Genomic DNA, 253,754 nt, shown 5'->3' on the forward strand with positions numbered 1-253,754 from the left:
CTGTGTGCATTACTCCAGTGGTCAAGCACGAACAGATGTTTTAATGTATTCATTCATTTGTTTATTCATAGGTGTCTCTTTTAGACAAATGTTTCCGTCTCGGTGATCCGTCCTAAACAAAGTGCCATTTTCCAGCCATAACACAGTCAATTTTCCTAATGCTGCTTCATGTCGCCGTGAGGTTAAAGGCCCAAATTCCCACCTGTTTCATATGGAATGAGGCTCAGTTTGACTAATAATCATTACCACAAATGCATAGAAAACATCATCATTGTAGTGACTCTGCAGCTCTGTGTCTTTGCTCTTCTTTTTCACTCTAATGGTGCTTTTCCATCTTCCAACAAAGTAATGGTTAAAATGTCCTGAGCAGACATTGAGAAACTCAAAAAAGAGTCCTTTTCTGCTCATCAGCAGGGCCAGCAGATTACACAACCCACTGAAGCCCTTCAATCCAGCACAGTCCAGTCTAGTGCAGTGAGATGTGGGGTAGACAGGACATTTGGGTACAGGCATCCAGACAGTGTTTGTTTTCTGTGCACTCTGACACAAAGTGTTTTAATGACCTAACCATGTGTTTTAAAGCTTAACTCCTGGACGTGTGTGCCAGTTTCAGCTTTTGCAGTAGAAAAGAAAGTGAAAAACTTTCTTTGGATTGGATTTTTTTTTTTTGGAACATTTTTGTCTGGTGGTGATTGAGAAATAGCAAACAGGAAATAGGGAATGTTTAGTAAGGGGGAATCTGGGTGAAGCCCCTCCACTGATCAAACCAGAAAGAGTCTTTATTATTCAGCTCCAATCGCTATGAAGTTTTTGCATATGTGGTAGACTGATGCGAAATAGCACGCACAACATAAACACACACACACACATACATGCACAAAAAGGCTCTGATTTGAATACTCTCTGCGCTACAACTGGAAAATGGGTCATATACATAATGTTGGTGATAGCTTAGGGAATATGGTTTGACAAATATAGTTTTACTGTCCATTTATGTCATCACTGGACCCGTCAAGCAGAGCATCCTCATTGAAAGTCAGAGTAGTTGCATTAAAAGCATTTAGATTCTTGAGTCTGTCTCTCTGGCACACACACTCCCTCAGTACACTCTATTCCACATAAATGTCAGGCTAATGTGTTTATGAGTCATTAGAGGAAACGCGGTGTGGCCCAGATAGCTTCAGTAAAGAGCCAGCTGAACACCCAGACTCAGAATTTATTTACTTGTTTTATTCAATAATTAAAATGTGTTCAGGTTAGGTCACTTTTGGGTATGATATATAAAGAGAAACCATAAAGTATCCCCCCTCAATGAAAAAGAACAACAAAAAAACATGATGCCTTGAAGTGAGCATGTGTGGAGTTGTGTCTCGTGCTGCAAAGGGTGCATGCCCCCAGGGAGGACCACGTCTGGTAGATTAGGCCAACCATCATGGGAAACGTCTGTTGTACTCCTGACCGACTTCACGTGACCTGATTGAGCAGTCAGACCACTTTATATGCTCCAGTCACCATGGCGATGCCTAGAAGGCATTCACCTCCTCCCTTTAAAACTCCTGACCCTGCCATATGTAATTACATAAATAAGCAACCCCCCCTTCAAATCCCTAACCTTGCTCAGTCTCCATCTCCCCAAAACGCCAATCCTTCACAGTGCAATCAAGTGGAATCACTTTACACGGCAAACCCAACCCCCTGAAATGTCTGGATCCATCACTTCACCCATCATTTCCAGGGATTTCACTTCCCTTCTGTGAGTAATCTGAGTAATATTTTGATATATGGGAATTGAGCTACCCTTTAGTCCATACCCAAATATTTCTGCAACCACCACGAGGTCTGCCGTCAAATATCCATCCATCCATTTTCTTCCACCTATCCATTTCAGGGTCACAGGAGCACTGGAACCTGTCCCTGCTATAATAGGACAAGAGGTGGGGTACACCCTGGATAGGTTACCATCTCTCTCAGGGCTGACACAGAGAGACAGATGACCATTTTCTAATTTCTATGGCCAATTTAACATCATCTAGAATTGCATTTTTTGAGACAGTGGGAGGAACCCAGGGAGAACCAACCCAGAAGCAAGGAGAAGATATAAACTGCACACAAAAAGACCCCAGCTGGACGGTGGATTAGAACCAAGTGAGTGTCCACAGCTGTCTGTAAAACACAGTGGAGGGTCTGGTTTGATGCTGCATTTCAGCCAGTGGTGTTGGGGATCTTGTCAAAATTGTTGGAAATATGGACACAGAAAAGTACCATCAGCCTTTAACTCCCAGTGGAAAACTATCAGTCATGGATTGGCCTTCCCAGATCTTGAACCTTAAACCTTAGGAGTACTATGTGTTCTGGTATTTAGTATCAGTGAGTGACAGTGACAATTTTATTCGTATCCTTATTTTGATGGATTTTGTCCTTATGGGAGGTTATTATTCTACTGATGAATGGAAGTTCCTGATCCATCTTCCTCTGTGTGTTTATATCCAAAATACTGGACCAAACCTAAACCAGGGGGATATGACGGGGGTTTGCATGTCCTTCCTGTTGTGTAGGGTGACAAGGTTGACCGTGGTGTGATGTGGCGTGTGTGAGAGGTCACAGGAAGCAGAGGGCAGCAGGATTTCCTCCTTTCATGCTCTTTGGTTTAATATCCAGCCTTGCATCTCGGCCACTTCTTTCCTGCCACCATCTGATTGAAGGGCAAAGTTGAGCTGATATTCTGGATCCAAGGACACATATGAGTAGAGTCTTTATTTGGGCTCACAAAGACGGCAGTGTGTTTCAGAGAACTTGAACATAAAGCTGTAAGTGAGTCCCTACATCTAAAGCAAAAATCCTCCAAGACCTGTTGCAGTTAAATACCCAGTGGCAAAGGTTACTTCACTTAAGATTTCAGCAGTGAGCGTATCGTTGAAAACACGCTGAAGAAAGCCCAGCTCTTCTGTTAATCAAGAAACAATTTCAGTGATTATAAATAAGAGATTATTGAATGCAGGATACAGCACACAAGCCTGTTGAAGAGTGCAACATGGGGGTGCAACATCAAAGATAAGAGGATCACAGATAAAAGCATGACGAGCCCAGCAAGGATTCACAGCTAAACTGTGATCCTTTAATACCACTATAGGAAAATAAGCTTTTGAGTCCAATACAGCTGACAGTTTACCCCCAAAATATTACTGTGTCCTTCTATTAAACAAAATGATGCAAATCATTGGTAAAATCTGCAGTTTTTTGTCACATTCCTGCATGAACCTGTTTTTTCCTAAAAACAAAACAAAGAAATTATATAAATTAAGACGAATACGTTGAATAAAACAAACATTTCTGACAGATTTTTGCTGCTGTGCACAACATGAAACTGTCCTATTTCAATAAATTAATGCAAAAGACAGAAAAAAAAACTGATGCAGAAAAATGTCACAATCACACCTGCCGAAAATAGGCATGCATTTGAACGCTCGTTTGCTTGCATTACCCACTTCAGTCCTGCGATGTGACTACAGCAAATACACCACCCAACCTTCTCCGCTGCTTCCTCCTGCACCTCTCCTCCCCCCCTTCATTCAGTTTTCAGGTCAGCTCGGAGCTCATCTCAGCACTTGATCTCTTCATTTTTAACGCTTTGCATATGTCTCCCCTCGCTGGTCAACAGCGTTTAAAATTGTAAAAGAAACTCAGAAATACCTGGGAAGAGGATATTTTACACAGAAATGCTCTCCGGTGCCAAAATACTAAGCATAAATCACAATTTAGTGTTTAATGCATCTGAGCTAAAATCATATGGATTATTGTTTGACTACACATGGAGGTGCGCATTAATGCATGTCATATAAAAATATTCACGGCTCTCAGCCAAGCTATTGGAAAGTCCATCACATGTTTAGCAAACTAAGAATTGTGACACTCTGTGAGTCATGCTGTAGGCCATTGGAAAGTGCAGGTCTGTCAGCAGCTGATTTCCGACAAGACTTAACATTTAGTTGCTACAGTTTGGGTCCCATTTCCTGTTTGGTTGCAAAACACAAAGTTTGGCAATCGGCATAAACACTTTGACACGTAAACAGTTTGGATTTTCAAATGAGGTGTATCAGAGCTATGAGCTAGAGGTTCAAACATGTAGTGTGGGTAGTTGCACTGGGATTGGTTCTTTATACGGGGGATTTTCATATGGACAAAACAAAGTAGATTTGTTGAGCACAGGAAATTGTGGAGGGTTTTTAGGACTTATAGTATGTGATTTCCAGACAGACTGTTTACTAGTAACTGACTGACCAACAACAGCAAGCAAAAGACTTTGAACAGCTATCTTCTGTGTGCTGAAACAAATTCTACCAGGAATAAAGATACGCTTGACAGCAAAACTGTGAAACACTTCTTTTACGCTGTTATTTTAGTTGCTGACAGTAGCTTCTTACCTGCCGCCCACCTACAAGAGGAGTATCAATCTTCTCATTTAGCTTGTGGAAAGACAATGACAAAATACTCTCACCGACCACTTTATTAGGTACAGTTCAACTGTTTGTTGACACAAATATCTACTCTGCAGCAACTCAATGCATTTAGGCATGTAGACATGAACGAGATGATCCGCTGAAGCTCAAACTGGGCATCAGAATGGAAAAGAAAGGTGATTTAAGTGACTTTGAATGTGGTATGGTTGTTGGTGCCAGATGGTTGGTGCCAGATGGGCTGCTGATCTACTGGGATTTTCCACACAACCATCACTAGAGTTTATAGAGGATGGTCTGAAAAAGGGAAAATATCCAGTGAGCAGCAGTGAAAACGTGTTGTTGATGCCCGAGGTCAGAAGATAACAGTTAGACTGCTTTGAGCTGAAAGGAAGGCAACCGCATCAAAACCAAGGTATGCAGAAGAGCATCTCAGCTACAGCAGCAGAAGACCACACCAGGTGCTACTCCTGTCAGCTAAGAACAGAAAAATTAGGCTACAGTTCACACAAGATCACTAGAACTGGACAACAGAAGATTGGAATAAAGTTGCCTGGGCTGGTGAGTGTTGATTTCTGCTGCAACTTTCAGATAGTTGGGTCAGTTTGGCATAAACAACAAGAAACCATGGATCCATCCCTATATGATGACAGTGTACCCATTTTCTGATAGTTGATACAAGCTACAAGCTCAGATCATCTCAAACTTTATTTCTTGAATATAATATGAGGTCACTGTACTCAGATGACCTCCACAGTACCCAGATCTCAATCCAGTACAAGATCTTTGGGATGTGGTGGAAGAGAAGACTCACATCACAGATGTGAAGCCCAGAAATCTGCAGCAACTGTATGATGCTAGTATTTCAAGATGGAGCAAAATCTGTGTGGAAAGTTTCCAGAACGTGCACTATTAGTAAGGTGCAACTGATAAAGTGATAATGTATATTTCCTAAAATTAAAGCCTTCCTCCATGAAGAAAGAAAAAAGTGAGAAAGAAATGAACAAACCTTCTGACTGAAACAAACAAACATACAATTAAACAAAACATAGTGCTCAGTATTATGCATCTCTCAAAGTGGGTTATGAGGTCAAACACAACAGTGTGGCAAGTCTGGGAGAAGAAGATTTTAGGAGGTTCAGGGTATTTTGTTTAATAGTGTTTGTGCAGAATAATAGATTCTGCTGATTAATGCTTTGAGCAAAAAGGACAACGGAAAAAATGATCTTGACCTGGACATAGAGACTCCGATCTTACAAAGTCATAGTTAAACCAAGGTTGAAGTAACCGCAGTTCTGAATTCAAGTCAAGAAATCTCAAGTTCCCACACCAATAAATTCTTAAAATTAATGAGTAAGTGTAAAGACGTGAGCTGTACATTAAAATACTCCATTGCAGCTGTAATTGAACCCCTGCCATTTGGAGTGTTATCACACTTAACATTCAGTCAAACAACACATGCGAGCTGCTGCACATGCCAAAGGCTAAAACTCTGTAATCCTTATACCACTACCCCCTCTTTTTTAAGGGTACAAATGGTAAAATCAGGGTAAAGATAACCCGACTTATCCTCCATCTATAGATCTCTCCCTCTCTCTGCCAGTTCTCTATGATAACCCTATTAAAATATTTCCTCTGGCAAATCCCTGAAAAATAAATCCTCTTTTTTTTTTTTTTTTTTTTTAGAAAAGGGGGGCAGGAGGGATGGTTTGTCTGTCACATGGAGAAATACAGTTGCCTTGGCAACCCCTTATGGTTTTACACTGCAGCCTGGCATTGCAGAGCGACTGGCTAGGATAAGTTTACTGGGAACATTTTGCGCTGAAGGAGGGTGTCAGCAGTTTGGAAACTGACTTGAAGGAAGTGCACACTGAAAGGACGTGTCAAATGGATCTGCTGGCTAAGATTGATCCACTGCAAAGACCCACTCCCTCTTCAAACACAGACATTAGTCACACAGGATTTTTTTAATTGATTTAGATCAGAGAACGAGGGAACGGATACATCTTACAAGGGAAAATAAACATGTCCTTCACAGGTGCACTAAATCTGAATAACGGATTTTTATAAAAGATCACAGTGTGGGACTAAATATTTATAGTTTGATTAGCCTATATCAGCCTGTGTCAGCTTCAAAGAGATTGACAGCTCTCAGTGGCCGTTTCCAACAGATAGGAAAGGAAATTCAGTAAGCTGCTTCCCCCCTGTGGACAGCTGGCACCACAACACAATCATCACACTTACCCAGCAGTGGAAGCAGGTGTCAAGTATCCAAACAGGCTGGTGGCTTCATGTATGAAAGATGGAAAACGACAAAATTCAAGGAACCTTTCAACTTCTTGCATGGGTTTACGGTGAGATTAAAATGCTATAAAGAGAACAGTTATTAAGCCTTAAATCATCTTTTGCCGTCTTGCCCACATGAAAAGCAAACAGCTGATCACAGCTTTTTATGATGCTTTACAGTAGGGGTGTCAGATTCATTTGATATCCTCTTTATTTCCTCTTAAGTGGGCTGAACCAGTAAAGCTATGGTGTATAAACTATAAACCAATCACCTCCAACTGAACCTTTATGTTCAGTGCAAAGAAGTTTAACTTTAAAAACTGTCCAATGGCAGAGGAGATTTCCTTTAAAATTCACATTTTGACCGTCCAGTTAAAGTGGCAGTGAACAGATGATCAAATTTAACATATCTCGAATGTTCCACGTGATAAAGAACAGCTGATGTAGAAAATCATGGAAACCTGTCAGCACAGCTCGGGCTTACATTCTAAGAAATAAAGGACTTTATCCTAAAAACAGGAACTATCAGTGAATTCACAGGAAATTTTCTCTTTATTACTGTGTAAAAAACTGTACTATAGAATTAATTATTGATACTGTTATTCATTTGAAAACTAACAATTAAAAAAACAATTTTCTTTCTTACTTACCTTTGATATATGATGGATCATCAGTTTACTAATAAAGGACACTTTATTAGTTACACCTTTCTGGTTCTATCTGGTCTATATTGACATGATAGCGTCACACGGCTGCTGTAGATTTGTCAGCTACACAACCACTCTCAATCTTCATCATTTTCAACTCAATTCATTGCTATTGTTTCAAAAAAATTTAGTAAAATTTTGATCATCAAAACACTTTTTTCTTTCATTGCATTTTAAGATTTTCATGTTCTTTTTTAAAAATTGTCCACGTAACCAGAAACATAGCAACAAATAAGTGGTTTTGCCACACATGTCGCTGTTTCTATGTGGTTCAAGAACATGCTATAGAAGATGATCTGTTTCTAAAGGACAGTTTAATAAACCCAAACGAGACACCGGTTACTTTTTACTCATAGAAATGACTCAGAGTCGTGGTGTAATTTGTTTATTTCTCACAGAGTTCATTCATTCTCAGCATTTGCTCTGTAACTTCAAACCCCACTCACACACACTTCACAGAAATAAAAACTTAAATAGTAATAAATAATTTTCAATGTAACACCTTTCATTAGCATTGATTTGCTGATCCCACTGGTAAGCAGAAACACAATAGAAACGGTGACCACCTGAGCATGATAGTGAGAGTGAGAACCATTACTGCACTTACTGACTTCTCCTACAACAAACCTGCTGATATCTGATGTATATCTGTCATCCAGTTAAACCCAGCCACAAATGTCCAGATCATAGAGGACAAAAGAAACATTTTGTGTCATGCAGGGAAAAGAACCCCTTTAAATAAAAGTGAGATGTTTACTATATTCGTCACACCAAGTGTCTATACACGTATGGTGCTTGACAAATTCATTAGATGACCTAAAACCCAATTCTTTTAGAAATCCTTCTTAAGAAATTGTTTAAAACTAAAAAAATGTTATTTGTTAGGCAAATAACAAACTGAAGCAACTAAATAGTCCTTATCCACCAATAAAACCAAACAAACAGAAAAAAGTAATAATTTGTACGGCCTCTGTTGGTCTTAATAACGGCTTGCATTCTTGCTGGCACTGTTTTTATGTACGTTTCCACAGTCTCCTTTGTTACCGAGTTCCAAATAGTTTCCAGCTGTTCCCAGAGACTTGCTGTAGATGAAACTTCTGTGTGATCTATCTTCGAATCCACCAAATCCCAAATTTGTTTAATAGGATTCAAGTCTGGGCTCTGATTTGGCCAGTCCATCAGTTCCAGTACTCCAGATTCCTTCTCCTTGGTCAAATACTCTCTGCACAGCTATGAAGTATGTTTGGGGTCACTGCCTCGCTGGTATATGAACCCACGACCAATCAGTTTCAGTCCAGAAGGGATTCCATGATCCACCAAGATGTTGTGGTAGATCTTTTTGGCCACTATACTGTTGATTTTCACTAATTTGCCCACGCCGTTTCCAGAAATGGAACCTCATACCATAATGGAACCTCCACCGTGCTCTACTGTGGGTGCAGTGCATCGCGCATCAAAACCTTCTCCAGCTTTTCTGTGATTATTCTGACCAAAGACTTCAAACTCAGACTCATCCGTCCAAAGTACCTTATTCCAGTCATCTACAGTCCAGTGTTTGCACTCCCTGGGAAATCGGAGAGGTTTCTGGATGTTTGCGGCCCTCAATAACTGCTTCTTAGCAGCGACTCTCCCATTTAAGCCTTGTTCATTCAGGCTTCTGCTTATGGTCATTCTGGAGACCTTCTCAGACTCTGATCTAGAAGCATTTAGCTCTACTTGAAGATCAGCAGTGGTCTTCCTTCTGTCACTGGTACTTAAAATCTTGAGGTGTTGGACATCTGCGTCACTCAGCTTTTGTTTTCTGCCTCTTCCTTGGCGCATTCTGTAAGTACCGATCTCTGCAACTGACTCCAAAGCGTACTTGACCACACTGTGAGAACATTTTATTTCTTGTCCTATTCGCTTGAAAAACCATCCGGCACTTTAATGCAAACTCTGTCCTTTTCGGTGAGTTCTCGACGTTTTACCATTTTGAGTCTTCAAACCGAATTCATGTTTTTACACCCAGATTTGAACCGCACACTGGACTTAACGACTCAAACTGAATATTCTGTTTAGTAATGCAAGTAAATAACTGTAATTTGGGATCTTCTATTAAATAAAAATGCTTTGATGTCTTTTCTTTGATGAAACAGAAAAATTGAAGGGCATAAATTTGAAAATTCATGGATAACAATAATTATGTTTTAGCATTAAAATATCATTTTAATTATAGAGCGTGTGCATACTGACAGAAACATAAAAAAGGATTTGGGTAATTACTAATACTGTTAATTTAGGTCAGCTGTACATGTAAGACAAAGAGAAGCTATAAGCTTTCACAGCAACAATCATTCATGCTACAGTCCTCGATATCAGACAGAAAAGGCCGAGTAAATATCTTCATGGACCTGACAAGCTTCTCCGGAATCGGTGACTGCTGGGCTCTTTCCCCGCTCCATCTGCTCCATCTATCGCCGCTCACCCTGTCTCATATCTGCAGACATTCCCGCTTCCCTTCACCTGCAAAGCCGCCGGGCCATGTAGCTGTCACCGGGCGACAAAAACAAACAGCCACGTTATTGTGTTGGACTGAAGTGTCTTGAAGTGTCTTCTTTCTTCACATCGCTGTGTGTGGTCAGCCGGTGTTTTCTGATGGCTGAAACGTGGCAGTGCTCACTATCCATTGTTAAGTGTTAATGCAGCCATTGAAGACTCAGTGGATTTCGATGTGAACCTATAAAGATATGAGAACTCTGTTAGGTAGTGCTAAATAAAAAACTGAGAAGTAGAACCTGACAGCTATAGGATTTTTGACCAAGTTTGATATTTGGTGATTTAAAAATCAATTTTATATCTTTTTGACATGAATCTACTTCCCTAACATTTCTAAAATTTGTCTTGAGTAGTTACTTATATACTTGTTTATGCTCTGCCTGACTATTTATATCAGCAGGTTCTTGCTCCAAACACCGTTTTGCTGACAGTGAAGTTGCAGAGTGCCCCCTGGTGGACAAACTATGCAACGTGTGTTTATCCAATTTCTTCTTAGTTTTTTTTAAATCTTCATTTATTATTTTGATATCTACTTTTGAACTGCAGTCATGTGAAAAATAAAGTTTTCACAGGACTTTATCCCCTTCAGTGATAAACTTAGTACACCCTCATTGCTTCCATAGGATATAAGTGGGTAAGTAGCAGCTAGGAGCTGACAATCAGCTGCCCTTGATTAACTGATCATCAGCAAGTTTGACCACCTCTATAAAAGCAGAATTGTTGGCAGTTTGATGGTCAAACATGCCTCAGTTGCTATGCTAAACATTAAAGTTCATGACAGTACAATCAGTAAAAGTGTGGCTTGTTTGGAAAGGTTTGCAGAAGAACGCCCCTGCTCTCTAAACAGAAGCATGAGAGCACAGCTTAGGTTTGCAAAAGACTTCTGGAACAATGTTGTTTGGACACACAAGACCAATGTAAAAACCAAACACATCATATCAGAACAAACACCTCACACCCACTGTCAAGCAAGGTGGTGGAGGGATGAGGATTTGGGCCTGTTTTGCAGCCACAGGACACTGGACACCTTTAAGTTATTGAGTCGGCTATGAACTCCTCTCTATAAGTGTTCTTGAGTCAAATGTGACAGCTGAAGCTTGGCCAAAATTGGGTCAAGCAACGGGACCCAAAAAGGGCAGCAAATTAGAAGCAACATTTAGTTTAATCTGGAGACAGATGAAATCTCAAGCCCCCGACCAGGATATCTGCAGCCTGCTTTCGATATAACAGTTACTGGTCAGCCAAGATGTGTGTATCTTGGCAATAATTTAAAATAAATAAAATAAAGAACAAATAAATAATTTTTGTACAGTTTCTCAATGTATCACTAACAAAAGGCAGTTGTTTCGTTTGCAGTGTTCTTATATATAATACTAACAACATTTGGCAGAGTTACCCAAAAATAATCAACATAATTCATTAAATCCATTAATTAGCTAATAGATCTTCATTGGAAGTTTAAGCCACTAAAAATGGAAGCCAATAAAATGCTGGTAAAAAATGAATTGACACCTCCTTAACTGAGAAAAGCGAGCACTACAGACTTGATAAAGGGAGATTTTTTCTTTGTATTAGGCTGCTTTAGTTTTAAGTACCTGTAACCCTTAAGCTTTAAATGTTGTTAAAATTAATCTTGTATCCGTCCATTAAGGGTAAATCATATACAACGTGTCACTCATTCAGACAAAAACAAAGGCAGTAATGAATCCAACACGAGGGGCCTTTGCAATCAGCAGCTGTCTCTGTGCCGTTTAGAGGGTTGATGACCGATTACAGCGGCTGAATGATTACCTGTAATCTCACATTAAACATCATCGAGGCGACGAGGTAGACATAGGGGAATCTGATTCGCAGCCGCCATGCGAGATCAAAAAATATCAACAAAGTCCTCGTCAAGCCTTTCGAAAATACTCCGTACGTCCGACCAGCAGAGCCCGAAAACCGGAGCACTAAATATGACAGACCCGCCATACAGCCCAGTCCGTCCGCTGGTTTCCGGGGTTAGTTTGTCATCTGGTAAGGCGAGGCGATGGCAAAGGTGTCACACTTCATATTTCTATCACTCGTCGACACCGAGCCCCATTTTTTTTTCCTTTTTTTACATCGATTGTGTTGGCAAATCTGCTCCACCCCGATAGCTGTTTACCGGGGACCCATTACGGTGTGACACACGGAAGTAAGCGGCAATAAAGGGCAAATGGAACCCCGAGGTTAAACTCTCAGGAATATGGTTCTTCGTTTTAAAAAAAAACAAAAACAAATCACAGCATAAGTACACATAAAATGCCATAACTTCATATTCATATTTATCCAGAAAAGAATTATAAATATGACAGTAGGTAACAAAAAATACAAGACAACATACAAATGCTGTAGTTACAATGGTTTGTTTTACATTAATACAATAATATGCACAAAGCTTAAATGTATAAGATTAAAAACGATTGCAAGTGTGGAAATGGTCTTTTAGGTCTAATTTTTTGTTTATGTGAAATTAAGTGTAATGGTCAGACAAAATCATTTAGTTTTTAATTATTTGTATTTGTCCAAAGGCAATAAGTATAGTGCCAGTGAGGAAGGAAGCCTGGCTTCGAAACGTCCTTTATCTGAAGAATAATAACACATATATTACTAAGTAAAAATTGAAGTTAAAAAAAGCAAACAAAAGTGACAAAGTGTATGTGAGAAACAAGCCAAATAAATAAACAAATGTGCCACAATCAGAAACAAGGGCTGGATTTGTATACTGCCTTTTTACTGTAGTTGAGCACTCAAAGCACTTTCTTACTGTGGCTCAAAAATGAGAGCTTCACACTGAATTGATCAGGGCCCAGGTTAACAATGTCCTACTCCAGTGATATCGACCAACAGGGTACAAATGGAAATTATCCTACTGCTGGGCAAAGGCAAAGGAAGAAGACAGACAGAAGGTATTTAGGAGCCAGTGAGAGAGAAGAAAATGTGGATGTGAGAGTACGGAGTCTAAAAGTTCCTGCTCTAATAACAAAAATCTTAGTCAATTACGAACATAAGCAAAAACAAAGAAGAAATTTATGTTTACTGAGAGACCAGTGGGTCTTGTCTACTACATCCAAATACGATTTTGTCATGATAAAAAAAGTTGGGGTAATCACGACATAAGAATGATCTTTAGGGTATGGACAGATGCCTGGTATGCTTTGTAACACAGAAACACGTGAAGCTGGGGCAGAGAGACCTTTCAAATCCTGTTTTAAAGCCTAGCCTGAAAGACAGAATTCAGGGTAAACATCCCCCGAGGCCATAGTCCATAGAAATTACAGGGATCGTGTAGCTGACGTCAGTTCCTCATTCAGTGTTATTCCATAAAAAGTCCCTCCACTTTTGCTTGTATTATTTGTTTTCACAAACTAAATTAAATATTAAACTTTAAGTCTATTATATCATAATACAATTCATCCAATCCTCTGAAATTCGGCTGCCTCCGGTTGGTATTTAGGACCAAAGTCTGTGTGGGCGTATGGACCAGTGCACCGGATGTGCCATCTACTGGTGGTGTTAGAGACTAACTTTTTTTTCTTTTTTTTTTTTTAACTCAGGGGTGGTGGCCGCTGTTTTGCTTCATAGCTTCCAGATCAGCCTACGAAAGCATGGGAATGTAGGAAGGGAAATTCACGAGTAAACTCGCGTTAAACTGCTCGATAAAGTTAGTGTAAGTTCTCCCTAAGTTGTTTCGCGTCCCAGGAGCTCGGTTGTAGCTGCACAGGCCGGTGGAGAGAGACGCTCGTTGGGACTTTTCACCAGCGAGCAATCCCGGACAAAGGAAAAGAGACTCGAGCTAACGTTAGCTGGCTCCCGGGCTAACTTAGCATTCCTCTAGCCGCGGCGCAATGCAGGCCATAAAGTGTGTTGTGGTAGGAGACGGGTAAGTTCACCAAACCCAGCCGGGCATTAGTTTATGTTAAACACCTATTTATTTTTTTACCTTTTAAAAATGTAATTGTAGCTAAAAGGCTGTCATCCGAGTACCTGACGTTAAAACCATTTGCAACAGATTTCCGAGCGGGTAAAGTTAGCTGCTAATCTTTTACTACCTGTTAATTTTGCCGACATGGGTACTCGTATTTGACTATTATATTTTTATTTATTTATTTAGACTGCAGTTTTCATACATTAGGTTGGTGGTATGAGTAAGCATTGGTACTACAGGCTGGCCAGTGTGCAAGTGGTTGACTAATCTTTCACTCTTAGGTGAGTCAGACATCACAGGGCAGGTCGTACATCCACAGCTTAAATTCAAGTTTCGCTATTATTACTTAGGAATTTAGCTTTTGTGTGTGTCCATCATCTCGCTGCTATATTTCAGCAAGTCACTGTTAAAGCTACAAACACAGGGCTTTTTCAGCTTCCCAAAATTTAAAGGCTTCCTCAGCAGCAAGGGATTAACACACGAGCTAAGACAGTGACATTAAGATGTGCTAACAATATGTGGGAGGTAAATGCACTCATAACCGCTTGCTCTGGGTGTGGTAGATACTGCAGCAGCAAGACTCATTCGGAGCCCGTGGCTGTGCTGAATCTCTTTATTTTGCTTTGAGTGTAAGGGGAACTGTGCAGTAGACATGAGGGTAGCATGCTGAAGGGAACCAAGAAAGTTTCACATTTGGCAAATGTTCCTCTACCACTGCGCTCATGTACTTTATCTTGCAAAAAGAAGAACTTAGAAAATCACACAATTCCGTTTTCCCAGAGTATTACACCAGGGATGTTTTTTGTAAGCAGTGCCATTTACTGATCCTAACACTATCAGTAGAAATGAAATTATAATGATTGTTGTTTATGTCAATGTTTGTAAGATCTGAGTCCAGTCACACTTTTTTTTGCCTTCTCGCAATACATGCTAATCCAACATCTTCTCTCCTACAGAGCTGTGGGTAAGACCTGTCTGCTCATCAGCTACACCACCAATGCCTTTCCTGGAGAGTACATCCCCACAGTGTGAGTATCTGAGACTGCAGCGCAGTGAGTATTTATTTATTTATGCGAGGATAACAGTCAGTAATTGGTCTCCACCCTCCTTACACAATCAATGCATGAGCAAGCATGGCATCATGTTTTTTAAATAGAGTCTTGCAGAGGAGGTTACAATCACAGCATTTGCTTGTTACTAGACCAGGAATACAAGTTACAGGAAGTTAAGAAGAATCCCTGCACCTAATCTGATCCTAGACCAGCTGTGCAAAGTGTTGATCTTTATCGGCCTTAACTGTGGCATGAACTGGCTCTGCAGGCAGTTGACAAACAGGCTTTTGGTTCAGCCAGATTTTAAAAATGAGCAATCGTTTTTAAGAGAGAGCAGAAGTTGCAAAAGGGCACAATAAATCAGGGGGTAGGTTGATCACTGCGTATTTCTTGTCCTTTTTTTTTTTTTTTTTTTTAAATCTTAGTAGTTATATTTCAACAATTTATATTAAGCCTGAAGGGCTTGGCTCATTTGCACTTCATCACTTCTGTCAGGTTCGACAACTACTCCGCCAATGTTATGGTGGATGGGAAGCCGGTGAACCTGGGCCTTTGGGATACAGCAGGACAAGAAGACTACGACAGACTCCGCCCACTTTCCTACCCACAGACGGTACGACAACCACAACAAAAACATAATCAGACAGTGTTGTGCTACAGTTCATCTATTATCCTCCATGCATAAACCAGAGTCTGATTTCTGAGAATGAATGAGGAAGTTAAAAGGGAAAAAAAAAAAGAAACGCGCACACCTTTGTGAACACAGGATTCCCCTCCACCCCTTCCAGTGTTCTTAACAGGAAGTGATTGTTACAGGCTCTGATTGCTTTGTTTTCCTTGTTTTACCAGGATGTGTTTCTTATCTGCTTTTCGCTTGTGAGTCCTGCCTCGTTTGAAAACGTCCGTGCCAAGGTGAGTAATGGCTTTATGTCGGAACGAGTGAAGGCTGGAAAGGTGTCAGCTTTTTTTAAGTTTTATTAGTCCTGTTGGTGCTCTTGTAGTCTCTAAGTTTGCTTATTTTTTGCCTGTGCTGCACAAGCCACTGTAGATGGAAAATTAATCAGTAAATTTAAATGAAAAAACAAAGGCAAATATCTGGAAAGTAGAAATGAAACTAAGAGTTTCAGCTCAGTAAAACTTTGTTCATTGTGAAACCTTTGTCTTTGCTTGGCATGATACCCTTCAAGGACATAATTGGTTGTTTTTAACTCATTTAACTCATTTTGAACTGCTGGGAAAAAAGACACAATCTCCCATGTCTGGCAGTTATTTCATTTTGACACACTATATTAACATGATGGACCCAAAACCACACAACGAACATAAAGTGGAGCAGAAAAAAGTTAATTTGTTTTTGTTCTTTTACTGTGAAAACCAGAAACAACAAATTTCTAAAACTACAAACGTACATATTTAGCAAAAAACAGAGTAACATATCACACACAAAATGCCACACAAATGATTCGTACCGCCCCAAAAAATACTTCCTGTTCACCACAAGACGGAGGGGCACATCACAGGCATGACACTTGGAGAGTGTATCACTACTCCTGTTGTCCAGCTGGAGATGGGGCTCAGCGATATGAGGAAAATCTAATATCGCAATATTTTTTGGCTATATCACGATACATGATATATGTCACAGATAAATAACCTTCAGAAACAGATGTTATTTTCAACTGTATAGTGCCTAAAATTGCACAAGTATGCTCATTCAAATCAACCATTCAGTATTTTTTTCTTTTAATGCAAAAAATCTGAATGTACTGAAATGTTTTATTTTAACGTTTTTGTTTTTTTTGTTTTTTGTAAACATCAGTTGCACACGGACATTTTTCATAAATGACAATATTGTGACAGTCCCTTTTTGTCATCAACACTAGGCTTTTACAGACAAAAGATCATAGCTACAAAAAATACATCAAGCAATAGTTAAGAGAAAATAGAACAGTTGAAATTAAATAGTTGCTCTTTTGTGCTGTAACGTAGAGAAATTGTAAAATAAAAAACGTAGTCACCTCAAATTACAGAACAAATAGTGACTATGAAAACGACTGACCAAGAACAGTCGCAGGTATCACAGCTGGTTTATTTAACGCTTTCTTTGGTCACTTATCAACACAATTTAAAAACTGGTATATAGTTTCAAGTCGACACTTTGGAAAGGCTCAGTGAGGCTGCATCTTGTTGCTATGTTACTTGTTGCTACACCCCCCAACAAGGGTGTAGCAGTTTTTCAAAATCACATCTGGGGCACTACCTCCTTTTTTTTTTTTTCCCCCCCTTTGGAGGAGTTGAATAACAAAAACATTGGAAATCTTTTATTTTATTTTATTTTTTTAATCTCAGGTCTTTTTTTTTTTTTCTTAAATGATTCATTTCATATTTAGATGTTAATAATCACTGTATGTTGTGGTGATTGTACAGTTTTGTTCGGATTGGCCCATTCAGCTGAGAAGGAGAAAACAGTTGTTTTGCTCCGTGTCTTGTCTACATTTTACCCAGGTTATCTTTAAACCTGGGTAAAATGTTAGCAGGTTATCTAGGTTAGCGTGCCTTAGTTATTGGCATTACCACCTTTGTGTGTGTTTCGCTGTACGGGAAGATGGAACGTGGTGCAATGGTCTCGGTTTCAGAAGTATATCCCTATTATTCATGTGAGACACACAAGGAAAGTTTGCTACACAGTTCGTCTACGTTAGCTTAAAGTAAACACACATAAACCAGAATAATTTCCTTTTGTGAGCAAATTAAACCTAATCACTTTATTTTCTCAGAAGAGCTTGATCTGTTCAGCTAAAGTTTAGCCTTTAAGGTTATGTGCAAGAACTTTGTCAGTATGAAGTTTTCATTTTGGTGAAGTCAGTGCAATGGCTGTACACGGTAAAGTATGTCAACTAAGCATAGCTGTCAATATGTTGTGCTGTTTGTCCATCTTTAGGGTCTGTTTTTCAGCAGTGTGTTTATTGTGAGCCGAAGGAGCAGATTAATGTTAATCTGTTGATTTTGATTAAAAGAATTTATAAATGTTATCAGTTAGCCTTTACCTTTGAGAATTTGCTCCTTGCATTAAACGACTGTATGAAAGTCAATGATCTTTGTGCTCCTTGCTGGTCTAAAAATAGTTGACAGACCAATAACACGGAGGCTGGACTACAGATACATTTGCTCAACATTGTGGATAATTTTACACTAACGAGCTGAAGCAGTGTGACAAACCTCACCATATATGCCATGAGTCATATGATTACTTTTGTGCAAAGGGAATGATAAACCACAGGAAATTACTATCTGACTCTGCAGTTCCTTTCAGCTTCACACAGCAACATTGTGTTGCTTTTCTTGCTCACAGCTTTACTGTCTTGGTTAACTTTCACTTCTCTTACAGTATACGGTAAATGTGGATGCTGTGGGTAGCTGTAAACCCACTTTACACTGCCCGCTCCACACTAAAAAAACATAGACATGCTGGTAACTACAAGCTGATGAAAATGACTGAGTATTTATGAGCTGAAGGGACAGTTTCTCAGGAGTTGGTGAAAAAATAAAGTGATACACTTAAATTAAAGAATTGGAAATAACCATAAGTCCACATAATGAATGCACTGTTGGTGATTTTACATCCTATTTATCACTAGGCTTGTCATGAGATTAAGCCTTACTCTAAACACATTTATCAACTTGTCACCCTTTTTACCATCTTAAGTTTCACACCAGGTCCACACTAACCGGTTTCCATTGGGATGGGGTCTAAGTGACCAACACATTTACTTTAATCCAAAGTAATTTTAGCTTAGTGTTGCTAACCTACTGCTTTGTCCAGAGTTTTCAGAGTGGATGGGAGAGAAGTAAACAGTTTAGAATGCAAACATTAAGCCTCATATGTGCTGATAAGAAGCAAGCCCTGTTTGTTTCACACTTCCTCTTGGTGACACACAGCTTGACAGTTGTGTTAATTCTGCCTTCCCCCTTAAATTGCACCTTTTTTTTTGGTGCTAATATATGTATTTGTTTATTCAAGATGTCATAAAGTCATTCTGAGTATTCTGTCATTATCTGTAGAGTGGGCTGAGTTTAATGTCTGGACACAGGCGCAGTGACGGGGCTTAAAGTTCACTATTCAACAGTGATGGGAATAACGGCGTTACTAACGGCGTTACTTTTTTTCAGTAACGAGTAGTCTAACTAATTACTATTCCTATCGTTACAACGCCGTTACAGTTACTAACAAGGAAACGCGGTCCGTTAGGGCTGTGCGATATGACCAAAATCTCATATCCCGATATTAAGACATCTATCGTCCGATAACGATATAAATCACAAAAATGTAACATTTTCTGTAAATTCTGTGAATGTCGGGCAGCTCGACTTGCGTGAAGTGTTTCCAGCTGGGCGTCGCGTACCTGGAGTCGAGTGTGTTATATGATGCATGAAACGATACATTTTTAGACATAGGTTGTAACGGCCGCTGTTTTCTTTGTGAGTATTTATTACACAGCGTGCTGCGGGGAAAAGCCTGTTCTAACGTTTGAGTCTAAGGTTTATTAAATACTCTGCATCTTTCACGTGATTCAGTTTATTTTGAAAAGTCTCAACAGGATCTTGAGCTTTATTGTGAAAGGTTTATGTGGAAAATAAACAAGCGGACACGAGGTGGTTTTACCGTCGTTGTTGCTAACGACAACGCATAACAACAAGCGCTTGTCCGTCTGTAGTGTGGTTATATTAAACATAAGAGAAAGAGAGAACTTTAGGAAATTAATATAGCCACTACAGTGACCATCAAAATAATGAAAAAATATTGCCGTAAACAGTTTATTTTGCGACACCACGAAACAAACGATAGCGTAAAATGAAACGATAGACGTTTTTCTATCGTCATCCGATATATATCGTTATATCGAACAGCCCTACGGTCCGTTACTATTTTTCAACAAACAGACGGTTTAAACTGTGTTCAGCTTACCGCATCTTATATCAGCTGCACGGAAGTAGCTGTAAGTAATCTGGACGCTACAGCTTTAAGCAGCTGCGCGCTCCCGCGGACGGCAATCACGATCGCTGTCTAGCACAACACCTGGAGCTCAGGGGGCAAAACAATCGCATGAGTGCTGCTGTTTGACTGAGGAAGAATAAAGTAGTCGTGGTAAGCCAATCACATGACCACTTAAAGACAAAGCAACAAGGTGATATATACCAGTTTTTAAATTGTGTCGATAGGCCACGTAAAACCAGAGTCATGATAAACAATATATACGCGGCGTTTTTTCCTCAATAGTTTCGCCACGTTAGCGCTAGCAAGCACTCTCTGCTTATGAGCAAAAAACCAAAACAAAACAGGGGAAGTTTTAGGAGTGACGTCGAGAGAGAGCAGAAAAAGAGAGAGAGTGAGTTTTGAGATGTGAGATTTGTGACGTTTAGCGTGTTTGGAGTGTGTAGTTAATGTGTTGTCTTGTGTAGTTAGTGTGTAGTGTTGTGGATAGTTTTGTGTTGTGTGTTAGAACAATGAGGCGACTGCTGTCTCCAGGTAGAAAACAGGAGTGATACACCTGCTGCTGGCAGACCTGCAGGTATCAGGCTCTGATGTTCTCCTTTATAGTGGACAGAAATGATTTTTTTGGAGTGGCACAAATAATTTGTGTGGCATCTTATTGAAGAACAGCTGATTGTTCTGTAAATAGTTTGAAATGGTTATTTAAAAAATCAAGGTGCAAATAAATTTGTTTGCAAAACTTGTGCATAGGATTTTAAAATTGACAATTAATATTTGCATTTGAAGTTATGAAATATGATTCATTAAACATGTTTATGGTTGTTACAGTAAAAATATAACTTTTTCTACTCTGATTTTATGGTTTTTGTCTGATTTTAGATCAATTCTGGTTATACAGTATGACAAAATGAGAACATAACTGTAAATTCAGGCACGCGAGGTTGTGCTAAAAAGAATGATACCAAACAAGGAAATGTGGAGAGAAAATCAAGAGTAGTAAAAAAATGGCCAATTATACCCTGGACGCCAGAGGGTTAAACGTTCTTTGTTGTTTTTTAAGTAACGCAATAGTTACTTTTCCAAGTAATTAATTACTTTTAGAATATTGTAACTCAGTTACTAACTCAGTTACTTTTTTGAAGACGTAACTAGTAACTATAATTGAATTACTTTTTTCAAAGTAACTTGCCCAACACTGCTATTCAAGCTCACATCATCTACAGACAGTTTGGAATCACCACTTAACCCAACGTACGTGCCTTTTAAGTGTGGGAGGAAACCCTCGTAGGCATGATGAGACCATGCAGATGCCACACAGAAAGGCCCTATATGAGTTTTAATGAGTAGAAAAAACTTTCACTTGATTAAAAATGGTAATAAGTCGGAGATATGATAACATAAAGTGTTAAAGATGACACTGACTGATCTGAAAATTTACACCACTAACTTGTAACTCCTGCGTCTGTGCAGTGGTATCCTGAGGTGAGACACCATTGTCCCAACACTCCAATAATCCTCGTGGGCACCAAACTGGATCTGAGAGATGACAAGGATACCATGGAGAAGCTGAAGGAGAAGAAACTCTCTCCCATCACCTATCCCCAAGGACTGGCCATGGCCAAAGAGATTGGTAATAACTTCAGTTATCACTGATCCTTTTTTTGTAAATGGTCATGGAAGACAGATTCAAATAATAAACCAATGCCTTTCTGTTTCCTGTCTTCAGGCTCTGTAAAGTACCTGGAGTGCTCAGCCCTGACTCAGCGTGGCCTTAAAACTGTGTTCGATGAGGCCATCCGGGCCGTCCTGTGCCCTCCACCTGTCAAAAAGAAGGGGAAGAAGTGCTCTCTCCTCTAAGACTTCCTTCACTGGAACAGTTACAGGGGAGCATGACCGCTAGTGGTGAGGGTGGCTAACGACACAGGAGAAACACACCAGTATACACAAACACACACAAAAACAATGTATTTCAGATTCTGTCCTTCTATATGTGTAGCTGCAACAGTTATACCAACCGTTTCCATGAAAACTCCAACATAGGGTCAGGTTTAGGGGAAAGGGTTTGGACTATTTTAGACCCTAGTTATTTCCTAACAATGTATACTGTATAGACGAGACTGAATTTCTTGAGGCCTTCTAAAATGGATTGGATGTTTTGTAGAACGGACCGTGGAATGTCTTCAACTTTTTCTTCCACTGGTTGTCCAGTTTTTTGTTTTGTTTTTTGTTTACAGTCTTGGTAGTTTGTTTGAAGTGGAAGAAATTTTGCCAAATACACTCTGCACACATGCTGTATTTTAGCCGAAAAGAAATCCTTTGTTCTGTCGTCTCAAACCTTTAAAACACAGCTGACAGTCTGCTGCTGTTTCCCTGCTGTTCATATCAACCATTTTAAAAGTCAAAAACTTCACTTTCTCTTTATGAAGGCAGTCGTCACACCTTGCTATCAACAAAAACCTTGAAGTAACAATCTGTGAAATTTAATTGCCTCCATTTTTTATGTACCATAACCTCTTTGTCAGTAATTAAATTTTGGCCCTAATATGATTCATGTTAATTCATTCTTATGGATCGAATGAAGCCTGAAGCACAGAGAGAAAATTGAGGCTGGGGAAAAAGGTCTGCTGACACCAACAGTGCTACGAATCCCTGAAAAATCTCCAGTATTTTATGCATTTGGCTCCAATTGGACCCGTCGTGTTTGTGGTATTTTTTTTTTTTTTTTTCTTTCCTCTTTGCAATATTCCCCCTAGAAGTGTCTCGACTGTATGGCTGCCCAGGAGTGCGAAGCTGAAAACTTGATTTTTGTATTTGGAAGAGAAATATTCAGGTGTTTTGGTGATGGGGAACAAGAGAGCCTTTAATGCTCTGTGGGCATTTATCCGAAACCTTTTTGTGCAGCACATTTGATTTATGTTATTATTTTTATTTTTAGCATCACTACTGGCTAAGCAATGTCACTAAAAGAGCATTTATGCCTGCTAATAACAGTAACAAAGCTACTGTCGGTTATGGTGTAGTATACAGTGTACTCATCTTTTTGTTATAATCATGTGATTTGACTATTTTGTATCTTTCTTCACAGAAGTTAGACTCACTCACTGTATTGTTAAACTAACACTATGAATATCTTTTGTTTATTACCTCTGCAGTTAATGCTACTTTAATCTCCCCACAATCCTAGCTTTTTGTAATTAATGCTGATAGCATGTACATGCATCATATACTGAAAACTAAGATTAGAATTTGCTACAGTTATATTTTTTGCCTATTTACAAAATGTATTTGAACTACTAGATCAGGGGTTAAGTACATGTTGCTCATCGGTATTGTATTCAGACTCCAAGCTGTGCTTTAATTCAAGCCAATGTTGTGACTCCTTAGTTTTATGGATAAAAGCTATTGTCACTTTTTGAAAAAGCCAATAAATTCCTGTAAAACAGACTCTGCTCTGCTTGTTTTCCTTTGATCCAAAACAAAAGGGATCCAAGTGCAATTTACTCCATGGAAAATGTAGATGCGGAGATTATTGCCATACTCAGCTGGCAAAATACTTCAGTTAAAACAGCCCAACAGTCCAACATGTTAATGTTATATTTAAAAAAAGTTCTTTAGGGTTTCTGTCGGTGTTTCAGTGTTTGCCTTTGAATATTTGCTTATTTTCACTCCAGTCCTTTCACCAGACCATTTTCACAGGAAATTTTAGTAGACACTGGGATACTGGAGATTTTTAAATGTCAATTAAAATGTTGATGTGGTGTCTTTTAATGGGTTAAATCACTTTTAATGCCAGGCCAGGACACTTTGTTGACTGCCTGTCTAGAAATTACAATAGTCGCAAACAGAATCACCATTCGTTAAGGTTTAATTGTATTAGATTAATAAAGTTAGAAATTACCTATTTTGAACATGTATAAAACCTTCACAGTCATACAGATTAATTTCAGAAAACAACTGATGTAATTACTTTGCTTGGATGAGCCTGAATCTTTTGATTATTTGACAAAAATGCCACCCATTAACTTTATTATGTTGCGTGTGTAAAAATATAAATGGATTCAAACCGATTAAACCACAATATTGTTTTACTACATCAATAAACTTATTAGAATTTTGGAGTAAATTACCAAGAAAAAGCCTGAGAGATCTTTCAAATCCTATTTTAACGCACAACCTGAAAGTCAGAGTTCAGGGGAAAATTATCTGAATCGAAAGTCCAAAGAAATTAATAGGAATCGCACAAATTACGTCATTTCCTCATTCGGCGTGTTATTTGTTTTAAAGGACCAAGATAAACATGTATTACATTATAATACATTGTTTCAGCTGCATATGTGGTTTGTTTTTAGGATGTTTCACATGCTCAGTTTGCCTGGGCGTCTGGCTCCAGGGCACCGGATACACCATCTGCTGGCGGTGCAGGCTAACTTCATTTTTATTTTTTTATTTATTCATTTTCCCCTAGGAGTGGTGACAGCTGTTTTGCTTCATAGCTTCCAGAGCAACCCACGAAGGCGTGGGAATGTAGGATCTTCTGAATAAACTCGGGTTAAACTGCTAAATAAATTGATCCGGTTAAATTTAAGAAATTATCCCGAATTGCGAGTCGGAATTTTAATCTGGAATTCTCCCTCAAGTCGGACTCCCCACTCGGAAAGTCGGAAAAGCAAAAAATGTGACCTGGTTTGGAGGGTTGGGGTCGCAGCAAAAATTTCTGGCACAACTTCACCTGCTTCCAAGGTGCATGGAGAGGATGAAAGAATTCAAAAAGCAGGAACTCCAGCAACACTTGAGGGAAGAAGAACAACTTTAATAATTGACCAATATGTGACCTTCATCAGGGTCATCATGACTGATTATTAAAGTTGTTCTTCTTCCCTCAAGTGTTGCTGGAGTTCCTGCTTTTTGGAGGGTTGGGGTGACAGAGGAAGATACAGAAGAGGTGCAGAGCGACGGCGACCCCTAAAGGGAAAGAAGATAAAGAAAGTCGGACACTTCCCATCAATCCCGGCTTCAGAATCCACACCATTGGTTTTAAGTTTTTTTGTTTTGTTCTTTTGTCATCTAAGAAGTTGCCGTGAAGTTCGCGGTATATACTTTCCAGATACTCTGAGAAAGAACAGCAACAAGTCTTTATCCTGCAACTTTTAAATTGTTTTTTTCATTTTATTCGTGGAAGTAACAGGTTCTGTTACATTAATACAATAAATACATTACATTATACATACGCAATAAATTATAAAGCGATTTTAATGCTTTTTTTTTTTAAACTATTTTTTCAGCCACGCGATTGGAAATTATTTTATCTTTTTCTTTCTATGCTCTATTTTGAATTAAAATAAGTGTTTTTAAAAGCCTGCAGGTAATTGCATTCTTTTTAAACTGCATTTCAGAGCTTCTCATAGTTTTTGGAATTGGGGTTGTATTTGACGATATTGATAAAAACCCAATCAAAACAATAATTCCTGCAGTTCCTTTACATTGTGACACAAAGCTTTCACTGGATTCTCATGAAAGCTGACACTAACTCTAACCAGTACAGGTAACTATCTTCTCATACTGTATAACTTTTCATTAAATCAATTTTTTTTTTTTTTTTTTTTTAAAGTAGTTTAAAATGAAAAATCATGGAGATTCTGGGAAAAAGAAAAAATGCAGTGAGCACTTCATGAGAGTTTCAAAAAAACAACCTGTAAAATTATGAATGTGGAAAAGTAATTTTTTGCAGAATTTGTCCAGTGCATTATTATTATTATTATTATTATTATAGGTATCCACTGAAATTATTTTTTTTATAAAGAAAACTACTGTAATTACAGTTCACAAATGGTAGTATTACACATATTACTAGGTAATTTAATAATAGTTATTTATTTCATCAAGCCATATACAGTTCTATGAGATGCCATTAACCACAGGTAGAGTCAACTGGAATAGTGGATTTGTTCAATCATCTCTAAAAGTACTTCTGTAATTAGAGTTTAAATTTGAGACTTATACATATCATAATGTAATATGAGTGAACTTTGCTTTTATTTTTTTATTTTTTCTAAAACTGTACAGATATGAGGTAAGACTCACCACATGTAGAGTCATGGTAAACCAATGACTGTAGAGTACAGTCATTGGGGTAAACCTGAATAGCAGTCCAGTGAAACTAATACATCACCTTTTACAGAACTATTCAATTCAATTCCATATATATATAGATCCAATCCACAGCAACAGTTGTCTCAACGTGTAAGACCCTAGAATATAAATTACAAGTGTTTAATTACAATTACTGATTATGGAAAATTGTATAATATTATAACACATTATATGTAACACTACAATGTTTTTAAATGTACAATATTATGGAAGCAATAAGATAATACTGTATATAAATTGATTAGATGGAGTATTTACGGACTTTTATTTTTGTTTTGTTTTATTTTAGTTATATGCTATGACACTAACTGTGAGCTGGGAGACGTGAATGAAAATTTACTAAAATATTTCTATCGCTTTTTAAGGAATTTCTTCAATGTCGCAATATTAAATAGCCTATTAAAACAGCTTTAGAATTTGTCATGTATGTCTAATACGTTATTATAATAACTTGTATTACTTATTAACCACAAGGTAAAGGGTTATTTTTGCAAATAAAATGAAAACTGATTCAAAGCTACAGGATAAAGACGTCTTTCATTGGGTTTCTGGATTTCTGGACGACACCAGTACCGTAATGTTAAGAATAAAGGAGCAGGAAAATTGAAGGTGCGGCTGGCTTGACCTCGACTTGATGAGCGCTCATCTGCAGCATCCGACCATCCGGTTAAAAGGAAAGCAGCATGATGAGCATCGATCTGGGGTTAGCTGGCTCTCGGGCTAGCTGCGGCGCAATGCAGACCATTAAATGCGTTGTCGTCGGAGACGGGTAAGTTTATTTAATCGGCATTAGTTAATGTTTTAAACCTGTTTTTTACCTTTAAATATAACATTAGCTAAAGGTTTGAGGTTTTCATGATATCGTAATTTCAAACTTGATTGTGGGGGGGATAGGCTACAATTTTCGATGCCATATCTTTTATTTATTTATTTATTTATTTATTTTTTTAAATTTATTTTGGAACAAAAAAATCACAAATATGCTCGGCGGGGGATATAAAGATACACCATTTTTATTTTCAGCATCCCAGCCTCTGATTTTTAGCACTGCATCTCCAAACAGTGTGCTCAAATGTTAAATCCACAAACTGACTTTCACTTTCAAAAGTGCTGCACTCAGTGCTGAAAGGGAAAGCAGCTTTCATGAAGCCACTAAGCAGCGCTGTTTCAGAGGAAAAACTACAGTTTAACTTAATAAAGGAGGAGAAGCATCAGCAGAAAAATAATCAAAGTAGGACGTTTTCTTGAGAATATAGAGGAATATTTATCTATTAGTTTTTACATTATTTTGTAGGTTGTCTCATGTAGTAACACTTTGTAGACACAAACACAGCAATGTGTAGTACTATGTCTGATGGGTTCCTTTGTTTTGGTGATGGTGTTTTCAGAATGGAAAATTCTATTATATTATGACACATTGTATGTTAGATTAAGATCTTTTTAAATGTACAATATTATGTAGAATACTATGGAAGCAATTTCGCACTACTTTTTGCTGGTCTGTCACATAAAATCCCTTTCATTTTGTCATTGTAACGTGTCAAATTGTGGAAAAGTTCAGCGTGTACAAATACTGTTTCAAGGCATTGTACATTTGGAAAAGTAACACAACTGGTACTGACCTGACCCAGTCACACAAAAGGTGCAGTCTCCTCAGTTCATACCTACGTTTGTTTTTTTCCTTTCCCCAGTAAATGCTAATCCAGCCTCTTCTCCCTTACAGAGGAGTGGGTAAGACCTGTCTGCTCACCAGCTACACCACCAATGCCTTTCCGGGAGAGGAAATCCCCTCAGTGTGAGTATCCAAAAGTGCAGTGCAGTGAACATTTATTTATTTATGCAAGACTAGCAATCATTAATCAGTCTCCATCCTCCTCACTTCATGATCAAGCTGGGATCATGTTGCAGAATCATGTAATGTGAGAGCTTGGCTTGTGGAAGAGGCTACAATCACAGCAGTTCACTGTAATCATCCATCCATCCATCCTCTTCTGTTTATCCTTATCAGGGCTGGAGCCAATCCCAGCTTTCACATGTCAAGAGGTGGGGTACACCCTGAACAGGTCGAGACTGTAACTAGCCAAGAAAAATACGTGTTACACAAAGTATGAGAAAACCCCACACCTAATCTGATTCTGTTTCAGCTGTGGAAAGTGCTGATCCTCATTACTGTAACTGTGGGATGAACTAGCTGTTGACACACAGGCTTTTGGTTCAGTTAGATTTAAAAAATGAGTGAATATTTTTTTAGAGAGACCAGAAGCAGCTAAAGGGCACAATAAATAAGAGGAAAGGTGGATTTCCATTTAGGTTCTGTGTGTTTTTTTTTGTTTTTTAAATTTTAGTAGAGGTAATGTTTTAACAGTTCATATTAAACTAAGTTTAGCTCATTCACACTTCACCACTTCTGTCAGGTTCGACCACTACTCTTCCAATGTTATGGTGGATGGGAACCCAGTGACCCTGGCTCTCTGGGATACGGCAGGACAAGCAGACTATGACAAACTTCGCCCACTTTCTTACTCACAGACGGTACAAAAAAAAGATCACAATGCTGTGTTAAAGTTCACTTACAGTACTTGAGCCTTGCCTCATTTCTTTGGAGAAAGGTTTCTTTTCTTTGTGGTTTGGCTCGATCTAAAACCTTTTAACACTGACTGGTGAATCATTCAAGAATAAAAGAGGCACCTAACTCAAGGGATGATCCATCGGCCATTCACCAAAGCCTCATCAGAAATTACCTCAGTTAAAAGGCGGTTGTCAAGAAACCTTTCCTGACAGAACATTATTAAAGCAGTGTGGGATCCCCTTGATGGGGAATATAAGAAAAGACAGCCAATATCCAAAGACGTATGCTGTACAGTCATTCCACTTTGGAAAATAACAGTTCCAAGAAATACTAAAAGCCCCAAATTACCATGACAGTCATGTTCATAATCAGTGTATGTAAACTCCACAAGTGTATGCATGCACATTTAAATAAATTGCTGCACCAATTTTGTTGCAAAATGCAAAGAGATTAGATTCTGACTCCTTTGTTTCTTTGTCTTACCAGGACATTTTTCTTATCTGCTTTTCGCTTGTGTGTTGTACCTCGTATGAAAACGTCCGTCATAAGGTGAGTAGTGGCTGTATGGAAAGATTTTTGGATGGGGTTTGCCTGTTTAGGTTTTACTAGTCCAGCTCTCGGTGTCAGTACCATGATGTTTACTCATTTTATGCCTGTTCTGTAGATGGAAACCTGATCAATAATAGAAAAATACATTTATATTGCCTGAAGGATCCTGGCATGTTAAAGAGTGGAAATTTTGGAAATGTCTCATAATGGGTGAAGTGTCTGCAGATATGGAACACTGTACCTGTCTGCTGTGGTGAAGAGAGCTGAGCATGAAAGCAAAGCTGCTGATTTACTGTTCTGTTTCCCTGCCTTCACCTGTCGTCACAAGCTTTGCGTAGTGACTGAAAGAAGGAGATTGCAGATTTTAGCAGCGGAAATGAGCTTTCTTTGAAGGCTAGCCTTACCCTTAGAGATAGTGTGCAGAGTTTAGTCATTTGGGAGTGACTCAGAGTAAAGCTGCCACTCCTCTACATCGAAAGGAGTCAACTGAGGTAGTTAATGCAACCTGACTAAGATGCCTCCAGGGTGCCTCGTGGACAAAGTCTTCCAGGGATGTATTGCCTTGGAGAAGATCCAGGACACACTGAAGAGATTACATTTCTTGGCCGGCTTGGAAATGCCTAGGTGTTCCCCACAGATAAGCCTGAGGAGGCGGCTTTGGGGTGGGAGGTCTGGACAAGTGACAGAAAATATATGGAAGGAACTTTATCTAACTTGGAGGCAACCATTCAAATCCACACCAAGAGTCTAATTAGAATCACCGGTGTCTTTGAATCGTGGGGGGAAAGCCTCATAAGCACAAGGAGAACATGCAGAAAGGTCCAAAATAATTAATTCATCCAAAAAAAAACCCAAAAACAGTAGACTGGCATTACAAACAGTAATCACTTGAAGTTATTATAAAATAATGTGCTTAAGGTAACAGACAGTTCTGAAAAAGGACACCCCTGTGTCTGTGCAGTGGCACCCTGAGGTGAGACATCATTGTCCCACCACTCCCGTAATCCTCGTGGGCACTAAACTGGATCTGAGGGCTGAGAAGGAAACCCTGGAGGTGCTAAAGAAAAAGAAACTCTCCCCAATTTCCTATCTTCAAGGACTGGCCATGGCCAAAGAGATTGGTAATGATTCAGTTATCTCTGATAATTTAACAATTAAATGTAATTAATGGAAGATGACAGATTCCAATAATAAACTAACGGCTTTCCATTTCCTGTCTTCAGGTTCTGTCAAGTACCTGGAGTGTTCAGCCCTGACTCAGCGTGGCCTTAAAACTGTGTTCGATGAGGCCATCCGGGCCGTCCTGTGCCCTCCACCTGTCAAAAAGAAGGGGAAGAGATGCTCTCTCCTCTAAGACTTCCTTCACTGGAACAGTTACACATGGCTGCTAGTGGTGAGGGAGAAACACACCAGTATACACACACAAAAACTTCAGTTATACCAACGCAGGGTCAGGTGTACAAGAAGAGGCTGGACTATTTTAGACCCTAATTCTGTCCTAACAATACTGTATAGAGGAGACCACGAATTTCTTGAGGCCTTCTAATATGTATTGGATGTTTTGTAAGACACAAAATGATAAATATAATTATTGTAAAATAACTTTTCCTCGTCCCCAATAGACATTCAACAGATATTTTGTCTATTTAAAGTCTAACAAAGTATCTATATGTGAGCCTCACTGCCCATTTCACTGAGAATACTGCACTTCTTGAGCCTGTCTTTTTTATTTTTGAACACTTATTTATTCATTTATTTATTGCCTTAAAAGACAATCAAACCAAAGCTGAGTGAACGTCAGTCTTATATACTTTTATGTAATTTCCCAGATTTGTACTGAGGATATATACAAAGTGGGTTTTTGTTAGATTGTTTTCCAGCAATTTAAAATGGTTTATATACAAATATATGCAAAAGAAAGTATATGACACAATGTAGTTTGTTGAGATTTTATTTAATATAAGTACATACTTTTTAAAGTTGGAACTGACCAAAGAATCGTTTTTGTTCTTCTGAAAAAAAACTTGAAAGTTTTGACTATATGTGTGTGTGTGTATCTCAAGCTTTTACAAGTAAAAAACTTCAAAACCTTTGCTCTGTCATCTCAAACGTTTAAAACACAGCTGACCGCCTGCTGCTGTTCAATCAGCTTCACCATATTTAGCACTTAACTAACTTCAGTTTCTCTTTGTGAAGGCAGTCGTGTCACTGCTGTCAACAAAGAGCTTGAAGTAACTATTTGTGAAGTTTTGTTGCCTCCACTTTTCATGTGCCATAACCTGTTTGCACAGAAGTTAGACTCACTCACTGTATTGTTAATCTGACACCGGGAATATCCGTTTTCAATTACCTCACTTTTTAAAAAAGCCAATAAAATCTTGTATGAGCATATGACTTTAAGTGTGGAGCTAATCTTTTAGGTCCACTTTTCCTTCATGTTCTTCATTACATAAAGTAAAAAATAAATAAATAAAAATAACTACATCATGGTTGAGGAAGAAAGCCCGAAAGGCTCATTAAGAAACTTGCCTTATCGGAGGAATAATAACACTGTTAAACAGTTGAAACAAAAACAATAACAGCAAACAAAAAAAGAAAACAACAACAAAACAAATAAGACTGGAATAAACCATGGTATTGGATATTAATTGCATGAGTAAAGTTGTTAGAATTAGAGTATCTGCATTCAACCTGAGCCTGGCACTCATAGCAGAATTACAAATACTATAAATCTTGTTTTTAAAGCGTAGCCTGAAAGACAGAGTTCAGGGGAAAATTCAAAGTTCATCGCTGAAATCACTATTCCGTGTGTTTACCTGCACTGGATGCTCTTCTTTCTCCCTGCATGTGTCCGCTCAGACAGCAAAACACAGACGTGCAAAGAGGAGGAAGAGGAGCAAAGTGTGAGTTTGTGAGAAGAGCGGCAAAGGTTTTTAAACCACAGAAGCGGTTGCTGCTGCTACTTCCGGAGCAGCCCATTAAAGTATGGGAATATATGCAGGAAATTTATGAGTAAACTCGCGTTAAAAGTTATGACGTTATCTGGAGCTCCTCTAAATCGGAATTTCAACTGGAATTCTCCCTAAATTCGGATTTTCCACTTGGAAAGTCCGAGAAGTCAAGGGATGCTGAATATGGAGCTGTCTGGCAGGAGGAAAAGAGGAAGACCACAGAGAAGATCCGTGGATGTAGCGTGCACGGGGTTGGGGTGACAGAAGAGGATGCAAGGTGTAGGGGCAGATGGAGACCTTTAAAGGAAACAGCCGAAAGAAGAAAGTAGGAGAAGACCCACCAACCCGGACTTGTGACTCGAGGTGACAACAGTGCGTGCAAACAGTATAACAAAACTGTAATACTTGAAGTCTCTGTAGTACCACCTGATGTGTACTTATGATCGAGCGGGCTCTATCCAGGAATGTGTTACAACAGCAACAACAACGAAAACATGCTTTACGTTGTTGTTGTTACTGATGGATGGAGGTCTTCACCTCGCCATGGTGCAAAAAACCTGTTTTCCTAGCTTTTCCGAGCACTGGAACGCGGACGACATTCCCAGCCCAGCACCAGCATCCGACTTTCGAGGTTAAAGCAAGGCAGCATGATGAGAATGAGCTGTTGTTGGCTGGCTCCCGGGCTGACAGCATTCCTCCAGCTGCTACAGCACAATGCAAACCATTAAGTGTGTTGTCGTTGGAGACGGGTGAGTTCATTTAATATAAGTAGTTAATATTGATATTTTATAGGTGGTTGGCGATGCTTACCTTATACCTTATACCAGTGGTTCCCAAACTTTTTTTTGTCAGGCCCCCCTTTTTTACAAGAAAAATGTTCGCGCGTTTCTTGCGTGCTCCCGACGCAGGGAAACTAATTCTGCAGGGGAGACCTACCTGGCACTTGTGCAGGTGAAGCCAAAGGGAAGATATGCTTCACCATATTTTCCTGTCTTTGGCTTGGAAGGAAGTTGATTTGGAAACATATTTGGCGATGCTTCATCTCCTGCTTTGCGTTTGTGTGGGAGCCCCGTCAAAAACCTGTCCACAGTGTCCAAGCGCTCTTTTTTTTTTTTTTTTTCATACCGCGCCCCCCTGCAATGGCTCTGCGCCCCCCCCCCCCAGGGGCGGGCCCCACACTTTGGGAACCTCTGCCTTATACCATGTTGATACTACGGGGAAAATGAGTAATGAAGAGGTTTTATTATTTTTTTTGTTTTGTTTTGTTTTGTTTAACAAACAAATATCTCTACTTTCTACTCCGGATATTTTCAAAACAGGCTCCTTATTTTTGGTTTGAGCCTAAACAGTAACACATTAAAGGCAATTAATCACCACGGGATGTCGCATAAAATGAGATGAATAAGGCCGTGATGAAGTCAGGGGTTCAAGGTTTTTTCCAAGTTTTTTGTTTTTTGATGTCCATTAGTTACTTCAGAATCTAGCTCCACAGAAGGCAAGAGAGCATAAAGGGACTAATTTTTTTTTTAATTAGCAGATCATTTCAAATGCAATGTTTCTCTCAGCTCAGCAAACAGCAAACACACAAATTGTTTATGTGCAGTTTGTCTCAAAATGTGTTGCTAGTTAAAGGCCCAGCTGTTGTATTTTACAGGGAGAAAAGAAAGAGCTAACTTCACTCAGAGAAAGATTAGAAAGACATACATCGATGATATCGATACCTACTCTGGTATTGGTATTGGACTAATACTAGCACAATAGGATCAATACTTTTCTTTCCTCTAAGTTCAATGTGGAGCCCACTGAATTGTGGGTAATTTTTTTTTTTTTTATTTATGCAGTGAGAAATTTTTGTGTTGACTGTCATGTTTATTTTTTTTGATAGCCTAAAAGACATTTAATCAACAGGAGCTGACCCAAAGTGTTTTAGAGTGTTTTACATTCCAGGTCTAAAAATCGAACAGTTTCAAAATACACGAAAAGCTGATTTGTTATGTTAACTAATTAGTGGAACACATAATCTTAACTAATTACTTGACCATTAATCAGTGGCCGTTCACAGAGTGTTTATAAGCTTGGGGAAACCATTATAAAAGATTGAATAAGTCACTTGGATGAGTGACAAAATGTTTCTCCCACTGAAAACGCTACGTCCAGATGAACAGTAACAACTTTTGGGGAGTTTTTTTGCCTTCTTTCAGTAAATGTTAATCCAGCCTCTTCTCCATTCCAGAGGAGTGGGTAAGACCTGTCTGCTCATCAGCTACACCACCAATGCCTTTCCTGGAGAGGAAATTCCCTCTGTGTAAGTCAGTAATTTTTTTTTTCATCCTCCTGCACAATCCTTACACAATCATGCTTGACATCGCGTGAATTTTTATATTAAAATTAGCCTTGCAGAGGATTTTAGAATCACAGGAGTAGGATAATGAAACAATAAATCAATCGATTTCCCTTGTTCTCCTGTTTTGTTTTGTTTTTTATTTCAGTAGAGGTAATGTTTTAACAGTTTATATTAAGCCTGAAGGTTTAGCTCCTACGCACTTCATTTTCTATCAGGTTCGACAACTACTCCACCAATGTTATGGTGGATGGGAAGCCAGTGAGCCTGGGCCTTTGGGATACAGCAGGACAAGAAGACTACGACAGACTCCGCCCCCTTTCCTACCCAGAGACGGTACAACAACCACAACAAAAACATGATTACGTTCTGATTGTCAGCAATCAGTCAATGTTGTGCTATAGTTCACTTACATTATTGTGCAAAAGTCACCCCTCATTTCCTTATATCTCACTTCTAAGTCTTCTTGAGCAATAGTTCTACAGTGTTTATTTATTTAATTAATTAAACCACTTAAGAATCATGTATAAAAATGAACTTAAGCTGAGGGATGAACCATTGTTGTGTCGACAGATAACAGACAACGTGGCAAAGAACCAGTTTTAAATTGTTTTCTATCACTTTGTTACTATAAACCTGTTGCAAAAACATTATTTATTCTCATTTCTTTAGTTGAATTGACTAAAAATCTCAAACATATCAATGTAACAGACATCAAAAAAAGTATTTTTGCACAAACAAGGTGATTTCCAAAGAGCCATTAGCTAAAGATTTGTCATAAAACTCAAAAACTCGTCTTAACAGGAAGTGATTGTTACAGACACTGATTACTTTGGTATTTGTGTCTTACCAGAATGTGTTTCTCATCTGCTTTTCACTCGTGATGCCTGCCTCGTATGAAAACGTCCGTCATAAGGTGAGTAGTCGACATCATGTTGTTCATTCATTTCATGCCTGTGCTGCCAAACAGGCACAAGCAGCTGTAGATGGAAAACTAATCAATAAGGTCATTGGAAAAATGCAGCTATAGTTCCTAAAAGATCCTAATATGATGGAAAGTAAAGTTGTAACTAACAGGACGTTGTATAGGTGATTATAGTACAGATTCCAACTTGTCATAAAATGAAAGGAACACAGGAAAGTGGAGACAGCTGACAAATGTTTATCATTTCTGCTTAAGAAATGATAAACATTGTCATCAAATTTGTGCTCTTTTAAAAATTGTGTCATCAAATTCTTACCCAATGTGTAAGGGTGTGTTGGGAGCATCTGGCAGAGGACCTGGTCTACATTATCTTCAGTTGTCACCTCCAGTAGAACTTCAACAGCAGAGAGAAGGCAGAGGAAATTGAGTCTGAATGGACCGTGTTCTGTATTTTCATTGTTTATGCCGATGCACGGAGCTGCTGCTGCTGCTGCAAGGTGGTTGGTGGCTGTCCTAGTGGTAATCTGCAAATTAGATATTGGCACCAGAAGTGAAAGAAGCATCAAGCTAAACAGCAGTTTACTAGAAAGGACATGAGCGTATGTGTGTATGTCAGACCTGGGATTCAGGAGGAACAATGCTGTTTTCATCACTTTGTAGAATGCAGGACTAGCTTTTTGTGCTCTTTAGGATATGTGAGTGTGAATTTGTCCAACCAGTCAATTTCTTGTGTACCATAGCTGTCATAGCTGTCTCTGTTCATAATTTTTAGGAACAGAATTTTTAGGCCGAGCCAAGTGGTAGAAGGCTTCCAATTGCAGATTTCGTCTCTACTTTTTGCAGATTATGTGGTTCTGTTGGCTCCATCAGGTGATGGCCTCCCGCTGGCATTGGAGTGACTCACAGCCGAGTGTGAAGTGACAGGAATGAAAAATAGTTTCTCTGACAGAAAAAGGTTGTGTGGCCATTTCGGGTCAAGGATGAGTTGTTGCCCCAGGTGGAGGAAAGTGACAGACGGAGGGGCTTCATCTGTAGTAATATAGATGCTATACTGGTCCGTTGTGTTGAAGAGATCCCCTCAGCGTCACAGCAACATTGTGTTGTTTTTCTTGCACACAACTTTACTTTCTCAGTTCATTTTGCAGACACAAGTTGGCAGCAACAAGCTGATGATTATAACAGAGTATTTATGAGCTACAGAGACTGAAAGTTTCTCAGTAGTTAGCGGGAAAAGAAAACACTAGACTTAGACGGGAATAACCATGAGTCCAAATAAGACCAAAAAGAGGGGATTGTTGTCTACAAATGTACTGCTGGTGATTTCACAGCCTATTTATCGCCATACTTATCATACCTTCTTAGACAACATATTATTTAGCCTGATATTAGACACATTTGTCAATGTGTCACACTTGTTTCCCACTTAAGTTTAACACCATGTGCAGTATAACCAGTTTCCATGGGAAAGGGTGTAAGAGACCAACACCAAACAAGACCAAGTTTTGTTTGTTTTCTATAAATTTTGAACTTGAAGATGTCAAACTTTGCCTATTCTTTGAATTATTGTAGCTTAGTAATGAACCAAATGGATAAATATTCACAAAAGAATAGGACCTCCTATAGGTTTACAAGAAACCGTCAATTAGTCACAATCCAAACAGGCTAAAGACAGAAAAGTCACTCGTATCACCAAGTGGGTCAAGTCACACCCCTACTCTAGGTGTGTTTGGCTGCGGTGAGGTTTCCCCCTTATAGCCAAGAGTTTTGCTGGATCAGGATTTGGGGCAAAATAGTGCATTGTTTATTTGCAGTTCCATCAAAAACTGTTTACTGAATTACATTTTCAGAAATAGTCTTGACAGATCTTTACAGAGGTTGAGATAACAAACACTGGAAATATTGGAAAATCTGGTTATTCTAGTTTTTGTGCACAGCTGGGATTCTTGGTTTGCATCTTTGTCAGGCTTTTCATGCAAATGGCAATTAGTTGCAGCACTGATAAAATAAAGTGTTCAAGATAACGCTGAACAATCTAAGACATAATACCCCTAACTTATAAATGTTATCTCTGTGTAGTGGTACCAGGAGGTGACACACCATTGTCCCAACACTCCTATAATCCTTGTGGGCACCAAACTGGACCTGAGAGATGATAAGGACACCCTGGAGAAGCTGAAGAAGAATAAAATCTCTCCAATTACTTATTCTCAAGGACTGGCCCTGTCCAAAGAGATTGGTAATGGCTTCAGTTATCTCTGATACTTTTTTAAATGGTTAATTATAGTTCATGGAAGACGGCAGATTCCAGTAATAAACCAGCTGCCTCCTTTTTCCCATCCTTAGGTTCTGTCAAGTACCTGGAGTGCTCAGCCCTGACGCAACGTGGTGTTAAAACTGTGTTTGATGAGGTCGTTCGGGCCGTCCTGTGCCCTTCACCCATCAAAAAGAAGGCAAATAAATGCTCTGTCCTCTAAAACTTCCTTTACTGGCACTGCTACAGGGGAACGTGACTGCTACCGGTGAGGGTGGCTGAAGAAATACAAGAAAAACACCAGTACACATGCACAAAAACAATGTATTTCTGTCCTTCCATATGTGAAACTGTAACAGTTAGACCAATACACAGTCACTAATACTTGGTTACTTGATGGGACCACTTGTTGGCTGCCCCACCCCACCAGTTACTCAGCTACCCAGTACTCACCCCTAGACCATGGTTGCCCTTCTAGTTATTTCTATTAGATAGCTATTATTCAAAACGTTATTTGAATTCATCTTTATTATGTCTTCCTTTTTACTTGTACAGTCAGTCTGAGCACTTCACTGTGCGTTATACTTCTATAACTGTATATGTGACAAATAAAATCAAAATGTTCTTGGAGACCTGGAATTTAAACGTTCTTACCTGGAAAGCGAATGAAACATGATTGAAGAAACATCATTTTCACCACTCTTTGAGCTACCTGGATGTTCTTTGCCTTTCTGGAAAGACTCTGATAGTGACCTCTGACCTCTGTGCTGGGGGGTCCTGGGTGTGTCTGAGGAATTTCCCTCCTCCTAAAGTTTCTTTTACTGCTTGCTCTGGGGAAAAAAATCTCTTATTCCTGGTGTTTAAATAAACAGTTTCCTTTCTGTTTGTTTGTTTTGCCACAAAAGGGAATTTCTTTTCTACATGCATCGCTGTTTGCAGTGTTTTCATTTATAGCCATAGAATACCTCCATTTTTCATTCACTGCAGCCTGCTTGTGTCTGCTTGAGGCAGCTTAGTCATGTGACAACAACAAAATACAGCAGAGCATGGAGGAGGATGAGGAGCAGTGTGTGTGTGTGAGGGTGAGATGAGTATGTCTGCACAGGCATGGCTACTGTTTGGTGAAACAGCAGCAAAATGCTGAATTTAGAGGAGAGAAACAAACTAAAGTTTCAAGCCTGTCACACTATCGACCCGCCCACTCATATTGGCTTTTTTTGTTAATACCTCAGAAGTGGTGGCTGCTGTTGTGCTTCGTAATTTATGAGTAAACTCATATTAAATTGCTAGATAATATTATCTAAAGTTAAAGTTATGAAGATATCTGGAGCTCTGAGTTGGAATTTCAACTGGAATTTCCCACTAAAGTTGGATTTGCTACTCGGAAAGTCTGAGAAGTCAAAGGATGTTGAATATGGAGCTGTCTGGCAGGAAAAAAGAGAAAGACCTCAGAGAAGATCCACGGATGTAGCGAAGGAGGATGTGGAGAGGACTGGGGTGACAGGTGAGGATGCAAGCTGGATCTCCACAAAAAAAAAAAAAACCAAGCTTGTTTTGTTAGCTTTTCCGAGCACTGGAACGTGGACGACATTCCCAAACCCAGCATCTGACTTTCAAGGTAAAAGCAAGACGGCATGATGAGAAATGAGGTCCCCGGCTGACAGCATTCCTCCAGCTGCTGCAGCGCAATGTAGAAAGTGTTGTTGTCGGAGACGGGTGAGTTCACTTAATGTTAGTTTATGTTTAACGCCTTTTTTTGTGACTCTAGTGAAATGTCTAGGTCTCGATAAATAAGATAATTTAAAGTAGTGCAAATAAAATACAATAAAAAATAACACCTATAGTTTTAGGTTGCTGGGCTTTTGGTGAGTTGGGATTATATACTAATCAAATGTATTGATTAAAGTACGCTGTCAGTATTTGTGTCTAGCTGTCTTGTGACACCATTTTCATTTCTTTATATTTTGCTACCAAGACAACTTAGCAAAGAGCCAATTTTAAGTTACATCTTAATTCACAGTTTGTTACAAAAACACTGACTACATTTACGTTGATAAGACTGTTTGAATGGCATAAAATAGTATTTGCCCTCAACATGGCATTTTCCAAATTTTCTCAGCATGGTGTTCGGTGGGTCCTCATGTCCTTAAGAAATAGGAAAACAGGAAGCAAAGATCTGACACAGGACCTGAGAGATGCAGCTGTTTGCCAAAGCCTTACTGGAAATGATCACATTCCAAGTGTGGCTGTAAGTCATTCTTAACAAAGGGAAACGGAAAGAAAAAGCTGAGGTATGCAAATTACCCAAGAATATAGCTGTAAGTCAGTTGCAACAGCTCTTATGGAGTGACAAATGCAAGTTATAAATTTCTGGTTCAAATTGTCATCAGTATGTACAGGAGGTCAGGAGAGAGGTGAGTGTCTACAGCCATCTATAAAACATAATGGAGGCTCTGTCATGGTTTGGAGTTACATTTCCTCCAACGGTCCTGTCAAAACTGATGGAATTATGACCACAGAAATGTACCATCAGATTGTGATCCGTCATGCAGTACCACCTGGAAAATATCTGATTGGCAACAGCTGCATTTTTCAGAATGGCAATAATCCCAAGCACACTGCCAATGCAGCTTTACTGACCTCTCAACATTCCTCAAAGTGTTGTTCAGTGTTGTGAATGTCTGCTACTGTCCATGTGTTCAGCTGCTGGTAAGGGCAGATGTGTAACACCCCAAATAAAAAAGACTTCCACGAGTCCTTTCATGTGCTTTTCTTGTAAAAGAACCTTGTCTAAACCACAGAAGTCCTGAAGTATTAGATTAGGGTTTATTTAGGAGTAACTTCATTCGACCTGGACACAATAACATAAGTTAAATTGTTATGATTATTGGTAATTTTTTTTATGACGATAAGCTGTTTTGGCAACTTGAGCCCAGTGATACAAAAGCTGAAGGTCCATCAGTTTTTTGTCTTCCTTCAGTATTCCAGCATTTTGTCCCCTCCAGAGCTGTGGGTAAGATCTGTCTGCTCATCAGCTACACCACCAGTGCCTTTCCTGGAGAGTACATCATAACAGTGTGAGTATCTGACACTGCAGTGCAGTGATTATTTATTTATTTATTTATGGGAGACTAGCAGTTTGAGTTGCATAAAATAGTAAGAAAAGTAGAAGTGGCAGACCTAAAAATATATAGCAGAACACCGTCTGAAAGTCATGTCCTAGAGAAACAGGAAAATGCACAAAATACCCCACAGAGGACCTGAGAGGTGCATCTGGCCCTGCAGCTGATCCATCTGCTTTTCACCGAAGCTTCATCAGAAATCGTCTAAGTGGACCATTTGACCGAATAGTATGGAAGCACTGAAGTACTGGAACATGGCAGAGAACAGAACATCGAAAGAAAGGGTTTGAATTTCCTTCATGAAGTCAGGAGAACTATTCCCGAAGGCTACTTAAAGAAATTACGACACTTTGTTGAAGAGTAAAGGTGGTCATACCAAATATTGACTTTCAAGCTTGTTAGAATTGTACAAACTCAGACTTACCTTATGTAATCTATTTTCATGTATGCATGTACATTTCAATAAACCTCTGCACCTATTTCCATAGCGAAATGTAAATAAATGGTTTATTTCTGTGTTTTACCAGGATGTGATTCTTATTTGCTTTTCACTTGTGTCTCCCACCTCATATGAACATGTCCATCAGAAGGTGGGTCGTCACTGTCATATGAAAAAGTGTCATAAGGCAGCTTCTAGGTGAAAGGTCATCTCAATTAGGTTTCACTAGTCCAGCTGATAGTGTCAGTCAGACACAAACCTAATCATTAAACTCAATGACAAAATGCAGTTATATTTCCCGATGGGTCCTAACATGATCATAGGTGATTAATATGCAGATAAATCTCTAGTAAAATTTTAACTTGTCATAAAATCAAAGAAAGAAGGCAAAGTGGAGAAGCTAACTAATCTTTACCTTTTTTTACTGGGAAAATGTGTAATGAAAATTTTGTTTGACACAATTTTTCTTACCAGTAACACACACGTCTTTAAGTGTAAAATTCATTTCTATATTCAATTCGATTCAATTTTATTTATATGGCGCCAAATCACAACAACAAATATATTATATGACTATTGGTTTACACACATACACATTTGTATTAACTGCTAAAAAAAACCTAAAGGAACACTTTAAAAACACATCAGATCTCAATGGGCAAAATATCATGGTGGATATCTTTACTGATGTGGACTGGGTAATGTGCTCCTCTGGACAGCTGCATTGCCGAACTGAGACAATGTCCCAGAGGTGTTCTGTTAGATTTATGTCAGGTGATCATTGGGGTCCTGCAGCCTGTACGATGAATAGTTAATCCTATAGGCTGTTCCTGTAATGCAGCATTTCCCATCCTCATGTTGCATATTCTCAAAACATGAGAATATGCAAGTACAATATACATTTTACTTGTATAATTTATTATGTAACAAATAAATATGAAACATATTTATTTGGGGGAATTTAAATTTAAATGCGCTGGAATTTAAATGCGCTTACCTTTGCCATCATCTTGTGTTGACTGCAGCCTGCATGTGTCTGCACAGGACAGCTGAGGCATGTGACCAAATGACAACAAAACGCAGTAAGGCAGGGAGGAGGAAGAGGAGTGTAACATGTGTGGGTGAGAGATGATCATGTTTGCACAGACATGTCTTGCTTGAAATGGCAGGAATGTCATTATTATTATTATTATTATTATTATTATTATTATTATTACATTTGCTCAGAGCTTCATAACTTCTGGATCAGCCCATGAAAGTATGGGAATGTAAAACTGCTAGACAGCGCTATCTCATTAAAGATATGAAGTTATCTGGACTCCAAATCGGAATTTCAACTGGAATTCTTCCTCAAATCAGATTTTCCACTTGGAAAGTCAGAGAAGTTGAAGGATTCTGAATGTGGAGCTGCCAGGCAGGAAGAAAAGAGGAAGACTGTGGAGAAGATCCACAAAAGGTGTAGAAGGAGCAACAAATGGAGGCCCCTAAAAGGAGCTGCAGAAAGAAGAAGGTGGGAGAAGTCTTACCTCTCTCAACTTCAGAACCCAAGATGGACGAAAGTGCGTGCAAACAGTATTCAATTGGCAATACTCTCTGTAGTACCACTGCTGCTGAATATCGGCTTCAGTGGTTATATTTGAAGTGCACAACTAGTGATGGATGGATGGAGGGCTCCACCTTGCCATGGCGCAAAAAACCTGTTTTCCTAGCTTTGACTGTAACACAGACGACACGCCCAGCACCAGACCCAGCATCCAACTTTCAAGTTAAAAGCAAGTAAGCATGATAAGAAATGAGCTCCTGGGCTGACAGCATTCCTCCAGCTGCTGCAGCGCAATGCAGACCATTAAGTGTGTCGTCGTCGGAGACGGGTGAGTTCACTTACTCAGTATTACTTTATTTTTTATTTTTTTACACCTGGTTTTTATATCTAGCTAGATATCTAGGGTTGTCATGATACTACTAAAATTTTCTGTAGTAGTGCAAGAAAGATTAAAAAAAGATATCAATACTTTTTGGCTGCCATGCTTCTGGTAACATATACTGAATACATATAGTGGGTAAATTTGGCTGCCACTGTTGCTGTTAGACTTTTCTAAGCTTTGGTCTGTACTGTGCAAAAGTCTTGAAACAAGTTTTTATTTATATTCTTCATATCTGACCTTTAAGGCAATTCAGCAAAGGAAGATTTTTCTTATCCTGAGACAGGTGGGAAACTGGAAAAGGGGAGAACAAATAAAGGCGTAAAACCACACTGTCTACAACAGATGAAAAGTATCTGAAAGTCATGGCCTTAAGACAGAAAAAACAAATCCAGCAAGGAGATGGGTCTGGCCCTTCAGCTGATCAGATACTGTTTGCCAAAGCCTCATCGGAAATTATCTTTTTCGCACGGTGGCTGGCAGCAAGTCATTCTTAACAAGCTGAGATACGCAAATTTACACAAGAACTGGATTGTATATCAGTCGCAACAGGTTCAGGTCATCAGATATTTCCTTTTGGGCTATTAATTTCAAAGTATAAAGAAATGAGGGATTACTCAGGACTTTTGCACATTACTGTAATTGTGTTATGTTGTTAAATTAACGCTGTCTATTAAAATGACTGTATAACACGACTCATAGCATCTGCTACCACATTAAAGTTACTGTATTATGATTAGCCATAGCTGCTACTTTAATGCTAACATTTACTGATAGTTAAAAGGGCTAATATTGACGTCTGTACCACGCAGGGTGATATTTCTGATAACTGTTTAATACTTAAAAGTTGTTGAAGCAGGAGTTTCCTCAAAGTGTTGCTCAGTGATGTGGATGTCAGCTACTGTTCATATGTTCACCTGCCAGTGAGGGGAGGGGCTGTGTGCCTGCCTAAATAGTATTGGCAACCTAAAGTTGTAGGTCCATTAGTTCATACACAGCATTGTTTTTTGCATTCTCTCAATAAATGCTAATCCAGCTTCTTCTCCCCTACAGAGAAGTGGGTAAGACCTGTCTGCTCATCAGCTACACCACCAATGCCTTTCCTGGAGAGTACATCCCCACAGTGTGAGTATCTCACTTTGCAGTGCAGTGAGTATTTATTTATTTAAGCAAGATGAGCAGTCAGTAATCGGCTCCACCCTCCTTTAAAATCCGTGCATTATATGAAAATTTTGCTTGCAGAGGAGCTTACAGTCACAGCAGTGGACTGTAACTAGACCAGAAATACATGTTACAGGATGTTATGAGGAAACCCTTCAGCCTATCTCATTCTGATCCTAGCTGTCACTGTAACTGTGGCATGAAGTCATTTGATAAGCTTCAGATTAAGTCAAATTTAAGACAGCAGAAGCCATAAAAGTCTACAATACGTCAGACAAGATATCAACTTCCACTTCAGTTGTTTTTTTAGTAGTAATATTTTGACAGTCTATATAAAGCCAGAAGGGTTTGGCTCATTTGCACTTCATCACTTCTGTCAGGTTTGACCACTACTCCGCCAATGTTTTGTTGGATGGGAACCCAGTGAGCCTGGGCCTTTGGGATACAGCAGGACAAGAAGACTACGACAGACTCCGCCCCCTTTCCTACCCAGAGACGGTACAACAACCACAAAAAGAAAGATCACACAATGTTGTGCTATACTTCACTTACATCACTGTGCAAAAGATTTGAGCCACTCCTCAGTTCTTTAAATTTCGCTTCCAATGAAGAAAGGTGTTCTTATGATTTTTTAAAGTGGTATTCAGCAGTAGCAGTAGGCCTTTCAGTTTTCCGTTGGGCATTGGCTGCTTTTTCACTGATTTTCAAAATATAAAGAATTAAGTCTCTGACTGTTTTGCTGTCTTTGTCTTACCAGGATATTTTTCTTATCTGCTTTTCCCTTGTGTCTCCTGCATCATTTGAAAATGTCCGTCATAAGGTGAGTAGTCGCTATATTATGTAAAGTAGGCTGCACAATGTCATCCTATTAAGGTTTTACTAACAAAGTACTGACAGTGTCAGTACTGTCATATCAATATCATGACATTTACTCATATTGTGCCTGTGCTGCAAAGCAAGCACAAACCTAATCCTAAATTCAATGGAAAAATGTAGTTATATTTGCAGAAGGATTCTAACACGATGGAAAGTAGACCCGCAACTACAAATTAATTTTATAAGTGAATAATGTGTAGATTGATCTCAAGTAAGTAGTAAGTTTTCATAAAACCAAAGAACGACAACAAAGTGGAGAAGGGCGACAAATATTTAGCATTTCCTACTTTAAAATTGTGTCATCAAAATTCTGTTAGGCATATTTTCTCTTAATAAACGTTTTTTTACTCAGTCTGATGACTTTGAATTGTAGCGTATGCCAACTAAGCAACCCACTGTAAGCAGTCTACTAAGCAACCTTTCCAGGAGTAGCCGACTGGCTCTCCAAGGTGGAAATCACTGCTGAGAACACAAATGGTTGTCTCACATTTGCCAAAAAGCATCTGGATGATCCCCAAGACACACAGCATTTCATAAGAACACCATCGTACCAACAGTCAAACATGGTGGTGCTAGTATAAAGGGTCTGGGCTGCTTTGCTGCTTCAGGACCTGGACGACTTGCTGTCATTGTTGGAACCATGAATTCCGCTTTCTACCAGAAAATCCTGAAGAATTTTTGGCCATCAGTTCATGCCCCGAAACTCAAGAGTTCTTGGGTTATACACAAGGGCAATGATCAAAAAAAAAAACACCAGCATGTCCACCTCTGTATGGCTCAAAGAAACAAAATGAAGATTTTGGAGTGACCTAGTCAAATTCCGGGTTTAAACCTGATTGAGATGCTTTAGCGTGACTTAAAACAGGGCGTTCATGTTAGCAAACCCTCCAGTGGGGCTGAATGAAAAGCTGGGTAGTTAAACTCATAAACATTGTCTCTTTGCAGTGGATTCGTGAGGTGAGACACCATTGTCGGAACACTCCCATAATCCTCGTGGGGACCAAAATGGATCTGAGAGATGACAAAGACGCTTTGGAGAAGCACAAGAAGGAGAAGAAGACTAATCTCTCTCCCATTAACTATGCTGATGGACTGGCCCTGTCCAAAGAGATTGGTAATGGCTTCAGTTATCTCTAATACTTTTTCTTTTAAATCATCACGGAAGACAGCAGATTCCAGTAATAAACCTGGAATCTGCTGTCTTTTAAATCATCACGGAAGACAGCAGATTCCAGTAATAAACCTGGAATCTGGCTCTCTGTTTCCTGTCCTTAGGTTCTGTCAAGTACCTGGAGTGCTCAGCTTTGACTCAACGTGGCGTTAAAACTCTGTTTGATGAGGCCATCAGGATTGCCCTGTCCCCTCCACCTATCACCAAGAAGACAAAGAAGTGCTCTCTCCTCTAATACTTCACTGAAACAGTGTATTTCAGATTCTGTCCTTCAGTGTGTGTAGCTGCATCAGTTATACACTTGTAAGGTCAATTTTAGGAGACATTGCTTCCTAACAGTGTATACTGATTTTTGGTAGTAGAAATGTTTCCAGATAGACTGCACACATGCTTTATTTTAGCCGAAAAGAAATCCTTTGATCTGTTGTCTCTTTAAAACACAGCTGACAGTCTGCTGCTGTTTCCTGCTCAACCACATCAAGCATTTACAAGTTAAAAACGTCACTTTTTCTCTATGGAAGCAGGCGTGTCAACAAAGAGCTTGAACTAAACATCTGTGAAGTTTGGAGTAACGTCTTTACTGGTAATTAATTTTTTGCTGTATGGTTCATGTTAATTCACTCTCATGGAGTAAATGAAGCCTGAAGCAGAGAGAAAATGAATGTTGTATATGCTTAGCTTTATGAATAAAAGCTATTGTGCTTTTTTTGTTTTGTTTTTTAAAGCCAAGAAATTCCTCTAAAACAGGTTCTGTTTGTTTTCCTTTGAGCCAAAATGGCAAAAATGGCTGAAGTGTTGCTGACTCACTTATTCTTGTGAATCTTTCACTTATAGCATACTGGAAAAATATAGATTCACCATTATTCGAACATATTTTAATGTAAATAAAAATGTACGTTTTTCTTCTGATCACTGATATCATTAGTTAGAGCAATAAAATAAGATTAGATGTAGGTTTTGGGCAACATATTAAACCACAAGACTAACACTTTAAAAAAATATTTTGCATTATGCTTTTAGAAAAAAATCAATTAATGACACTCCGAATTCTCTTCATTAATATACACTCAACTGCTCATCAACACAAAATCTATCCAGACAGTCCTTACACACAAATAAGCTCAAGACGACTTCCCTGAAGCTGAACCGGAGCATCAGAATATGCAAGAAAACTGATTTACGTTACTTTGAATGTGTGTGACATAGTTGTTTGAACCAGATTACTCTGCTTAAACTTCTTCCCTTGCAACCTGAAACCAGATAAGCAGTACATATCAAATGGATGGATGGATCCTGATGCTGCTGGTGGTGTGGTCTACCTGAGTATTGTTGCTGACCAAGTCCACTTCTTTATGACCACAGCGTACCCATCTTCTGATGACTGCTTCCAGCAGGATAACACACCTCCTCACAAAGCTCAAGTCATCTCAAAGTCGTTTCTCAAACATGTCAGTGAGTTCACTGCACTTCAGTGCCCTCCACAGATCTCAGTCGAGTAGAGCTCTTTTGGGATGTGGTAGAATGAGAGTCTCATCGTGAAGGTGCAGCCAACAGATCTGCAGCAACTGTGTGATAGTATCATATCAATATGGCTGAAATTCTCTGAGGAATGTTTGCAGCACCTTAGTGAATCTGTGCAATGAAGAATTAAAACAGTTCTACTCTGTGGATGGGCCAGTGATCATCAGTTTTTGACCATCAGAGATATAAAGAAATTTTGTAAACCTTATGTTTACCTAATGTTTGTTTGAGGGTTAAAGTTTGAGTTAGATTTGAGTAAAGGTAAGGGCTTGTCACCAATTTGCGACTGTTACAGTTGAGAATTAAAGTGGAGCACTAAATGTATTGAGTCCCACTCTTAAAATAAACTCAAAGTCTTGACACTTTCTTTAAAATTGGATTTAAGTTTTGTTTTTTGTTTTTTTAGAGCATGTTTTGTGCCAACTTGTCCAAGTATAGAGTAGGTTTGGTTGGTGCTAACAGAATATGTTTTTATCTAACTAGTCACAGAACTGATAACTCCGAGGAAAAGAAGGACACTAAAACTACAAAAGCAATCTAGGGGAGTTACCCTTGTACTGCATATGGCTGCAACAACTAGTTTTATCCATTGTTGGCTAGCTGCACTGAAACAGGAGAATCCACCTGTCAGTGGGAGCGTTGTTAGGGTTTGTAGAACTATAAATGAGGACTGTGTTGGGGAAAGCCTCTTTGGTGCATTTGCAGCTCACTGGAGGCAGACACTGTCCCCACTGTGTTTGATATTTCCTTGTTGGGTTGGGTTGACAGACATAGCGGCGCAATCAGCTTGTAGAGCAGAGCTCCACAAAAGATGATCACCACTATTTTGTGCAATATTAAGGTGTAATTTAACACCCAGTTATCACTGTTCAGTTATTTTTTTAACAAAGACTTCCAAACTGTTTACAACAGGTTACTACAAGTTAAAAAAAAAAAAAGTGGAATCAATGTAACTATAATATCAATGACATCAATGTAGTCAAAACATAGTCTACACACACACACACACACACACACACACACACACACACACAGAGTGGAGTAGTCACTTTGGGGAAAACCTAGAAAGAAAAACAACTTTTAGCTTAAAATGAGAACTTCAAACCCAAATTATCTCAAGCTCAGTCCTGCACTTGTATTCCATCCATACATGGCGAGGTTTGAATTGGACGAGATGAATGGCTGGGGAAATGAGTGAAAAACAATTCCTGATTTAGAATTCCTGATAATTATTAGTGGGACATGAAAACTCCTGTCTGAAGCTCTCAGCTATAGGAAAAGGGGCCTGTGGATACAGTTGATAATGAGCTTGACCCTTCTAAGGCTTTGAAATACAGTTCAGTATAGGCAAAGGATGAATGCTGCACGCAAGTGATGCTGACTGACCACAGAAACAGAAGAGACAACATGAGAGAAGCAGCAAACAATAAATAATGCAATCCGTTTTACTTAAAGATGAGACAGTTTCAAGCTTTGACAGGCAGGACCTCAGTAATTTCTAACAAAGCATTTTGTTTCCTGAAAACACTCAGCACAGAGGCAATGATTGCCATTAGGTTGTGAACTCCATGAAGACAAGGAATCTCATATGTGATGCAAAGAAATTTAAATAAATCTTATTACAAGATAAACCAAAACTTGACGTCTCGTCATCATAGGTCATTAGTAGCACATTTGGCACAGAATCTGCACTTGAATACTTAAATTAGTTAATTCAGTCTTTTTATAAACACTTTTCATTCCGTTCATAAATTTCTCATAGTCAGTCAGCGCCTGACGTCAGCCTCACGAATCCACAAATCGCAACAGGGTCCCTGAAGTTGTCGGTATGCTGGAAAGAAAGAAAGCATTCATTAAAATCAGTGGGATCAGACGAAAACTTGACTGGAGTTAGGCGGAAAACAAGTCAGATTGTTTTGGACGTTAAAGAAAAGGAACCATACTTCAAGGCAGACGTAATTTTAAAGATCAAGAGTTGTTAAAACTGTTTGAATGTAACACGCACACATTAGTGACCCTATAGACTAATAATCTTATTCCATGTCAATAGACCAAATGGAAAAAAGGAAACCTTTGGGAAAGTAAGGCAGAACACCATCATACATTTTGGATCCGTTACCACCAGACACCAAATCTTTCTAGAAAAGTGAGATTGGAAATGTCAGATGATGCCATTTGTTGGTACATCACAAAGAACTTCATCTGATTAGAGTAGTTTCGTGATAAAAACTGCACATTAAATTTAATATGAGGGGATACATTTATAAGAGATTAACACATGAAAGTCTGTTATAAACTTAAACTCCTGTCTTTTAATTGTTTTTTCTACAGCCCTTTAAATTTGGCCTGTATAAGCTATACTAGCAAATTTTTAAGCAAATTATCGCTCAACGGAATGTGAGATTATTTTAAAATTCCACATTGCTGAAGTCATAGTACCAGATACTTGACCTAAAAAAGTTTTGAAAGACACGGGTCTAGTCTCCCTGGACTTTTTTTCAGAGAAATCAAAGATGGTCGGACTGGGAATTTTTCTTAAATTTAGTCTAGTTACTCAAATAAGATTGAGAGCAGCTGTATTTAATGCCTTAACAGGTGGCTAAACTGACCTAAGATAAAGGTATAGATAAAGGTAAGGAAAGGAGGTAAAAAAATAAATAAATAAAATAAAATGTTTGCCCATTTTCAGAACAGATAGCATCCAGTCTTATTACCTCTCCACCAGCTCTGCGCCAACAATGTCATGAATGTGGTATTTCATATGGAATTTCACTTGTGAATTTGTTCGCCGCTCCTCGATTTCTGCCTTTAAGACTTCGCCGTATTTGGACTTCTTAACCATGTTGAGCACTGCTTTGCGGCCTAACGGCAAAATAAGAACCAAGGCATTAATGGGTGTCGTAACTAAAGGAAAACCCTGTTAAGATTCAATCGTGTGAGATTCAACACCAACCTTTAATGAAGTACTTTGTGAATTTGCCAGAGTTGGGAATGGAAAGCCACCAGCTGCCCGCATCCCTCACAGTCAGGACCCCAGACTTAACCAGCTGCCTGTGTGTGGGGAGAAAACAGATTCTGAGTCGATCTTGATCTTTCAGAATGGCCAAGTCAAAGGTTAAACATTCACTAATGCCAAGCACAAAGTTATGGAGATCGGTATAAACAGCTTTAATGCCACAGAAAATGTTATTCTCTGCTACCGCTTTAAATAAATTTCAAACTCTTTCAGTCATTGTCAGCAGTGTTGCTTTGCTTTTTATTTATCTAGGAAGTGAAACTGTTAAGTTTAAGAACACTTTTATGGGGGATTATTTTTAGTTTTAGCTTAATATTAGAAATTTTCTCTAAAGCTGGATGTGAAACTATGTCTTAGATAGAAGGTTTGGGAATGATAAAGCTAAATAATAAACGCATCCAATATTTAGGTGTCTTTCATACGTGATCTCAGAGTCTGTGAAGAGAAACTCCTTCAGCATCTTGTCTTTCGTGAAGCTCAGATCTGTGCAAACGGTCACCACTTTCTCCAAGAACCTCTCCACAGTGGTTTGTGTGGTTTTGCCCTCCTCTCCCACCAGCACTTTGGCCTTGTAGTCAGAAGTAAACACCAACCCAAATGCTTCTGCGTCGAACCCGAGCTGGAACATCAGCAGGTCTCCTCGTTCACGCATCTTATTCTGTGTACCGAGGACAGCAGCACATTGTATTTTACATTTGAATCTGCAGAAACGATTACACGTACATTTCTAACACTTAAAATCCACCTTACCAGCTCCTTGTCCACCAAAGTCCTGTCACTGTGTATGCTGTAGAGCTGGTGCTTCAGCACAATTTGAGGAAGTGCATCATTGAAGAGCTTTCTGGGAAATAGTGTCATGAGGTACTCCAGGCTGGATTTAATGTCAGCTGGTCCTTTTAAAGTGCAGAAATGACAGTGTGAACTTCAAATGAAGAGTTTTTGGATCACATTATTGTAGATTGTTTTTTAGGAGTCACACACCCACCCTCTTCAGCAGCAGTAGCTCCAAATTGTTCTGTGCCATTTTTTCTCTTCTTCAGATTGAAAGCGTCTGAAATCAGAGCCCGTTTCCTGCTCATACCTAAAGGAGAAATTTGCACCTGTTCACTCCAAGATGCTGCTTTCCTCGCTACACAACGCTGAGTCTATTAAAAGACCTTTAAATGGTCAATCACATCATTATTTCCTACTAATTAAGAGCAATACCCTACAGTCAAGCTCCACTCCTTTGCCAATTTCTGATGAATGAATTATAAGACATACTCTCGTATTTTTCATAAGTGCCCTTCAGAAAACAAGTTTTGTTAGGTCAAAAACACTCCACCGTTAGCCATGCTAACGCTAGCCCGTTTATCAACATTAGACCGAGCTATTTGAACTCGAAAATAATTTTCGTCCTTACCTGATGAATAAACCCAATAATAATGTGTTTTTACATCACTTTATTCCCTGCCAGAGCCACAAAACAGCCCACCAGCTCCACAGAACTGCTACAACTCTTCTTTTCACGGATATTTACAGTGTTTAGAGGAAGTGTCACCGCTACCACCGAGCAGCGGATTGCATGGAAAACTGCACACGGAAGCCCCAAACGGAAGTGGCGTTAGCTTGTTGTTAGCGTGTGAGCGTGTGAAACTAGTTAGCTGTCCCGCTACAAAAACAAGGCAGCGTTTTTCTAACTCAGCTACTTCTTGGTTTTAATCGGTAAAGATGCAACAAACGTATGTTTGTTGTTCCTATGCCAAGTCTGTTATTTTATTTCCTCTGACATAATATAAACGGAACTTCTAACGTTAGCTTAGCAACCTTTGCTCGTTGTGCTGTAAAGAGGTAGGTTATCACTTACTTACGTCTTATTTATTCATGAAAGTACTCTTTAGTTTTCGTAGTGAGGTCAGTAACAGCGGTATTAGGAAACCTTTGTTAATTTTAAGCATGCATTTAATTGAGAAACAGTGCAGACACACGCCAGACATTACCTGCCTCTTTTCCATTCAACGTTCAACACATAAACTGTTATAAGCACATCAGGCGGTTGTAGGTCCAGATGTGCTGCATTTAAACTTAAACTAATTCATTGTTTGCGCAAAATTTGTTACAGAGAGGAAAGAACAGATTTCTAATTTCAAATATGCAGCAATGTGCAAACGTCTTTAGCCACCCCATCATTTCTTCATATGTTGGTAGGAAAATGTGGAACCGGTGCAGCGATTTATCAAATCATGTTCAAGCACACATGAATATAAAGTATATAAGGCAAAAACAACTTTGTACAGTTCTAACGATCTTGAAAGCCAATATTTGGTTTGACCACATTTATTCTTCAACACAGCCTGAACTCCGTTAGCAAAGCTTTCCTGTCATTTCTTTAAGCACTGTTCAGGAATAGTTTTCCAGGCTTCTTGAAGAACACCCAAAGCTCTTCTTTGGATGTTGGATGCCTTCTTTATCAAGATGATCCCACACTGGTTCAATAATGTTGTCATAACCCTTCCACTGAGGTCATTTCTGATGAGGTTTCAGTGAACAATAGATCATCTCGCAGGTCCTGTGTCAGGTCTTTTAGGGGTTTTCTGGGAATTCTTAATTTCAGACACTGTTCATCTGCCTTAGAACATTTTATAGGCCTGGCACTTCTTTTGCCCTCCACTTGTAACCATAGCTTACCTAATAGCTTTATGGAAATCCCTTTGTTGGCCGCTCGTCAAACTGTGTTCTGTTTAGATACAACACTGGTTCATCCTTTGAGTTAGGTGCCATTTTTATGCTGGAATGATTCATAGCACAGCCAACAAAAACCATGCCTCTGAAAATGGCTAGGTACAAGGACAAGACTGAAAATGAGTGAAAAGGCAGTCAATGTTCAAAGAAAAAAAAGTGTCTTCTTGGAAGCAAAATAAAAAGACATGAGGAGCAGCTTAAGCATTTTACACAATATTGTAGATGGAATTAACTGATAGTGGGAATAGTATTTTTAAAATTTAGCTAAAGAATATGCAATATATAAATTAACCCTAACCTAACTTAACCCTGAAAAAATTGCACTCAAAGAACAAAAATTCTTAGCAGTTCACTCTGACTCATAAATTCTTTCTGTCCAGCTATGGATCCCCACAGATCCAGCATCAGCTATCACAGCCGTCAGTCCTCGTACAAAAGAGAAAGAGACGACAATGGCAGAAATCCTCGTGAGAATAAACACTTCAGAACGAACACACAGCACCAGTATCGGTCTGAGTCGGCTCTGGGTCAAAACCCTTTGAGCTGCAGGACGTTAAGCACGAGAAGGGAGCTTTATGAAAGAGACTTTCCTGTTTACAAACAGCCTGTGGAAGTGGGATGTTTTTCCCTCGACTCTGAGCGTAGATTCTTCAACGACAGCAGGCAGATGAGGTACTACGTGGAGCCTGACAGGAATCCAAATTTCAACCTGAGGGACGGATACAGGGATCGCTTTATTAAAAGAGACGACAGTGTGAAGGAGAGGCTGGACCATATTCTCCGGTGGATTGTAGCCAATAAATCTACGATTAACCCAACAGGGGCAGCAGCCTCACCTCGGTAAGTGTAGCTGTGAGGTTCCTGTTTTTATTGTATTTCTCTTCAGGTGATCAAGTAGGTCCCACAGAGAGAGAGAGAGATAAACATTATTGATCTCTAACCACAACAACAGTTCCAGGACACGTATTCTTTGATCAACCTCTGCTCTTTCCAGCGCTTTAGATGTCGACTTTGTGACATGGCGGGGCCACCTAACTAAGCTGCTGACCACTCCTTATGAGACAAGGGAAGGCTGGTTGTTAGCAGTCACCAGGTTCAGGGGCACGCTTTACATCAGCGAGGTGGAAACAGAAGCTGCTCGTAGGGAACGGGAGAACCGCACTGAGAGGCACGAAGAGATGATGTACTGGGGATACAAGTTTGAGCACTACACATGTGCAGGTAGGTGGGTTTATGTAGCAGTAAACAAGTACCTTATTTTTCCTTTTTTTGAAACTTTGGGTACTGATTAAAACTGCCTTACCCACAGCTGATGATTCACAGGCATACCTCATAATCAACTGGTTTTATATTCACAGTCCATTTGTGGCTGGAAAGAACAAGATGTGAGATTTCCACTATGGGGAAAAAATGCTAAGGGTATAAGAAAAACAAACGAACAAAAACAGTACTGTTGCCTCACAAAAAGAAGGCCCATGTTTGATTTCACCAGCTGTTTTTGTGTGAACTTTGCATGCTGTGGGTTCTCTCCAGGCACTCTTGTTGGGTAATTGGTGTGGAGTCTGTTTCTGTGTTAATGCTGCAATAGACTGGCAGCCTGTCCAGGTTGTACCTCGCCTTTCACACTTGGGCTACGGTTTCTGAAACTGCTAATTTACCGGGATTTTCCCACATAACCATATCTAGGGTTTACAGAGACTGGTTTGAAAAGAGGAAACACCCAGTCAGTGGCAGTTTTCAGGGTGAAAATTCCTCATTGGTACCAACGATCAGAGAGGGACTGCTTGGAACTGATAGGAAGGCAAGAGTAACTCAAACAACCACTTAGTACAACCAAGGTATGCAGAAGACCACACCAGGTGCAACTCCTGTCAGCTAAGAAAAGGAAACTGAAGCGATACTTCATCCAAGCTCAACAAAACTGGACAACAGAAGATTAGAAAAATGTTGCCTGGCTGATGATTCTTGATTTGAGCTGCACTGGTAAAGGCAGAATTGGGGATAAACAACAGGAAAACACAGATCCTGCTTTGTGTCAGCAGTCCAGGCTGCTGGGTCCCTTAGTACCAGTTGAGCATCATTTACATGACACAGCTTACCTGAGTATTGTTGCTGATTATGTTCATCCCTTTATGACCACAGTGTGCCTATCTACTGATGGCCGCTTCCAGCAGCTGTCCTTTTAAAAAGTTATCTTCATGTCTTCATGTAGTTGAAGAACTCGAGTAACAGCAAATACTCGTAAATGCAGTATGATTGTTGATCTTGCCATGATTAAGTTAAATTACTACACTCTATAAAAATGTAATGTGATTGTTGTAATGCCCAACACTGACTTCATTATTTATTTTTATTTTTTCTGTACATATCCATGTGTCCATTATATTAGATATGAAGGCTAAACCTAGATCATATAGAGCACAGTGGTAAAGTTTCACCGTTGTCTATCCTGTAGACAATACCCACAGTCTACCTGACCCTGGTGGAGTGGTTAACACCAACGAGGCCTTCTGCACTGTGGTGCAAACTCGGCTCGCGGATCACAGACTGCTGTTCTCCGGCGAGGTAGACTGTCGGGATAAAGATCCCAAGGCCCCGGCTGCTCCTGCCTGTTACGTGGAGCTGAAGACCTCTGCAGAGATCTGCACCCCCAAACAGCGCAGCAACTTCCACAGGTACAGGATAAAGTAAAGCCTCATAATTTTCATGTTATGTGGTTGGCTGGATGCTAACGCTTTTATTTTGGCACTCCTCAGGTTCAAACTCCTTAAGTGGTGGGCCCAGTCTTTTCTCCCGGGAGTCCCTAGAGTGGTGGCAGGTTTCCGAGATCAGGAAGGTGTCGTTGTTTCCGTGGAGACCTTTCACATTTCTAAGATCTCCCATCTCATCAAGGTAAGTAAAGTAATAAATAATTGATTTAAAAACATCTGGCAGCACAACATACGCACGCTCCATGAGCCTTCTGTACGTCTTTTAAACAGAACGAGTACAACTGCTGGAAGCCGACAGTATGCATGAACTTTTGCTGCGATTTCCTGTCTTTTGTGAAGCGTGTAGTTACTGAAGACAGTCATAGGTAAGCTATAACAAAACTTTTAAAATATTCTGGTTTTGGGTAAATAGATGTTAATCTCTTTCTGTTGCCATTTCAGAGTGGTGTACCTGTTCTCCTGGGATCCCTACAAAGATGTCACCTACTCTGCCCACAGAGACTCTCAGTATTGCTTCCTGCCACACTGGTATGTTGAGGAGATGACGAGAAGTGAAGATTCCCAATATGAGCCTAAAGCATAATTTATACTTCTGCACTGAAGTCTGAAAGCCTGGAGTTGATTCATTCCCTTCCAGTCAATTAGAAGGGGAGGAAACGCGCCAATCACAGTTGTTTTGAGGAAGGGAGGTGCACGTCAGCATAGGTTATCGTGACGTACGATTTAACCCTACCTATGGCTCTGATAAACTGAATTGCAGAAGTATAAATTCCACCTGAGGCATGGTCACTAATGCATCATTATACTGTAGACCTCCAGTGGAGGACTCTTTATCAGAATCTGGACATTTAATGTGGTAAACATTTGCATGAGCTCACCAATCACTACTCATCAGTCTTCTGGAGGGACTTTGTTTTTTAAAGCAGCAATGAACTACATTTTATCTGGCATGTAATGATCTAAGCAAAACACAATTAAAGAAATCAGTATTGTTTCTCAATCTTTATTATTCCCTGGTTATAACAATAATTTAAAACCCACAAACACTGTAATGTTTATTTAAACAAAATTAGAAAATCTGCGTTTTGGTTTGGTTTTTTTCTTGTAAATGAGTCAAGATGATATCAGATAAGAACTGGATGTAAACAAAGTTCATTTTGTATAATATAAAAAGCAAAATTGTAAAGCTTTAATAAAAAAAAACAAAATAAAAAAAAAAACAGTTGGAGCTGTTTTTCCTAACTGCTACCAAAAGTAAGTGACAACTGGCAGAGGAGCTGAAATCTGGTAAATGTGTCACTTGGCTAGAGTACTGATAGTACAATAAAAGGTCTAAGTGCTGCGGTGTTAAAGGGAAGCGCCTCTCTTGGTTATAACCAAGACGTATAGAGAGAAAAACTAGTTTAACAACAACAGCAGCAGGAGGAGTGGATCAACTGTCAACTGGCATCAAGTTGAAAGGCAGCATTAACTGTCATTTACCACATTAGAGAGAGAGAAAATACTGTGAATCACTGCGATCCTTTACAAGTTTACACTACTTGCAGGGAACTGATAGAAATAATGGAAGACATCTGTGTGAAAGGAAAAGTGTGCACATCGAACACTGTGATATTGAAAACCGTAGAAAAAACTCTGTGCATCAAGTGTTTGTGTAGATCAACAGTCACTGAATAATTACAAAGTAAAAAAAAAATTAAACATCGACAACATAAAAAAAAGTGCAAACTGCAGCTCTTTAGAGTGAGACTGGCTTCAAAAGAGTCAAAACCCTGTAACCTTTGATGTTAAAATGCCCAGCTTTACAACAAAAATAAACGTGTTTACAACCTGATACAATTTCTTTTTGTCTTTATAACCTGTTAGCCTCAGTCTTTATAGCTTCACATGGTTGCTTTCTTATATAAACTTTACAAAAGCTCAAAAGTAAGAGGTGTGGCCACGCTGAGTTACAGGTACGTGCCGACACAGATGTCTGCTCGGCTTAACCAGCTTTTGTGGCCTTGGTGTCTTTTGTTGTGTAATAATCTCACCAGTAGTAAACTATCAAAGCTCAAAAAACCACCAAAACTTGATAACAACAACATTTTAGCAGCCAAAACCTTAAAATGCTGAGCCCAAAGCTAATCAGTGGTTGATAGTGGCTCCATCCACGTTTTATATTCAGTCTATGGGGGAAACAAACCTAATTCCTGCAGTGAGGAAATATTATACTCTGAGTGGTTTCATGAACACACCGTAAGAATCAGAAGCTACAGCTTTTGCAGTCAGAAGATCACAAAACAAGCCAATTTGAGAGAATTTGTGTGTAGGTGTTAGTCGTTGTACTCCACCACCAGCAACATAATGATGGTATGTTCTTTGGAAGAATACTGTTTATCCCTTTAAAGGTCCAAAGACTTGATGAAAATACATGCACAACTAAGATTTTTAGCTTGTTTTTTTCCTTTAATTTGTCACCCGTCTGTATATCAGTTCATACAGTTTTGTTTTTTTTTCATAATGCATTACGTTCAGAGGCACTTGGTACCTACAACTACTGCAGCATGTGCAGACACATATTCACTGTGCTTTTCCCTCAATTTATATTAAATTAATTTAATGAGGTTTCCATCTTGCAGGATTTCACAACTGGATAAATTCACAGTTAAAAACTTAAGTGTATGTAAAGAATGGTCCAGTGGTTTAGATTAAGCCAGCAGTAAACTTATCATCACGTGCAATAAAGCTCAAACATTAAGTAAAAGTCTTAAATTGAAATACACTTTTTCAAATTCATATGAAAATGTAAAGACAAATATCATTCATCTCCTATAGTGAAATATGAAACTACAGCAGCCTCATGACAAAAACTGGGACCAGGGGAAAGCAGCTAGTCTGGCACATTGATTTGAACCAGTAATTTCTTAAAAAGCATGTATATTTCCACGAGAGCTGTATCAGTCTTTCAGTGCAACCAGGATCATCTCTCAGGAAGAGGGCAAACAGGTGTATTTGTGTGTGCTTTTGCCTAAACTGTTTAAAAATAAATCAGCACCTGACAGAGAGCTTATTTTTTAACAGTAGAAAGTTCAGCTCTTTAAAAGGTGTTCTTTTTCCTTTTGTCTTTTCAAACAGTTACTCAATATAGGACCTGTTTAACTCACCTCACACTAGAAGATATTATACAGCAAACCAAACTAATAAATGATGTCTGTATGTTTTTCTTTGTCACATAAACTCAGTTAACTTTAGTCCCTGCAGGACCATGCTGAACCAAGAGAAATGCACCAGTGGAGAGGATGTGTATGCACAGATGTTCGCAGTTAAAGGTTAACAACAGCAATAATTAAACCCCCTCTGGTTATGTTATATAATTTGGGAATGGAATAGGAATGTGGGGCTCCCAAGGCACCAATGCGGGCTCATATTATTGTGCCTATGCGACGGAAACAATTCATAATGTTAGTAATAGCATCAGCAGGCTTTTAAACCTACTGAGGATGAGTGCACTGATGGTTTGCTGTGTTCAGGTAGCCGTCTTCAGTGCTTCAGTTTCTTGTTCATGCCCATGATTCTGAAGGTCACTGCAGCGATCTTCTCATACACAACAAACATGAGGGCAGCCGTCAGTACCGTCTGTAGCAGCTTGGCTTCCAGGCCTTTGTACAAACCGAGAGCGCCGTGCTTCCTGCGATAAACACGGGTATACAACTGTGACCACTGCTACATATTCACACATGTGCTTGTTGTGAGTCGAGTGAGTAGATAGTGCAATTTTAGAGATGCTGCACTCACTTGATCCGGTCCATGAGCAGGAACAAAATGTTAGAAAGGCTCCCCATCACACCACCACCCTTGGCGTCACTTTTATACTGGCCAAACTGATTAAAAAAAAAAAAAAAGCATAAAACAAGTGATCCATGTGTAGTAAAAATTCAATATCATTTACCAGTATGCATATTGGCTATGAGTGTTTGACGGTATTAACCATATAAAGATGCTCTGGTTTCTTTAAATTTTTCTATAAATACACACTCACCGGCCACTTTGTTAAACCGGTTCATCTGCTGATCAATAGAAATATCTAATCATCCAATCACATTGCAGCAACCCAGCTAATTTAGGGATATAGTGAAGTTGCTGCTGAGCATCAGAATGGGAAAGAAATGTGATTTAAGTGACTTTGAATGTAGCATGGTTTTTAGTACCAGGCGTTCTTATCTACTGGGACCGGATCTGAAATTTTTTCCCTAATAAAGTTTCTGGGGAGTGTACACAAAATTAAGTCAGATTTACAGAATGTTGTGTCACCGACTCAGCCAAGAGTTCCACTTTAGTTTTTAGTTTTTGAGGAAACATAATTTTGGCCTGTGTAAGAGTGTGATAGATGGCTTTTGGCACACATAAAATTACAGATACAATTTGTAGTTGTTTTTGTCTGTTCACTGAATTTTCTGTCATTGCAAAAATGTTGAACTTCATCAGCCTAATCTTTGAAAAACAGAATACAGGAATGACATTTTCCGTATTAGAGTACTTACCCTCAGTATGGCCTGAACTGTCTGCAGAGGATACGTGGCAGTGGTAGCGATGGCCTTGGCAATGGCTCCAATGAGAAAAATCTTTGCCGAGGATATCTGTGGTAAAAGATGAACTTTCACAGGTCAGGTGACTGATCGCTAAACAGGGTCCTGGCTGATCACAGCCCTTCAGCTATGTAATGACAGGATGCTGACTGATTAGCTTCAATAATGCAATATTGTATACATCACTTGCTCTCTTCTTACCTTCCTCCCTCCTCTGCCTGCCTTCCTCTTCATGGCCTCATAAATCATGAACTGCACAGCAGGGTTGAGGACGAGGACGAGAGAGGGCAAAGTGCCGTTCCACAGAGTTCCCACCCCCTCGTTGGCTATGATCTGTGAGAAAGCATCTGAAAGAAGCAGTGAGGTTTGAAAATCATACAGACACGAGACAAGCACGTCAGAAGTTTTGACCTATTTAACGGATATGAAGGACGCACCAAATATGCCTTTGTAGTGAGTCTGGTGGAGGTCTTCGTTTCTGAACTTTACCCCCTGCATCTTCAGTCGAGTGTTGACCACCCACATGGGAGTGGTCAGGATCACATTCACCACTCCTACATGAACAAGAGATATTCAAGTTTCTTGAATCCACAAACCAGAGGATAATATCACCATCTTTTTCATACAATCTGTGGGATACATACATGCAAACGTTTCACACACAAATCCAGGATTCATCCATTCAATCCAGGCATCTGTCACACAGTCACTCCCTCCACTTTTGAAAAGTTTGCCTACAGGCTTCTCTATTAATTGGACACCTTGGATCCATTTAAGTCTTTCAGATAATTTCCATCAGGTCAGTACTTACCTGACACAATTCCAATGAGCAAGTCTTTCCCAGGTCTGGACTGGCCTGGACCAGATGCCATCATCTTCTTCAGCGAGTTAAACGTGTAGAAGTAGACAAAATTGGAGCAGCAAAGGCTGGAGATAACTGGGAACCAGCCTCTGTATAGTGACAGACTGGGAGAGGTGGTGAAGAGGCATTTGAGTAGTGAGTTTTTAGTCATGTGGCCAAAACATCATCCTAAACCCTGGATTAGATTACAGCTGCAGCTTCCAATTATTTTCATTATCTGTTTATATCTGTAATTACCTTGTTCTTTTGGTTCATAACATTTGGTTAAATTATAAATGTGGTCAAATAAGAGCAAAACAAGGCTTAATTTGTGTAATTTCTAACCAGAAGCCTCAGTGATTTTAAATTCCCAAACTATACGTACAAGCCTTCTTCCTTTGCTATCTCAGCCAGAATGACTGGAGTTGAGTTCGACTTTCTCTTCTCATCCACTGAAAAACAAACACAAATATGCCAGAAATCACATAATGAGTCTCTGGACAATGATTTGACACACAAAGATCAGTTTAACTGCGTTATCTCAGCTTGTGGAATGTAAAAGAGTGGAAGCAGAAAGGCATGACACACCTTTTTATGCCTTATATAGAGCTTTGCAATAAAAAAAAGACACGTGAAACAACATAAACAGAAATGGATTGTTTATGAGGTAAAATAAAAACTACATTTATCAGTGCACTACTCTTTGGGATGCAGTTACAGTTGCTCTATAATGACCCCAGCGTTAAACTCTTTCAACTCTGCAGTTTATCAGGTAACCTCTGTCCAAGATGATAAAGCCCCCCAGCTCACCCTGGAGTCTGCTTTTGGCCGTGTCCAGAGGAAAGAAGACGGTCATAGCTGTCACACTCCCCTAAAAAGACAATGCATTGCAACATTAACATCCATACTGACACCTGAAAACACAACAACATCTAACACCATTGTTCAGCTTAAAGTGGTTTCTTCAACACCATGCTATCCTGCTATTAGAAGGATAATACCCCAACCCCCATAAAAAATAAATAAATAAGAAACAAAGCTACTCACCATTGCACCTGCCACAGCATGAACCAGCGTCTCATAGGATAGGAGGCCGACAGCCGAGCCACCGTTGTCGGACATCTCTGCAGGCTCTCCCCGGTCCAACCACACAAGCTAAACACCGGGAAGTAACTGCCGTGAACCCAATGGAAGGTGTCCGGGTTTTCCGAACAGTGGAAACGTTTTAAACAATAATTATTCACAACTTCATGTTACAAGAAGCTGAAAAGCGACAAGAAACAGAAACCAAAGAAGAGAGAGGAAAACTGTCAGATTGGGTTCACTCTCTTCTGGTCGGGGGGATAGTTCCTCCCAACATGCCGCTGATTGGACAGTTTCTTCTTCTTCTTTTGTTGACTCTTCTGTCGGTTCTGTTTCTTCTTCTTCTGTTTTTGGTAAACCATTAACTTTAGCAGAGTTTATGAGCCACCTACTGGACTGGAAGGAGATGTGGTGCAAAAACTATATGGGATTTTACAGCCCTTATTTGCGGCAGGTCACCACACCATGTGTGATTTTCCAGATTTTTCCTGACACAACCTCAAAGGGACAGACTTAGATATCGTAATCATCTAGATATGACAACACATATCTAGATGTCTAAAAGACTTACAGTAATGCTTTTTTTTAGTACACTTATGTAAAATACATATACTCAAATGCTGGACTTTATCTGGGCTTGTACACATACACTACTGTTACTTCACATCACTAGTTTCTCCAATTCATTTCATGGAGAAATGTCTCTTTTTAACGCTAAGCTCTAAGGATGAGCTCCCATGATGAATATAATATCTTGTAAAAAGAAAACTATCCTGCAATATTATTTTGAACCTAAACAAATAGCAAAATTAGAACATGTGACTAATCAGCCGTTTTTAAAAAAGTAAAGAAAACAATTGAATTGCATGTATAAAAAAAATGAAAGTGTACCTTGATTAAATATTCATCTTGCTAAAACAGTTTACAAACAAAACAATAAATGAATTTATCAAGAAAATAGATTAACATATGATTTAAATAATCACAAGCTGTTTGCAATAATTAATATTAAAAAATACTTTATTTTTCCTGATTCTTATTACCTTTGATACTTTAAGTATAGTGTGGTTATGTACTTTTGCTGTAATTAATGACCTATATTAACAATATAGATATTAAAAATATCTAATTAGATTAGATGGATAAATAGAGTGAGCAATAATTTGTTAATAATAGCTTTACTTATGTATTATACTTAAGACAGTTTTTAGGTATAAATGCTTTAAGTTAAAAAGTTAAATGTTCCAAGTTTTAAGTTGATTCAGGGTAACAGAGGGAGTTGATGTTTCTTTTTACACTTTTAAATACTTTTCTACAAATTACAGAATAAAAATGTATCATAAAAAACATCATCTTACAAATGTTGATGAAACATTTAGAGTTTTAACGAGCTAAAACCTAAAAAAAACTAGAAACAACAGATAATGTTCCATTGTCATTTTACTGGGCATTCTGGTCTACAACAATATATTATTCTTTCATAAAGATTGCTTTTGTCTTCAAACTTGTGAAGAAATAGTGATTACAGCAGAAACTCCTGCTGTGTGTGAACATGTTTTCCGGGTGAAATCGCAGAAAGTGATTTTTTATAGTGTTGAGGAAATGGGGCGGCTCACAGCAGTGAAGCGAACTTTGCTTTTGTTTTATGGCCCCGAGCTGCTGGTGCGTTGACGCCCAGTCATCACTTTGTTTGCTTGGTTCTGCAGTCGCTTCTGCTCATCTGACGTTAGCCAGGGGGGGCGCAGAGAAACCTAGATTTTTATTTTTCTCCAAGCTTTTCCCTTCTTACCAGAGATGTCTAGGTACCACAAAGCAGCGACTGATGGATACGTGGAACTCTTGAAGGAGGCCACGGTGAAGGACCTGAACACCCCGGATGAGGATGGCATGACTCCCACCATACTGGCTGCTTTTCATGGACATATCAGTGCTCTTCAGCTCATATGCAGCAGAAAGTAAGCTTTCTATTGCCTGTCCTTCATCTCACATCCTACACTGAGACAAAAACACAGAACGACCTGAACATATGAGTTCTCTTCAAGTGTTTTCTTCAGCCTGTGTAATTTTTCTGTAATTTATAAAGAAAACATGCAGTTAGACATAAATCTTTACATTTAAATAGATTATATTTTATAAAACCAAATAAGATTAAGATCTACAGTGGAACCAGGAACAGTGCTCACAGAGCAAAGGTTGACCAGCATGAAATAAAGTGTGTTTTATGCTTTCTCATACGTACTTTGTTTGTTTTTGGCACTTCATCTGAATTTTTTCGACAGCTATTGTTCACTCCATTTTAATGAGCTAAGACTTTATTTCCCATTAGCTGAGCCAAAAGTTTAACCAGCCCAATCCATCCCACAAAAACAAAAGAGCTGTTCATCCAGGCCGCGCCACCACCACCACCACCACCGCCGCCGCTACTCCCCTTGTACCTCCGTTCCTCTTTCACTACAACCAGGACCATACAAAATCTGTCCCAGTGCTCTTACAGACATTTGAGTTTCAGAGAATACATTAGATTTATTTAATTCTATTTATATTTTAATGGGCACAAAGCGTGTCTTGTCTACGTGGCCAGGATTATCTAAACCATTTCCTCTTTGGTCATTACGCAGCATGAACTGGGATTTATGACAAGGTGTAGCAGTCACACGGCAATCAAAACTTGACAGGGGGGCAGCAGTAAAAGGACTTTAAGTCTTAATAGCTCACCAATTAACTTCACCCATCTTTAATTCGTCATATGGATGTAGATCTATTCTCTGTTTTAATTTTATTTCCTGGACTGACATTTTTTAAATGTCATTTTCATCAGTTTATTATTTTCCCTAAATTCATGACAACTACTATGCATGGAGTTTGGTATAAATCAGGAATACAGAATAGCTAAATAATGAAAATATCATCACTAATGATAAAAAATCTTGTGTGTGTGTTCGTGTTGTACAGAGGAGATCCCAACAGGAGTGACATCTGGGGAAACACACCCCTGCACCATGCAGCAGCTAACGGCCACATGCACATCCTCAGCTTCCTGGTCAACTTCGGCGCCAACCTTTTTGCTCTGGACAATGAATTCCACACGCCAATGGATGTCGCCGCTTCACGCGACCACATGGAGTGTGTGCGCTTCCTCGACGCTGCTGCTGCAAAGCAGACCAACCAAAATCCAAAAAAGGTCGCCAATCTGAAGAAAGAGGCCGAAAAAGAGGCAGAGAAACGCGTGAAACTCTGCGAGAAGGTGAAGAAAAAACACAAGACCAAGATGGATAGAATGCAGCGTGGAAGCAACTCCGGCTCCTTTTCAGATGCAGGAACGGCGTCGCCAATGTCAAACAATGGCACCATCTCGGGCGTCAATGAACAGTTCTCCAAGCTCATCACTGATGATAAAGTTGGCTCTATTAAAGGCACACTCCTGAAGAAGTTTGGGAAGAAGGACAAAGGCACGCTGCAGAGGTCAGAAGGAAGCGGGAACGTTATCTTCCTCAAACCAGAGAGCGGATCTGAGAACCCAGAGTTTGTGGACGTCTTCAACGAGCAGGACGAGAACATGTTAGAAGAAATGGACAGCTTCGGAGATGATGACGACGATGGAGGCCAAGTGAAACAATCCATCTTCAATCGGCCCGGCCTTGGAGGCCTGATGTTCAGGAAGAAGATGGGGCTAGACTCTGACGACATCCCCAGCAGTGCCAATGAAAGCCTTGGTTACCTCGTTCAGAGCGAGCCGTTTGAGGCAGACGAAGACACCTCTGGCTTGATGGCGGGTGACAACACACTGCCGTGGGAACAGGAAGATCTGGGACTGGATGATGATGAAGATGAGGACACCTCTCCTTTGGATGTGTTCCTGTCCTCTATCTCCTTGCCAGATTTTACGCCCGCATTCAACAGAGAGCACCTTGACTTGGAGGCGCTCATGCTTTGCTCTGATGAAGACCTCAAAGGGATCCGCATCCAGCTCGGACCCAGGAAGAAGATCTTGGAAGCTGTTGCTCGGCGAAGAAATGCCCTGGAAAATGCAGGCATCATGAAGGACAGCTCCTTGTGATCTTATACAAAAACAGTTATTTATCCTCCAAATTTAAAATAAGCCTTTTGTCAGTTCGATTTCTGTATAAAACAAACATGATTCAGCAAACTAGTGAAAAATTCCAACATTTCTACAGATTGAACTTTATTGATCGTATTATGACAATATGTTCCGTGTATACCTGTTATATTAAGTTAAAAGTGCCATGACAGCATCAGCCAACAATATCAACAATATCTTATACATCTGGTTTTAAAACAAGAGAAAAAAAGGATAATTATGTGAAAAAAAATAAAGAATAATGAATAATAAAGTGTTGGTATTGACCTGCTGGCTGACTTTCTCCACATATGAGGTGATATGGCACACGGATGATTTGCTTGTGCAGCTGTATGTTTTATTGTAATCATGTCGACCTCAGACAACACACCTGCTAAATAAACAAAACGCGCATGCACGATAGTCTCTCCAGTTTAATATTTCCCAATGGATTTAAAAATTGCCCTGACAGGAACAACAGCAGCTATGAGCACAACAAAAAAGAGAGGAAAGCAAGCACAGGAGCCACAAAATGACTCACAGCAAACACAAGCAGGCAGGCTAAAACTGGTGAACTAGTAAACACAATGAAGTGACCTGAATAGAATAGAATAGAATAGAATAGAATAGAATAGAATAGAATAGTCCTTTAATTGTCCCACAAGGGGAAATTTGGTTGTAAGAGCAGCAAAAAACCACATATACAAACAGAACAGGACACAGGACATAGAACAGAAACACACACAGTTTTTTACATATTTACATCATGGACAATAGTTACCAAAACAGAGTACTGTACAGCTATTAAAGTTAAAGTACAGATAAGTGGCAAACCAGTTGTAGTGTGCAAATGGAGCAGGATACTGAAAGATGTTTAAATAGTTAAGAATATTTAAAATAATTAGAAAAGTTAAGATTGTGTATTGTATCTGTGCATTAAAAAGTAGACATGTAACTTCCAATAAGTTAGTATATAGAAACTGAGAAAAAGTAATGTGCAAGTTATAAAAGTAGTAGTTGTTCAGCTGATTAGTGCAAGTTACAGCGCTGGTGTGAACATCTATGTTTTTGTTGAGAGCAGTTTTGATTGTACAGTCTGACAGCTGCAGGGAGGAAGCACCTATGGAAATGCTCCTTCATGCATCTAGGATGCAGCAGTCTGTCACTGCTGACCAGTGAGTGTATATGTGTATATACAAAGAGCACTGATTAAAGCACTGAAATATTTAGGAGGAGGTGAAAAAAGGGACACACACACACACACACACACACACACACACACACACACACACACACACAGGGAATCACTGCTCAAAACTAAAATAATAAAATGAAGAGAGTAAACCGAAACCCCAAATCACAAAACTCATCACTAGATTAACAAGACAAATGAAGGTCAAAACTGGAAACATAAACTTGGACATATCACAGCTCATCATCAGCGGAAATAACAACGAGAATAAGAAATTCAAAAGCATCCCCAACCTGTGGGATCATCTGAAGGTTTAGGAGCATGTGAGGGACTAGAGCCTGAGAAAGTAACTCGCCTGAAGGAGATACATATGAAATAAAGAAATTACATGTTTTGCAGATATCTTCATGACTGTCTATTATTGTACCTACATTGTAATGAAGTCCTTTTTGGCCAATTAAAATATCTTTATAGAACTGTTATATTATGTCTGTTGCAATTTCTGCTGACTTCTTGGCTGAACCTCTGTATAAAAAGAGGACATTTTTATCAGTGACACTTTTTAGCTGCGTAAATAAGGATATATAGAAGTCACTTTGCCAAAAACTGTTTTTGGCAAAGGACAGGAATGCTGTTTGTGGCTGAAAATGACGTGATATTATTCATGAGAAATGTTTTTGACGTGTTTCACAGATTGTAGGCCAATAAGTCATTTGCAACAGTTTGCATACACTTTTTAGAAAATACCGGAAATCATATTTTTTGGCAAACGATCAGATTTTGCTCTGCAATAACAAAACAAAACAAAAAAGTAAGGAAAAAATTGTGAGTCACTCTTTGATGAACAAACAAAGCAGGAAGTACATGGGGGTGAACCCTCTTACGTTTGCCGGGGGTGTGTGGGCGTGGCTTGCAGCGAGAGGCGTTTAATGTTGCTCAGGACAGCCGGAAGCTGGTTTGGTTGGTATGTGGGAGAGCGAGTAGTCCTCCGCAGCAGTCACGACTATGTGTAACAGGTGAGTTGTTTTGGTCTCTCCGCTGCTTAGTGATTAATCTCACCTGTGTGTGGATCGCATATCTGTTCTTGAGCTGTCTGAGTAGTCTGACTCGGCACAAAGCCGCTTCTTTTGGCCGCTGCCTCACAGCTAAGCCTCATTAGTGAGACAATCTCGGGTCCTCTCTCCCCGCCTTGCTTTGCAGCCTTCTGCCACTTTCACGCATTTCACTTTCAAATTAGTGCTTTGCGAGGCTGATTTGCGTTGCCAGCTATGTCTCAACCCGTTTTCTGATTGTCTGAGTTTGCGTCCAAGAGTGCTAACTGTGATATTTTGCCTCCCAGGCTTGGCTTGCAATGGCAGACATGGCTGAAATAATCTCCGTCAGCGCCGGTTTGCTCCTGCCTTCTTCTATCAACGCCACCGTTAAGGTCCAGGAGGAAGCCAGCCCGACTGCTGCCGTTGTCCCTGCTCCCCAGAGCAGCGAGGACTACCTGTTTGTGGAGACCAGGCACCCCAACACAGTCCTGCAGGGCCTCAACAGCCTGCGGCTCAACAACGCCTTCTGCGATGTGACTCTGTGCTGCGGAGGACAGGAGTTCCCCTGCCACCGCATAGTCCTGGCATCTTTCAGCTCCTACTTCCAGGTAAACGCACTCTTCCTCACAGGTATGTCCGTACTGAAAAGGACTCCACCTTTAGAATCATGTGTTTTCCTTCTCCATCCTTCTCTATCCTTAGGCGATGTTTTCCGCTGACCTCATAGAGTCCAAGCAGGAGCGTGTTGCCATCAATGGTGTTGAGCCTCAGATGATTGGCATGCTGGTGAGCTATGCCTACACATCAGAGGTCTACATTTCCAAAGCCAACGTGCAGGTAACGAATCTTCTCACGCCTCTTCGATGCCGTCATTCGTGAAGCGCGTGCGTGCTTAGAAAGTGATCTGTGTCCAGGCGCTGCTGGCAGCAGCCAACCTGCTGGATGTGATGGCGGTCCGAGAGGCCTGCTGTCGCTTCATGGAGCGTCAGATGGACGAGATGAACTGCGTGGGGATTCACTGCTTTGCTGAGGCGCATTCCTGTAAGGTGCTGGAGAAACGCAGCATGGACTACATCCTTGAGCACTTCAGCACAGTCTGTCAGCAGGTGAGGGTGTGATGGAAACCCAGAGTAGGGAGTCATGAAGGAGGTAATCTTGTATCACCTACTGTTAATGCAAAGCTGTGCCCTCACATAAATAATCAAACTCTTGGTGCTTCCTGTCTTTCTCCAGGAGGAGTTTCTGTCTCTGTGTGTGGACAAGCTGACGGAAATCCTTGCCAGCGATCTCCTCAACGTGCCCAAAGAGGAGACCGTGTTCGAAGCCGCCATGTTGTGGTTGAATAAATGTTCCTCTCGCAAACAGAGCTTTGAAAAGGTCAGGTTCATTCATGTTTACGTGGGCTTATAAATCAGTGTACTCTGTGCTTTATTTTACCTGGACAGGAGACTTTTTAGCAGGTAATTTCAGGCTTATATTTAAAAATAAAAAGGGGGGGTATCATACATCTTTAAATCCATGACCACAGCAGCTGCTCATGAGTACCACCCATCAGATCCCTTTCCATTTTTGTTCCTCAAAGGTCCTGGAGCACATCCGCCTGCCTCTCATCAGCCCCTATTACCTCCATGATGTGATTGAGTCTCTGGACGTGGTGAAGGAGAGCCAGGTCTGCCAGAGGCTCATCTCTGAGGCCAAGGACTATCTGCTGCTTAAGGACCGGCGTGGAGAGCTCTACTGCCCAAGAGCGAGGCCTCGCAGGTCCACTGGTAAAAATAAAAAACACTCATGTCTGAATCAAAGAGATAATTTTTAGCATGGCACTATTTTCTGTCAGTTAGTGTGCATCTGTCTCCCCGTCCTCATACTCCGCAAGGTGTTAAGAATGCTCAGCTATTCAATGGACAGATGATTATTTGGGTCTATTTTCTTCTATTAGAAGAAAAATTTTGGATTCCAGGTTTTTAGATGTTTGCTGGTTTTTCCGGTTTGTGTTATCAAACTGTGGACCGAACAGTTTTAACCTAATCCAGATGCCAATCAAGAGAATAGTGGAAGTTGAACATTAAATGGCTCGCTGCTCCACGCACTCTTATGTTGTACCATACAGGCTGCGTTTTTCTTTTACATTAACATATGTGGCTCACTCCTCTCTTCCTCTACTCCTGTTGCCACGGAAACAGGAACCGCTGAAGTGATAGTCACAGTTGGCGGGGAGGACGACAAGGTGGTGCTGCGCAGCGTCGAGAGCTTCGATCCTGTGACGAGCCAGTGGAAGAACCTGGCATGCCTGCCCTTCGCCGTGAGCAAACACGGGCTGGTGGTCTCAGGTGAGGGGGTCAGTAAAACTCAGCCTGATGGGTTAAGACACTCTCCGAAATGCACAGATAAGCTTAAGTGCTGAAAATGTCTACTTCTGCTTATCCAATCACCTTTCTTCCCTGTCCCCGCCCGTAGATTCGACCCTGTATTTGGCAGGTGGAGAGTTTCCCGACGGCTCAGCCAGCAGAGAGATGTGGCGCTATGACCCCTGCTTTGACTCCTGGATGGAAATGGCACCCATGAATGTAGCTCGCTCGGAGTTAGGTGAGGAAGTCTTGGTAATTACAGCTTCTGTCTTTCAGCCACGTTACCCTATTTTTCTTCTCGAGAACTCTATCAACTATCCTAACTTTGTTTGATTTTAGTAGCTCCAAAAGGAGTCTTTTGATATAATCCTACTTTAAAAAAAAGAGAGAATCCAGATATTTCCATAGCAGATGGTAGAAAAATGGGTCCCTTTTTGCCATTTAATTGTTTTTTCGCTGTTTGGTGCTGAGGAGGAGGAAAGTGCTTTGATATAAGTGCCTTTGTGTAGTATGAATGGCAATAGTAGACGTCTTTATCAATAGGAAAAGCTGTAAAACTCATGAAAACACAGCTAGAAGTTCAAAATCGACACACTCATTCACATTTTTTTCAAAGCCTTCCAGTGGGCCCCATTGTAGCCTTTGCTGGGCCAATTCTGTCCTTTGGGCCTCATGTTTGGCACTTACATGATGCACAGTTCAAAATCTTTATCATAAACTGACCCTTAATGAGCTGTCTTACCTCCTTTCCTCTCCCTCTAACCCAGCTTTTATCTGATTGGCTGCCCCTCCCAAACAGAAGGATTGAGGTGGTCATAGCTGTGCCCTTATGATCTATGCGCCTCCAAAAGTGGAAAATAAGTAAAACTGAGCATTAAAAGTACTTTAATATTGCTAATAGTGATGTCTTCTACATATACTGACTTTATTAACTCAATTGTTGACCTACGTTAATGAGCATCTGTCGTTGTAATGGTATATGAATAGGACAGAAAACATGAAAATTAGATCGGGCCATGAGAGATCCAACTGTAAACTGAAGGACGGTTTTTAATAGCAACCATGTATATTTATCCGCTGTGCCTTCTCCCCACAGGCCTGGTGATGCTTGACGGCTTTGTGTACGCAGTGGGAGGGTGGGAGGGACGCTCACGTCTGGACTCTGTGGAGTGCTACAACCCCCACACCAACTCCTGGCAGTTTACAGAGTCTGTGAAGATGGCCGTCACAAGTCCAGCAGTGGTGGCTCTGGACGGCCTGCTCTACGTTACTGGTAGGAAACGCAGGCTTTTACACATGCAGGGTTTTTGTTTTTTTTTTCTTGTTCATTTTGATTGTATGTAGTGTATTTATTCACTCGGGACGTGTCATGGCAGGTGGTGCAGTCCTAGAGGATGGTGACGGCACAGATCTGGCACAGGTGTACAACCCTAAAACGGCAGTATGGACAGAGGTCGCCCCCATGCAGATCGCCCGCTCTGGATCAGCTGCTTGTACTCTTAAAGGAAAGATTTACGTCATAGGTAACAAACTTATCATCCAGCCCATTAACTCTGCTTTGTTCTGATTCCTAAAAGTGCAGTCATGTCTGTTAAATCCTGTGTTTGTAGGCGGGTGGCATGCCTCGACAGAGAACACAGATAAAGTGGAGTGTTACAATCCAAAGACCAACCAGTGGACAATGTGCGCCCCCATGAAGGAACGACGCTATCGGCCCGGTGCTGCTGTCGTGGATGGCAAAATCTACGTCTTGGGAGGAGAAGAGGGCTGGGACAGGTGAGGAGCTTTCTAGAAAAGACGTTGCCTGTAAATTTAGTGTTTTCCAGGCGATTGCAGAGCTCAGATATATTTGAAATATTAAGAAATGGGGCTTTAAATTCCTGTGGATTAAACACAGGAGAGGTCAATGAGGTTGTCTAAAGCTGATCCCGCTCTGCGTGCAGATATCACGACACTATCGAGAGGTATTGTGACGAGACGGACACGTGGGAGATTGTTGGGGAGATGCCTACCAGCCGCAGCTGGCTCAGCTGCGTCTCTCTCCGGCTTAGAAAGGACATCCAAGTGAGCAGCAGTCCCGGGACGCCCAGTGAAAACTGAGGGAGGACGACAAATGGGAAATCTCCTGTGGTTTTGTTTGTTTTCGTTTTTTGAAATTGCACTCTGCTTGGAGATTATGCGCTACAAGACTCAGAGCTGCGAAGACTGGCGTGCTGAGGAGTGATGCCTGGAACTGGCACTGAGCTGCTTGAGCTGTTTCTGGGACCTGTTTGGTGACAGCCTGTGGAATAAGTCTTAATCACTTTGGGGTCCTTCCTTTTGTGGCTCGGCAGCAGAGGCGCAGTGACTTAACATAAATGATCTGATGTCCGTAGTCTAAACTCGCTCTGTATGATGTGAACATTTTTGAGTTGTTTTATTGTCCGAGCGCCACAATCTGGATGTTTTCCCAGCCAATGGGGTTATTTTTGTATTATGTGACTGTATTTATTGGAGGTTGATAAGATGAGAATGGTCCTCTTAAAAAGCTCTGGTGGCCAAAAAGTCAGTTATGAATGTTTTTGAAGGTTACCTGTGTGGGCGGGGCAAAGGTGTATATGTGAGTGTTTTTTGTAATTACACATTGAACTTCTTAGTGATTGTCTTTACTACCTGTTATATGTTGAGTATATTTTTGTAATGTGCGTCATGCATACTGGTGAATTCAAGTGAAAATGACTTGTAATAAAGATGTTTACTTCTGTACTGTGAATGCCGGTGGGTTAGTTTTTCCTTTTTACAAATGAAGCCTGAAAACACTCAAAAGTATTGATGAATGCACACTCCTGCTACAAGAGTATCAAATACCCAAGATCAGAATCAGCTTTATTGATTATGTACATGTAGACAGCAGATGATACTGTCAACATGATGCAGACAATAACCTGTATTTCATATTTATGGCTCAGAGTGTGAAGCTGTAAATGAGGGATGGATGACAATCTCATAGCAGCAGTAGATACAGTCAGCATGTTTAATGCTGTTTTGTTTTTAAAATTAAGATTTGTTTAATATTACAATCTTGAAATCTTTCAGTTGTACAGAGGACTTTGAGGCTCTTGATGTGTTTCTTGTCCATAGAATTGATTTTTTCCAGTCAAATTTCTTTTTGGGTTTCTTCTTTCTTTCCTTTCTGGTTCAGGCTTCTTGTCACCGCTTGCTCCGCTTCACCTGGACACAAACGTGTTTCCTTCTATAGAGAAATGGGGGCGTGGCATGCAGATTGCACATTGTTGGTTCAAAATGAGTCTGACTTCCTAACATACGCACGGCGGTGTGCACGTTTTATAAACATATTATTATAATTAATTTTACGCATATTTTGTTTCTTTGCGCACGGCGAAAAAAGTTTCCACCAACATTTAACGACTGCCTCGTGCTGCCTACGTGCGATCTCCACACAGCCACACCCACGTTTATCTATTTAAGGAAACACGTTCATCTCCAGGTGAAGCGGAGAAACTCCGACCGCAAGGAAAAGAAGAAAATGGGTGGAGGACAAGAAGCGCATGATCTTTTAGCACGAGATGATAACAAAAACAACAACAAAATAATAAAAATCCAGATACTCCATAAAACCTGGGGGATAATGCGAAGGAAATTTAAACTACTACTACTACTAAAAGTGATTACAGGCAGCAACGATGGAAGTCAGCGTTAACGAAAGAATAATTTAAGATGAAATGGGGAATGTTTTTCAGTTGTAAGGTGAAAGCAACACCATGGTGTAACTAAAACTGTAAATAATGACGAAATGGCAATAATAATAATAATAATAATAATAGTAACTTTTTAATTAACATGATATCAAAGGCAAGATTTAGGGAAATTACAGTATTACAGTAAAAATGCCCCAAAATGCACCCAGCTGGCAAAGACTAAGTATTTTTCGTCTGTATTTTAAATACATTTTACTTAGCTTGCCAAGTTCACAAAATCATTTCAGTTAGTGTAATAGTTATTTAAATAGTCTAGTTTTTATTTTTGTTTTATTAACTAAATTGATTTTTTTCCACATCTAAGTTTAGTTTTTTAGCTTAGTTTCAGTTTGCTGTAGTAGACTTTGTGACATCCACACCACCTTTTTGGTACAATACCTTTAATGCCATGTAAAATTGTATCTATGCTTTTCCAACTTACAGGCTTTCCCTGATTTCCTGGGGCTGAGAAGTTTTTCCAGCATTTCTGAGCATCATAACTGCTGAATTAGGAAGCAGGAATATTTTCCAGTCTAAAAAACCGAAAGTTTACATAAAAGACCAGCAACAATTTTATTGTGTTTGGTGAAACCGATGCTTCATTAGCTAAATTTATCTCATTAAATTCCTGGAGGCTGTGTGCATCTGAAAAACATTTTAGAGAGGCAAATAAAGTTGAAATGTGTGGGGTCCACTTTCCAGAGTGATGGAGAGTGCAAAAAAGAGAGGTAGGCAGGATGGAGTGGGACAGAAGGATAGCAGCAAACGTGAAAGGGAAGGTTTACAGGATGGTGGTGAGACCTGCTATTATGTCACAAAAAGATAGAAGGTGAGTGACTGTAATTAACAGGTTTAGAAGTCAGTACATCAGAGGGACAGCTCAGGTCGAGCACTTTGGAAATAAGTTTAGAGACGCTGAGATAGTTTGAACACGTCCAGAGGAGGGGGAGTGGATATACTGGACAAAGGATGTTGAAGATGGAGATGCCAAGCAGGAGGAAAAGAGGAGGAATGATGTTTTTATTATTATTTGCTGATGTTGTTAATGAGCCACAAGCCGAACAGTTTTCACTAGCTCAAGGAAACTTGAAACACGCTGTCATACTTTTATTTTGAAAGGTTTAGCTACTACACGGCGCAGTGAGTTGTGGGTAAGACGTCAGTCCGCCGCCATATCTGTCTTTCTGTACCGGCTGAAGGAGAGAGTGAGGAGTCATGAGAGGAATACAGTCTCTGAACACTATCTCTGTGAGTCCTTTGTTGTGTTGGTGCGGTCTGAGCGGTGTCATCCGCTGGATCTGCTCCCTGCTCGGCCCGGTCTAAAAAAACCGAACCTTCGCTGTAGCAGTTAGCCTGCTAGCCGGTTAGCTCTCCAAGTTTACCTACCGTAAAACGGTTTCTGTCTCGAGTTAGGGGCAACGTTCTCATTTCATCACGTACTGAAAACATAAATAAACAAAAAATATAAATACAATTTGAAAAGCGTGTGGGCTCGACTTAGCTTAGCTATTTTATGTCGCCTTTTGCATTGCTGTGGTAAGCTGGATGTAACCTGAAGGTCATCCCTGAATTCCAGTCCACCAGCGTCTCTTTTGAGCGAACCAGGCCCCCTATTTGGTCATAAATTCGGTGTTATCCAAATATGATGCCAATGCATTCCCACATTAGTCCCAGACTTTGCTGCCGGGACATAAATGTGCACAGGTCACGTCAGGTCAAGCTGCTCTCAGCCTGCACACTCAGGTGCTGTTTTGTTTTTGTGGTCCTATTAAGACGGCCTGGTTTTGGAGGGTCTAGATCATACTTTTGGGCATTTCTGCAAGCAAAATTACTATTATCAGTTATGCAAATCCAATCAAAAGTAAAAAATAATATTAGACGATTGCAGGATTAGATCACAGGGCTGTTGGCTCAAGACCTTCCTAAAGCAGCTCCATGTGAGATAGAAAGGGGGTGACTTCCCTAGCTGGTGATATTTGTGTAATCTACGTGTCACTTGTATGTGTTAGCAGCTATTATGTAACATTAGAGGTCATGTTACTCTTTGTTGGATTAAGATTCCGCCAATCTAGTGTTTACATACAGTTTAAAGCAGCACAATATATACAGGATTGTGGCTATAATTCAGTAATAACTTCCTGTTCTTATTTTAGCTGCTAATGAAGTCATTGTCTTTAATTACGATGTCATCTTCCTGCAGAAACGTTGCTATGCAGCTGCCAGGAGGAGCGGTAGTCTGGCTGAACCCCTCTCAGGTCTGAAACCGTCCAAAGGCGCACCTCTTCCTCCCCAGGATGCCCAGGTAGGTGCTGCTCTCGAATCGAACAAAACACAATGGAAATTAACTCACAGCCGGTTGTCATGATATTTTCTTCCGAAAAAACACTTCTGGTGTGTTTTGTGAGCTTTTGCAGTATTTTTCTAATTGCCGGTGTCATCTTAAGTTGCAGTGTACCATTAGTTTTGTTTCTGTGTGAAAGTTGTGTGTTTTGTGTAACATTTTTTCTTTCCTCCTTCAGGTGTCCAAGCTCCCAAACGGCTTGGTGATAGCTTCGCTGGAAAACTACTCCCCCGTGTCAAGTGTTGGTGTGTTTGTGAAAGCTGGGAGTCGCTATGAGACCGTGGAGAACCAGGGTGTCTCCCATGTGTTACGACTGGCAGCGAACCTGGTAAACTGTGAATGAGCTTGTAAGCGTGTGATAGCTAAATTAATTATTCCTGAGGTTATTCTTACCATGATAAGAAGCAAATGACTGCACTTCTTTTTTATCAGCACCTCTACCTTCAGCCTGACAGCCTACGCTGCTTACCTATCTTATTTTTGCTTTTGTAGACTACAAAGGGAGCGTCTGCCTTCAAGATCTGTCGCAGTGTGGAAGCAATTGGGGGCAGCCTGAGGTCAGTGAGCACACTTCATGCACATGCACACACTGACCGTTGCTGCTTTTGTTGCTCAAAATTATACAGCGGACCACACTGAATCATCTGTGTTGTCATTTCTCTCCATGCAGCGTGACATCGTCAAGAGAGACAATGGTCTACACTGCCGACTGTTTGAGAGATGACATGTAAGTGCCCCTATATTAACATCAAGTTATTTTTTTCTCTTCTCTATTTTTATTAAAACTCGTCAGACTGTGTTGACACTTCGCTGTCCTATTTGTGTCCAGAGATTCGTTAATGGAGTTTCTAGTCAATGTGACTACAGCTCAGGAGTTTCGGCCATGGGAGGTGGACGAACTGACGCCCAGAGTGAAGGTTGACAAGGCTCTGGCTCAGCAGTGTCCTCAGATAGGTGCCCGTATTTTTACTGAGGAAATTGTATTATCAGATGTGAAAGGGATTTTTAATTTCTAAAGAATATCCTTGATGATTTTATTTGGCTATAATTATGTAAAACATCAAAAATCTTCTCTCTGAGCTGCTGTAGACCTCAAGGCTACACAATGTTTTTGCTCTGAGTTTTGTGGCCACTTTAGAAATGCTTAGCGTGAGCTGTTGGGATTGAGGCATTTTAGTTTTTTTGTGGCATTTCAGTCAGATCTGTAGCCTCATTGAGCAGTAAGCATTCCAGTCCCTTTCATATTAATGTAGATATATTATATTCTGCGTGGTTTCTGACATACTTTAATACTTGTGCAAAAGTTGTTTAATTAACTTGATCTCTGAAAAAAGTCCTGTGCATTATTGCTGTTTTTGTTTGTTTTTTAGATGCAGCAGTTTTTGATGATCCATATTTAACGTTTTCATTGTGTCTTGTTCTATTTTCTCCTGCAGAAGTAATTGAGAAGTTGCATGAAGCGGCATACAAAAACACCCTGTCCAACTCTCTGTACTGCCCTGACTTCATGGTCGGCCATGTCTCCTCTCAACAGGTAAGGATATGCGTTACTTCTTTTTTTTTTTTTTATCTTAAGGGTCTTAAAGGGAACTATTCAGTTAGCAAAATAGTACTTTTTATGATGCACTTAAAGACCTGTCCTCCTCCTTATCATTCCCTGTGTAGCTTAAGTCATTTGTTGAGGACCATTTCACCACTGGCAGAATGGCTCTAGTAGGACTAGGTGAGTGTTGTCCAGCCTTGATTGCTTCATCACAGCTGCCCCCCTTCTTCATGTGGCTTTCCTAATAGGTAGTTAGCCATCTCCATCTCCAGCCTAAGCAGTCTTGCTTACGTGTGTGCTTACGCTTGTCTTAAATCTCAATGAGATAGTGAGTCACTGCTGACATGTCAGAACTCTGTTCCACTTGACTCATTTACACATGTTGTCAAGTTCAGGTGTAAACCACTCGGTCCTGAGGCAAGTGGGTGAGGGGCTCTTGAGTGCCCGCAGTGGGGTTGGGGCCCCTGTGGCTAAATCTGTGTACCGTGGAGGTAAGAGCTTGTGTTTTAAAAATAGCAACATTAAATTGTTTTGCAATCTACTGCTGCTTTGTTCTCATGAGGAAATATTGTGTGTTAGGTGAGCTGCGAGTGCAGAACAAGGATGACCTGGTCCACGCTCTGATTGCCAGTGAGGGTGCTGTGACAGGTAGTGCCGAGGCTAATGCTTTCAGTGTGCTGCAAAGGATCCTGGGAGCTGGTCCACATGTAAAGAGGGGCTCCAGCATCACCAGCAAACTGAGCCAGGGGATCGCCAAAGCTACCACACAGCCCTTTGATGTGAGTTGAAACAGGACAGCAACATTGGTTTTCGTAGCCGTAACAGTTCAAGTCCATTTTTAGTGAGTCTTTCTGAGATCTGTTCCCCCGATTTAACCTATGTGCAGAAATCTGTCAAAAAAGCCAAAAACTGGCGCAGGATGCTTTCCGTCAGTCTGGAACTGACAGACAAAGAAAAGGCTTCAGTGGTCTTTTCCTTTGATGAAGTCTCTCGGGGAAGCTTATCCAGAAATCTTTTAACATCTGTTGAAAGCATGATTTGCCTCAATTGGAGTATTTAGAATAGTTTTATTTTTTAGGATGCTTAGCTGTTCTTGTTGTAAATGCACAGTTTCTCACTCTACATCAGATAACCTCTGGTTGTCTTCCAGGCCACTGCCTTCAACGTCTCGTACTCCGACTCCGGCCTGTTTGGGGTCTATACCATTGCACAAGCTGCCTCTGCAGGAGAGGTAGTTGCCTAGTTTTCTGTGTCTAACTTGATTTAAAAATTTTGCAGAAATGCCAGAATCGCCACTGCTTATTCTCTCTGTGCAGGTGATCAAAGCCGCCATTGCACAGGTGAGGGGTGTGGCTGAGGGAGGCGTGTCTGAGGCTGACATCACCAGAGCAAAGTAAGTTCATAAAATGATGGCGCAGGTGGAGCTCTAACTGGGCTGTTGCTCACTCCTGTCTATGTCTGACGTCTCTGTGCAGGAACCAGGTGAAAGCAGAGTACTTGATGTCGATGGAGAGCTCAGAGGGCCTGCTTGAGGAGATTGGTGCTCAGGCTCTGACCGCTGGAGTATACCAGGCCCCTGACGCTGTCCTCAAGGCTATAGATGCCGTCACCCAGAATGATGTGGTTAAGGTGTGTGCTTTCAGTGAGATTTTAATAGCATGACTTAACAAACATCTGCAGAAGAACAAGCAAACTCCTGTGTTAGAAGTGATTATTGCAGTCTGGAGTACAGTTGTGGTCAGACGTTTACATCAACTCATTAAGGGAATGAATGTCATGGTAATTTTGGGCTTTTAATGATTTCTTTGAACTGGGTGGAATGTTTGTAAAGCATACATCTTTACATACATCACATCTATACATCATCCTAAAGACTTTCAAAATACTTATATATACAAATACGTGCATACACCCCTATTAATATTTGGTAAATGTCCCTTAGCAAGTTGCACCTCAGCCAGTTGCTTTTCATCATTAACAAGCTTCTGGTATGATTCTGTGGAGATATTTGACCACACTTCCTTGGTTCCTCAGACTTTTCCATTATTCTGAGTATTGCTCAGTCCAGTGAGTCGAGTCAAGTCAAGTTGGCTTTATTGTCACTTCAACCATATACAGTTTGTACACAGTGAAGCGAAACAACGTTCCTCCAGGGCCAAGGTGCTACATGCAACATAAATTTACAACATAAATTAACAGAAAAACACTAAACTAGCTAACTAGAGACAGGACAGACTGACCTAACATAAATTACAACATAAATTAACAAAAACTAACTATCTAACTAAAACTAACTATCTAACTAGGTAGGTAGTGCAAAGGAAACAGTAAACATACTTGGTATGTAGGTAGTGCAGGAACAGTAAACATAAAAATATTGTGCAAAAAGAGCATTTACAGGTTGATGTGTAAGTCCAGTCTCAATGCTTTGAGGTAGTTGAGTTGAGCTGAGTGATAGTGTGTGTGTGTGTGTGTGTGTGTGTGTGTGTGTGTGTGTGTGTGTGTATCAGTCCAGTCCCTTTTTGTTGAGGAGACGGATGGCTTGTGGAAAGAAGCTGTTGCACAGTCTGGATGTGTGTGCCCGAATGCTTCGGTACCTTTTTCCAGATGGCAGGAGTGTGAAGAGTGTGTGAGAGGGGTGTGTCCAATCAGCCACAATGCTGGTGGCTTTGCGAATGCAGCGTGTGGTGTAGATGTCCTTAATAGAGGGGAGAGAGACCCCGATGATCTTCTCTGCTGTTCCCACTATCCGCTGTAGGGTCTTGCGGTCCGATATGGCACAGTTCCCAAACCAGGCAGTGATACAGCCGCTCAGGATGCTCTCGATAGTTCCTCTATAGAAGGTGGTCAGGATCGGTGGTGGAAGCTGGGCCTTTCTCAGTCTTCTCAGAAAGAAGAGACGCTGTTGGGCTTTCTTGTGCAGGAAGCTGGTGTTGAGGGACCAGCCGAGGTCCTTCTCCAGGTGGACGCCCAGGAATTTGGTGCTGTCGACTCCACAGAGGAGCCGTTGATGCTCAGCGGTGAATGGTCGCCTCGTGTCCTCCTAAAGTCAACAACCATCTCTTTTGTCTTGTCAACATTCAGAGACAGGTTGTTGTCTTTACACCAGTCTGTTAGCCTCTGCACTTCCTCTCTGTACGCTGACTCGTCGTTCTTGCTAATGAGACCCACCACGGTCGTGTCATCAGCGAACTTAATGATGTGATTTGAACTGTGTGTTGCTACACAGTCATGAGTCAGCAGTGTGAATAGCAGAGGACTGAGCACACAGCCTTGTGGGGCCCCAGTGCTCAGTGTGGTGGTGCTGGAGGTGCAGTTCCCGATCCGTACTGACTGAGGCCTTCCGGTCAGAAAGTCCAGGATCCAGTTGCAGAGGGAGGTGTTCAGGCCCAACAGGCTCAGCTTTCCGATCAGTTGTTGGGGGATGATCGTGTTGAATGCTGAGCTGAAATCTATGTACAGCATTCGAACGTGTGTGTCCTTCTTGTCCAAGTGTGTGAGGGCAAGATGGAGTGCAGTGGAGATGGCGTCATCCGTTGAGCGGTTATGGCGGTATGCAAATTGCAGTGGGTCCAGTGAGGGGGGCAGCAGGGTCTTGATGTGTCTCATGACGAGACACATGAGTGCTGTTAAACAAATCCTTTCTATGTTGGCAAAGAGAAACTACCAGTTGTAGTCAGTCTCTCTCGTTAGTTCACTAACAAGAAGTTAATAGGAGTTATCAAATGAAAAGGCATTGTAGAACCTTCAGCACCACTTATTAAAAGTTATTATTAAGTAAGTATTTGAGGTTATAAGCATACTTTTGACCCTGTGTGGATTAGAGAAAATCCATAATAAATTGAAATAGTCATTAAAGTATACTGTACAATCATTCCACCCTGAAAAAGTTTTAAAAAGTTTTAACAAATCATTAAAAATGACCATGACATCCATGGCCCTGTAAATTTCTGACCACACTTATATACATGTTGTTTTTAGATTCAACACATGTCGCATCATTGTTACATTACTGGGTTGCAGTGGCATTGTGGAGTGGGCAGCAGTCTTACCTTTATGTACCCCATCTGTAGTATAGCGTGGGTTGGAGTCATAAATCATCCAGTAAAGGCTCACTAGCTTGTTCATGACCAAATAAAACAACAGTTCATTAAGAAGCGATGCGATACATCATGTTGACGGTGCGTTTTACTGAAGGGCTTTTGGGATTATACAGATCATTACAGAGTAAATATTCTTTTAGTTTCACATTTGAACTGCATGTCAAATATAGTAAGAAACACTGTAGTTCCTCTGAGCACTGGTGGCAGTCTCAGTTTGAAAATATATCCCTGAAGACTACACTAACAAACAAAAAGTTATTAAATTATCCGTGCAGGCTATTTATTCATATGTTTAAACTTGCATTTGTGTTTAGTCGCTGTGTGGTGTTCTGTGTAGTGTCGGAGCTGCGGCAGGGCTTCAGTGGACTATAAATACTGGGATATATTTGGAAATATTGCCCGTCAGTGAATTTGCTCTCTGTTTTCTTTACAGGCTGCAAAGAAATTTGTGGATGGCAAGAAGACCATGTCAGCTAGCGGACACCTCATTAATACACCATTTGTGGATGAAGTATGAAAATGCACATAAGAATAATAAGAACAGTTGATTTTTCTTTCTGCTTGGGCATGCTATGCCTGGATGTTGCCTCCTGCAGCAGTTCATTGGATGTCACCTGTCATTTGTAGTTTATCCTGCAGTATGTGTGAGCACCAACAGACTGAGCTGCAGAATTGTAACGTCTGTTGGGAGGGAGGAGGGTGGATTCATCAGTGTAACTGTACATCTGTGTAAATTAAAACAATTACAGTAAAACACTTGGGTTGTTGCTTGATTTTGCATTTTTGAATGACAAGTTTCTGGCATGTGTGCCGTGCACCAGTGCGGTCTTCTGCATGAGATTGATGAGTCCACACCATCATCTTGAAGAGTGCTTGGTTTTCGATGACGTTAGCACTGTGTGCCAACACTGGCAGCAAAAAGCTGTTATTTTAGGTAATGAGCACTTTTAGCACCAAGAGGTTTTGTTTCATTCATCAGCCAGTGGGGGGACCCAAAAGCGCACAAACATAAGTTGATGTTTGAGGGTTGTCTTGTAGATCGTCAGTAAAAGAGCTATTACCATACTGGCAATAAACTGGGTTTCATTTAAAACATAGAAGCTCTCTACAGTAAAGGCCTAAGCCATCTCTACTTCCTGAGATGACTGAGGTTGTTTAACATTTGCCAGCTCTCATCATGCACTCAACATTTTTCTGCAATTTAACAAATGCATTATTTTATGCCCCCCGTGTATTCTGTAAGGTGCCTATTAATGTGCAGACTGACTTGTATCTGTCAGATGAATAGTTGCACACAAGATGTGGAGTTTGTGCAAAAAAGTAGCAGAAAGGTGTAATTATTTAATGGAATACGTGATATTTAAATGGGAAACTTCCCTCTGGGCATGTTGTCCCTGCACACTCTAGGATAACTTATACTTTTCATTCTGTAAATGGCTATAAAATCAAAAAGGAAAAAAAAAAGACTAATCATTTCTGCACTTAAATATTGAACATTTAGAAAAGGAAGCCTAAGTCTAACAGCAGTTATATAGTATTAATACCAGTGCTGGTACTGGATTGATATTAGCGTGACAGGATCGATATTCTTAAGTTCACAAGGTCTTTTAGGCCAATTAAAATGTGAAAAATTAGCAGATGTTGTGTGCAGTTATAACTATTAAAACACCGCAATTTCTAAAATGAAAACCAATGAGCAGTTTATTATGAAAGACCGTGTTTTTTCTCTTATTATTGGTCATTATTAAGACAAAGGTGTTTTTATACGATTACTTGATTCAAGGGCGTAGATTTGGTTTTGGCATTGGTGGGGACGGATGATTCAACCGCCGAACCCTGCCCTATTTCTGTTTTTTCCCTTTTTGTCTTTGCTTCTTGATAAAAAGGAGAAATATACTTGCCTACATATGCTATTCTACATGCTTTTAAAACATTTAAAATTACAATTCATAGTTTTATATGTGAATTATATAATGTTAAATTACTATTAAACAAATGACTAAGTATTTTAGACTTTAGTTTACTTCAGCCACATTCCATATAAATCAAGTATCATACAAAAATAAAAACAGCTTCAAATACAGTCATGACAATAAAAGAATATGACTTTAAGGACTTCACAACATTACTTCAGTTATAGTACAGCAACATCTCTGATACATTAGCACTAAGGGAACACTGAATGACCTGGTGGTTTTTGTCCATAAAACTACTCATCTAAGATTACCACAAAGTAAAAGATCTCTCAGCAAAATTATGCAACATTTTAGGCACTATTGCCCCGATCAAATCAGTGAGCTGGGATTTTTTATTCTAAACATGATTACAGCAACAGACATGGACTACTGGTGCCCCACACAACAACTCAATGCCCACTATTCGAAGGAGCCAAACACATGCCTGCTCCTCTCGTTAACTGAGATAAACTGCTGACATATTTGTTTTACACCTATACTGTCCAGTCTCTCCTGGTGGACATACAGCAGCATTGTTTAATCTCATTTGAGTCATTGTTAACCTTAGCCATGTTTTTAGTCTTCTGAGAGAACTAAAGCTTCTTTCAGGCTCCGTACATGCGTTTTATCCTCAGATTAAAATTATTATGTGCTTGATGTGCCTCCCCTTTGGCCCTGGCTCTTCCCCTCTGACTGCACTAGGACATATTGCCACCTGATAAAATAACACATTGATTCGTGCCATATAAAAAGTGAGACATGTCAATTCAGATTCTTTGTCAAACATACACTATGAATCAATTTACATCAGCAGCCTAACAATTGTCATGATAATAAATACTAGTTAATCTATAGCACCAAATCGTCACCTGTGACCTCGCCTCTTCACCTCTGTCTGAGCTACAACATGGCAGAGCTGCCTCTGTCACCTGATAAATAACAGTGAGACATTCCAAATACATGCAGTCACACATGTGCTTCAAATACAGTCATGAACCACCAGGTCATCATCCAATTTCACCTGTGATCTTGTGTCACCATTACTCTCTGAGCTTTGTGTTGGTTCTTCTGTCACCTGACAAATACATACATGACAATAAGAATAAAATGGGTGGCTGCTTCAGTGTTTCTGTCACTCATCATTAATGTTTGTAGGGTGAGTGCATTTTTAGAACAATTTGTGCAAACTGCACTACAAGGTGGAATATTTGCAATATCATGACTACCTCGTGATATTTTGTCTCAAAAATGAACCCTATGAATATGTCAGTACCATTAGGAAGAAATTATTGTGTCACCAACATTTTAACGTTAGACATATATTTTTAACAGCCTCTGTAAACTAATATCCTGGCTTGCTCGAGGCTCCGTTTTCTCTGACAGTTTCAATCAAAATTAGAAATGCTACTCTGGGAGACTGAGATAACTAATAGTGCTGATGTGGGCCAAAGCCTAGCATAGCCTGTAACGTTATTATGACGGACACATTTTATGAGTGAACTTGACTTTAAGTGACTTACAGGTTTCTTTGAAAAATACTATCTTATATCCAGGTTCTTCCTTTGTGCTGCCATCCTCCTCTCCTCCTTGCAGGGCCTCGCAGCGCAGGCTTGCCGCTGCTAAAACTAAACAGAGCGCCCTGAAAGGCACAGCCAATCACATTGGCCATATTTGTCACATGATGTAGGAGAGAACGTAATTTAACTCTTTCTGCACCGCTGGGTGAATGAGACGTTGACAGATCGTTTTTTTTCTTTCTATCGGGTTTGTTTTTCTTTACTCGCAGAGATCAAATTATTGGTGGGGACATTTCAATAATCGCTGGATATTGGTGGGGACATGTCCCTTCCGTCCATGCCAAATCTACGCCCTTGATTTGACTTGTGTGAAATATGTTATTTTTAGAAATGAAAAAGAAAGAAAACCCTCATGTTCTTTTGTGTTGACTGTCAGGTATATTTTATTTATAGCCTTTGGGGGTAATTAAGAGAAGTTGAGCCGCTTTGGAGACCTGCGCAATTACATTCCATGTCTCCAAAAAAAAAAAAAAAACCGTTTCAAAATAAATGAAAAGCTGAAAGATGTTAACTAATTATTGTGGAAAATAAAAATCAGTGATTTTGTAATCACTAAAATATTTTCACAGTTTGCAAACAAATGATTCCTCTCATACATCATAAGCTGCCCATTATAGGCTAAAAGTATCAGTATCGGTATCGGCAGTACTCGCTCTGTGTTTACTTGGTATCGGGTCCATGCCAGCATTTGCAGGATCGCACAGCACTATTTTCAGGACAAAAGACCCCCAGTCTTCACTCAGTATCGCGAGATACCGCCTCACCGAACGTGAAGACACCGAGGTGTGTGTATGTGTGTGTGTTTATGACGCTGCGTGGGGGTGTCCGCCTGATGTCATTAAGCAGGAGGGGAGGTTGAGCTAGCGGTGGGCATACGGTTGGAAAGCATAACAATAACGTCCAGGCTAGGACTCACAGCGTTGCTTTTGGATTGAAATACGCACCGTTTTAAACTCCGGGCTTCCCATCACCGTGGTCCGGAGCAGGACAACACAGGAGTCGGGTAGAGGCTGGCAGGCTAACGGACCGAAAGCACCAGATGCTATTCCAGCGGAGAAGGAAAACGGGGTCCCAGCAGCAGCAGAGGGTGATGGGTTCTCGTTTCCCTGACGGGTAACAACAAACCTGAGCTAAAGACAGAAATAAACGCGGATATTGCCAAGTGAGGGGAGCTTTCTTCTGTTCTCCGGCACCTCCGTTTGTGTGACATTGTTCCTGAAATGCTAGCGCAGTTGCGGTCTCGGCCGTCGAGCAGCCTCTGGGCCGCAGCTCGGCACACCGAGCCCGAATCTGGGAAATAGCTAGCTAGCTGCCTGCTAGCCGCAGCTGTACCCCGATGCTGCTGCTGCTGCGGCTGCAGCTGTTAAAACGGATCCAAAAGACAACTCAAGCTGTTTGGGGGCTCGGTGCTGACTAAATTATCGTTTTACATTAGCGAGCTACAGCAAGCACTTGAGATGTGATGCTTTTGTGCCTCGTATTTGAGCCTTTTGTAGCTGGAGGCTTTCGCTTGGCTGACGCGAAGGAGCTAATGTTGCTGCAAAATGCACAGCAGAACCACAACAGCAGGCTCCTGTTGAAGGGGGCGAGGTTAGACTGATAACGGCCACCCTGCGTGTCTCTCAGCACCCCCGGAGTCACATTTTGGACATTTTCCCACGTCATTCACAGCTTTCTCGGCTGGCGACATGGATAAACTAACGATCATTTCAGGGTGTCTGTTTCTGGCAGCAGATATCTTTGCAATAGCCAGCATTGCAAACCCGGACTGGATCAACACCGGTGAATCAGCAGGTAAACAAGGCTGGCCATTTAAAACACTTCTGTGGGAGTGTGTGCGTGTTCTGTCTTTACATTGCAGCAGTGTGTGCCATGAGGTGATCTAGAGTGAAATATCCCATTGTGTGTGCAAGGGTTTCATCTGCAGCAGCATCTTTTGTCTTTCACAGCAGCAGCAGCAGCATTGTTTGTAAAGCTGATCGGTTTCACAGTTGATTGATCAGCACTTTGGACCTCTGATATAGACTTGTCACTACTTGTTGTTTTCAATCAATCATTGAGCCTATATAGTGTCATAAACATGTCTATCATGAGACCTAGGGATGCTCCTGTGTACATCAATATCTACCTTGTTGACAGATGAGCTGATGTTTGCATAGCAGTGGCTTATATTTAGTCATTTTTGTAGTGAATATTTCCTTTTTTATGACAAAAAGGAGAAATAAATAACAGAAAAACATTTTTTAACAATAGTGTGTCACATTGTTTTCCAAGCATAAAACCCCCCTGCAAACAATTACATGAAATTCACAAAAAAAGTGCGAGATCCTCATATTTGAAAAGCTAGAGACTGTTTCTTTAGGAAAGGTGTAGAACAGCTGGCTGATGAAATGGTGAGCTGAGTGTGTTTTTTAAAGTAATTTATCGAGGAAGAAAAGACAAATTATTGCTTAGACCACCTTCTAAAATCAGTCAAGGATCCCTTTTTTGATTTCAGCATCTATAAACTCAGCATCTTTAGATTAAAAAAAAAAAATCTGATCATGTTATTGCTTACATATTACTTTCAGACATTAAGAAGATTCATCAAGCAGTAAAAGTAATCCTGAGCTAATGCAGTTGACTTGACTTTTGAAGCGACCTCCGTGTGATCAGCCCAATAGCCAGCATGTTTATTTGTGGCGCAGCGGCTGATTTGGGATGGAAGCATGTGCTGTTCGGGCCGTTGACAGACAGCTGCTACTCTTTGTTCCCTCTGCAGGATGACAGCTTAGTAACTGGGTCATGGAGGGTTCATCATCCACCAGTACACATGCACACTGCGTCTGCTTGGTGAAATAACTAATCTGCAGGAAAAAAAAGTCTTAATAGGATGCTGATGAAATGAGGACGTTGTCTACAGTGACTTCAATTTGATCGAGGTGCTTAATTGGTCTCCAGTGCAGTTTAGTTCTGGACACTTTGTCTCAGTTCATCTAATCTTAGCACACTGCAGCCACAAGAAGTGTGTGTGGTGACTGCACGCTGAGATCTTCACTTCTGTACCTGCATGTGCTCAAAGTTGAGCCATTGCTATATTTGAAGTGCGGGATTGTGATGAGCGTGGGCGTTGTTATTGGGGTGGATGTTTTACAGTGATCAGGTTCCCTGTCGCTGTCACTCTTCTCACTTCCCTTCACAGGTATCACATTTCTCTTTGATGACTGAGATGTGGCCACTCTTGGATGGTTTTATGTGGCATGTGGGTGATAAACCACTTGTGTTCATCTTTTTCACACCTTTTAAATTTTTTTTCTCTTGTCATTTTAATAATATACGAAGCATTTGAATGCATAATAGGAGCTTGACGTAGGTTTACAATGAGTGTTAGTCAACGTTATGTAATGTCTTTTCAGTAGTTTCCCACAGATTTGAATTCTCTTTGTGAGGGTAGCACAGTTTTGTGAGTGTTTCAATGGAGGAGGGACAAGCACACTAAACAGTTCTGTTTATTAGGGCTCCTTGATTATGGTAAAGGTATGGTAATCATAATCTGAAGTATTTTTTTTAATATTGGGATTGCAGTTATTTACCATCATATAGGCATTGGAAAAATGTAGCTTTATTCTGTTTATCCACTTCAGGGTTGTGAGTGGGCTGGATTCTGTCTCAGCTGTCCAAAGGATGACAGGCAGGAATGCACCCTGGACAGGTCGCCAGTCTGTTGGAGGGCATTCATGCTCACATTTAATTCAGAATCATCAATTAACCTAACCCATGCATGTCTTTGGACTGTGGGAGGAAGTCAGAGTGGCTGGAGAGAACCACCAACCAGACTGGATTCAAAACCAGGAACTTCTGGCTGTGATGCAACCTTGCTAACCACTACACCGCTGTGCTGCCTGCAATTTCCTTAGACTTTTAATTATATTTCAACAAAACTAAAAATTCTACTTAAAGGCAAAATGAGCATGTGATTGCAAAACAGTGTCATTTTCATTAGAATTTAATTTGATTAAATGCACAGCCTTACAGTGGATTTATGTCTCTGTTCCTAAATCTGTAATGCCCACTTGCATAGGCTATTTTGTAGGTTCTATATAGATTCAATTCAGATGTGTGTATTAAGCTTCACTTGGATTGGATTGGTTGGATTTAGCAGCTTTAGCAACTTAAGGAGTTATACTCCTTAAGTTTAGAATTTGTTTATAACAAACAAAAATGTGGTTCTGTTTCTTAATATACTTTTCAACACCTTAAGGATGCTTATAACCAATATTTAGTTCAGTTTTATTTTTATGCATACATATAATTGAAGGCACTTTATATGGTAAGGTACCCTTGTAAGATATTAGAGAGGGGACAATCAGGTGATCCCCTATGACTAGCAATTTGGCAACAGTGGGGAGGAAGAACCCCCTTTTAACAGAGAGACACATTCAGCAGAACCAGGCTCATTTGCTGTTATCTATTGGGGTACAGAGAATAATACCAATAGGACCAATTGCGGTAGTCATGTAAATCCCGATATTATGATTTAGAATGAGACAGTTATTCATTACCACAGTGGTGTTATAATTAACTGCACATCATTGTATCAAAGTGTTTATTCCAACTCTTTCACTATACCAACTACAAAAATGAACACACATCCACGCCGGCACTTTCAGTGTATGTGGGAAAACTGAACATGCTTGTCATCATAGACACAAATCAAACCCCTTTTAGCCCAGTGGTTCTCAGACTTCTTCTGCAGGCCCTCCCCCTCTCAAAGATTAAACAAAAAATGTTCAAACTACTCTTTCCCATCCTTACAGTGAACCAGTATAAACACACGCTTGCATTGCACATATAAAATTTCAGTGTGTGAAATTACTGAAAAAATAAATGCAGAACAAATTGTATTGTAAAAGTGGTGTTGTACCTAGTTTGGCTTCATTCTCGCCCACACAAACTAGGGATCATCATTTTTTCATTGATTTTTCTCTGGGAGCTATTTGACTATCCATCATTAACATCCTTCCAGGCACCAGTTAAAAAATATTTTAGGCCAAAAATGGTCTCATGAAGAATTTTTTATTTTTATATATAACTTGAGTGTTTGAAAAGCTCTGTGGTCTTTCAGCACGTATGAGATATGCAGCATTACTTTGTCTTTTTTCTATTTCTATCTGACTTTTGGTGTTCATTAATTTGCCTTAGGGCTACTTGTCATGCCTTGAGCAAACTTGTCCATGCCTTGCTAGCAGTGCAGAGCTTTCTTTAACATCAGTGCTTCACACCGATCCCTATTTATAACTATGGGACCTCCCAGGAGTCTAAACCATTGCCTTCCTTTTTTCAAAAAGAAAAAAACTGGACAAACTAAATATTTTTGGACAGCACTACTATGCAAATGTAAGAGATCTTCTAGTAGCTTCACACAGCCATAACCTTTCATTTATGTATTTAAAAAAAAAAAAAAAGACAAAGTAATTCCTGAGTTTATCAATGTATTGTGAGCTGTTGCCATTAATTGGTCTACCCCGTACAATACCTTGTGGTATTATTTGAATCTATTAAGGAGTGAGAGTCCCTGATAACTCCTCACATTCCAGCCAGCTGTGTCCTTCAGCTTTGTTGTTGTCTTATCTGAAAGCTCAGTGCTTCCCTTAAAGGACCTCGGATCACCATCTTTGCACACGAGTGTATTTGTACTCGGAGCACTGAGAAACGGTCGCATTGACCTTTCTCAAGACATATTGAAGTTTTGCCTCTGTCTGACGTGTGAAGGCATGACAAATAAGTGACTTAACGACAGAAAATCATTTAGCACCGATTATTTCTTCTTGTTATTGCCTGCAGTAATTGCAGTTGGGTTTGGTTCACGTAAAGACAACCCCCTGTAAAAGTGCCCAGTACGAGGGTGACCACTGTTCTCCCTCAGCACTGCAGACAGAGAGTGGATCCATGACTTTGTCCTCACCTCAGTGTGATATTCTCAGGCCGTAACAGATGAGGCTGATTTCCTGCAATGAGCATCAAGACAAAGCCATTGTTATAGCAGTGTCAGACACAAACTGTGACTCTCAAGAGCTCCGCCAACGACTGCCCTCCTGCAGATACTCGTCACTACAGTGGATGCCTTTCTCTTGAGCCTGAGTAACCTCTGAAAGAGTGTGTACAACTCACACTTAAAAATGCATAACACCTCTGTGGTTCAGGATGCCGGATCCAAGGCCATTGATGACATACGCACCATCGTTTTTAACTTTAATTTCAGTCTCAAACCTTAAAGGCAACCTCTTCACAAAATCAATTTTGTACAAGTGCTCTTGTCAGTAGAGCGCACCAACACTTACCGTTCCAACAAAACTCTATCCTGAGATTACTTTGGATGTGTTTTATTGCATGCAGTGAGCTACTGAATGAGCTGAAATAAACAAAAAGTCCTGTTGATGTGCTCAGAAGGCGGTAGTAATGACTTATCAAGACTCTTCAAGTAAGTTCCTGACACATGCATTTTACATTTTTATCATCTTCTCATCACTTATTGTAAATAACCTACCCACTACAGGAATTTTCCATTTTAGCATGAGATGTTTATATTACCCCTAAGTGCCTGCTATTCAGTATCACTTATGTAATAATAAACAGACAAATTTATTTTTGACTGCATCAGCTCTAATATGCTTCTGTGGGTTTTGATTATGCTTGAAAATCTAAATGGACTTTGTTTAGAGTAGTTGATGATGGTTTAAAGTGGACTGATTTCAGCAACTTGCAAAAAAAATCATGAAAAAAAGATCGTAAAACCACAAACAATTACATAACACTGAAAGGCTACAGCAACGTTTGGCAAAATTACAGTATAGTGAGTCAAGTGCTGAAGAACTGCTGCTGTAATTCTGACAATACCTAAAATAGATGAAATGGGAGACTATTAAATCGTGTTATTTTAGGTATCTCTTTTCAAAGCACAAGGGCACACGGTGTCATTGATACAGAGCAACTGAAAGCGGTCTGTCCCATTATCCAGTTACAGGGCTGCAGTGCCAGCAGATTTGACCTGCAGTTTACCTGGAAATGTTGGAAGGACACAAACACAGCTGCAGAGGTGGGAGATGTGACCATGTTCACCACCTTCAGGCACTGAATGTGTAGTATTGAGGCATATAACTGAAGGCGATACATTTTTTGCAAACAAGGATCTATATGGCTACTTATTCTTTTATAATTTAATGACCTGCTTCCTGGAGAAATTGACATGGTAACTTATTAACAATTAAAGTGTATATATAGGATGCAGCAGCTGCAGTTCTTGTTCAAGTGACTTGTTTCACAAAACTTTACATAAACTTTTTTTTTGATGATGACAGCTGAGTTGTGCTGCAAAGCAGCAGCACCCTATCAATTACATCACAGCCCTGATCATTTCATGGCCTTTAAGCTATGTCCATACAGGAAGTGATTGACACTGAAACGTGGAGGACCATTAGACATCTTTAAGAGACTACATGCAACTGTTTAAAAAAAACCCAAAACGCTAGCAATATGAAGTGAGCAATTAAAGTGACTACTAGTGACAGTGTAATAGAATACCGGTGATTGACATATGACCTTGTACTAAATACGTTAGAGGGTTACCTTGGCAACCAGAGTCTGCAGTATCCAACTGTCACCTTGGCATCACTCCCTTTGGGCACACAGCTTTTCTTTCTCCCCAAAGAAAAACTACGTCGTGTCTTACACTTAATCTGACATGCACCTAACTAATCTAACTACACACTGGGTTGCCACAGCCCACAACGACTGAATGATGTGGAAGGTAACTGTAGGAGGTTAAAAGTGGAGTTCCAGTTGAGTTGTAAGTCATGACGTACATTTCCTGCAGAAGTCTAAATCGTAGAAAAATACGCCAAATTGAAAGTAAAAGGTGCGTCTTTTGAGATGCGGTGGTTGCGGCAGTAAGACGCAACTTTTGCTTTTGCTCTTTTCAGCTTTGCTACAGCTTGGAGAGTGTCTGGGGACAAGTCAGCGTAATTGCAAGCTATGGGCGGCGGCAGCAGCCAAAGCAATCCAAAGAGGTTTTTGGTGCAGCACTGTATACTTTTTTGCAACCAGTTTCACCTGACGACGACAACAACCAGCAGGTGTTTTTCTAGCAACTGGTAGTTATCAGGGAGTCGCTGATTGGTCTCTGGGGCTTTGGGTCCTTCTTGTTTTCTGGTTAAAAGCCAAAATGATTTCAAATAATAAAAACACACTAGCAATCACTTATTGGTGGGCTGATGGTGTCGTTTTTATAGAAGTGAGTGGTTAGTAAATGTTTTATTTATTTTTATTATTTAAATTCTTTTACATTCACTCTGGATGGTAAGGTTTGTCCATTTAGCATGCATGATATGTTGACTGTTGGTTACCATCTGACCAATGCACATTTAAAATCAAAGAGAATCTCTCTTGAATACAGATCTTCATTCTTGACTCTGGTGGTGAGGAAGGTCTTCACAAAAACTCTGCTTTGTCAGGCTGGTGTTTAAGTTTGGGGATTTATGTAATTTACTCTAATTTTTCTCTCTTTTTTATTTTTATTTTTTTGCAGCTACGAGCATCGTTTTATATTTTGAGAAGTGTTTTTCTGTTTGTTTACGCTTTGGGTCATACGTTTTCATTCATGTCGGTGTTTGTATCCCATTTGTCGTCGGTTTGCCTTGGTTTACATGTGTGTTTGGGCCACACACAGCTGTGCTCCGCTGCCCCTGCATGTAAGTGGGCACTGGAAAAGCCTCCAGCAGCAGCTGTTGACTGCCTTGACTTGCCTATTTGACGCCCACCACAGTTCAGAGGCCTGTTTGACTCATCCCTCCAGAGCTTACAAACATCAGCTCCCCCTGTGCTCTACTAATGACAGCATCATCATGCTGAAGATGAGCAGACACGGCGCTCATTTCCTCTCATTTGGCCCGAGACATGGTGAGAGGAGTGTTTTGATCATGGCGAGCACAGAGCTGACTGCGGGGTAACAGGGCGTGATGGGAGCGTGAATGTGAGCAGGGCATCAAATGGAGAATTGGCCCATTATTTTCCGCTAATGAAAGAGGGCAAAAACCACGTGAGAATTGTTGGCGTTTTATTTATGCCTGTTTCTAGCAGGCTGAGGATGTGTTCACGTTACAGCTTGCGAATGTTTGCTCCATCTTGTATTCACTTTTAATTGAAGCATGTAGTGTGACTCATGAATTCGAGCCTCTGTTTCCTGTCTGGATGTAATCATCTTCTGGTTCCGGTGGGCTCTCAAGTCAGAGCCCACCGGGCTCTCTTGCTGTGATGTGCTTAGTCAGCCGAAAGAAACGCACATGCACTCGCTATGTGGCACAAAAACTACAGCTGCTCAGGCTTCGTTCTTAGACTGTGATCTCTCTGCTCAGCATTATTTATGACCCCCCAGCAGAACTGTGACTTTTTGGCACTGGTTTTAAAGAAAGTTTAATGTGACTTTGCCTTCCTATAGCACCTTCAAGTTGTTTAATCCTCACTCTGACCTGTTCTTATCTTGCCATTGCAGGATTTTTATACACATGGACTTACTTAGGTAGATAGCTGCTTCCTTTTTTCTTTTTTTTTAAAATTATTACTATGTCATCTTTCAGTTTTAGTAGTGGACGATCCCCCTTTGCTCTTATTTTGAAAGATTAGCCTCTGCTAGCCAGTCCTGGCCATTATAGCTAATATATTCAGAATATGAGATGCACTCAAATCTCCTATTCCACCATCGTGGACTCCATCTGTAGACAGTAATCCTTGTTCTGTACAGGAGAATTACTGGGAACTAACAAGAACCTTGAGCAAGTGGAGAACAGTTCATGTGCTGCTCCACAGAGGAGAACAAGGACTCTTTTTTTTTTTTAAATGCATTTATTTATTTTTTGACTTGCTGTCTAGGTCATGTGGGAAACATTGCTTTGGCTGAAAAGAGCCTTAGGTCTGATTAGTGGTTTCCACAGCTGCCAAAGCTGAACTACTGTGTCACATTTCTTTTAACATCAAACACACACACAAAAAAAACACAAAACCTTCGAGTTGAAGTTGCAGATATGCTGGCTGTGACAACCAAGAAACGTTGTTTGTAGAACTTCTTGATGCATACTCAGTCAGGTAACTTCATCTGGACGTAGCATCCAGAAGATCAGAATCTGGATGCTCCGTCCAGATGAACAGAATCAACCTTTTGGGGTTGTTTGTAGAACTTTTTGACATGGACTAAATCAACTAGTTTTTCAACCACAAGATTGATTGAAGTTGATGTACTCAGCATCACAATATAGGGCATGCTGCAGCAGGTCAGTTTTTTGCTGATCCAAGATCAGCTCTTGACTTCAAAAGGAGGCCTAGTGTACTTATTTCCAGCTCCATTTTCCATAAGCTCCGTTAGCAAAGCTTTGCATTGTTCACAACTCACAGCGATCCTTATTTGTCTTGGTGCCGCTCGTCAGTTGATCCACCTGAAATTTGCAGCGTTTTCTTGTTGGTGTGTTTGGACTAAATTTGAGGTAGAACATCATGTGGTAGCTTTAGAAAAAAGCTGCACAACACGTTGTTGTTGTTGCTTTATAACCGTTAAAGTTTAAACTAGAACAGTTTGTGGGCCTGTTTGTTGAATTGTTTACCTGTGTCCATGTACCATAGCGTGCCTGCCTGCTGTAGGGCAGAAATTCCACAGAGAGCTTGTGAAACAGCAGGAGGCCAGAGGATCCAGGGGAAATGGTCGTAAACCGGTGCCATTAAGATGTGCTATCAAACGTTGGCCTAATGCTGTGCTGTTCCCAGCACCAGTCCTCACTCACCTTCTGTTCTTTAATTTGTTCAAGGTTACGCTATAATACTGGGCTGACTTGAGGAATAGACTGTTGAGTAAGCTGTGAGCCATTCAGGTGCCAGTTTTGTCATAAACCACGACCTCCTGCTTTTTTTCCCCTTCTTTTCGCTGTTATTACGTAAGTGTTCTGCACAGTGAGAACTAAATTGCCAAAGCAATAAGGCAGACTGCGGGGTAAAATTGAAGGCAGAAAACATCCTTTTTACTGTGGCAGAGTGAAGCATATGTTTCATCGGTGGTGTTCCAGTGTGGATATCTCTCTCTGGAGCTGTGAGTTTTATAATGCAACACTCAAAGACTCCAAAGGCGTTTCTTTTGAGCCACTGGCATTGTTTGTGTGGGCTGGGCTGTGTTTGGTTGTTGGCGTAAAAGCTATGCTTTCGTTTGGTGTTAAAAAGGGTACAGGATTTCCTCTGGACAGCCTGCAGAGCTTACTACGCCCCCAGGGTCAACAAGAGCACTTCTCTCACACAGGCTGTTTGGATTCAAGCACTTAAGCATCATATATTTAATATGTACCAAGGTTATAAAATGTCTAGATTTGGGTGCCAGACGAACAAAGTGCCACACTTGACCTTCTGAAATTCCAGCTTGCATACTTGTCTCACGCTCGCGTCCGCCCACCTGCCGAGCCACGGTTGAACTTTTATGATGTCGCCCACACAGCCTTGCCTTTTCACTGAATGGGGTTATTTTGTGGTCAGTGTTTACCACTGCTTTATTTTTCTTTTCTCAGATTATGTCCTAAAACAGCAGAGAAAATTATTGTAGTATTATTCTGAGCATACTTTTCACCACCAGAGCTTCAGCTAACAATTACTTAACTTTCTTTTAGCAGTTTTACATATACAAATGGTGTTTTTATTTACTGTCTAGAGATTTGGCCTACAGTGGTGCTCTGAAGCGCATGGTCACTTTTTGGAGAAAGTTTTATAAAGACATGAACGAGAGACACGGCACACAAATAATCCTGAAGAAAAATCTGTGGCAGAACTCTGAGCCAGGCAACCACTCAACTGGGAAACTCATACTGAAGCATTTGTATTTATTTTAGTAAAGATGTGGAACTGTGATTATTGTATTTATGGCTTACTGTAGCCATAATGAGCTAGGAACACTGATCGGGGCTTGGGAGGTAGAATGTGTCATCTACTAATCAGAAGGCCAGTTGTTTGATTTCAGGCACCTCCAGTCCACACGTGAAAGCGTCCTTGGGCGATGCTCTTAACCCAAAAAACATGAAGTGTGAGTGTGTGCATGATTGTTATAAATCCCTTTAAGGCATTAATTAAAGTGCTTTATCAGTTTATTTGTTAAAAAGCCAAAAAAAGTAAACTACAGAATTATTTTGCCCGTGTTGCAGAAAGTTAAATCTCAGCGTTTGCTGTTTTTTTGCGGGAAAAAATTGATTATTTTCACCAAAACAGTCATCTTTTCCAGAAACCCAACTCACAGAAAAACCCACCCAAAGCTGTTTGGATGACTTAAATCTAAAGAAGTCTCAGTGTTGTCTGTTATTTGTAAAGATGTTGGCGGTCAAAGAGTGTTCACAGGGAAGAACAAATATTATTTCACTTCCTTTTGAAGTACTTTTTCCTGGCTCATAATTGGTCTTTAGGGGGGGTGACTACACATGAAAGCATGATTGGTCCACATAGTTGCAACAACTCCGGGTTACCTTATTTTGCAAAATTTCTGTTATTTCTGGCCATTTAATAAACAAATATGTATTTTATGCTTGAGTAAATGAAACCCTTCTGATTTTTTTCTTCCTTAGGGCAAAGCCAAAACCTCTCGGAGGTTTCTTTGGGTATTTTTTTTCTTTTTTCTTTTTTTTTCTTTTTTGCTGGATGCTGGTAAAACCCTGCTTGTCTGATTTCTGATGAGCTGTCAGCTTTCTAAACACATCCCCGTTCAGTTATTTACACATGGAAGAAATTACATGACAGCTCATCACTTTATGCCAGTGTGCACTATCCTCTGATGAAACCCCACCCTGAATCCCCCCCACCCCACAAATCTTTCCAGATAGACACTACTTAGCCCTGCAGTCTGTCGTCTGCCCTGAACCTGTGATCAGCAAAGACCTGAGCAGTGTGACGCTGTTCTGCTTACTCAGGTAGAAAATCCCCTCGAGGATGTGCTTTTAATTGAATGGTGTCTCCAAAGTGGCTGTACTGCTGGAGCATGATCCCGCTCTGAGTACTGGCCTTCACACTCTGGCAGAGGTTTGCTAATGACTCAGCCTGAGGAGCTAATCCATTTGTCTCCCATGCCTGATCAAAGATGGATAGGTACTGTGGAACATTAGGCAATGTCATGTTTCTGATAGCAGATGTGCACTACTTAAAGTTTCTGGGCTCTAATTGCGTGTAGAAGATGAAAGATGGAGGGGGTGTATTTAAAGAGTAGGTATATTTTCAGAGATATTAAGTCTTAAAAAAACCCTTATTCATATTCGACACAGTGGGTAGCTCTGTATGTTTGATTTTTTTTTTTCTCATATTTTTGCACTGAATGCCCTTCCAATGCAACCCCAAAGGGATTTCTGTCTCCTCCCAAGGAAAACTGCGCATCTTTTGCTTGTTTGCCGATTGTGTGATATTGAGTGTTTTAAGGCGGCTCAAAATTTGTCTGATATTATTACAGTTTCTACAGCGTGTCTGCGATTAGCAACAAACCTGTGTGGGATACATCCAGTAATTGGCTGGATTGATTTAGTCTTCACCCTCTCTGCTTGAGTGTGAAAATGCAAGAAAAAAATGTTGGCCACTGAAATAATTGGGCCCACCAGTGTGAAGAAAGTTGGTCCTTGTTTCATTTTCGTGGGTGACTTAGTGACATTTTAAGGATTTATGTTTTTTTCCTCTCATTGTCCCTTCACCTGTTCCTTGTTCACTGTGTTCTCAGTTTACCTGCGTCACATTTTCCTCTGCAGTCTTAGTCAGTGATCGGGCCACTTACAGTATTTGTTACTGCTTTACTGAGTACTGTCTTTACTTTCTTTTTTCTCAACTTTTTCACCTGTGGTTTCGGTCCTTCTTCTTACTGGGACTTCTAGAGGCACAGTTACTGGAGATCTATGCTTCAGCATTAAATTTACACCCTATCTGCCAGTACTGTGCAATACTACAAAGTTTGCATCAATCCACCCACCTCTACTAACCGCAAACCTCTCTGAAACCCTATGCTGTAACTAAATGTAACTAAATGGCGGTTTGATGTATCATCCACTTGTGTAGCTTATATCATACCCTCTATGAAGATTCACCACAGAAGTCTGAATCAGGACTTAGTGAGTCTGTGAGGTCAGGTTTCCAGATCAGGTATATGTCCATGAAGTAAAAGTTGGCTTATCATTTATTGCTGTATGTGAATGACAGTAGCTGTGATTTCCTGTTGGTTTATTTACAGATTACATCCTCTTTATGCTGGAAGTGGGAAATGAAGTCTCCAGTGTGTCTCTGTCTCCCTCCTAACCGCAGCCCTGCTGTGCGAGTGATTAGCAGTGCAGCCGAAACCTTTCCCCCTCCCATAGCTTTGTAATATACTTTTGGATTCGTTAAGAGTCCTGATGCAGATCATCTGAAAACGGCAAATACTTCTGTTTCATTTTATTTATTTATTTATTTATTTATTTATTTATGTGTGTGTGTGTGTGTGTGTGTGTGTGTGTGTGTGTGTGAGAAGGGCGACTTAAAATGTCTGCTTTACTGACCCTCGTCGTCTTTCTGCAGGAGCCCTCACAGTCGGACTGGTCCGGCAATGTCAAACGATTCACGGACGAGACCGGACTTGCATCCCGCCAAGGCTGCCCCCAGAGTGGGTCACCACACTTTTCTTCATCATCATGGGCATCATCTCCCTCACAGTCACCTGCGGACTACTGGTGGCATCACACTGGCGCAGAGAAGCCACCAAATATGCCCGCTGGATCGCCTTCACTGGCAGTAAGTGAACATTTTCCCTGAAACTGATGAGAAGACCTTTAGAAATTCCCCTTCACCACACCACGTCAGTATATTTATGCATCTATGCAGAGCAGTGAATAATAAAATGGGAGGAGGTTAGGTTGAATCGATGTGAAAATTTGGTTTTAGCCCAGTTTTGCACTTCCTCATTTACATGTGCGATAATGTGCGTGGCAGCAGAAACACCCGAGGCTACGCACAGGATATCAGTCAGTTTGTGTTTTTCACAGTGATGCGAGGACCTGCGTGTGGGCGTGTGTGTGTTTTGTTGCATTTGCACATTTATGAGAATTATTTTATTTTTTTATTTTGTTGCATTCTTGTCGATTATGCTTTCTCCCTGAAGCCGATATTGAGTAATGCAGTTTGTCTGGTACCTGAGTGGGTGGCTTATGTGCCACAGCAATTCTCTAGTGTATTTTTTTTTTTTTTTTTTTTAAATCTCCCTCTTTGCCTTGAAATCGCGGCTCCTCTTTTTTTCCCCCCAGACATGATTTTTGTAAAGGTACGCTTCCACCACTCGATAAGAACTTCCATCTCGCGTACTGACTGTGGCTGGGCTGGTTTCGTAAGGCCGTGTAGGAGGGTGGCGTTTGATTGGTCAGACAAAGACAAACCTGAACGTGCTCATACAGATGCAGCAGTGGTATGTGAAGTCACAATGCCCTGCAAAAATTCTTTGAAAGCCTGTGTATTTTTTCTCTCTCCATAAGCATTAAAGTTTCTTTTTCCTGCCTGGCCGATTGCGGATTCATATTTTTTATTTTTACTTTTTTTTTTTCCTGATCATGTGATGAATCGCTGCTTTTCAGAATCCCGATTTTTTTATTTTTATTTTTTCCCCCGCTGCACAAACTGCCTGTCCACTAATCACAAAACAGTGTTACATGCTAAGATGAAAGCAGTCGAGTCATTGTTTAACGACTGTACTCAAAGGAAAGTAAGAGCGTTGCCATGGCAATTGTGAGCAGTTGTTACCCCCACCACCACCATTCTCCTCCCTTCCCATGTACAGCTTCTGCTGGGCATATTAGACAAGAGGTATATTTTTAGTTCAGCTTTAAAGCATGAAAACGATTACCAGCAAGGAAATAAATGAGGGAAAAAAAGGTTGGAGGAGGAAAAGACTTGTGATCTATTTGAGAGATGAAGCTACGCCTGTGGCAACAGAGGGAGAAGTGATAGAAAAGCATCACTTTTTCTATTTTTAGTACCCCCATTAGTTGGCACTTTAGAGACTGATGGTCTACCTGGGATTCTCTTTGTAACTCTTGAGCGGGTAAGGTGGATGAAAAGGGGAGAAAACTGCCTGATGTTGCTGAATTTTTGCTGCGATGTCTAAAATATTTCATGTGGTTGAGAGAATGGGCGGGGGGGGTTAAGTGAGAAAAAAACTGGTGTGATGGTAAAGATGGCAAGCTGAGCGAGTAATCTTGTTTTTAGACATAAAGTGAGAGGTTGTTGCCCATGTAAGGATGCAAATGGAAAGAGAGGAATAAAGTGAAGCTGGTAGCAAGAAGGCAGGGCTGGTTCATTTTGGGCAAAACAGGTGATGAAGGTTGAGAGGAGGTGGGCAGTGTGTAGTGTTACTGGCTCCAGGCCATCGGGACTTGAATGGACAGCTTTGTGTAACTGGCACAGGCCCGCCTCTGTGTATCGCTGTGTGCACACCAGCAGCGTTTTCCCCCAAAGTATGAAGGTCATCTGTGGGGGTGGAGTGGATGTAGAGTTATAGAAAATGTCATTGTGAAGATTCGTTAACAGTAACTGCAAACAATTCGCTAATTAATGAAGTTAGAAAATGAACAAAGCAGCCTTTTCTCTCTTTAGATATTATTTACAGCTCCAGATACTTTTTTTTACCACTTTACACAAAATATTTCTTCTAGATTTAACACTGAACTGGTTTCCATGGATGCCAACTTTCTTAAATAGCCTATTGATCCTTTTTTTATTGTGTTTGTTTTGCAAGAGAAGCCACCCAGATCCTGCAAATTTTGAGTTAAAAATCTATGATCCATCCTGAGAAAAGTGAGTCATGGCATCAGTGTCGTGTTTCAAATATATGAGTTGAGGAAATCTTGCGTTCATTCTTAAAGCGGGTTTAACTGCTGCTTATGGTCCTTCTCTGGGTATTTGCACATTTATGTGATTCAGGTTTATGAGTTGCAATGTCAGAGCTGAATTGTGTTGTGTCTGACTGATTAAAACGTAATCTGTGACTACTGCTGGTGCACAATAAGAGATACTCTTTAAAGACCTGAATAAAAAAAAAAAACATTAGCAGTCAGGAGAGTCAGAGACTACCAGCAACATAAACCAGTGGTGCTCACACTGGTGGTATGCCTGCTGGTGGAGCACTGAACCATTTCAGATGTGGACGCATGTTTCCAGGGGTAAAACTGCAGAGCACAAGAAGTTATTAGAATCTGACTGCTGAAGGAAGAACCACCAAACAAGCTTAATGGAATCAAAATTCAGGTTTGATTTCTTCAGATAGTCCTATCTGAAAAACTAGCATGTGATTATACAACAGTTCAACTGAAACATTTCACAGAAAGAGCTACTAAATGATCCTTCTGGAGCCGTAAAGATGCACTATATTGCCAAAATTATTCTCTCATGTCTTCACACACATATGAACTTGAGAGACGAAGCCTTGTTATGCCGAAACATTACGAGTTCCTTTCACTGGAAGTAAGGGGCTGAGTCCAACTCCTGGAAAGACAACCACACAACATAATCCCCCCTCCACCAAAGTTTACACTTGGCACAAAGCAGTGAGACTCGTCCATCAGGTGGCGCCCTATCATGGTACCACACTGGAAAATAAGAGACACTCACTCTCTCAGGAATGTTTGTTGAAGCAGTCTGCGTGCCTAGCTGCTTGATTTTATAGACATGTGGCCATGGAACTGATTTGAACACCTGAATTCAATGATTTTAATGAGTGAGTGAATACTTACAGAAATATAGAGTATATGCTGTGCATGAAATCTTCGTTATCTGCTGTTTGGTTGGCTCAACTCATGCTGCCTGCTTCTAAATGACCTCTAACTTATCTGTGCAGTATCTTGTTATTTAAATCTGTCACATTTCTAATGCAAAGAGTCATCTGAACAGTTAATGAGCAGCATCGGTCTCTTTAGTGATACACTAACAAGCAAGTGCAGCTCTCATAGTTGCTGTTAGTGGTTACTGGTGCAGATTAGACCTCTATATTAGATCGTCTGGATAAAAAGTGCTACAGCACTGAAAACCATGACACTTCTCCCCAGATGTAGGGAAAATGCTGCACCGGTGAATTCACAGAAATAATATAAATATGTTAAAATAATGTTCTGAATAGAATTTTAAAAAATCAAATCAGCATCCTATAGAAAAGAATCCTCTAATTGGAAGCGTGGTGGTTCGATCTCTGGCTCCTCCAGTCTTATGTGTTGAAGTATCCTTGTGCAAGCTTCTAGGATGCATCCATTGACGTGTGTGTGTGTGTGTGTGTGTGTGTGTGTGTGTGTGTGAGTGAGAGAGACTGTTAAGTTAAAAGCATTTAGGCATAGAAAGGGGTTTATGTATGAGTGAGTATGTGTAAATGGGTGAATGAGCCTTGTGGAAAGAAAGTGCTTTGAAAGCTCAAGTATTGTGCATTTACTATTTTAGAAAAGGTGCATAAATGATTAAGTAGCTGATGGTTGTTTTTAAATGAATTTTCTGTCAATCAACTAAAGAATTAATCGGATAATTGCTGCAGCTCTCTTGTTTGAGTGCAAAGAATGACTGCTTCATATGTCACTGGTTGAAACACTTAAGAGAAGCGTCTGACCGTGAAGTGCACTTTGCTCAAGTTTTCAGGTGTAACGCTGAGTCGTGTATTTTTGGCTGCCTTTTAGCTCGCCTCACGAATAAACACATGTCCGGAGTAATGAGCGGGCATGAATCTAAACTCGAATTGTGATGCAAGTTTACTCTGCTGGGATCTTTTTTGCTCGCTAACAGACGGGAGGCAAGCAAACCGGTAGGTTTATGAGTAAAACCTCATCAGATGATGCAGGAATTTTTATTTGTGATGAAAAACGGCTAATAGGAGCACAACACTGTAAAACCGGTTTATTAGTTAGTGAAATAGCTGCGTGAATGTCACACTGGGTTAATCTTGTTTAGATTAAATGCAGGCGCAGTTACAGCTTGGTTGCCAACCCATAAATATTCCTAGTTTTATTATATTTTTGGGGTAATGTGGCAAACAGATAGGCACGACTCACTTATTGGATTTATATATCTTTGCCTTAAGGAAAAAAGAGTATAAAACTTTAAACTGTCTGGATGTTAAATTCCAGGAGAATCTAAAAACAGACTTTTTGCTTTATTTTAACAGTTCAGTCATTTTATGTTATTTTATGCATATTCTACAGCTTGGTAAAACCTTTAATCTGTCTCAGATTTTTCTTTTTCAGGAAACTGTAGAGCGAAATATTAAACTTTGTTAGTAGGTTTTGACAAAAAAAATTGAGGCTTAGATACTTGATTGATTGATTGATTGATTTTATTGATTAGCATTTAAATATCTCAGTGAATACAGAATACAAAATAAAGATTACCACAAAGCAAAAAATCATGAGACAAGGCTAATCAAAGGTATTGGCTGAAGCATTTGCTTATTATGCCAACCCTTTTAACAAAAAATCTTTTGCATGCAGCTCCTGTACACAGGGCTCGAAGCAAAGAATAAAACAAAGCAAAGCAAAAACAAACAAACAAACAAACAAAAAAACTTTCCACCTTAGATAACTACATCAAAGCAAAACAATCAAGAGTTTCAGAATTATTATTTTTGCTCTTTTCATTCTTGATTAATATATTTTTCTAATACTCTATTTTTAAACATGTTTTTAAACAAGGAAAATGAACTACACCTTTTTAAATCACTGTCATAACTATTCCACAGGTTAACTCCTCTAACAGAAACACATCTCTGCTTTATGTTTGTCCTTATCTTGTTTTTTTTAAAGACATCTGTTCCCCTTAAGTCATATTGACTCTCTCTGACTTTAAACAGCTTCTGAATACTGCGGCAAAGCAAGTTATTTTGTGCTTTATACATTATCTGTGCCATTTTATATTCGACTAAATCATAAAATTTTAGGGTATTCAGATTAATAAACAAAATGTTAGTTGGTTCTATATAGTTTGATTGATTTATAATTCTTATAGCTCTTTTTTGTAACTTGAAAATAGGAAGAGTATTTGTTTTATATGCATTACCCCATATCTCCAGACAATAAGTCATATATGGAAGCAGCAGAGAACAATAAAGTGTGTATAATGATTTTTTGTTCAGGACATGCTTTGTTTTGTAGAGAATAGCAATGGTTTTTGACATTTTTGTTGTCACATGATTTATATGAGGCTTCCAGCTCAGCTTATCATCAATTATCACTCCAAGAAATTTATTTTCATACACTCTTTCAATTTCAATTCCATTAACCCTGATTTTAGATACATTTTTCATTTGTTTAGTGCCAAAAATAATCAATTTTGTTTTCTTTATATTTAACGATAACTTATTTACATCAAACCAGTTTTTTAATATATTTAACTCCTTTTCCACTGTAGTCAGAAGCTGTTCTAGGTCTTTACCTGAGCAATACAGAGTGGTATCATCAGCAAACAATACACATTTTAACAGTTTGGAAACACTACATATGTCATTTATATATAATATGAATAATTTAGGGCCCAGCACAGAGCCCTGAGGAACACCACAAGTTACCTTCAACTGCTTAGATTTTACATTATTGATTTCAACATATTGATATCTGTCATCCAGGTAACTTTTCATCCACTTATATGCTATCCCTCTTATGCCATATCTCTCTAGTTTATTAAAACTAAAATTAACATTAAGAAACTCATTTGCAACAATATCATACTAACTTTGCTGTCGCGCCTCCTCCACTTGACGCAGAGCACACAGCTCCTTCCCTCGAACAATACTTCAGGAGGAATTTAAAGAGGCCAGCAAAGCTCATGTTAACATTATCCATTTAACTATTAGCAGTTACCCACATTAGCAAATTGTTATTAACATTCGGCTAGTGGACTGCAGCTCATGGATGGAGGAGTCCTAGTGGTGTAGTCTTGGTGGTGTCACAGACACATGGGGAAGCGGCCGGGTTGCTGGCCGTGCAGATCTGTGCCGAAGCCATAGATGAACTGAAGAGAGTCCAGAGTGTGGAGAACTAAGCCGAGCAAATGCAGTGAAATCCAGAGCACAGTGATCACGCGGGTTTAAAGCCTGTCTTTGCAGAGGAGGATGTGACGAGCTGCAGACCGAGGTGGATCAGGGTGAACCATGGATGAGAAAAAGGCTGCAGGCAGATGTGGAAAAGATTATAAACTTTTCTACTTTTTCTACTTTAAAATAATTGATTAAAATGTGTTTCTTATTTTTGCTGTAGCAAAGTGTCAGGTCAGTTTTAAAACTCATCCAGTGACTGATACAGTCTACCACCTCTTTATTTTAACATAACTAATACTATACTTTATCCAAAGACCCTTTTTAACTTTACCATAATACTTCTTGTACAATAATTTAATGATTTAGATACATTAGGTATTTGTTTATTAGTAAGTTCTAAAATATATTTTACCTCCACCATCTGAAATGAAATTATCTAAATCATTTCTAAAATGAATAAAACCTCCAAACCTAATGTTAATTAGTTACATTAAAGCTAAATCTTCTATACTTCTGTACCCCGTGGTATAGAAAATGATATTGAATATTTTTCTGGGTATTTGTATCGAGTATGAAATTCTAGTTCTGTGACAACTCTACTTGTAACCCGGTCATCTTTAAAAGGACTGACGATCAGTCCTTTTTAAAAGCAAGCGTTGCTGGGCAGCTATCTTGGTGTTGCCTCCAGGCAGTTATTTTAAAGCCCTTCTGAACTTTTAAAGCTCACAAGGATGAAACTGCATGTATTATAATTTGTATTTAAAACATTATGTTTTGGGGCATTTTCCCCTTTTATTTATTTGGACAGTGAAGCTTTTTTAATAGGAGAGTGCAGCTAGAGCTTTGGGGAAGACACACAGCAAAGATCCCTGGGTCAGAATCGAACCCAAACCGCTGCATCGAGCCTCCATGACACATGGTCACCTGCTTAACCAGGTGAGCCAAACTGCCACCACTTATCTACATCTTTGTGACAGTAATGAGTTGATACGCCTGTCACCACACAATTAGTGCTGTCTTGAACTTGTATTCACACATCAGTGCAAGAGCAGGACCGGTTCATATATTTCAAAGTTCGGATTTCTTATTGGCTCTTCGGGGTAAACTGCCATCTTCGCCGTCTGGCATTGATTTCTACTCAGGGTGCTTTGAGCATTGCATTTCTCTCCTATAATGTCTGTCTAATCTGAAAATGGCTCTTTATGCTTTCACAACATTTCACTATGACATAACCTCAATAAGTCAACAGGGCTTCTAGAGTACAGACACACAACTTTTTCTAAACAACAAGGAAGTCACTCTGAACTGATGTAGGAAAGGACATCTAATGCAGTTTCCATTTGCGGTGTTGCTGCTACAGGCAGTGCAGAAAGAAGTGTTGATCTAAAGCAAAACAATACACACAAAAATGGTGAAAAGCTCTTTGATAGATCAGAGTTATTTTTAATTACTTGAAGCTATTCCACAAATTCTGCACAGCCATTGATTTGGATTCAAAAGTCACAGTTTGCTTTGCTGCTTAACGTCACTGTGAGTTACATAAGTTGTCTCAACTGGACCGCGAGCTTCAGTTACAACACTTTCAAAGGAAGGAAGAGAAAAGGGAGCCTTTCCTATTGGCAGCAGCTTTATTATTCAATCATTCACCTACTTCCTGGACAGTTTAATAAAACCACACGAAGGCTTCATCCCTGATCTCTGCTGTGCTTGCTCTGCAGCTGCTGACTTGCCCACTGTGTGTTGAGCAGAACATCACACTGTTTATTGAGAGTGGTGCCTGTTGCAAATGCAGCGATTCCCAGCATGTGGTCAACGTGCCGCGCTAATTGATCCCACAGGGCTTGATGGTGATTGTCAGAGCTCACCAATCAGCGGAATTGGATTTGCACAAGGAAACCAGGTTAACACAGGAAAAAAAAACATGTGCCATGGTAGCTCAGCTCCTGTAGGAGCCTGACCTCTACGTCGTGTACTCGGAAGACACACTGAGACATTAAATTCACAGAGTTCTCTGATATGTAGCTGTTTAATAATAAAAAAAAAGAAAATTATCTGGTCCTTAGCAGGTCGTAGATTAAATACAATATATGTAATATTACGCTCTCGCCATTTAACAAGAAATAAGTGCAGTTGATTAACTGCTCATCAGCAAGTGAGAGCTTTGGCTGTTTGCAGATCTGGAGCATTGAGGTGCCAACAGAAAGCCATCATTGCTGTTAATGCTGGGAGGAGTTATAAGGCCATTTTGAAACAATTGTGAAGTTTATCATTGTGCACCGAGAGATCATTCACAAGTGGAAAATATTCAAGACAGTCAACAATCTTCCCAGAAATCCCTGTCCCAGCAAGTGTCACCCCAAGGTCATACTGTGCTTTAAGTGGCTCTGTAATTTTTTGCTTTTTTAAACCTTAGAGCTACAGCTCTACTTCATCATGATCCATTGGCATAGCTACTCAGAGAAACTGCTAAAAAAGAAAAAAGGGGAAAGAAAAAACCCCCAAGAGCAAATCTCACTCTACAGGCTAGTTAGCATGCTAGATGTTAAAGTTCATGGCAGCACAATTGGGTTACCAGAAGAAATCCTTTTCTCTAAAGAGAAGAGGGCAACACAGGTCATACAGCAGCACAATGATCCCAAATATCAAAGCAAATATACAACCGAATGGCTGAAAAAGAAAAGAAACAAGTTGTTGCAGTGACTCAAAGTCCAGACCTCATCCTGATTGTTATGCTGCAGAGGGACCTGAAGAGAGCTGTGCATCAACAAATGCCTGTAGAGTTCAATGAACCGAAGCATCATTGTAAAAGGAGTGGGCCAGAATTCCCTCACAATGATGTGAGATACTGATAAAGTCATTTAGAAAAGTTTTTCTTTCTTTCTTTCTTTCTTTTTGTTGTTTTTTTTTTTTTCAAACTATTGCTGCTAAAAGTGGTTTTACAAGCTCCTGAATGCTTTTAGTTTTTGTCAACTAAATATCATCGGAAGTTGATGAAGGTCACTAAAATCTAAAGTGTAAACTTTGTCGTATTTTACCAGGGAAAGTTGCTCCACACAGTTTAGAAAGCATCTTATTTTCCTTGCCATCAAATGTGAAATGCATCTACTCATCTCTTCCTCCTAAGCGTTGACATTTTGTCGCATTTTCATTAGAAACTGGGAGGAAAGGAGTTAGCTGAACTAATTGGATCACCTCCAAACTTGCCCCGCCTTTCTACACTTCTGATTGGACGTAGTCTCCTCAGAACATTTTCATCTCGGTTTTTATTCAGTGATGAAAGTGTCAATATTTGTATGAAATCTAATTAATGTATTTGCTGTTGTGTTTTATTTTGGGTTTATTTTGGGTTTATATTGCGGTTGAGTTGCATTGTGGGTAAAGTAGTTGATGGGCTTTGATAAGAAAGAACACGTGGAGTGGAGTTTTGCTGTCCTATACCTCAGCCTCGGAAATCTTCTCTCTTTCTCAGAGAACTTTGTGTATTTGGTCTGTTCTGGTTGGTGTTGTCGATGGCGTTTCCTTCAGCATTGCTTTTGCTTTTCTAACTTAAAATCTTAAGACTATATCTTTTCTACTTTGATGAACACGTTTTTTGTGCCTGACTAAAGGTTCAATCAGTAAATCACACCTCTCATGTAACATCTAGTGGCAGTCTCGGGAAACTACAACATCGGCAAACGTGTCTTTTCCGCCACAGCTTCTAACATTTGTAAATTTGGTAAATCCCTTTTCTGGATTTGACTTGACTTGCAGCGTATAAACAGAGCTGCAGTGTGCTTGTTTAGAAAGCTTAAAATGTGATTACTGATCTGCACCTTTAAGCTTGTAGAGAAATGTACTGTGTTAATCAGCCTGAGGTGGCATAAAGAGCTTGTTTATGGTTCTTGGAGGAGCATTTAGTGAAACTAATGCTACATTTTGCTAGTCTGGGAAATGGTGTCAATTCATTTTGAGCTCGAGGGAAGAAGTTAATGATTTACCAACAAATAATTCACACACAAACTTTACAAACTTGAAAGCTTAAATCAAGCCCGTTACCGCTGGGTGGCTTATTAGAGATTCGCTAAAACATTTAACTGTGGAAAAATGCTGCCTTCAAGTGCTGTAAGAAATATTATTTGAATATAAACCATGGCAGAATGCAAGCATAACTGGCAAAGAGGACGATTTCTGGGATATTTGAGACAAAGGTCTGGAGAGGACGTTGACATGGTTCCTTAGAAAATGATGCACATTTATTATGAACATCACTCAAAGTTCAAACAAAGTTAATCAGTATTTTATCAAGATTTTGATGCTGAGCTGCACATCTGTGAATAACAAAGCTCAACTGTGTGTGTGCCTACTCTGTATAAATGGAAGGAAGAAACCTGCAGCAGAACCAGACTCAGAGAGGTGCAGTCATGACTGGTTGGGGATGAGGGGAGGGAGACGGGACAAAAGACACAGTAATAGATTCACAGTAGTTTCTGCTTCCTCGCTGGACAGACGGACATCTCTGAGGTTTGCTGAGGATCAAGTGTCTCCTTAAATTTTTTTGAGTGTATTAGTGTGTATTAAAATGTGACAGAAAAGTTATTGCTTTTTCACTTTCTTGGTTAAGTTTCACTTTAATCACTGTAGCGCTGCGTTTACCTTGTAGTCATATATGGTGTGCTTTTAAGTGTTTTCAGTGCATGCTTCAATCTTCTGTCTATAGAAAGTTCCAGCTGCTGCTTTCATGAACACGTCTCTCTGTGAGTGTTTCATTTCTCCGATTTTCTGCAGTCAGCTGCTGATCATAACTGAATGTTGAAGTCTTCGAGGTATTTTCAGTGATGTCTGCGCAGCTGCCCTTTTTGTTTCCTCTTCGGAGGAAGATATAACTAAAAATAGAAATGTCTCATTTCTACAGGGGACAAAATTTGGTTTGGGCGAGCTTGGACTCAGGCTAGTGTATGCTTGTCGGACTAATGTATAATCTATGACGCACATTAACATTACATAATTGACTGCCTCTGCCTCTCATCTTTGTGAAAATGCGAGGCAGAATTATCTACATGCCATGGGTCTGTTTGCTTCTGAAGGGACAATTACACCATTTGAAAGGCGGTGTTGTATCTCACTAATGAACTCCCGAAAATTGAAGTCAGTTTGAGGCTATGCTTTCTGCTCAAGCTGATGAGGTTAGGCTTAATTTTCTGAATCCACTGTGGAGAACAAAGACTAGAATAAGAGCTGACACTCCTTTAGTGTCATTTATCAGTTCAGTCTGTCCCCAGAGCTTATTTTACACACAAGATTTCCGTGCATTGAGAAAAAGCTACAGATTAATTTGAGTCATCTTTTAAGGAACTAATATTTTTCCTCTCTCCCTCCCTTGCTTCCAGTGATCCTGTTCTGCATGGCGGCGCTCATCTTCCCAATAGGCTTCTATATCAACGAGGTGGGAGGCCAGCCGTACAAGCTTCCCAACAACACGGTGGTCGGCTCCTCATACGTGCTGTTCGTCCTCTCCATCTTCTTCACCATAGTGGGACTGCTGTTTGCAGGCAAAGTTTGCCTCCCGGGCTGAGGACTCCAACGCTGTCGCCTCTGGACTGACACGAGAGGCTCTGAAAATGTCATGGGATTTAAAAAAAACAAACACACATGCAAAAATGACTGAAAATCAAAAACGACTAACTCTGGCCAGAAGCCTGAAACGGGGGAAGTTTCTGCTTATGTGTCGAGGGACCGCAGCACCGTGGAGTACCCAGCGACTAAAAAGACGAATAAATGAACAAAACACTAAAAGGGGACATGGACGCAAAAGGTTGGGGGAGTGCGAGGGCAGCCGAGGCTGCTGCAGCACCCTGCCACTGTTGATTTAAAAGGAAAAAAAAGAAGAAAAAAAAAGAAAAATGGTGTCTCTCTGTTGTTGTTCTGTTGGAAAGGGTGCTTAATGTGCTGCTGTCATGGCAACCGCGACCACAACGCTGGCGCACATTTCTTGAGGACCACTAAAGTCACTCCTCGACTTGATTTCCGGCCACCCGCCCCACCTCGCCGCTCTCAGCACTCATCTGCGCCGTCACGACCGCTCCTGTTGCTGTTTTTGGCTTCTCTTAGCTATTTTTAGTTTTGTGTTTTTTCTGTTGTTGTACAATTTGTGTTCTTTTTTTCTACTTCTTCTTCCTCCCCCACCACCTTTGTCCACTGAAGTTGTTTGAGTGTTACTGAGGTTCACTGAGCTGAACCCTTGAAGGGAACCCTTGGGGGGGGTGTGGGAGATTGCAAAAGCTTAGCTTTAGAGCGGGGTTTATTCTCTCCTGTCACATTTGCACAGCACCAGGTGTGTGGGAGAGGTGAGCAGCTGCGATCGCAGCTGTCAGGGGGCCACACACGGGCTGCTGTGGATGAGAGGAAGATGCAGGTGTGCTTCCTCTTTTGTCTCCAGCCGGCTACTGCTCAGGAGCAGGTAGCCCCAAAGGGGAGGCTGACCTCCCTGGGCAGCAGAATACAAGGTCAAGCACCATTAAGGAGAATGCCACTTACTGTAAGACCTTGCATAGTGTTATTAATAGCAGCAAAGTATTAGTGAGTGTAGACAGCTCTGCTAAGCCATCAGCTAACGCCATCACGCTGATACACTCCTACAGCCAGTAACTAGAAGACTGTGAATTTAGAGAATAATCATCATAAACGCACCTCGTATTTATAGTAATACACTTAATTGCGTTAAGCACAGCCACACGCCTAGTGGCCTTTTCAAAGTATTTTGTAGGGATCACTGCAGTGTTGGGATGGACCCACGTATTGTTGGGTGTTCTGAGTGGAAGCTGGAAGTTAAGTGGTGTGAAAATAACATGCGAATGCTGAAAAATCAGTGGTATTCTCCTTTAATGCTGGACAGGAAGTAAGTGAGCCAGGAGCAGTTTGTTCTTTCTTTCTTTCTTTCGTTCTCTCTTTGTGCATCAGTGAAGGGACTGCAGGTCAGGTCCATGCATAGGGGGGCTGTGCCTCGGTTTGCTGCTCGTGATGTCTGTGAATGCAACACACACACATACATAAACGCACACAAATACAAAAATATATTTACCCTTGCAGAGTTTTTCCTGGCCTGCAGTGAACCTTCAGTGAGTTATTTTCCTGTAGGTTTGAACACTTCACATTAAAATTAAACCTTTAATTAATAAAAGAATTTGGTGATTCTGGCATAAGAATCCTTTAAAGGAGCCCAAAAAGTCCTCTGTGAGGGGGAAAGCCCTGCACACACACTGCGCTGTGTGCAAGCTATCAGTGTCCAGATTAATTTGCACCACTCTTTGCTCACCACAGGTTCTTAGCTGTCTTGCCTTCATCAGGGTGATGTCTGAGGTTGTTTCCTGTATCTTCCTACAAATAGAAACTGCATAAAATACAACAAAAAGAATGCTCCTTTAACAAATATAATCAATTAGGAGGTTTGAACGATGTAATATTGCAGCGCTCTGTACCATTTATACTAACAGTGAGGGTGCGACCACTCGCTACAGTAGTTGCCACTCAGACACATCCTCCTCATCAGCACTGGTATAAGAGTAAAGGTAATAATCTGTGAATTTCTGAACTTTTATACTGATATATCTTTAAAGGAAGTAAAAACCAACACAATCGTGTCTTCAGCCCAGCTGGGCAGTGGTAGCACCAGTGCAATGTTACAAAAATTGAGAAGTCCAGGACTGGAAATGTTAGCCTGCGCTAACAGATGTCACGTTATTTTTGTCATACATGTTGGCAGAGGAAGGTTTAAAGTCACAATGATCCTCAGGCAAGTTTTGAATTTACTAGAAGGCTCTTAGTTAGGATTTAGAAGTGGACTTATCGAGGTTGATTTGATATGGATAACATCCTTGGGACGTGCGAGTCTCTCGAAAGTTAAAAAATAAAAAAAATATCAGTGAATGTTGAGATTGAACTGATAAGCCTGACTTCTGTCCCTCGACACAACCTTGTAGTTCACACACTTCTGGTTAAACACGGCACCAAATTCATACAGATTCAGTGTATCCATCCATCTTCCATTGGCCTTCACAGAGCCTTTCCTTAACTAAAAAAAAAAAAAAAATGTCACAAGAGGCAGAAATTATTCGTTTTCCACCAGCACTGGGGTGTCGGCACAGGATCGTTGGAACTACTGTTCTCACTGGGCACGTTTAGGGCTACTGCAAGAAATTCACAGTGATTGGCAAATACAGCCCACCGATTTGTCCAATGTGATTTTTATTTTCTTCCCACGGAAATTACCCCATCAAACCTGTCAAAATGTGAGCCAGTTCTTCAAAGATACACCAAGGCAGAGCTGGCTCCGCACCAGTGCTGTGCTGGTGGGAAAAGAGGTGTCACTGCTGAAGCTGGAACCAGCAGCCGATTAGCATTTCTGATTTATTATCGAAATAGCTGCTGATTCATTCTCCTTCAGTCATTGCAGCTCTTTCACACATTCATAGCATACTGTAAATGTAGGGAGCATGCAAGCTGCTGACCCTAGGACCTCTCCTGGAAAGTGTGTGTGTGCACGTGCGTGTGTGTGTTGAACCGATCACAGTCGCTCACTCGCCAAGTCTTAGACTTTTTGTTTTGTATTTTCTGTTTCCTGCTCAACTTTTCTTACTCTCAGTCTGATGATGTATACTGCTATTCTGTACACTTTGCAGTGCCCTGTCTTGGTTGGTTCAGTATTGTGCCATGACCTACTTTTTTTTTTTTTTTCTTCTTCTTCTTTTTTTTAAATAATGTACAGACACAAGAGGCAGGATTTCTGTATTAGAAAGCACTGTGCATTCAACAGTATAGGTAACAGACATAGAAGCACCACAAATGTATAAAAAAGAGAACTTCTTACCTCATTGTTTTTTTTGTTTGTTTTTTTTTGTTTCTGCTATTATTTTCTAATGGTGGCAACATGTGTGCCCTCTAATTTGTCTCTTGCCTTGATCGGATGTCTACACGTAAAGCCTATGATCATAGGAAATTATTTATCACTGAATAAAAAGAGAAAAGTGGGTGTGTGTGACTCTGACACGGTCTCTGTGTTGTGCTTATTTAAAATGGGTGAATCTAATCGAGAGGAGGATGACGGGCGAAGCGGAGCGGAGCTTAATCTCATTATGTTTTTGTAGGATGTGGCCCAAATGTACTTGTCCTCTTCCTACTTCATTAAATCGAAAAAGAGCTTGTTCTCAGACACAAACCTGCTGTGATTTGAGAGCAGCTACCCATGATGCATCAGTGAAGTGCTTTCTGAGTGCATTTTGTTAAATACTCAATGGTTTCTCGCTCTCACGCCGAGCCAGACCTCCAGCACCGCAGTGTCATAAACAAGAGGCGCACATTTCCTCTGCACCTGTGAAGATCGTGTCTCACTTTTTCTGCTCGCCCCTCAGTGACCTGGAAATCTATTTTTATAATTATCTGAGCTTAGTCACTTTTACTCCTCCTAATTTATTAGTCCCCCTCCTTAAAGTACTCGCACCCAGATCAAAGCAGTGGGATAAATTTCACTCAAACTGTGTCACATATTGACCTTTGTAGACTGCCCGACTGGATTAAATTAGAAAAATAAATAATGGATCATAACATTACTCCCTGCATCGTTTGATTGCAACATGACCTTAATGTCTTCAAGTACAACTATTTAATTGGCCAATCCCATCACAGCAACTCGAGTACACATAGGCATGTATACCTGGTCAAGATGACCTGCTGAAGTTCAAGCTGACATAAAGTGACTCTGAATGTGGCATGGCTTTTGGTGCCAGACGTGTTGGACATGTTTCGGGATCTGCTGATCTACTGATATTTTTCCACACAGCCACCTCAGGGTTTACAGAGACTACTCAGGCAAAGAAAAAATGTCTAGTGAGCAACGGTCCTCTGGATTGAAATGCCAGAGGTGCTGGGAGAATGGCCAGACTGGTTTGAGATAAAAGGCAATAGTTACAATACATTGAACCTTAATGCAGCAGAAGACCAAACTAAGTGCTACTCCCGTGAGCTAAGAAGAGGAAATGGGATATAACTGGCAGAGGATCAGCAAGAATGGAAATGTTTGGTCTGATACATCTCGGAGTCTTTGGCATAAACAGCAGAAAGCATGCATCCATCCTGATCTGCTAATGTGGGAACATTTTCTTGGCACACTTTGTGCACCACAGTCTACCTAAGTATCATTACTGACCAAGTCCAACTCTTTATGACCACAGTGTACCCATCCAACTCCAGTCCTCAAGGGCCGGTGTCCTGAAACTGACAGGACACCGGTCTGTCAGTTTCATTTGATTCAGTAACATGAATCAAATGGCAATTCAGCCATTTGATTCATGTTACTGCAGCTCATGAGGGAATGAAAATGGTGCAATAAAAGTAAATTTTTCCAAATGCTTACATTTATTTAGATTTACTTGAGTAGGGTTAGGGGTTGCCACCTCAGGCTGCAGTCAAGTCCTATAGAGTCTTGCTAATGACCTACTAATTTTATTCAGGTGTGTTGCAGCGGGGACACATTTAAAAGTTTCAGGACACCGGGCTTCGAGGTCTGGAGTTTGACACGCCTGCTCTAATGGGTGCTTCTGAGAGGATACCACACCATGTCACAAGCTCTAATCCTCTGCAACTGATGTCTTGAAGATGTCAGTTTCACTGTACACCGATCCATTGGAGCACCTTTGGGACTTGATGGAAAGGGAGAGTCACATCATGGATGTCCAGTCGACAAATCTGCATCAACTGTGTGATGCTATCATGTAAATATGGAGCAAAATCTCCATAGAGGAATGTTTCCAGCAGCTTGTTGAATCTATGCTACGAAGAATTAAAGCAGACCTGAAGGTTAAAGCAGTAGTACCCAGTACTAGCAATAAGTAGCTAATAAAGTGGCCCTTGAGTGTATATACACAAGTAGCAGATAGATTTCTGGCTTTGATTTAGATATATCATTTTAAATGAATATACAGCACCTGCTGCAAAGGATTACAGCTGATGGGAAAACACGAGCAGCATTGACATTCATTGGTTTTCCTAAATAGAATTTCCTTTTCATTCACTAATAATGGCACTTACTTGACAAAATCAATCTCAGGACTATTCACAATAATCTACAAATAAGCACACAACCCAGGCCCATTAAAGCAGGCCTTTCTATTCATGTTTGTCATCCATTCAGCAGGAAGAGTCTCCTTCATTTATTTCTCACTTTCTACTTGTCGGTGCACAGCTGAAGATGAAACAGCACTGCTCCTCCCACTAGCTTCTCTGTGACCTGCAGTGCCAAGTTCAGCTCGAGTGGTCTTTCCATTTAGGATTTCAGAAGGTCACAGCAGTTCAGCTCAGTGCATCACATCAGGCCACTTTGCTCTGCTTTCTGACGACAGCTTAGGGATGTTTGTAGAAATACAAAAAATATATATTTTCTGGAAATTTGATCTCAAGTATCACGAAAATCAGTGGTGGGCAGCATGTTTTTGTTTTGTTTTTCCCAGAGGGCCGTGCTGACTCCTAAGAAAAGGGCCGCAGTTTGGATAATGACATTGAAACCGAGTTCAAAGGAAGGAAAATAAACAGATATTTAACAAAATTATAATTAGCCTGCATTTTTCCACTTGTCTGATGGGACAGTTCACTGATGAAACATAGCACTGGAATCCAGTTAAATACCAGCATAGACTAATTGCAGTCATCTGCAATAAGATTAATTTATTAATGAAGTCTGCGTGCCTTTCCCCACTTGCTTCACTTACAAAGCTTCTCTACTACAGTGACCGTAATAAGGGAAACCATTTAACTCTTTCAGTGGCTGAAAGAACAAACTGCTGATGCTTTTTCGGAAATATTTAATTTATTTCAAGAACCAACAGCAGAAATCTATGAGTACTGTCAGTAGCGGTTTTTGATACGGGCGACACGGGCGGTTGCCCGGGGCGGCATCACGGGCATCGGCAATAAATTAAAAAAAAAAAAAAAAAAGCTCATATTCATGCTGCCCCGACGTCATGCCAGTGCAAATTGGGAATGTCATAGGCACCAATCGGTTTTCTGCCGCCCATTTGCTGGGAATAAGGGCGCCCTCCGTTCGCGAGGTGCGCCTGCTGCTTGCGGCACAGGGAGGAGAGGGCGGGGCGGCGGGGGATCTAATAACCAACCCGCAAAATAAAACAGAGTAAAAACAAACCAACAAACACGAAAACACCAGACATTATGACACAGACTTATAATTTGCACCGATGTTTTTTCGAAATTCTATACGCGAAAAGTGAGCGCGAGAGCCCTCGGTGCGCCTGCTTGCTGCTGAAGTCAAAGTAAACTTTATTGTCATCTCCGCTACATACAGTCCAGTATATAGAGAGACGAGACGACGAGGCTCCAGTTACAGCAGTGCAAGTAAACAATAAATAAGAAGAAATAAGAAAATAAATATACACTTTAGGACTAAAGGGATTAATAACAATTTAAAATTTATAATTTACAGTTTGATGATTTAAAGTCTCACACACAACCCGTGGAAAGGGGAGGGGGGCCAGCTGCTTCCAAATAGAGCACATTTCATTCATAATGATGTAAATCCAAGCCCATTATGTATTCACGATTTGAATCCTGGGTTGTGCGAAATCCCAGAAATAAACCATAGACAAAGCGAATCTGTGAACTAAGGTGTAGGTCTGTTAGGTTATGTTGTGGTGGTCCTCGGGTTGGGGGATGGGTGTTCATACTGGAGTGCAACATTAAAACCAATGGAAGATGGACAAGACAAGTTCAAAGCCATCAGGTGCTCAGTTTAGAAAAAAGAGCAAAGAAGAGGAGGAGAAACGAGCAAAAGATACAGGTAATCAGATGTGTCATTGGATAATAGCAGCTCATCCTGAAACAATCAGAATCAGAATATTTTATTAATCCATAAGGAAATTATGTGGGTTACAGTTGGTCCAAGAAGAAATGGTAACAGTAACAGACTAAACTCCAAACAATACATTATGTTACAGATTTTAATATTAATTTGTCATTAATTAGTCATTGTCAATTGTTGATTTGTCCTGTTCTCATTGTATGACGAATTATGGCTGTTTGGTAACCGTTTGCATACTCAAAAAAATGAAATTGGGTGGTTGTTACATGTACAAGATTCAAACTTGTAGTTTGAACTAAATAATTTCATGTTTCTATGGTGAACGTAATTAAATCATGTAGCATCTGCATGAAATTCAGCAACTTAATTTGTTGTTGTTGAGATGACATGATACAATCTATTAAGAGTGGTTACGGTATAGTTGCCTGGACTCACGAAATTCACAAGATCACATTAGATGTCAAACTGCAGGAAATTTGCTGGAGTTTTAAGAGGCAGACAACTACACCCACACCACTTGTATGCTCTCGCTATTTATTGTGGTTTAACCTGTCAAAGACAAAAACCTACAGAGAATTCTACATAAAGAATTCTCTGTAGCTATGATCCAGCTTAATCATAGCTTTCCTAGTTTTGTTGCACCTGGACTGACAGCTTGGTGGCGTAATGGTTAGTGCTGTTGCCTCACAGCAAAAAGGGCCTGGGTTCAAATCCACAATCTGGCTGGTTTGCAGTGTGTAATTAGAGTTAGGTTAATTGGTGATTCTAAGTTACCCATGAATGTAAGTGCAAATGGTTGTTTGTCTCTATGAAATCATCAACCCCCATATTGGTTCATTAGGCAAGACTAATGAACCAATGAAACACTGCTTAAGCAGTTGTTCAAACAATGAGATTTCATTTGTTTTCCCAAAGTTTTTAACTTGTGTAGAATGAATTAAAACAATTTTCACTCTACATACTTAAATAAATCACTTCAAGTCCATGCAAGTATACTACGTTGATTCAACGTAATCTGATTACATTAAACCACCAAATGCCAAATGTGTTGGTTTGGCATGGTCAAAAATGGGTTATTGTACTTGGTTAAATCACGTGGAAAAAAGTGCCATGATTAAATTGTGTTCATCCAACAACAGATTTTTTTGAGAGTATGCATACTCTCCCTCTCTTCATATATGTGTGTGTGTGTATGTTTCTCTGGTGAAATTCAGTATGGTTCCGACTATGGAGGACCACAAGAGCCACGCGCATCGAAATGAAAATTTCTGTGCTTAAATAATGAATTGTAGAATAAATTATGCATTTGTAAATTCATTTTTGAATTCCAATTTAATAAACTGCATTTCAAAATCCTTTTCCAATTGCATTTCAAAAAACATTTTTGAATTCCAATTTAATAAACTGCATTTCAAAATCCTTTTTCAGTTGCACTTTAATAAACTGCAGTTCAAAATCCATTTCCCTTTCCTGTTCGCTCCGGGATTAGCTGCTGGATTAGTTTCTGGATTAGCTGCTGGATTATCTTTTCGATTAACAACTTCCTCGAGGCTATTCAAATTAGCCACACCGTGGGATGTAAGGAGCTCTCTGATTGGTTGGTGAGACACAGGCTGTCTGCCAGCCTGGAGTTTTCTAGCTCATAGCTTCGCCCTGCTAAGAAGCGTGTGTGCTTGTACAAAGGCCGTTCAGCCTCGGGATTTACACTCAGCTCGACACAGATATGTGAAGAATGAAGAGAGCCAACCTCTGACTGAGTGCCTGTTTACTCAGTCTGACCACCTGTTGAAGGTAACGTGCTAACGTGGCTAACGCTAGCATCACCGCACGTAGTCCCGTTATTTTAAGGACATCTTAGCTTATGAAAGTTTTACGTCACAGCTGTACGAGCTCGCTACGTGTTTTGTAAGCTGCTGTGCTCTTCACAAATAAAGCTGGAAGCAGCTCAGACCATTAGAACCAGCACTGAGGCCTGTTACATTTATACAGTGTTAGAGCACAGCATTGTAAGATGGCGAAAGATGTACCCTTAGGCCCCCCCACATCAAGAAGGCCCTGAGTAAATGTGGTTATCCCAGCTGGACTTTTGTCAAAGTGGGAAAGGCACCTAAAGAAAGCTCCAGCCGATCCAGGAGAGAAGGACAACCGCTGCCCAGGCGAAAACCTGTAGTGATCCCATATGTGTCAGGAGTATCGGAACAGTTGAGACGCATTTTTTTTTTTCTAAACACCGTGTCTCTGTGGCTTTTAAACCCCAAAACACGCTGCACCAAAAACTGGTCCACCCCAAGGATCGGGTCCCCCGACACAAACAGAGTAACATAGTGTACGCTGTTAAGTGCCAGGAGGATTGCCAGGATTTATACATCGGGGAAACCAAACAACCTCTAGCGAAGCAGATGGCACAACACAGAAGAGCTACCTCATCAGGCCAGGACTCTGCAGTTTATTTACACCTACAGGCCAGTGGACACTCTTTCTACGATGAGGATGTACACATCCTGGACAGGGAGGAACGCTGGTTTGAGCGCGGAGTCAAGGAGGCCATTTACGTGAAGAGGGAAAGACCATCTCTGAATCGAGGAGGGGGCCTAAGGGTACATCTTTCGCCATCTTACAATGCTGTGATTGCAGCCATTCCCCAACTCTCTGTGAATGGTACTCATGGCCATTGATCAGTGTTCTTTGATCAGTGGGTTTTGGTCAGTGATTGTTGATCAATGGTCATGGGAATTTGCATAATTATGATTAAGGAACTGACCTCACAGCCCATTGTTCCTTCAGTGGGCTGGTTTCAGTCATTATGCAAATGTACTGTTTATAAGGTTTGGGGAAACCTGCAGTCAGCTGAGACTGAAGAAGTCACTTGGATGAGTGACGAAACGTTTCTCCCACAAAACGCTACGTCCAGATGAACAGATTCAACTTTTGGAGATATACTAAACTGAATCAATTTCAGCTTTGTTTCTCATGATGTATATTGTATTAATAATTAAATTTCATTATCTGTGTCTTTACCACACATTTGCCACACAGGTGTAGATACTGTAGGTTCAGTGAATGCTTACATTGCACTGATTAGAATATACTGGACATTCAAAGCTAAGATTCAGCGCACTGTGTTAGAGGCTGGGGTTTGATGACTTCATCATATATACAACCTTTGATCATCATTTATGTCCAGTTGAGAATGAATCTGTGCACTCACATATTAAATGAACTGAAATCAGTAGTGTGATCTCCAGTCTTGATATAAGGAATGAGAGAACTGACAGCTGTTATTTTAATCAGCCTGTCTCAGTTGTTTTAACTCTAAGTACTGTTAAGGTTCATTTTGAGGAGAGAGAGATGGTGGAGATCAGAATAACACACCGACCCTGTCAGGTGGAGTCAACGAAGATTTTAATGAAACACACTTAGCGTGGGAGATGGACACTGTACGCAGACCGCATCAAATCTCGATCTCCAAAACTTCAGAACACAGTTTTATACATCGGGGTATTAGAACGCCCCCTCTTGCGTTCACCAATACAATACATGATACGTCAACTCAAAACCACAATGACTTTTAACACAGTTTAAAGAACATTGTTGGCAGGTGCATCGTGTCACCATCCTGCCCGCACTTATCTGTCTGGAACATCAGGCACATGTTCTGCACAAACTGTCACTCATGCAGGCACAATTTTGCAGTTGCAAGCAAAACATGGTTAAACTTTCACCTATAAATGAACCCACTAGCTGTATGTGTGTCTCGTCCTTAAATGCTCTCTCATCTCACCCGTTGCACTTCTGACCTTTCACCAGAACAGAGGCTCATCCTTACATGTAATAACCTAACTGGAACTATATATGTAATATGTTGAATAAATGTTTTAATCAAGAACCTCTACTAAAGCTTAATCAAATATATAGATGAATAAAAGATAATAAAGAATAACCTACTCAAAATACTTGCACTCAGTCTCATTTTGGCACAGAGTATACTCAATGTTAGGGCCTTTCTTTTACAATGCAGTCTGCATATAAACATTTAAGATTATAGATTCAAAAGCATTTCGGGTTATAGATTCAACTCAACAATTTAACGTGGTTCTTACTGGACCTGTAATAAAGACTAATATGATACCAATATGTTTGAACATCTGAATGCAATATCACTATTAATAATGAAATGGTAATGATGATTATAAAAAAATAGCAGCAAATAATAGCAGCAAAATATCTTTCTACTCTTCACAGTACCATAGAGTAATGTGGTAACATCTGGACTGACGAGTTTACTGTCAGCATTTTAATCGCTAGTTTAAAGGCTGTAGGTTGCAGCCATTGTTCTAACACTGTATAAATGTAACAGGCCTCAGTGCTGGTTCTAATGGTCTGAGCTGCTTCCAGCTTTATTTGTGAAGAGCACAGCAGCTTACAAAACACGTAGCGAGCTCGTACAGCTGTGACGTAAAACTTTCATAAGCTAAGATGTCCTTAAAATAACGGGACTACGTGCGGTGATGCTAGCGTTAGCCACGTTAGCACGTTACCTTCAACAGGTGGTCAGACTGAGTAAACAGGCACTCAGTCAGAGGTTGGCTCTCTTCATTCTTCACATATCCGTGTCGAGCCGAGTGTAAATCCCGAGGCTGAACGGCCTTTGTACAAGCACACACGCTTCTTAGCAGGGCGAAGCTATGAGCTAGAAAACTCCAGGCTGGCAGACAGCCTGTGTCTCACCAACCAATCAGAGAGCTCCTTACATCCCACGTTGTGGCTAATTTGAATAGCCTCGAGGAAGTTGTTAATCGAAGAGCTAATCCAGCAGCTAATCCAGAAACTAATCCAGCAGCTAATCCCGGAGCGAACAGGAAAGGGAAATGGATTTTGAACTGCAGTTTATTAAAGTGCAAGTGGAAAAAGGATTTTGAACTGCAGTTTATTAAAGTGCAAGTGGAAAAAGGATTTTGAGATGCAGTTTATTAAATTGCAATTGGAAAAAGGATTTTGAAATGCAGTTTATTAAAGTGCAACTGAAAAAGGATTTTGAAATGCAGTTTATTAAATTGGAATTCAAAAATGAATTTACAAATGCATAATTTATTCTACAATTCATTATTTAAGCACAGAAATTTTCATTTCGATGCGCGTGGCTCTTGTGGTCCTCCATACTTGTGGTCCTCCATATCCGACAACAGTTTTATGTTAATGTACAATCCTTAATATGTTTTATGTGTGTGTGTGTGTGTGTGTGTGTGGGGGGGGGGGGGGGTGCCAGAGGGAGTGTTCGCCCAGGGCACCAAACAGGCTAGGACTGCCACTGAGTGCTGTCTGCTACTTCAGTGGTTTCCTACCTGGTTTCAAGATCCTTTCAACTGTGTCCTGGAATGAATCTAAGCTACTTACAGATGCATAAACAATAAACAAAACTTGAGCGTTTACAATCACGTTAGCAGGTCTGTGAGGTTGTTCTCGATCACAGCTGTGCCATGAGCTGAACGCTAACATCAGCAGAGCTAACATTGCTTAAATACCGATGTTTAGTTATGATTTTGATCATTTTAGGATGTTAGCATGCAGATTATGCTAATGATTTTGCTAATTCAGTTTATAGCTCAGTTTCTGAACTCAATTTTCTCCATTTCTTTCGTTTTATTGAATCGTTTCATATCATGTCATGTGAAAAAGAACGCTTTCACCGAACTGCGTGGAGTCTTCAAATGTGACTAAACTAAGCACACGCTGTGATTTATTAGCTTGTAGAGCCACCTTTAGCAGCAACAGCTTGAATCATTTTCTGCCTGACTTTATCAGTCTCCCACATCATCGTGGAGGATTTTTGGCCCACTCGTCCTTAAAATGTTGCTTCAGTTCACTGAAGTTTGTTGGCATTGATTTATGCACAGATCTCTTAATGTCACAGCACAGCATTTCAATCAAGTTGAACTCTGGAATTTCTCTGGGTCGTTGCAACACCTTAATTGTTTATTTTTTCACCCTTTCTGTTGGAGATTTGCTGCTGTGCTTGGGATCATTAACTTTTTGTGTTACCAAATTTTAGGCAAGATTTAGCTTTAGACAACTGAAGACTCTAGAATACTTTGGTGCACAAAGGAGTTACTGGTAGACTGTAAAGTGCCCAGGTCCTGTGACTACAAAACTTTCCTCCACCATGCTGGACAGTCAGTATGTGGCATTTGCTTTTCACCAGATGAGCTTATTTCCTCCTTGACATTGTGTTAAAACACACCTGAATGCTCCAGACCAGCAAACTGCCCAAACTTCTGCTTTTATAGAGGTGCTCCCACTCGCTGATCATCAATCTGATGATCAGTTAATTAAGTGCCTGTCAGCAGCAGCACCTGGCTCGGAAGCAGAAAGAGTGTATTCTTTTTTCACATCACCATATGTATAAAAAATGGAAAGAAAGAAAGGTTGGAAACCTATTATGGAAAAAGTAACATGTATTCAAAAATGACTGAAGAAATATTCTCATTAATCTAATCTATACAACCGAAATAAACAAAGTCAGGCTATGCTTCATGTAGGTGCTTTTGCCTTCCCTCACTGCACGCATGGATAGATCACCCTGTATTTACAGAGCCAAAGTGAGGGGGGTGAGAGTAAAGCTAGCCAAGAGGACTCACAGATGAGGCTGCTTGACTCGATTTACTCTGGACCTCCTGATCGGCAGCAGATGCTTAATAGTGAGTTATTAGAGTAGAGATCAGCACTGACAGATCCAACGGCAGCGCTCTCAGCCCAGATGGAGGCGAGTCGTCAGCGCTTCGTATAACTCACCAGCTAATCCACTGAAATACAATATGCACTGCTTCGCCTTTAAAGGTTAAGCGCATCATTAGTTGTATCTATAAAGAATTTGTGAACAGAGCATCAGTACACACAGTATGTGACCCAGGCTGGATTTCAACTCGCTATCCAAACCTCGCTGAGGTTTAATTAAGAAAGTTTTCAGTTTCAGAGGATTGTTAAACAGCTCAGAAGAAGCCCTTAGCCCTGTGGTACATAGTGATGGATTGTTCCCATACAACTGATATGATTAGTTTTTCCTGTGAAAATATTAAACTTCCTGTTGAGAGCTCAGTGTGTTTAATTGGACATTATAACGCACTTTGTAATTTTGTGTAAATGTGCGTCATTTAACAAGCCAGCCATCTGCTGAACCGAAGCCACACGAGTGTCACATTTTGTGCTGTAGCTGTAGTTTTATTACATATGAAACTGCATTTTTATTGTAATGGCAGACTTTTTACTTCCTGATTCAGTATTTGGAAATGAAAATCATCTATCAGGAAGCTTGAAATGCTCCAGTCTGCTTTCAAACATGGCTAACAAGAGCTTTTCAGCCCGTGAAGCAGGTTTACCTCACCGAATCCTTGAATCCTGATTCCTGTTGACTGCAGCACACACAGTGATAAGTGCATTATCATGACATAAGTTGTGTGGGTGGAGGAAGCGGTGAGAGAAGTCTCAGCGGATATTTTGCTGCGGCACGTACTCCTTTATTTTATATCCCCTATTTGCAAATGTGTGTATGCATGCTCCTTTCATGGATGTCCGTGCGCTCATGGGTGTGTGTGACAGATTACAGTGACAGCACGATGCCAAGTGCACTTAGATGAAAATATGGTCACCATCTGCTCACGAGAGACTGTTCCAGCTCCACCTGTGGAGAAGAGTTGCCTTATGATGAAAATGTCATGTGTTTGTCTGGCTGCTGTGTTACGTAAGGTGCATTTTTGTTTTTTAAAAAAGCAGTAAATACAAAAAAAGCTTTATGAAGCAACTACTTGTTGCTGTTAAACATATCCATCCCTTTATGATCGCAGTGCACCCACTCATTGGAGAAATTCCCTAAACCTTAATGGGGGTGACCCAATTGATTGTACAAAGAAGTTCAATCATATAGTTTATGGAAAAGCTACCTTTAGGCGCCCTTGATCTATGACATCAGTAAACAGTGACATCTCAGTCACTAATTTTAGGTCTTACTGAATACACTTTATGGCCATTTTCTAAATTACAGTCCTTATCAGAGTCACAAAAGCACAATAAAGCGTCATGTGCTTTAGTGCAGCCCTAAAGCACACGACTCCCTGCCTCATGGGTTCTGGTGTTCCTCTGTTTCTCAGTCAGATTCATGTATTTTGTCTGTGAGAACGACAACTATCTACTTTATGAGTCTGCAGTGTCCCTGTTTTCTCAGTCAGATCTAGCACATGCTCGTAGTTGGTTGTTGGTTTGAGAGATATTTTTTCTGCACACTTTGCAACGATGTGCAGCCGACAAATCTCCAGCAATTGTGTGATCATGTCAATATGAATCAAAATCTTAAGACAAAAGGTGATCCAACCCAGTGTTATCGGCGTATACTTAATTAAGTGCCGGGTGAATCTACACAGGATGCTTCCTGCATATGAAAGTCTTGTGGGTGTAATGTAAACCTCAAGGTTTCAGGTTTCATACTGCACCCGGATCCCACCTACTGATGCTACAAAAAAAAAAAAAGGTTGAGCATAAATCTAAAACTGTAAAGTGTAATGACTTCTGACAGCTATCTCGCAGAAAACACCAGGCTCTCACAAACATGAATTTTACACTATAAAACGATCTCCATGTCTCACACTATATCGTGAGTGAGAAATTCAATTTAGCGGCTTTGTTAACGTTAATGTGCGCATTTCCTAAAAGCCTATTTATAAGCAGTAAAAGTGCAGCATACACATCGCTTTCACAGAGACACGCTCCTCTGAAGCCTCGGGGATGCTTTGCTGGTGCTAACCTTAGCTGCCTTCAGTACTGATTGATCTTTAAGTGGGCGATAGAGCCCAGCAGAGGATGCAGTGCTGTTTCCTCCCAGATGGATGTCTGCCTGCTGCTCGTCAGCATCCGTCATACAGCAGACCTGCTGCTGAGCCAAGAAAAACAAACAAGACAGGAAAGGCTGTGAGTGGAGGGCAGGAGAAGCATCTCAGCATCACAGCAACAGTACCTGTTCTACTGTAATGTGAACGATTGTGTTTTAACCTGTGTTATAATGAGGCAAAGAGGCTAATGAAGGCTAAAGTTAGAGTGAACTCTTAATTTGTGTGAGTGTATTTGAATGATTCATTCTGATCGGCTTTTCACTTCAGTTTAGGAAACATCGGTTATGTGATGTTGGGGACACATCCTGAAGATTTCCCATGATGCACTAAGCATTTATTTGTTCACACCTCTTCTTTTCTCCCCATGCATTTACACGCCAGTACTGCATGTCATTAACTTTTATCTTTTGTCTCCACTGGGTTGTGTTTGTCCTTGATCACAGGAGACGTTCAGGTTCAGAGAGAGTGACATGTATTGGTGCTTCTTCACTCTGCAGCTGTTGTTAGTTGATCCAAATACTCATTTCCAAACTCATCGTGATGATTTGTTTCCATCTTTATTATGAAGCCATTTTTGAAGCTTTTACCTTTACAATCGATCAAAAAACTGTGTGTAATGTGAAACATGTTGCTGGTAGTGATATTGTTCTCATCATTTTGTTTTTTTGTCCCATATTTTACAGTTTCGCTTCCCTTTCATTGTTCCCATAAGATCCATTCAAAGCCAGACAGACGCTTTATTAGGTACAACTTCATTCATTCATTATTCATATATGCTCTTCTGCATACATTGGTTATTGCAAGTGTTCCTTTCCTGATTAGATATTTGTGTTAGTGAGCAGTTGAATAGGTCTAAAACTAAACAAAACTAAACCTTAGCTAAAGGACAAAATAAATTCTAATGTTTTTCTGTGCGATGAAATCTAAGTATCCAGTGAGCAGCATAATCAGTTGTTGCTGCTTTTTGCGCCAGATCGAAACCAACAGCTGCTAAATTTAATCCCTGCGCTGTCTCTCTCTTATCTTTTTCTCTTTTTCCTAATGGTCTCAGGCAGTCAGCTGGACTTTAATTGTCAGTCATTGTGAATTTCCAATGGTGAGCACTGAACAAATAAACCACAACACAATTGACACTAGGATGTAAAGGACATTTGTTGTCTTAGAACAAATCCTGCTCAGTGCATAGAGACAAACACACAAGTATATGGAACTAAGACAGCTGTCATAGTTCCCACAGAGCACCTGTGAGCACTTGAGTGCTGTGCGTACACCAAGATCCTTTTTCTTCTTCTTTTTTTAACACATCTTCACTGCTTACAGCACAGACAGTGTCGGGGTTTCGAAAGTTTGCCAACTAAGTAATCAAAATAGCAAAGGTGAATGGATCAGCAAGAGCATAACTTACTGATTATATGCTACTGTGTGATCAATAGACCTTTCCAGAATTGAGGAATGTTAGCATACTGACCCTGCCAAGCTGTTACAGAGAACAAAACAAAACAAAAACAGTCTGTGGAAAAGAGGAAAATGAAGCACAGGCAACATCACGTGAAAGACAATCAATTTAAAAAAGTTTAATTAAAAGAAGTATGCAGAAGATGCTAAACATAAGCTTTGCTCCACATTTCAGGATCCCATGCTAACATTAGAAGAATAGTAGAGTAATACAGTACTGTGCAAAAATCAAAGCCACCCCCCATTTCTTTATATTTTGCTTGAAAGGAGCTACATTTTTTTGGGACCTTTCAAAGCGGTCTTGAGCAATATTTATCAATATTTATCCTGGTTTTCTAAAAGTGTTTCAGAGGTTTTCTCTGGGCATTGGCTGCTTTTTCACTCATTTTCAGTCCAGTCCTTGTACCTGAACATTTTCACAGGAATTTCTTTTGTTAACCCAGTTAACCCTGATCTATGAATCCCACAAGACTAAAAAAGGAACCCAACTCTAAACTTACTTAACTTTGCAAAGAACCCACTTTATACTGTGTCCTCGTTCCTAGCAGCCTGTCAACCCCCCCCCACCACACACACACACACACACACACACACACACACACACACACAGCATATCTTTGCATGGTGTGAAGCGTGTCCTTAAAAAAATGGACTGGACAGGGTGGAGTATATCTGTGCCAGTTCCCAGTCATCCATGTGTCATGGTAGTCTCGAGTGCTTGATGTGAAGGCAGTGGGGGATGACCCCGTGGCGGTGGTCCCGAGCATACTTGATGTCACATGAGCTAAGACGTGAAAAAAAGACGTGGATCGTTGCCATCACAGATGGAAAGGTGTGAAACCTCTGTGTGAGCTGCTGAGGTCACCTGAGGAAGTGCGAGTGGGGGCTGGGTGGGGGTCTCCAGACTGCATTCAGGTGGCTGATAGTTGGTGTTGTAAGTTGATGTAGATGGCCTCCTTTACTCCTCTCTGTGGACACTGGCATCCTCAGTGGCAGTGATGACGAACTGAGGACAAAAGACTCAAACTCAATTGCAATAAATCCCATGAATCAGAACTGAATAATAAATATCAAACACAGCTGACAAGCTTTTTTTGGGGGAGCTTTTTTAATCCATGTTAATAAATGTGCAGCATCAGTTGAAACTGAACTCCCACACGATGTTCAGCAGTAAGCAGAACAGCGTGCGAGAGTTCAGTTCAGCTGCTTTTATTTAAAACTCTGTTTTCCTCCGATGTACCTTCCACTCAATTGAATGTGCAGCGACTTTTATTTTTATCATACAGGTAATATTATAATATATGAAAGTATTAAAAGTAAAAATTACTCAGGGACAATTTCAGATTAATGTTTCATGTTATTTTATTTGATGTAACTAATGAATGCCTGGATCTTTAAATACACATTGGAGTCGGTCTGTATGTGTAATAGCCTATGAGAGTCTTTAAATACTGTCAGGTGATCTCTTCTTCCTGATGAATTATTATCTTGCATATTTGTCACACTTACATTTTTCAGAGCAAATTAATTTTGATAACCTTGTAAATACTAAGAGAGAAAAGTTGTGTGAAAAAGTAGTTGCCCCCTAAACCTAAAGACTGGTTGTGCCACCCTTGACAGCAACAACTGCAACCAAGCATTTGCGATAATTACAAAGAGTCCCCAGATCATCACACAACCACTATCCATTAACTTGACTGTTAGCACGATGTTCTTTTAAAAACTGATAAACCAACTCTTGACAATACTCATCACTTCCGACACTGGATCACAGCCCAAGCTCTGTTGGATATCTGTTTCACCTGCCTGCCTCCCTGCCACAATTAAAGGATTCACAGAAAACACTCTCTCTGGACTCCCGGCTTCTGGACACTCACCCGGACTGCTTCGGTCCTGCAAAACCTGTAAGGCGCTCTAAGTTTGCTTACTCTGACTTATCTGACCGATCGCCACCCTCACTGACATTTATCTCTCTGTGTTTCAGTGCTACCGACCTTCACTGCACAAGCCATGATCATAGTTCATAGTTCATGTTTTTGTTCTTTAGGTTTATAGCTCATGTTGCCATCTCACAGGTCATAGCTCATGTTTTAAACCCTATTGTTCTCATTATAGTTCACTGTGCTAGTCTGTCATGTTTACATCATGTTCTGTAAATAAACCTCTGTTCACTTTTAAACCTTCGCCTCTGTTCTGTGTCTGCGTTTGGGTCCATTCACCTGGTTCCGGCCACCTCAGCAGTAACATAAACAGTAGGAGCATGAAGGAGAGTCTGCAGGTTGCAAACTCTTATGGCTCTGCAGACCGAACCTGCTGACCAGTTTATTGCTGCTGGGCCCCAGTGTTGATTTTCATGAGGGTATTAATGTTGCGTTATTGTAGATGAGTCATGCGCAAACTGTCTGTGGTTGTGGGACAATGGTCTGTACCACATAGGTGGGGGCTGTATTTGTGTGTGTGCGTGCACATCTGTTTGTCCCTCAGAATTTAAAAGCATCAAGTCTGGGTTAGAAGGAGGATGTCCCCAGAGGAGAAGGAACCTCTCTTTGCTTTCTGATCACCCTAAAGCTGGTCTGTTCCTGCAGCGTGCCTGCCAAAGAACCCTTGGGCAAAATGCAGGAGAATTAGACTTGTAGTAGAAAGTAGAGGTAGGTGATCAATCCAAATATCGATACTAGTGATACCAACGCTGGTATTGGTTTTGCATTGATACTAGCATGTTAGAACTGATTTTTGTGTCTGTCGTCTAAGTTCAGTGTGCAGCCCAAAGAATTGTGTTAAATAAATAATTATTTTGTAAATTAAAAAAGGTATACCTCCAACACGCACTATGAAAAATGTCTAAAAATTCGTTTGGGCTGCCATGTCTATTTTATGTATAGCCTAGAGCATATTTAAATAACAGAAGCTGGCCAAAAGTACTTTAGAGATGAGCACATTTATATTCCAGCTCTCACCAAAAAGTTTCAAACTAGATGAAAAGCTGAGGTTCAGGTCTGTGGCATTCATATATCCTCAGCTCTGTTAAGGTCCAGCAGCAGCATTTCATTCTGGTTGGGGTCTAGACTTTGGGCAATTTAGGTCAAGTATTTGGTGTTGGTCTCACATATGACTCCAGAATACTTTGGCATACAAAGGATGTCATAGTAGACTCAGTGAGTGCATCGTGCTTAGCTTCTGTGGATGAAAAAAACCCATGAATCATCATCCCTCCATTATCATGCTTTTCATCTGATATGAGGTGTGTGTGCCGACATGCTATGTTTGATTTTCACCACACATTGTGCCGGGTATTATAGCCAACCTTCTCCACTTTGGCCTCCTCTGTCTAAAGGACATTATTCCAGAAGTCTTGTGGTTTGTTCAGAAGCAATTTTGCAAAACAAAGTCAGACTGATGGACAGTAACAATTGTTTCTCTGAAATCATTGTTGATGTCTTTAATTTTTGGCTTTGTGTTAATGCACAAGTGAACACTCCCCGCTGATAATCAGTTAATCAGGTGCATTTGATTAGCAGCTCCTAGAAGCTCCTAGCTGCTACTTAGACTCTTAATTCCTATGCAAACAGTAAGGGTGGACTTAGTTTTTCACACTATTCTTGCATTTTGGCTTATTTTTGTTAAATATAAAACGGCATTGTGTAATATATCATGTTGTTGTTCATCTGAAGTTGTATTAACTAACTTCAAGACCTGCCAAGTACCAGATGATTTTATTTATTAGGTCTGAAACCACTCAGTACACTTTCTGTGAATTTCTGTGTGGCGTTTGGATGTTCTCCCCATGCCTGGGTGAGTTCTTTCGGGTACACTGGGTTCGAAGGTTGGTGAGATATTCACTAAAACCTAAATATGAATGGACAAGTGGCGCTGGGGAGATTACCCTGTCAGTGCATCATGGCTGAATTGCACCCCCCCCCACCCTTTTCTCTTAATGTTAGAGATTTCCTCTTCCTTACTCACCTTTTCTCCTTCTACTCTTTTTCTCCCTCCCTCAACTTCCCTCTAATTATTTTCTCTCCCTCCAGCAGAACACCACATACTGATGTAGACTGGCTCATGCTGTGACTCTAGAGGCAGGCTACATGATTAGACCTGTGATTTGTGTCACAAACAATACTCACTAAATACACATACAGAAAATATTGTTTGCAGCAAGTGGATATAAATGATTAATGTACCCCTGATTTCAACAGAGCTGAGGGGAAAAGACTTTAGCATCTCTTCAGATTCATTTGAGACTACAGAAGAACTCCAGCACATGAGATCTTTGGGCTCTTGTTGTTTTTCAGTGAGTCTGTGTGTGCACTAGATAACTGTGCAGATGCCAGTGTGTTATGGAGCAGAGATCAGAGCTGAGGCAGACTGATGGGCTCTGTCAGGGACGACTGGAGGACGTTGCAGTCACTGCGATAGCACAAGAGATGAAGCTAATCCCGTTTGCCCCCTCCTTGTCTTTCTTGCCGTTGAAATGCACGTGCATTCTTGTTCCGCTCATCTTTATTTATGTTTATGTCTCCTTTCTAAGCAGAAGACAGATACAGAGTTTCTGCAGGAGAGGCCCTTTGCTTCTATCCTCTCACTGTCCTTCGCCTGGAGCCATCAGGTGCATCAGGACAGCTGCTCGGCTGATTGGGCTCTGAAGCGGTGGACCGAAAGGTAACTTGCCAAATATCGATTCCTTTCAAGCTTCTGACCTCTAAAAGAACGGCCTTAGAGTAAAATCTGCTTGTCAGATTATGCTGTGATGTGGCCTGTGCTGCTGTTCAGCCTTTCTGTGTGGGGGTTTAAAAAAAAACACGAACTCTGAATACTAGAAATAGGCTGGACTAGTCAGCTGCAGACAAATTTATCCTTAAATACAGCATTTTTGTTTAACCTGTCCCAGTCATTATATTCTCTGTTTCAAAGCTGTTAGGAGGTGATTTTTAGTATTTGCTCTTTTTGGTGCGAACTGAAGCGGTTCCTGGAAAAAGAAAACACAGATATTTGCTCCTCCCCTCCCATTTTATCTGTCCTTGAAGTAGCAGCACTGCCCTCATCTCTGTCCCAAGCCTCCAGCTTCATCCTCTAAAGAATTATGTGCGTCTGTCACTTTCTCATTTTCCTTGTCCTTTATCTCTACGTCCAAAAGGCTCCGAAATCAGTCAGCTATATAATTGTACCTACATTGTTGTTAACATTTTCATTAGCTGTGATACACACTAAGAAAACCCATATATATAAATTCCAACACAAATACTAAAAAAATGAAATGAAATAAAATGCATATGTATATATATCAGTAAAAGCTTTTTGTTCATAAACTTTAGGGTTTTTTTTGCAGTTTTATGGTTAAATCTGTTTTTTTGTTTTTTGTTTTACTGGATTGTATTTCTAGCCACACTCTGCTTTATGCTCCATTTGCTGTATATTCAGCACACCCGTATTGGCCACTTTATTAAATACAGCTGCCAACTGCTTGTTAACGCAAATATCTGATGTAGACCTGCAGACGTGGTCAAGAAACCTACTGAAAGTAGTCAGTTGTTGCAACTAAGATGTGCAGAAGAGCATCTCTGAATGCACAGCACGTCAAATCTTGAGTAGCAGAAGACCACACTCGGTGCATCTCCTTTCAGCTAAGAAAAGAAAACTGATGCTACAATTCACACATGCTCACCAAAATTGGACAGAAGAAGGTTGGAAGATGTTGATCGGCTTGATTAGTCTTGATTTCTTTCTTAGAGAAAGTCAGAAAAAAACATGAACGCATGGATTTATCCTGCCTCGTATCAACAGTTTAGACGGCCTGTAGTGTATTAGTGTGGGGGATAGCTTCTTGGCATGCTTTGAGACCCATAGTATCAAATGAGCATGGTCTAAACCCTAGAGCCTGAACACCTGAGTGTTGTTGCTGACCATGTCCATCCCTTCATGACCACAGTGTGCCGATCTTCTGATGTCTGCTTCCTGCAGTGTAATTTCAAACTGCTTTCTCAAACATGCCAACAACTTGACTGTACTCAAATGTCCTCTACAGTTACCAGATCTCAATCACCTTATATGGTGACACAAGAAATTCCAATCATGAATGTGCAGCTGATAAATCTGCAGCAACTGTGTGATGCTGTCATGTTGATATGGTAAAAAATCTCTAAAGAAGTGGCCAGTGAGCGTGTACACATGAAGCAGAAGTTTGATATCCGAGTTGGTTTTGTTTCTCATGTTAAATGAATATACTAGACCTGCTTGGTAATTTAACCACCCAGGTGTCTTCTTAATAAAAACAAATGATTTCACTTGATTGTTTTCCTTCTGTTTTTGAGTCTCTGATGATTTGCAAAAAAGTACTAAATTCCTTAGAGTAATCTATTTAACTCAATGGTCCCCCAAAACCCAAACATCCTCATCATCATCCTCATGAAAAAGTCCAGCTTTCTCAGGTTGAGTGGATTTTGATTCAGGTTTCACGTGATCACGTGATCCAAGTACAAACCCATGCAGCCCATCCAGGCAGAAGCAGTGAGTGCTCCTGGAAAAGCTCACAATTAGACCTCAGGGGCATTTTTCTTCTCGAGAAGTATTTTAAAAGTCACAAATGAATTTTAGTCATCACAGCGAAAGAAAAAATAGCGCACAGGTCTGAACAGCCACTGGTACATGATTGCTCTCGCTCTCTTTTCATACAGTATAACTGCAGTGGTTTCAGTTAAATGCAGTTCTAAGAAAAACATTAAAGCTATTCTTATATTCTGAGTATGCTTTAGAAAATGTGTTGTGATTTCTGACCCCACTGACAAGAATTTGTCTGGTGGTTGATGGTAGTTTTCTTCCTATATGTTGAAGGATGCGCGGGGGTCACCGAGGCACACTCCCCTCACCCTCTCTGTCCTCTCTCTTCTCCTATGCCAGTGCAGTCAGCCATTACTCTGCACTCTACCTCTCTTTATTAAACTTGGAGGTCACATAAGGAAACCGCCAAAACTTTTTTTATTGATTGATTTTAATTAGTGACTTCTATAGCATTTCTGCATTCTGTCTCCTGCTGATCAGTGTGTGTGTGTTTGTGTGTGTTTAAGTTAATGACCAGAGTAGATAAAAATAACCAGACTCCCACAGTTTCTACCACCCTCCGGTGTTGGAATGCTAATTGCAGCAGAGAAACACAGATTTCCTCTTTTAGCCCAGCTTGCAGCTTGAATCTCGATCCGCCACTTTGATCCAGATTCAAATATTCCAACACCTATTGGACTCTTATGAGCTCCGGTACGCTAAAATGAGACACAGCCTCTGTGAAGTCACCCACAACTTTTTGGCCAGCATCATCTCAGTGTATCTATTAGCAACTGTGACATTAATTGGAGCATGTACTTTATGTGGTTATCAGAAAAAGGGAACTATGAACTCAGACGAATAAAGAACGAGCATGTGTCGCATCTGACTGAGAAAACAGGGACACTCATAAAGTAGATATTTGTCGTTCTCACAGGCAAAATAAATGAATCTGACTGAGAAACAGGAACACCAAAACCGATATGGTGGCGGCTCACAGAGCAGGGCTGCCCTAAAGCACATCATGCTTTATTGTGCTTTTGTGACTGTATTCATTTACAAAATGTCCATAATGTGTGTTCAGTAAGACCCGAAATTAGCCATTGACATCAGTGTTTAATGATGTCATAGATCAAGGGTGACTAAAGATATGATTGTACTTCTTTGTACTTCTTCTTTCTACTGCCAAGATCTAAAATATACAGCTAAATAAATGTGATTTCCAAAATCTTTGCTTTACATAGTTTAGCAGCATCATTATTACATCAATAAATATCTAAAAAGCTTATTTAAAGTAAGATGTGCCCACAATATAGAAAACACAAGGATAGTTATTTTGTTGGCTTTGTTTTTAAGGTTTAGGTTAAACTGTCTACAAAATGAACACAATTCCACTGTTGGGATTAGAAAACTCTACAGATGGTTGTGCAGGAAAATCCCAATAGATCAGCAGTTTCTTAAATATTCAGACTAGCAAGCACCGTAATTGGCTGATTATATAATTGTATTAACAAGCATTTGAACAGGTGTAGCTAATATAGGCTGGTGAGTGTGTATTCATCTTTTATATAGTCTACCGACTCTTCTTCTTTTTTCCATTACGTTTTTGGTCTTCACAGGATTATTGCTTAATAGGTCTAGCTGCAAAACTAATCTCATTGCTATTGACTGTAGTTGTACTTTGCTTTAATGCAGATTTGTAAATGTTACCAGCCTAACACTGAGCTGTAAACATGCTGAAGTAATGTGATAATGTTTGCATTTAGCTTTAAAGTGCAGTGTCTTAGTTCAGCTCCACAGAGTGGCCGCATGTGCTGAGACTCCTGCTTTCTTCCGCGTCCGTGATCCTCCTGTTCACGATCCCAAACGCTGCTTCCCGACTCTCTAACCTCTCCACCGTGCGCAGCTTCCTTTCTCCCAGCGCCCCACTTTCCATCACACAAGTCATTGAGGGAGGTTATGCATAAAGTCACGCTAATTGATTTGGCTTAAAATCCTCTCGGTGCACTCTCCGTTCAAACAGCTTTTTCTCCCATGTGACCTCACAGCTCCTGTTTTCTAAAATGAGCATGAAATGAAAGGATTATAAAGGCTTTTTTGAAATAATAACCTTCACTTAAGGCTTTTAACAAGGATATTAAATCGCTGCTCTATTGTCTAGTAGATTGTGGGCATCATTATATGGTGGTGTGTTATTGTCTGTCACATTGTAAAAGTGCAAACGTTTTCTGCATTTCTTTGGAAAGAGAAAATGCTCTGATTTTGCCTTTGATACTTATCTCTTTAGTATTTTAGCTGTCACTCGCGAGCTCCTGCAATATATACTCCTGTGCAGCCTGACAGGTTGGGTTTCAGCATGTCGCTGAATAACAAAGGATGGCTCCTTTACCTCAGAAAACCTTCCACCCACATGACACAGTAGCTCCATCATCCAGCGGTCATATAGCTCTTCCTAAAGAGAGCTGCTGTCAGAGACCTGCTTCACGTGCTTCTTGCTCTAAATTTATCACTTCAGCTATTTGAATCTTATTCATTATAAATCACTGCTGATGTTTTCACGGAAGTCCTGTTGAACAAGAACATCATTGTGTTTTTTTGTTTTTTAAATCAATACCCAAGAAGTAAACACATCACCCATACACCGACCTCTGCCCACGTGGTCACTTCTTTTTCTACAGCAAACAGGAGAAACTGGTTTGGCATCAGATCGTCTTCTCACAGAGTGACTTTAAGTATTCTCACTCAGTATCAAGTGGACCTAAAAAGAACAAGAAACCTCTTTGGCCTTTAAGGCTCTGTATGTATTTATAAGCTGTTGTCTGGCGCCCCCTGCTGTTTGAGAAAACCTGTACTTTTCGGCTTGTGGCCTTCATCAGGGTCATAGTGAAACATTGTAGAAAATTGCTTAAATACAAGACGGGAAACGGAAACAAATTCAAATTAACCAATCAAAACTTCATAGATAGATCAGCTGACATATAATAGGTAGGTATTGGTTAATTGGTTAAGTCACGCCCAAGTAAATACTGGACTAGATCATTAATGATGAGGACGGGGGGAGGAGACATAATGCCCACTGATAAAATTAGGATAAAAACATAAAAAGGTTCAGTTCACAAAAACTCATTGATAGAGAAATCCTCATTCATACCTCTGGGGTGCAGACTCTTAAAGCGGAATATCCAAAATGCTTCTCTTTTTTTCCGGATAAAATTAATATTACCACCTCTTTGGTTTAGTTTAATGGCTTCAATACCTAGAAAAAATAATGGTGAATTTGGATGTTTATCATTGAAGTGTCTTGCAACAGGGCTGGTTAGATCATTCCTCTTGATCGAACTTCTGTGTTCGTTAATTCGATCTTTCAGAGGGCGGGATGTTTCTCCTATATATATTTTATTGCATGGGCACTGTATCATGTAGATTACATTTTTAGTTCTGCATGTGATAAAGGCCTTTATGGCAATGGTTTTGTCACCTATAGGGTCTTTGAATGATTTAACATTTTTGGTGTATTGACAATTAATGCATGCCCCACACTTGAAATTACCTTGTAGGTCATGGGTTATCAGGGTTTTATCTGGAGTATTAGGGTCCTGGCAAGCTCTAACAAGCCTATCTTTAATATTCCTTCCTCTCCTATAGGTTATCATTGGTGGTTCTTTAAAGGTACCTAATAAGTTTGGGTCATTTTGAAGGATATGCCAATGTTTTAAAATTATTTCTTTAATTGTTCTGGTTTTTGGTGTAAAGGTTGTAAAGGCCACAAGCCGAAATGCGTTGGTCAATTATTAAAGTTGTTCATCTTCCCTCAAGTGTTGCTGGAGTTCCTGCATTGTGAATTCTTTCATCCTCTCCATGCACCTTGGAAGTAGGTGAAGTTGTGCCAGAAATTTTTGCTGAGAAAACCTGTACGCCTGTTGATGTTTTCTGGTGGATCGGGAGAGCCATCCTTTCCAAAACAAGTGCATTTGAGTAATATGTGCAAGCACTTTAACTAACAGCTGTTTCAGCTTCCCCCAAACCACCTAGAGCATCACCAGCACACATTTACTTTTCATTCATTTTTATCTCTTCTTGGTGTCACAGGAGGATTCCGCATGTAGGCTGTGTTGCATAATTTCACTCAGAGTCATGTTGAATCCCGAGTTAAACCAGCAACCTGCTTTTTAAATGGACAAACATCCAGTCACATCTCTTAAGAGTCACATTCACACACTCTCCAGTTTCTTGTTGGGTGAGAAAAAGCAGAGATTAGCACGCTGCTGGTTATCTTTGCTCGATTTCTAATCTAATTTATGCTAGCTAGCCTTTAGCTTTTTTACATATTCATGAAGGTGTCTTGTTCACTTCTTACAAGGTGTCCAATCTACAAACATCCCAGCTTCACCAGTCATGATTTCACTTCATGACTGATGACATAACTGTTTGCCTGTTTTGATGTCATTAAAGCTAAAGTAGAGTTAGATATATACCAGAAAAATATTTTTATTAGTAGCTGTCCAAGAGGGAATTTGTCTAATCTTTATGCACACACACACACACAAACACAGACAAACCTTTTGTCCATACATACACACTTTCTCAAACGCACCTTTAACAGTCCACTGTGGACAAGCTTTATTATGACATTTTGAACTCTTAAATCTTAAGATTACAGTTGATTTACATTTGAATTACACTGTCACTTGCAGATTTGACATATCTCCTTCTACTTTACATCCTACCGCGGTCCCTCCACTCGCTGCACTGGAACTTTAATGAGCTCCTCATCCTATTTCCAGTCCTCGCCGTGAACTTCACCTCAGCGGAGAGCTCGGCAAGGTTGCAGACATGAGAGGTCTGTCCGTACCTCGGCGCTCCTTCCCCTCACTGCGGCAGCAGGTCAGACAAGGTGAAGGCTCCCTGCCGACTGTGATTCATGGCTGTGCTGGACAGACTTTAATGAGAGTAACTCAAGCCTTTTTATATCACAGAGAGTGCTGAAATAGCAAATGAGCAGCTGGGGAAAGACAACATGGTCTTCGTGTTGTATGGCTCGCTTTATGGTAGTGGTTACATTTGTTTCGGTTTTTTAATAGTTAATAGTCACAATAAATCAAAGATTTATGTAACTGCAACTGGACTTCTTTGGTTCACGAAGAGCAGTTATGAAGGTCACCGTGAATGACCGCATGTAATGATTCACACCTTTATGCACCCCAGAGCGACAGGGCGCAAGACCATTGGGGATAAAATATCTGGGACTCCTCATCAGATTTTATAACTTCATCCTTTTAGATGAAAGTTCAAAACCCCCAAAAATAAAAATAAAAATGCTGATGACGATGAGGTTGTGCCTTAAACATGTATTCCTCTTAACGGCCAGCAGTGGTGGAGGCTGCAGAAGTCCAGCTCTGTAGAAGTCAAAGGGAAAATGGCCCTCTGCTTCTATGGTCTGTGACCTCAGTAAAAACATTCCTGATGACTTTATGGTTTCAATCGATATTTTCAAGCTTTCTTGAATACAGCATGCTGTTTATTTAGGAAATTATAAAACAGGGCAGGCGTTAGGACAGGTCGGATGTTCCTGAGCGTCACAATGCTGAGGTCAAGGCTTTGAAAACAGAACTTATATATTACTCAGTTCTTTTCATATGCAGCTTATTCACTAGTCTTTAATGGATAATATATGTATAATAAGAATAATAAAGGCCACAACCGACTCCTTCACTCACTTCAACCACTAACAACTGTAGATACCTGCTACCCTCAGGCCGCTGTAGCTGGTACCTCACCTACACCTGAGGGTAGCAGTCGCCTTCATTTGAACTGTTGTTGGATGACATGCATTGTGGAGGTGCTAAAAAAGAATCATTAGCAGGTCTAGTTTGCTGATGACACCACATTACTCACTGTTACCTGGATGTCAAACAAAAGGCATGGCCTCTGTCCAGAGGTCTTTTTTTTAATGGCTTTTGTTACGCATCTATACCTGCATGTAAATAAATAAATAAATAAATAACTAAGTTAATTTTAAAAATGGGTCCATGCTTCTACAAAATCATACAAAAAGCACCACAATCCTTTTAGTTTGTCTCCAAATTGGCCCGACACCAGACAGCTCCACTCGTCTCGGCAGCTGCTTGAGACTTAAATAAATGAATAAATTAGTTAACTTTAGAAAATGTGTGCATGCTTCTACAAACAGATACAAAAAACACAGTCGAAACTCCAGTTGACCAAAATGAGGTCTGAATTAAATCAGCACATAATGCACTCTTCTTTAAAAGGCAAAGTAAGTGCACCACAATGCTTTTTACTGCAGCTTGTCTCCAAATGGCTCTGATATGAGACAGCTTCAGTCATTCGGCAGCTGCTTAAGACTCCTCCTCCCCACCTCTTTAATTACGTTCAGTGCATTCAACTTCCAGCTCAGGTTTGGCAGTCTGTCGGCTGTCTGCTAAATAAGAAATGAGCTCTCTATTTCTGTCCTCTCCAAAAGCACAGGGCGAGGAGTGAGTGTTTTACCTGACCGGTTATCATGTTTGAGCTGTCATTCGATGCCTGACCCCACATTTTCTCTTTCCCTTGTTTCAATGAAAATATTTTCTATTATTTTCTCATAACAATCTGACTCACATAAGTAAACTCACAAAGTGTTTGAATGCTTTACGTTCACTGTAATTACATTTTTATGGTTTTTGTGAGTTGTACCTGTTATTTTAAACACTTAAAACACATTTATTCACTAACACTCAAAAATGTATTTGTTCAGACGTTATTGTGCAGCAGAAACTGAGGAACTTATGAACATTCTTCCACTGACGAATAACATTCATAACAAAATTGCTGCCAAATGTCAGCTTGAGGAATTTCTTTAAAAAACCATAGGCATTCACTACTTTTATTTATTTATTCATTCATTCATTTGGTACCTTGTCCTAAATCCTTCCAAGTCTCTTTAATGTTGTCTTATGAAAAACCATAAGTTTATATCAGCCAGTGAGTCTAAAACATGTACAAATAAATTCACAGTACCTTTTATGACTCCTAGTCTTTATAATTAAGGAAATTTCTGATTGTGGGGATACAACACTAAATACTGGTTTAACCTTCCAAGTAAAGAACTGTTGGCAAAGGTCATTTGCTGATATGTAAAGCAGGTGCCCCTGCTCACCATGTACTAGAAACAACTCCTTGCATTTATCAAGAGATAAGACTTTCCCTTTTCTTTTTGTCCTTGATGTTTATGCAGACTGCTGACTTACCGCTGCAATGAGGGCAGGATGAGCAAACGCTCACCAGAAAATACACTTCCTGGCCACTTTCTTAGGTACACCTTGATAGGATGGACCACTTCTGCCTTCCTTACTCTCTTAATTCTGCATGGCACAAATTAAAAGGTGCTTGAAACATCATCAAAGGTTTTAATCCTTGTTGACATGATAGCATCACACAGTTGCTGCAGACTTATCCATGCTGTGAATCTCCTGTTCCATTGCATTCCAAATGTTATCCTGCTGGAAGCAGGCATCAGAAGATGGGCACAGTGAAATCTGATGTAAATTACCCAAAGAATTTTCTGGCTTACTTTCTATGAGTGCCATCTCTCTCTTTCATAATGTCTCTTTTTTGGGAAAACACTGGTTCATCTTGTGCTCTATCAGATGTTATTTCTTTTACTTTACTCGGGCTGCTCACAAATGCCCTGGAGCCTGTTTGCAAGTAAAGGAGGCATCAAGAACACAGTTAGCAGTTACTTTTTTGGTTAAGTATTTGTTGATCCTCATTGCCTCTACTATCAGTTACCCTACCAGAGCTGTATGGACAAAGTGTGGGTAAGTGGCTGTAGCTCAGGAGGTAGAACAGGGCATCTGCTAATTGGAAGCTTGGTAGTTGAATCTGTGGCTGCTGAAATCTGCATGTCAAATATCCTGGAACCCAAGTTGCTCTCCATGTGTGAATGGACAAGACAGAAGGTGACCCTGGAGCTTTTAGATCATGAGGGGGAATTAATTTTCCCAAGGGCCACATTAGAAACCACAGTTTTTTTAGTTTTTGTTTTGGAGGACTTGCCAAGAAGACTAAATAATTTCAGCTCAGCAGTAACATTTAATTTGATCTCTCTCAGACCGAAGACCTACTTATGGTTCATTTAAAAGTAGAGTGGGGGGCAGAGCCTTCAGCTCCCAGTGGATTCGGGAGACAGACACCTCTCTACTTTTATGAGAAAGCTTTAAAGGGCTTCCCATGATGCACTTTGTATTTCTTCATCATTCACTTCTTTTCATTCTCCTTGTGTGTATAGCCACTCTGCATTTAATCATTAGTTATTATTAAGCTCTGCATCCAAATCCCCGCCAGAGGTGTTCCTCACAATTAATTATAATGATTAAAATAATAAAAATGATGTTTTTTGCAATCTATAAGTGAAAATGTTGGGTTATTATATTAAAACTTTCTATTTGTAACTAATTTAAGTGTTACGTTTTTTGCGTGTGTGCGGCAAAAACAAACGTCCGTACATGAAAAACCGAAATGAGGTGCTTGCTCGTCCATCCGGTGCTTCTAGAAACGTGATTCTCGATGCCGCGGGTCTGCGCACTGCCTGCGCTCTGCCTGCAGACATTACGGTAGCAGATGTAAAGTGCAGGTGTGTGACAGGTGAAAAAGTTGACGCATCGAGAGGGCCCGACGGCGAGGTATAGACTGTATTATTGCATGAATCCACCAGCACGGGTACGGATGTGCGAGGAGGACAGGAGCAATCCGGTGAGTAGATGTGACATATAGAGATGACTCTCAGGAAGGTTTTTTTTTTTTAATTAAAGAGTGCACGTCATCGCTGTCGGACCTGCGTTTATTCATAGATTAGGCTCGTTTATTTTAGTGAAAAACACGTGATATTCTGCCTAATTTGGCGAAATATGATGGGTTCGTTACTGTCAGGCCAAAAACAAATAAAAAAATACATATACACGCATACAGTAAAATTATATATCATGAATTCTTCTTTCAGAATACCCCCACCCCCTTAAATATCCGTATGTTATATGCAGTTTATAAAACATAACGATATTTTTATGAGTGAAATGTTTGACCAGTTGTCATCTCTGACATCTTCTTTATCAAAACTCAACAAAGAGAAAAAAGTGGTGTTCAGGAGCACTGAGCTCTATTTTAAATAACCACTTGTGAAAGACTCTGAAGTGGTACAGCCATCCAAACTTGAATGATGTGAAAACAAAGGGATTATAAATGACAGGACACTGTCAGAAAGTTAAGATAAATACTCATTACCGGTCAGTTTTTAATGATTCTGAAACAGTGAATATGCATTTTATTCCTCTTTAAAATTCCATCAGAGCATCCATGGAGCTGTGCAGTCCCAGCATGACTGAAAGCGGAGGCTCTCTGTGCCAGGTGAAGCAGCTTCCCTGCCAAAGCGTCTCCATTTGTCGCCTGCAGACCAACGGGCACCATGGGCACAACATCACCCACCTCGCTCAGCAGCCGTGGGTCATCCATCCAGCCCCGGCGGTCGCCTCCGGCCCCTCTGTGGCTGTGAGAAACAGAGTAAACACAGCCACCGCTGCTACCTGCAGCAGCCCCGACTGTGTGGCCTCCAGACTGGGAGAGGAAAAGTGCAGAGGTGTCCCAAAGGGGAAAGTGGTGGTGACGGGAGGAGGAGGATACTTTGGTTTCAGGCTTGGGAGACAACTGGCAAATGAAGGGTTTTCAGTGATCCTTCTGGACTTGAATAAGCCTCCCTGTGATATTCCCGATGGAGCGACGTTCTATCAGGTATGCCTTTACTCTGTTTACCCCTCTTCTCCACACATTCCTAACAGCTTTGCCCTGAAGAACACTTAATACTATACTGCAATGTAACAGTACAGGACACCTATTGTTTGATAACATCTTATAACACATGTCAGGTCTCTACATGGTGATGAAAAGCCATTTGAAGTCCAGGTCTGAAGCCTGTCTTATGTCACCCATAGCACAGGTTTGGGTTAAGGTATGGTTTGTTTCCACCTAACTGACACGACTTCGTGTGGAGACGGGGAAATGAATTCTAGTATTTCCTCGTGTCAGCGTGCCTCTTCGGTCCGTATGCGTCTTGGCTGGAAACAGACACGGGTGATTGATCTGTCTCGGCGCACCAGCTGCTGCCTGGGTCAAAGAGGGTGGAGGCATGATTCGGCTTTCACCTGCACTCCTCTTGGCACACTTACCTTAATTATAACTGTCCTTTCAGGCGTTAGATATTGACCATTTTACATGAAAAGCCCGAGCACTGGGTGTTAATGTTTTGCTGTTGTACATTTCAAGCAAATCAACAGTACAAGCCTACCTTCATCCTCCCAGAAGAATCTGATTAGGCATCTTTTATGTCCTCAGAGTTATAACTAATTATCTGATTGTCTTGTTCTACTTTCTTATAGAGTGACATTCGAGATTATTCTTCCCTGTATAAAGTATGTGAAGGGGTTGACTGCATGTTCCACACGGCGTCTTATGGCATGTCTGGCCCAGAGCAGGTGACTTCATGCCTTCCTCTGTGTTTTTTTCCAACAGCCAGTCATTCAAACAAAAGTCACGTTTCATTTATTAAACCTCCTGTGGAGGAACAGCCCTGTTTGGCATGTCACGCTTTCTGTTCAAACCATGAACACATGACAGGCTGACCTGCACGACTGGTTGTTTTTCCATGCTCTCTTCATGCAAATCATAGCAGCTGCTTAAGGCTACTAGCAGCAGGAAAAATAGCACCTCAAGGTTCATCCTCCGACTAAATACAGAAAGTCAATATTTTAAAAACACATGTAACACCTGTTGTAAGTTTTAGCTGTGTAAGTCAAAAAGTGTTAAAAAGTATTTATTAAGTATGCACAAATAAATGTGTCCAGTGTTGCATTTTACACACAAGCTATATAATTTTTATTTTCTATTTTTCTTTTACATTATCTAATATCATACATCACTGTTTTGGTGTGTACCCCGCCTTTCAGGAGGGGGTGTCAGTGACAGGCTCCAGCCTACTGCTGCCCAAAAGCTGGACAAGTGCTTAAAAAATGTGTGGATATCCTCAATAGTTCATACCCTTATAAAGGATTCTAGCTCTGTGCAATAGCTATGAAATGAAGTGCCTGTTATACACAAGATAACTATCAAGTCCTTAAAAGAAATGAGACTATATTTTGCTTTCCATAAGTTAAAATGTTGGTTTATTTTCTCAAATAATAACCTAATAACACAGAATTTTGTTTTGTTTTTTTGGTTAATCTTGAGTTATTTTCTTGGCATTTCAAGTCAGTAAGTAACCCTAATCCTAACTTCAAGTTATTCACTTGAAATTTTAATAACAAATCCAAATTTTGACTTATGGATGTCTTTTTTTTTTTTTTTTTTTTTAGTATGGATGTATACAAATACGAAGTTCATCTTTAGTCTCCATAGCCTTGGATTCCAAATCCAAATAGTCAGTGAGGAAAACAAAAAAATTGCCATCACATGGACACATTTGTTTGCTGCAGACTTGTATACTTGTATACTACTCTTCTGTTGTACTTCACTCAAAATCAAATTTAATTTTTCCTATTTTTGTGCCTATTTTTACTCTATGTAATGCTATTTGGCTTCTATCTGCTCTCAAAGTTGATTTTCATTCAAATCTAATATTTTGATGAGAGCCTAAGTGAGATGGATGTAAAGTCATTACCGTGCAGTGGTGGAAACAAGGGCTGTATTATCTACAGAAGAGAAAAGATGTAGTGAGGAGTAACAGCCTTCCTCTTTGTCTCTGGCTTTTAGTTGAGGAAAGAGCAGGTGGAGTCCGTCAACATTGGTGGAACCAATAACATCATAAATGGTAAGAAAATTGTTGCAGACAGAAAAGAAAGTTGTTGCCTCTCAGCTTCACACACATCTCAGTAACAAAGTAACAAACATTACCAACAACCTCCCAATGGCAGATGACTCCGGTTCTCTCACCATCCTCATCATCAATCCAAGTGCAGCCTTTGATACGATTTCTCACACTATCCTTCTGAAAAGACTTGCATCCATTGGTACTAGTCATACACCCTTGCCTGGTTCACCTCATATCTGTCGGATAGCACTCAGGTCATTCAAGTTAAATCTCACTCTTCAAGTTCATTTTCTGTTTCTGCTGGTGTACCCCAGGGTTCAGTACTGGGGCCTCTTTTATTCCTTATTTACATGCTTCCACTTGATCACTTATATCAAAAATATAATATTAACCATCACTGTTACGCAGATGAGACTGAGCTGTATGTTTCTTCCAAACCCAATTTCACCCTTCCACTCATCTCCCTTTGTGACTGCCTCATGAAGGTTAAATCTCATTCACCTCCAATATTTTTAAACTCAAGAGTAATAAAACTGAAGTTCTACTCGCCTGCACAGCTTCCACATTAACCAAATCCCACAAGTTTTCCATTAATGTTGACAACTCCTCCATCCTTCCCTCCCCTCAGGTTAAGAGTCTGGACGTCATCCCCGACAGCACTTTGCCGTTTCAGTCTCATATTAATCACATCACCCAGTTCGCCTGTTTCCACTTACGTAACATCAATCGTCTCCGTCCGTTCCTCACCTCCCATGCTGTTGCTATCCTTGTCCCTGCTTTGATTGATTATTGTAATTCTCTTCTCTTTGATCTTCCCAACAAGTCCCTTTACAAATTACAAATTCTTCAGAATTCTGCAGCCCAGATCATAACTCGCACACCCTTCAGAGAGCACATCACCTCTGTTCTTCAACAGCTTCACTAGCTGCCCATATATTGTAGAATCACTTTCAAAATATTGCTTTTCAATTTCAAATGTATCCATATCCTGGCTCCTCCCTACTTGCATTATTTACTTAGGTCTTCATCCGCCACTCACCTTTTTATTCCCTCTCCCCATCTCACTACAATGGAGAACAGAGGTTTCAGCTGCTCTGCTCCCTGACTTTGGAATTCCTTTCCTCCTGATATCAGGAATACTGGCTTGCTTCCTTTATTCAAGTCTAACCCCATTTGTTTTTACTGCCTTACTCTCTTTAAACATTGAATCCAATTGTTTTCTAATACTGCGTTTTTATTATCCTTTTTACTCTTTTATGGTTTGTTTGGGGACCTTGAGTTTTTAGAAAGGTGCCTAGAGAGTGACATTTTATAAATGGATGCACACCTGCATAAAACATTGTGGCATATTGAGCATTATGTCAGCATTCATAGATTTGACTCTTTTTGCTGTGATCCTCTGTCTCATACAGTGTGTAAGGAGAGGAGTATCCCCAGACTGGTGTACACCAGCACCATCAACGTGGTGTTTGCAGGGAAACCGATTGTGGATGGTGATGAGGCTTCGGTGCCATATGTGCCCCTTGATGCCGTGAGTGCTACTTAAAATAACTGCATTCTCACCACCCTAACGGTAACAAACCACATCACTAATGTTCCAGCAAAACCTTTGTCACACCAATAATAGCTCTGCGATTCTACTAAATACATGTTTGCCAGCAATTTTCTGCACTTTAGGGGGACATAATAAGGTGGTATTTATGTTTCTGTTGCAGCATATTGACCACTACTCCAGAACTAAAGCGATTGCGGAGCAGATGGTCATCGCAGCCAACGGGGGCTCCCTGAAAGGTTGTGAAATTGATCGCTGTGCCTAATCGTTGAATTACATGGGAAAGGGCACATTGAGAGAAAATTGCAACCAGGCTTTTGCTTTTTGTGTTTAAAAAAACCAAAAAAACAACAAAAATGTGTGTTTGAAAGAGTGAGAGAAAATAGACAGAGGCAACAGTTTCCATGGAGACTCGGTGTGCAATTCGATCATACAACAGTGATTGTGCTTTAAACTCGGCACTGGCCAGAACAGTCTCATTATAGTGCAGCAGTCACTTGACATTGATGTCTTAAACACACATGTAAAGTATATATTTGAGTGTATATAATGGCTCATTTTCTCATACAGTATTGTTGCTTTTTACACTGTGATTTTTAAAGCCTTTCCTACCCTGCTTTAGCGAAACCTGCATGCCAACAGTGACCACCAACATGCAATTAAGCTTAAAAGCATGCAACTGTCACATTATCTACTGCAGCTGGTCATGTGTTTGTGTGCGTAATAATAATAATAATAATAATAATAATAATAATAATAATAATAATACTAACAGGATGCCTGTACTGATGTCAGGAACAACTTAAAAGTCACTGAGATGCTAAGACTGGGTCTGCAAACATTAAAAATAATGAATCGCTGAGATTGGAAAATAAGTGTTGAATCCTTATTAATGAGAAGAGAGAGAGAAAAAACCCCTCTGCCCTCCAGCCTACTCCATTCCTAATACTGGCAATCAGTTGTTGTTTCTCCATGCTCCCCTTTTAATTGTTTTCTTTCCATTCACCTGCCACAGCTTCCCACTGGTTCTGCTGGAGGTTTATTCTTGTTAAATGGGAGTTTTTATCCCACTCTTACCATGTCCTGGCTTAAATTCGAGGGGAAGTAGGTTCTTTATAATGCAAAATTCCTTTAATTGGCATGATATAAATACACTGAACTCAAATGTATCTTGCAGAAGTTTTCTTCTTCTTTGCTTCTTCCTTATTATTATTATTATTATTGTTGTTGTTGTTGTTGTTGTTGTTGTTATTTGCCTTAAACATGTGTTAATTAATCATACAACATATAAAACTATCTTGATACATTATAAGGATCATATAAATAGATATAAATAAGCACAAGTCTTAATGCAGCCCTTTTCCTTGTTTCTGAGTATTTTAAGTACTTGTAACATTGGTATTTTAATGCATGTACTTAGTCCACTACTGCTAGAGGAGAAAAAAAAATCCCAATTAGATTTTAATAAAGAAAAAGCTTTAAAATATTTATGAAGTGACATTTTGATCTTCCTTTATGAAGGTGGAGGCCTGCTGCGCACTTGCATCCTGCGGCCCTGTGGCATCTACGGACCAGAGGAGAGAAGACACCTACACAGAGTGATGGTAGGGGACTAAAGCGAGCATGTCTTATGGTGTTGATGAATTACTTCTGTGCTGCTACTGGGAAAAAATGTTCATCTCACAGCGTCTGAAGCCTCACTGGCAGAATTATTCCTGTCTGAAGAGTTTGCATTATTGATGGAGCTCTTCTAGCATCCAGTTACAGATGCCTTTTCTTCCAGTGTCTCCTCTGCGAGGCGGCAGTCGGCACAGTCTGGTGAAGGGCTGCAAGGATTACATTATGTTCTGGGTTTACTACCGGCCAAGTGGTCATAAGGGTTGACTTTTAATGTTCTGTCGGTTGCTTTTCTCTTTAACCGCTAGTCTGGAATTGATGTGAAATAAAATGTATAATATTATTAGTCTGTATACATGTGGACTTAAGTATTAGCAAACCCAGAGTTAGTAAAACTGACAGTGAAACACTGGGTTGAACATAAGGTTTTTGCATCAGACCGGTTTTGACCTTTTTTGCAACTCTTCTCCCAGCTTTTGTGCAGATATCACCATCCAAAATGTTATTTTGACACATTTTTGGGTTTAGTGTCCATGTTTAAATCAAGAACATGATCCAAGACGAGCTTTTTGTCCCCCGCTCAGATGAACGTGGAGCGTCGGTTGTTCAGTTTCCGGTTTGGTGACCCCCGGGCTCAAATGAACTGGGTGCACATAGATAACCTGGTGCTGGCCCACAGGCAGGCGGCTGAGGCCCTCACGCTGAAGAGGAGCTGTGTCGCTGTGAGTCCACCTCAGAAAATTTAAACAGTAAACATGATGAGTTCCTCTGCTCCGGCCTCACAGCTGCTTTGGTCATTTTTAACATGTTAAATGTTCTTTCTGCAGAGTGGACAGGCCTATTTTATTAACGATGGCGTTTCGGTCAATCTGTTTGAATGGTTGATGCCTTTGGTGAGTTGATGCCTCCGTCTGTCAGCAGACTTAATGAAAAAGCTAAAACCAGCGATTTCCGTTACCTGAAGAGTAACTCTGATTCTGATAGCTACTTTTACCTCTGTTTTGAATTCAACTTTCTGCTGCAGTTTGAGAAGCTGGGCTACAGCCAGCCGTTGATAAATCTGCCGGTTTCACTTGTCTATTCAGCAGGTAGCTCTTCTCTCTTTCACTTTCACCATAGTCGAGTGAAAGTTTGGTGAGCTGCTGCTAACTCGGTGTGTGTGTGTGTGTGTGTGTGTGTTTGTGTATATGTGTGTTTTTCTTCCTATATCAAGCCATCCTGGTGGAATATCTGCATGTGGTTCTTAGACCGGTGATAACGGTGCCGCTCCTTTTCACCAGAAGTGAGGTAATTATTCAGCTTTCTTCCTCTATAAAGGGTAACTCTAATTCTGAAAGTTATTTTTAACTCAGCAAACTCAAGATGTCACTCTATACTGCAGAATGTTACAGCACCAGTACATATATATCTACCTTGGAGATGAAGTTACCTGCTGTCTGATGAGAACATTCATGTTTAAGTCTCTCCAACGACAGAGACTGACTACATTAGTATTTTCCGATCAGCCCCCCCAGTCCTCCCCCCTCCCTCATCTGATACTATCTCTTGCACATGAATTATGAAAAACTAAAGTGAGCCCTTTTTTAAATTCAGCAGGTAAACAAACAGTTGACTTTTAATTCTGTCTTTGTATCTGTGATGGTTTTGCATACATTTACTTGACTCAGAAAACTATACAATTAAAGGAGCAGCTGGCAGTACAACACGTCTTAGGGCGCCTCCGTCACGGCCTGTGAGGTCCTCATGAATGTGTGATGAGACAGAAACCAAAGCTGAGCACCATGGGCCTGCATGCGCAGCTCTCTCTCTCAGGCAGCTGCTGGCCGTGGGGATCAGTGGTTGCCCTGTGAATAAAACATAAACTGCTGTGGGTCAGACGAGGAAGTTTGAGGTGAAGTTTACAGGAAGTGACATCACTGCAGAGGCAGTTGCTATGGCTGTGCCACCTCTCGGCCGGTCTCAAATGATCCCAGCAACCCTCAGGTTGAGGCATGGTCTGATGCGCAGAGGAGATTTTCCTCTTCCAGGTCTGTGAAGGCACATAGGAAGACAGAATTTCAAATGTTGAATCAATCTGTTGTAAGGAGCAACTAAGCATCTGGTTTTATTTTTATATCTTATATAGAATTTCAAATGAAGTGCCTGGAAGTAAATATTTTAAATTTTTGCCAACAGAAATGAACTGTTTGGTAAAAAGGAAAACAGACAATGCATGAGGCCGAGAAGTTTTACTGCTCAAAAAATAAATAAATAAATAAAATACAAAGTCTAAAAAGTTACACAAATCCAAAGAGCACAAGAAACTGAGAGAAAAGCAGGCAGATGGGCAAAAAATATTCTGGTGCAGGATGTGAAGGACAACTGAAATTTTAAATAAAACAGGGAATAATCAAAAGGCAGAACATGGAGACACAGAAACTTACAATGAAACATGTATAAAGAATTTTAAACTAACACCACAGCAGGAAACCATCTTAACAAGAATCCGAAACATGACAAAAACTAAACAGGAACCACAACCGAAGTCACACTTTAAATCTAAAGCTCAACATCACCACAGCTGTAAGAGCTCAAAGCAGGAATCCAAAACTCAATCTGCAAAATGTTAAAATCAGAAATAGAATTGAAAAGATTAACTAGGAATTCAAAACCCCAAAACATCACAAAACTACAAAACCATGATGAAACAGTATAATTATTTTTGGCGTTAATGGTCTCTCTTTGCAAAAATGCACATTTTAATATTAAAGAACAATTTTATAATTTATCACGAGCTATGTTCTGGACCCACTGGCATCACAAAAAGTCACGAGTCATTTCTTTATATTCTGCTTCCAGGGCGTCAAACTTTCTTGTAATTCTGTGAAGTGGTCTTGAACAGTAGCTGTCCAGGCTTCCTGAAAGTCTTTCAAAGTTTTTCTTTGACATTGGCTCCTTTTTCACTTATTTTAAAACCAGTGCTTTATCTTGTATTGTCATTGACCAATGAATCATTCAAGCATGAAAAAGGCTGCTAAGTCAAGGCAGCACCGGTGTTGTGTCTACACATAAAAGACAATTTTGACATGCCATCTTAAGGCACTTTGTTTCTAGCAGGCTGTTGCAACCATGTCAAGTAATTTCCCCCCACTTTTTTAGCTGAATTTAAAAAATGCCAAAGATAACACGGTTTGATTGCCATATTTTCTTTTATGGACAAAGTGATTCCCACGAAGCTATATGCTGAAAACTCCCCCCCCCCCTAGAAGCTGAGCAGCTGCATTTCAAAGCACATGTAGAAGAAAAAGAGTGACTTTTCATCTACCAGAAGGATATTTGTACTTTGTAAGATGTGTCTTTAGCCCAGAGAAAACAAATGCATGGGTCACTTTTCAGCTACATTTGAATATAGTCTCTGTCCTGGAGTGGTGCCTGTGGCAGTGAGTTACTCCTGGAAGACAAGATGTGCTCCATGTGAAACAATCAAGGAAAAATTGAAGGCTTTTTGAAATGCACAGGGAAAAATACTGTATATAGCCAGGATAACTGTCAGGTATAACAGGATAATCAGGATTCAGCAGTTTGGTATTAATGTGTGGATACACCACAGATGTGAATGAGTTATCCAGGAAAACTCCAAAGACCTAAAAGGTGTGTACTGACTGAAATCATAAAAGAAAATGTGACTCATGGATGGAAAAAAGAAAAGGGACAGTAGGAACTCTTTTTTTGTCTCACCGGTGTCTGTTTGAACTCTTCTGTCAGTCTGTGTTCACATGCCGAAACCTTAGACTCAGAGGAAAGAAGACACAGTAACTGGAGGCATCCGTCAGTCACAGGTTATCACAATGTAAAACTAAGTTTGCCAAACTGAGGCTAATGTGAGCCATTAACCTGACAGAATGACCTTTAACTTGGACGACTCTGATCGTATTAAAAAATACAAAAAACAACAAAAAAAAGAAGCTATAAATCAAGTAGATTTGGCATGGACATGTCCCCACCAATATCCAGCGATTATTGAATTGTCCCCACCAATAATTACTCTTTGAGTAAAGAAAAACAAACCTGATAGAAAGAAAAAAAAACGATCTGTCAACGTCTCATTCACCCAGCGGTGCAGAAAGAGTTACATTACGTTCTCTACTGGAGTCCTACCTCATGTGACAAATATGGCCAATGTGATTGGCTGTGCCTTTCAGGGCGCTCTGTTTAGTTTTAGCAGCGGCAAGCCTGCGCTGCAAGGACCTGCAAGGAGGAGAGGAGGATGGCAGCAAAAAGGAAGAACCTGGATATAAGAAAATATTTTTCAAAGAAACCTGTAAGTCACTTAAAGCCAAGTTAACTCATAAAATGTGTCCGTCATAATAACGTTACAGGCTATGGTAGGCTTTGGCCCACATCAGTCTAAAATTGTATGTAACCATGAATAACGTGTTTTGGAAACTAACTGCACAACATGCAGCACTATTAGTTATCCTAGTCTCCCAGAGTAGCATTTCTAATTTTGATTGAAAGTGTCAGAGAAAACGGCAGCCTCGAGCCAGCCAGGATATTAGTTTATAAAGGCTGTTAAAATTATATGTCTAACGTTAAAATGTTGGTGACATAATAATTTCATCGTAATGGTACTGACATATTCATAGGGTTCATTTTTGAGACAAAATATCACGAGGTGGTCATGATTTTGCAAATATTCCACCTTGTAGTGCAGTTTGCACAAATTGTTCTAAAAATGCACTCACACTACAAACATTAATGATGAGTGACAGAAACACTGAAGCAGCTACACATTTTATTCTTATTGTCATGTATGTCCTATTTGTCAGGTGACAGAAGAACCAACACAAAGCTCAGAGAGTAATGGTGACACAAGATCACAGGTGAAATTGGATGATGACCTGGTGGTTCATTACTGTATTTGAAGCACATGTGTGACTTCATGTATTTGGAATGTCTCACTGTTATTTATCAGGTGACAGAGGCAGCTCTGCCATGTTGTAGCTCAGACAGAGGTGAAGAGGCGAGGTCACAGGTGACTGACTGATGATTTGGTGCTATAGATTAACGAGAGGAGCAGGCATGTGTTTGGCTCCTTCACATAGTGGCCATTGAGTTGTTGTATGGCACACCAGTAGTCCATGTCTGTTGCTGTAACAGTAGTTCATGTTTAGAATAAAAAATCCCAGCTCACTGAGTTGATCGGGGCAATAGTGCCTAAAATGTTGCATAATTTTGCTGAGAGATCTTTTACTTTGTGGTAATCTTAGATGAGTAGTTTTATGGACAAAAACCACCAGGTCATTCAGTGTTCCCTTAGTGCTAATGTATCAGAGATGTTGCTGTACTATAACTGAAGTAATGTTGTTAAGTCCTTAAAGTCATATTCTTTTATTGTCATGACTGTATTTGAAACTTTTTTTTGTATGATACCTGATTTATATGGAATATGGCTGAAGTAAACTAAAGTCTAAATTACTTAGTCATTTGTTTAATAGTAATTTAACATTATATAATTCACATATAAAACTATGAATTGTAATTTTAAATGGTTTAAAAGCATGTAGAATAGCATATATAGGCAAGTATATTTCTCCTTTTTTTTAATCAAGAAGCAAAGACAAAAAGGAAAAAAAAAAGAAACAGGCCAGGGTTCGGTGGTTGAATCATCCGTCCCCACCAATGCCAAAAACCAAATCTACGCCCTTGCTATAAATGCCTCATCTCTTCCGTTGCAGGTCAGGAACATCGCAGTGAGCCACACCTTTAAAATTGACAAGGCCCGCCGAGATCTAGGCTACAGCCCGAAGCCCTACTCCCTCGCAGACTCTGTGGAGCAATACCTGAAGTCTCGACCGCCTCGCAACACCTCGTCGCTTTTCAGCCTGTCCCGGACCTCCCGGCGGCGCCTTTTTCTGCTGCTCCTGATGGGTTTTAGCGTGGTGATACTCATGCTATGTTGCGTAATTTGTCAGAACTAAACACATTCCTTCACTGATGCTCCGCTGCACTGCAAGCCATCTCAGGCATTGCAGTTTCAGATGAGAGACTCTGCTTTTACACAGCTTCTGTTAACTGATTACAGTGTGACAATGTAAGTGGTGACTGACTGATAATAATAATGCACCAGACCCACCTGAACGTGCTCCAAAAATACGTCTCCAGAATGTCAGGCTATGCAATTTCTGTGTTTCCCCTTTTCAAAAAAAGCCGCTGTTTTTATGTTTAGACCTCAGTGTGTGTCTGAGTGTAATGTGAGTCTAGCAGGCGGCTGAAAAGTATTATGTATTATGTGAATGTTATTGACATCTCTGGAGTTTGACTTTATTGTTGATTATTTTAAAGCAAACATTTAACTTTATATCACAAAAAGAAAATGATCTGAACTGCAGGTCATTGTATTTAAAGCATGCTTCCAATTTGTATCATAAAGACTTGTGATTTAATAGAGTTCAGTTATTATTGTAGCTGCAAATTTTGTACACTTTTAGAAATAAAAGCATCTAGAAAAATGCAGAGACCATATTTACATATACTGCATTTGTGCAAAAGTCTTGAGTCACCCTTAATTTCTTTGGTTCAAAGACATTCTTGTAATCTTTTGCAGTGGTTATGAGCATTTTTTTTTCAGGCTTTCTGAAGGTTTTTCAAACTTTTTACTTGCATGTTAGCTGGTTTTGCACTTATTTTTCAGTCCTTGTACCTGACCACATTCACTGGCTTATGAATCATTCAAGCATAAAAAAGGCAGCTAACTCAAGAGACGAACGAGTGTTGTGTGAACACATAACAGACAGTATTAAATTGTAGCAGCCTGTCATACAAAAAAACATCATTTGTTCACATATCTTTTGCTGAATCTATTTAAAATGGCCAAGATAACACTATCTGACCGTCATAAAATAGAATTTGTGGACGAACAAGTTGATTCCTGAAGAGCTATTAGTGAAAAACCTGCCATATCGCAGCATGCAGTGCGGTCAGTCTTTAAGGAAATATGAGTAAAGTGGTCAAGTGGAGGACGAAAGAAGTGGGAGGCCTAAAAGAATATGTTCAGCAGATCAACTGTATCTGAAAGTCTGCAAAGATCTGACAAAGGACCCGAGAGACGCATTTAATCTTCAGCTGCTATCAACTGTTCACTGAAGCCTCATCGAAAGTGGTCTTAGTGGAAGGATGGCTGTCAAAAAGCCATTCTACAGAAACGGGGACAAAAGACTGAGGGACGGATATCCAAACTATCGGGATCAGTGTTGGTTGAAAGCGCAACATTGTCATGTTTGAAGCTGCCACATGGGGGAGCACTTGCACTGCATAACAATGCCAAGGGTTACCTGCAGCGTTAAAATTCACATCATCGCTTAGACATTTAATATGTTATTCATCACATCCGGTCCAATCTACCTGTGTACGGCCTTCCACATTGTCAACTGTGTCATGGCTAATCCAGAAAATAATACATTGTTGGCAGCGGTGGGATTCGAACCCACGCCATCGAAATGACTGGAGCCTAAATCCAGCGCCTTAGACCACTCGGCCACGCTACCACACCTTTGTCTGCCGGATACTTAGATTTAAATAACATGTCGTGAGGTCGTGTAACCTGGGATTTGATGCGTTCGCGTCGTTTCGTCACGTCTTTCAGAAACGTCTGCCTTTATATGCCGCAGAGAAAAATAAGGTGACAAAATAAAGGAAAATGCATAAACCCACGACACGCTGAAGCCCTCTGGGGGCTCTGATATGCAGCACAGGTCATTTTGCTTTCATGATTTATGTTCAGTTCATCACTGCAAATGGTCTGATGGAAATGAAAATGATAAGAATCATATGATAGGGAAGTTGCAGTCAACAGATCATACAGACAACTTTGATGGACAATGTTTACCACTGTATTGCTCATTAATTTACAGACCCCTGGGTCCACATGTTTGATGGGCTCCAGCCTCTGATATTGAACAGAAAATGCAGCAGCCAGAGATTTTTCATTAGTTTGCCATATGAATGATACTGAGCTATCTACACCTGTAGTCCTTCTCTTATCTTTAGGAGGTTCTTGGTGTCTGCCTGATGAGCTCCTATTCTTCTCCACCTATATATCCTCTCATAAATATCATCTACTAAATACACATGGATGGGATGGGTCCCCATGTGACACAGACTCCCTACCCATTCAATATCTGTCTTATTCCATTCCAGATGAAGGAATAGTGTGAGGAGAGACCCAGATCCAGAGACTAATTACTACCCCGATGGCTCTTTGGTAGCTAAACCTTAACAATGCACTTTATGTTGCTTTCATCTGTCTGTGTTTTATACACTGTTGGATGTTTCAATATTAATTTTGTCTTAATCTACTTTATCTTAATCGACCAGGTAACTGCAGCTGCCAGCTGCAACTCCTTTCTTTTTTAATTTTAATATGGAAGTTTTCAAGTAAAGCGAAGCGTGAATGCTATATGCACTGTGAAGTAAACCAACTAAAGTAACTGCAGAAGGTCAGTGCACTGTCATTATTATTCTGGATCTCAAGTGTTCAGTTGGTTTTTAAGTTTCACGTTCACTGGTGTTATTTTGAGCTGGCAGAGCTCTGGGACCTTTCAGAAAGCGAGAGAACTGGGGGACTATGAAGAGGTGATCTGTGTTTATTTATGACTCATTTTTAAATGGGGAATCAATTATATCATCCAGTGCACATGAACTTTTTTTGTTGTCCAAAACAACACTGGATTACGTTCTTGTGAAACTGGCTGACCACCCCAAAAATGACAGAAACTACTTTGCTAATGGTGTCAATACAGTAAAATGTCATTGTTCAAACAGTGTAAATCATTTCAGGAAAGAAAAGATGATGCTTCCTCCACACACAGAGTTCATTGTTACCTGCAGCAATCCAGCCATGTTTCTCTGCACCATTTCATTTTCACTTGATCTAGTTTTTCCACACAGATGTCTCCTGCCTGCTTATCTGATGCCTTTGTAAGGTTACCACGTGCATGTCTTGCTAAGACCTGTCCCTTAAGGCGAGCGTGGTATGCAAACTCCTTGTTTGGAGGTTTAATGGATTTGGAACTAGTGGCAAGTAGGGTAATTATGAAGCGAGACAAAGGTCCTTTAATTGTTTGCTGGGCCAGAGTACACAAGGTCTCAGTGACCTTTAAGAATGAGGGCAACTCTGAGCTTTGCAGAAAATATACTTCACTACTGTTGTGTGTGTTGATTAGATTTTTTTCTCTCCCACAAAAACAGCAGCATTACAGATAATGAAGTTTATTTTTTACGGTTGCTTTTATAGCAGTGTTCACTTCATTAGGTAACAGAAGTTTAAGAGAGGCAAGAAATAGAGTCCATATGGTACAGACTCCTAAGATAGTCTTTCATCTGATGATAGCTCACAATTATGCACTGAAATGGAGAACAGGTTGAAACATATCTGCTGAAAAACTATGCAGTGATGGCATCTCTCAGATGTATGAAAAAAAAGCATGCTGCAAAACAGTCTGCACCTTTTTCTTTTTTTTTGTTTATGAGATATCTCTATATCTATCTATCTATCTATCTATCTATCTATCTATCTATCTATCTATCTATCTATCTATACACACACACACACACACACACATATACACACACTTTATATCTAAAGACCTTTTCCTGTTTTTGCAACATACATTTTATCCCAATCAACACAACTTTGCTTCCATATCATAGTGAAAACATCCATATAGGAAGAAATGGTCCAAAGGAAAAAAAACCAAAAACAAACAAAAGACAAAACTGATTTTTTGGCTTTTTGTTTAATTTTGTGTTTCCACCACAGAAGAAGCACCGCATTGTACATCAAGTTTCACTTTGATTCAATTTTCTCAGAAAAATAAATCAACAAAAAAAATAAATAAACATTTAATCATCTCTAATCTTTTGTTATTAAATAAATACAACTGAACTCCGTCATGAAAAGTGCAGAGCCTTTCTGTGTCTTTCTGGTGTTAACACACTCGTTTTCCAGTGTCCACTAACTGTACATTTTGCTCTTAGTGTGCCACCGAACTGCCACTGGTGAGCCAACTAATGCCAACTTACAAAAACCTACTTACACTAACAATTAAACTCCTTAGACTTCAAATATTACAACATTCCAACTTCTCAGTTTACACAACTCTGACTCAACCGCCATCTTATCAAACACTGTAACACAGCGTAACAACCCTACATGTGCCTCTCTCTTCCAAACACCAAACGGCCCAGTGGTCACGGGGCAGCCATTACAAAAAAAACGAATACTATTGCAGGGGACGTAATACTTTTGGATTTTGAGGTCAGGCTGCATGTGAAAATGTGCTTTTTGTTCATTGAGCCAACTATAAATATTTCTCACAACAAATATAATACATCTAGCTACTTTTTGCCACTTAATTTTTGATAAGGACGCAACAGGCATGTCTAAGACTTTGAGGGCCTGAAAGCATTTACAGCATTTTCACCCTCTGAACAGTGTAACAGAGAGCAAGTCATAGGGTGATGAATAACATTCAGTTGGAGGATTCATCGTCCCTGACCGGTTGTTTGTTTCCACTGAGGTCCTCTTTGGTCTTTTGGATGCAGGTGAAGATCTCCTTGAAGAGAGCCTTGTACTCCGGCTGCTGGCCGTCTTCAAGAACCACGGACAAATCAGACAGAGCTGCAGAGCTGGACAGGCGGCGGCGGGAGCGGCCGCTGGCAAAGGGACTGCTGGGTGTCTGGACGGCTTTATGGCTGAGCTCGTCTGAGGCTTGCTGGCATCGCTGTAGCAGCTCATCGTATTTCACCTGGAAAACAAACATATTTTAGGGAAAGCTTTCTTCAGTTTTCAAACGGAACAAAAAAGAAATTACTTTTACGTCGAACATTCTAACAAAGATTTTTTTAGGAATGCTCTGTTCCTCAGATACACCACCTGCAGTGCGCTGTACTGTGCATCCACCTCATTGAGCAGAGAGATGCCCCTCTTTTTCACAGCCTCAGCTCGACGTATACATAGCTGCTCGTGACTACGGAGAATTTCATCTGGGTTTGTTGCCTTCAACACACTGTCACTGTTGCACCTCTGTCGGCCGTATCTGCTCTGCTCCTCGACAGTTTCAGTCTTCTCCTCTGGCTCGCTTTGCTCTGGGCAGGGCTTTTCCTCCGAGGCAAAGAATACGGTGTCAGGCACCAGCAGCTCGTCGGGTTTCCTGACAAGGATAAGAGTGAAGGGGAACACACGCATTTAAAATAAATAAATAAATAAAACCACAGACTTTTGCTAATGTGAAAAACAATATCAGAAATAGAGCTAAAATAATGTGACAGTTTGAATATTCTCCATACATAAAATCATCATCAACCTTTTGGTGCAGTCGGCACGCCACAGAAGCCGCAGCTGTTCTACTTCGGCCTCCAGCTCCTTCTGTCTGGCCTGGTAGCCCGACAGCTGGGCCAGCCGCTGTTCCAGGGTGCTGTTTTCCCTTGCTGTCAACTCCATCTCCCGCTCTGCAGCCTCCCTGCGGCTCCGCTCAGCAGCTATCTGGCTTTGAAGCGTCTGGATGGAGCGCTTGAGAGCAGCGTTCTCCTCTTCTGGGTCTGGTTGCTTTTTTCGGTCTTGAAACGAGCCATAAGGCGACCAGAATCCATCCACAAGGTGACTGCCATTGGCTAGATACCTTAGGTAGTGATTAAAGAGCTTGTTAGAGCATCACTTTGAGAGAACAAACACATTAGGACAGGTCTGAGTCGTTTTTGCTTCTAAGGTTTTTAATTTAACATCCTTTTACAACAAAGAAATTTTATGACCTTACATTTCTCAACAAAATTTAATACACAAAGACTTTAAAGATCTGGAGAACTCCTGTTACAATTTGGACTTTTTTAATAAAACTCTGTCCTCAAAATCTAGTTCAGAGAAGCTCTGAGTTGAATTACTACCATAAACTTCAAGCACTTAGGCTTTTAGGTTTTATTAACAGCAGAGAGTAAATTTCCCTGTCCTCTTGGTAGAGGTTATTTGGGTTTCTAAGCAGTCTGGGAAGAATCTTTATTGTAATGGTGCATTAATATTACATAATTCTTTTCAATGTCATTTAAAGTCCACTCCACCTAGACCATTAAATAAATTTCTAGACAGATCGTTCAGGATTTTAAAGGTGACAGTTCTACAACATTCACCAAATAAGTGATGTAAGATGCAGCAGCCGCATTAGTAAACAGTGACAATGGGGGAGGATTAGCTTCGCTCCCTCATGGATTATGTCTAAAGTAAGCTCTCTGGGTGACCTGAAGATGTCAAGTCAGCATACGTGACATGAGACAGCAGCGTACTGAAGGTAACACAACATGAGAAAACAGACCTCAGCTCTCAGTGTTGAGATGCTTTCAGCTTCCCTTTTCTTCTTTGCTTTCATGTCAAGGAAGAAAGACGCTGAATCATATTTTCTTTGGTGTTGCCTGATAATTTGAGGCCATGTTTCATTTGTCATTGATCAAAGTGATCAAAAATACTGAGACAACTCACTGTCTTTAATCCACAATGCTAGGTACAGTTTACCACACCACTTCCTCTGTGAAAACAGTTCCTCTAAAGATCAGCTATTAGCATTGTGTTGCTAAATGTGGATGATGAAAATAGTACCTGTCATGGTGCAAGTCATACAGCTCTTTAAGACAGGACACGCTCTGTGCTCCAAGGCTGCGCCTCTGCTCTGCCAGCTCTCTCTTATTTCGCTCTGCTTCTGCAGTCTTTAGCTCCCCGACTTGGGCCTGCAGGTCCTCCATGAGGGTCTGAAGCGCTTCAATAGTCTCAGTTAAACTGAAGGAAAACAAAAAAAAAAACAAAAAAAAACGACAACATGTTAATGTGGTATATTTTTTGTTGGAAGCTGACTGGGTGGATAATTATTTAAAACACGATTTGAAAGGGTAATTCACAAATAACTGGTAGACTGACCTTTGGATCTTGTGTTGGGCCATGCGGTTGTCCTGCACCAGCCTCTGATTGCCTTGCTCCAGATCCCTGGCGGCCGTGTCTAGCTGTTCATACACTTTGGCATGCTGGTCATTCATCTGACGCAGCAGCTCCACCTGCTTGGTTAAGTACTGGTATAGAAGAGAGGGAAAAAAATAATAATAATTTCAAGTTGGAGTAGCACCACTCCTTAACTTTTTCCATGTCGCAACCTAAAATCAAGGGAGAATTTAAAGTTCCAAGTTCCTACTCATACCACACAATGAGTTTCTTGACATTCTACTAGGAAAATGGGAAATACAGCTAACTAAGACAGTTAAGACCTGTTGCCACTGATTTTCCATTCAGTTCTTCCTGTTTCTCTTCCTTATGAATGTCCTTTAGACAGCCACCTTTCCACTGAGACAATTTATAATGGAGCTTCATTAAACAGAACATGGATCAACTGAAGGGTCAGATGCATCTCTCGAGGTCAGTGTGAGGTTCTTGCTTCCCCCCCCTCATTTCTTAAGGACATGACTTTCAGATTCTGTCTATCTGCAGTTTGTGCTGCTTTTAAGGCTGCCACTTCTTCTTTTGTTAAGTTTCCTCAATTTTTTTTAAGGACATATTGCACACCATGCTGAGATGTGCCATGTTTTTGGCTAACAGTACTAACAATAGCCTTTTTCCACATAGGATACCAAAACAGCAACACCAAACTTTCCTGAGAATAAATGTGCTTAAAAAGTACATTAAAAATTCATTATTTCTATTTACTTCATACTAAAAGATAACCGTTTATTTTAAAAGCTGGATGGATACAATTGATCACAAATGAACTTCAGACACAGACTCAGTACTGTAGTGTAAATGACAACACAGGCCCGTAACCTGTATTTGTCTGCTGACCAGCTTCATCAGTAGGTCAACCGATGACATCAGCATCAGCGCTTGGCTTTTCAAAATGCTACACTGGACTCGTGACAGTTTTCTTTGGCAAGCATTTCTCCAGAACTTTTGTAGTTTTGTGAAACAAAAGCACACCTCTGAGACTGGAAAGGCGGGTAGCCAGTACAATGTGGGTCAAAGAGATGTATTGGGATTACCAAAACAACCTCTATAAATCCTTACACCGAAGTCGTAAACAAATTAAGGCTCTTATGTGTGCTGACCTTCTAAGTGCTGTGTCCTCCAACTCAGATCATCAGCAGTTTACGCATGCGGTATGTCTTAGAACTAAAATATGAGTCTCTCTGCTACTGGATGTTTATTCTTTTTAGAATACAAAAACAAAATTCTATTGACTAACACAAAATCAAAACCACGAACAGTGTCCAAGTAAAACAGTGGTATACTGTTACTGGTAAACCAGTGAAAGTCTTCGAATAATTAGGTAGACAAATGTTCTGCTCCTTGCCAAAGGCTTATTAGATCAGACTGGGTGGGATTAGCTTTTACTCCAACCTATTTTCAGCTGTGCCAATTTCACAATGACTTTCCATTCAGACAGCTTTTCACATGTCTCAGCATGGACTTTTCTCAATGAGTGACCTCTAATCATGGACTCATTCACCTAAAAATCAACCAGCAACTGCATACGCTGACAGACGAAATTCTGGAGCACATATTGAGCCTCAAAAACTCAGATTAGTTCCTTCCTAAAATTTATCACCTCGATTTCCTGCAGCTGCTCCTGGTTGGTGGAGTACATCTGCTGCAGGGCCTGCTCCAAGTCATGGTTTCTGTCGAGGAGGGTTTTCCCCAGCTCTGCTGCCAAATGAAGATCTGTAAAAAAAAGAAAAGAAAAAAAAAAGAGTCAAGTAAAACATGTAAACACAAGATTCGGGATGGACTCAGTGCCCAAATACAGACAGCTGAAAGAATTAGGCAAGTGTGTAAACGTAGCCTCGCGCCAGTGCCACTCACAACAACAACTCATTGTCCCACACCGAGGAATCTAAGGCATGCCTTGTGACCTCTTTCCCCTTCTAAATTCTCATGAGTACTGGATCTTGGCCAGCCATGTGAAGCTGGTCTTTTGTGGGACTACTAAGTGCAGGGAATAAAAATGCAATTAAACCAAGCAGAGTCAAACTTTAAATGTCACTAAAAGAGATTGCAAAATTAACACATTCTTCTCTTTACTTAAGTAAAAGCAAAAAAGCACAGAGGCTGAAGTGTACTCAAAGTAAAAAAAAATTTAAAAAGTAGCTATTCAAAGGACATTTATATTTTCCATTTTTGTGCAAAGCTCATGTACTTTTGACACGTCTTTGTGTTCACTGCACACGTTTTACATATACCCTTTTATTTCTACGTCTTCTAGGTTAAGCGTGTGCAATCAGCACTAACAGTGCGTACACTAGCAGGATTATAAAGCAGCATTTTGTGGGGAACAAACGTAAAATGAACAAGTGAACTACCTAATAATCTTAAATCCTACTCTAAAGTTGGTGCAGGAGATGAAGCTGCATACATTTCTTCCTAAATCTCCTCGTGTAAATGCTAAGCATTTTTGTTGTTATCCATGCCCACAGGGAATGCTACAGGAAGTCATTCTTCCCACCTGCTGCCAGTGAAGTCTGCAAATTTTTCCTACAAGTTTATCTTTTCAATCATGATACTAAATGATTAACAATTCTCAGTTAGTAGTTGTTGTTGTTTTAGCCCTTGGATAGACTGGAGACCTGTCCAGGGTGTGCCGCTGCTCTAGGCAACCCCTGAAATTGAACAAGCAGAGGAGACTGGACAGATGGATGGATGTGATAAAATATACTTTTAAGATGCGCTGCATGATTTTCCTCATCCCAAAAGAAAAATATACTTTATTTTAGGATATAAAATACAAATAAACTTTAATTGGTTGGTCAGTCATCTATTTTCAACTATCTGCCCATTTCACATCACTAAATTACAACCTAACTCTGGTTGCATTCGTATAACAATACACTGTAAACAACACATTCACAAATCTGCCACACCACACACATAATTATGTTCAGTGTCACATCTACCTCTTCCTTACTCCTTGTTATTCACAGTGATGTTGGTTAGATGATCTGTGTGGCTCGCTTAGAAGCACAGACAGGGGTCATGTTAGTCTGAAAACAATAAACACAGGAGGACCGGTGATAGCCTCAGGAAATCCTGGCTCTGTAGGAGACCTCATGTGGATTGCATGACTTTTGTGGGTCTGTGCCACAAGGACTTCAACTTCAATTTAATCTGTGAGCTCTTATTTAGGGGCTTTTGTCACAGTTTCCTTCCTCGCTCTTACAACTAACATTAGTGATAAAAAACACTTCAGCTAACTGTAAAATTATTTCAAAAATATTCTGAACTAAAGCTAAAACTAGAAATAAAATGTACATGAAATGCCTTTAGTGTTAGTGTTGGTCAATCTGAAGTGATCAACAAGTATGAGGAGGCCCTGATGCAGAACTTTATTGAGACATCCTCATGGCTGTGAGTCAGTTTTACAATGAGTTGTGTTTACATTACTAATACCTATTCTGGATGTGTTAAATATTACCTCTACCAACTATTTTAACACTTAACCTAGCATAACTAAATTAAAACTCAACTACTTTAACAACCAAACCCACTCTAGAGACTAACTGAAACTTAACTAAACAAATAGCTACAATAGGTAGACAGTAGCAGCAACTCTCATTATTTTACTCATTTAAAATAAAACATAAAACAGGCGTAACACAACCAGCCCACACAGACACAGTCAGAGTTAGGGTGCGACCTCAGGGCAGAGCGGCTCTTACCGTGTTCGAGCTCTTGCTGGTTGTACCAAGACTCTCCATTCTTCTCAAATTCTTCCTCCAAAATCATGTCGGTTAGCATTTTCAAACCGAGGGGTGACCCAAAACTCCACCCGACAGAAGCCCCACACACTTGCGTTCAACGGCTAGAAGCTGACCGCAGTCCACCGCCTCGAGTGGTCAAACGTAACTCACATCCTCCCCGGTGTGTGACAGAGGCTTTAAAGTCTGTTGTCTACAGCAACGTGGCAAATCACCCCAGCATCCGGCAGGAGGCAGAAATAGCATATACGAAATTTAATCGATTAATTAAAAAACGCACTGAGCACATTTTACTTGTTTTTTATCCTTATGCACAATTAAATAAAGTTACAATAAGGAATGACAGTTAAATATTTTAAACGGGTTTCACTGTCGTGACGTCTCACGTTGCCTGACGGATATTTGTATTGACGAATTACGAAGCAGTAAATATAAGGAAGGAACTTTTTACGCCCAATCAGATCGTGTTTCTTATCCTTAAGTCCCGCCTCTCGGTGACTCTCAAAACAGCTTCGTTGGGGTAGATTTTCTGGTTTTTACAATGCTTGGGTAAATATTTAGCAAGTGCTACTTCCTAACAAGTGTACATTCATGGGAATTAGTGAACAGGAACAAAATCCGTCTCATCAGCCCTGTGGAATTTTGCTATTCTTACAGCAGTATCATTAGCAATGCTAAACAGCAGCAGCGTAAAAAGGTGCTGCAGGTGACAACAACTCCTGCTAGCTCCTTGCTCGTTTAGAGACACAGGTAACTTGGTTAAGCTCTCGTGACCGTGAAAGTGAAACTTGTCTCGAGCGTCGGAACAATGAATGTCTTCCGACACCTGATAAACTTTGGGGTGAACCCTGCAGCGCTGGCTTATGCCATGACGACTCTGGGCTCTAGCATGATAAACAATATTTTCAGCTTCTACTATGTGAAACTCTTCCTGAATAGGTACAAGATATCCGAAGGAGCGTTTCACCAATCACAAGTGAGTATGTTGACCTGTCCTTCTTGTACAATACCTGTGAGTTGCACGGTTGTAGAGTACAATTTAAAGAGCCGGTTGCTTAAAACAATAAAAAAAACCCGGCTTCTCAATTCTTCAAAGCATCAAAAAGAAAAGATTACCCATAAGAATTTCTAAGCATGCATGCTGATGCATTGATTTTGCTTGTTTCATGCATTTAAAACCTACTGGTACAGGCAGATGTTGCATGTATCATAAAATCACTTCAGTATCTGTGAAATTCTCAGCCAGTTGCAGTCAAGAGGGCTAATATAAGCCGATGTTGATGTCGATGTCTAACATTCATGCCCAGGAATGACTTCTTTTAGTAGCCTAAGGATTATTGATCACAATTGAATACTACACGTAGTTTCTCTTTTAATGGATTGCATTTATATAGCGCTTTTCTAGGCACCCAAAGCGCTTTACAATTCCACTATTGTGGAATTGCTCTTTGCCACCATAAAAAGGATTTGCTTGATGGCACTCAGTGGAATAACAAATACCCAGAACAATTGGAAAGTCCAGAGAGCTCAGTGAATATTTAAGCAGGAAAACTGCTGATTTACACAGGATGGGAAGGTCTCTTGGAAACATTTCTAAACAAATGCAAATTCCAAGATCATCAGTTTAAACAAGTTATTCAAATGCAATTTGCAGAGGTCTAGAAGAACACCCAAACTGTCAAATGGGTTATGATGTTCAGGAACACCTCGGAAACCACCAAAGCTGAAGGCTACCGTGAACTGGAAACTGCTGGAGCACCAGTGTCACCATCCAGAGTGAAGTGACTTTTGCATGGCCATGGGCTGCGATTGTGTCAACTGAGATAGAAAGCCCCTGCTCCAAAGTCTGCATCTTCAAGTTAGACTGAAATCTGCAGCTGCTCAAATGGACAAGCCAAAAAAAGATTTAATCCTAACCTGGTCAAACAAGGCAAATAATTGAGTTATTTGGACACAGTAGCAAGGTATTTTTTGAGAAGTAAAGTTGAGACCTTCAATCTTAAGAATGCTCCATCAGTTTTGGACATGGTGGTGGTTATGCATACCATTATGCGGTGAGGCAGTTTTGCACCCAGTGGTACTGATATATTGCACAAAATGGGTGGGATAATGAAATGAGGACTACCAGGAGCTACAAAGACAAGGATCAGCTTGGTAAAGACTTTGATATGGACCAAGGGATAGATCTGGAAAATGCAAAGGACGGCCTAAGTTTTGGGCTTAACTCTATTTTCATAAGTTTTACAGCTTTTCCTGATGATTAAAAACCTCCAACATTGTCATTCATAATACGAGTTCATAAGTGATTAACCAATGGATAAACAATTAAATGGCAGTAAAGTTCCTGTGTTATTTATTTATTTATTTATTTATTTATTTTAAAGTTTACTTCTTTTAAAATTTCTGACAGATTACCTTGTTGTTTTTTTATTAATACTTTTACATACTTCCTATCCACAGGTGGTGTACATGGTGTGGAATGCAGTTAATGACCCTCTCTTTGGTTACCTGCAAGATAACTCCAGGGTACCCTGCTGCTCTCAGCGACGCCTCTCCATCCTGTACGGCGCACCCCTCTACTCGCTAGCTTTTCTTTTAGCCTGGTTCCCGTGGCGTTCCTACACCCCTGGTGACTGGTTGAGTGGTTTACACTTGACAGTAGCGCTGTGTGCTTTCGATGGCATGCTAACCTTTGTGCTGCTGGCACAATGTGCCTTGTTTGCAGAGATTTCCAGCCATCATCAGAACAGACTTAGACTCATAAAGTACAACCAGGTAGGCCCTTCATCCTGACGTCTATTCTCTCTATGTACCTAAGCACGTCATTCTTTTCATATCCCTTCTTATTTATTTCCCAGGTGGCTTCTCTCATTGGCTCATCCAGTGTCCTCTTCTGTGGTGTGGTGTCCAACAACATGGAAGACTTCTTGGCCTTTCAGGCATTCACTGTGCTGATTGCTATCCTGAGCTGTGGCTGCATGCTCTACACAGGCCTCCACAGCGAGAGCCGCTTTGACAATAAAGCATCTCAATCGGATGCTCTCACGTCTGTTGATCAGACTTCGCATCCATCGGCATGCTCCTTCTCCACGTTGAAAACGTTGACGTGGCAAATCCTGACCAACAGGGACTTTCAGCTATTTGTACTAATGAACTTCTTCCAGGTGTTCATGCTGGCCTTCTTCAATAATTTCACCATGATATTTACTGAGCACCTGATTCCTCCTGATGTGCTTCCATCATTGGCAAAGAGCATCGTGTATGGAGCAGGATTCATCTGTCCACAGGTATCGTCCCACAGTGTTAGCGTTTTAGTTTTTTTCCCATAAAGATTAGAATAAATGCCTCAAAATAACAAACACACTGATTGCTTTAGTCCATTAAAGTCACATGTCCTGAACAGTGAGGTAAAAAGATCAGTTTCAGTTGATATTTACTGCTGACTGCACTGATAAAGGAATTGGTAAGCTCCGACACATATGATTCTCATGCTTTGGAAAAATTGAAATCAGTTCTCAAGCGGTACCAGTTTTCAGTTCTCAATTTGGAACAAGGTTGAAACACGGGGAATATAGGCAATGTTAAATGAACAGTTTTTGTAGTATTTTGGGCAGAAATATTTGCAATAACTACTTAAAACCATTTATTTATATTGGTTTACCCCATAGTTCATAAATAGAGCTATTCGGCTGCCCACTCTCCACCTTGCTCAAATGTCAGAGGTCTAAATAAACACCTGAAAGCACCGAAAAGGAAATGGGTTTTAAAATACTTTTTAATCATCTGCTTTGCCTAACCCAGTGTGTTGTTCCCAACTGTCCTTGTTTTAGCTTTTAGTGCTGAGCTCTCAGAGTCTGCTGCATAGGCTTGGCTACTACAGGATCATCCTCTTCATCTTCTATGTGGAAGCTGGAATGGCAGCTGTCATGCTAGCAATTGGTCCTCAGCACTACTATTTCATGGCGTTTTTCCTCACCATTAACATGTAAGAAGTTACTGCTGGGCTTGTTTGTCTTGATATGTAATTTTTGTTTTTATTACTATACTGCATTGATTTTATTTCTTTTCGGTTTCTGTGTTTTATACAGGGTTATAATTCAGGCCTCCTTCAGTCTTTTTGGGTTGCCTTTGGCTGACATTATTGACACTGACCTGCAGAAATACAAGCGCAGGTAAGAAACACAGTCGACAGTTTGGTCACCACTGTCCTTTATGTCATAACTAAAGCTAAAATTTCATAGTCAAAATTTTAATCAGGCGAGACATTTACCCTGTGCACTATTTCTGTCAGTTATATGTAACAAAGAACAGCTGCGTTCGATGGGGATATTATTAGTATTTATTTAGTATTTATTCAGAGATGGACCAAACTGTTGGGCCTGCAGACTAACCCTGCCATCCCTTTGACTTGTGTCACTATCATGACTATAAATATGAACGTCAGCACAAATGACTAATTCAGTCATTACTCAGATTTAAATATAAACCACTTCATTAACTCTGGCTGCTACAGCATTGTTTTAAAACCTCATGATTTTACTTCATAAACTAGGAAAATATGCAATATTATTTCATTTAAGCACTCACAAATCTATGTACTAACATGCAATGAAACAAGTTTATGATTTAATGTGTGATGATGCGTTTTCTTCTCTTCCTCGCCTCATGTAGTTCCCCTCTCTCTTCCATGGTGTTTGGAACAAATGCACTGTTCACAAAGCCAGCTCAGTCTCTGGCTCCTATGATAGTGTTAAATATCCTGAACCAGTTTGGGTATGAACAGCTGAAGGATGTCACAAAGGATTCAGATCCGAGGTACAGAGAGTTTCTTGCTTCTTGTTGACTTAATGGACGCAAATGTTTTTGAAGCTGGTTTTAAGGTTATACCCATAAATCTATTACATGTGTCCTAAGTCTGTCTGTTAATACTTTGTCATAACTTGCTGTACAGTAAACACTAAAAACCTGAGGAAAAAAATAAGAGGGCCTTAGTTGCTGCAGCTGCTGATACCTATGTTTAATGTAGTAGGTTTTCCAAAGCGTTCAGTTACTATTCAGCTTTAAGCCTGCAGCCGTTTATCCCATTATAGTATAAATAACCTATTTTTCTATTGAAATGTAGACAATCCATCAGTAAACAGTTCCTGTATAAAACAATAGCACCATGTAACAACAATCTAACTTTGACCAATAAACTGTAATGACCCTGATGGATTTAAAGGATGTTTTAGATTTTAAACAAATGCAGAATAAGAAGCTAATCTAAAAAATTGAATTCTAAACTAGTTAAATAAACCACCTAAAATCCACCACTGTGATCCCTTATAATTTCAGATAATCTAGATAGAGGCACATTTAAATTGAAGGAGAACAACGACTGAATAAACACCAGTTTCAAGAGACAGCCTCTCTGATTTGGCCTTTTTATTTCTAAGGTCTGTTTATATAATTTTCTAAAATCTGAACCACTGAAACATTTGTTTTCCATCTACAATTTTTTTTTTTTTTTTTCTTGGGCTCTCCTACAGTTGCTTTGTATGGGTCACAGTTTCAATTAATTGTTATATATCTTATCGCAGGTCCTCACTTGATCCACTGCCTGGAAATAAAAATAAGAGTCCCTTTAGACCACCTTTCTTCTAAGTGGCAACCCTCATAAACATAACATTTAACCAGTGGGTGGTTAAATCGTGCTCATAGCCATAGCCATGAGCGCGATTGGCCATATTAGGGATAGTGTTTCTCATTGACATCGTTCAGAGCCAAGACCTTGTCATAAACTGTTTAGAGGAGTCTGCAGAGTGCTTTTGGCTCGCAGCGAGTCCTTGCACATAAACTGACTCTTGAAATATCTCAGATCTATTTGGTTTTTTACGTCCACTGATTCCTCTTTACACCATTTATAATCTTGTTTTTCATAGTGATATTAAAAACAAGTCACAATCAACATGCACAGGCATGCTTTTGCAGTTTCCGTAATTAGCATTGTGATAGTCAGGATGATTCAGCTGTAAATAAATGCAACTACACCAACACTTTGTTTGTCCTTGTTTTTAGTGCCTTGGAGAGCCTCCACAGAGCCATGTTCTACTTGGTTTGCCTGGTGCCCATGTGTGTCGCTGCTCTGCAAGTCCTGGCTTGGAGGCCGTTTTCCATTCGCAACAGTCACACAGTTGACACAAAGTATATTGATGGCTAACATCAGTTTTCTCAGTATTCAAAGAACCTGGTTTAATTGCCTGTAGTTGGGATCTGGGGACTCTTTTAATGACTAATCTGTAAATGAGTAATTTAAAATGAGTATTTTTGTATACTTAAATGAGTGAATATATTGATATATATTGAAATTTTAACAGGGAACAACTGTAAATCATCAAGTATCTTAAAATCAAACAAATCAAGGGGCTTTAAATATTTGAAGTGGAAAGAAGTAATGTTTTAAATGGAAGTTTTCATCTGGGTACAAATATATCTATATTTTATCCCACTTTGATTTAAAAGTGGTATTTTACTTCCCATTCTTAAACATTTACTGGTTGTTGGGTTGGGTGGGACACAAATTCAGCATTATAATAGTTTGTTAGTCTGAGATATATTTTAATGACAGAATCCCACCAACTGTTCAGCTACACTTATCAGCATCCTACATTATAAGGTGGACGCTCTGAAGGGCAAAAGGTTCTGAGGAAACACTAGAGTAACTTTACTCATGCAAACATTGAAGTTGGATATTAGATCGCTGCTTTAGCAATGAGAACAAATTGCTGAGACATTCTAGATCCTCAAAGAGTCAACTGAAACACAAACTCAAGCATCTACTTGAAGAGAAGTATTTAGTTAACAGCTTCACATATCTGGAACAAAAAACTGGTCGTGTGGTTATTTCTTGAAGACTTTATCATTTAAGTCTTGACTTTGATTTTTTTTTTTGATCATTTTGTGCACAAAAAATGTTTTGTTTCATTTTTTTTGTCTGTTTTTGATGCTTTTATATATCATCTATATAATAGAGAGGGAGAAAAAGGTAAAAACACTCCATTTAGCTTTTCACAAATGCAGACGCATAAAGTGGCCACATAACATCAGAAATTATTGACACTTAAACTCAAGTCTCACAAGCTCTGGCATCAACAATGATAATCGATGAAAGGTATTCATCAAGAACAAATAATTACATTTTGTCTGTTAATGAAATACCTTATTTTACCCAATGTCCCAAACCTGACGGTTAATAAGATTTACAAAAAAAATATTATTCAAGTGGCTCACATCACCCGTATTTGATAGTTTACAGTAGAGAGAAGCCCCAAATGGGGCAGTTTATGCAGACTTTGAATGAAGGATGTTTCGGTAAATGGTGAAAACTAATCTAAGGATTATATTCCAGTGTATTAATGGACATTCTAATGTAAAATGTATTGAGATTTAGGGGATGGGATATGCCTCGCAGCTGGATCAGAATGGTAAACACCGCCTTAATGTGAATTAATAAATAAGTTTACTGTGATTTCTCTAAAGAGAAACAATGCCCTCTCTTTTCCTATTATAACATAAGCTGTATTTGACATACAGACATGTGCTGTATTTTGTTCTATGTTTTGGTATCAGATTCTATAAATGTATTGTTTCTAATTAAAAATGGTAAAAAATCTATCCGTGGTACGTTTATGTTTTTGATTCAATTTTAAGAATATTTTTAAGAAATTCTTGGTCAATAATGTAACAAACATTAAGCGCTATCAAAAAAGTGCCATGACTCCTTTAATGAGAAATGGCTTTATCATTTCATGTCAGTTCACTGTCAGTAATCATCGTGATTAATGATTCGTGCAATAAAAGGTGTAACATTTTGCTTTTTGTAGAAGTGAAATTCAGATGTAATTCCTCTAATGTGGATCATCTAATTATCCCCCTTTTGTGTTGCAGAAAGTCCTGAAAATAAAATCCTTGGAAAAAGTTGTTATGAGCAAGAAGGAAGCTGTGGAAGCGCGGTGGAGACCAACAGAACTTCGAATGCTTTGTGAGAGGCGGGCTGCGTAAGAGCCTTAACATTTAGAGAGGAAAGGGTCGCCTGGTCCACACTGGTGTTGTAGTTTTCATGTCTCATTTCATGAGAAAAGATAAGCAACAAGCACAAATGACTTGCATCCTTTGCACACTTGCTTGTTTCCTCAGACTCGGAACAGCATAATCCAGCCGGTGTTTAATGGCTTTACAATTTCCTTTCCGTCAAGATGATGGAGGTCTGAATTCATCAATTCCTTGAATGAAGCTTAGACATTTTGATAGATGTCATCAGAAGAATGCTGCAGGTCGTTGCTCGAGGCCTGAAACGACATTAAAACTTGGTCAAAAACAGTTAAATTGAATTTTCTACAGACATCCTGCGGCAGAAGTTACACAATCTCTCTGTTTGACTAAATCCAACCTCAACATGCTGCAACAACAACATTTACCTCAGCTTCAGAAGAGCTTCTGCTTGCTGTTTGATTGTTTTTCTCCATGTTTCTCTTCTTGTGCATTTCTTTCAGCACGTCCTGGAACTGTACTTTTTTATTTGCGTTTTTCTATAAGGGAAAAGAGGAGTAAAAATGTATTATAAAGCCTTTTTTTGGAGGGGGGGTTAAGATTTTTTTTTTTGCCTTGGTATTTACAGAGGGTTTAGTTTGTTCCTGTTCCTCTTTTTTTTTTTTTTTTTGTTGCATCTGTGGGCTTTTCCCTATTTAGAAAACAATGGACTCATCAAACATAAATTAAAACAGAAGAGAGAGACCTTGTCGTTTTTGGATGTCTTTTTGCAGACGTTCATATTCCAGCCATGCTAGAACAGAAAGGGAAAGGTTAATTTCACGTCAGCACAAACTGATTTTCAGTCCGGCTTGCACAATAGATCACATTAAAATAAACGTGTCTGTGATTCACCTTCTTTAGAAAGATGAGCGTCACTATAGCCAAGCTGTAGACGGCCAAGAGGACAAATGATACCCACAAAATTCTTCCCATCACTATTTTAGCATTTTCTTAAAAAAGAGAGAAAGAAATGAAGTGAAGGCGTTATCCTCATTTCAATGACTATAAAATGAGTTTTCTCTCTAAACAGTCCTTACCTCTCACTACAAGAGTTGCTCCCTCCCCTACAAACGGTGTGCAGCACCCAGTATGATCTGCTGCGGCACAGAAGTAGATCCCACTGTCACTCGCTTTAAGTGAATTAATTTGTAAAGACGCTCCTCCTGGGTACTTGTTACTCATATTAAGCGGTAGAGAGACGTTTTCTTTGAACCAGTAAAATTGTACTGAACAGCTGGAAATGACTGTACAATTGAAAACAGCTTCTTCCCCTATTTTCTTCCAGATTATGTTGTTTGACTGTGATATATAGACATGACATGTATCCTTGTCAGCTGCAATAAACAGGCAAAAGAGAATCAATATGAATCACACCCAGTCTTACATATATTTCCTAGAGGAATTATTTACAGACGACAAAGATATGAAAATGATCTTACCTGTGACCAACGGGTGGGCGAGCAGGAGAGAAAGCCAAAACAACCGGTCCATGTCTGCGGCTTGAAAGACTCTGAATGATCTCATGATTCCTTGTATCAGGCGTTTTTTTAATGGCTGACAACATGGGAAGTGGTAGACTGAACTTCCTCAACTCTACTAGTTCCTTCTTATTTTCCTGTATTGTGCAGCTCTACAGCACAATTAATGGATTTGCATAAATTCAACGCGTTTAGTGTGTTTATGGTAACATGATTTTATGAACTATTGTACTAATAATGTTTACTATTTAAAGTGTAAATACATTTAACCCTTGATTTCACGCTCTTAAATGAAGGATTGCAAGGTTTGGTGTCACTGGCAATGGGAAATCACAAATAGCCCGTCACCCGTTATTACCCAACATGGGCAACATTTTTGCGTTTAGACACAAATGTCAACTTATGCTGTGCACACGTGATGGCGCAAGGAACGGTAGAACAGTAGTTTGAATTATTGAGAATGCGTAGAGAAGTGGTGACAGGATTCCGGCAGTGATAATATTATGCGGGGTTATGCGGAAAATAAACAACTCAGTGAAAGTCAATAAAGCTGAATCTGTAGTTTTGGTTTGGAGAAATATGTATGAAGCAATCGTGCTCACACAAGAGAGTAAATTCTATGAATTTTGTTTTCACTGATTTCCTTTTCTCCACATTTAGTTATTTATGCATCTACACTGCCTTGAAAGAGGATTTACCACATTCCTGACTTCTTGGCTTTTTTGCATATTTGTCACATTACACATTTCATAATAATCAAACACAAACTGAGTAAATACAGAATGAAGTTTTTAAATGATGCTTTTCATTTATCAAGGGAAAAAAGTTGTCCAAACCTACTCAGCCCTGCCTGAAAAATTGCCCCGCTAACCTAATTGTGCCCACTTTGACAGCAAGTACTGCCAGACGCTCATGCCACTTCCCTCTTTTAAATCATTACTTAACTGTGATTAACCATATACTTGGCCTGATTACTGCCAGACCTGCTGACTCAAGAAATACCTATCTGGCACAGTAAAGTAGGCTACAAAAAGCCAGCACACCATGCCAAAATCTAAAGAAATTTGAGAACAGGTGAGGAACAGTCATAGACATTTATCAGTTTGGAAAGAGTTAAAAAGCAGTTTCTGAGACTTTGGGGCTCCAGTAAACTACCTGGTGAGAACTGTTATCCACAAATGGAGAAAACTTGGAACACTGGTGAACTTACCAGAAGTGGCCTGCGTACCAAAGTTACCCCAAGAGCGCATTGAGGACTAATCCACAAGATCACAAAAGAATCCAGAACGATATCTAAAGAATTGCAGGCCTCATTTGGCTCAGTTAAGGTCAGAGTTCATGATTCATCAGTAAGAAAGAGACTGGGCAAAAATAGCATCCATGGGAGGATTCCATGGAGAAAACCACTGATAACCAAAAAGATCACAAAGCCTGGTCTTACATTTGCCAGTAAAACATTTTTATGACAGCATTTCATGAAAAGAAAATCATATCAACAGCCAGTTCTTGCTACCAAGGATGGCACAACCAGTTATTATTAGGTTTATGGGGTTTACAAGTCTTTGATGACCCTCCTCATTCGACTATAAGGCTCATGTTCCCAGCGTCGTGCCTTTGTGGGCGGGTCCTCTCCTGCTGTCACTCATTCTCTGGTCCAATGCAAATCTGTCTATGTGTTTTGTCCCGCCCCCTTCCACGTCGACCTGCACTCTCGCCATATTTTCAAGCCCGTGAATCCCGGTGTGTTGTGCCTCCAAGTTGACCAGAAGAATCCTTCACACCAGGCAGCATCAAGCGTGACCCGTTTCAAAGTCTACGTTAGCGTCTCAGCTGTGTCTCTGTTATTTTTCTTTTCGCAGCTATGAACATCTTCAGGCTCACAGGAGATCTTTCTCATCTGGCTGCCATCATCATCCTGCTACTCAAAATATGGAAAAGCAGGTCGTGTGCAGGTGAGCACCGGATATAGCTTTAATATAGATGCTACAGCGAGGTTTTCTAATGTCACTAGTTCCGTTTCCCTTGTGTTAATCGATAAAAAATCTGATCTTCTTTTAAGGCAGCAACCTCTAAGCTACCTACCTAGCAATGCTAACGTTTCCTCTTCATTCATTTGAAGCAGCGGCTAATAGCTGCTGAATGGGCTAACTGATGATAGCAGCTAAAAAGTGCTGCCTGCATCCCCATCACAAGCTACTACTAAATTTGCTGCAGTTAGACAGTGAAATGTTAAAGTTGGTGGAAAATATAATGCAAACACATCAAAGTAGCGGTTAACTTTGAAGGAATTCCTTTTGTAGTTAACTGTTCTCCGAGCTGTGGATTGAGTGCGGTCAGTTAGGTTCCTACTGCTTTAGGAACATTAATTTAAGCACATTAATGGAACCTTTAACACATATATTTAGAACAACTTTTTGCAGTTTCTGCTTCTACTTTTCAGCACCACCACCTCCACCTCACATCCATTTACTCCTGCTCGGATAGTTTGACTGCAGAAGTGTGAGGGGCTCGATTTTTTTTGTCTGGCTTCTGACGTGGCGTTCTAGAAAGCGCTACGGAAGTAGCAAACCTGCTAAAAAAGAGTTTGTACAAAGTTTTACTTTATTAAAAATGCATTTTTATGCTTATAGACTCACATAAAAATTTAGGCATCAATAATAATAACTAGCAACATAGGTAGCAGTGATGCAGTCTATGATTATCTAAAGTCACAACGGGAAGGGGGCAGTTTTGTGTGCCACTTTCGATAAAGATTTGTGATTGATTAAAAAGGTTGACGCATGCGTTTTGGGTGAAAAGCTAAAACCTGAAGGATGATATGTAGCTTTGTGTTAAAATGGACAGATCTGGAGGTACTGGAGGTTTTGTGTCGTTAAAGGAATTAATAAAATATTGATTGATTTATTAAAACGTATAGAAGGTCTTAACAGTCACTATTACACGACTCCTTATGGAGATCCCTAACGAAACGAAACCTAGAGAAAATCTAACTTGTGTTGAGGAAGAGATGACTCACAGTGAATCTGAGAGGCTGTTAATTCAACTGGTCTGTCATTAAAATTGAAAGACAATTAATATGCACTCACCCTGACATCAACGTACAGTGAACATACAAATAATTAGCTTTTTTTCTGAATATACATACTCTTAACATATAACATCCTCTGATCTGAGATCCTTGATTTTAATGACCCATAATTTTGAATATTGTCTACTTGGTGGAAACTGGTTGGAAAAACACGACTGTTTATAAAGAGTGTCTCCTATTATTTATTTATTTTTTCCCCACATCTCTTATCACACAATGACCCAAAATACCCTTAAAAAGTGTTATATCAGTTAAGAATATAAAGAACATGCATCAAAGCATTTGACATTGTTCAGGAACTTTCAGATTGTTGTAGAATCTAAAAAGACAAACCAAACAGGCCAAACTCAAACATGCCACAGAGAGTGAAGATGGCACTTGCTGAAACCCCCGATGTTTATCAGGAAGAATGTCGAGCAAACACTAGTTGAGATTCCTGGAGAATTAGGACCTGATTGTGGTTTTGAGGTGGTGCATCATGTTCTTGCATCATGTGTACCCTGTATCATGGCAAGATACAGGGTACGCTTTGGACAGGACATGAAGTCTGATAACAGTTTTACTCATGCTCACAGATATGAACAATTCACAGCCTCTTCAAAAAAAAAAAAAAAAATCTAATCTCCATGTATTTGGAATACATGGGAAAAACTGGAGTCCCATGGGCAATGAATCTAAACGAAAAGAAACTTGTTTTTTAAACTCTTGAGACTTCTGAGTTTCATCTTATTTCCAGCAGATGTCACTGTTCAATAAAGAAAAATCATGATTTGTGTTTTGCCCTGGCTGTTTGTGAAGCTTTGTGTGAACTGCTGAGGTATATGTCAGCCTAAACTGTTTCTGCTTGATATTTTTCTTAAAGGCATCTCTGGAAAGAGCCAAATTCTCTTTGCTCTCGTGTTCACCACACGTTACTTGGATCTATTCACCTCTTTCATCTCCCTGTATAACACATCCATGAAGGTAAGACACCGCCGACCACACAGCCCTGACTTTCACATAGATTTCACCATTTCTCCCAGAACACTTCAGTGACAGGCTGTTCTTTGTTGTTTACCAGGTGATCTACATCGGTTGTGCATATGCCACCGTATACCTAATCTACGCGAAGTTCAGGGCCACCTACGATGGAAACCACGACAGTTTCAGAGTGGAGTTCCTGGTGGTTCCTGTCGGGGGTCTTTCTGTTCTCATTAACCACGACTTCTCTCCCCTGGAGGTGAGTTGAAACTGCTGTATCACAGTCAAAGTGTGAGGCACATGATCTATTCCAAGCCAGACACTTTGGGAATAAATGTAAAATTGTGTTCCTGAATATGTAAACATCTTCTTCAGATCCTGTGGACGTTCTCCATCTATCTGGAGTCGGTGGCAATTCTGCCTCAGCTCTTCATGATCAGCAAGACCGGGGAGGCTGAGACGATCACCACCCACTACCTGTTCTGCCTGGGGCTGTATCGGGCCCTTTACCTCTTCAACTGGATCTGGCGTTTCTACTTTGAGGGCTTCTTTGACATGATTGCCATAGTGGCTGGTGTGGTCCAGACTGTCCTCTACTGTGACTTCTTCTATCTTTATGTCACCAAAGGTGGGTTTAAGCATCGATATTATTCAGATATTGGCTAATTTGTTATTATTTATATAGACGTGAAATATGTGGGGACACTTTAGTTGATGTAGTCGCTCCTTGTGCCCTCACTGGCCCCGAAATCATTTCTTAAATTTGATGAAAGTGATGAGTGTAAACATCCAGTGTCTTGTTCCCTAGAAAAACCTCATCCTAGAGTTCAGCCTACACTAATCTGATGTTTCAGCAGCGCAAGTTTCCTAAAAGAAAATTCTCCCAAGTTATGGCTGTTTAAGACAAAATTCCTTATGTTACTGTAAATCAAGTGTCCCGGGAAAGGCATAAAGCAGATGTTGTGCAATGATTTGGAAATTCCCAGCTGGTTTGATGGTTGTTAGCATCAATTGAACTTGTATTTTATTATTATTTAATATTCTTTATATTTTACAGAGCCAAATTATAGTGCTTTGAAAACTCACCCATGCATTTCCTTCGGCTTATCTAATTCTGGGAGCAATTGGAGGGTGACTGGAGCAAATCCCAGCTGGCACAAAGCAAAAGGCACGATACAGCCCGGGCAGCTCGCCAGTCTGTCGAAGGGCTTTCAGAGCCATTAACACCAATTCACTGTTTAAACAGCGTTATTAGAGAAAACTGCTGCATCTGTGGAGACACTCATTTGTCACTACAGAGATCTTTGGAAACTCAAATTTGTTTTTTGTAAGCTTGTTAGATTTTAACTAAACTTAGTTGATATTTTTTAAGTTCCTTTTTTAAATTGATCTCATTTTGTTGGTTGTTAGTTGTTAGTTGTTACTTGTAGCTTGTTGATTGTGGCAACTTGGATTATTTTTTTATGATCCTCATCTGGAACTTTCAGTTGCTCCCTTTTTTTTGACCTTTAAAGAGGTCATCACAGCGGATGGATCCGCATGTTTGATTCGGTACATTGGATGCCTTTCCTGACGCAATCGCAATCACATTTAATCAGGCTCGTCCCTTAGCTTGTGACCCTCCTGATGCTGGGTTTGTGTCCTTTCCTAGAAATAAACCAGGGCTCTTTGGCATTTAAGGCAAGTGTGTTAAGCATCCATATAAAAAATGATTAGCAAGTGGATTGAACATGAGAAATATGTGTGTTTTTCATTCATCAACACGTCAAAGGAACTTTTATTCTCTGCTCGGGGATCCATCACATAGTTCCTGGAACAGTTTGACTCAAAAGAGCCAGAGGGTGTTCTTAATTGCTGTGCAAAAGCTTGAAGTCACCCAGAAAATCTTTGGCTTTTCCTGAAAACTCACACTTGGATTCATCAAATGTGACGGCTGCCCAAAACTACACAGTTGGATGTACTTGTCCTTTTGCTCTCGCCCACTGGGGGCTCACACATCTTTGTTTGCTGTTTAAAGGATTTTTCTAATCATCAATTAACCTTTTGACATGAAAGCTTGTATCAGGTAACATCACTCTGTTTGAATACAAAAGAGAGAGTTGCTGGAAACGAAAATGATTCCTTTTAAAATTAATGTTTAATTTGTGTCATTAGTGATTGGCTCATCTTTAAAAGACAGTTTTCTCAAAGACTTTGAGCCACAGAGAGGGAACAGACTGAGGAATGGCCCACTTTTAAGAGATCCTACATGTGTAGTGTCAGTGCATAGTGGAATAAAGTGTGGCTGCAGGAATAAAGATGGCTCTCACCTGATGACTGTCTAACTTTATATCCCTCAGTGTTGAAAGGCAAGAAGCTGAGCCTGCCAGCGTAAAAATGCATGGAAGGAGACAGCGACTCCGAGCAGACTCAGGGGATGTGGAGAGGAAGTCATGGATTCTCATGACCTGTAGTAAAGGACGCCTGAGACAGAGAGCCAACTATCGGGGGAAAAATCACTAGTCTTCTTGATGATTACTGATGGAACTGGTAAATGCCAACAAACACCAGAGCTGAACAAAGATCGGCCCAGATCAACTTTTGGATTTCTGTGTTCAGCATCTTGCCTTAAGCTTTTTTTCCATTGCTGTTCAAATAGGAGAAAAGGATTTGTTTTATTTTTTTGTTTTTTGTTTTCTACATGTGAGGTGTATGCGCTTCTTTTTTTTTTTTTTTTTTTTTTAAGTTTTTTTAAATTTCCTTTTTTCCCTTTTTTTTTTTTTTTTTTTTTAAAAACATCATCCATGGTGGTCGACTTCGATAAGTACCTTGTTTGACTTGGTAATGAAATGCACAAAATGTACAGTCTTATTAAAGCGTGAGATAAAGAGTGATGTATCAGAGTGCCTGATAAAGTTCTCACAGTTTCTCACAGTATTTTTTTTTTAAATTCTTTTTACTTTTGCATTTTTTTTTTTAAAGGTATGTATATCCTCTAATACATGTATCCACTTTTTTTTCTGTAATGTTTAAAGAGGTCAACATAATTTCACACCAGCATGCTCATCATTTTGTAAAACATGGCTTTCTAAATGAGCATTTTAACAGAATTAATAGTTTGATCTTAAATTCAAGAAGTAACCCATGAAATGAATGACTTTAATGCCAGCAATCATTTTATCGCAGGTATCAGTATTTTCCCAATGGTGGCTGTCTCGAATAAGGATGCTTGGTAACGGTTTTTCTTCTGCTCACTGTACTTTGTTATATAGCTTCACACAGTCTTGAATAAATGCTGCATCACATTTATAGATGTCGACAGAGCACAAACTGTCACTGCACCCCCGGCAACAAACTCATGAACGCCTTCCGGTGGCGACGCGCCAGTTACGTGAATCCTGAAATGTTGGGAATGGGGACAAAACGAACTGCCACTTTTCCCACACTGGGGATGCTTCCCTGTTTATCCTCCAGCACATTGTCACATCTCAGTTGTTACCTGTATGGCTCAGTTATTAAGAAGGTGCGATGGTCACCAACGGGTGCATTGCTAAATTTTAAAGGCCTCTCGTTTCTTTTTATAGTAGCATTCCTAAATAATTGAATCATTTTATTCATTTATTATTTTTTTTTTTTGCATGTTATCACCTCCATTAAAGATTTTATGAGAATCATATCTAGTGTGTGTGTGTGTGAGTGATTTTTATTTTTCCTTTTTCCAATCAAAATCATAATGTCTTCGGTTAAATATATAATCAGCAAAGGTACGAATGATGATAACCAGAGAAAGAAAAAGGGGGCAAAAGGAAAGAAATGGAGGAAGAAAGGGAGATGAACTGCCAAAGATAAAGACCTAAGATCCTCCACACCTTTGGCTGTGGACAGTTCAAGATGAGCAACAGAAGTTTCTGGCTTGTGACTGTCAACCATCAAGTGTTTCTGAGCCTCATGTAGTTGTAATTTATCTAAGTCATTTAAAATGAAACTGGGACACTCCAGGGATTTCCCATACAATGTGATAAAAGGTGTAAATTTTACCTAAGACGCAAAGGGTACAATTTGGGCCAGCCTTAAGTCTTTGTGGAGTTTCTCATCCTTGTCCCAGTAACTCTTCCAAGAACAACCCGGGAGCAGGTTTTCCAGGTTTTGGAGATGGTACTGGAAGCATGGTTTCAATGTACCAGAGCCCTTCCTATCCTGTTTGTACTGAAAGAAGGTTGGTTTGGGAGCTTGTTTCTGCCACTGGAAAAAAAAAATTATTTTTGCCGCCCATAATTCAAAATTTTCAGTTTATTGTTTTGAAAGTTACATATTTTGAGAATTGTTTTTGGTGGTTGAAGCATCTATAGAGTTGGTGTAAACCATGCTGCTTTCCTCCTTTTAATTTCTACTTCTGTCCACGACATAGCCTTTGCAAGTAGCAGACACCGTTTCCAGCAGTTATACCTGAGTGGCTGTATCATCAAATGTGATACAGCCTAGGGAGGAATGGTCCAAAACGCCTCTCCATCACTTCAGCTTTCATAGAAAACACTGGAGGAACACTAACATAGTTTGAGCTACTCCCTTCCCCTGAGGGCGCACAAAATGAATCCACACTTGATTTGGCACAGATTTTACACAAGATGCCCTTCCCGACACAAACCTCCCATTTACGCAGGCTCGTGTGGAAGCTCGTGACCCCTCCTGAGGCTGCGTTTATGTCTTTTCCCAGAAACAAACCAGGGATCAAACAACTAATGAACATCGACAAGCTAGAGTTCACTTACTCCAGCTAAAGCCAGATAAACTCAAGATGCGACTTGGATGAAGCAAAGACCATATTATTTTTGATAATAAGAGAAATAAAGTACAGAAACGTTGATAGAATAGCGAAACATACCATACAGCGTGCACTGGGTTCAATTTACCCCAACAACGTTTAATTTGTGTTCAGTCATCAGATGCACAATATGCAGTATGGATAAACATCTTCTCAGTACATGGAGTTTGGCCTCATTATGATTGATATAAACAGCTGTGTACAGTAAATAATTACAACTGCATGTTCTACACAACATTTCTCATCATTCTTTATTTTTTGGAGGGACCCATCAGAATATTTTCACCTCTGTTTGGACAGAAGATAGCGTTCCTCTTCACACGTAACAGCAAACATAAACACATGACAGTCATTTTGGTGCATTTCACTTAACATCAAGTAGCTGTACACTGCAGCCGAACACACAAATATATCGGCATTTCCATTCTAACAAAACGTTCATCTGTAATGAAGTAGTGCATGACCTTTTTGGGGGGGATAAAGTAACACTGCAAGTGCATGAGTTCCCCCTTTTCTCTAGTTCTTGAAATGAGCCTCACATAAAGCCTCCCTCACTGGTCAATGAGCCCTCACACTGAATGTTTTTTGAGAGTTTTTAAAACTGGACGCTACAAATAAGGGATGGATAAATAACACAGGCACACTACTACACAGCTGTAAGTCTTCACACAATCAAAGGAGTGGCCATTAAATGAGTGCACGTTTAAAACGCCTCGTCATCGGCTTCACTCTTCAGATCGGAAAGCTGCCTGCGTCTTTGGCATTTGATTAAAACAAGGCTACTTGACTTAGCAAATGAGGTAGGTTCAATGTTAGTTATTCCATGGGTCTCTCTCTTTCTCCACTACAGTGAGACTACTGGAATAATAACAATATTAGGCTTAAGACATACAATAACAATGAGATCTGTTACAACAGCAGATTTCAAACAAAACACCATAGTGCACGTTCAGGAGTCTGTATCGCTGCATCGCAACCTCCCGGATTCAGCAGGGCTCACTCGAAACTTCAGGCAGGCAGAAGAAGAAAAACTAGTTGGCCTTCGAGTCTTTCTCTGTTGAAGTTTCACACTCAGTCTTCTCTCCCTCGATTACACCTTTCTGTTATCGAAGAGAAAAACAGATTAATTCCACTAAGAAAACAAATGTTTCCAATGCAAGCTACAAACTTTTTAACATTAACTGATGATATGAACATATATGGATGATTATACACTGCCATCAGGGGAATATATGCCTGTTTATGTCTAAAAAGGACCTGCTATGTTTCTCCTTATTTTCTGTTACATATAACTAGTGCAGGGTTGGACCCCCGCTTGCCTTCAGAGCTGCCTTAATTCTTCATGGCACAGATTCAACGAGGAGGTGGAAACATTCCTCACAGATTTTGGTCCATTAGCAAGAAGCTAAAGATGTGCACCTAATTAAGTGACGACTGAGTGTATATAGTTTTTATTTAATAAGTCAAAAGTTTCACATAATCTGAGAGATGAACTACTGTGATCTCTGATCTCTCAGGCAGCCAATCAGAAGAGAGTTGTCTTTAAGGGAGTTCAAAGGTTGTTTCAGACAGTGAATGAAGGTCTGATGAATGTCAGAGCTACTCTAGTAGAGCTCATGAATAATAACATTGAACTTAAAATGAGCACAATAGATCCACTTTAATTTACAACACAAACTTTGTTCCAAACAAGGCAACTAAACTCATGCTTAATTGTCAGTACGTTACCTTTGTCAGATGTGGGTAGTAACGGTTCAACAGGCTGAAGGTGGTGACATACAAAACATTAACGACGGCCGAGGCCACGATGGCGAAGAGGGCGATACCAGAGAGCACCCAGAGCAGAGCCAACCCTCCGACAAACAACAGGAATGCTGAGAGAGCAAACACAGGTGACAGGTTTGTGACTACCAGGTGGTGCGGTGTCATAAAAATACTACAGCGCAAGAGTGAGCGCACCTACCCTCACAGAAAACAAAACCCACTGCAGATATCATCGTGGTCACAACGGCAAAAGTGACAAAGAGTCCAACAGGCACTGCAGCCATGGCGCTGAACATCAGAGCTGTGAGAGCTACAAACGAGTGGCTGCTGAGGTACCGTCCAAGTCTCGTATTCAGCAACCGTGCTACCTGTAAGAGATCAGGTTTCAGTGCAGCTGGAAGACAAACCATCAGCTGATGGACACAAATTAGGGAAAACATAAAAAACTTTGACAGGTGGAGGTGTGAAGTTCTGGGTTACCCTGGGGTCATCTTGTAAGTGTTTCACCAAGGCCGTCCATCTTTTCTTCAGCTGCTCAAAGTCAGCCCCCCTCTCACTGCTGCTGGTCTGCATCTCCACACAGGTCTTTAGTGACTGAGGAGGAAAAACACACACAGTCAGTCTGGCTGCTTAAATCCCACCACTTAGCTTCCTATTTAAAAGTTACTCCGACGGCTCAACACATCCTCAGCTCAGCCCCAGTAACAATAAAAACTAGCTCAGAAACAAAATCTGGGATAAAGCTAACAACTGTTGTGAACTTCTGTTGCCGTTCACTGGACGAAAGTAACTTTCATTACACACTTTTTTAAAACATATAACACAAGTTCTGCTGTGAGGTACAAACCTTAAACTGAGTATCGACAGCTCACAACATGAGAGAGAAATCACGAATGTCCCGTGGCTGCTTAAAACACGTCCACGGAAACAACACACCCTGTTTAAAACACACATCTCCTTTCTGCTCGTCCCTCCTCCTCCTTCTTCCTCTTCACAGAAACTCAGAAACGGTTCTCGAGGTTAACGCTGCCACCCAGTGGTGGGCTCAGGTATTGCAGCTCTAGGTGGCTAGCAAGAGCAACGGAGCAAAGAAAATTTAAAATAGTATAATCTACAATAAAAGTAACCTAGGCCCATACTGAAGGCTTTGTCGTGTGAGGGAGTGCATTAAAAAATGCAATTTTATAGAGCAGTGACAAAATAATACAAAAATGAATTTAAATTAAAAAAAATAAACACTCATTACATTATAAAATGAAACTTTAGCTCTTCCCCACCCTGCACTTTCATTTGTTTTGGAGAAAACAAATGACTGATGGCCCCAAAAAGTCGATTCTGTTCATCGTTTTCAGTGGGAGAAACGTTGCAGCGTCACTCACCCAAGGGACTTGGATTCCTTTTTGGGATTTCCTTACCTGGATGACTGCACATGAATCAAGACACTTTGTGACTGATGATATCACTCTGTGACTCTGCTGCAGAATAAAATCTGGATGCAAGGATGCAGGAATCAAACATCTGGAGTGACCAAATATTTGCACTGCCCTCTAAAACCTTTTATAAAAGATTTAAATCAATTTAAATAAATGAGAAAATAAATGTGAACAATAGATTTCACTTCCAAAATAATAAACCAGCAGCAACTCCAAAATAAGCATGGCTAGTCATGTGTATTTATTTATTTCCTAATATTAGGAAAATATTTCTTTTTTTCCACAAGGAAACTTATACAGATAGGTAACCATAAGGCAGTAGAATGACGCATATAGTAATAAAATGTCCATAATGAAAACACATATAGTTTTCGTCTGACCTTAGTCAGACTCATGTTTATTTACTGCCCTCTAGTGGTAAAAATGATAACCTGCAACACCATAACAGCACTGATACAGTCATTTATATTTAAATGTAAAAACAAATAATAACTTGATAATAACATGTAATACTTTAATTGCTAATGCATTAATAATCATGTGGAGATTACGATCACTGCTTCACGTTATATTAATGCTACCTCTTATTTTGCCATTAACTGATTATTGGAACAGTGAAGTTTCGTCCCAGATTGTTCTCTTGTTCCTTTTCAGCGGTGACATTTCCTTTACTCTCAAGTATATTTCCACCTGCGCAGCTGCGTGTCTTCCCCTCCTCCTCAGACATATTATTCACTGTCATTAAATGATGCAGTCAGTAATTATGATGGATGCCGGTGCCAGCCTTCTCTGCTTCGGCTTAATTGTGCCATAAAACACAAATGGACTTAATTGAGTTGGTCACGAGGTCACGAACGATCAAGTGATTTGTTCTTGCCGTTTTGTTTTTATTGTCACGGGAGTAAAACGGAAATCAGCGAAGAATAAACGTGCATTTCTGGAAGTGTGTTTCAGTAGAAAGCAAACACAAGCAGGTGACATCATTATCAGAGGTTACTCAGCACCTCTGATGTGGAGTAACCTCAGCAAACGGTACCTTTTGAACATGCCCTCATATTGACTGCCGAGGCTTTGCAGCAGGTGCTTTATTATCAGCAGTTCCCCTGAGATCCTGCAGGGGGGGTTCCTATTTCACGTCGAGTCTGTCGGGCTGAAATGGCCCTTTAAAAATAATGACCACACTGTTTAGCTCTCAGCTCTGTGCTGCTATTAGATGGCAACAGTAAGATTTCTCTGTGAAGACTGATCGGAATATCAAATGACTGAGCTTCACCTCCGCCGCTGATTGCTTCCTCGGTAAAAGATAGCAGATATTACCACAGGTGCCCACAAATTACGTTAAGTCCCTCGAGTTTTGGACGGCATTAAATTTTTGTGAGCACATAACTGCCAGGCATGGGCGAGCGAAACGGCAGGGCGATCTGTTCTGAATTACACCAAAGAGAGACACCCCTGGGACCAGTGATGACAACTTATTTGGAGCCTTTATAGCTGCTGGCCATACTAATTAATCACGCTGTTTGGTATTGTGTACAGGGGGAAGGTTCGGTGGGAGAAAAAAAAACAGCATCCACCTCTCCAGACTGCTAAACACCGTGAACCCAGTGAACCAAGGCTTTTCAGGAGGTACACAGGAGTTACACAAGAGGAGATTATGTATGCAGTTTGTGCATCTGCACCCAAACAACAAGGGATTCCCAATAACTCAGCCTGCACCCTTCACCCCCACCCTCTGCAATCTCCTTGAATTTCAGGCTTTGATTTTTATGGCTCTTCCCCATCAGATTACACATTTCATAGTGGGAAACTCTGCAGGCTGGCTGCTGCACTGCATTCCACATAACTTCTGACTGCCAACCAATGCATGCTTCATTAACAAGACCCTGCCTGCGTGCTGGTTGTTCATCAGCACGCCCCTGTTGAACTGCATTAAGCTTCATCTTCTCCCAAAGCTGTGAAACATCTCATAGGGAGACCAGCCTCAAATCTCAGTCATCTATCAAACACTCAGTAATCAATACATCATTAAGAAACAAATGACACCTTTGAAGCAATTGACAGCCTATTTTTGCAAATCTTTAATATTGTTTTGTAGTTGAAGTCAGTTTAAACAAAGCACCCCCTTAAATTACAATTATTCCGTAACAAGCAACAGGTGAGAACTCAAACAATATTATTCTATTTACTTTTCTCTTTGGATTATCTCCTCCAATGCGTTTTGTCCCCGAGCCTGAAATTGTGCACTGCTGCGCTACATGCCATCATACAGTGTTTTGTAGTAATGCATTATTTAGGAGGAAACATGTTGAAATCAATCAAATCACCACGGCAGTGCAGCATTCATTTTTCATCACTTAGAGCTGCAGTGGGCAACAAACCTTCAAGCAGCTGCCACCTCTCTGTTTTATGTCCCCTTTCACCAGTACATTATGCTACACACCTGACCTGCTTGGATCAGTCCTCACTTACCATCTAGAATTAAAAAAAATCTAGTCTTAAATCGGAGCCAGAGGAGGTGTAGAGGTTTAATCACCTTCAAAGTACATGGTCATTACACAATGCTAGAAGGTAATTATAGGCTTTCTTTGCTCATTAGGCCAAAAACATGTTGTCTAAGTCTGCAAAATTAAAGGCACTTTGTTCAGGAGTGGTTTTTAAAAAAGATACTACACCTGGTTCAAGCACTGTGTCTTTTCAGTTTCTTATAAAACCCGTGTACTGATTTTTTATTAGGCTGAAACTACTACTGATGCTGAAATAATAAATGTCAAGCAGAACTAATGAGGGGCTTTCCCTTCTGTGACCAAAGTGACTGAAGTGAACTGCCATGCATTTCTAAAACGAACCCTCTTTCACATCTCATTTAAGATCTTTAAGTAAAATATACAACTAAAATGTGATTTAAATTAGGCAAAATCATATTATCACTTTGGCTGTGCGCTAGGTTTAATTCATATATGCTTTGCGCTGGTCAAAATAAGACATCTAAATGCAACAGAGCTGTTCTGTGGCTCTGGAGAAACAGTGAATGACATGCGTGACGAGCAGTCCGCTCTCCCTTGAGCGTAGATGAAAACTGAATGTTGTTAATATGTCCCATATACATGTGGCACGGAGATATATTTGGCTGTCTGAGAGCAAATTGACTGCACGATATGTCTACTGGCATGTGTCAGGCTGCTCAACAGATTGCAACCAAAATGTGATTGATGGGCTGTCAGCAAATTCCAATTTGCATTCACTGATTGTAAAAACTAATCACTGCGAGAGGAGGAGCGATGAAGAACCATGAAATAGTTGGAAATCTCCAGTGGTGCCCTGTTAACTGGTGCATGTCCAGCATTTTTTTAATATCATTTGTTTACTGATGTCTATCCCTTCGCTGACACACTGCAGTCGTAGCCTTCTGTGCATTATGAGAAAATGCGAGGGACCTAGTTCTTTTATTCGTCTCTGTTCAGCTTGTCCCATTCGATACCCACACCTCTCTCTCACACTTCCTCACTTTGTTCGCCTCTCTTTGAAGTTGCACAGGAGTGTTCGTCCAACAGCTGGCTGCAGGAGAACAAAATGTCTTTGGAGTCTGCCCTGTGTCAAATAGGATAGCCCTCATTGTCAGTGGTTGTCATTTTGCCAGATGAAGGGGGTTGTTTGTGCTTCCTGTCCTCCGACTGGGCAGAGTGAGAGGCTCAAAGGGAGCTCCCTGGAGGGTGGTAAAGGGCGCTGCAGAGGATGAAGTCAGAGCCCTCATCGGCCTCTTAAAGCTGACCATCATCAGCAGCACCACTGCACCCTCCCTCAAGAGGGGACACAGGAGGACGTGTACTTGGTTAAAGCTCTCCATTCGTGGCAATAAAGGTGGTATTTTTAAAAGAAAAATGACAGCAGCAGCCCCGAAGCTCACCAGTTATGCTGAATCTGTAGCCTGAATAATGGAATAAGATTTCCTAACCTACTGGTTTCTTGAATACCATTTTAAAGGCATCATACATCATTGTATCATCTGTAAAACCTGAACATTTTATGTGAGACTTTAGAAAGTTTTCTTCTACCAGTCTGTGGTAACACATGCCATCTACTTTGCTGTTGTCTGGTGGTGGTGGTGGCAGTGGGGAGATACCAGAAGGATCAACAAACTGACTGACAGGGCTGGAAGCATCACTGGCCAGAATCTGGAGGTGTTTCAGTCAGCAAGGGACAGGAGACCCCTCAGAACAGGAAACTGAGATAGCAGTTTGCACAGGCTCGCTAAAAATCGCCAGATATCAATCCAGTAAGATACATTTGGATGTGATGGAATGGGAGCTTCACATCATGGATGTGCAGCTGAAAGATTTGCAGCAACTGTGTGATATTTAATGTCAATATGGAAAAGTTTTCATCATCGTGGTGAATCTATGCCACGAAGAATTAAGGCAGTTCTGAAGAAAAAAATAGGGCCTCCATCCTCGCACTAGCAAGGTGTACTTGATGAAGTGCACATATGAACATTTTTTCTGACCCCTGGAGGTGCTCTGTATCCAGAGAGACTTTATTGCATCCTTATAACAGAGAACTGTCTGATCCCCAACTACTCATTTATTCAAGCATACGGTGGGAGAAGATTAATTTCATGCAGGCGAACTTTTCTCTGATCAAACCGTTGAGTTGCTTAGTACCCAGTTGCATCTGCAGTTAATCCTTACTGTGAGAAAATCAACCTAGAACAAAAACAGTGAGCTTCTTCAGAGCAGAAATTAATGAATGCCCTGACACGCATGTGGAATCAATCTTTTCATGTACCTTCTGGCAATTAAATGCCTTCCCAGACGTACGACTTAGATTTTAGGAGTCACATGTTGCCTGTTTTCTTCTGTCCTCACCATGTGCGTCTCTTTTGATAAACCCTAGCATCAGGCTTTTGATTTATCATCAAATACATCATAGACGGTAATTTAATTTGCGATACTTAATCAGTGTTTTCCCCACTTTCAATTACAATGAATCAACACTGTCACCGCAGTCTGTCACTAAACAAACTTTTCCATCAATTACATGCAAAATCTATGAGGCGTCACTGAATAACAAAGTAGAGTGAATATTATCCAAAGTCGGGTCAGTGGGTTTATGCAAGAAAAAAAAAGGGGAAAAAACCTGTGCTGCAAAATGTTGCAATGTGTTGTTTCTGCTCCTCATCACATATTCAGGTTCTTATTCAGTGTCAGTATTTTGATGGATGGCTCTCGGTGCCTTTTGCACCTGCATTTTGATACACTGTTTGAATTATGATTAAAGAGGGAGTTGGCTAAAAGCAGCAAGAGGATTAGTGGCAGCTCTTGAGACAGGAGAGACTATATAAGAGAAGGAAGATGGGCTTGAGAGGTCACCATTAAAGAAAGGTGATGGTAGAGTAAATTACCCTCATGCATTATTTGCTTCACTTTTGTGCCAGTCTGACCTGGAGAAGAGAAGAAAAGCGGGAAGGGGGACAGTAAAGATGGGGGACGAATGAGGATGGCAACAAGGGACTGTTAAACTTGTAGACGTCCTTTTGTATTCCCCATCACTTCACAATGTGCCCCTCAGGAAGGCAGGGATAGTCTTCTGGCCATATATCACAGCTTTACTGTCAGTGACTGGACTCGCTCATTAAACCTAACTTGATTGTTTTGAAGCAAAGGGAGGGATTTGTGCAGCACTGAAGGATTTGGACAGGAAAAAGAGATGATTTTCTCCTGTGTTTTTTTTGGAGGTTACAGCAGTGCTCCACATGGTAGAACATCCTCTAATCAAACTGCAGGGCAGTGGTCTGTCAGTGTTTAAACAGATCCTTTATGATGCAAACAAATTTGTCAGGTGCATGTGCATAATATCTCGCTTGCACAAATGCGCAGAGAAAAAACAACAACAACGCACGTCTGCTGTAAGTGTCAACTTCACAGGTGACCTTTTGTTTCTGTTAGCTGTTTGGACTTGCAGGTTGTTTGATGCTCTAAACCACCCTGAATTAAGCACTACTCCAACATCAAGGTGGCGTGGTTAGCTAGATGAAAGCAAAGGGCTTGCACGGCGGGTAATACATTCAACAGGCGCATATTCACAGCTAGAAGTGAAGCAGCTGCGGAGAAGGAGTAGGCACGATGAAAGTGGATTAGCATGGATTCATCATTCTCTATCACAGAAAAGGCATGAGTGCTTCATGAATCTACTCTGTGTTTCCTCGCAGAAGGGCTCAGCAGTTTATTGGTTGCTATAAACACAAAGGAGCATAAAAGTGTCCAATTACTTGTCTTAGCATTTAATGGTAAACATTTTTATACCGCCTTGAAATTGCATTAAATGCATTGGTTCAAATGCATTTAATTGATTATTTATTCTGATTCGCTTCATCAAAAAAAAGAAAAAAAAAGCTGGTTGGCATGTGTGGAACTGATCTGTAAGTCTTTGGTGAACCCCACCTCCCATTTTTTTGGTTTAAGTAAGTAGATTAAAACCACTGAGAGCTTTATGTGGCTTTAGGGCACATTTCTCTAAAGAATTAAATATTGATGACTAAATTAACAACAGTGAAAGTTAACTTCAGGGAAACAAAACTTCTTTAAAGGCCCCCTGTGGAGTTTTTTTAATAGCAGTAACTCTACAGACTGGTGCCGTTCTGCTGACTTGGTGACATTTACATGCAAAGAAAGAGGATTGCTCTCATTAAAAAAAAGCAGCATTTTAAAATTTCTAAATAGTGAAGAACTCCCACTGCCACTATTTCCTGATTCGTAGGACACACAAAAAGAAATCACAACATTTTTACATTTGAAGTCTTCAGATGTTTAATCAAAATATCGAAAAGTCTTTTTTTCATAACTACAGGCATAACTGGCAATAACTTTGGAGAGGTCTGCAACTTACTGTCCCACCTACTACTGTTTGTTACAGTGTCTTCTAAAGTCTCTCTCAACTGTGTCTGCACGCTGACGAGGTGTAAAGTAGTGGAGCCACAATAGCATTACAACATTATACATGTATAGAGTCTATGTGAGCATCATGTTCTGTATGCCCGTGCAGAGATTAGCTGCCCACACACACAGTGTTGTTGTGTGTTGCCAGGTTGTGTCATAGATGGTTCTAAATTATATAGTGTGGATTGAGCTTCATAGTCATAGTTCAAGCACAAAGAACACGGATTTATTTATATTTGTCAGGGTGCTGGAAACTTGGCCCGGCATTTAGAGTTTAGTTTGCATTCATGATTCCTTTTGCTGCATTTTGAAGATGCTTAAAGTTCAAGTTTTTACAGTTATTATTGACTTTATTCCTGTTTATGTCTCTGGGTTTATTTGTAATTTCTGGTTTATGTTCTCTTCTCTCTTCTCTTTGTGCCTTTGCCTTCGTCTATCTGTCCTTCGCTCCCTCTCTGTTTGTGTGTCTCTCGCTCTCTCGTTCTCCGAGTCCTAGTCATGTCCTTGTGTTTTGTCTCGCTTTTCTGTTCCCCTCCTTGTCTTTCATTCCATGTCTCCCCTGTCTGTCGTGGGCATCCATGTCGGTTTCTCCCCCCGACCCCAGTGTGAAGCCCGTGTCTCTTAGTCTACGTCTCATTGTGTTTCCTGCTTTGTTTTGACAATCTCTCGTCCTGTGTTCAGTTTTGCTTCCCCTGTCTCGTCATATCTATTCGTTCCAGCTGTGTCTCTATTTTGACCCTTGTGTATGCATATATTGTGCCTGTTATCCGTTATCCCTTGTCAGATCGTCTGTTAATCCTCCTTTGTGTCCTCAAGTCGTCAAGGTATTTCTAAGTGTTCCAGGTTTCCATGTGTTAGTTTTCCCAGTTTAGGATTTATGATTAGTTTCTTCACATTTGAAATCAGCCACAGGGGAGTAGAGAAAAGGATATAAAAAATAAAAGCCAGCACACAGGTTTTAATCGGGTCCAGTTTGTCTTGTTAAAAGCTTTTTTCCCCTTTGTTCCTCGTCTCTGCTTGCCTTTCTATAAAAGTTCCCACTAGTACAGACTACACCTTATCGTGACTGCGTGGGTGTGTTTTGATCAGATTTGTTTGACCTGGAAGTGTATTTGTCAAAACACGGAGATTCAAATGCTGCAAAATCCAGATTACCAGATGAGCACAGCTGGATCGGCACAAACATGCATAAATCTCTCGCGTGAAACAGCTACAGCTGATAAGTTTTGTGTTCAGGTGTCTCATAAGATGACTGTCTGCCAAAAAAATGTTTTTTAGGGCCTTTCAGGTTGGAAAAATTACCTTATTTCCTCCAGTCTGTACCATATATTCTGCACCACCTTCTTCAATACATTTCCCGGAACAATTCAGCTGATTTGCTCCGATCACTTTGTTCTCTGAATACAAACCTTTTTAAAGCTTCATCATCCCACTATATAATTTTACCACAATCAAGACATGATTTGCCACCTCCTGCAGTCAAAAAGACTCACAGGTGTGTGACACTCCTGTGACTGTAAACTGCTACTGATGTCCCTAATCGTGCTCATCTGTGTGACGAACCTCATCAGCTGAGTCACAAGACGGAGTGCTGTTGTTTGTCTTTGTGTTTCATTTAACTCTGTGCGAAGGCAGGTCCAAACACATACTTACAGCAGTTATTGCTCAGTAAGGAGGATGAGTTGAGTATTTTAGAGAGCGCCTGGAGCAGTGACAGACGCCTACATCACAGACAGATATGATAACAATATAATGCAATCCAATTTGATGTCTCTCTGAAGAAAATATCAGAAACACCCACGTTTGTGCTGTAACACCTGTGTGTTAGGAGGAAATGCAATGCAGCCCTGTACAAGGTTATTAAAACCTCGACACTGAGTTTGTTTAGTACTGGTTTTTGCAAGGATGACTGTGCTGAATTGTTACTGCTGTTATGCAGACTCCTCCTCTGACCTCTCTCAATACACCTTATATTACCATAAAGGTTTGATTTAAACCTTTAAAAAGCTTTTCATGGTGCATACTGCCTAAGTGGTCATGCTTAGAGCGTTAATAGGCACTGAAAAGCTTATCTGAAGAAGCACAAACTGAGGAGGGCTTCATCAGGGTCATATGGAAAAGTACAATGCGGCACGAAATCAAAAATATTTTGCCCAGCAAATAAATGATATTCGCAAATTTTATTTGTATTATTAAATGAGGTTAGAGAGCTCCGTTATTAGTGATTGCATTCTGCTCTGAATCCAAGTTGTAAAAGTTCCCTTTAAATATTGTAGCGTGTAGATTTTTCAGTCTAATGTGAAACGATTCATCTAACTCTGGGGGGTTTTAGGCCATTTGGAAAATTTAAGCAGGTAAAATGCTGACTGCACTCACGGCCAACTGCTTGTTAATGTAGATATCTAATGAGCCAATCAGAAGGCAGCAACTCACTGCATTTAGGCATGTAGACGCGGACAAGATGACCGGCAAAAGGTCAAACTGAGCATCAGAATGGGGAAGAAAAGTGATTCAACTGATTTTGAATGTGGTGCCAGAAATTAATGCCAGAGGAGCTGGTCGGAGTATTTTTTTATTTTTTTGAAACTGCTGATCTACTGAGATTTTCTCAGCTCTACGGTTTACAGAGAACAGTCCAGAAAAGAGAAGATATCCAGTGAGCGGCATTCTCTGGATGAAAATGCCTTGTTGATGCCAGAGGTCAGACTTTTTTGATAGGAAGGCAACAGTAATTCAAATAGCCACTTGTTACATGCACCAAAGGTATGCAGAAGAACATCTCTGAATACACAGCACACCAGATCTTGAAGCAAATGAGCTTCAGCAGCAGAAGACCACATCGGGTGCCGAGCCTGTCACCTAAGAACAAGAAACCGAGACTAGAATTCACACAAGAGCAACAAAACTGGAAAACAGAAGATTGGAAAAACATCGCCTGGTTTGATAAATCTTGATTTTTGCTGCAACATTTGGATGGCAGCATCAGAATTTGGAGTCAGAGAGGTATGTAGCAGCTTTTCTGCGTCTTGCTTAGTACAAACTGAGCATTGCTGAAACACCACAGCCTGCCTGAGTATTGTTGCTGACCATGTCACAGAGCTGAAAACACCCCAAACTGCTTTCTTAAACATGACAGTGAGTTCACTGTGCTCGAATGGCCTCCACAGTCACCACATCTGAATCTAGCAGAACCCCTTTGGGATGTTTTGGAACAGGAGATTCACATCATGGATGTGCAGCTGACAAATCTGCAGCAACTGTGATGCTGTCATGTCAATATGGAGCAAAGTCTTAGAGGAATGTTTCCAGGACCTTCTTTAATCTGTGCAATGAAGAATTAAGGCAACCCTGAAAGCAAACGAAGAGGTAACCCAGTGCACCTACTGTAGCACAGTGTAGCTGTTAACCAGATAGGTGTAAGAAAGTATAGCACAGTGTGTAATGGACACAGTATACCAAAAGGTAATTAATTACAAGTGAGATTGCATTATAATTAAAATAAACCAAAATTATGCCTATAAATACTTGTACTGCTGTGACATTCATGGTCTATTTCCTTAGATTGTTTAGTTTAGAGGCATTTGCAATAGATTTTCCACATATGTAAAATACAATAAAAGCAGAATTTCTGCCGACCTTTCACTTGGTAGATGACCCGAGTCACAGCTGCCCCAAAATGAAGCAAAAATATTCTATACAAAACATGTTTTCCAGAACAGTTTCAAGTGAAATAATCATGAACACAGTTGAGGATTTGCCCACCATTACTCTGCCTTGAAGTACACTTGAGTGCACTAAGATTTTAATATGAGATATATTTTCACTGGGTTAAAAGTCCATCCTCTGAAGCATCAGTGCAGCACAGCATTTCCTTTTTAAATGCTGCAAAAACATAACCTATGATCAACAGTATATATGGTTTTCCATCAAACATTTGAACAGATGCCTTAAATTATGTATTTACAGCTGCTGGATTGGGTCTGCACTCCATCTTCAGCCTCCTTGATCTCAGAGCTTCGTGTGGCACCATCAATCACATCAAATTACATTTAAAGTCTCACAGATTTTCAGGGAATTAGAAGCCTCGCTCCTGAGTGATTTGCATCCTGTCTCACACCTATGCCGTGAGCTTTACGTCAATGTGGGCGGCTCAAGAAAAACACTTGGATTTCTTGAAATCTCAAACCTCGGTAAATCAAAGTTCCCCCTAACTACAGCCCAGAAACGTCGTCTCTCTGAGTCGCTCATTGGAGAAGAAAAAGCTCACACAGTGCAACATAAATACTGTTTTCAGGTGTAAAATCAAAACAGATTGACAAATTTTCATCCTATATTTACAAGATATTTCATTTAATGACTGAAATGTTTCTTTGAAGCCTGAACTTTTCATTGCTGACTAATATCATTAACACTGCTCTGCTCTGTTCACATGTCCCGGTGAGCCAGCACGCACAAAACCTGTTGACTGAAAGAAGCAGCTAAGTGGAATTCAGCCATCAAACTGTAAATGATAAAACTGGAAGTTTGACAGCCCCTGATTAAAAGGATTTGCTGCTTGAAATGAGAAGAAATTGCATGAAAGTTTTCACAGTATTATGTGAACTTGAATGATAGGCAGACAAGGAAATTGGATCAAATAATGTGCCGGGGTTTGATTTAATTTTTCTCAATTTGTCTTCACTCAGGCTGAAAGTTTGAATGAAATCCCTTCAATGTATGTGAGATGCATTCTCTGAAACAACCACAGAAACTGTTGTAATGTTAAAATCAGCCTTTCGTGTGTTTTTTGGATGATGTCTAATCTCTGTCTTGGATATATAGATGAACATATACACTTGATTAGATACAGCTTGCTAATCTGGGTTGCACCAGTACTGCATTACTTTTAACAAAAGTAATGAGATTTCTTCTTTGACTGAGAATGTGTGCACAAATCCAAGCTTCAAATAAATAGGATCAAGATGTCGTTCATTTCTAATGATTGTTGCTTACAGCGTTCACAAAATGCGATTTGACGTAGCGGTCATGATTTTAAGTCATTATCAAGGAAAATGAGAAAGAACAAAGATAGCAACTTCATAATTATTTATCATTCGATGGATATTAGCCTCATATTAATGTATTCTTTTTTAAAAGTTATTGTTGTTAATACCAAGAATACAGCTGAATGCCCACGTGAGCACACGCAGCCACAATCGGCAGCATCCGACAGGCTCATCCATCTTTATTACTGCAGCAACAGCCTGCTCACACTTGCCATGTGAATACACAGACTCTGTGTTTTTTCCTCGTCCTTCCGTGTTTCCCTCCTTATTTCCTCATTTCTGAAGCATAAGCTTCACATGCGTAAGAGTGGACAGCACATTTATCAGAAAGACAGACTTTATCTTCGTGTACAGATGAAAAGCACAGTCCCCTCAGATCGTAAAATTCAATCCAGTGTGGATTTATTGAGAGACCACTCGCAGGTTGTTTCCATGAAACAAACGCGCCGTTTCTTTTGTGCAGCTGCTGTTAATGTGACTGTTATGCAGGGAAAGTGAAATGTGAGCATTATTTTCCTAACGAGAGAAGTGCTAATTGGCTTTTCGTGAGCTCTGTGAATTGATGATTGGTAGACTGTGAATATGAGCAAGTCAGAGATTGGTTTACTGCCTGTGAATGTAACCAGGGGGAGTTTGAAAGATGACACAATTGTGTTGCTTTGTCTTCAGTCAGAGGTGATTATGGTCTGATAAAATAACATCTTCTCCAGCTCCGTTTCTCACTTATACTGACGCTGACGGGAACAAAGTGTTGGATGACTCAGGGCAGCTGTCAGAAGACTTTAATTGGGCATGCACACACTCACACTCACACACAGCATCATCTTTTAATCACTCCAGAGGGCATGACACTGACTCACAATCACTGCCTAGAGGTTTACCTTAGCCCCCTTAGAATTTACTGATTTACATTATGAGGACTGGCTTTCCATTCCATCAATAACATATATCTGCACACACACACACACAAACACACACACACACGAATCCCTCCTCTCGCTGTATGAGCTTGTGAGCAACCTGCTGGACTGCTTCCGATGAGCTTCTGCTTTGTTAGCGCAGTGTAAGTAGCAACATGATAACATCTACCCAGCTCTGCAGTATTTTCTAAATGCTTTAAACCACACTGATTGTAGTTCCCATAATTTTAATGGTACACAGCTGGATTTGAAACTCTAGATTTATGCACCGTTGCACAAACCGGGGGAAATGCTGTCCTGAATCAGTGTTACACGCTGGCTCTACCACCACAGTAAGTGATAAATGGGGCTAAAATAATCAGCGCAAAGTGTTTCATATGGAAATGGGAAAATGTGAACCGCTGTTTTAAAAGTCAGTAACTTCTGTTCATCTGTTGCAGCAGAAATCGAGACTCATCAGCCCAACTTTTTTATAGCCTCAGTTTCTTCTTAGCTGATGGGAGCAGCACCATGGACCTCATCTGCTTCAAGGTTTGACATGTTGTGTGACCACCTCTGCCATCAGCAAGTCATTTTCACCCACAGAACTGCCTCCGGCCATTCTTTGTAAACCCTAGAGATGGTTCTGTGGGAAAATCACATTAGAGCAGCAATTTCTGGTACTCAGAGCAGCCCACCTGGTACCAACCAATTGAACAGCTGTACCTAATAAAGTAATAAGTAAGTAATAAACCAATGGGTCTACATTCTACCAATCATCTCAAAAGAATAGCTCTACTTAAAAGGTACTTATTATGCTTTCCGTATTACCTCATATATTCTCTTACACTGGCCTCAGTAACTCAGTAGGCAAAAAAAAATAAAAAATGGCCAAAATCTGATATATTAACTTCAAAATTTGTATTACTAGTTGCTGTACAGTAAGTCAGACTTTAGAGTGCTCTAAAGGCTTGAGACAGTTTTTATAGTCTGGATCTTTATGATGCCTATTAGTTTAATACATTTCCCCAGTTTTGCATGTTCAGCTAGAAAGACTAAAAAGTCTCTGGGTTAGTGTAAGTTAGACTGCAAGTAAAAGCAAATTAGAAATTTTGTTCCCATAAATCACTAAAAAGACTAAAAACACATATCCAGAAGAAGTATTTTATTAACACAGTTTCTTAACTGTATTTATTTTGAGTATCTTAATTTAGAGTTTTAATTTGAATAGTAATGATAATAATGGATCCGTTTTAGGTTTCAGCTTAAAACTAGTAAAAAATATGATTATGTGATTACCTAAAAAAATAATAATGTGCATTTATCAATAATAAAACCACCTGATCTTTCAAGACTTTTACATTTACTGCATTAGTGCAGTTAAGCCTTTTGTGTTTCTGTTATGGATGTACATCTGTGTAGTAACGTCCTTGGTGTTGATTAATGCATGATTTTATTAGTAGACAAAAAAACCACACACTTCACCTTCAGCTCCGTGTCTCAACACTTAGACATACTGCTCTTTATTTCTTTAATCAAAAATATGTGCCAATACTTTTCTGCATACTTTCTCACAGCACAGTAATACATAGTCCTTATACAGTCAATACATTCATTAAGAGGAGGAAAAAAGTGGATTATGCAAGCCTATAATCACTCCAATACGATCAAAAAACACAGATTTGAAATACTGCCATGGAGGAGGGTAAAAGACTGCTCGAAAAAGTCATTGTGTAGAAAATCGCTATCAGAAAAATACCAACAAAAAATGCCAGAAGCGTCATGAGTACATTAATACATCATTAGAATAGTGTGCTGCATTTAATGACTGAGTATAAATACATATTCGATCTTATACATTACAGGTCCTATGGCACAAACACTTTTAAAGCTCCTTTCTGTCTAATATAAACTTTATTTACACACACATTTGTGCACACACAATTGTGCAAACACACGCGCACACGCACGCACACACACGCTGCAGAGCTGAGCAGGTAGAGAGAGACAGAGAGGAAATGGAGCAGAGAAAGATGCGTGAAAGAGAAAATACAATTTTCCCCTCTGATTGATTTATGTTTAGTTATCTTTTTAATATCTGGCTGCAGAAAATATAGATCCCGGGCACTTTCTTTTTTCTCCCCCTCATAAGAGGGAATATTTCTTGGCACTGACCAGCCTCACACACCAACACCTTCTCCCAGCAGCCTCACGTGGGGGAATATGGGACACCTGCATGTGACGCCTCCCCCCCAACAAACACACGCACACATCCATCTCTCCGTTTTGATTTCGCAGCATGTCTGCCTCTCTCCCTGGAGGCCGTGACAATGAGCCGCTGGTTCTCGCATAAAATGTCACATTAACATTGGCGAAACACTGAATGGGGTTAACACGCCAAATGAATGTCATGGCAACACTGATCTGGGTTGAGCTCCGTACACTGATGCTGAGGCAAATTTTTTGAAATTGCACTTTCCTAGTGATCGCATGTTGGCCATTAGGCAACGCTGATTAGAACCGAGGCACATATTTCACGGCGTTTACATTCGATCAAGTCTGACATCCTGCTGCTGAGCGTGACTTTCAGTATCCACTGGTTTCGGCTCAAGGCCCCTAAATATACTGGTGAAAAAGATGGAGCGATACGCTGTGCACGAGGCATAAAAGACTCCAAGGTAATCAGTTAACAATTAATGAGGACACCTGAGAAATTAACTTTGAGCAAGTCCTTTTGCAAGCAAAGAGGGATGAGTAGGAGGAGCAAAGGAGGTGAGGAGCAGATGGCTACTCGCTCATTTGTTTGTTTTTCTGTTTGTTTGCATTCAGGAAAAAAAAAATCAATTTGTGTGGGAAAAAAAGAAATTGGAAACGAGAATGGACGGGCAATGTACTGAAAAGGCGGGAGAGCTGGAAGTTGGGAAATTGGGTTTACTCTGCTAAAAGAAATCTTTGATGGCAAAAGAAATTGGAAAGACTTCTATTGTATAAGCCCATAGCTGGAATTTGTACAACTGCAGCACTTGAAAATGTTTTTCAAGCAGTCCTAAGTCTTTTCAGCACAAAAGAAATGGAGGTTTTGGACACAGTTTTATCTCTCTGTGAGGAGTTCAGCCAGTTCACTGGTGGAATGAGAATTTCTTAATAAATGAGTTGGACTAGACTCATTATCTCTCATTTCCTCATCACCTATAGACACTCCAGATCCCTATGATAGTTCAGAAATCTGATTTGGTTTATCTGTGACATCATCAATTCTTGTGAAAACATGCCCTCCCTTTCATGTAAAATGTAACCAAATGCGCACCAAAGCCCAGTTTGGTGCCACCTGGGGTAAGTGGGCCCAGCAGATGTGCAAGTTAATATTTGTCAGCTATGAATGGGTGGATATGCTCAGTTTAACATAATATATACTGTTATATTGTGTTTGGAAATGTGTAAGGTTATTTGACTATCAAAAAACAAACGTTACAAGTCTATTTGCCATCAGATCCTTGTTAGAGTGATGATAAGTTTTACTTGATAGGAAAATATCTTCTTACCCCACTTTTATTGTCTCACCAAAGAAAGTTCAAGATTGATTTAATCATAAATGCACTATCAATGTATATTTTTTATTTTTTAATGTTTACAAGTGCACTCCAACACCAGCTATAAGACAACATTTAAAAACTATTTAATTCCCAACTCACTGCATAGTAATACTTGGCCATCACCCCTTCATGTACATTTTACTTTTTTAGCATCATTTCCAACATGCATGGAACAGCTAAGGAATACCGTGTTGTATTAATGAAGATGGTAAATGGACTGGTTTGCATGTGGTGCTCTTCTACTTCACAGGTAGAGTAGCTCTTCTTTTTTTCTATGTCTAAGTGCTTTTGTCTAACATTCACACTAAGATGAACACGTCAGGGACGACTTGGAGTTCAAGGATACATTGGCATGCAGACTGGAGCAGCCATGGCTTGCCCCACTAAACTTCTTGATTAGTAAATGACCTGCGCTGAATCTTGAGCTACCCAGATCGAAGAGTCTGTGTTAAGATTTACAATGGGTGGTAGGTGGCATAATTTAGTTAGGTGGTCCATAAGGCCTCAATGACACATAAAGACCCTCTGGTAACGTCTGGTTGCTAGGGAAAACATGCATTCCCTGAATGGTTGGTAAGCGCTTGCTGACCTTTGCAAGGTGAAATCGGTTATCAAAAGGATGATGCACCAAACACCTCTTTGTGGTTCCTTTGGTCAATAGCAGGTTGCTGCAGCTGTCTGAAGTTTGCATAAAAGATGCAAACTCTTGCTAACTACTACTTTTCTTATACAGATGAGGCATCAATTCTGTATCATTATTTAATTCCAGAGGCTTTTAAGTTATTTTTTTGCACTTGTTGGCTTGTAAAAGCCTACAAGTGACATTATTTATTTCACCATTCATTAACACAGAGAAGGCATCGTTTAAATGTGTTAAACATCTTTCTTTATGCAAACAGTAATATTAAAGTTCTTCATGACTGGGCCAAGTGTCCTCTTTTTTGGAAATCAAAACATGGTCACCCTAGGCAACTGAAACAATCTGTTAGCGACCAAAGCGATCGGATATACCTCTCTGTGACCAGTTTCACCCAGCGACTGCCAGCAACCACTGGTTAACTATGGAATACACATTTTTCCCTAGTAACTCACCGACTCATCCCTAAGGCTGTATGACAGGGGTTTAGCTATCGATTTCACAGACCTTTTTTTTTTCTGGTGACTAGTAGTTGCTGGGGTTAGGGGGTCACGGATTGGTCTCAAACTCTTCTTCTGCATCATGCAAAAGTCATATCACCAGCAGAGCAAATTTGCCTGCTGTCTCTCTGTGTCAGTTTCAGTCATTTAGGAGCCTGTTGAAGATTATAAGACACCCCAGCACGTATGCAAATCACGACACCTAGGAGTCTGGGCAAAACATTTGTATGTAATGAGTTGGGAATGAAAACAGGCTGTTTAAACATTTGTCTTATTTATGTCAATTATCAGGGTACAAAGAAGAAGGGAAAGCGATCTGCAATACATATATATATATATAAATACTTAATCACTGTGTTTTAGGGTTGTTAGCAGTCAGTTTTTGCTCTAATGGCTTCTAAAGTGCAAGCAAAGAAACGACATGCAGGCAGTCACGCCCTGAAGTGTCTCAGACAGTGTCTAACAAGAGTTTGGAGGGCACGACTTTATCAGCTATGACAGACACACCTCACATTCATCAGATTTAAAGCCTTACAGAAAGAAAGACGTGAGGTGTGTCATCCCTTCCAGGCAGGTATTAACAGAAATCTGCCCTTTGGCACAGCTCCATTCTCACTAGATAGATGAACACTTCTAATGCCCCAAGGTGTCTGCAGAATGGATGTGCATTGATCTCAATGCGCTCCGTCTGTGGGCAATACAGTACAGGGTTTGTGTGTGTGTGTGTGTATATGTGTGTGTTCTCATTTATGGTTTGTTACCAGGCAATACTGTGACAGAGTTGATGTACGTGACTATATTTCTGTATAAAATGTAACAGAAGTGCCATTGCCCAGCAGCAGAAAGAGCAGAGCTGAGCTGTGTCACCTTGGCCTTTAGACCAAATTCACTGCTGCATCACGGGAGCAAAAAAACAAAAAAACTTTGGATGGAGGGCAAAACCCCCCCAAACAAACAAATGGAGCAGCTTTTTCTGTCCTCTCTATCTTCCTCTCTTTCTCAGTCTCTTACAAAGATAAAGGGTTAAAGAGATGTTCAGCTACATTCATTATATTCTTCCGGTTAATGGCTAACAGTAAGTCACCGAGGACCATTAATAGTTAAAGAGGACTATCTACTTACAGCAGAAATTTCCTCATCCTAATACTGGAGAAGGGATTACTACATAAAATGACACCTTGGCACCACACCAACTCCAAGTCATATTTTTTTTATCTTTTTTTTTTTTGCAAAGCTACAATAACAGTCATATCTACCATCACATAAATAGTTTACCAACAATAAGCAGAGTGCCTATTCAGCCCACAACAGTCGAGCTTGGACGTTGGATGACTCGATCTTCCACAGCGAGCGCCGACTTGGAGGTGACCTGCACTGCTAGGGTGAACTCAGCACACGCAAGGGAAAGTCAGGGGAGGGCTTCTCGTTTTATGAAAGCCCTACTTAACATGCCGTTGAGACTCTTTTGCGTATTAAACTGGAAATGACAGCGCTGTTTTACATTGCTTGAGAAAGAGCGTGAGGACCGTGGGGCAGTGGGCACACTGTCAGTGGCTCTGCCTGAGTGAATCACCCCTCGAGGTGAGATGTTTAGTGCCCGCACTCTTACTGGAACTTTGCCTTTTGGAAATGACTCCCAGCAGCAAAAGACACAGCTGTTCGAAGCTCTTCATCAGCAGCGTGCAGCAGGGCCCGCAGTAAGTTTGACGCCCCACCGAGGGCTTGTTTATAGTTTTGTCAGTTTATATGTTACAAATGGTGGCTCATACTGAGTGCTAGATGGTGGTGATGTCTTTTTATCAGTCTACAGCCATCAGTTACTAACAGTAGATTTATTTTTTTTGCATGAAGGAAACCATCAACACCTATTCAGTGCTGGTCACTGCTTTGTGAATACTTTTTTGAACATCAGAAGCCTTGCTGGTTGTTTTTCCACCTTGCTTTGCTCAAAGGTAGTTGAACCGTTTGCTCACTAGGTGTTTTGACATTTTCAAGCCTTAAAAGATACAGGCAAAGCTGGTCACAATCGAGACAAGCCTGAATACACCCACTGCCCCATCCCTCCAGTGATTGAGGGTAGGGGAAGCTACTTGTGGCTAAGAGCTCAAGAGGAAATGCAGATGGGCTTCCCATTTTTGTCATACTGGTACACCAGCATCTTGATGCAGTGGGAGTTGGCTGGTGAGATCCAGGGACTGCTTGTGATGGAGAAGTTGTGGCTGGCGTAGAATGGCGGCGGCTGCTTCCGGCAGTGGACCAAGGCTCGCAGCACATTGGCTGCCATGCTCCGGAAACGCTTGCTGATGAAACAGTAGAGGAAGAAGTTGATCCCGGTGTTGAGCAGCGCTAGCATGTTTGCCAGATCTGTGAGTACGTGGAGCAGACGGCTGGCAGTTTGTGATGCCGGGGGAGACGAGTAGAAGTGGTAGAGGATCACGAGGGTGCGCGGTGCCCACAGAACAGCAAAAATGGAGGTGATGGCGAGGAGGATGGCGGTGGTCTTGCCGGTTGAATAACCACGCAGACGGAAACAGCTACGGCGTCTGCGCAGCTTACGCACAATGACGGCGTTGAGGGAGAAGAAGACCGTGCAGGGTAGGAGGTACACGGTGGCACAGTGGGCCCACACAAGGACGTGCTGGGCCACTGTTCTTTTGTCGCCCTCTTCTCCTCCTCCTCCTCCTTCTCTTCCGCCCCCTCCTCGATCACTACTACCCAGTCCATGAAGGCTGTGCCAAAACTCAGGCCACCAGTAGTAGGGAGCTGCAGAGAGCAAGCATCCAACGTAGACGGTGAATATCACTCTGCGTGTGCGGGCTGGGTAGGAGACCGTGTGGTAGCGAAGAGGATGACAAACAGCGATGTAACGATCAATGGTAAGAGGCACGGTGATCCAGATGGAGGTGTGGATGGAGGAAAACTCCAGCACCTGAACTGCGTTATTTAATGACGGAGGCAGCGGCGCTGCCAAAATAAAATCCTCCAATATAAAGTCAACAAAAACAATGAGGAACAGAACGAGGATGTCGGCGGCGGCCAGAGCCAGGAGATAATTGTAGGAGGACTTCTGACGACGCAGCACCAGCTGGGACAGGATTACCACGGTCAGGATGTTAGCTAGGAGGAGGAGGAAGGGGGATGCGGAAAGGTGAATGAAAGAAGATAGAGGAAATAGGGAAATGACGAGGAAGGAAAAAGTATGATGAGATCGGGAAAAGGTATGGGCATGGGTTAGGGCAGGGGAGGAAACAGAGAAATTGAGTGTTAGTGAGCAGATAATTGAAAGTGCTAGCAATAAACAAGACAGCAACAGAGAGGAAGTTGATAACAATAGAGATACTGCAGACAGGTGGGTGCTAACACAAGCTCAACACAAAAAGCAGACACCAAAATTAGGAGGCTAGAAAATTTAAACTGAGCAAAAAGGAAAAAAAGTCTTTCAGCACATCAACAGCACCACCTAAAAGCAGGTGTAAAAGCATGCCGAGTGAACTCTGTGCCCTGTGACATTTTCTTGCAGTTTCAGTCCACAGTATACAAAAATATTCAATTCTGTCATTATTCCCAGACAGTATTTTCCATGTTCAAACAGCTCCTACTCTGTAAACCTTCTCTGGTTTATTGATCCCCTTCATCTACACCTGCTGTGTGATTCCAGCAGCACCTGCCTGTGCCTTTGGCCAAATTGTTATCTGCAATAAAGAGCGAAGCCACAACAAAAACAGGAGGGCAGCGTGCAGCATCGCTGCCTTGGCAATTTGCTGAGTTCACTACTATGTGCCATCCTGCTGCCGGCAATTTCGGTCCTAAAACAAAGCGCAAAGGCACCCATCTCATCATTTGCCTCTCTTTTCGATTTTTATTCCATGTGCCCAACAAGCTCCATAATAACTTCTCGTCCAGCCTGCCAAGTTTCTCTCCCAACTGATTTATTACACATTTGTTTTACAGGTAAATACCCAAGGTGGAGTGTAAAAAGGCCTGAATGTGATTTAGCTCACGACTGCATTTAGTCTGACTGCTGTGCATCTGAGAGGCACCAGCACAGCTTTCTGGCTCTCACGTGGACCTGCACATCCCATTTCTCCAATCACTGCAAATTGCACATTGCTCCCAAGATAGTCCCATCACGTCAGCAAGGTTTATAGGCCTCGCTCAAACCCTTCCCAAACTTCGAGGGCACAGCACACAAAATGCACACTTGGCTTACACTATTATATGAATGGAAGTAAAGACTGAGACAAAGACTAAAATCAGTGAAATGAATCATCATCGTTGCTGGTACGTTTTAAAATTGAAAACATTTCATCATCGTTGATAAAAACATGAGCCCCCGAGTGTGAGGAAGGAGGGTACTTAATTTGACAGTTCAGTACACATCGTTTAATTGATTAACTGCTCATTCCAGTTTGTCTAATAAAATCTAATTGGGGACCTATGCTTCCACTTATTTTTTGTTACTTCTGTGAGGCGGCCTCTGTGTGCTGGTGTAGTGGGTGCAGTGCCTAGCCTCAAAGGTATTGATCAAAGCTGAATTCAAATGAGACCTTCTGGGATGCTACGTGTTTGTAGATCTGACATGGTCCCTGGGTCTTGGAGGAGGAATTTTGAGTGTTCTCGGATCCTTTTGTTTCGGGCATAATTCATACTCATATTTTATCCTTTGTTACTTTTGAAAATTAGGCTGTGTGTTGTTTATATTAGTATTTTATGTATTACTAACAAAAACCTGCCCTACGGATGTTTTTTTGCCAGGCCTGTGGAACTTTTTCATGTCAATCATATATGAAAACACACATCATGTTGTTCTTTTTATCGTCATTATATCACTCTGTATAGTCAGATGGAAAAATCAGCTATTCGTAAATACCAAAGAATGAATAATGTTTGCAAGATATATCTTCAGTGTATAAGAAAAAGCAATGACAGTTACAGGCCCTGTTATAATTAATCTCTTCATCCTGGTATTCTATGACAAATGCCAGTGGGGCTCCATGGTGCCAGGCAGTGAGAACAGGGCCCTCAGGCCACTCTCATGTAGTCAGTTTCTGATTGCCTGGTTAGACCACTGGTGTTTTGGGAGACACAGCAATCATTCTGGCAATGGCATTTATTGATGTGGCATCCTGGTGGAGTTGGACTACCTGTATAAGCTCTGTAGAGTCCAGGTATCGCCTCATGCTACCAGCAGTGACACTAACCCTAGTCAAATCTAAAACTGTTGAAAAAAAAAACAGTCAGAAAAGATGACAAGGGAAAAAATGTCAGTGGCCTCTGCCTGTAAAACTATTTGTTTTTTCATTCCTGTTGTTTCATTGTTGCCCCTCTAGTGCAATTGGAAATTTCATTAACACCAACGCATCTGAAACTAATTCACTCTGCTAGTTGACTGACTAGGCAGATATTACAGGAGGTTAACAGAATTGATGCTATACTGTGCTTTAAGTGTACCTTAAATTTTTTTGAGCAGTGTATTTCACCATCAACACAGCCTTTTATGACACTGACGAATAGTGCCACAGATTAGATACAGGAATGGGAGGAGATCCTCCTAGGACGCGACCCATCATCACATCAGAGACATGCCCAGATGTTGTGCATATAGACAGATGGGTGGCTAATCCAACCCTCAAAGGGATGAGGATTATGACTTTCACTGCTACGCCTGTGTTTTTAATAGACTACACAATGTATGTCAGTAAAAAGTTTTAGCCTGAATACTTTTTTCATCACGATAAAATGTGAGCTTTAGGTTTTCTCTTGCTTTCTCTTTCAGGTGCCAAATAGTCTAATTCCTTGTGATCTGTAAAAAACAAATCTGACTTAAACTCAATGCAAAACACATCTGTGATATTCTTGATGTCTTCTCAACCAGCTGAATGAATTTTTCTTAAAATATTTACAGTTTATTTCTATGACATTTTTCAGTATTAGTTTGCTAACAGTCATCTTCTGCTTGCTTAATTGGTGCATTGCTACCTGTGGTTTTTTTGTTGTTGTTTTTTTTAAATACACCAGTGCCACCAATTACACACTAGAAGAATAGATTGCAACCATCAGTAGGGCTGCTTATCAACTAAATGGGTTTCTAAGTGAAAAGTGGACTTTTCTTAAAAACTGTGCTGCATTATGCTCAGGATACCTTTAATGGACTCTGGCTATCAACTTTCAAAACCAAGGTTATCTATCTTCCTGAAACGCTGATGCTGACATTTTGAAAATAAATGTTATTTTTCCCTGAAAGCGATGATCCGTGAATTCTGTTTGCTACCACTTTATTTGAAGGGGTGTCACCCTGAGCCATGGGATGAGTCTTTTTTGATGTTTATGGCCGATGTCAGTGAGTGTTTTTAGGTCATTTATGTTATTTTAAACTAATACCAAAATGTTTTGAGACATCAATGTTATGATAACATGACATTACCAAAGGTTAGGGCACTGTATAACTGGGGTTTCATGCCTTGTTCAATCTGCACCGCTGTAGCTTAGGTCAAAGAAAACATTCAAGACACTTCAGGCAAAGTCTTACCTTCTGTTCTGATAATATTCAGTGAAGACAGCCATTTATTTAATGCATTTGAACCTTTTTTTTTCCCTCATAGGAACGTAAGTGCAGCGTGAAATTCAGAGACACGTTTTGAGTCACTTGTTTCCAGTTTATCCAGAGATTTCTATTTCATGCTCTATTAGTTCAATAACCTAACTAACGATAAAATACACACAACATTGCATTTGTGCTTTGCTGTTCCTGCATAACCCTCTTTAAGTCAAACCTGCCGGAGATGCATGAACATTACACTTTACACTACAGCTTCACAGACATCAAAGCACTCAGTGGCAGTCACTGTCCACACAGTGTGTGTGTGTGCGTGTGTGTGTGTGTGTGTGTGTTCTGTGATCCTTGTACCTCCCTCTGCAGTAATAGATCTGGGATTGGATTAAATATGGCAGCTTGAAGTCTGGTACATCACACTTCACAGCCTCTGCCGCTGTCAACTGATTAGAAATTACAAAGCCGGCTCTGGATAACGACTAAAGATGTGCAGAGGATGTGCAGCAGGCGACACAAACGCACATACAAATACATGTGCGGCTCCTCAAATGTGCATAAAAAGCACACAGATCATTAGGGAAGCACCAATTCATTAACAATCTATCAATAACCACAAATGAGATGTCAAAGCTGCTTACAACACCCAACAACTTAACACATATCAGTCACATCACAATTGCACAGCTCACTAACCTCTCCACAGCTGAGTCGCTTCATCTTAAATCTTGTCTGACTGTGTCATCGATTCTTTGGGTTTAAAGCTGCTTGTTGTTGTTTTTTATTTTAATTTTGGTAGATCAGTCCAGTTTACACGGGTCAAATCATACAATAAGAGATGTGGTACTTAATCGTTTGCACTATGAGGTTTATATTAACCCTAAATGAGAGACAGTATAGCGATTTTGTGTCATATGAAGGTGTTTTAATCTTTTCCCTTTGATCTGACAAACCTTTAATAACAAAAAACACCTGATTTTCTTTTTATTTGACTGTTGGCAGTTGATTTGGGTAATGGAGGTCACGTTTGGTTGGTTGCTCCCAGTTACTGAGCACAGTGTTGTTGCTGTTTGCAGGACATTAAGTCAAAGTCAGTGCATTGATTTTTAGACTAAAAAAACCCCATTTGGATCTTGGTAATCGGCTAACTGAGTTACTGTCTGAAGGAAAAATGTCATGTCCTTGTTCTGGCTTCTTAAACGTATGGCTTTGCTATAGTTTTTTGTCATTCATAGCATTTTGAATACATGTGGGATTATTGACCAGATAAATTTTACTTTAGGTTAACAAGCCAACAATGCTCAGGGCCTAGGAGATGTCACTGGGGTCATACTGACATAAAAGTACACTTAGTGACGCCATGATTTTATTTATATGTAGGCTAATTGCTTTTTGTTTTGCTTCCTTACTCAGTGTAACATTGTCTTTTGTACTTGTCTAGTCACATGACTCTTAAGTACTTTTACTTTATCATTACGGTCATCACATCATCTTTTTTCCAACTCGGAAATGGCTTTATTTGGATGAGAGGATATTAGTAATCTGCATCCATAACTGTGTGAGGACTCAAAATTTCACACACTGGGCTGTACTATACAGCAAGCTATATTACTGGTCAGATAATTTATTCAAAACGCTTCAGAAATCACTAATATCACAAACATGGTCAACAGGTCCAGTTTAGTTACCCATACCTCAACTGACAACAGCTAACGGCTTAAGATGACCGCATTGGTAGCACTGTTAACCATCGCTGTGAGTCCATCGCCATTACAGTGGTGCTGAGGGCTTGCCAGACAGTATTTTCCTTAGCGATAGACCTCATGACTCAGACAAAACCTCCATATCTGAGCTGATATAGGAATTGAAAAAATGGGAATTGGAAGCAAAGAAATCACTGAGTTGTTTTCAAAGTTTTCACCAGAAAACTATATAAGCTATATAATCTGGTAATATCTGAGCTTTTACGCTAATACAGTATCATTCAAATGGCGAAAAAAAAAATCCACTCCTGTCTTCAACCTACCACTACTGCGAGGTTACAAAAATTGAGAGGTGCATGACCTGGCAAAACAACACTGAAGTCTGGCTTGTGCTCTGGTGCTGCCATTCGTGAAGGTGACAACAGTGTGAATAATGAACTCTTTAGTCACAGCCCCCTGTCACTCCAAACAGCCACACCTGTAGTAATGTATAATGTTAATCCTGCAATTTAACCAGCCAGCAGCTGGTGAATGTTTTTAGACAAGTCAGTGTGTTCCATGCAAACTATGGGGAACAGCAGGAATCTGCTAGCGAGCAAAGCAATCACAAGGATGTTTTCATGAAGCAGTCAAGGAATGCACGTTTTTTTCCTTAGTGACTGGTGGTTGCCAGGGAGCCACTGACCAATCTGTAGACCTGTGTAACTGGGGCTTAAGCAATCCATTTCCTGGGGACTGTCATCAGTCACTGGGAAATGATTGGTCTTTTTTTCCCCCTGATGCTACCAGACCTAGGGGAAATGTGGACCAGCAGCAAGCGGCACACAGGCTAGAGAGCACTGCGTAGCCAATTATAAAAAACTGTGGATTAATAGAGAGGACCCTGAAGTTAGCGTCTTGCTCATTTATTTCTGAGCTACCATTCATTCACTCAACATATACACACAGTACAAGTCACATTAAACCAAGCATTCTCTAAATAGTTACAAAATGCAAACTTTCAAAAGCAAAAAACGCAAATTAATTCAAAATAATTTTACTTATTCAAATAGGCATAACTTAAACAGAACACAAAACACGGCTAAAAGATAACTTTCAGCATAACTCAAATAGTTCATTTAATGTTCACACAACATTCCCACAACATTCGCGCCATATACGCCATTACTCTTGAACATGGCGTTTATGGGGATTGGTTCACTCTTAGAGCCTCAAGTGGTGATTCAAGGAACTGCAGTTTTTGGCGCTTGCAGCTGGCTTCATTATAGCCTCTTTTTCCACTAGTACCTACTCAGCTTGAATTGATGGGTGTTTTAGGGTATTATACAGGTATTTTGGTAAACATAGCTTCTATTCTACGTGTTTGGGGAACATGAACAGCGTTTTGGATCACTGAAAACTGAGTTTTCAAAAGAATTCCTGCCATGGTAACAATTTACATGCGTTTATATGTGAATTCGGAAAACTGAGATTTTGTTCTGCAATGTCTAAAGTGTTCATCTCTTTTTCTGACGCCACACTGTGTGCCATGCTATTGTTTGCAGCTTTCGATTGGCAGATATTTCTTCGCAGTTTGGGTTCTATTTTTCTCTTGACAGTACTTGAGATTTTATTTTTGGGGTTTGTGTTGATGAAGATATTGTAAATAAACTCAAAAAGTACCCATTTGAAAAAATATGTGCATTTCGCTTTATTATTTTGATGTTGGATTTTCTTTTATTATTGTAGATTCTCACAAAAAAAGCCACCTTAAGGCAACTTTTGTGATTTGGCCCTATATAAATAGACAGTGTTGGGGAGTAACAGAATACATGTACCAGTGTTACATATTTAAAATACAAAATATAAGTAATGATACTCTGGTACATTTAAAATACGTGATAATTACAATACAGTTACTTTGTTGAAATAAATGGATAACATGGCGGTCTTTTCCTGTTTCATATGTCAGGCTGTCCCCTCTCTTTCCCCTCTCTAATTTTGGTAATTCCACGCTGGTGGAAACTAATAAGAGGCTCTAATGTAAGTGTCCTGTTGGTGGCGTCAGTTACACAATGGACCCAGAGCCACCACAACAGAGCCAGCAGTGCACGGGCAGGAATGCATTTCTTACTTGGAAATTCCGACACCACTTCACATTTAAAGAAGAAAGGGATGGGTGAAATCTGACCGTGCAATGTAGGTAAGCTGCTCTCAGCGTCAAAATACTCCATCTCCAACCTAAAGAAACATCTGGAAGTAAGTTCTTTTTTAAAAAACTAACATTACCCTGCTGCAACTACCTTGTTTTAGTTGTGGTAGCTACCTGGGTTATTTGCCACTTCAGTATCTTCGATGTACTATTGCTGTGTGATTTATTACTATTACTGAAGGCTACTCGCCAGCGAGCTAACATTGTTAGCTGGTGTTTGCTGGGGTTAGTTCATAGACTGCAGACTGTTAGACTTGATAGCAACCAGCTAGCTGCAGATAATCATGTGCAGTTCTGAAAGCAGACAAAAAGAAAACATATCACTGACACAGAATTAGTTTTCTACACGAGATTACTACAAAAAGTGCAGCCTTACCTAATGTCCACCCTACTGTTACTCATTTTATATTGAGATTTAAAAATCTAGCTGGTATTGGTGTGGCGAGTAGCCTTCAGTAACAGTAGTAAATCACACAGCAATAATACATTCATGTAGTTGTAAAAAGCATGATAATATATTAAGTAATCCAAAGTATTCAGAATACTTTACTCACATTGAGTAACTTAACGGAATACGTTACAAGTATTCTGTAATCTGTAGTGGAATAGATTTTAAAAGTAACCTTCCCAACACTGTAAATAGATTTATAATAGAATAGAATAGTGGGGTTAGGTTAAGTGTGAATATGAGTGTGGTTGGTTGTCTGTCTGTCTGTGTTGACCCAGCCCTGTGACCCTGATAAGGATAAGCAGAAGAGGATGGATGGATGAATTAGTTTGTCTTATCACTGCATTTTTATGGGAAAATTTTATTGCTAACGTTGTGCTGATGGAGATCCATTACAAATCAAACACATAATGGACGTCACCTTCAATCCGTTGCCTCACGTTCTCTATTGTACCTCTGCCCATCAGTTTTCCTGTCTGTGTACATACTGCTGAACAGAGGGGGAGTGACATAAAATGGAAACAGTGAGGTGTTGACTGTCACAGGCTGGGCATTATTCTGTTTGGGCTCCCCAGCGAGGCAGGGCACTCTACAAACAAACAAAGGGGATCTGTTGAGAGCTTGACATTTCCATTTAGCCTGAGCCACCCTGCACTGGGTTGCCTATTCATTTCAATTGACTCCTGCTCTTTCCGTCGTCTCTGGAGCGGGGGTAGATCTGCTCGGCATTCAGGTGGTATGGGGTTGCACATGCGGGGCTCGTCTCAGCAGGAACAGGGGAAGCCGAGGTCCAGAGAGGTACACCGTGTACGCACAGAAAGGCACATGCAACAGAAAAACATTCACCATCCTTTCCTTTTGTGTTTTTGTGGGAGAAGAAAATAAGCGTTTCCAGCCGAGAAGAGATTAGAATAACCTGTTGGACGGATAATCGACTGTGCTGTGTCTGTCTACTTTTGATTGTGTGTGTTTGCACGGGTGACTACTTTGTTGATCTGTGTGCCTTTATGCATGTCTCAGCTCCCCCCGCTGCGCCCCTAATATAACGAGGGACAGGGCCATTGACGTTATTTAGCGGGAAAAGGGAAGGCAGAGTGTGCTCCCTGAGGTGTGTAACGAGGCTGACTCATCCCACCACTAAAGGGACGTGTTCAGGCGGGCTGTCGACAAATGACACAGCACAGTTTAACCCCTCACAACAGCAAGTATAGCATGAGAGACTGACACGTTCTTATACAACTGTCATCAAGTTTTCTCACGGGCCCCATGTAAAGCAGGAACAATATTGTAAAAAGGAAATTATGATCTAAAAAAAGAGAAGCATTGCATCATTGCAATTAGGGAATTTTTCTCCCCTTTATAATCTTGGAGGAAATCGAGGTTAAGCTTTAATGGCTTTTCCGGAGGCTAATAAGAATAGGGTAAAGTGTGATCTGAGGAAGGTGGCAGGTGAGTGAGCAGGGACAGAGACAGACAGAGGTATCGAGGACGGGCGGCAGGAGGAAAGGAAGCGAGGTGAGAGACAGAGAGTGGGTGAATATCAAAAGCTTGCTTCAAAGGTCACGGCACTTTGTTCCTGATGACCAGCATTTCCCTTTTGTCTTTCTCTAAGTGTCAGCCCGGACATGAAGGAGGGCGATTCCTTAATTTCTTCCAAACCAAAAAACAGGGGTGCATCCCCACTACAAAGCAGTGAAAAGCACACAGGGAAGATAAAAAATGATGGTTTCACAGAGGGGCTTTTTTTTTTTTTTTTACAAAGCATTCATTTGCATTCAGTATGGGATTTAAATGCAGTGACAGTCAACCTGATTCCTGATGTGTGAGGTGAGTGCTAACAGAGGATTTCAGAAGAAGCCCAAAGGAGAAATAAATTCAATAACATAAAGCTAAAAATGAGAAAAATCAGAGAAGGGGAGACGGAGATGTGTACTGAAACTGAATATTTAAGTTTAATGGGCACATTAAGAGAAAATAAGCCCTCTCCCTATGTGCTGCTAATGATATTGATGCGACTGCAGTGCTTTGCTGCCTGCTCACCTTAACAGCCATTCATTTTACAGACAGGCCACAGTGAGTCAAGGTTTGGGCACGACTGTCCTCACATCAAGGCTAAGGCTGCCGCCGGTGATGAGGTGCAGGTATTGTGCACTGCATGACAAAGACCTGCTATTAATGTTTTAAGGATCAGTAAACTAAATCAGCAATTGTAATGTTCACCTAAGGAAAATGTAGCACGTGTGATTGAGTGTGATGTGTGAAAGAAAGAAAAGGAGCACATTTGATAATAGATGTGAGGAGGGAAGAAGGGGAAACAGATAGAAGATCAGGAGTGTTAAGCATTAAAAGCCATCTAATTAGCAAATAGATTTATATGTTACTGCTGTCCAAAGACTTACACATATTGAGTTTGCTGTATTCTCTGCAGCCGTGACAGCATTTTGCTGCCCACTGGTCAAATAAAGTCAGTTCTGTCACAGCACATCTCTGATTTATTGCCTCAAGCAACACCTCCCTCCTCTCTAGCCTCCTCTGTTCTCCCGCGCCCTCTCTGGCCCATCTCCCCCATGACAAGCTCTCTCTCTCTCTCTCCCCCTATCTTTCTCTGCTTTCTTAAATCAGTACTTGAAATTTGCTCATACTTCAGGATATACCCTCACATCCATTTCCTTTGCATGCCCCACCTATTATCAAAAAACGTCTTTAGAGTGATTGGATTTTTATCAACAAGTTACCAACCCACTGCAGACGTCCCGTTGCTGGTGCAGATTGACAGATCAATAACTCAAACTGAAAATCGATGTGGGTCCGTCTCTTCATTATCCTAAACAGCGGCCGACACCGGCCCCCTTACACTGCAACATGGAGGCAGGGGTTGTTAGTGCTGAACCTTCCCAACCTTCCCCCCCCTGGGTGGATGCAAGAGTGTGAGTGGGAGGAGACACCTGAACACACTCACACTTGTGAGAGGCAGTATAACTGTGAGGAGCTTTGAGGAGCGGCGAGGTACCATGCAGAAATGTGAGCACACATATGTTTGTGCACAGGGGGTCAGGGAGGAATCCCATGGGAGCTTTACAGCAAGCGACTGAAAACAGCACATGTGATTCTCTTTTCCCACAATGTTGAAAGTAAAGCAACAAAAAGAGCATCATTTTCTGTTCTCCCACTGAAACGGCTGAAGTGCTTTTTCTTTTTACTGAGATAACAGTCTCAGTGTTTCCAAGGTCAAAAATGTGCTCCATTCTTTGACAGTGTGCAGACCTGGAGTTGAATTGGTCTGCCAGAACATTTATTCAGCTACTGAACATCACAACCATTTTAAGATGCTTTACTCAAGCGTGCAAATGAGACCTGCTGTGCTAATGTCCAACTCTATATTTTTAAGTGGCATGGTGCGAGTCGCAATTCAGAATAATCTTTACGTGTCTTGTGCAGACCCTTAGTTCTTATGCTGACTTTCTTCTAATTTCTTCTTACTGTAGGATTCATGCTTCAGCAGGAAATCTATGGCATAGCTCCATGGTAACTGCAAACCTCTCTGAAACCTTATACTGTAACCTATGGCGTAACCTGATGAGCACCTTAGTAGAATGGTAACAGTACCGTCGATTCCTCCTGTGCATTTACTTTTTCACTGCAGTTTTATCCTTTAGAGAATAACAATCATCATTTTAATATAAGGAATAATAATCTAAAATAATGAATATAAGGACTCAAAAATGTCAGCGCATACCTGGAGAGAGATTGCTGACAAAACCCAAGACGAAAAAAAAAAAGTATTTTATTTCCTTCTGTCGGCGATGACCACACAGTAATAAATACATAATGCACCAGAACAAACATAAATGCTGGCAACTATTTCTTTTATAGCCTATAGCACTTTAAATAACAGAAGTTGACCTAGAGTGCTTTATAGACAGACATGTTTATATTGTAACACTCCAAAAAAAATTAGTTTTAAAAGACATGAAAATCTAAAAGGTGTGTTTTGATGTTTGTTGTGTTTTTGCTGATTTAACATTACACACTGATCTGCCTGATCTACTATTGCTGATACTTATATCGGTAATGGTATCAGCAATACTGGCCCTGTTTTTACTTGGTATCTGCTCAATACCAAAACTTGCATATCATAGGCTCTGCACCAATTCGCCGGACAAGTCTAAAACAGGCCTTATTGGCTACCAAAATCACATTTAAAAACCAAGTGGGTGGGGCTTCTGACAGCCCCACCCACACAAAACCACTTACTGTTACATAGATACACAGATGCTGTACTGTGTTGTAGACTGTCTTGTATGGAGTATAATGGGCCGATGTGTAGAATAGCTTTATCTCAATGGGGACAGTGTGTCATGAGTTTACTGTATTGTGCGTTACCCCATCATTCAAGCCCAAACGCTGTGCTTGTTTTGGTAAAATTATCTTTTACGACTAATTAAATGAAGTTTTAATTGTTAATTATTGGAGGCAATAGAGTTTAATTTAATCTCCTTAGCGGCTTTGTGCCCTGCTGCATTATCTCGGGGCGCAGGCATTTCATTAACGGGTTTTGCGTGTTTAATTTGGATGCAGAAGTCTTCAGGCGAACGCAAAATGGCTTCTGTTTGCAGAAAGGGCTGATGAATCACCAGGGGAAGCTGGATTTAAAATGTGTAGGTACAGGTCAGTAAACAGCTCCATAAACAACAGATTGTGTTTGAGAAATGTTGGACTGTGTTGGCCCAGACATTAGGGGGACCCTTTCTCGAGGACCCACTTATGTCACACAGCATTGTTCATTAGCTGATGGCTTCCCACTCCACAATTTGTGCCTCACCGGCGAACGCTCTGAGACATGCTGTACTTCACCTCTGTAATTCCATCATGTCAAAGGAAGAGCCAGAGAAACTACGCCTTCATTGTACTGCTTGCTATGCCACCACACGTCTGCTCTGTCTCAAGCAGTGTGCTGTAGTGAGTGGAGAACGAAAGAGAGCGGGTTAGCGATTAATTAAAAATGTGGCAATTCGTTTCAGCTTTGTCGTCTGTAGCACCCCGAGTCGGGGCTCAGAGGTGCTACTTCAGCCAGCTCGGCTGTTATTAATCTCTCCCTCTCTATTAGTGCTCTGATCTTTCTCTCCTAACTCCACTTTTCTTCTTCTTCTGGGTGTCCGCATCTTCCATTTTTTTGACTCGCTCCCAATTCATCTGCTTTTTGTTCCGCATTTTCAATTCATCATTTCACTATAGGTCACAGTAATCTTTCCCGGCCACTCCACTTGCGTAATCCCTTTTCTTATCGCCTTCTTCCCGCCTTGCTGTGACCCCTGTCTGCCCGCCGCACTGCAGGTCAAAGTCAGTCTGCACGGATGCGATGCTGCCTCGCTAAAACCTCATTTCAGTTAACTAATGAATCACTGGCTGACGATCAAATTAACAGCCTCCTTTCCTTCCTATGTGTCTAATATGTGTGGTTCTGCGGGTCACGCTGCTACTACTCACACATGCTGCGCTCATGAAACATTCATGATTCAGCTTGAGTGGAACGAGCTGTGTCATAATGATTGAATAAGTCGAACCTGCTGCCGCAAAGTATCAGCCCGCTGCACTCAACTCAGCCATTAATTCAGACGACTATTGTAGGATTGCCTTACACTCTCAGGTTATTGTTACTCAGTGATTAAACAACCAGCTTCAATCCAATTTGTAAAGACGACTCAGCAGCAGAATCAAATAAAATTTCGGCAGAAAACGACAGCTAAGTAAATTGCTTGCTCTGCCATCCAGGGGAAACAATTAAGCGAGGTTTGATCAGAAAGAACGACTTTTAGTTTTACAAGACAGCAAATCTCTGGAGCGACTGCAGTCTTGGCACGCGAGAGCTTTTCACTTTGCAATGCAGATCTGTTTTGAACCAGCACAGCTTAGCTTGTTGATAACATCTCACTCCCAATCTTTATCAAGGAAAGAGGTTCGGCGCTAAAGAAGATGTGTTAATCGCGAAGATTAGCATGAATAAGGCATCAGAGGACAGTGCTGCTGTTCACCAAAGTGAGTCCACGTCATGTCAGAACTCCCAATAAATCAGATCATAAAATTGAGGTTAATTAGTGTAACCTCTGAATTATGTTTTACGCTCTTTAATCACAGATTGACTTCAGTTTTTGGGTAAAAGCAGAGAGTCCAGTGGGTCTTCAGCTAATCTCTGATTAGGCTTCAGCACTTTTCCTCTTTCATCTGACCTCCAGGTTTTCTGTCTGTGTCTCTGGCTGTCTCTGTTACACACACACACACCTCACTTTGCCTCCCTGTGTGAGACTAGGTCAGTGCTCATAGATCACGCATTGGGACGGAGACAGTAAATGGGTCTGACAGTGTCTGTGAATGGACCAATCATTCAATGGTATAGACACGAGAAGGGAGTGTCATTAATTCAGGTCATAGAGAAGAGACATGTAACACATACATACAACCTCATCCCAGAGGTCAACCCATGAGTCCCACAATTTGTGATGCAAACATACATATGCCAGCTCCAGATTAATAAAGAAAGATGTCATCTCTTAGTTTAAGATCAAATTTCTGGGAAATATTAGAAGAGAGTAATTTCACTTATCAATATGTCCTTCCCTATTATCCCTGAATCTTTCCAAGTAAGAGGCAAAAGCATAAGAAACTTCAGATGGACACAAGCACAAACACATACATACTTAGTGCATGTGCACGCACAAGTGTTGGCCACAAGGTCAGGCTGATGAATCAACAGTATGTGTGTGCATGAAGTGACAGTCGGGAGCAGCTGTGCACGACTCTCTCACTTAGTCCTGCAGGTAAGTGCACAACAAATCAAGATGCAACACTGCACTCCACCAAAGCCAGACTGTCATCAAAAAACGTGAGCAAATTAACACAGAATAAGGCATGCAGGTGTGCAGACACAAAGAATACACTCATGTGCACGTCTCTTACCTGGTAGGCCAAGACAGAGCAGGACACTATAGTAGATGACGGGTAGTGGTCCGAGAGGGCATCCCTGGGCAGCCTCAGAGGGATTCTGCCCCGTGCTCCAGGTGCTCCCGTTTGGGGAAAAAACAGGGAAGTGGCTGTGCTCCATGGCCTCTTCCTGGTCCTCTTCCTCAGCTGAGCTCAGTGTCAAGAAGCGTGCTGCCCACAAGATCGAACCGCCTGGACGCCGGTTTTGGGGAGAGGGTGCTCTGTCCTTGGGTGCCAATCAGCATGAGTGTGTGTATGCGTGCGTTTGGCAAGACCGCAAGGTTGAGTGAGTGAGTGAGAAGGAGGGAGGAATGGGAAGAGATGGAGGAGAGCGAGATAGGCAGCAGACGGGGGAGATGCGAGGGATGATATGTGTTAGTAGGTGACGGAAAAAGGAAGGTGGCGAGAGGAGCTGAGAGGGAGGCGTGAAGAGGTGAGTGTGAAGGTAGAAGTGGAGAGGGGAGGATGCTGCCTGAGTGTGTGAGCGAGGGGAATGAGAGCGAGTCGGGAGCGCAGCGGGGAGGAGGAGAGAGGGAGGGCAAAGAAGAGGGAAAGAGAAAGGGCAGAAAGAGAGGGAGGGAGAGACGGAGACTGAGAGTGGAGGCAGCAAGCGGGATGAGGATGAGGGGAGGTGGAAGGATGCTTAAGGAGAGAAATAGGGGTTTGAGGGCAGAGAACATAAAGAGATCATAAAACTGATGGGGAGCCAGATGTGACAGACGAGAAAAGATAAATGGGGGGTTAAGTCAACTGTGGAAAAGGACATAGTGCATTTGCCCTTGTCATTGTGTTTGTTTTCTGTCAATGTGTCTCTTCATTGCTTGGTGGCTTTCTGCAAACATTTGATTGCATATCGAGTTAAGGGACAGATCACAAGATGGGTCCACTAGTCTTTAAAATGTCTTTACATCCACAAGCCAATTTGCACATCCTGAATGTCACACGGAGTATAATTACATATGACCAGACTTGCGTGTGCATGTAGGTGTGTGTGTGTGTGTGTGGTGGGAAATGGGGGGTTGGGATTGGCTGCACAGTCTAATTCTAATGCAGTGTGAACAGTTTAAATCTCCAGCTAAAATGTGCTAATGAACTCTAGGCTGACACTTAAAAACTCAAATATTCCACCTTAAGACAGATTCCAATTTCTGGTTCATCAGTTGGTGTGACAGCAGGTCTGCAGCTGCCTGTTATTTTCATTTTCTATTAATCTGTCAGTTATTACAAATGATCCTCTGGTTGTTTGGTGTGTAAAATGATGTGTTTATTCCTCAGACTTCTCAGATATAGTAGACTGTTTTCTCCATCCCACTGATTGCGATGTAGCTGAAACTCTTTGCTACAATATTAGAGATAAGTGTTGGACCATTTAATAAATTGCTCTTGAGTTTCAGAAAGAGAGCAGTAATGAGTAATTTCATGTAAGCTGCTCTAGGCTTTAAAAAAAAAGAAACCACTGTAACGACCTGTAACTATTTTTCAAATGTTGCCAAGCATGGCAGACTCACGAAAGAGGAGCCTTTGAAATACTGAGATTAAAAAGAGACAGGGATTGTCGTGCTTTGTTTTCGACACATCAAATTTGTCAGAGTTGAGAATTTCAGGAGGTTTAAAAGCTGGGTTGTTAGTTTGCCCTCTGATCTGCCACGCTGAAAAGGCAGAAGTAATTTTCTAAGTTATTATCAATAGTTGTTGGAGTTTTTCTAATTGCACCAGTACAAAAACATTTTTTCTTTAAAGTGTCTCTCTTTTCCATTCAGTCTGCATTCTGCCGTTCTGCAACAGTTATTGACTTACGTTTTATTCAGGTGGAAATTTTAAACAACAGCCTCGAGCTTAGGAACGCTCAAGTTCTTCGTTTAATAAAAGAAAAGAAAAAAAGACTCACAATGACCCGTAATTATTGTAATGGAACAGAAAGGAGAAAACAAACAGCTCTTTAGATTCAGTGAACAATATCAGCAAATATATATTTAATTTTTTCTTCTATCAACACTTGTTAACAGAAAGCCCAGTGACTAATTTTTCTACTTTAATATTTAACATGTACTGTAGTTCTCTACTTAGGTACGAGTTTACGGTACATTTCTATGATAAATTTATTTGCAGATTGAGATTTTGCATATAAAATTCACTCATTAGTTGTGTCTTGCTAGTAGCAGCTTTGACCCTACTTTGCCTTCTGGACTGCTTTAAGTCTTCATAACATAGATTCAGCAAGGTGCTGGAATCATTCCTCAGGGATTTTAGTCCATGTTCACATGACAGCATCACACAGTTGCTGCAGATTTGTCAGGACCACATCCACCACATCCCAAAAGGCGCTTTGTTGGATTGAGATCTTGTGACTGTGGAGCTCATTTGAATATAGTGGCGTCATCATTGTGTTCAAGAAACATGAAATTTGAGATCACTCGGTCTTATTACATGGTATGCTCTGTTGGTGGGAGTAGCCATAAGAAGATGGGTGCACTGTGGTCATAAAGGGATGGACATGGTCAGCAATAATACTCAGGTAGGCTGTGGGGTTTAAATGATTCCCAGTTGGTACTAAGAGGCCCAAAGTGCACCAATAAAACATCCCCAACACCATTACACCACCAGGAAAATGAACTGTTGATACACAGCAGGATGGGTCCATGATTTCATGCTGTTTCTGCTGCATACAGCAGAAATGAAGACTAATCAGACCAGGCAACATTTTCTAATCTTCAGTCCTCCAGTTTTGTTCAGCCTGTGCGATCTGTAGCCTCAGTTTCCTGTTCTTAGCTGACAGGAGTGACACCCTGTGTGGTCATCTGCTGCTGCAGCTGATCAGCCACATCAGAGATGCTCTTCTGCACACCCTAGTAAAAATGAGTGGTTATTTGAGCTGCTGTTGGGTTCCTTGAACAGTATAATCATTCTCCTCTGACCTGTGACATAAACAAAGCATTTTTCACCCTGAGAACTGCCGCTCACCAGATATTTTCTCTTTCGTTGACTATTCTCTGTAAACCCTAGAGATGGCTGTGTGGGAAAATCCCAGTAGATCAGCAGTTTCTGTCTGGCAACAACAAGCGTGCTACATTCAAAGTCATTTAAATCACCTTTTCCACCTTTGTGATGCTCACTCTGAACTTCAGCAGAACATGATTGAGAGAATATGATTAGCTTTCCAGTAAAGCAGCCTAACACTTTATTCCAATATCACAACAAACTGCTCCTCCAAAATGAGAATGCACTTGAATTAACACCTCTGTAAAGCAGCTTGAACAAAAACTAAACATTCTAACTTTTATTAGACTGGGTTGTGACTCCTTATGAATAATGGAACAGCTGAGAGAAGTCGCTTTTTTATTAGTTTTATCCAGATGTTCCTAATAAACTGCCAACTGAGTGCAAGCAGAAGATTTACAATTACACCTGAGGGTCTTTTTTCCTCAGATCTCACCACCCTCTGCTATATCTATAATTTCTGTGTCATTTGCCATGTTATTTCTCAGTGCATGAACCATACAAAATGTGAGCTATGAGATAGTGTCAGTGTAGCGATTACATAGCATACAGATGCATACGTATTATGATTACACTACAGGCTTTTTTAGGCTTTCAAGAGAAGCTACACGTGCAGAAAGCAGGCATCAAATAGGTTTTGGCATGATTACAGTGAAACATCATGTCCATTTAGGGAGCTGTCAGTTGCGCCTCTGCTCTTTCTGCCCATCTTCAGCTCAATCTGGGCCTACGCTGCCTCTTTCTCAGTTCTGAAGCCAGAGAGCCACATCCTGCTCATCTCTGCTGTCTGAGCAATATACTTTAGATCATTTATAAAGTAGGACATGCGTCTGTGATAAGAAGGTGAGGGCAGATTAGATTACACAGTCTCACACAAAGAAAGAGAAGAAGAGAGAGATTTTTGTGGCAGAAAATGAACCACTTGTCGAAGGGAAGGAATCACAGCATCATCTTTATACCCACTTGGAGCTTCATTTATGGCATTATGAGCATCTTCTACCCAGATGGGCACTAGTGTAAAGGAAAGCAAGAATTGAGCGCTAAAGTGTCCAGTAATGGCTCACCCGTATTTGCTGAAAGCCACTTGAAAAGTGGAACAAAGGTGAGCGAGAGTAGAAGAGAAAGGAAAGGAATAATCATGTGCTTTTAATTATTTTCTGCAACATGTGAACAAATGAGCTGCAGGGGATGCAGGGAGGGGAGCTCCACGGTTGAGTGTTAAATAAAATATAGCCAGATGACGTGAATTAATCACAGAGAGATGTGGGGGGAAACGGAAGATATCCTTCAAGAGTAGGTAGCATAGCTGTGAAAAACCCCCACAGGGTTAGAGCTGGCCTGCTTTCCAGTACTTAATACAACATCATCATTGGTCCTTGTCACACAAACTCGATTACATGTAATCTTGTGGTGCTTTGATCCAGGCGGGATTGTGTTGTGCATGTGGGTTGTTGTTTGCAGTTAGATTTAATATAGGACATCAGATACTGTCCTGTGTACGTGTGAGGGTATTTTTTGATATGTAATGCAGTGTTATTTTTCAAAACCAAACCAGGACAGACGACGGCTGTTATACATGTTAGTTATGGAACGTGGTTGAACTTCAGCCCGACCTCATTTTGCCCGGCGGTGACGCACGTGGATGAGTTCAGTGGTAGGATAGGTTTGTGCAGGTCGTTACAGGGCACGTGTGTTATTAACTCATTACATCATCATTACACGCAGTGTTTCAGGACCCCACGCTGCCAGGTCATCACCGAAACGAGCACCGGATGCACAAAAAAACAAACGCAAGTTGTCGCTAAAGAAATGGTTGGTGATTTGTGTTCAGTGCAAACACCACAGAAATAAAAATGCCAATTCAAGTGCTGTGCTGATGTTAACAGCTATCTTATTTGTTTTATTCTTTGCAACAAGCCTAAATTTTCAGAAAAGGTGCCAATGATCCAGCTCAGAGGCGTAAAGAGTACTACTGGTTCTTAAATGGTGTGAGGCCAGGCCAGTTCAGGTGTGCCTTTTGGTTTTCTGTTAACAATACGTGAAATACCAGATACTTAAATGTGCAACTGCAAATAAAGTATTGTGCAGTATTATTGGCATTTGATCGCTTTTTCTGTGGAGCATCTGTCATCTGTTGTGAGAACCTGACTAATGTTAAGTATTGTGCCAAACAAGCTAAGAAAACATCCCTACAGAGACAGTTTTGTCCTACTTCAAAAGAGCACCAGCTCTGAACCAGAAGCTCTAAGACTGTTTGTACTGTGTGTCTCATAGTGACATACACTATATTTGTTGTATAAATGGTGAATGAGACCAATCATCTAGCCATAGGAACAAGCTTCCGTACCATTGCAAATATTTAAGGCAGAATATGTAATTTGTTGTGCTGATCTCAGGTTGCATTATCTAATTTTAAGATCTATAAATTTTTCATTATGTCCTGATATGTAAACACTTAGAAATGACAGAGGGTACACTTTCCTTTTACCATGACTGTACACTATATGGACAAAAGTATTGGGCCGGGCCATTTAATATTTGAATTCAGGTGTTTTCAGTCCTGTTATGTGTGTAAAATCATGCACCTAGCCGTGCAGTCTGCCTTTATAAAAGTGTGTGGAAGAAGGGGTCGTTCTAAAGACCTCACTGAATTTGAAGGTGATATTGAAATGAGATTTCAACAAGTCAGTTTGTTTAATTTCTTCCCTGCAGGTATTCCAAGATCAGAGGTAAGCGGTATTATTGCAAAGTGGAAATGTTTAGAAGTCCCAGCAACTCCGCCACAAAGTGCCTGATCACATAAAGTTACAGAGCGGGGTCGTGCAGTTCGTATACGTCACCAGCTATCGTCTGACTCTATAACTGCAGAGCTCCAAACCTCCTCTGACATTAACATCAGCAGAAAATCTGTGCATGGGGAGCTTCATGGCACAGATTTTCATGGCTGAGCTGCTCCTGTAGCTGTAATGTGTAGGTGTCCCAATACTTTTTTCTGAATATCACCCATCTACAACTATTTGTATAATACGTATGTATAAATGATATTAAAAATAATAATTTGCCATCTTGGGCTAAATGGAGATATTCAAGGCTACATGCAGACTTTGTGAGGCTAAACTTTAATTTAAAACTTTAATTTAATTTAATTTAATTTATCCAGTGCTAAATCTGCATGCTATTGCACCCCATGCTTATTAGCTGCTTAAGGTTCAAATCCGACCTGTATGGTTGGACAGACTGAAAGAAAAGTCTGAGGATCGATAAATTCAGAAGCGTCCCTTCTCTGGTCTAACGAACTGACGAGGGAGGAGATCCAGGTTTTAGTGTTACTTTTTTTAAATATTGTAAACAACCATGCTTTGTAACCAGGTTTGAGCAGCAGGTGTAAACATGTCTGGGGAAGCCTATTTAGAATAATATGTTAAGTCATCCGAGTCTGGATCAAAGTGGTGTAACAGCAGGCAAATCGACATGTTGCTAGCACAGCTTTAAAGTAAAGAAGGGAAGACAGAGAGAGAGGGAGAGACTCCAAACAGGGAGTCCGGTGGATTTAACAACCAGGCTGTTAAATTCATCACAAAGTTGTCAAGTATCAGGTGACATTAATTATAGATGCCTTCTGCGATGAGCCGTTTGTTTAGTGTGCCTGTAAAATTGTGCCATAGATGTGAAGAAGAGTGGGTCAGCGAGGTTACACGTGAGCGCTGTGCCACCCTTTCTTTCCTGCTACCCTCCAATTTAGAGTCAGCACTCAAAAATAATAAGAGGAGTGGGAAAGAATTGGGAGCAAGAGCGAAAGAGAGTGGGAGGGTGAGAGACAACACAAGAGTGGGGATGTTGAATAAAACATAACAGGAGGAAAGAGATGGATGGATGATTGGGCAAGTTTTCCTCTACTCCTCTTTCTGAGCCAGCGCATACAGCACTGAGCACACCTGTATGCTCACACGTATACACACCAGTAACACATCTGGTGTATGCTGCACATCCCACGTGCGCTCATACAGTATGTATACTATGCATGCATGTCTTTAGCAATTTCACCTGACACCAGACACGCCAGGGAAATTATCAGAATCATTTGCACATCTAGCTGCAGCTCGGCACGCCCGAGCAGGCTCTCCGTTCGCTGTCGCCACCCCTGGGTGAGTCTCCCTGGTCTAAGTGGTCCAGCTCATGCCCCTGCCCAGCACCAGGGACCAGCTGGTCTGAGCAGGCTCTTATAATACTTCTGTTATTAGACTTGGGAAATGGAGACATTTAACACTGCTGCAGCTGAGACTAAAGCCCCACGGCCCTGTCTGTAAATTACATTGCTCTCACAAACAATTGCATTGAAATAAGGCCACTGAGGAGGGACTTTGGCTCTGTAAAATGTAGCCTTGATGACCTAGTTTCAGCAACTACCACCACTGCCTGTGTGCGTGAGTGTGTTTGATCATCTTCACCAAGTATCGCTAATCACAAAGTTTACCATTAAATATGCAACAGCTCTAAACGCAGGCTCATAATTCTTCGTGAATTAAAGGAATGCCTTTCAAGCCCTTCTGCCGTTGTAATTTGCTGCAGCTATCAAGCATATAAGATTGGGTTTTATTGTGTACTTTACCTAAAAAAATATTCTCAGCCTCTTTGAAATCGGCTCCTCGACAGTTTCTGTCTGATCCTCCTGATCAGACACTTCTGTAGCGCCTCAATCTCGACCAGGGCTGTTTGATGTTGTCTGAGCTGATGTGTGTTTGTTTGCAGTTGGACTTCTCCTATTGATCACAGCAGATTGGACCCAGTTTTGTTTGCTCAAGCGTGCAGACATTAGAGGACCTCCTCATTCTGATCGCACCGCTGAGAGAAATCTGGGCCGTAACAGCAGTAATGATGGGAAAACTTTCCCTTTTGTTTTTAGTCAGTATCAAAGGGATTCTGCAATAGGTCTCAGGTTTCCTTTATACTTTCCGTTTAGCATGGATGTAAGCTGACAGCAGTTCAATCAAAGAAACATCACAGAACAAAGATTTACATATCAACAAATTCCTATAAATAATTCAGTAACACGTATGCTTTAATTAGTTCTAGATATTAGAAATACTAAACTCCCCTAATCTGTCACTTTGGTTTGGTTTGAAGCAGATGATTTACTTTTTTGCTTCACATCCTGCTGAGGAGTCAATCAGGAAAAGGTGAGCATTACTAACATCTATATTAACACACACTCTTTTAATAAACTCTGCAACACAGAATTTACATTTACAAGAGAAATAATGAGTTGTGAACTGGTTTGATTAAGGTTTTCTCTTCAACACGTGTCCATCCATCCATGTTTTATCGCTTATCCAATCCTTAGGAGTCTAGCCTGGATTTCCCTCTCCTCAGGCACCTCTTCCAGCTCACCCGGGGAGACACAGAGCCGTTTCCAAGCCAGCCGAGAGATATAATCTCTCCAGTTCTGGATCTACCCTGGGTCCTCCTCCCATGCCTGAAACACCTCAACTAGGAGGCGTGCAGAAGGCCTCCTTTTCAGATGTCTGAAACACCTCAACTTGCTGCTTTCAATATGGAGGAGCAGCGGCTGTACTCTGACTGACCTCCACCTATCTCTAAGGGAGAACCCAGCCACCCTTCAAAGGAAACTCATTTAGGTCACATGTATCCACAACCTCATTCTATCGGTCATGTTACAAAAATAAATATATATTCTTGGAGCTCCTACCCAGAGCTCGTGACTATAGAAGAGGGTCATAAGAATGTAGCTTGACCACAACAGATCTGCCCCAATCCACCTCTCAATCTTATCCTCCCCTCACACTCACTTATTAAATAATATTCCCAAAATATCAAATCTGTCTTGTCCTTTAGCTTCTGGTATCAGTCACTCAAAAACCAAACAAAAAAAGAGAAAAACATCCATTGTGGTTGTTTTGATTGACAGGTGGCCCAACACAGGCAGCTGGAGCCTGCTAGGCTTGAGCTCCACTACTTTGAGTCATTCAAAATGGACCTCATCAGAGTGCGTATGTGTGCTGCTGTTGGTGTCTTCTGGAGCATTTCTATTGGATCCTTTGATTACTATCATTGCCTGATGTGAGGTGGAGACTGTCTATGACACGGACGCTTCACTTCATTTTTGCAGTTCTGTGTTGTCTTAACTTCACCCCTCGACGTTGCTGTTTAGGTAGTCGTGCCCCAAAAGTTATGTCACTCACAATATCTTGATGGCAGTCAAACCTGTCTGAAATAAAGCCTTTAAAGAAGATGTCTTGGTATTTTTCTCATCTTCTATTCAGCATCTGCTTTATTAACAGGCATGTGTTTTAAGTTCATCCGTACTATTTAACTCTCACTTTTTTCTCCTTTATTTTTTTTTTAAACTTGAGGCCTGTATTGTCATCTTAGTCACCTGTGCTTCTGGTGTAGTTTTTGGGGGGTTTTGTAGTTTTTTTTATTCAGTAACTTCATGGCTATCTATGCTCTCCGCACACTCAGGCTCTGTCTTGTCTCACAGCGCCCTCTGGTGGTTCTTTTCAGTCATCAGACTCAGTACAAGCTGTAAACAGTGAGGGAAGGAGTGGGCAGGCGCGGATGTAATCAGGACTGTTATTTTGGATCGACAGGCCCGATCCGTCTGCGAGGCCGCTGCGTGTCTCAGAACAACCGAGGCGAAGGAGCATCTACCGGGCCGGCTCCTCCATTCTGTCCGGGGCGGTACGTACGGAGCAGCATTGCTGCTGTGGTTGTTATTGTTCGTAAAATTTCTCCTTCAGGCCTGCTGAGACACCCCGCCATGAAAACAGTGACACTGCTACACTGTAGCATCATGTAGGTGCCCAGCATCCTGCTTACTAAAAGGCGTAGATGCTGCTTTATGTCTGTATTTGTTGTAACACCAACCATGTACCTCTAGAAAGCCGCATAAAAAGCCAAGACTGTACTAAAAGAGCCATTAACGTGCTCTGCTGAAAGCATGTTGTTGTTTATGTTGGGCAGAGGCAGATGTTTGTTTACAATGTGATTTTATGGGTTGGGCCCACGTTTGTCTTCAGAGCTGCTTTGATTCTTAATGTCATAGATTCAACAAGGTGCTGGAAGCATTCCTCAGATATTTTGGTCCATGTTGACATGATAGCATCACGCATTTCCTGCACATTTGCCTCTTCCACCACATCCCAAAGGTGCTCTATTGGATTGAGACCCGGTTATTGTGGAGGCCATCAGAGTGCAGTGAGTACTCATTGTCATGTTCAAGAAACTAGTTTGAGGTGATCAGAGCTTCGTGACGTGGTTTGCTATCCTGCTGGAAGCAGCCATCAGTAGATGGGTACCCCGTGGACATAAAGGGATGAGAGTGGTCAGCAACAATACTTAAGTAGACTCTGGTGTTTAAATGATGCTCAGTTTGTACTTGTGGGCCCAAAGTGTGCCAATAAAATATCCCCAACACCATTACACCACCAGCAGTAGCTGTAAGCTTTGACACAAAGCAGGAAGGATCCATGCTTTCATGTTGTTTCTGGATTCTTCTCACACTACTGTCTGAATGTTTCAGAAGAATCCAGACTCAAACAACCAGGCAATGTTTGTAATGGACAAACTGTAGCCTCAGCTTCCTGTTCTTAACCAACAGGAGTGACAAACCGCATAGTCTTCTGCTGATGTACCCAATCAGATACTTCAGAGATACTTTTCTGCATACCTTGATAACAAGTAGTTATGAGTCGCTGCTGCATTCCTATCAGCTTGAAGCAGGCTGACCTTTCTCCTCTGACCTCTGGCATCAATGAGGCATTTTCTCCCAGAGAGCTGCTGCTCACCAGATGTTTTCTCTTTTCTGGACTATACGCTATAAACCCTGGAGATGGTTGTGCCTGGCTGGGAGACTTTACAAAATAAGATATGTATTTATTTTTTTATTAATGCATCATCACCCAACTGTTTTCCCAATTGTACAAGATCAGACCCTAAATAAAAAGGTTTCTATTCATCCATTTCTTTAATTGTACAACACATAAACTTTATATAGCATCTGGTAAGATAGATGCTAGCCATGTAGTCCATGCTCAGAGGCTCTGAGCCTCTTTTAAAAAAATAAATAACAATAATAAAAAAGCATAAACTTAAAAGCACATACAAAATAAAATATCTAACAGGAAACAAAAGAACAGAACAAAAAAGCACAAACATTTTCATTATTAATGAATGAGTTAGTACCACACACAGCTCAGTGACTGCAGATGTAAATATCCTTTAACCAGATTTGAAATACATTGTCATATAATGGATATCCACTCAATAATAATTAATATGATGACTCAATAATAATAGTAGCTGAATAAGGTAAGTATATGCAATAGCTTCTCTGTCACAGTGAAAGGAAGGAGAAGCAGAGGTACACTGGTTCTTACATGTTATATCTCTAATCAGTTTCTCTAGCAGGTTGGTAGTGCTGTTGTATGCTCGCTTCAGAGAGATCCCCAAATGAAGTGCTTAACTTTATAAAGAACCAGTGAGCCAGCTGCGGCCACTACTGCGCAATAACTGAGTGAGCTACAGCTTCATAACACCCAGGCAGCGATTTTCATTCTTTCTAAGTGACTGCGGCCTTCTAAAACATTAAACAGTGCCCACTTCTTTCTCTGCTGCATGTCCTCCTACTGCTTAATGTCTTTTCCCAACCATCCTCATGCATCAAAAACTCTGCTTCTCTCTGTGTCTTACTGTACAGCGGTCCCTGCATCACTGACACATTGCCTCAGAGCTGGGATACACTTCAGTGACACCATGCTCTTCGTGACCACATCTGCTGCGGTGCTGTGTCTGCTGGCTGGGGCATCGGTGGCCATTCACGCCCCTGAGACAGGTAAGGAGGGCAGCATGGAGCCAGGGGACTCCATAGAGCTCAACAGCGGTCAGTTTTAATAAAAAGCAACGATTTAAAGGTCAGGTTTGTGAGAGCAGACAGCAGATAACATGTCAGAGGGATTCAGTGCTAAGAAAGTCAGGTCAGTGGTTTTATGGAGCAGATGTCTTGGCGCTGGGTCAATGAGATGCAGCTTATTTGGCTTATATTAAGTTACTGGTTAATGGTCTGTTTAGTACTTCTAAGCTATATTGAGTCTTTGATGCTATGATATCTGAGACTTTATGTGTCCCCTCAGTTTTTTTGGACAAGGAGCAGGCAACCTCCTTAATCTCCCGTCAGAAGAGAAATACACCTTCCACTCTGGAGCAGGCTTGCATGGAGAAGGTGTGCAGCTACGAGGAGGCCAGAAAGTTCTTCCAAGACACATACCGCACGGTGAGCCCACTGTTAATCCCCTCCTCATTTCCTCAAACCTCCTTTGCGCCTTTGTTTGTAAAGAGAAAGCCACTGTGCAGCTCCAGCTGTTTACTTACGCCGTGTCATTTCTTCTCCAGGATATCTTCTGGTCAGTCTACGTTGGTAAGTGCATTATTAAAAGGATTGTCCATTATTGCCTATGCATTAGCACTACATTACAGCTTATCAACATCTCCGTGTTCAGATGGAGATCAGTGCGCAGAGAAGCCCTGCAAGAATGGAGCCATGTGTTCAGACAGCGTTGGAGGCTTTGATTGTGTCTGTAAGTCGGGTTTCACTGGAGCCCTCTGCGAGAAAGGTGAGAAGGAGACGTCAGGATTCCGTACGTGAACGTCATTTTTGATTTGCTTTGCAACTTCTGCAAGCTTTCCACTTTGTTTTCACAACACAGACGAGACTCTGTGCACTCTGGAAAAGGACCAGGGCTGCTCTCAGTTCTGTAAACCAGGGTACATATCCTACGAATGCTCCTGCGCCCGCGGGTGGAAGCTCAACACAGACAAGAAACAGTGTGTGCCTCAAGGTACGTCTGTCATGTATCGAAATTACTTTTTTCTGCATGTTCTTTGTTCAAGTTTGAAAAAAAATCTGTGTTTTATGCCTGTGTCTGTTATTTACTGAATAACATGGCAGATTACTAGTCGCCAGTGATTGTGGGTGGTGGAAACCTTTGGCAGTACATCAAAAAAATACATAAAGGTTTTCCATCCGTCTTCTGCCACTTATGTGGGTCTGCATCACGAACATACAAAAGCAGTCTAAGCATAAATGCACAGACCCACTCAGTGAGCCACCTCCTCCAGCTCTTCCAGGATCACTAAGGCCAGCTGAGATATATATAATAAATAATCTCTCCATTGTGTTCCTCTTTGTAGGAAATAACAGAAATACTTCACGTAGGAAGCACCACAGTAGATATACTAAGGACTCCTCGATGTGGAGTGGTAGTGGCTCCACTCTGTGGCCCTCCTGAGTGACAGAGCTCCTCTTGCTGTCTCTAAGGGAGAACCCAACCACCGTTTTCCATTCTTTGTATCCAAAGTCTCATTCTTTCTGTGACTACAAAGATTCTGTGGCCGTGTGTGAGGGCGAGAATGTAAATCAATCAACACTTAACTCTGACACTTAGCTCTCTCTTCAGATATATTCATTTTACTTTCACTGCTGAAACTGCACCAATGCATCTGTCAGTCTCCCCGCTCCACCCTCCACATATTTGAACTCCCCCTCTCAGGTACCAGCTTTTCCCTGACCTGAAGTGGGAATCATGGCCTCAGACTAGGAGGTGCTATCTGTCATTTTTGCTGCTTCGCACTTGGCTGCAAACTGCCCCAGTGCGAGATGTATGTCACATCACTAATGAAGCCAGAAGAGAGGTGATGTGGAGGCCACCCTCCACCACTTGGCTGTGTTTAGAAATTCTGTGACCATTTTTACACTGCATAAAAATGAGGTCACACCAGGATACCACAGTCGATTTAGCATCTCTGCTTAATCTGACAATCTGTCTTTGGGTTGTGGGAAGAGGCTGGAATACCGTGAAAAAACCCACAGGGACAGTGAAAATATGCCACCTTCACACAGCCTCCAACCAACCAGGAGATCTGAACGAAGAACAGCATTGTTGCCTCAACAATGCTGTTAGGTACTATGGAGGACCCCTACACCTCCATAGTACCTCATGAAGAGCTGAATTTATTACAGCACGAGAGGTCGAAGTGAAAATGGCGCTTATAGCAGGAAAAAACAGTTTTCTCTTAGAGGGCATAGACAAGAGACCCATCTGCCCATGTTTGTTTACTTTTTCAGTCATTTTTCTAACATTGTGCTGCTTACATGATGCTGTCAAAGATATAATCAAGACACCCATCCAGCCAGCTCAGATGAAAAGAGGATTTCTGATATTTCCCCACAGACCGCTTTGTGACTACAAAAGCTATTGCTAGATATGCCAGTCGTACTTCAAAAATAATGTAGTCAGAAAAATAATCATAGTCATCTCCTTCTGTCAGTCGAGTACCCCTGCGGTAAGGTGGTCCGTCTACAACCGTTGCAAAGCAAAATGTCCGGAGTCAGCACCACCAACCCTGAAGGAATTGCCTGTACATCTTCAGAATGTCCGTGGCAGGTAGGAGGACACTCATTAACACAAAGACACAATGCTATCAGTGTATGAGTGTGTGTTTCTCAAAGGTATCAAAAATAGATGCAGGGTCTTAACTGTGGTGTTGTTTGCAGGCTGTTCTGGTGAGTTCAGTGTCAGCAGGTTTCTGTAGCGGAGTCATACTGAAGGAGAACTTTGTCCTGACTACAGCTCAGTGTGCCAACAAATACCCATCCTTCCAGGTGGTTGTTGGTGAGTAAACAAAGAGTATATAAACACTGCAAGTAGATAGTGATTGATATGTATTGTACATTTTATAATACATAAATTAGTTTTCCATCGCCCCCCAAAAATGAAATCTAAAATAATAAAAAATTGTTCATAATATGTATACAAAATGTTTAAGTATAGATTCAAAAGGGGCGTATTTGCATTTGTAATGATTTCCATCCTGTATGAAGGAAATCAGTAACATATCCTCCTGAGAACCAGCCAATTAGTTTATGTCCTCTGTAATGGACATTTTGGTCTTTATATCTTTAGACTCATTTGAGCTATCCTACTAAGTCCTGATGTGTTAAATAGAGGACATCTTGGGCTTTCCATTGATATATCATGTGTTTGGGTGGCTTCTTTCAGCTCCAAAGAGGAAGGACATCACAAAAAAATTAAATCCAAAGATTAATTTTCCCCTCGGTTCTCAGGAGGATAAATAATAACAGTACCACAGATGTTACTGTGTGTGGAGGGACCTATCCAAGCTTTCCTTTCAGATTCAGAACAAATTTCTCTCTTTCTTGATTTATGTTACATTTCCACCTGTGATGATATATTATCATTTTTTAATGGCACGAAAAAACACAGACATGTCAGCACACTGTATGGAAGCCAGCATGTGCCCTAAAATATATATATATTTAAGTGAAAAGCCTTTTCAGTCATCAGACTCAGTACAAGCTGTAAATGATGAGGGAAAGAGTGGACAGGCACCGATGTGCCTGTCCACTGACTCCGATGTGATGACTCTTTTTAGAGAAGAGTCATCACAAATTAACGATGCAAGCAGTTTTTAATGAGTACAGAAATAATGTAACATTTTAAGAATATAGTCAAGTGAAAAAGAGTTTTCACTGGACTCTGCAGTGCTAGGCTGTACTATAAGAATTGAAGGGTCTTTAGTGGCCAGACGCTACTAATAAAATGCATTTGGTTAAATTTTCATCAGTGAGTGTGAGCATCTCTATAAAAGCAGAGGTTTTTGCAGTTTGCTGGTCTGGAGCACTTGTGCATTGTATGTGTTAACACAATCTGACCAGGAGTGGACGTCCCAGCAAATTTGAAGGTCGGAATACTCAGAGAAACTGCAAAACACCCAAGAGCTCCATATGAGACTCTACAGGCCTAAGTTAGCGTTTTAAATATTATATTTCCAGAATAAGACTGAACATGTTAGAAGGGTTGTCAGGAGAAAGCCTGTTCTCTCTAAAAACACAATGACAGCACAGCTTAGGTTTATATCTGAAGAAAGCACAAGACTTCTGGAAACAGTGTCCTTTGGACTAATAAGATAAAGGTGGAGATAACTGGCCAGCACACAGCATATCAGCACAAACACTCACAGTAAAAACTGTTTTATTATCAAAGACTGACATTTATTTAGCTTACATTGTCTGCTCAGAAGAAATAGCATTTACCTAATTAAACACAAATCCACAAATTGAAAAATTCTACCATTTTATAATCGTTGTTAAATAAAAATAAATATAAAAATAAATCCCATCAAAAAAAGAAGTTTCCAAAATTGTTACTTTATAATCATGAATATATTACATCAGCAGATTAGTGTGTTTATTTAAATATGGTTTCTTTTTGAGCTGCTATTTTAAAATGTAATAAAATAATTATAATCTAATAATTATAATAATAATAATAAAGCTATTAATATAATAAGCTGATAGATATTTTTGATACTTTGTTATTATTGCAACAGCTCTGCACAAGTCCAAAACTGAACTTGAGCACAGAAGTGCAGTAAATCCTGTGCTGCATGCCGGTTTTTAGATTTTTAGGACTTTTAACATCATCGCCCTTCCTTATCTCCTGCACAGGTAAAGACGGCTCTAGCAGCAGTAATACTGAACAACAGACGCTGTATGTTAAAGTGATTCATGTCCACCCACGCTATGTGGAAGGTCGCCCTGAAAACGACCTGGCTGTGATTGAGCTCCGCGACCGCATCGTCTTTAACAGACACATCATTGCTGCCTGTCTGCCAGAACGAGACTTTGCTGAGAGCGTTTTGATGGCAGGCGACTACACAACAGTGGTCACTGGCTGGAAGGAACCACAGCAGGGGTCTGCTTTCCAGGGCCCGCTCACTCTTAACACCCTGGTGTACAACAAGCTTCCCATGTGTCTGGAAACTCACGGAAACTTGATGACCAACAAGATGGGCTGCACTGCACCTCGTGAGAACGCCGACTGCACCATGAGCTCCGGCAGCCCCCTGCTCACCCCGTACAGGGACGTGTTCTTCCTCACCGGTGTGGTGAGTCAGCCAACAGGGGCCGACTGCAGCAAAGGCTACATCTTCCAGAAGGTGTCGCGCCACCTCGGCTGGCTGCGGCAAAGAATAGGTTCACGTTAGGAGCGGTAGTCAGAGAGCACACTGAGGTTATTGATCATTGAATAGGATAATACAGGTTAATAAATAATAAAACAGGGAAACTGAATATTTTCCTCCTTCTAACTTAGTCCCTTCTTTATCCTTGTCCTTGTGTATTTTAAAAATTTCAATAACTAACATAACATGTATGCTGCCATCTCCATTCCTCTTTGGTGTGTCTCATTTATCCACAAGGTGGCTCTCTGGTTACATAAAGACAGAAGCACTCATTACATGTATCCTACAACTACAGCAGAAACGCGAGAGATGTGTGAATTATTCAGCATGTGTTTTGTGATGTGGACATACCGTTTTAATAACCTCTGAGCGCTGTACTCGTTGACATGCACCTTATAAGACTATTACTCGTCACTGTTGTATGAATGTAATAAAGTGTAACACCTCACCTACTGTCAGCTCTGTCATTGCGGTTATAATTATTTCAGAACTTTACATATAAAGGTAAGCTTAAGATGTGCCATAGTTTGTGGGAGATCATCAAACACAAGAACGTGGACATTACTATTAATGACAATGTCAAATGAATATACAGGACTGTGCAAAGGTCTTGGGTTGATCCCTGTTTCTTTATTATTCTTCAGCACAGTCTGAACTCTCATTGTTTCTTCTAATTTCTTTAAGGAGTGTTCAGGAATAGGTCTCCAGGTTTCTTGAAGAACATTCAAAGCTCTTCTTTGGATGTTGGATGCCTTTTGTTTCATTCTCTGTCAAGATGATCCCAGTAATGTTGAGGTCCAGGTTCTGTGGAAGCCATCCATGACTGATAGTGTTTCAGTGCATGTTTTTTCCATCCAGTTATGCTTTTTACAGCATTGGCAGTGTGTTTGGGGTCATTGTCATGTTGAAAAATGAAGTTGTTCCCAATCAGATGCTTTCCAGATGGATGCATGATCGTACTTTTCTGTGTTCATAATTCCATCAATTTTGACAAAGTCTTCAACAAATGCAGTTCCAAACCATGACAGAGTCTCCACTATGTTTTACAGATGGCTGCAGACACTCACTGTTCTATCCTGACCTCCTCTGTCTCCTCCTATGTCTAATTTGGAATAATCACACCATAAGACTTGTTGCCACTCATTTACAGTCCAGTTCTCCCCACTTCCCTTTCCTAAGTATCGCTGCTGGAGAGCCTTCCTTGCATTGAGACCAACTGAAGGGCCAGATCCATCTCTCAGGTCCTGTTCATGCTTGGACAACTCCTAGGTCAGTGTTAAGAAACACTTCTCTGAAAATTATCAGGCACAACAAGTGTACTGAAAATCAGTGAAAAAACAGCTAATGTCCAAAGAAAAACTTTGGAAGACCTTCAGAAACCCTGGAGGACTGTTGCTCTGGCTCATTGGAAGCACAATATAAAGACATGACGGGTGGCTCAAGACTTTTGCCCATTACTCTGTAATACATCAACAACAATAAAGAATCTAAAATTACAAACTGATACTTAAAATATAATTCTTCCACACCAACCACATTCCCACCACGTTTCATATTGAAGCTCTGCGATGCTGTACCGTGTTTACATCAGCATGCTAACACGGTAACAGCATGCTGTTTATCATGTAGAACCACGACTGACATGTTAATTGAGCATATTAGCATACTATTTGCTCATTAGCACTACCCACTCTGGCTGATGGGGGTATCATTAGTTTTGTGGCCATTTGGTTAGAAGCCAAAGTGTCATCAGGGTCATCGTCTTCGTGGTCTGATGAAGAGCAGGTGTGCTCGAAGCATCACACCTTTCATGATGCAGAGAACCGGTAAAAGTGACTTCGTGCGAAATGCTCAAAATAACAACCACTGCAGCCAAGACTTTTAGTTTCGTTATGAGGGATGATTTACACATTTGCTCAACAACCAAAAGGTCTCTGGATCGACTACAGGTGGAGATGCAAATCTCTGTTGGGCTTGCATCATGAAGGGGATCTGGTTTAAAAGTTCATATCAACCTATGAGACAAGAGGAGAGCTGAAAGGATCTTCTTCTTATAAAGAGGAATCATTACTTGTCTGTGTTTGTAGCGGGGATAACCAGGTGTACACATGGTCAGGTTGCTAGTCCATCACAGGCTGACAGACAACCACAGACTTGTGTGTATGGTTGTCTGTCAGCCTGTGATGGACTAGCAATGCTGATGGACCACGGCCTGTATAGAATCACCAATTGGCCTAATGAGCTTGCCTTTGGACTTTAGTTAGGAAGCCAAAGTCCCCGGAGAGAAACCAAGCATGGGAAGGGGACAAAAACATGCATGCTCTGCACAGAAAACCCCCCAAACAACCAGCTTAGCTATTTAATGCACTACTGTGCCATCCTCAGGGTAGAAGCTCCTCGGGAAGGGAGGGGTGAAGTGCAACATATTATACTGTTAGAACAGCTCCCAGTCCACACACAGAGTCACCATCCACCATCTTCCACCATCCGCTATCTGCAAAGAAATAAGAAATGCATAAGTCACATTAACTGTATGAAAAACAACCTGACAAGCAAAACCAAAATCGAAAGCTCAGAAAGTAGTGAGACTTCAAGACATGATCTTCCCACAAAATAGCAGGATGTTTAGAAAATTAATTTTATCTAAGGTAAAATATATAATGGGACCGTGGGGCAAAATTACATGTTTGAGAACAAGTACAAAGTCTTGAAGTTGACAGAGGCAGTTATTTTACAAGTAAACTAATTTACAGGCATGTTGGTTTGTGTTTAAATATGACGCTCTGGGGTGTGAGTTAAAGCATTAAATTTGCAGTTTGCATAATTTACATACCACAGTAGCGGACTATTGACAATCTGACAATCTAGACGTCTAATATACCCCTTTCCCCCCACTTAGACAATATTAGCTTACCCTCGCTGTGACATACCCCTGTGTTGTCTGGCAACATTTTCCCACAGAGCCTCTCCCTCTGCAGTCTTCTCACAGCCTCCCTGGTGAACAAGGCCAGGCCCATGTCACAGAGGCAGAGAAAAGAAGAGGCAGAAGAATGGCCAAGAGAGCGGGTAGGAGACGCCACATAACAACAAAAACCTGGCCTGCCACTTTTGATTGGAAGCTTGAAAAGGACAGCTCGGAAAGCTGGGGCCCACGTTGGCTGTTGCTATGGCACTCACCTAGGAGATGGCTCCTTGCTCCCAAAAATGGCAGCGCTCCTTTTGCTGGGCCGTCCAGCGGAGATTCATATGAGCGGAGCTCCTTCCTTCCTGAGTCTGGTCCCGCTCTCTCGTTCTGACAGTTCCGTTTATGTGATCGAGCTCACAGAGCCGTTCAAAAACACACACCGAGCAAGGTGTAAGCTAAGGAGTGCAGCTCTCCTCTGAGCTGCAGAACTTAGGCTGTGAAATGTATCAGTTACATATCAAACAGTCACTGCATCTTACCCCGAGAATAAAACCTCAAATCTGAGCAAATGGGGAAACGAGGACGTGATGGGAATGCTGAGAGGGAGGAAGATGTTTGAGAAGCAAAGTGCTGAGGTGCAGAAATGGAGAAGGACTCAAAGATGAAGAGCAGCAGATGAAGAGATTTGCAGTGTTGATACAGAAGAGATGACTGCCATTGTGCTGATGGATTGATGGACTTAAAGTATATTAGATATGAATGCAACATTAACAGGGTTGTTATTACTTAGGGAAGCTTTCACTCTACACAAATCAAATGTTACTTTTATTGGACAGGATTGCTGTGCACTGTTACTCAGACTACACTGTGTCAGTGGTGTGTGTTTGCATCTGGCCAGGGTACTAAATCAGTAATCCCCTACTCACCCCCAAACCCAGAGAGCATTTGCATGCTGTGACCCCAAATCCTTGCTAGTGTGTGCAAGAACATGCATGTAAGTATGCATAACACATGGATGCTTTTTTGGGGGTTGGGGGTGGACATCAAATGACAGACTTTGGGAAGGATTATCTGTCTGTGTAGTGTCTGATCCACACATGGGGGGTTAGCATTATGTCTGCACACTGAAGGCAGATTGACTGTGTTAAAATCTGATGGGCTATGTATGCAATCTGTAAAGGCATCCCTGTGATCTCGTCCAATAATCCCCCACCCCGAAATCCATGTCCCCAATCTTTTCTCACTTCAGGACTTCACACATACGGAGAGCTCTCCAGTCAGATTGGGTGAAAAAAAGGAAAAGAAAAACAAAAGCTTTCCCCCTCCACCCAACCCCACCCCTAACCTACCCCTATGCAAACTCATCCGCACGCCAAACACAGTAGCTTCTACTTCATTGGGTAATTGTGCAGAAGAGTGGAGGTAACGTGAGACCTCGAGAGGTTACAGCTAGGGTTGAAAGAAGTGTTTGAAAGAGAAAATATGAGACAGGCTGTAGACTTTTATATAACTGCAGCAGTCTCCCAGATATCAGCTCAGCTGTTTGTCTACAGACATGCTAGTGCTTCTGTGAAGCTGTTTGTGCTAAATGCATCAGCATGCTCACAGTGACTATAATGAGGGTATAATGCTTACTATGTTTACCATCATGCTCACATGCTAACATATGCTGAATGAGCCAAAACAAGCAGTTTTATTGGGATTAAAGGGGAATTGCCAAAAACTGGAATTCCTGCAATGGCCTGGATCCAAAACTAAATCAAAAATCATGTTAAAAATGGCCATATTTACAATAGAAATTAATATACATCCAGACATCCATCCATTTTTGTTAATTTCTTATCCAATCCATGTTAATTGGTTTAACTTCAGCAGCACACTAAATGATTTTGGTCTCTAATGCTAATTTTCCCAGTCACAACATTTGAACGATGGTTACATTTTAACATTTTGGAGTTGCTACAAGTTTATCTAGACTTGTAGATATGCCTAATTAATGATGTGATTGCCTTGATTGACAAGTGGGTGTGATTTAATTTTGTTGACAATGTTCGGTTGTACTAAAAAAACATTCAAGAGGTCTGCTGTTCAGCTTTTTCCAGTAAGTTTTTGTTTTTTTGTTTTTTGCCAATGGAAGTTAGTGTCCCATTTTGCTGAATCACAGTTCAACCTTAGTAGCCAGGATAGTCATGTTGTTGTCATGTCCATCCATTATCATTTATTTTCTTCCACTCATTAAATTTCATGATCATGGAGCCGCTGGAGTGAATCCCAGCTGTCTGAAGGCTTCAACATAGGGTAATGCCATGATGACTATATCCATCATTTATATACAGTCTCTAGATAAACTGTAAACTATCATAAACTAAATAGAAACACTAAGAGTCAATTAATAAACTTTTCAGTTCTTATCATTTTGCTAACATTGTCAGATATGTGGGATAAACTTGGAGCACAGCTGGGAACAATGGCAGCGTTGCAAGTTTTGTATTGTTTTCATTGTTTTCAGACTGCATGGGTCAACATGCCAAACAAGCACACTCATTTATAGAATACCTCATTCAGCAGTCATTTCCGTTATACCACATATCACACACACACATTACAATATGAATTATTTTTAACATATAAGAGGTAAAAATGTTTAATCCTTTAAACTACTCACACTGTCAGACCATCATCCTTTAGTCCCTGTGCTCAGCAAATTCATTGACAGCACTGATCCAAGTCCTGGCAGTTTTCTCTTCCTGCTCTATTCTCTCCTTCCTTTTTTGAGCACTACTTTATTTTTTCTACTTTTTTACTACTCTGTGTTATTTCTGATAATAAAAGATCATTAAGACACTGCAACTTTAGAACACACCTACAAAAAACAAAAAAAATAAGATAAAATCTTAATGAATTTGACAGCGCTGGCAATGTTTCTATATTTGCTTTTCTTTTGTCTACTCCCGTGTGCTTCCTGTAGTTGCAGGTCTTCTGAAACCAGACCCAGTCCTTGAAACAGGCTTTAAAAACAACATGTCACTTTCAGCATGTGGGCGCAGTGACTGTGGATGATAGAGGAGGAAAGGTAAATCCTGGAGCTGCCTTTATTCCCCTGACCTCACCCTGACCTTGCAAAGGTTAAACCGTAAAGCCACTGAGAAACCCGAGGAGCTGAAAGAACGATCTCCAAAGCTCACTGGGTGAAAACGAGCACACAAAAGTCCGTGTTGTGGTCTTTGAAGAGGTCAGATAAGAAGAGGTGTGTGTGTGTCTTTGTGCAGAGTATCCTGATATACTGTATTGTTTTAAGATGACATGACTAGTTGACATTTAGATGATCTTTGCCATTAATCCTCTTTCTTCGGGGCACGGCTACCTCAGAAGGCCATGACCTCTGCAGGTTTAAGGAGGGTTTATGTCAGTGTGGTGGACAGATAGGTCTGGATTATGTGCAGAATGTACAACCTTTGGTGCTGTAGTTTGCAGTTTCCATAAAGTCAAGGTTATGATGAGAGCAGTATTTAAAAAATAAATAAATAAAGGAGGGGCTGAGATATCTTAATATTTATTCCAGAGTAGTGGTTGAATATGAGTGATGTAATTCAACCGTTAAAAACCTGTCTTTACAAGGTGCAAAAACCAGACTTCTACAGCAGGCATTCTGTTGAACGTACACATTACAGGAACACTTTTTAATCAGAGTATAGCATCAAGTCAGCTAATCTTCTGGGATATTGATCTGGTTAGTTAAGAAGCAGAGGGGGTTGTTAATCAGTTTCAGCTGCTTTGGTGTTAATGAAATTAGCAACAGGTGCACTAGAGGAGCAACAATGAGACAATGCCCAAACCAAGAATGGTTTTACAGGTGGAGGCCACTGATATCTTCTCACTGCTCATGTTTTCTGGCTGTTTCTTGACTAGTATTGCATTTGGAGGTTGCACAGATAGTCCAGCTCTTCCACCATGCTGCATTGATTAAGTGCCATTGTCGGAAGGTTTGCTGTGTTTCTAAAGAGCATGGAGCTAGGAAACATTATCTTGCCTGTAACATCGGTTTGGTGGTTGGTCGGTGATGGTCTGGGGAGGCTTATTCATGTTGTGATGCACAGACCTCAACAGGCATTGGGATGAAATTCTTGGACCTGGTGTGCAGTGGGTCCTGGGTTCCTCCTGGTGCATAATAATACCTGGTCTCATGCTGCAATAAAAGTTTGCTAAAACAGACTAGCCTGCCTTATCCTTTTTCACTTATATTTTCATTGCTGTCTTTGAATTCAGCCCTCTGTAGGTTGATAACTTTTATATCTGTCAAACTATGTGGCATCCTTTCATTCCATATCAGTACAGATATCCAGCAAGGGTTTTTTCCCCCACTGAGATCCGATGTGTTTTCAGGGTGTTCCTTTAATGTTTTTGAGTATATTTTTTGTTAGAAGCATTCAAGGCCAACTCCAAGGGTGAGGTAAACCAGAGGAGCAAAACTGTAACAAAACGACACAACTTCAACATTTCACCTTCTGTTTGTTTAGATGTTATTGAATAAAACCTCACAGATATTTGTAAATATACACAATGTAAGAGTTCAGCCAAGGTTTTTTCCTCACCAGACAGCCCGCCTATCACACTTCACATCCTTTGTCCCTGTTAGATATTTTTCAGCCAGTTTAAAATAGGAAGTGAGGCTGGAAACAAAGTGTTCTTTAAAATTAGACTCTTCCCGCTAATTTTGGACACCTGCATCCTGTCATAGTTAATACATCCTGTGTGGTCATGGACTCTCATTCGGACGCTCGTCACTGGAAACAGATGCAACATATGTTGTGTACGTCAGCCACCCTGCGGTCACTGTGAGGCTTATTGTGTACAACCCAGCGGGGCCTTGACAAGGCAAAGCAATGTCTGACCAGCATGGAGGCACTGTAACATACTGTATATGCGATATAATGAACAAACCAATAGGAATTATGACCGACACAAGGAGGATTATAACTCAGAGTCAGAGCCAAAGTTAGTCTAACTGCCTGTCAGTAATGTTATATCAGAGCACGATTGAGACTCACACTGATCCTGAGTTGCCTTGTCACCCTCTATGAATACGAAAGCAGGAATTTTCCACTGGGTGCTTTCATCTGAGCCTCACTGTAGATGTAACTGCACCTATTCTGTTACAGTCTTTGCTTAATTTATTCAGCAAGTTGTAGATGAGATTGTGTTTGAAAAAGAGTGACTACAAAGCCTGCACAACATAACGTCAAGACAAATTACTCACACAAAGCACTCACTGTACAACATCAATCACAAACACAAACAGTTTCAAGGACCTACATACATAACACAAAAGAATTAACCTAAACTCTTATAATTAGGTGCTGTGGTTATTAGTTATTACCTCAGCTGAAAAAAAGATGATAAAGTAAATCAGCAACATATAAACCACAACAATTTGAGTTTATTACATATGTGTATAACAAATATAATAAATAGACCAAAATCAGGAAATTTAGTTTTTGGTTTGAATTTGTTTGAAATGTCATGTCACATTTGACCTCTGACCTCTCCTTCAAGGTCAACAGTTGGATCTGAAGGGGATTGTGACAATAATGCTATATAGAGCTATTTAAAACTATGTTTCTTACTGCTATTGTTTGTATTGTGAATATATGAGCATGCAGGGAATGATATATGGGGATTCTAAATATCACGTTACTTATGACCTCTGACCTCTTCTTCAAGGTTAAATTAGGTCAAACTTTCATAAAATGCATTTTATCTTTACAATTTGGCGGGGATTCCAAATTTTATATCATAGTTTGCATCCGTATCATGTGACATTTGACCTCTGACTTCACTTTTACATTTCACATCTGCCTTTCTTTCAAGCTGACCCCAAAATGTGTTATATCTTTAAAAAAGTATTGTCAAGAGAAACTACTACTTAAGACTTAGTGATATTATATAATAAGCTCAAGTTTTTCATGTATTCATGATCTTATTTATCTACTTATCATATAAATCAATTCCTATTATCTGTTACCCTTGCAGCTGCAGTGCCCTAACGCAATCAGCTATCATCTAACGATAATCTTCGTGCACACAACAGGAGGTGCCTCCCTATGCTCCTTATAGCCTTCCTGTTGCTCCCAAAGACTCTGAGCAGTTCCCAGATTATCTTACAGTACTCTAATGAAACTATGTTTAATTTTAGAGTGACAGACAGGTTTATCCCTTGGACTTTTTAGCCTACCACAATTAGCGAATTCCTTGGGATCTCCGGTTTTGGCTTGGCAACAAGTTGCCAGAAGATTAGTCACGTACATAATTAGTCCCTGTGAGAATAAATCTAAATAGCTGCCTTTGTGTTGAATAAATAAAAGACTTCTAGCGTGTTAATTACTTAATTTCAGAGTTGATGATAAGTTGATTTCATTCCACATATTTCTGAGGCTGACACAACAGAGGTATCAGTCTTCTCAGCACTCTCTTTTGTGTTTATGAACTCTGCGGCACAAAATGGTGGCCTAATTACCCATCCCAGCTCCACACTCAGGAATTACATGGTAATAAACCTCTAAATTGGACTATTACTCTACCCAGATAAGGTATTCACATCGGGATGTTCTTTAAAATCCATTTCTTGTGATTAACTAGGTGTGATTATATAACGATTTCCCTGCCTGTTCGCAGTTGTCCATAAAGACGATGAGTATAAAGATGAAATTGATGACATGCTAGTTGGGCCTGTCTGCGGATACCGGAGTGAGAGGACCGTTAATCTTCTCAGTCCTTCTGTTTTGAGCTGTGACCCCCCTCCTCTTCCTCCACCCCCTCTTCCCATGCTGTCACTCTCCCAGCCTGCACCTGTCAGATTAGTCTCATATCCTCAGCTGCTACTCCATATGATACGCCTCCTTACTGCCCAGAGCCTGCATGTCATTTTACTTTGCATGTATTTATGAGTCTGAGTGCATGTGAAAGGAAAAGCGAGGGGGAGAGAGACCAGCTAGAGGCCAGTCCCATGGAAAATGTGCAAAATGTGAGTGTTGCTGGTTGTTGCTTCCCAGTTTCTCCCTCATGGTGCAGCAGGATTTGGCTTAGTACCATTAACATGCAGAAGCCAAAATTTAGATGGACACCACCCCCTACATCGCTGGATTACCTGCAATCTAATAAAACTAAAACTAAACCTTTCCCTGTGAATGGATATTTTCCACCAGCTCCACACTGCAAGCACTACAGTCACCTGGTCAGAGGTGTTAGGGCTGCTTGGGGGGGGGGAAATGTGTGTAAAATGGAAATCCTTCCGCTAAATCGCATCTTGCAACACTAATAAAACAGGGAATCCAAGAGGAGGATGAGATGGTGGGAGCCAGAGGGGGTGTTCCACCAGTCCAAGCCTCCCTGGAAGACGGACTGGAGCAGCTGAGACAACAA

The 253,754-nt window shown here is 40.5% G+C and overlaps 20 protein-coding genes, 1 long non-coding RNA gene and 1 other non-coding gene across 31 annotated transcripts; 13 read left to right on the plus strand and 9 right to left on the minus strand.

Annotated features, from left to right (window-relative positions):
* Positions 1 to 7,816: 7,816 nt before the first annotated feature.
* On the minus strand, positions 7,817 to 12,159 carry smim10l3 (small integral membrane protein 10 like 3). Of its 2 annotated transcripts, none has more exons than XM_003456363.4 (2): positions 11,774 to 12,159; positions 7,817 to 9,973 (listed from the first exon to the last, which is right to left on the minus strand). In XM_003456363.4, exons 1-2 carry the CDS (start codon positions 11,951 to 11,953, stop codon positions 9,908 to 9,910), a joined length of 246 nt encoding a protein of 81 aa, XP_003456411.1. In that variant the 5' UTR covers positions 11,954 to 12,159; the 3' UTR covers positions 7,817 to 9,907. The 2 variants fall into 2 exon arrangements, with proteins under 2 accessions (XP_003456411.1, XP_003456410.1); XM_003456362.5 differs by having other exon boundaries at positions 7,817 to 10,163; positions 11,774 to 12,152.
* Positions 12,160 to 13,524: 1,365 nt separating this feature from the next.
* On the plus strand, positions 13,525 to 23,420 carry LOC100697553 (ras-related C3 botulinum toxin substrate 1). The gene is made up of 6 exons (XM_003456361.5): positions 13,525 to 13,886; positions 14,888 to 14,959; positions 15,479 to 15,596; positions 15,833 to 15,895; positions 21,447 to 21,606; positions 21,703 to 23,420. Exons 1-6 carry the CDS (start codon positions 13,852 to 13,854, stop codon positions 21,831 to 21,833), a joined length of 579 nt encoding a protein of 192 aa, XP_003456409.1. The 5' UTR covers positions 13,525 to 13,851; the 3' UTR covers positions 21,834 to 23,420.
* A 2,931-nt stretch (positions 23,421 to 26,351) lies between these two features.
* On the plus strand, positions 26,352 to 34,498 carry LOC100696834 (ras-related C3 botulinum toxin substrate 1-like). The gene is made up of 7 exons (XM_005461063.4): positions 26,352 to 26,895; positions 27,850 to 27,921; positions 28,541 to 28,658; positions 29,182 to 29,244; positions 30,206 to 30,365; positions 30,468 to 30,637; positions 34,429 to 34,498. Exons 1-6 carry the CDS (start codon positions 26,810 to 26,812, stop codon positions 30,596 to 30,598), a joined length of 630 nt encoding a protein of 209 aa, XP_005461120.1. The 5' UTR covers positions 26,352 to 26,809; the 3' UTR covers positions 30,599 to 30,637; positions 34,429 to 34,498.
* LOC106096418 (ras-related C3 botulinum toxin substrate 1-like) lies at positions 31,978 to 38,584 on the plus strand. 3 transcript variants are annotated; one of them, XM_013264787.3, is made up of 6 exons: positions 31,978 to 32,944; positions 34,429 to 34,504; positions 34,755 to 34,872; positions 35,390 to 35,452; positions 37,538 to 37,697; positions 37,805 to 38,584. In XM_013264787.3, the coding sequence occupies exons 1-6, from the start codon at positions 32,719 to 32,721 to the stop codon at positions 37,933 to 37,935; spliced, it is 774 nt and encodes a 257-aa protein (XP_013120241.1). In that variant the 5' UTR covers positions 31,978 to 32,718; the 3' UTR covers positions 37,936 to 38,584. The 3 variants fall into 3 exon arrangements, with proteins under 3 accessions (XP_013120241.1, XP_025762754.1, XP_003456406.1); XM_025906969.1 differs by having other exon boundaries at positions 32,828 to 32,944; positions 34,429 to 34,500; positions 34,755 to 34,911; positions 37,805 to 38,583; XM_003456358.4 differs by having other exon boundaries at positions 32,828 to 32,944; positions 34,429 to 34,500; positions 37,805 to 38,580.
* Positions 38,585 to 43,044: 4,460 nt separating this feature from the next.
* Positions 43,045 to 49,549, plus strand: LOC100696401 (ras-related C3 botulinum toxin substrate 1-like). Its single transcript, XM_003456356.4, has 6 exons — positions 43,045 to 43,144; positions 44,249 to 44,320; positions 44,737 to 44,854; positions 45,114 to 45,176; positions 46,178 to 46,346; positions 46,508 to 49,549. The coding sequence occupies exons 1-6, from the start codon at positions 43,110 to 43,112 to the stop codon at positions 46,636 to 46,638; spliced, it is 588 nt and encodes a 195-aa protein (XP_003456404.1). The 5' UTR covers positions 43,045 to 43,109; the 3' UTR covers positions 46,639 to 49,549.
* Positions 49,356 to 53,119, minus strand: LOC100690231 (serine/threonine-protein kinase 19). 2 transcript variants are annotated; one of them, XM_005461060.4, is made up of 7 exons: positions 52,920 to 53,119; positions 51,926 to 52,021; positions 51,691 to 51,833; positions 51,363 to 51,598; positions 50,878 to 50,975; positions 50,639 to 50,786; positions 49,356 to 49,755 (listed from the first exon to the last, which is right to left on the minus strand). In XM_005461060.4, exons 2-7 carry the CDS (start codon positions 52,017 to 52,019, stop codon positions 49,710 to 49,712), a joined length of 765 nt encoding a protein of 254 aa, XP_005461117.1. In that variant the 5' UTR covers positions 52,020 to 52,021; positions 52,920 to 53,119; the 3' UTR covers positions 49,356 to 49,709. The 2 variants fall into 2 exon arrangements, with proteins under 2 accessions (XP_005461117.1, XP_005461116.1); XM_005461059.4 differs by lacking the exon at positions 52,920 to 53,119 and adding an exon at positions 52,343 to 52,504.
* Positions 52,533 to 57,745, plus strand: dxo (decapping exoribonuclease). Its single transcript, XM_013264786.3, has 7 exons — positions 52,533 to 52,771; positions 54,040 to 54,501; positions 54,656 to 54,882; positions 56,117 to 56,336; positions 56,418 to 56,553; positions 56,643 to 56,737; positions 56,814 to 57,745. The coding sequence occupies exons 2-7, from the start codon at positions 54,044 to 54,046 to the stop codon at positions 56,953 to 56,955; spliced, it is 1,278 nt and encodes a 425-aa protein (XP_013120240.1). The 5' UTR covers positions 52,533 to 52,771; positions 54,040 to 54,043; the 3' UTR covers positions 56,956 to 57,745.
* A 576-nt stretch (positions 57,746 to 58,321) lies between these two features.
* slc25a17l (solute carrier family 25 member 17-like) lies at positions 58,322 to 63,167 on the minus strand. The gene is made up of 9 exons (XM_003456331.5): positions 62,829 to 63,167; positions 62,592 to 62,652; positions 62,167 to 62,233; positions 61,752 to 61,906; positions 61,378 to 61,494; positions 61,142 to 61,287; positions 60,896 to 60,991; positions 60,150 to 60,235; positions 58,322 to 60,042 (listed from the first exon to the last, which is right to left on the minus strand). The coding sequence occupies exons 1-9, from the start codon at positions 62,901 to 62,903 to the stop codon at positions 59,895 to 59,897; spliced, it is 951 nt and encodes a 316-aa protein (XP_003456379.1). The 5' UTR covers positions 62,904 to 63,167; the 3' UTR covers positions 58,322 to 59,894.
* A 1,153-nt stretch (positions 63,168 to 64,320) lies between these two features.
* anks4b (ankyrin repeat and sterile alpha motif domain containing 4B) lies at positions 64,321 to 67,361 on the plus strand. Its single transcript, XM_003456355.5, has 2 exons — positions 64,321 to 64,819; positions 65,817 to 67,361. The coding sequence occupies exons 1-2, from the start codon at positions 64,659 to 64,661 to the stop codon at positions 66,919 to 66,921; spliced, it is 1,266 nt and encodes a 421-aa protein (XP_003456403.1). The 5' UTR covers positions 64,321 to 64,658; the 3' UTR covers positions 66,922 to 67,361.
* A 1,663-nt stretch (positions 67,362 to 69,024) lies between these two features.
* si:ch211-256e16.3 (kelch-like protein 20) lies at positions 69,025 to 74,268 on the plus strand. The gene is made up of 12 exons (XM_005461058.3): positions 69,025 to 69,150; positions 69,474 to 69,776; positions 69,871 to 70,005; positions 70,083 to 70,274; positions 70,402 to 70,545; positions 70,751 to 70,937; positions 71,352 to 71,498; positions 71,626 to 71,754; positions 72,613 to 72,789; positions 72,893 to 73,039; positions 73,127 to 73,292; positions 73,460 to 74,268. Exons 2-12 carry the CDS (start codon positions 69,486 to 69,488, stop codon positions 73,614 to 73,616), a joined length of 1,872 nt encoding a protein of 623 aa, XP_005461115.1. The 5' UTR covers positions 69,025 to 69,150; positions 69,474 to 69,485; the 3' UTR covers positions 73,617 to 74,268.
* Positions 74,269 to 76,354: 2,086 nt separating this feature from the next.
* On the plus strand, positions 76,355 to 83,996 carry uqcrc2a (ubiquinol-cytochrome c reductase core protein 2a). The gene is made up of 14 exons (XM_003456353.5): positions 76,355 to 76,501; positions 77,454 to 77,555; positions 77,773 to 77,922; positions 78,087 to 78,151; positions 78,265 to 78,321; positions 78,424 to 78,548; positions 79,031 to 79,128; positions 79,260 to 79,317; positions 79,533 to 79,628; positions 79,717 to 79,916; positions 80,288 to 80,368; positions 80,454 to 80,530; positions 80,613 to 80,766; positions 83,674 to 83,996. Exons 1-14 carry the CDS (start codon positions 76,469 to 76,471, stop codon positions 83,755 to 83,757), a joined length of 1,380 nt encoding a protein of 459 aa, XP_003456401.1. The 5' UTR covers positions 76,355 to 76,468; the 3' UTR covers positions 83,758 to 83,996.
* A 3,504-nt stretch (positions 83,997 to 87,500) lies between these two features.
* mosmoa (modulator of smoothened a) lies at positions 87,501 to 116,840 on the plus strand. The gene is made up of 3 exons (XM_003456352.5): positions 87,501 to 88,566; positions 101,347 to 101,559; positions 113,188 to 116,840. The coding sequence occupies exons 1-3, from the start codon at positions 88,461 to 88,463 to the stop codon at positions 113,370 to 113,372; spliced, it is 504 nt and encodes a 167-aa protein (XP_003456400.1). The 5' UTR covers positions 87,501 to 88,460; the 3' UTR covers positions 113,373 to 116,840.
* A 15,904-nt stretch (positions 116,841 to 132,744) lies between these two features.
* Positions 132,745 to 159,074, plus strand: sdr42e2 (short chain dehydrogenase/reductase family 42E, member 2). Of its 3 annotated transcripts, none has more exons than XM_013264784.3 (13): positions 132,745 to 132,894; positions 135,519 to 135,649; positions 146,872 to 147,310; positions 147,955 to 148,050; positions 149,324 to 149,381; positions 150,794 to 150,912; positions 151,097 to 151,172; positions 152,455 to 152,537; positions 153,135 to 153,272; positions 153,378 to 153,443; positions 153,575 to 153,638; positions 153,764 to 153,837; positions 158,268 to 159,074. In XM_013264784.3, exons 3-13 carry the CDS (start codon positions 146,879 to 146,881, stop codon positions 158,508 to 158,510), a joined length of 1,449 nt encoding a protein of 482 aa, XP_013120238.1. In that variant the 5' UTR covers positions 132,745 to 132,894; positions 135,519 to 135,649; positions 146,872 to 146,878; the 3' UTR covers positions 158,511 to 159,074. The 3 variants fall into 3 exon arrangements, with proteins under 3 accessions (XP_013120238.1, XP_013120239.1, XP_013120237.1); XM_013264785.3 differs by having other exon boundaries at positions 135,522 to 135,649; XM_013264783.3 differs by lacking the exons at positions 132,745 to 132,894; positions 135,519 to 135,649 and adding an exon at positions 142,324 to 142,418 and having other exon boundaries at positions 158,268 to 159,073.
* A 920-nt stretch (positions 159,075 to 159,994) lies between these two features.
* trnal-uag (transfer RNA leucine (anticodon UAG)) lies at positions 159,995 to 160,076 on the minus strand. Its single transcript has one exon. It is a non-coding gene; the product is annotated as a tRNA-Leu (tRNA).
* Positions 160,077 to 162,307: 2,231 nt separating this feature from the next.
* On the minus strand, positions 162,308 to 169,492 carry cdr2a (cerebellar degeneration-related protein 2a). 2 transcript variants are annotated; one of them, XM_005461051.2, is made up of 8 exons: positions 169,267 to 169,411; positions 168,505 to 168,591; positions 167,163 to 167,275; positions 165,491 to 165,639; positions 165,176 to 165,352; positions 163,896 to 164,210; positions 163,466 to 163,742; positions 162,308 to 163,337 (listed from the first exon to the last, which is right to left on the minus strand). In XM_005461051.2, exons 3-8 carry the CDS (start codon positions 167,199 to 167,201, stop codon positions 163,062 to 163,064), a joined length of 1,233 nt encoding a protein of 410 aa, XP_005461108.1. In that variant the 5' UTR covers positions 167,202 to 167,275; positions 168,505 to 168,591; positions 169,267 to 169,411; the 3' UTR covers positions 162,308 to 163,061. The 2 variants fall into 2 exon arrangements, with proteins under 2 accessions (XP_005461108.1, XP_003456377.1); XM_003456329.5 differs by lacking the exon at positions 168,505 to 168,591 and having other exon boundaries at positions 169,267 to 169,492.
* Positions 169,493 to 169,769: 277 nt separating this feature from the next.
* mfsd13al (major facilitator superfamily domain containing 13a-like) lies at positions 169,770 to 177,370 on the plus strand. Of its 3 annotated transcripts, none has more exons than XM_005461052.4 (8): positions 169,770 to 170,281; positions 171,766 to 172,080; positions 172,164 to 172,592; positions 173,136 to 173,290; positions 173,394 to 173,477; positions 173,977 to 174,120; positions 175,363 to 175,488; positions 177,232 to 177,370. In XM_005461052.4, the coding sequence occupies exons 1-8, from the start codon at positions 170,114 to 170,116 to the stop codon at positions 177,239 to 177,241; spliced, it is 1,431 nt and encodes a 476-aa protein (XP_005461109.1). In that variant the 5' UTR covers positions 169,770 to 170,113; the 3' UTR covers positions 177,242 to 177,370. The 3 variants fall into 3 exon arrangements, with proteins under 3 accessions (XP_005461109.1, XP_005461110.1, XP_003456389.1); XM_005461053.4 differs by lacking the exon at positions 177,232 to 177,370 and having other exon boundaries at positions 171,766 to 171,934; positions 172,031 to 172,080; positions 175,363 to 176,669; XM_003456341.5 differs by lacking the exon at positions 177,232 to 177,370 and having other exon boundaries at positions 175,363 to 176,669.
* On the minus strand, positions 176,543 to 178,996 carry si:ch211-139g16.8 (uncharacterized). Its single transcript, XM_005461056.4, has 6 exons — positions 178,815 to 178,996; positions 178,413 to 178,709; positions 178,228 to 178,325; positions 178,079 to 178,126; positions 177,762 to 177,872; positions 176,543 to 177,632 (listed from the first exon to the last, which is right to left on the minus strand). The coding sequence occupies exons 1-6, from the start codon at positions 178,897 to 178,899 to the stop codon at positions 177,579 to 177,581; spliced, it is 693 nt and encodes a 230-aa protein (XP_005461113.1). The 5' UTR covers positions 178,900 to 178,996; the 3' UTR covers positions 176,543 to 177,578.
* A 1,385-nt stretch (positions 178,997 to 180,381) lies between these two features.
* On the plus strand, positions 180,382 to 186,556 carry kdelr2a (KDEL endoplasmic reticulum protein retention receptor 2a). The gene is made up of 5 exons (XM_003456332.5): positions 180,382 to 180,805; positions 182,804 to 182,904; positions 183,002 to 183,160; positions 183,277 to 183,529; positions 185,241 to 186,556. Exons 1-5 carry the CDS (start codon positions 180,715 to 180,717, stop codon positions 185,273 to 185,275), a joined length of 639 nt encoding a protein of 212 aa, XP_003456380.1. The 5' UTR covers positions 180,382 to 180,714; the 3' UTR covers positions 185,276 to 186,556.
* Positions 186,557 to 187,780: 1,224 nt separating this feature from the next.
* Positions 187,781 to 190,473, minus strand: LOC102081744 (promethin). Its single transcript, XM_005461050.4, has 5 exons — positions 190,314 to 190,473; positions 189,947 to 190,060; positions 189,666 to 189,834; positions 189,431 to 189,576; positions 187,781 to 188,802 (listed from the first exon to the last, which is right to left on the minus strand). The coding sequence occupies exons 2-5, from the start codon at positions 190,037 to 190,039 to the stop codon at positions 188,734 to 188,736; spliced, it is 477 nt and encodes a 158-aa protein (XP_005461107.1). The 5' UTR covers positions 190,040 to 190,060; positions 190,314 to 190,473; the 3' UTR covers positions 187,781 to 188,733.
* A 17,369-nt stretch (positions 190,474 to 207,842) lies between these two features.
* gpr139 (G protein-coupled receptor 139) lies at positions 207,843 to 226,878 on the minus strand. Its single transcript, XM_013264781.3, has 2 exons — positions 226,352 to 226,878; positions 207,843 to 211,622 (listed from the first exon to the last, which is right to left on the minus strand). Exons 1-2 carry the CDS (start codon positions 226,494 to 226,496, stop codon positions 210,610 to 210,612), a joined length of 1,158 nt encoding a protein of 385 aa, XP_013120235.2. The 5' UTR covers positions 226,497 to 226,878; the 3' UTR covers positions 207,843 to 210,609.
* Positions 226,879 to 235,901: 9,023 nt separating this feature from the next.
* Positions 235,902 to 243,878, plus strand: proza (protein Z, vitamin K-dependent plasma glycoprotein a). The gene is made up of 9 exons (XM_003456372.4): positions 235,902 to 236,071; positions 238,089 to 238,223; positions 238,522 to 238,661; positions 238,781 to 238,805; positions 238,888 to 239,001; positions 239,095 to 239,226; positions 240,716 to 240,831; positions 240,942 to 241,059; positions 242,916 to 243,878. Exons 2-9 carry the CDS (start codon positions 238,145 to 238,147, stop codon positions 243,452 to 243,454), a joined length of 1,263 nt encoding a protein of 420 aa, XP_003456420.1. The 5' UTR covers positions 235,902 to 236,071; positions 238,089 to 238,144; the 3' UTR covers positions 243,455 to 243,878.
* Positions 243,482 to 247,560, minus strand: LOC112846797 (uncharacterized). The gene is made up of 2 exons (XR_003219970.1): positions 246,345 to 247,560; positions 243,482 to 245,924 (listed from the first exon to the last, which is right to left on the minus strand). It is a non-coding gene; the product is annotated as an uncharacterized LOC112846797 (long non-coding RNA).
* Between the last annotated feature and the right edge of the window lie 6,194 nt (positions 247,561 to 253,754).

The sequence above is a fragment of the Oreochromis niloticus genome, linkage group LG4, assembly GCF_001858045.2.
Source record: "Oreochromis niloticus isolate F11D_XX linkage group LG4, O_niloticus_UMD_NMBU, whole genome shotgun sequence".
NCBI lineage: Eukaryota > Metazoa > Chordata > Actinopteri > Cichliformes > Cichlidae > Oreochromis > Oreochromis niloticus.

Bases quoted from the DNA above. Each gene is read 5' to 3' on its own strand.
- anks4b (XM_003456355.5), top strand. From the start codon at position 64,659: ATGTCTAGGTACCACAAAGCAGCGACTGATGGATACGTGGAACTCTTG. The intron at 64,820-65,816 runs GTAAGCTTTCTA...CGTGTTGTACAG, and splicing joins CAGCTCATATGCAGCAGAAA to AGGAGATCCCAACAGGAGTG.
- LOC102081744 (XM_005461050.4), bottom strand. From the start codon at position 190,039: ATGCAGACCAGCAGCAGTGAGAGGGGGGCTGACTTTGAGCAGCTGAAG. The intron at 189,577-189,665 runs GTAGGTGCGCTC...TTGCTCTCTCAG, and splicing joins GGGTTTTGTTTTCTGTGAGG to CATTCCTGTTGTTTGTCGGA. The intron at 188,803-189,430 runs GTAACGTACTGA...CTTCGATAACAG, and splicing joins ACTACCCACATCTGACAAAG to AAAGGTGTAATCGAGGGAGA.
- LOC100696834 (XM_005461063.4), top strand. From the start codon at position 26,810: ATGATGAGCATCGATCTGGGGTTAGCTGGCTCTCGGGCTAGCTGCGGC. The intron at 26,896-27,849 runs GTAAGTTTATTT...TCTCCCTTACAG, and splicing joins TGCGTTGTCGTCGGAGACGG to AGGAGTGGGTAAGACCTGTC. The intron at 29,245-30,205 runs GTGAGTAGTGGC...GTGTCTGTGCAG, and splicing joins ATGAAAACGTCCGTCATAAG to TGGCACCCTGAGGTGAGACA.
- smim10l3 (XM_003456363.4), bottom strand. From the start codon at position 11,953: ATGGCGGGTCTGTCATATTTAGTGCTCCGGTTTTCGGGCTCTGCTGGT. The intron at 9,974-11,773 runs GTAATCATTCAG...GCCCGGTGACAG, and splicing joins TGTTTAATGTGAGATTACAG to CTACATGGCCCGGCGGCTTT.
- gpr139 (XM_013264781.3), bottom strand. From the start codon at position 226,496: ATGGAGCACAGCCACTTCCCTGTTTTTTCCCCAAACGGGAGCACCTGG. The intron at 211,623-226,351 runs GTAAGAGACGTG...TCCTCCTCCTAG, and splicing joins GCTCTGTCTTGGCCTACCAG to CTAACATCCTGACCGTGGTA.
- LOC100697553 (XM_003456361.5), top strand. From the start codon at position 13,852: ATGCAGGCCATAAAGTGTGTTGTGGTAGGAGACGG. The intron at 15,896-21,446 runs GTGAGTAATGGC...GCGTCTGTGCAG, and splicing joins TTGAAAACGTCCGTGCCAAG to TGGTATCCTGAGGTGAGACA. The intron at 21,607-21,702 runs GTAATAACTTCA...TCCTGTCTTCAG, and splicing joins GGCCATGGCCAAAGAGATTG to GCTCTGTAAAGTACCTGGAG.
- mosmoa (XM_003456352.5), top strand. From the start codon at position 88,461: ATGGATAAACTAACGATCATTTCAGGGTGTCTGTTTCTGGCAGCAGAT. The intron at 88,567-101,346 runs GTAAACAAGGCT...GTCTTTCTGCAG, and splicing joins CAACACCGGTGAATCAGCAG to GAGCCCTCACAGTCGGACTG. The intron at 101,560-113,187 runs GTAAGTGAACAT...CCTTGCTTCCAG, and splicing joins CTGGATCGCCTTCACTGGCA to TGATCCTGTTCTGCATGGCG.
- sdr42e2 (XM_013264784.3), top strand. From the start codon at position 146,879: ATGGAGCTGTGCAGTCCCAGCATGACTGAAAGCGGAGGCTCTCTGTGC. The intron at 153,639-153,763 runs GTAGCTCTTCTC...TCCTATATCAAG, and splicing joins TTCACTTGTCTATTCAGCAG to CCATCCTGGTGGAATATCTG. The intron at 153,838-158,267 runs GTAATTATTCAG...CTTCCGTTGCAG, and splicing joins TCCTTTTCACCAGAAGTGAG to GTCAGGAACATCGCAGTGAG.
- si:ch211-256e16.3 (XM_005461058.3), top strand. From the start codon at position 69,486: ATGGCAGACATGGCTGAAATAATCTCCGTCAGCGCCGGTTTGCTCCTG. The intron at 70,546-70,750 runs GTCAGGTTCATT...TGTTCCTCAAAG, and splicing joins GCAAACAGAGCTTTGAAAAG to GTCCTGGAGCACATCCGCCT. The intron at 72,790-72,892 runs GTAGGAAACGCA...GTGTCATGGCAG, and splicing joins CGGCCTGCTCTACGTTACTG to GTGGTGCAGTCCTAGAGGAT.
- uqcrc2a (XM_003456353.5), top strand. From the start codon at position 76,469: ATGAGAGGAATACAGTCTCTGAACACTATCTCT. The intron at 78,322-78,423 runs GTAAGTGCCCCT...ATTTGTGTCCAG, and splicing joins GACTGTTTGAGAGATGACAT to AGATTCGTTAATGGAGTTTC. The intron at 80,767-83,673 runs GTGTGTGCTTTC...TTTTCTTTACAG, and splicing joins CCCAGAATGATGTGGTTAAG to GCTGCAAAGAAATTTGTGGA.
- proza (XM_003456372.4), top strand. From the start codon at position 238,145: ATGCTCTTCGTGACCACATCTGCTGCGGTGCTGTGTCTGCTGGCTGGG. The intron at 238,224-238,521 runs GTAAGGAGGGCA...GTGTCCCCTCAG, and splicing joins CATTCACGCCCCTGAGACAG to TTTTTTTGGACAAGGAGCAG. The intron at 238,662-238,780 runs GTGAGCCCACTG...TTTCTTCTCCAG, and splicing joins TCCAAGACACATACCGCACG to GATATCTTCTGGTCAGTCTA.
- cdr2a (XM_003456329.5), bottom strand. From the start codon at position 169,345: ATGCTAACCGACATGATTTTGGAGGAAGAATTTGAGAAGAATGGAGAG. The intron at 167,276-169,266 runs GTAAGAGCCGCT...TTTTTTTTACAG, and splicing joins CCAGCAAGAGCTCGAACACG to ATCTTCATTTGGCAGCAGAG. The intron at 165,640-167,162 runs GTGATAAATTTT...CTTCTATACCAG, and splicing joins AGCAGCTGCAGGAAATCGAG to TACTTAACCAAGCAGGTGGA.
- LOC100690231 (XM_005461060.4), bottom strand. From the start codon at position 52,019: ATGAGCAGGAAACGGGCTCTGATTTCAGACGCTTTCAATCTGAAGAAG. The intron at 50,787-50,877 runs GTTGGTGTTGAA...TTTTGCCGTTAG, and splicing joins CACAAAGTACTTCATTAAAG to GCCGCAAAGCAGTGCTCAAC. The intron at 49,756-50,638 runs GTAATAAGACTG...CTTTCTTTCCAG, and splicing joins GGCGCAGAGCTGGTGGAGAG to CATACCGACAACTTCAGGGA.
- LOC100696401 (XM_003456356.4), top strand. From the start codon at position 43,110: ATGCAGACCATTAAGTGTGTCGTCGTCGGAGACGG. The intron at 44,321-44,736 runs GTGAGTATCTCA...CACTTCTGTCAG, and splicing joins GGAGAGTACATCCCCACAGT to GTTTGACCACTACTCCGCCA. The intron at 45,177-46,177 runs GTGAGTAGTCGC...GTCTCTTTGCAG, and splicing joins TTGAAAATGTCCGTCATAAG to TGGATTCGTGAGGTGAGACA.
- slc25a17l (XM_003456331.5), bottom strand. From the start codon at position 62,903: ATGTCCGACAACGGTGGCTCGGCTGTCGGCCTCCTATCCTATGAGACG. The intron at 62,653-62,828 runs GTGAGTAGCTTT...TTGTCTTTTTAG, and splicing joins ATGCTGTGGCAGGTGCAATG to GGGAGTGTGACAGCTATGAC. The intron at 61,907-62,166 runs GTACGTATAGTT...CACCTCTCCCAG, and splicing joins ATAGCAAAGGAAGAAGGCTT to TCTGTCACTATACAGAGGCT.
- LOC106096418 (XM_013264787.3), top strand. From the start codon at position 32,719: ATGGAGGTCTTCACCTCGCCATGGTGCAAAAAACCTGTTTTCCTAGCT. The intron at 34,505-34,754 runs GTCAGTAATTTT...ATTTTCTATCAG, and splicing joins AGGAAATTCCCTCTGTGTAA to GTTCGACAACTACTCCACCA. The intron at 35,453-37,537 runs GTGAGTAGTCGA...ATCTCTGTGTAG, and splicing joins ATGAAAACGTCCGTCATAAG to TGGTACCAGGAGGTGACACA.
- dxo (XM_013264786.3), top strand. From the start codon at position 54,044: ATGGATCCCCACAGATCCAGCATCAGCTATCACAGCCGTCAGTCCTCG. The intron at 54,502-54,655 runs GTAAGTGTAGCT...TGCTCTTTCCAG, and splicing joins GGGGCAGCAGCCTCACCTCG to CGCTTTAGATGTCGACTTTG. The intron at 54,883-56,116 runs GTAGGTGGGTTT...TCTATCCTGTAG, and splicing joins TGAGCACTACACATGTGCAG to ACAATACCCACAGTCTACCT.
- mfsd13al (XM_003456341.5), top strand. From the start codon at position 170,114: ATGAATGTCTTCCGACACCTGATAAACTTTGGGGTGAACCCTGCAGCG. The intron at 172,081-172,163 runs GTAGGCCCTTCA...TTTATTTCCCAG, and splicing joins GACTCATAAAGTACAACCAG to GTGGCTTCTCTCATTGGCTC. The intron at 173,291-173,393 runs GTAAGAAGTTAC...TGTTTTATACAG, and splicing joins TTTTTCCTCACCATTAACAT to GGTTATAATTCAGGCCTCCT.
- kdelr2a (XM_003456332.5), top strand. From the start codon at position 180,715: ATGAACATCTTCAGGCTCACAGGAGATCTTTCTCATCTGGCTGCCATC. The intron at 182,905-183,001 runs GTAAGACACCGC...GTTGTTTACCAG, and splicing joins TGTATAACACATCCATGAAG to GTGATCTACATCGGTTGTGC. The intron at 183,530-185,240 runs GTGGGTTTAAGC...TATATCCCTCAG, and splicing joins CTATCTTTATGTCACCAAAG to TGTTGAAAGGCAAGAAGCTG.
- si:ch211-139g16.8 (XM_005461056.4), bottom strand. From the start codon at position 178,899: ATGAGATCATTCAGAGTCTTTCAAGCCGCAGACATGGACCGGTTGTTT. The intron at 178,710-178,814 runs GTAAGATCATTT...TGTTTATTGCAG, and splicing joins CGCCCACCCGTTGGTCACAG to CTGACAAGGATACATGTCAT. The intron at 177,873-178,078 runs GTCTCTCTCTTC...TTTCCCTTATAG, and splicing joins AGACATCCAAAAACGACAAG to AAAAACGCAAATAAAAAAGT.